Source organism: Podarcis cretensis (genome assembly GCF_951804945.1).
Source record: "Podarcis cretensis genome assembly, chromosome: 6".
NCBI classification, from domain to species: Eukaryota; Metazoa; Chordata; class Lepidosauria; order Squamata; family Lacertidae; genus Podarcis; species Podarcis cretensis.
The window spans coordinates 98,183,133-98,471,490 of record NC_137175.1 but is presented as its reverse complement, the minus strand read 5'-3'; the positions used below and the strand labels follow the sequence as shown (position 1 = coordinate 98,471,490).

General features: G+C 42.6%; 6 protein-coding genes and 4 long non-coding RNA genes across 21 annotated transcripts in view; 6 read left to right on the top strand and 4 right to left on the bottom strand.

The window, feature by feature from the left end:
- Positions 1-6,026, bottom strand: part of SERPINC1 (serpin family C member 1) — a 16,626-nt gene extending 10,600 nt beyond the window's left edge. Inside the window, exons 1-4 of the mRNA XM_079981572.1 lie at positions 5,874-6,026; positions 4,427-4,805; positions 1,874-2,089; positions 469-606 (exon numbers count right to left, since the gene is read on the bottom strand). Coding sequence (XP_079837698.1) covers positions 469-606; positions 1,874-2,089; positions 4,427-4,801 — 729 coding nt within the window. The 5' untranslated portion in view covers positions 4,802-4,805; positions 5,874-6,026. The remainder of the gene's footprint in view (positions 1-468; positions 607-1,873; positions 2,090-4,426; positions 4,806-5,873) is intronic.
- Positions 6,027-9,572: 3,546 nt separating this feature from the next.
- On the bottom strand, positions 9,573-83,440 carry RC3H1 (ring finger and CCCH-type domains 1). 6 transcript variants are annotated; one of them, XM_079981188.1, is made up of 20 exons: positions 83,251-83,440; positions 56,010-56,372; positions 53,442-53,562; positions 51,367-51,606; positions 47,591-47,766; positions 43,160-43,360; positions 42,434-42,566; positions 40,725-40,843; positions 35,867-35,979; positions 34,916-35,197; positions 34,018-34,235; positions 31,986-32,377; positions 30,153-30,311; positions 28,683-28,835; positions 26,821-27,034; positions 24,709-24,802; positions 24,454-24,583; positions 21,394-21,564; positions 20,224-20,330; positions 9,573-19,058 (listed from the first exon to the last, which is right to left on the bottom strand). In XM_079981188.1, exons 2-20 carry the CDS (start codon positions 56,238-56,240, stop codon positions 18,905-18,907), a joined length of 3,408 nt encoding a protein of 1,135 aa, XP_079837314.1. In that variant the 5' UTR covers positions 56,241-56,372; positions 83,251-83,440; the 3' UTR covers positions 9,573-18,904. The 6 variants fall into 6 exon arrangements, with proteins under 6 accessions (XP_079837314.1, XP_079837315.1, XP_079837316.1 ...); XM_079981189.1 differs by having other exon boundaries at positions 9,573-19,055; XM_079981190.1 differs by having other exon boundaries at positions 21,394-21,537.
- Positions 20,299-23,190, top strand: LOC307219015. The gene is made up of 2 exons (XR_013840259.1): positions 20,299-20,371; positions 22,205-23,190. It is a non-coding gene; the product is annotated as an uncharacterized lncRNA (long non-coding RNA).
- Positions 83,441-83,561: 121 nt separating the features above from the next.
- Positions 83,562-84,355, top strand: LOC307218940. Its single transcript, XR_013840162.1, has 2 exons — positions 83,562-83,978; positions 84,239-84,355. It is a non-coding gene; the product is annotated as an uncharacterized lncRNA (long non-coding RNA).
- Positions 84,356-113,486: 29,131 nt separating this feature from the next.
- RABGAP1L (RAB GTPase activating protein 1 like) lies at positions 113,487-256,778 on the top strand. Of its 7 annotated transcripts, XM_079981223.1 has the most exons (26): positions 113,487-113,604; positions 116,692-116,845; positions 117,333-117,510; positions 118,242-118,452; positions 120,627-120,801; positions 121,266-121,426; positions 121,932-122,042; positions 125,569-125,635; positions 127,480-127,582; positions 128,453-128,619; positions 131,032-131,152; positions 131,918-132,011; positions 134,242-134,392; positions 177,116-177,229; positions 186,923-186,997; positions 188,480-188,605; positions 193,785-193,928; positions 196,923-196,964; positions 208,026-208,154; positions 234,150-234,242; positions 245,473-245,583; positions 247,730-247,834; positions 249,999-250,082; positions 252,246-252,317; positions 253,886-254,083; positions 255,359-256,778. In XM_079981223.1, the coding sequence occupies exons 2-26, from the start codon at positions 116,711-116,713 to the stop codon at positions 255,512-255,514; spliced, it is 3,123 nt and encodes a 1,040-aa protein (XP_079837349.1). In that variant the 5' UTR covers positions 113,487-113,604; positions 116,692-116,710; the 3' UTR covers positions 255,515-256,778. The 7 variants fall into 7 exon arrangements, with proteins under 7 accessions (XP_079837349.1, XP_079837351.1, XP_079837350.1 ...); XM_079981225.1 differs by lacking the exons at positions 245,473-245,583; positions 247,730-247,834; positions 249,999-250,082; ... (1 more) ...; positions 253,886-254,083; positions 255,359-256,778 and adding an exon at positions 234,483-235,190; XM_079981224.1 differs by lacking the exons at positions 245,473-245,583; positions 247,730-247,834; positions 249,999-250,082; ... (1 more) ...; positions 253,886-254,083; positions 255,359-256,778 and adding an exon at positions 234,498-235,190 and having other exon boundaries at positions 234,150-234,318.
- On the bottom strand, positions 132,755-138,884 carry LOC307219006. Its single transcript, XR_013840248.1, has 3 exons — positions 137,927-138,884; positions 136,817-136,888; positions 132,755-133,362 (listed from the first exon to the last, which is right to left on the bottom strand). It is a non-coding gene; the product is annotated as an uncharacterized lncRNA (long non-coding RNA).
- Positions 147,256-151,381, top strand: GPR52 (G protein-coupled receptor 52). Its single transcript, XM_079981899.1, has one exon. It carries the CDS (start codon positions 149,575-149,577, stop codon positions 150,667-150,669), a length of 1,095 nt encoding a protein of 364 aa, XP_079838025.1. The 5' UTR covers positions 147,256-149,574; the 3' UTR covers positions 150,670-151,381.
- Positions 256,779-257,188: 410 nt separating the features above from the next.
- On the top strand, positions 257,189-259,936 carry LOC307219004. Its single transcript, XR_013840246.1, has 3 exons — positions 257,189-258,841; positions 259,213-259,502; positions 259,922-259,936. It is a non-coding gene; the product is annotated as an uncharacterized lncRNA (long non-coding RNA).
- Positions 259,937-260,187: 251 nt separating this feature from the next.
- CACYBP (calcyclin binding protein) lies at positions 260,188-272,147 on the top strand. The gene is made up of 6 exons (XM_079981762.1): positions 260,188-260,253; positions 264,071-264,266; positions 266,648-266,744; positions 268,386-268,485; positions 269,734-269,828; positions 271,091-272,147. The coding sequence occupies exons 1-6, from the start codon at positions 260,245-260,247 to the stop codon at positions 271,248-271,250; spliced, it is 657 nt and encodes a 218-aa protein (XP_079837888.1). The 5' UTR covers positions 260,188-260,244; the 3' UTR covers positions 271,251-272,147.
- MRPS14 (mitochondrial ribosomal protein S14) lies at positions 272,148-275,519 on the bottom strand. Its single transcript, XM_079981817.1, has 3 exons — positions 275,360-275,519; positions 274,466-274,624; positions 272,148-272,573 (listed from the first exon to the last, which is right to left on the bottom strand). Exons 1-3 carry the CDS (start codon positions 275,393-275,395, stop codon positions 272,391-272,393), a joined length of 378 nt encoding a protein of 125 aa, XP_079837943.1. The 5' UTR covers positions 275,396-275,519; the 3' UTR covers positions 272,148-272,390.
- Between the last annotated feature and the right edge of the window lie 12,839 nt (positions 275,520-288,358).

Below are 288,358 nucleotides of genomic sequence, written 5' to 3'. Positions count from 1 at the left end.
ATGGATTGGGATCTACACAAAAGCACCTGAAGATTTGGGGGTGAAACCCCACCTTTGTTAAGACAGGTTCAGTAGTAACTATTTCATGTTGAGATGTCTTGAGTGAGTGCCCACTGAAAGGGATCACGACAGAAACAGGCTTCGGATACACAAACTGATGATCTCACTTCCATTCCCACTGATGTTTACAATTATGCCTTGTAAGGTTGGGCAAGCAATCAGACAAAGCTCCCTCACACCTGGCTCCTCATCCTCTCTGTGGACTAGCTATATTCCTGGCATCGGCCTCTCGGTCAGTTTTGTGAAGCCAGCATCATCATGGGGCATGGCTGCCACACGCACCCTGCCGTCAGGAACATAGCTAGGCTTGGTTTTCTCCTTCCATCAACAGCCCCTCTCCCCTCTCTGGGCAGGTTTTAAACCACATTTCATCAGTTCAAGAATGTCACTCTTGTGACCTTTCCATACCTTAAAGTAAATAGTGTTGACTAGTACCAAAACGGTGAGGGCATCAATGCCTCCTTCCGGGATCACATTCTTGATGAGCTTCTCTGTTTTGTTTGCCACCCAGTCATTAATGAGTGCCCGAGATAATTCTGGCTTCTCCTGAAAGGTGGGGCATAGAAAAGGCTCTATGAAATCTCACATTCTACCAGACAACGTATTCAGATCTTTAATTATTTAATTTGGTTCAAAGCTAATAGAATTTCTCAACCACAGTCCCTCAGTACTATTGTTCAACACCTACAGCAAAGGACATAATACCTTTCAATAAAGAACTGAAGACAAGACCATCTGCCAATTTGGAAAAAACATGTGGTTGGTCATGTGTCCAAAGTCATGGTTACCAACCAGCCAAAACTATACAGGTCAGTACAAATTGTCCTCTTGGCCAGTTGACAGAATTGGAGGATTAAAAAACCAATAAAAATGCAGTAGGGGCATAAGTAGCACTCACATGTGCACTAAGGGAAGCAGCTGTGTTTATAAGTGAATGGCACATGCAGGCCACTGTAAATGAATGCACCTTGCAGGGCAACTGTGCTCAAATCACAGCAGTTTCTGACTGTGAGAGAGAATTTCCTTGGTAGTAGTTTGCAGTTCTAGAACTCCTTGCCCAGGGAAATTCAATGGTCCCCATTTGTCTTGACCTTCTGTAAAAAGAATAGGACCTGTATATGGGTGTGGAGGTAATATGGCTATGCCAACACCAATGTAATAACAGAGTAACACCATAGGGGGGGTGGAAGCATATTTTGTACCATACGCTGTCTTAAATGCAGTTTATTTATGACTTATGACAACGTCAATCAAGTAGTATGTAAATTTTATGAAACAAATGCATTTTCTGAAATAAACAGAAAAAATCCAGAGAATGACTCTAAGCCAAAGCCCTGAGAGTAAAAACCATAGGTGTGAAAATCTTAATTCACACCGAACAGTTCTCCATAATGTTTTTATTCCATTTTTTCCATCATAACAATTCATTAAGAAACAGGCAACCCTATAACTTGTCCATAACAGCAGCCAAATCCAGAAGTAAATTAGCACAGAATTAGAAAATATTACCACTGAACAAATGAAGTAAAGTTGCAAAGTGCTGGGAGGCGCAGGGCAGCCCAGTAGGAGGGGGCAAAGAGGAAGAGGAGATCAGGTCTGGATGTGAGGCTGGGATGTGAGTCATTTGAGGAGCAAAAGTGAATGTGGAGTGTGGAGGAGGAACTAAGCTCCCAAACAGCAACAAAAGAAAACAAAAACCTGCATTAACTTCTAGTTTGCATACATCAGCATTCATCCTTCAAGTTCAGAAATGTCTAAGAGAATAAGAAATATATTCACACCTCTTAATAGCATCATCACATTTATGACTCACTTTGAAGTTCAAAGGCCAGAGTTTAGCTCCATAAACCACCTCACTAACATTCTGATAGGTTTCATTGAAGCTGAAGGACTTCTCCCCAAAGAGGCGGTTGGCTGACACCAACTCTGATGATTTGTTGGCTTTCTTGTAAAGTCGGCAGTTAAGTTTGGCAAAGAAGAAGTGGATCTGATCTGATGTCTTTTCTGAAATGGTGTCAAACTGAAAAACCTGGAAAAACAGGAAGTAAAGTTCTTAACTTGAGGTACTATTTCAGGGTTAGTGGAGTCTGTAACCTGAAACGTCTGTAACCAGAAGCATCTGTAACCCGAGGTACCACTGAATTTCCAAATGGATGCATCTGAAGAGGCAGACTTGTTTAGTCTACCATAGCTTATAATGCACTTGCTACTACTCTGTTTGTTGGGATCCTGGAAGCCTAGACCCAAGTTTGAGGCAAAAACCCCAGCAGAGATTTAACATGGCAAAACATGCAGCAAAGAAAAGATGGAAATATAATAGAAAACTTTAAAAATGTGCCCTTCCACTGAGGTCCCAAGTATCCCACTTCCCTACCACACAGACAGACCACATGTTTGGGAACTTATAAAATGGTTACGTTACAAAACTATTCAAAGGTCAGATTCATGTACTTTTCCATACAGCAGTCAGAAAAAGTTGCACAGGCAGTAAAATATTGCTTGATTACAAAATGGTAAAAGTTCCTAAACCATTGGTATAGAAAAAAGCTAGTTTCAGACTGCATTCTTTTTGATAAAGCCATGTGGTTGGAGCTCCTCACACAACTGATTTCACATGTAGACTGAGACAATGAAAGGCTTGGTTGCCCATTTCCTCCCAAGGTAAGGGGAAGTGACCTAGGCTAAGCTCTACTTTATGGCTTTAACCCAGGCATCCCCAACCCGTAGCCCTCCAGATGTTTTGGACTACAATTCCCATCATCCCCGACCACTGGTCCTGTTAGCTTAGGATCATGGGAGTTGTAGGCCAAAACATCTGGAGGGCTACAGGTTGGGGATGTCTGCTTTAACCCCTTCATGCATTAATTTGACTCAAATATGCTTATATGAGGCTGGTTACTCTACACTCTTTATTCTACATTCATCCTGATTTCCTGACATTAAGTTTCCACAGTGGTCAAACTATGTCTGGTATTTACTGAGCATTTGTACTGATTTGTTTGTGGGGTAGTTCTATGACAATGGACATTCTGCTTCTGGTGTGTTTACACATCTTTCCTCATCACTTTCCTGATCACAAAATGTCATTTTCTTTCTTAAACTGAATTTGTAGTGCTAGGGCAAGAGAGACCTTTCATCCACTTTAACTGAACAGCCCTGAAGTTCTGGTATGTACTTGAATATCTCCAGCAAAATACCAAGAGTCTGGAGGAAGCTTTAGTTTTCAAGATGAAACATGTTAGTTGTGTGTGTGGGGGGGAGCACAATTTCCCCTCTGTCCCTTGGGGGAGGAAATCTATGAGACTGCTCAGCATATGTTGATGGAAGAGACAAGGGAGAGCACCAGGGGCGTAGGAAGGGGGTACAGGGGGTGCGGTCCATCCATCAGGTGGAGCAGCACTGGGAATGACACATGGGGCTTGTGTCCACCAGGCAGACTCTGTGGGCAGCTTGCCACAGCGTCCCCTTGAGCGGATCACCGCCGTGCCCCCATAAGGGGCTTGCCCTACCCCCACCGTTCTGGGTCCTAGAGTAGCTAGCTATGCCCCTGGAGAGCACTGTTCACCTGCAAGTCCTCCTGCACAAGCCCCACTGAGTAACAGCCCTGGAGAGCTCATGGTTTAGAGATATATGGGCCTCCAGGTGGATATGCCCGTTTGCCTGATGTTGGACCTGATGTTCCAAACAAATCACAATCCATAGTTACAAGGATGAAAAGCTTCTCTTGTTTTTGGTAACTGAAAGCTTATGATTTTCAGAACTTAAATTTGTATGTACAGATCTAGGAGGTCTGCCTCGGGAGATGCTGGGAAGCCTGCGCTGGTCCACATGGTCTTGGGAGGCGCAGCGCCAGTCCACACAGCCTAGGGGAAGCTGCGGCCTCCTCAGCCGGTGCCAGAGACGTACTTCTGGACATCAGCTTCTAGAAGTGCCACAACAGAGGGAGGAAGAGTGACGGGGACAAGGCATGGCCAGAGCATTGGAGCCAAAGCAGGACATTCTGGATTGGGATCAGTAGCCAGGGTGGCTTCTGTCAACCTGAGATGTCCCACTTAAAACAGTATGACCTTCCAGTGCAGATTTAGGGACACATAAGAGGGGGGGGAAGGGGGGGAAGTCTTGTTGTTTGATGGGCGCTTGTTCTGTTTGCACAACTGCCCCATATGCAACATGCTGAACTGTGATAATCGTTATTCATCGTGGCCCAAGGTTTTAGATGAACTGTACTGAACCAATACATAAAAACCATGTGGAAAGATTAACAACCAAGCATAGAGTGGAAATCGTTGAGTCTTCCGAAAGGAAACACTCCAGCTCAGTCTTATGCAAGAAGGCTGCCCCCACATAACCCTGCCCCCCCCGTTACCTCCATTAGCTGCTGAAGGGTGTTGCCACAGGCCCCCAGCTTAGTCATGGCAAAGGCTGTGGAGATGCTGAGGGGTGACAAGAAGATGTTCTCATTGGCATTCCTGGAGCTGGTCAGATTTTTGTAGAAGAGGGCAGCAAAGCGAGAATTGGCCTTGGACAACTCCCAGACACGTGGGTTGGTGGAGCTGGGAATGTTCTCTTGAATCGGCCCAGAGGCTGCAGCCTCTTGGGCCTTCTTCTCTGGGTTGCGGTAGATACACATAGGGTTTACAAGGATATCCTTTGGCTTGGCAGTGCATACATCCTTCACTAAGTGGTGGTGTGGAGTTACAGCAGACAACATACAGATGAGAAGTAGTAGTGGGAGCTGCATCTTCCTGTAAGCAAGAGGGGGGTGGACTAAAGATGAAGAGATCCAGCTTTCTCAAACATAAATGAGCATGCATACAGATAAACCACCTACGGTACTTCCTGCTGAAACAGCCACCCATGAAGTATCTGAGTGCAGGAAATCAGAGAGGAAGCAAAATGGTACTTATTCCTCAACGAATGAGTTCAGGAGCAAGACAGATGAAGCAAACTGCATTTTACTCCTGTAATGATGGTGCTGTAATCTAAGAGAGTTTAAAATGCAGCACTGGACATATTTGTTTGCTTTTTAAATCGGGACTGGCAATTTTATTTTTTCATTCTTTTGCTCTAATGCATTCAGGATGTAGAAACAATTGTCAAGCATAGAATGCCAGGTGGGAGTGGCGAGAGAAATGTTAATTGCATGCTTCACAACTGAAGTAATACATGTGACTGCCTTGCAGGGGGTTGGACTAGATGAACCTTGGGGTCCCTTCCGACTCTGTTTCTATGATTATCTGAGTGTCTAAAAGCCACCCCTCCCCCCAGTAAGGCCATTAAGTCCAGCGTCTAAAATTACCTGTTTGCCCCAATTGTGCCTTTGAGGCATAATGCAGCCATCATGGCTAGAAGCCAATGACAGTCTTATCTTCCTTGAATCCACCAAATCCCCTTTTTAAAGCCATCAAAATTGGCCAGACCCTTCACTGCTACATTTTGTGGTCACAAATTAAGAGTTGAACTTTGCATTGTATGGCAGAGCACCTTCTTTTGCTTCGCCTTAATCTTTCACAGTTTCACTGGGTGGCCCAAAGGTGCATGTTGTGGATAAGAGTAGTTTTTCTCCATCTTATATACCTGTATCATGTTCCACAAGTAATCACCTTTTTTCTACAGCATGCCCGAACAGTTTAGTGCAAAAATTCAAATGGCTGCCCCACTGAGTAAGGCTTTACTAATAAATGAGGGAACTACCCCTTTGCTGTCTTTTAATAGTACCCCAAACTCTACCACCTGAGGCAGGTGATCTCACCTGGTTGAATGGCTGGACTGGCTCTGATTTAAAGAAACCTTCAAGAACTGGGATCTCTTACCTCCTTCTTCCTGGGGCTTTCTCTCCTCTTAAGGCAGGGTGAGCAAATGGCTGGTTTGCTTGCTTTTGGCAAAGTTCATCCCAGTCAGTAAGAGTGTTCCTTCTACTCAGCCAGAGCCAAAACAAGGGAAAAGGGGGTGGGACGACCAAGGAGGTCAAAGGAGAATGACCAGCTGAAGCAGGTTAAACAAAGAGTGAGGCCAAGCAATGTTTGATCTGAGAGGAGATTTAATGTTCAACTCGATGTGGGAATGTCTGGATATATACTGCACATACGAAACTGCAGATAGACCCAGCAGCACTGGAGAAGCAGCAGCAGGAGAAAGTAGCTCTGTTTTACTTCTTAAAACTTAAAACTATTCTTCGTTCATTTTGTTGAAAACACGCAATATGAATAAAGCAATGTAATCCTACTCATTTTTCCTGGGAGAAAGCAGCTTCGCAAGCCAGCCCTCCTCTTTGCAACACATGGCCTTTCCTGGTCTTTAAGGTGACAACATAGAGAGGAAGGGAACGCCCAGCCAGCCTGACTTTAAGAGCACTCGCATGAGAACCATGCCTGCCCCCAGAACGGTTTCACAGAAATACGTATTGCTTGCACCAGCACCTGCAGATATAACAAAATGGCCATGCCAGGGGGCAGCAGCGGAGAGGACTGGAAGGTGTAGGTGGAATAGCCCAATGACTGGGATGGGAAGAAGAGTGGGGAGAGACACAGGGCCTGCCTACATCATACATTTCAACTGCTTTAATAGAAGCTCCATCTCCCTGGGAACTCAAAAGAGCTGTATTTCTGTTAGGAGGGCTAGAAATCTCCATCAGGCAATGCTCAGGGCCTCAACAAAACTATAGTTCCCAAGACACTTTTTGAAGAACCTGCAAGTTATGCACTGTTCTTGGTTTGTGCCTGTGACAGAGTTGGGAGTCTGGATTGTCTTCGGTTGATTTTTGGCTGTATACACTGTTGTGGAGGGTGGGGTGATTAAAAAATCAATCCTCCCATCAGACTGAGAATATTTCCTCACTCACCCAGTTTAAGATATTCCACCATTCTTCAGCAGGGTTTCTTTTCTTTAAACAAAGTAAGAGGCTCACGTATCTGTCAAACAAAGCTTTCATAATAAAGAAAACTGTCACTCAGCAACATAGCGTCTGAGAGAAACTAAAGCAACATGATGAGGCAATAATGAGAATTTGTCTCTCTAACTGAACTGAACTGAACACCCCAAGAGAGGGGCCAATTCCAGAGCACAACACAAAAGTCCTGCCCACCAGATGCCAGACATTTTACTATTCAAATTAGGCCCCAGTGTTTTCCTTACATACACACCATGCCCTGAATGTGCGCACCCACCCACCCAAATTCTGGGCACTGTAGTTTACCTCTCACAGAGTTAAAATTCTCAGCAACCCTTAGCAAACTAGTGCACAGAAATCTGCTTCAAATGTGCTTTAAATGTATAACATGCATGCAGCCTGTAATGTATGTTTTGGGTAGGAGGGTTGCAAACATATGCAGTTGTTCAATGGACCAGTGTTTGGTTTGTGCTGATGGGCTCTGAATACTTAAGATTGTGCAATATTTGAGCATGTTGATGAAGCCCTATATTCTCCAGAAGCAGGTCTGCAGAAATAATGTGATTAGCAGACTCCTAGTTTCAATCACATTTCTGAAGATACTGTGTTCTGCAACTTTCAAATGTCATTTCCAACGTCAAGCCTTACAAATGAAGCTTATTTAGCTAGCCAGGTAAATGGTAGTAGCAATCCTATTGTTAATATTACTGCCTTTAACATTTTTGAGCTAGGTTTGCAGTATAATTGGCTAGAGACCCAGTTCCAGGCTTGTGGAGGGGGTTTCCTAGGAAAGCTACCCTCAGGACTTCTCCTTAGTAATCCCCACTCCCATGTGCTTGTTTGCAGACCAGCAGGTGGCCTGCCCAACAGTTAATGGCAGGGACAGCATCCTCTGATTTTGTTTCATTCATTTTTATATGCTTTTATGTGTTCTTCATATTGCCATTTTACTTCTTTTAGGGTGTGTATTTAACAACATACTTGTTTTCACACTGTAGAAGACACACTTGAGGGAAGAAGATGGCAGTCATCTTTGAGAATTCACTCAAAGATGGCAGTCATCTTTGAGAATTCCTGGAGAATAGGCGAAGTCCCGGCAGACTGGAGGAGGGCAAATGTTGTCCCTATTTTCAAAAAGGGGAAAAGAGAGGACCCAAATAATTACCGCCCAGTCAGTCTGACATCAATACCAGGGAAGATTCTGGAGCGGATCATTAAGCAAACAGTCTGTGAGCACCTAGAAAGGAATGCTGTGATCACCAATAGTCAGCACGGATTTCTGAAAAATAAGTCATGTCAGACTAACCTGATCTCGTTTTTTGACAGAATTACAAGCCTGGTAGATGAAGGGAACGCAGTGGATGTAGCCTACCTTGATTTCAGCAAGGCATTTGACAAGGTGCCCCATGATATTCTTGTAAAGAAGCTGGTAAAATGCGGTCTTGACTATGCTACCACTCAGTGGATTTGTAACTGGCTGACTGACCGAACCCAAAGGGTGCTCATCAATGGTTCCTCTTCATCCTGGAGAAGAGTGACTAGTGGGGTGCCACAGGGTTCTGTCTTGGGCCCGGTCTTATTCAACATCTTTATCAGCGACTTGGATGATGGACTCAAGGGCATCTTGATCAAATTTGCAGATGACACCAAACTGGGAGGGGTGGCTAACACCCCAGAGGACAGGATCACACTTCAAAACGACCTTGACAGATTAGAGAACTGGGCCAAAACAAACAAGATGAATTTTAACAGGGAGAAATGTAAAGTATTGCACTTGGGCAAAAAAAATGAGAGGCACAAATACAAGATGGGTGACACCTGGCTTGAGAGCAGTACATGTGAAAAGGATCTAGGAGTCTTGGTTGACCACAAACTTGACATGAGCCAACAGTGTGACGCGGCAGCTAAAAACGCCAATGCAATTCTGGGCTGCATCAATAGGAGTATAGCATCTAGATCAAGGGAAGTAATAGTGCCACTGTATTCTGCTCTGGTCAGACCTCACCTGGAGTACTGTGTCCAGTTCTGGGCACCACAGTTCAAGAAGGACACTGACAAACTGGAACGTGTCCAGAGGAGGGCAACCAAAATGGTCAAAGGCCTGGAAACGATGCCTTATGAGGAACGGCTAAGGGAGCTGGGCATGTTTAGCCTGGAGAAGAGGAGGTTAAGGGGTGATATGATAGCCATGTTCAAATATATAAAAGGATGTCACATAGAGGAGGGAGAAAGGTTGTTTTCTGCTGCTCCAGAGAAGCGGACACGGAGCAATGGATCCAAACTACAAGAAAGAAGATTCCACCTAAACATTAGGAAGAACTTCCTGACAGTAAGAGCTGTTTGACAGTGGAATTTGCTGCCAAGGAGTGTGGTGGAGTCTCCTTCTTTGGAGGTCTTTAAGCAGAGGCTTGACAACCATATGTCAGGAGTGCTCTGATGGTGTTTCCTGCTTGGCAGGGGGTTGGACTCGATGGCCCTTGTGGTCTCTTCCAACTCTATGATTCTATGATTCTATGATTCTATGATTCTATGATTCTAAGAAATAACTCAAACTAAAAACATATGTTGATAGCAATAGCTGTCAAACCCGCAACCTCCAAGCAAATCACAAAGTCAAATGAGCTCATTGCCTTGGAGTCTTCTTTATTATCACCAGCATCACTTTAGACAATTTTTTATTTTATTTTTTGTTAAATATACCTCTGCAGGGCACAATCACATACAATCAATACGATTGGTAAATTACATGAGCTCTATCCCAAGCATATATGCACCAAAATGTCAAAAAAGTTATTAAAAAATGAACTCCACCCAAAAAGGTGATAATGACTTAAGAATGTCTCGGGGAGACTGGTACAATCCTAAAAAGACCAAAGGAAACTTGGCTTAATACCCCGCCCCCCACCCCCGCACACAACCATAAAGAATGCACACAGATATAGAGAAATCCCACAACTGGAAATGGCTTGGGAAATGTGAGAGAGGCAGGTTTGATGAACAAAAATAGGGAGTGAAATCTAGATCGAAGGCTGCAAGTCCATCAAAACTAATTTTAAAATGCCACCATGCTGCTGATACGGTCGCCTTGAAGGAAAGGGGTCGATGGCTAGCAAAGAGGCTGCTTACATAGCAAGCAGAGACTGTAAGGCAATTGTAAACTCACAATAGGCAGCAGAGACTGAATTTAGGGATCTGTACAGAGCCTGAAACTGTGATCTGTCAAGACAGCCGGCAAAAAAGGGGGCACTGCCAGTCTTGCTCCCCACTCCTAGCTGCCTTTATCTAATGCTAAGCTAGGGGGATCTCCCTAACCAAATCCAGCTGTGGGATTCTGTTCCAGTTACACAATCTGGTTTTGGATGCCAAAGACTTGTGAGTATTGTCTGCCACAACAAACTAACATTAACGACAAGAGGGCACAGGGGGGTTTCTTCTTGCAGGCATCCCATGAATTCAATGGGACTTGCATGTAGAAGACAATCCCGCCTACAAATGGTGCCCAAAGTCACTTTAACATACACAGAAGCAAACAAATTTTGTTTATAGCAAACACCAAATACTCCACAGGATTCTGTTTTTTATATATATAAAAGATATGTATACATGTAACATCAGCATATCTAATACTTTTGAGAGAGAGAGAGAGAGAGAGAGAGAGAGTGTCTCTGCATTTAAGCATATGTTTTTCTTTTGGTAAAAAAAACCCCAAACTTTTGCCTCCAAAATTAGATACTTTTTTGTATGTGGGGAGAAAAGCATCAGGCGGTCATAAATACATAAGTTATTTAGATATAGGCAACATCAGAACAAAAGCTACCCAGAAAATGGCAACTGTAGCTATTAAGGAACTTCTAAGATACTATCATAATGAAAGCTGAGAGTGTTTGCTGTCTTTCAGAACTAGAGTCTTATGCTTGTAGCTTAAGAAATCAAAAAGCAATTTTTTGCCATAATAAATAATTAAAACACTGTGAGTCCATTGGCAAATCCAGCACAATGTTTACCACAGGAATCCCACTGAAGCAGTGAGGGAAAGGAGCCATTTTCTGCTCCTTGTTACTTTGGATGTCATCAATATGTCCTCTCAATGAGCTACCCTTTTAATAAGTACAGAACTGTCTCTGGGTTGATTTGGTGAAATAGGAAATAATTTGGTGTTTTTAAATGATGATCCTGAAAAGGGTGGAGTGCCCTTCCTCCAGAGCTGCGTATCAACCCAAGACCAGCAATTACACCAGAAACCATTTGATGATGCAGGGACATAGCTAATCTCATGCAATTTAGTTTACTCAATCAAGGCCATTGCTTTTAGTGTGTCTGTTTAAAAGCACAACTGTGAATTTTGAAAAGATTCATCTGTTGTGTTTTCCACATAGGGGAGTGGGAGAAAAGAATTGGAGGTGGGAAATTCTGTACCAGAATCTCAGTAGCTTGGTTTACACATTACATTAAATCATAATGTAAAAAACCCTATTACTTCATGCTTACTTACCGTGTTCCTGCCACAGATAAAAACAAGCCAGACTCTGGTTTGTTATACTGTCCAAACCTGGGCTTGTGGTTTGCTTCCTCCAAATAAACCGCGAGTGGCAAGCCTGGAGCCAGTCTTGGTTACAGCGCATGGTTTGGAGTAAACAAACCACAGGCTGGGTTCAGAGGACATGACCAGCCACGTTCTGGCTTGTTTCATCTGTGGTGTGGCGACAGAAGCAGGGAGAAGTGCCACTGGAACTTGTGAGCAAGGTGCAATGCCCTGCTCCTCATTCACACAAAACCAGTTTTACACTGAGATATAGAGTCCTGTGTTAACTGGACCCTATCAAGCTAAACCTTAGCATTACAAGAATGAGCCTCTACAAATCCTGAGCTTATGTACTCATTTCCTCCTCCAGAATGGTGGCAAGGAGATGACTAGAAGTTTATTCTTCCCATTCAGATGAGCCAGTTTATCTGTTGTCCAAACCGTATACAGTAATTAAACTTAACTATGATTCAATGACAGAAGCCTGGCTACTAAACTATGGCTTGAAGCTGGCTTCTCTCAAAAAAGGGGCAAGAAAAGAAAGTTAAGATTAAGCACTTTTTCTTGGTGCAGACAACATGGGGTGATATTCTACTAAGATTTACTTAAATTCATTACATTTAATGCACCATTAGAAGAATTACACAAGGACAATATTTTAAAAGATGATTTCACTGCAGTTTGGGTTGACAATAGATTTTATGAGTATAGCCAAACATGGCAATCTTCTGGCACCCACTCCTCATACTGTATGGTTTCTTAACCCCCTTCTCTTGGTGAACAAGCCTCATCTGTGGAAAAAATAATCCTTACACCACTAGGTGGTGCTATAGTTATATGAATATTTTGAATAAAGGTTTAATTATTTTTATTACTTCAATCCATCTCAAAGCATTATTTAAGAATTTGCACTATATTTTGTGTTTCCCCTCATTTTCTGTGTGTATTGTGATTTAGTATATATTATTTCTAGTTTGATTCGCTTGTCATATGCTTTTATGATTTTGTATGTTACATTGGCCTAATACCAAATCAATTATTGTGTAAGCTACTACTATGGAAATTCCAACTTAGGTGTTTTACAGGTCCTGTTTTGCAAATATGATGTTCATTAGCCTTACGGATAAAAAAAAAAAAAAAACATTTAAAAATTAATAATAGGACAAAGTCAGATCCATTAATTTCAGTGGGTCTACTCTGCACAGAACTTCATGGCACGATGCAGTTAATCTAAAACTGAAAGCTTTTGAATGCCTCTCTGCAGCTGTTCCCAGGAGAATGCAAACTCAAGGCTTACACAGGCTTTTTCTTGTAATGCTAAACATAGTTTAGCACTATGTCTGAATGAGGCCACTGATAATATCTTTTTAAGTTCTTTCTAGAGCACGTCAGCACACAGATTTGCTTCATAAGATGGAGTCAACTGCTGGTATTAGTCATTCACTTTCCTACAGTGGGTGGAATTCAATGCAGCACTAAGGAGATTGTTCCATCAACGCAAGCATTTCTTTCTGCCTGCCTAAGGGCTTCTTTTCCTCCCCTGCAGACTGTTCTAGGGGTTCTCCCAACTCTCCAGAGCAGGTTGGAGGAAGGTGCAGGGGGAAGGAAGCCTCATGACACTAACATGCCCTGGCTTTGGTTAACAGAACCAGGTAGTTGAATCTGCCGTTCATAATCAAGTTTGTACTTCACAAGACACACTGTGCCAAGCAAATATCTGGGGTTGTTGGACCACAGTTAGGTGATCCTGTCTGCCCCTTTAGATATTTTGAGGCAAGGAAGAGTATGCAGCTGCTAGCTTTCCTTCCACTACTTGCCTACCATCCATGGTCTACTTGCCTACCATCCACTTCCATGTAAGGTAAAACTGTAGTCTGTTTATAACAACAGGCAGGGCATGGGGGCAGATGAGAGGCTCAGGATGGGAGATGCATCTGTGGTATAATTTCTTCTGCTGCCTCCAGATCTTAAATGAACAGGCTGGATCTCAAGAATACAACTGGAAAAAGTTCCCTTCCGTAGACAGAAATATTTGCAAATGCGTAGAACATAATGTAAATTCCACTATGAACATACTGATGAGATATGGGGAAATGACTGAAGAGTGACCTCCTTGAGGCCATTTATTTTTAAAAAGCCCATGCCTGCTAAGTTAGTAGAACTATGAAACCAAGTGCTTTTTGATTACATATGCTTGTCTTTATGGATTCATGTATTAATTGGTCAGAATGAAAGAGGCTTCTATATAGCTTTGGACATGCAGAAAAATGGTATAACGTGTCTAAGATACAACTCAATACACTTTCTGCAGCCAAGTACCACAGAACTACCTGTGCAGTCAGCATGTGCAGTGTGTTTGCATGCATTTGCTTCTGCATTTAACTACATCTGGTGCTACTTCTACTAAAATTCTTCAAGCTTCCTTATATTTATTTTTACTAGACCTCAATAGAAAATTTCAAGCAGGAATAATGACAGTAAACAATAACTTTTTCATAAGCCCTTTTTTGTTGCAAATTGTAACTTGATGTGTGATGGGAGAGTATTCAAGCATTAAAAAAATAGAAAAGGGGACATATAAATGGCTGCAAATTTAACGAGGCTTAAACACACCACTTCCAAAATCTAATAATTTATCATCACTGAATGTATTTTTGTAAGGCTCAACAGTCATAAGCTTTTAGACATATTTACCAGTGTTAAGAGCTGAAAACACAGAAACCAAGTTCAATAAAAACTGGCTAAACCAGTAGGATGAATAAAATAAAAATACCTCACCCCCACCCCAAAAAAAACCAACACCCAAGAGTAAAGCACAAGTCTTTGGCTCTCCTTGAACAAAAAGCAAACAAACCAAAAAAACAAAACAAAACCAAAAAAAGGTATTTCCCACATTTATACAGACCCCCCATTTGCCTACCAGTAGGGGCAATATCACATTTGTGCATCACTGAGTAATAACACCATTAGAAAAGGCAACTTCACAGAAGTTATTGGCTAAGCGAATTCATTTGAATGCTCTATTTTGAGGCAGCAAGCTTTTGACTGGTGCATGATCAGGGAGGGTGACAGGCACATCTACAGAAGGAAAAGGAACAGAAGCAGAAGAAGCTAGAGCAGTTAAATTAGAATGGGTACTGCAAAAAGCATTTAAGTTACCCTGTAAATCCTTCATAAACCTTTTACGGAATTAAATTTTGCTCTAACCACCAAGGTTACCTAGGGCAATAAAGGACATCCAGCTCAAAATGCTCTAATAAGGTTTGAAGTGAACAGGGTGTTGTAAACAACAAAGTGGAAAGAAAGGAGTAATGTACAGAATTGTTCATTAATAACAGCTATTAAAATTGTATGCTAAATGTATCAGGGAAAAATAAGTCAAAACCTAAGCACAGTATACAGGAACAGCGGAGGAGGATGCTGTACAGGTTTGTTGACTATTGTGAAATACATCTATGTCTGTTTGCCTATTTCCTCATTCCTATAAGGCATCCAGAGCACAAAGGTTACAAAGCTAGCGTCAAGAGAAGTGGAGTCTGGATCCCATGGACAGTTTAAAAGTCTAGTGTGTTATGATGTTTCTCTTAAAACAGAGAGAAACCGTATGAAAGGGGGGTGGGAACTAGTCCACTGACGCAACAGCAATACCAGCAGACGTCTCTCTATTTCTCAAGTTTATGAATCTCCAAGCTCAAAAGATTCTGAAAAGAGCGTTGTGAATGCCACTAGAATATTTCTCAGGTTTCAGTATTTTCTATGTCTCCTTTACAAAGAAGGAAGGATTCACTGCCAATCAGCTCCTTACCTTAAATAGTGCTGAAAAGCCCTAGCAAACGAATTTAGGAAAACTAATTATAAAAGAACAAAGTAGATGAACTACAGAATTAGATTCTTCTACTTGAAAGCCAGTACACTTCACCAAAAAGTCACTGAAAAACTTGAAGCCTTTTCCTAATTCCTTATGTGCTCACCTTTGTTGAGTATATCTTTGCACCAAAAAATGAGGGAAACAGGAAACTCAGCCAAGATCAATGTGGTCTGAAAAGATTAAACAAAAACCTTTGCTTGTGCAAACAGGACATTAACCTGGATAGGACACTGTGCACAGAGTACAGCCTGGGTGGGGGATGACACAAATGTTGAGAGATCTAATTTTTAAGCTCACATTCAGAGCGTGTACTTTTATAGTAGAAGCTTCTCAGTATCAGCAATGGCATTTCCCTCATGTTCTGCCCATTCTTCCACGTGCTCAATGAATACACACATGGCAGGGTGATTAAGCCTCTGTGCAAACTGCTTTTTGCAATGTCCCTAAGCAAACAGACAAGCCTCGGCATATACACTTTGTACAGCCGTGGGCAAATTTCACAGACCAGTGAATGCATGTAGATCAGGGTGGCTGGACTTGCCGCCATGATGCTGCTCCCCTATACCAAGGGTGAACCATCTTTTTGGCCCAGTGAGGCAGATCCTTCTCTCTCCTTCCCCATGGGCCAACACTGACAGGTGGGCGAGGCCACCCACCCTCCTGTCAAAGTTGGCCCACAGAGGTGCAAAAAGATCATGAGCAACACATCAGCTGATGCAGCAGTAGTCCCATCTCGCCTTCTGCAGGCTTGACGCGTCCAGCTGTCCGCTGGGTGGGGGTTGTCCTGCTTTCTGCAAGGATCAGCTGCCTGTGCTGGTTGCCTGCAGAGGGTGAAGCAGAAACCAGTCAACACAGCGGAACTAAGTAGGACGGAGGTCCACCTCCTATCAGGTGACACCACCTGCTCACCAGAGTGATGTCACTTGATTGTCAAGTGGGTGTGCTTTATGAAATACAGTCTCGTGGGCCAAATTAGAATCTTGGACAAGCCCAAATTGACCCATGGGCCAGAGGTACTCCACTCCTGCCCTTTATGCATGTTCACAGTATGCACATTAAAATGACTAAGAAGTGCTGAAGTCTCTCTTCCCTGAAGTTAGAAAATTTTCTGTATATGAAATTATTCTAAAAGAAAGCCAATTTTTCTCTTTTTTCAAGTTAGGCTCTCTCTGGAGGGGAAGATCTTTAAAAGATTGCTACATAATTTATGTACAAGGTTAACTAAATTTTGTTTTCTTGCAAACAAAGATGAGATTTTGGGCCAGGCCCTTCATAGACCTGATTCATTCAAAGGAGTTCCTGTGTTGTGAGAGACAGGAATAACAGTACTTACAAGCAAAGTTAGCTTGTTTCAGTGCTCTCCTGATATTACTCTTGCTTTACCGCACCAGGAAAGACAGAAAGGTGTGATGGGCTCCCTCAAGTGAACAATTTTCATCAAGAAAAGAAAGTATTTCTATCTAGACTTCAGTGGAAAGCAGGGCCAGGGGAAAGAAAGGTAGTGCGAAAGGAGAAAAAAATTTCTCATGTTAAAATTCTGATAGAGTGGTGTGTGAATTTAAGAGAAGCTGAAGATGATTGTTAAAATGCCTTTGAGATATATTTTTTCAGTGCCTCTACCTCCCAGATGTTTTATAACAGCTGCACTCATGTGAAAAAATTCTTAAAACATACCCAATATATATACAAATATAACTACATATATGTGTATATATACATACATATATAGATAATTTTTATTTAAATAAAAAAATGAATGCTCGAATCCCAAGCCAATACATGTATCAAATTTTTGGCCAGCCAGGTCTGTAGGGCATAATCAAATTCAATGTGAAATAGTATATAAATGCGGTGCCTTGACTGGGCAAATTAAATAATCACTACTCAACAGAGTCTTCTGCTTGGACTCTCCTACTGGTAGGCAACAGGGGGGCTGTATCCCCCCATTTTGTTCAATGTAACAGTAAGACAGATGCAAAATAGCTGAAGGTTGCTATGACCTCAACAAGGGTTTAAGGGAAGAAAAACAACCTAAAACAAGATTAATAAACTTCTGCTTTTACCCAAGCAAAGCAATGCTTCAACTTATTACATAACCAGTGCTTTCTGAGTTTTAGTAGTCTAATCCATATGGGAGAAGTAGGCATAAGAGATGTGTTTGAGCTTTTGCAATGGTTTCCACTCGGAGCATCTCTACCTACATATAAACTTGGAGGGAAAGAGGAGGAAGTCAAATTATGCACAGCACAAGTAAGACCACTGCCTGCAACAGTGGCATTTTAAGGACAATCTTAAATGCAATGACGTATGCAGCAAGAAGAAAGGTTTTCATCCCATCTAGATCCTGAAGGGTGTTGCTGTTGAGACAGAGTTGCTGAAAGTAAATCTAAGGAGTTCTATTATCTTGTCAGTCTCTCCCATTTACTCAGAGAAGCCTTCACTCTCAGAGACTGAATACAGCAGAGACCAGGGACCAAGACAGACCAGGGACAACCAAGAGCAGCTTTGGATACAATAAAGATGCAGGGGAACACAAAGTAAAGGGGCCTGCACTTCCTGTCTTCTTGCTTCTCTCCATCCCACCCAAACTATAACTTCTACAGTTCTCATCTTGGGCAGATGCAGCAGCTTTCCCTGCATTAGGATATCATGCAGTCCCCATCCTTCCCAGAAACAAACGTTAACATAGAGGCTGTGCTTTAGACCCGACAAAGCAGAGAGACCCAAATTTCTCAACCTAACCCATCTCTGACAACTTAAGCCACTCTACACTGAAGTTTAGGCGCTGTTTTTAATCTGCAGAAGAAGTGCAATGGCTGCCTTTCAAGCGTGCTGGGATCAATCAGTATTAGCCAATTTATGCTGCCTTACCAGAAATGGAACAGCTATTTCATTCTTACTCATGTAAACAGATCTGCTTGTTGAGGTGATGAATACATGCTTTACAAACTGAAGTTAAAAACCTATCATGCTTAGAAAAATACAATGGATAACGGTGATGTCCTAGCATGCTTAAAGAGAGTTACTTTCAGAAACTCTGCAACACATTTTCTGACAAGGCAATTGAGAGCTTCCTCCTCCATTGCAACATTTCCTATTTTCTTTTCAAACTCACACAAAGCAGTGGTGAGTGAGACTGTTTTGAAGGGAGAAGAAAAGAGGAAATTATACACTGGGTATGTAATAATACCAAAATAAAAGAGAAAACCTACCTCATTAAGATCATACAATTAATCAAACAGAGTGTGTGTATATATATTTATATATATAATATCTGTTTCTTTTAAAGCCCTGGCATTCAAGGCATCCAAAGTTATTAAAATAAAGTTCATTCACAGAACAAAAACAAATTTAATCTGAGTTGCTTGCAGATACTGCTAATTTTCATTTTTTTAATTAAAAAATGTGTTAATGTGAACTATGTGCAGGGTTTGTTCTAGTAGTGGTGTTGTGCACATTGTCTCAGGACCTGCCATTGTTGCAGCTCTTGCTCAGTGTCTCCCATTATATCCCAAGGAGGGGTAAAGGTGACCCCAGACAGAAATGGAGAGATGATTTTGTTCCTTCAGGGAGCAGATGTAGGTGTTGCTCCTGTCCTCTGGGCATCCAAGTCGCCTCCTCCCGCTTCAGTATCTTCCGACAAGCTCAGAGCTGCAGTTTTGCTTGAGAGGAGGCCAATGCTTTCTTGCGCTGGAGCTGCTCCATTTGGAACATCACTGCTGAAGAACGAATGCCAAAAAGGGAAATTAACAGTGAAGACAGTCAGGGAAGAAACTGAATAAAGTTTTAGAAAAAGAACAATATTGAGAAGACATTCTGAATACAGTTGGCCATGGTGTTCCAAGTGGCCACTATCAAAGACAATCAAAAGATCAGTTCCGTCTGCTAAAATACAGAATACTCTAAATACAAATTCAGTGAAGAGAGATTATGCATTCTGAAGGTAGTGGAACTGGTTTTAACTCACATCTGCTGCGTTCCACTGTATCTGTTTTCTAGGCAAGGCAAGGCACGTGGGTGGAAGCAAATTCCACATATAGTCGTACCTCGGAGGTTGAACAGAATCCATTCTGCAAGCCTGTTTGACTTCCAAAATGATCGTAAACCAAGGTGTGGCTTCTGATTGGCTGCAGGAAGCTCCTGCAGCCAACTGGAAGTCGCAGAAGGTGTTCGGGTTCCAAAGAACATTCGCAAACTGGAACACTCACTTCCGGGTTTGTGGCGTTCGGGAGCCAAAACATTTGAGTCATAAGGCGTTCGCCAACCAAGGTACGACTGTACTTTAGAATGCATTTCTATGTTTAGACATAAAACAATAATACATCACCGAAACAAATGGAACACACAAGAAAAAGAGAATATATTGCCATGTTTATTTTAATATCTTTAATCTGCCTTGTTAAGTTGCATCTGTTTGGACCCTCCATCTCCATTTAGGGAGCAGAACCCCAATAGTGTAATATGTTACAACCACTAGAAGAAGAAGAAAAAGAGTTTGGATTTGATATCCCACTTTATCACTCCCTATGGAGTCTCAAAGCGGCTAACATTCTCCTTTCCCTTCCTCCTCCACAACAAACACTCTGTGAGATGAGTGAGGCTGAGAGACTTCAGAGAAGTGTGACTAGCCCAAGGTCACCCAGCAGCTGCATGTGGAGGAACGGAGATGCGAACCCGGTTCACCAGATTACGAGTCCACTGCTCTTAACCACTACACCACGCTGGCTCAAAGCGGAGCATAGACAGAGGTGGTAACTGGGCACAATAAGTTTGACAGGCTACTGTGTGCTCTGTGACTGCATATATTTGCATGGTGATAGTGGTCCTGTTGTGACCCACCTTGGATCAGGCTGTGACCCACCAGTTGAAGACCAGTGCTATTACCTGAATGTAAGTGCAACATCCTCAGCTGGTACCTTGCTTTGCTGTCCATTTTCTGTCTGCTTACTGGCACTCACTTTGCTTTTCACTTCCAATGAAGACTGACTCTCCTAGGGAAAGAATAGGAATACCTACAGTTCACTAAATGTAGGTAAGATGTCTTCTATGCTTGTTTCACAGATGAGGAATAGGATAATTGTAAAACCACTGCACAGACCAACTGACACAAAAGCCGCAGGGCAAGGGAACATCTGAGACATATCTGCCCTATCCATTTGTTCAGGATACACAAAAGCACATGTATCAAGCAGCAAAGGCTAAAGCATTCTATCATCACATGCTTGAAAACCACTGCCCCATTTCCAAATGCCAGCTAACAGGTGTTGTGCCCAGGCTGCAACACAGTGCATGCAGTGGTACAGTTTTGAACTGCAGAAGCTCATCATGAGATCTCCTGGCCATGCTCCCTAGGAGAGTCTAAATATGTAACCGTGGTGATCCATTTTATGATAAATTTTATAGGGATCAGCTGACAATTATATAATAGTGAGCTGGCAAAGGTGGTGTATTTGTCAGCATATGGAATTTGGCTGGGGATACCTGGGCTCATATCCCTGATCTGTCAGGTGACATGGCCACAATCTGATGGATTGGTGCTTACTTCTGACTGCACGTGTTCAACTTGTATCACACAATAAGAATTAACAAAAAGATATTTAGTCCGCTGAAATGCAGCCTTTAGCTTTCAATTAGAAACACATGCAATCATGCAAAGTAATATTACTATTTAAACTGCTAGTGTGAGATAGGAATACCCACCAAGGAAAGAGTACCTGCCCTCTGCTTGATTACTTTCCTCATTCTCCAATTTACTCTATGCTAATCTGTCCCAAATAGTAGTACAGCTTGAAAGCCTTGTTATCTCCTCATTCACTTGCCAAGGGGGGCGGGGGTGAGTCTTTCAATTACCCTGGCACTCTAACACTATATAAAATATGATAAAGGAAAACAAAAGCCTGAAAAGCTACAGAAGTCAGAATATTTAAAATCACTATAGTCTCAAAAATAAGAAGAGTTAACTCTGGCAGCTGTTATCTAGAATAACACCTTTGTGTGAAGAAGCACCAGCAGTTTCTTTTTCAGTCTCCTCTGCTCACCCCACAAAACACTCACCATGCTCAGCTCCCGAGTTCTCTTCCCGATCTCCCTCTCCACCTGGTGCAGCTCCAAGCTCAGCTGTTCACTTGAGATCATTCCAGGCCACTTAGGAGGTGGCGGTGGGGGCTGCGGCTGGCCTGCCAAGGGGGTCGCCTCCCTCTGCAACAGCAGCCTGTTACTAACAGCCTAAATGCATAAAGCGAAGCACATACACAACTGAGCACAGAAAGAACACCATGCAGACATGAGGATGAGGCCAAATTTCAGGAGTATTGCTTGGTTCCCAAAACCCAACCTTCCTTCCTCTCATGTGAAATACACAAATTGGTCATTACTCCCAAGAATGTTTCACATACACATGAAGATAATCTTAAATCAGAAATACAGTTTGTGAAACATGCAGCCCTTTCCCCAAGCTTTGTGAACAATCTTTCATTTCAGTTTGTAGCATAGGTGGCGATGCCTGGCTCCATGCTCTAAGGAAGATGTGAGACAAAAGCAAACAGCACTGACGTAAGACGTTCATTGCTGAATCAGGCCAAGGGTTCATTTAGTTCAGCACTCTCTTTCTGGGAGGAGGCAGCCAGGAGCATCCGGAAAGCTCACAAGCGAGAAAAGAGAGCGAGCAGCATCCTGCTGTTTCCCCCCAAAATTCAGAGATATACTTGGAACACAGAGGTTCCATTTAACTGTCACAGTTATTAACAAGTTCTTTGTGAAGCTATCCAAGTTAGATGCCATCACTCCTTCTTGAGGTAGTGAATCCTAAAAGGTAATCTGATGTTGTCTGAAGTACCATGTTCTTTTCTCTGTTCTGTCCCTACAGTCCACAGATTTCACTGCATGACTGAAAGAGAAGCATGGTTGTGTCTCCTGTTTAAACTTTGTGAAAAAATCTGGCATGTGCAGGGATTGGCCACCTTGCTCAAGGCATCTCACTGATTGTCTGTAATCAAGTTTACTACATGCTGGTGCTGTGGTGGAGCTGAAACCCAGCATCTGACTATAGTCCTGAAACCCCACTCACCCCACATCCTGGTTTTGAAGCAGTGTCTTTCTGTAATTTCTTAGAAGCTTACTAGAGGTTACTTAATGAGAAGGAGGTGATGGCAGTTAAGCTTCCTTAAAATATAGTTTCCCTATCACCAGTGATCTTCCCTTGCAACCTGTAGTTGCAGGAGTGGTGCTCATAATTTAAGAAGTGTTCATAAAGGGCAGCAGTGAGGCCAAATAGGCTTGGTAATCAGCTGACTGCATCCTAGAACATGCTCCATGTTACTGAGCAGTGCACAGGAGCCTGCAGCAAATCAATGTTGAATGAATTGCTCCTAGCCTGAGAACCACTGTTCTAAAACGAATTATTTCTGCCTAATTTGCACTGATCTGGACCTAGCTGAACAAATAAAATATAAGCATGTTAGTATCTAAATGACATCTGAAATTAAGAATTGAATTATATATGTATATGAAAATGTGTTTGAATGATTTCATCTTAAAAGTTTTGGCACTGAAGCAATATTTCAGAAATGTCTGTCACAAAACAGTTACAAGTATCTTTGGTCTTTGTTTTTAAGTTGCATATTAGCTAGTGCAACATTAGGTAACTAAAACAACAACAGAGAGTAACAGTCATGTGGGTATTTTCAAACCATCCAATACTCCTCCATTGCACCATCAGCAAAGGCATGCATGCCAAAAGTAAGCACCTATTTGTCTTTTGTTCTTGAACAAGAGCACAATATTGCCAACAAATGCATCTTGCACACGGTGAATAAAAATAAATGATGTTTTTTAAAAAAGGATTTTTTAAAATTTAAATCGGATTTTTTTTTTATTTAAACCAGACTTTTAAAATAAAATGCTTCTGGAGGAAAAATCTTTTCAAAGATAGTTTTCTATTTAAGTTACATTATAGTCCAAATTATTTCCATCAGGAAATAAGGATTTGTTTTAAGTTTTGCATGTGTGCTAAAACTCAGTCTAAAGTTTTTTTTTAATTGTTTAACCACATCAGTTAACAAACATTTATACATATGCTATAATATTATTGTTTTAGTTAAATAATTTTTAAAAATTGTTATTAAGGAAATTATTGTTTTTCTCCTCCCAATAAAATACAGCAGAAAAGTTGTTGAAATATAAACAATAATTTCATAATTACCTGTCTTTGTCTTTTTAATAGTATAACCAAAATCCATAATTTTTTACAGAACTGTAAAAACTACTCTGAAAATTTATTATTCCAAAAATGAAACCTTCATCTAGTTGTAAATATTAAGATTATACCAGCAAGAATGAGTCTTTCTGTTAAAAAATGATTAAAATCAAGTCTTACTGACTAGAAATTTAAATCAATTTGATTTATTTCGAATCGACCCTGATTTTGCATCTATCATTTCTGTTCAGGGAACCTACCAAGTTCATAAAAACCACCTGACTTTAGGAAGTCAGGTCTTCCTAAAATGAAGACTGCTTGTGATTGCCACTGCAGAAAACCTAAATTGAGGTAGCTGTAAACCCCCAAATAGGCAGCCACGATCTCTCACTGGTTTACTTTGCAAGAACACTTCTATTCTGGGATGACTATGAGCTACAGGTATCATTAGTGTTCATTGCTGTTGTCAGAAATATATATTTTCACCCTAAGAAATAAATTCAACTGTAAGATATACAAGATGTCTTTTCAATAAATTGTGTATAACCATTGTTCAGCCTTAGACAGTTTGGGAAGATAAGGCCAACAAAAAATTAGATAGGAAGCTAATTACCCAATATATCACTACTTTGAAGACCAGAAAAATACAACAATAAAGTGTGGGGGGGGGGGAATATAAAAGAATACAAAATCGGAAGTCTGTAGGCAACGGCAACATTGGTGCCAGCATCTTTTGTAACTTTTAACCACACTTGAAATTCCTAAGTGTTATGAAAACATATATAACAGAATCAGAGGAAAATAAATTATATTCCCACTGCGCTCGCTCGCGCTCTCTCTCTCTCTCTCTCTCTCTCTCTCTCACACACACAGTTTCTCAAGTCCCTTACTGCAAAAAGGCTGGGGATACAAGCACCCACCTCCAGTCCTCGTGTCTGCTGGCTAATCTGATGGTTTAGCTGCTGCAGTTCAAGTCGAAGCTGCTGTTCCCTCTCAGATGAGGGCAAAGGCTTCCCATGGCCAGCCACGTCTGTCATAGACAATCTCTCCCTTTGATGACAGAGAATTTATTTGAAAAAGAAGCAAATGTTTCAGTACTCTCTTTTCAAGGCGTTAGAAAAAACAAAACTTGTATAGTATGTTCACCTAAACACAGCAGGTTTGGATACTCTTACCTGTCACTAGGGCGTCCCTGAGAAGAAGGTATGTTTTGATGGGGTGAATATGGCGAACCTCCCCATGCACTGTGTGTTTCATAAGGGCTGTAATCTACAAAGCAATTGGAAAGGTCTATTAAAAAGTGCTGATTCAAATGACTTATATTAATGGCAGAGAAGATGAAGTTGCACAGGCAATGTATGTAATAGTAACTGATTTTTCTTTGCTTTTGTGAAAAAAATGTATGTTGAAGAAAGTCTGCAAAAATACTGACAGACCTGGGTCATATTTTCCTCTCCTTTTAAAACAGCCACCATAAAATGTTTGGTGGCTGGGATGGGAATGGAGGAAAAGAACAAAGAGCAGTTGAACAACACCACAGAGAATGTTGGAGACCTTTAAAATACCCATTCCAGCTTTCAAAAAAGAAAGATAGGACTGCAGAGGGAGCAAAAAAACTCATTACGTCTAGCCTGGGAAAGGACTGCTTACGTAGGCTAAAGGGGTATTGGAGAAATCTACCCACTAGGAAAGAATCATCTTCATGCTGACTTATGCATAACATTTAGAATTTGCTTGTATGTCACTAAAAGGCTCGCTCACAGGTTTGCCACAGTGAGTATGCTGAATAAGTGGCAGTGCAGCAGGGCCATGTATCCACTTGGTGCAATGTATGTACCAAATGCCTCCATTTGCTTCTCTGCCCAAACTGCCCCTGTGTAACCTGAAATCACTGCACAAGGCAGAGCTCCCATCTACTTCATGCTGCAGACAAGCACTGGGACTCAGGGAGGAACTTCAGGCACACTCGAAAGAGAGGTCAAAACTAGAAACAGAATTGTTAGAACCCAATACTAAGAACCTATCAAGAATGTATAATTTGCTGTTGAAATGGAACACACAGGATGAGACGGTGAAATCAGCTATGATTAAATGGGCACAAGACATCGGTCATGATATTATGTTTGCTGACTGGGAACAGTTATGGACTACCGGTATTAAATTTACTGCATGCAATGCTTTAAAAGAAAACATTATGAAAATGATCTATCGGTGGTACATGACCCCAGTCAAGCTTGCAAAAATCTATCATTTGCCAAATAATAAATGTTGGAAATGTAATGAGACTGAAGGTACTTTTTATCACCTTTGGTGGACCTGCCCAAAGATTAAAGCTTTCTGGGAAATGATCTATAATGAAATTAAGAAAGTCCTTAAGTGGACTTTTCCTAAGAAACCAGAGGCTTTTCTCTTGGGCATGGTTGGCCAATTGGTGTTAAAGAAGGATAGGATTTTCTTTATGTATGCTACCACAGCAGCAAGAATTCTACTGGCGAAGTATTGGAAGATGCAAGAACTACCTACTCTGGAAGAATGGCAAACAAAGGTGATGGACTTTATGGGACTGGCTGAGATGACGGGCAGAATCCGTGACCAGGGGAAGGAGACAGTGGAAGAGGACTGGAAGAAATTTAAAATATACCTTAAAAACTGTTGCAAAATTGAGGAATGCTAAGATGTCAAGGGGTAAGAAACAGAGAATTACAGCTGTAACTAAAAAACTAAAGGAAATGTAATGAAAGGGAATCAGGATAAATTGATCAAAGGGTTGCTAAAGAATTACAAAACAAGGATGCAGGGACGGGGAGGTATGGGGAAGTCGAAGGAAAGAAGGGTATGAAAATACAATTTTGAAGTTATATTTGTTTAAATGTTTTGTATGTTTTTGTCTTGTGTTTTGATTTTCTGTTTTGTGCTTTGTTTTTATTATGTGTTTGAAAAATGAATAAAATTATTATTTTTTTTAGGAACTTCAGGCACACTCAAGGGTCTACGACAGCTCACTGAGAACTGTTAAAAAGCCTCTCCCTATGGCATTTCACAAACCCATTTTCGGATTTCTCAATTTTTGAGCTGTTTGCCACATGGCATACAGGCTTTAGTTGAAGAAGCACAGGTACAAACACCAACTAGCTGTGGAATGTCTCCCAAGGTTGTGGTGAAGGGAGGAAGCCCCTACAGGAAAGTCTAAATTTGTGTGTCTATTAGCAACTCCTTATTCTACACTTCGGGACTGATGAAAGCCTACTGTAGAAGAAAGCAGGCCTCCAAAGGGGTACGCTGCATACCTGAAATGTTGCCTGGCTTTGTAGATGCCCCTTGAACTGCCATGGCTTGCATGGGGCCAGGGTTCTGATACATCGTCTTAGATGTACGTGAGATGGCACCGAACCTGGATACCGTAGGCCGATCTCCAAATGGAATAAGATCATCATCACCAGTCTCTGCTGCTCTCCTCTGCAAATCCAAACGCTGGTCTCGCATCCCCTTGCTATCCACGTTCTGGAGGGTGAACCAAAAGGGTAGGGAATTATAAGCAAGATTCTCCATTTTGACTGACTCTTCTCAGTAAGAATAAAATTATCATTTCACAGAGAACTGGGGGTGGGGCATATGTGCAGAAAGACACTGTTCCAACAAATTTCTTTCAAAATAATAGTTCCAGTTACAGATAGGTAGCCGTGTTGGTCTGCCATATAGGATTTCTCTTGGACCCTTTAATATTTTAATATTCTGTAATATTTTATAATGTGACTGCCCAAACCACTACCAAAGACAAATTAAAACATGTATATACTGCTGTTCTGTTGAAAGGTTATACCGTTGGAGCCCACTATTCTCCTTCCTCCCAGAATGCAGCATCTCTCACACAGCTGAGGATCTCCAAGAGGAGCAGAACACAGGGCTACATCCAACCCCGTTCACCACTCCTGGTTAACCCCACCACCACCACACATGCCATTAAAAAATGTTGAAATGCTGCCCTCATTTTACTTGAGTGCAAATGGAGTGGCAGAAAGACAGGAAGGGGGGTGTTTTGGCTCAGCGCTAAGCATGCACACACAGGTTGATGAAGGAGGCAAGGCTAGAGCAGTGGATCAGATAGAAACACAGCAAACAGCCTTCTCTGAGAAGATACTTTTTTTTCTCACAGGAGTCTTTAATTGAAAACTAATTTTTCACAACACATGAACAGTTCTCTTGTGACAGATGGTTCAGAACCATAACACTAACTTTCAGCTCCATTCAGTCAACAACATAGTTTAGAAAAAGACTAACAATGATTTGAGTCTTCAAATGCTCAACCAACCAACCAACCAACCAACCAACCATACTTTAGAGATGCTTGTCTGGTACTATTTTCACTTTTCTTCACACTCAGCTTCCTAAGTTGACTCTCATTTCCATGGTGCCTCTAGCCCAGAAACTACAACCCATTCAAACAATGGTTGCAAATATGCTTCAGAGTTTGGTCTCCAATTCTGTACTCTTGGTCAACTGCAAACCAATGTCTGTCAATTTAGATATCATGACAAACCATATGCAAGCCTTCTTCCCCATGGTTTTTAGAGTATATCTGATCTAAGCTCTGATAACTAGAAAAAGAGACCCAAAATTGCACTGCAACACCAGTAATGATCCAAAAGCGGTCCACACCTTTTAACAAATAGTTTAGAGCTAGGATTTACTGCATGCTAAAGCCAACTTTAAAGCGTGAGTGCCGCTGTGGGTTAAACCACAGAGCCTAGGATTTGCCGATCAGAAGGTTGGCGGTTCGAATCCCCGCGACGGGGTGAGCTCCTGTTGCTCGGTCCCTGCTCCTAACAACCTAGCAGTTCGAAAGCACGTCAAAGTGCAAATAGATAAATAGGTACTGCTCCGGTGGGAAGGTAAACGGCGTTGCTCTGGTTTGCCAGAAGTGGCTTAGTCATGCTGGCCACATGACCCGGAAGCTGTACGCCGGCTCCCTCGGCCAATAAAGCGAGATGAGCACCGCAAACCCCAGAGTCGGCCACGACTGGACCTAATGGTCAGGGGTCCCTTTACCTTTACCTTAAAGCCAACTTCTTATAACCTGCCCTTCTGGTACAAGGTCCAATTTGAATAGCGCCCTCTGGCACTGATCGTTTGGTCTTCTCTGCATGCTTACCCCCATTTCAACAAGTCCCACTGCTGCTGTGTCTTTGGGTTTTGCATCTTTGGTTCCAATGTAGGAGCCAATGGTTTCACATGACCAGGGAGAGTACTGGCTATAATCATTTCCTTTGTATTTGCCAGCTACCTTCAGATCTTCATCTATATACTGCAAAAAAACACACAAAAAAACAAAGTCCATCTTTGTAAGTGAAGGAGAAGAAAAACATTCAGTTATTGCAATAGTACTACAATTAAAATTTAAAAAACCCTATGTGCCTCCAATAAACATCTGAATTGACTCCAAAATAGCACTTGAGAGAAAGTGGTTTGAAAGTGTTCAGACACTTCCAGTCTGGCTATTGCATATGGTATTTCTTGCATAAATTTGCATAAAATGTAAATAAACGTGCCCAACACAGCAAGCCTAGTTAACACCATTCTAATATTTAACAGAAACATGAAAATTTGGCTGTTAATACAAAAAATGTTCAAATATAATGAGTGCACTCAATGTGCCACTAAAATTGGGTGGCCATTCTAGTGGACTGGCTTATTTAGAAGTTAGCTCTAAAACAGGAAACTGATAGCACAGTATTTCTCTGAAGCTCTCATTACTATGTCTCTAGTCCAGTTCAGACATGCTGCATCTGGTGCGCAAAGGAGAGAACGCCTTTCTTCCCCACACAATCTGACAAGACCCTCCTGCTTCCCAAGCCACTGAATCTCCACATGTGGCATAACATTTAAATAGGGTGCACATCTTTAATATCCAGATCATGTGGACAATTCTTAGCATTCATCTGACATGCTGATCACACTGTTCTGGCCAATGTATGTACGCACTCTCTCTCCTACACATGGTTGGATGCACTGAGATTCTGGCAGGACATGGTTCAAATGCACTTTTCTTCCTGCATATCAATTTACCGTATTTTTCGCTCTATTGGACGCACTGGACCATAGGAGGTGGAGAACAGGAAAAAAATTTTTTTTTCTTGTTCTCCCCCTCTAAAACAAGGTGCCTGATGGACTCTGGAGGCTTTGGGTTCCTTTTGACCTGCTCTTTGGGGCTGGCGGGGGGGGGGAGCGCTGCTTTCCCCCACCGCCAGCCTCCAAACCAGGTCGAGAAACAGCGGGAAGGCGGCGCACCGAACCCTCTCGCTCTCCAGGCTTCAGCGAAAGCCTGCATTTGCTCCATAGGACGCACACACATTTCCCCTTCATTTTTGGAGGGGAAAAAGTGCGTCCTATAGAGCGAAAAATACGGTGCATATATTGTTCATTACCAGGCATGTCCAAGGTCCGTTTCGGGGGCCTAATCTGGCCCGCCGGTTGGTTTAATCTGGCTTCTATGGTAGTTTATTTCCTGAGGGTAAAAGGTAAAATCCCTGGAAAAAGTCAACAACTTTGGTTGGCCCTCACACATGTTCACTTCATCAAATCTGGCCCTCTTTCAACAGCTATATTTTAAAAACATGTTCACCTCATCAGTATGTAAAGAGTGAGGCAGAGTTGGTGATGGTGCAAAAGGAGGTGGGGAGATGACTTTCCTTTCCTCTAGCTGGGCCATGATCTCCTTTCGTCGTCGGTGCAAATCATCTAGACTGGGATGAGGCTGAGGGGGAGGCCGGCTATAAGGCTCCTGAAGACAGAATATCATTTTGAAAAATAATACTTAAAGCGTTTAAAATTTAAGACACAATCAATTATCCATTCTACTAGTGAATCTAAAGCTGAAGCCTACAATCCACAATTGTTAGATTTACATCAATGACAAAGCACAGAGGGGGTGTATTTTTGTCCAAATTTGAAGACTAGAATCCTTTATATTTGAGCAACATGCTCCAAAGGAGAAAGCAACTCAGTAATACAAACTGGTGAAAACATCAAACCATTGTTTATGAAAGTGGCTTGTTTCAACAACTGGTAGTTAAGAACCACAGTCTTAAGGTTGAGACAGCACACTAAATTGTGATTTATCTAAAACACAAGTGGAAGCTTCCAACTTTTTTGCAGCTGTGCTAGAAGAGGGGTGGGGAAAGAAATCTATGGTTCATTCTCATACTGCTAAGTCATAGCTTAGTGTTACATGTGAAGACAGCCATTAAAGTTCAGAAGAAAACAACGAAGACACTGAAAACTGTTAACATACTAATTTTAGCATGCACAAAGTGCTATGTAATAGATATATAGGTATTTCTTAAGTATATTTATATTAATAAAGTTATTTACAAGTTTCAAACCGCTTAGTGTATCCATTAATTAGACATGGGCAGTTTTCCACAGTGGAAATTATTTTGCAGAAAACGTTCTGGTCCACTGCTCCTAATAACTATAGCTTTCATTTGAAAATATGCAACTTTTTAGCTCTTGTGGTTGCAAAGATACCCATCTAAATAAAAGAGCAATGTTTCCTGAAATCTCAAAAGCCATGTGAGTTGTCAAATAATATTTCCATACAAATCAAAATCCAACTCCTATAGAAGAACAGAATCATTCTGCTCCTCCAAAACTCTGGAGTTGACCATAATAGCCTCTGCAATTCACTCCAGAAGAGGACAGTATTCCCCTTGATTCTCTGCAGAAATTCAGTTCCAAGACAGAGACTGTACTCTGCACCCTGTGTGGCAAAGTCTCCAACAATGTGTAAGTAAAGAAGTCCCAGCCCTCAAACTAGAGATCTTTGGATAAAGATGTGCGAGAACCCCACTTTGTATGCCTCAAAACCTCAGAGTCAGGCTGGAAGAAAATATCATCTTGTTCCTCCAACAAAAACACCTGTGTTTCTGGAGGAAGTCTAAGCTGCCAGGAAGGAGCGAGTCTTCGGTCACTGTAGAAATATCTGTGCTCCCAATGGAAGCTATGGTTCTGGTCCAGAATTTTTTGAGTGGGAATACACTGCAAACTTGATCTCCCATTTTCAGCAACTGAGAGCAAGCCTTCCCTGTCTGTATGTCCCATATGGTTAGCAGAGGCAAAAAGAAATGATAAAAAATAAATAAATGTATTTTTAATTATAAAGCTTGCAAATTTTACCTTTTGCTAATGTAGAATCTTAGTTTCTTTGATGTACATTTTTATTTATTTAAATGAAACATATGGGCCTGATCTAGATGAAAATCCCTACTTGGTCATGAATTTACTCAGTGGCCCTAATCAAGCCCAACTTGCTACTTCTCCCTTGTGTAAAATGGGATTTCATAGAGCTGCTGCAAGAATGAAGACTGTATAGCATTTCATAGACTAAAATGCCAAGCTCCCCCTCCCCCCCAAACAGACAAACAAACAAACAAGAAGTGACATATAGAACTCGTACCCTGTGATATGAAGGTCTGATCTGACTCAGATGTGGACCAACTGGATAGTAGCCTTCCATCTGTGGATATCTGTCTCTTGTTTCAGGTACATATGGTGACACAGCTGGTGGAGGAATTTCGATGGGCACAGGGCTTCCTCTGATTATTTCTTCCCTCTGGTACGGCTGGGGAGGGGGGTACATGCGCCGGCTGTCATAATGTGGAGGGTACATGGGTTGTCCCATAGGAGGATATTGTTGGGGCTGCGCACTGTACTGAGAATTCACCATGCGGTCCTGGAGGTATGGTGGGTAATGTTCTAAATAAGGAGGGCCTGGTTCAGGAACAGACGGTGGCGGTCGGACAAATCGAGACATACACTGCGAAGGCTGAGCTGCAGGATAATACACACCTAAATACACAAAATAAAATTTTGGAAAGGTGCTTTAAGGCAATTCACTCTTTCAACTGCTTCAGAGAACGGAAGTGGCAATAATTTGTCACTTTAAATCTCCTTTTCACTTTATGTTTGAAGATGTTAATACATTTTTACCAAGTTACAGCTGTTTGGAAAGAGCTTGGAAACACTTTTCATTACAACAATAGATCATCACTTGTCTTTAATTTTTGGCCAATGGTGTTTTATATATTACCATGAGGAAAACATGTGGAAGCCTCTCAAGGAGCCGCTATAACTATGGGCCAATCCAGAGAGGTGTCTCTGAAAGAGTCCTCTCAGCAGTGATGCTAACAGGACAATTGCTCATCTACTCAACCTGCTTGGGAGTGTGTGGATCCCTTAGACACTAGCAGGAGCAGGAGTCACCAAGAAGACCCTGCCCTAAGAAGCCAGATGATGACAAGGGGGTTGCATAGGCAATAATGGCAACAATGCTGAGAGGGCTAGAATGGAATATATCCTTTTCTAAAAACATTGGCAATGTTTTGTGTTGAGATCCCGCAGGAAAAAGGGATTGGTGAAGTTGTTGTTTGCCACATGCACATAGGAAAACAGCTTCAAAAGGATTAGATTGTCATGAAAACTAGTGTGATGAGATAAAGAACCTGGAGAAGGTGAACGACTTTGTATCATAGGATTGTCACCTTTCACTATGTTTTCAAGAAATGGGTTAATTCTTGGAAGTGGTACCTATTTCTAAATATATGGCTGACATGCAAAGAAACTTGTGAACTACCATCTGCAAGTGTGAATGCTTCCAGTTGGTGGCAGCAGTTTTCAACTCTGAAAGTTTCTACATCTAGCCAGACAGCTCTCTTCTGGCTTGATGAAATAAAATAAGGCACCGTATTTTTTGCTCTATAAGACGCACCCGACCATAAGACGCACCTAGTTTTTAGAGAAGGAAAACAAGAAAAAAATTATTCTGAATCAAATGTTGTTGAGGAGGCTTCACGCGGCTATTCCTGAAGCCAGAACAGCAAGAAGGATTGCTGTGCAGCAATCCCTCTTGCTGTTGTGGCTTCAGGGATAGCTGTGCAGCCTGCATTCGCCCCATAAGACGCACACACATTTCCCCTTACTTTTTAGGAGGGAAAAAGTGTGTCTTATAGAGCGGAAAATATGGTACTTTCATTTCCCTATCTGCAAAAATTGTGAAATTCACTTAACATTTTCAATAAAATTTGTAAAAACACAACTTACTTGGTCTTCTTAAATAGTGAAGTGGTTGTGCTTATACACTAGATCTTAGCCAGAAGGCCAAGTAGTGATAGGTTGTTGGGATTATAAGGAGGGCTGGTCATCCCTTACAATTCTGAATGTGTGAACCTCAACAACCTAGGATCACTTACGAATGTGGATTCATGTTAATTTCAGTTTTAGTTTAACAAAAAGAAGGTATCTAGCTCTCCTAGTTACAAAGCATCCTCTGAAAAATGTGTAGGTCAGGGCTTACTCACAGGTAAGTGGGGCCAGGACTGTAGTCTAATATATCACAGTATCTAGCACCCCACCCTTCATCTAGGGCAAATAAATAAATAATATGCAAACCTTTGCCCCAGGCCCAAATTTTACCCAGGTGGCATTGTTACCTGATTGGTAAGGTGGAGATTCAAATGGTGGACCTGCTCCCCGAGGATCTGGGTAAAACACATCTGTTTGTGGAGCTGGATACAACTGGGAGCCTCGTGGCACCATTTGGAGTTGCTTCCCAACAGATATTGGAGGCAGGTCTGCAGGTCCTCGGGGGGCCACTGGGTGAGAGTTCACTGGTAAGGCAGATAGAGAACTCTTGGGAACGGATTCCAGCCTAAAAGAGATCCATCACAACATTAGAGCAGCTACAAACCTGGGATGAATCCCACCGAATATTGCTGCTTTGGAGCCTACATTGATTTGTACATTGTCTTCTCAGCAACCAAGCATATGCAAGAGGTAGCAGAAGATGGAAGGTGGAAGCATCACCGCTGCCAGCTGATATTAAGGGAGTCCAGCTAAGGTTCCAGCAGCTGCAGCAATCCAGCTTAGAGAAACCTAAAGAGAGCCCTGCTGGATTAGACAAAAGACCCACTTAGTCAAGAAACCTGTTCTTATCAGGTGCCCATGGAAAGCAAGCACTCTCCCCCCTTGTGATTCCCAGCAGCTGGTATTCATTGGCATGCTGTATCCAATGCATGAGACTGTGCACAGCCATCATGGCTAGTAGTCATGGTTAGCTTTGTCCCGCATCAATTTGCCTGAATCCCTTTCGGAGCCAACCAGGTTTGTGGCCATCACTACATCTTGTGAGAGCAAATGCCATAGTTTAACTATGCGCTTTGAATGGAAGTACTGCCACCTATATTTGAATGTGTGTATGATGGTAATGCAGTCCAGATACAGATGCGACCTGAATGCAAAAGTCATGTCTGTGCATCCAATTTATGCACTTGTGGACTGCATTCTCTAGATTGGGCAGTTTATATGAACACCATAAAAAGGTAAACGTACAAGTCAGGAGGTGACCCAGGGGCACTGCTGCTAAGATGGTCAATTTTCCCGGGCTTCAAGGCTGAATCATAACTGGAGTCGGTTCCACGAGAGATAAGTTGTGTAACTGCGCTGCCTGTTGAAACAATCCCATTTGGCAAGGCAGAGGGTTTTCTGTTGGGCAAGTCCATACTCCCTTCGTCTGAGAGGATAGCTGCTGCCGATAGGCCCACTTCATTCAGCTGGCCTAAGGAGGCACTCAGGGGTCTTCGAGGGACCAGACGTTTGTTCATCTTACGAAATCTTCAGGAGAAACACGTGAGGAATTATAGAAAAAGGATGAGTTACAGCTCAAGTTGAACAGTTATTTTTCTTTTCCTACTCAAATGCTAGAGCGCAAACTTTAATTCAGGCACGACTACTGCAGCTGGAACGCCTGCTATGCCAAACCTTATTGGTGCAATGAAGTTAGCACACATTAGGCACTATGCAGCAAACACGGCTGCTTGCTGCTTTATACTCAGTTGCTGGGATAGTGAATACGTAACTCGTATTTTCACTCAGTCCTGTCCTCTGTAACAGCCTGTAGCACACAAATCTTATTGTCTGTCTTTCTCTAAATCAGGGCATAATAGTTTGGCAGTAAAACCCACACACTAGTATGGCAACAGCAGACTATCTAGGGGCATATTGGACAAGATACTAGAAAGTTAGGAAGACAGGACTTACCCCTGCAGAAGTTTTGTTAGTTGGTATAAATATATTGACTAGCTCAAGAATTTAATTCTTTCACCACCATTTTATTTTAACTTTGTAGATTGCCATGTCCAGCCCAACCCCCATACAGATGATCTGAAACATTTATACCTTCAGCCCTAATCAATTATCCATTCTAAATTGGATACTCTCCAGCTCTGTTTGCACAATCTGATAAGTTCACAATCAGAAATAGAGTAAGTCATGGAATCTTACTTTTCTAGTTCTTCCTGCGAGTGTGCAAAGGTGCAGCTGGCCCCACGGGGGCAACCTCCTCTCTGCTTCATGTCTCGGCACATATATGTCTTATATTTGCTGTGTTGAGGAGGCTAGATCAAATGGGAAAAATAAGGAAACTGAAACCAAAATTCTCAAAGTCTACAATTATTCTGAAAACAATGCTCCAAAATAAATCCAGAATAAAAATAAAATAAAATAAAAACTGTGTAGATAGATCTACAGAAAGAAAGCTTTGTTAGAGAACTGATAGAAGTGGGATTCACTATTAAGGTTGCAATCCTAAACAAATATGCCAGTGAACACTGGCATATGCAACTTATTTCCAAGTAAGCCTGCACTGGGTTGTGCTGCATGCGCTGTGATAGCAGATTTAATCAATGGAATCCACCCACCTCTTTATTAATCCACCCACCTCTTTATTCAACACCCAGTGTTAGAAACTGAGATACGAAAGCTAGGAGCTAAATGGCACCTTAAACCTAGGTTGTAGGCACAACAACAGAATGTCTAGGCATGCTTTTTTATAACAAGAATACAAAGCTGAAAATGAATGAACTGCAGCTAAAATATTATGTTCATTTTTCACACGGCCTAGTCCTTCCCCTGCCCACCCCCCTAATATTCTCAAGAGGGTCTCTTCTCCAGTCTTCAGAGAGTGGCTGGAAATGGGGAAGCGGAAAAAGGTCCTCCTTTCCTTCCACTCTGCAGTTTCCATCTGAAATCTTAGGTGCAGTATTGTGCCCAGGGCTCAGAAACTTGCTCACACTAACGAAATTCCCTGTCGCAAAATGCGCCTGGGGCAATGGGAGTTTCGAACACTGTCAACACCTTGACAATATTAGGTATGGAACCATTAGTAGATAATCCTTTTCCCAATGATGTAACAATTCCAGGGTTGGAATTCCAATAAAGAGTTCCATTTTTAGGTTGCTTTTCTGTCATAAATTCTACTGTTTTAATGTGGATCTCATTTTTTTTCTCCATTCATGGTGCAAAAGTTGCAAAGTACTACACAAACGCAAAAGCACTGCTAAATATTTCAGTGGTTTAAAAAAAAATATTTCACATCTAACCTGCCTGGTATGTTCATCCCCATCAGCTATATGATTCAGTCACGATATCAAACCTCTCTGGAGGTGAAAAACAGTTTGTTTGTTTTTTTTTAAAAAAATAATTAACTATTATATTATTAATTATTAATATTTATATACTGCCCTATACGCACAGGTCTTAGGGTGGTTCACAGGAGTAAAAACTATGGCTACTGCAACCCAGTGGGGCAGTGGGGCACCGTATGCATGAAGGGAGAAGGAAGTGCAAGAGTCTCCACATTATGGTATCAACACTCCAACTATGATTCGGAAGTTATTCCTAAAAGCAGGCTTATGACACACATGCAAGCTCTTTGTTTTGACTTGCATTCTCTCAGCTTTATGTCTATGAAATATTACTCATACACAAATTATCATAGAAATTAAAGACAAGTAACACAAAAGAAGTATTACACAGTAGTGAGCTATACTGTACATAGCATAAGAGAAAACACAAGCTTCTTTTTCCAATAAATTAGAAAAAGCCTCATTACCTATAACATTTATTTAATACTTGCTACCTCTCTCAAATTTTAATGTAATTAATGGCCATCATTCCTCTACTATTCTGCATTCTAGGTATGCTTAGAACTTTTTTTAAAAAAGAAAACGCTTTCCAATGAGTAGCTTTGATTTTCTTTCTACAATTAAAAAGCTTAATGAAAATCTTCAAACTGCAATTTCCGATGTTTCCCTTAAATCACGTTAAAAAATAGTTACTGGGCACTCATAATCTGTGAAACCCACAGAATATGTAGTTCTTCCTCCCACCTTAATAATTGGACAAAACGATCAATATGCACAAAATGTTATGACATCTTCTGGATTTTGGGATCCCAACTAGGATCAAACAAATCTAATTTGGATATGCCTGAGGATGTGGGCTATATGCCTAGCAGGATTTATAGTCTTGGTACAGCTGACCTCCATGCTATTATCGCAATCTGATTTTAAAATGCCTCTGTTTCAGAAGAGCTTTGTCATGCAGCAAGGGGAGCTAAGTCCAAAGTTGCCCAGGGTACACAGAACTAATTGCACGGTTCTTTGGTTCTATGTCCGAATGAGTTATGATTTATGAGAGTTCAAATGCTTTGGAATGGCTATGAATATTTCAGATGTAACAGTTCCATGTTTCTTGCTGGATTCCACTATTTACACATTTCCACTGCTTTGATAGATATGGGTTCCAGAACACCTTATAGCAAAGTACATTAGACTTCATTCAGTACCCTTTCAGTTAATGTAGCCACATGAAGAATTTTCAGACATGCAGGCAGCACAGATAATAGTTAGAAATGCTGTCCCAAACAGTAGTACTAATATGTAATATTTGGATGCTTTAAATGGCAAAAAGAGCTAAGTTCATTTGGCAAGGCAAGAAACCAAGTATTACATTTAAAATATTAACAGATACTAAAGAAAAAGGTAGATTCTCACTTCCAAATCTTTTTCTTTTCTTTTTTTTCTTACAATGTTAGGTTAGGAAGAAAAGGGGGAAAGAGGGGGCTCACTTCCAAATTTAAAATTATATTATCATAGAATCATAGAATCATAGAGTTGGAAGAGACCACAAGGGCCATCGAGTCCAACCCCCTGCCAAGCAGGAAACACCATCAGAGCACCATTATGATGCAGCATGTTTGACATGGATAAAGGAATGGATAATATTGAAAAAAATACTAGATTGCTGGATCTGGAAGGATATGGTAGACAATATGGGTGATATGCATATCTGTGGTAGAAAAAAAAACAAAGGTACATAAAGACTTTCAAAATTACTCCATAAGGAGAAGTTTAATTTGAAGGGCTATATGTCTTCAAGTACTATATAAAAATCTACTTGAAAGAAAAGCACCACTGTGGTTATCCCCTATAGAAGCTTGTGCCCAAAAACAAATAAACATGAAGAAGAATTGGGGGACTTATAGAGAATATTAAGTTATACTGAAAGTGGGTATAAACTTGAAAAACTGGAAGAAATTCAAGACTTGGTATTGGCTTGGTTTCAGTACCAAATAAACAAGCTATTTAAGAAGAATGTGTTAAATGGTTTTAAGGAACAAAGATCTGATCTCAAACTGGGGTTGCTTGAGAGTAATGAAAGACTGATTTCTAAAATATATAAAATGTTATTAGAATGGGATACTAAAGATGATACAGTGGTGCCCCGCAAGACAAATGCCTCGCAAGACGGAAAACCCGCTAGACGAAAGGGTTTTCCGTTTTGGAGGTGCTTCGCAAAACGAATTTCCTATGGGCTTGCTTCGCAAGACGAAAATGTCTTGCAAGTTCCTGCGGGTTTTTTTCCCTCCCCCCCCCTTTTTCTAAGCCGCTAAGCCGCTTATCTGCTTATCCGCTAAGCCAATAAGCCGCTAAAAGCCGCTAATAGCGCTAATCCGCTAAGCCGTCAATGGACTTGCTTCGCAAGACGAAAAAACCGCTAGACGAAGAGACTCGCGGAACGGATTAATTTCGTCTTGCGAGGCACCACTGTACAATGGACTTAGGTCACAATAGTGATACGGCTTCCTATGGGAAAAGGATATGAAATTCACTCCTTGTTATACACTAAGAGAAAACTATGATTATGTACAGGTAATATTTAACACCAAATAAACTGGCCAAGATGTATAAAAATGTGTCAAGTAAATGCTGGAAATGCAAAGAGATATAAGGCTCATTCTTCCATACATGGTGGACATGTAAAAAAAAAAGCTAAAGCCTTTTGGGAAATTATATAATGAAATGAAGAAAATGTTTAAATGGGCTATTCCAAAAAGACCAGAAACTTTTCTTATAGGGATAATAGTGACAGATGTTTCAAAGAAGATGACCAAATTATTTATGTATGTGACAACAGCTGCTAGAATATTATATGCACAGAAATTGAAAGAAGAGAAGGTTTCAACAAAGGAGGATTGACTTTGGATAGTAATGGACTATACAGAAATGTCAATAATGGACAGAAAAAATAAAGAGATTAAAATGATGAGCTTTTAATAGAAGAATGGAGGCCGTTCACAGGCTATTTGAAAAAGCATCATAGTCAAATGGAATCACAGGCAGGATTCGAGATATAAAGCAGCGGAAGAAAAATTATAAAATAAATGAAATAGAGGATTATTTTATGACAGATAAAGATATAATGAAGTAAAAAGGGTTTGAGCAAAAACACTGGAGGTGATGGTGGGAAGTCAACTCATGGAACAATGTGATTTGGTATGGTCAATGTGAAAATGCTGCATGTTGTTGAACACATTTATTTTTTCTGTACTGCTATGATCTTTGGTCAAATTCTGCCAGTGCTTCAAAAACCTGCAAAACATCCACCCAGAAACCAAAATGTGTGCCACAGACAATGATGGCTTAATCCTACATCCTGCAAGTCTCTGAAAGACTACTATCTGTCCTCAGCCTCATGTGTGCAATGTATCCCCAATGTGATTCATATAATCTTTGCGGATTTTGCTGGAGGTGGCAGGGAAGGACTAGACCAACACCCCAATTTTTACAAAAGCTTCGTTTTCCCTAGAGTACTTCCTTCTGAGAACTCCGGGCATGAAATTAAAACATTCTTCTATTTTGTTGCTCCAATAGAGACGAGTGGATATTGGCAACTGATTCACCTTTTTTATTTTACATATACTAGGGGAAGCATTTCCTTTTGTTCTTTTTTGATTTGGCAAGGTCTACTATGACAAAGTGTGCCTTCAGACTACAAGAAGTGCCACACAACACAGTACCTGCTGCTGGTCTGCTCCTTTCTTGCTGTGATTTTGGATGTAATCAACCAGCCCGTGTACCACAGTCCGCACAGCGACAAGTCCATTCTCAAGCTGCTCCCAGGTGGGTGGTGGGGCATCTACAGTGTTTATAAGAACATATGAATTTATCTCTGGAAAATGAGAAATCCTGTAGAAACAGGGTCTGAATCACAGCAAGCATCAAAAAATTTAAAACATGCAAAATTTTAGTTCTGAAGGAAGAATAAATCTGACAGGCAAGACTAAGGAAATGTCTATGGAAATTCAACACTGATTTGCCAGATTTAGGGAGCAGTAGCAGCAGCAGCAGCAAACATTTCCTGCCTGTCAGTAAGGAATAAAGTTATTCAAACAGGAATGCTTGAGAGCATTTGAACCCTCAGAGAGACACCCCCCAGAAGAAATATTGTAATTGTGGGAAATATGGCAGGAGATTAGAGGTAATCAAGGAAAAGCAGCAAGGTCTGAGAGAGCCCAAGAGAGTCATTTCTAGTGAAAGGACTGTCTCATTAACATGTGTTTTCTTTTGCTAAAATATGGCAATATAACCCTACTACAACAATGATAAGCAGAGAAACATACATGTCCTCCACAGAAAGGGCTGGGCAGGATTTAGCAAGACACTGAGCCTAACCTCATGAATACCTAGAAAAATAATCCTATGATCCTGACCCATTCAGAATTTTTCAGGTCACGAGGGCTTTTCCTATGATCATCAAAGTCTGTGGGACCTTATGGAGTAGCCACTGTTGCCACAAAACCAACAAAGTCATAGGATACCTTAAAGGCAAACAGCTTTATTGTGGCATATGTTTTTGTGGGCAAGCCAATCAGCATATGTATGTGACTTACTCCCAGATAATGTCCATTGTTTATGAATAAACAGAACAAGATCATTAGTGTGAATGCACACCTGTAGCAGGAATACCTGGGGTCAAATGTGGCCCCTCCAGGTTTTTGGAACCCTCCCTATGCCGTTCCCCTCACCATCTTTATTCTGTGCACTCTTCAGGTGCTTTCCCCAGGCTGGAGTCTTTCACTGAACTTTGGTGCCTCTTGCTTGCCAGGAAAGGGAGATGTGTTATGTATATATACATGTAACACACAACCTTTGCACAGAAGGAATGTAGCCTGCTATACAAAAGGGTGATCTATTCATCCACTGACTTTCACCCCTGACCTTGTCCATCACTGGGATGCAGCCCCTGGAAGGTTTTCCACAAGGGAATATAGCCCTCAGGTTGAAAATGGTCTCCACTCCTTTTGTCTCAACTCACAGGGATGTTTTTATGCCTTAGAACTCCCAAATGCTGAGATTGCCACAACTCTGAGAAGTCTAGGCACATGGTGGGCAGAAGGTAGATTTGTACTATATAACTAAAGGTGTTCCATCCCTGGATGAACATTTTGCATTTGGTTCTGCACCAGCCACAATTTTGCACCCTGCTTTGGTTCATGGGTCTTAGTGTTCTAGTAAAAAATAAACTAGCCTGAAGTCTGTCTGCCATTAGAATATAAAGGAGACTAGAGCATTTCAAGAGAAACAGCCTTTTTTGTTAATAAGGAAACAAGAGAGTACTCTGTTCACTTGTGCTTCTCACACTGACACGTATCGCTTTGATTGAAAGATACGCAAAGCCTCTTCTGCTGAAGTGAACATGAATATAAACCACTTTTTTAATAGTTACCTGGGCTGGGATCAATATTTGCAAGGAGTTCTAGATGGGGTCGAAGCCGGTTCAGATTGGCTGGGTCACCAGTCCTCTGGAGAGCGATAGTTAGTTCCTGAACACTCTGTGCAAAAGAGGCTGGGGTCTGCAACTTAAATATATACGTACATAATTAGAACTGCTTTCTGTACTCCTAGAGACCATCTTCAGTAAATCAAACCTAAAAGATACATTTTTAAATTTCTTGTCTCACCAGCACTCAAGATGTGTGCCTTGATGTGAAACCATTTTTTTCAACAGAGATGCATTTACTCTAGAATTCAAGATTTCTTGCCATTCCTAGTGGTCAGTTATAGCTTAGGCCCTCTCCAGTAATACAGCCTGCATGTTCATTAATTGTATATACCAATATACAATGCATCAAGGCTCAGCAATATTAAATCCTGTTTAAGAGGACAGTTCTTAGAGAAGTGAAAATGGAACTGGCAACCCCATCACAGCTCCACAAAGCACAGCACATTCCTGAGACAATCTCCCAGCTACTTTTCTGCTTCACGCTCACGAGGAAGGCTTAGGCTTGTCCTTGACATTGAGAGTAGCTGAGAAGCACGGTATGCCATAGGAGACTCTTGATAGCAAGTGGGACATGGGAAGAAGAACCGAGGAGCCCCACTTACAACTAATATCAGCAATAAAAACATAGTAGAAAATTAAAGGAAGTGGAATGATTTGAAGAGAACGTACCTTGTCAATAATTGACTGCATGTGGGATTTGTGGGACTGGTCTCCATAAAGCAATGAAGACCACTGATCTGGGGCAATGCGCAAACCAGCCTCCATAGCAATTTGCACAATCTGGGAATCGTGTTCTCGTCTCAGAGCTTCATAGGTTCGGAACTCCTCCTTTAACTGCATCAGGGAGGAATCCTCATCTCGTTTAGTCACCTGGAAAAAAAAAATCCATCTGGATTAGGTAAGGTGACAATACCCAACTTAACCAAATAAGGGAACAGTTTCTCAATTCAGTTCCCTGGCCCAAAAGTATTAGCTGCTTATAAAGATTTATGAAAGGAAGTACTATCACTCAAGAATAATTCTTCCAGTTTGTATGGGGGAGGGGTACCCCCCTGATGATCAGATGAAAAGCTGAGACAATTGTGTATTAAATAATACACAAATTCTTAATAGATTTAGCAACAAAATAAAATATCTATGTAGAAAGATTAGATTATCATTACTAAAACGAGCCTAGATTCTCTATGAGGTGTGATTCCTCTCCCTCTCCAAAGGCACAGAACATTCTTCAGAGCAGTTGCGAAGCCTAGGATTCTATGAGTGATTCACTGTAACTAAAGGTGAGAAGTTGTTCAAGGAGTGTTAATTCTCTCCAAGGAGAACTCTTTTCTGTGTCTCTTTAAAGCAAAAACTTGACAAAGTGCAGCTGGAACAAAGAACTATTCAGTTTCTTTTCTTCAGAGAAGGTAGCAGTGCTCGGTTGCCTCCAAAACTAAAGGGATATTGGATTTTCTCATGAAATGCAGTACATGAAATTGCAGAATGAAAGCCAAGAAAGAGATGAGTGGAAGGGGAAATAGGTGTTCTTACTAAAAGCACCTTTGCTATGCCTTTGACTTGACCAACACACTCTGGCTCATATTACCGTATTTTTCCATGTGTAAGACTAGGTTTTTTCCCTTAAAAATAATGTCAAAACTTTGGGAGCATCTTATACATGGATACATGTCCCCCCATTTTCTTAAATGGGAGACCCACAAAATAGGCCCCCTATGTCTTATACATGGGGGTGTCTTAGACGGAAAAATACAGTGGTGCCCCACAAGACGAATGCCTCGCAAGACGGAAAACCCGCTAGACGAAAGGGTTTTCCGTTTTGGAGGTGCTTCGCAAAACGAATTTCCTATGGGCTTGCTTCGCAAGACGAAAATGTCTTGCGAGTTCCTGCGGGGGTTTTTCCCTTTCCCCCCCTTTTTCTAAGCCAGCTGCTTATCAGCTGATCCGCTGAGCCGCTTATCAGCTGATCCGCTAAGCCGCTAAGAGCGCTAATCCGCTAAGCCGCTAATGGGCTTGCTTCGCAAGACGGAAAAACCGCAAGACAAAGAGACTTGCGGAACGGATTCTTGTCGTCTTGCGAGGCACCACTGTACAGTAAATTTTTATGCCAACTACTGCAGGCAACAATTTCCACACTGTCCTTGGGACACAGATGATTGATATAGGGTGGGTAGAGGAAGTTCAGAAGGGGGCAGGTTGAGAAGCTTTGAGAAGCTCTGTGCTTAAGTGACTAGAAATATAAGATTAGAGTTACTAAAGGAGACAATTTGAGTGTTCTGATTTTAATGAAGAGTGCTGTACCATAAGAAACCAAGCTCTGTACTTTTAACTTTGCTTTTGATCAAATGAATCTGCTTTATACCATGGGCTTCTCTAGTTCAACACCTTTTGGCAGCAGTGGAGTGGAGTGTATCATGAAGCCTAATGGCTGCTTTAAGAATCATAGAATCATAGAGTTGGAAGAGACCACAAGGGTCATCGAGTCCAACCCCCTGCCAAGCAGGAAACACCATCAGAGCACTCCTGACATATGGTTGTCAAGCCTCTGCTTAAAGACCTCCAAAGAAGGAGACTCCACCACACTCCTTGGCAGCAAATTCCACTGTCAAACAGCTCTTACTGTCAGGAAGTTCTTCCTAATGTTTAGGTGGAATCTTTTTTCTTGTAGTTTGGAACCATTGCTCCGTGTCCGCTTCTCTGGAGCAGCAGAAAACAACCTTTCTCCCTCCTCTATGTGACATCCTTTTATATATTTGAACATGGCTATCATATCACCCCTTAACCTCCTCTTCTCCAGGCTAAACATGCCCAGCTCCTCATAAGGCATCATTTCCAGGCCTTTGACCATTTTGGTTGCCCTCCTCTGGACACGTTCCAGTTTGTCAGTGTCCTTCTTGAACTGTGGCGCCCAGAACTGGACACAGTACTCCAGGTGAGGTCTGACCAGAGCAGAATACAGTGGCACTATTACTTCCCTTGATCTAGATGCTATACTCCTATTGATGCAGCCCAGAATTGCATTGGCTTTTTTAGCTGCCGCGTCACACTGTTGGCTCATGTCAAATCTGTGGTCAACCAAGACTCCTAGATCCTTTTCACATGTACTGCTCTCAAGCCAGGTGTCACCCATCTTGTATTTGTACCTCTCATTTTTTTTGCCCAAGTGCAATACTTTACATTTCTCCCTGTTAAAATTCATCTTGTTTGTTTTGGCCCAGTTCTCTAATCTGTCAAGGTCGTTTTGAAGTGTGATCCTGTCCTCTGGGGTGTTAGCCACCCCTCCCAGTCTGGTGTCATCTGCAAATTTGATCAGGATGCCCTTGAGTCCATCATCCAAGGCTTCAATAACCAGAGGGCAAATATTGTAAAGGGTGACTGTAAAGCTAATGCTGCAAGGAATGAGAGGACCTAAAAGTAAGTGGCCAAAAAAGATATCAGGCTGAATTTGAAGCAGGCTATTCAGACCTATCATATGAGGCAGCAGAGACATGGTGTGGGGAGGGATCCAATCTCAAAAGGGTGCAAAATTGACTAATGTCATTGACGAAACTGAGGATTCCGATGTGTACCTGGATAAGATCAGATCGGCATTGGCATCCAACAAGTCAGTGGTGCTGCAGACCCTAGAAGCTAAACTTGATTATCTAGTCAAACAGCGGACATTTCTAAAAGAGCAAATCAAGTACTCAGTAGGGCTGCGCAATATCTGGTTTTAAACATTGTGATGTATCAGCAGCTAAATACCACAATTATACTGATATATCACAATGTCTGGAATGTATCTTGGCTGCTTCTCTCCCACCACCACCACCTTAGGGAGGAAGCAGCAGCTGAGATACATCGCCTAGCCCTCCTGAACAAGGCCCGATACCACTCTGGTTCATGTCAGGCAGAGGGGCATTGGGGCTTTGTTAAACTGCTCAGCTGGGGGACTCAGGCTCACGCAAGTCAGAGGGGCTCCTCAAAGGGACAGGAAGGAATGTAGATGGAGCTTAAGAAGGCACTCGCCCTGAACCTTCTCTGGCTCTGCCTGCCTGTGCCTTTGCTGTCTGCAGGCAAGCTGAGCTGATGCGATGTATTGGCAGCTCAAATTGTGATCTGAACATCATACAGTACTGGTTTCAGAGCTCTAGTGCTCAGTTAAGTCTTGCTGCAGCTCATCAGTCTGAACTACAACTCCTGCAAATGGCATTGGAAGTTTTAGAATTAAAGTGAGAAGACCAATCTAATGAAGTTCAGCAAAATTTCCTCATATTAGGGGTCTTGGAAAAGGTGGTGAGAACATGCCTGCTATTCCTGTGACCTAGTTTAACAGCTTAATTTCAGACTCTTCTCTATCTCTGACATGGAAAGAGCCTCTTCAAGGCAGTGTCTGAAATTCCCTAGGCACCAGGCACATTTTGCTACTGGGGTGGGTCCAATTATAACCACATGGAGATTTCTGGGCACCAGGTAGCGACTGACATCTCCATCGAGTCAACTGACTCATGTGTGGCAAAAGATGTGCGTGTTGCCCTTCTACACTGCTGCACGAATCATGGACATCTTAGTCCTCCATCATCACATCAAGGAAAGTAAGTGCAGGGCTGAGTACAAATAAACTTGATACTACAGCAACCTTTCCACAGGCCTCCCAAATGGAGCTCACAGACCACAGTTCTTGCGTACTGGGACAAGTGAATCATTGTAAGAGCAAACTCCAATCTAGCAATGTAGTTGAGATAATAGAATCATAGAACTGGAAGAGACCCCGAGGGTCATCATGTCCAACCCCCTGGCAAATACACATTCTGTTGTAGTGATGGTGACTCCGATTTAAGGGGCCTTTGGGTGCCTAGCTTATATATCTGAGTTTCTAAAAGTGGATCTTGGGCCTGATGTCCCAGGCGAATGATGAGCCAGGAGATATTCTGGTGCATTTTGAGTACTACATGATTAAAGATTCTGTTTCTAAAGCTCTTTGTAATATTCAAACTGGCTCCTTGATGTGTAGGTTTTTCTGAATACAGGTTATTCTATCTGCACTCTTTCTGCACTAATAATAACAACTCAGTATCTACTTCAAAATCCGTGAAACCACAACCCAAACAGCTTGCTCTGTACCTTGAAACAGGAGGCTCTGTATAGAAGCTGGACAACATGCCCAATGCTGGTTTTAGAAGCCTGAGGAAATCGTGGCTCCAACCTCTGTACCACAAAGAGAACCAAGACTTTCCGAGACAAAGCAGATCCATCTTCCAAAGCCAAAAGAACTAACTTGAGAGCTTCCTCTTGCATTGCTGAAAAATAAAGAGTAGCATGACAGAATGCCAGGTATCAAGAGCAATTTCAGATATATACTGCTTATTCTATTTTGTTTAGGCCTTACATAAAGGTAAAGGTACATCTGACCATTAGGTCCAGTCGTGGACGACTCTGGGGTTGCGGCGCTCATCTCGCTCTATAGGCCAAGGGAGCTGGCGTTTGTCTGCAGACAGCTTCCGAGTCATGTGGCCAGCATGACTAAGCCGCTTCTGGTGAACCAGAGCAGCGCACAGAAACGCTGTTTACCTTCCCACTGGAGTGGTACCTATTTATCTACTTGCACTTGACATGCTTTCGAACTGCTAGGTGGGCAGGAGCTGGGACCAAACAATGGGAGCTCACCCCATCGCGGGGATTCGAACCGCCAACATTCTGATCGACAAGCCCTAGGTTCTGTGGTTTAGACCACAGCGCCACCCCCGTCCCTTACATAACTTAAAAGGTAAAGGTAAAGGTACCCCTGCCCGTACGGGCCAGTCTTGACAGACTCTGGGGTTGTGCGCCCATCTCACTTAAGAGGCCAGGGGCCAGCGCTATCCGGAGACACTTCCGGGTCACGTGGCCAGCGTGACATCGCTGCTCTGGCCAGAGCCAGAGCCGCACACGGAAACGCCGTTTACCTTCCCGCTGGTAAGCGGTCCCTATTTATCTACTTGCACCCGGGGGTGCTTTCGAACTGCTAGGTTGGCAGGCGCTGGGACCGAACGACGGGAGCGCACCCCGCCGCAGGGATTCGAACCGCCGACCTTTCGATCGGTAAGCCCTAGGCGCTGAGGCTTTTACCCACAGCGCCACCTGCGTCCCATTACATAACTTACACCAGGCTTAATGACTGCATTAGAGTTTCTACAAACCTCAGTGTTATGGTCAAGCTGTGAAATGTGGCACCCACTATACAAACAAGCAGCTTGAGTAGAATCCCGACAATATACAGTTTCACTTAAAAGAAAATATATATCTCTATCACATGGTTTTAGAAATGTCAATAATCCAGTGTACAGGCAGGTCTACTGTTGAAAATACTGAGAACCCCAATGCATTTTTTGATGTACCCAAATCAAAAGATATTACAGTATTATAACTTACAGTCTGATATTATGAAGGCTGGCAGGAACTTTGTGCAGGTTGTATGGAAAATAATGTTGAAATATATCTAAATTAACGGTTTGTTTTCATACTCCGCATCTAAGCTCAAACTGAATCTGTCTTCTCATTATTTCGACAATTTAACAGTTCTGTACTCAGCTGTTGTGCTGTGCTGATTAAGCATGATGAGACTGCTAGGCACCTAGACCACATGGTCCCAGAGTGGATTTGGTTTAAATCAAATCACGATTTAAATCACTAGTCAGTAAGGCTTGATTTAAATCATTTTCTTACAGAAAGACTCATTCTTGCTGGTGATATAAGGTTTCATTTTTGGAATAATAATTTTTCAGAGTAGTTTTTACAGTTATATCAAAAATTACTGATTTGGTTATACTATTAGAAATACATAGAGAGATAATTATGAAATTATTGTGAGGTTTAATAAGTTAACTGTTTATATTTTGACAACTTTTCTGCTGTACTTTTTTAGAGGAAAGGAGGAAGAGAGATACAGTTGGTAGGCCTGGGCTGGAAGAGGCTTGCAGAAAGAGCAGGCCGAGGAGACACAGGCTGGTGGAAAGCTGGAAAAGGGGAACCAAGGACTGGAGCAGAGAACCTCAGGGATTCCTGCTGCAGGGCTGAAGTTCCAGGTAGAGACTTTATTGTTTGGAGAATGTCAGGCAAGCCCTGGGAAGGAGGGCCTGGAAGCAGTGAACTCTTATTAGTTGACTGGCAAGCACTTCAAGGTCTCGCCAAGGACTTACAGATCCCAGTTACTATTTCCACCACCACACCACCCCTTTGGTTTTGCTTCTACATTCAGGTTCCTATTCTGTACAGTTAAGTGTTAGTGCAGTTGCTGGAACCCAGTGGGATTGGGAACAGCCCTGAAGTGCCTTCAGCACTTGCCTCAAGTCTGAGTTGCACAGGCATGCAACTGACTTGCACAATTATTACATAAAGATCCTAAGACTCTTGGAGTATTCTGCTCACAAGGTTGCGCTTTCATTTTTACTGCTTCACACTTGGCTACTTCTGCAGATCTATTCCACTCCAAACAATCTATTCATTGAACCTCTTGGAACTTAGCATTTAAGAGGTAAGGGGTTGATTCTGTGTATATAAATTTGCAAAGAAACAATGGGATTAAGGTTTTTTCCTCAACTCTGTATGTTTATTTTATAACATTTTTCCTGTGAAGAAAAGGCATGTTATCTCTGCAGACACAAATTCACACTTTCAAGAACTGCAAAAACAAGCATCTGTAATATTTTCTTGTTAGAAAAAACTGCCTCAAATAATCTTACAGAAATCTCTGGAAGCGCATGACAATGTGAATGGATTAATGGAATTCATTTACCAAAATATTTACACATTGCCTATAAAGCCCCGTGCTACATAATCAAAAACAAATCCTTATTTCCTGATGAATAGCCTTTGGACTATAATGTAACTTAAATAGAAAACTTTCTTTAGAAAGATTTTTCCTCCAAAAGCATATAAAAAAAATCCAATTTAAATTTAAAATATCATTGATTTTTATCCACTCTGCATGGTCCTAATCTAGTAACGAAGATTAATAGAACTGTAGAATGCCCAATGCAGGGCTTGAACCCATGACCCTAAGATAAAGGGTCTCATGCTCTACCAACTGAGCTATCCCATGTCAGCAGTATTCACTTGAAATATATATTTTTCGTGCTAGCAGTTAAGAAAAAGCAGACAACTATGTGTGTATCCCAGTGCACATGACAAACAGTCATCCTACCGAAGCTTAACAGGTCTGGGTTTGGCCAATGCCTGAGAGAGTCTACCTGGCAACCCATGTATGCTGTCTTGGTTTACAGGATGAAAAACAGGATATAAACATAACAAAAACAATAAATTTATATGTTGAGATTATCAGAAGTCCTCCTCTGCCCCCTCAGAAAGGAAGATTTTGTCATTTGCAATAAAGAACAGGGTGTTTTCAGTAGTCTTCCCTGAGCTGTGGAATGACCTTCTATGAAAAGCATGATGGTGCACTCACCTGGCCTTTAAGCAATTGCATAAAGCCCAGTCACATACTGAAGTCTACCAGTTATCTAAAAATTGGCAGGGTAGCTGTAGATGTTTTTATTATTGCTGCTCAGTGATGTGTTAATATTGAGACTATAAGATATCTTGAACCTGGCGAAAGTCAATATATAAATATTTTAAATAATACATGGAAATTTCCAGGGTTTCCATTTCATGCATCCCACTTCTCTGAATCCATTATCTATGAAGTTCAAACTGTCAGCACTATAGGGAACAGATATTTAGGGCAATATCAAATATTAATCAGAATCAAACTTACAGTAGACCCGTAGAAATCAATGGACTTTTCCTTATTGATCAGTTCAACTAAGTAGTATTTTAGTCATTGAAATTTGTAAGTAACCAAATTCACTAATTCCCTTAATTTTTGTTACTATACCAAATGCCATGGCTTGAGTGATATATACCTGGTCCAAGGAACTGGCAGCCTCTGGCCCTCACTGCAGCCCAGAGGTTGGAAGAAAGTTGCTGGGGGTTCTGATGCTGAAGAATGAGCTCTGTGACAGTTCTTTCACCCAGAGATCGTGCTGCACGCATAGCCCTGATCCGCCCTTCTTCCTCCACTAACTGGCAGTGGACTAATGTCACAAGTTTCCTTTGCATGGGGCGACTGAGTACACTCTGAGTGGTGCTGTTCAGTCCAACACCTTTAAAAAAAAACAGAAGCAGGGAAGTTATTTCTCAGTTTCTCAGGGGCAATACAAGGCTTATAGTCCATTGGCAGGTTAGTGAAATGGTACTTCAGTCTTAAGAGAGTTATAGCCTATAGAATGTCTTCTGTAGATATCCCTTTTTTTCTAGTTAGTGATCAACTAAAAAATATTCAGTTGTAAACTAGCTTCCTTGAAACTAAAACATCAAAAAGTCACTCTGGATAAGCGTGCACTAAAAATGAACTAGAACTGTACAAAGTAGGCCTGCAAAGTAAGTTTTTAATAGATAACCAGGCAGCAGATTTGTTTCTAAAATCCTCCATTTTTAATATATTCTTACATGTTTCATGTTTTCTTTTTTCTTCCCAAAATTAATTCCTTGTCTTCGAAATGAACCAATTTAAGCCATCATGAAGAAGTCTCTCCTCTTTCTGTTTTTGCTTCTTCACCATTCATTTCCAAATAATGAATTTCCATATCAATTTATGTTCGCACTACAGTGGTACCTCGGATTAAGAACTTAATTCGTGTATTCACACTCCATATTATTTCATTGCCCTTCAAAGTAGCTGCACTGTTCCCATCATGAAGAACTCACCCACATTTCTGTCTCACCCACCCAACCCTACCCTGGTTTTCCGCAGTGCAACTAACAAAGACAAGACTGAGTGTAGGGAATATGCAAGAGGGTTGAGGAAACTCTGTGAACACAGTAGTTTATCACTTGGAAAAAATGTGGGGTTTTCCTTACAAGAAATCACATGAACCCGCCCCCCAATAGCATTGAAACTGCAAGAAAGTCAAAGCAAGTGGAAGAAACTACAGGATGGGGCAGCAGAATTTATTTATTATTTAAGTGTCAAACATTTCTGCAGGTCACTGAAATGTCCTCCCTGTTTTACTGTTTTACAAATATGCAAATTCATAAAGACTTAGCTGATCGTTGCTGGCTCCTGTCTGTCTTGAGTACACCTACGGGGGGCGGGGAGTCAAACCACTGCATCAGCAGCACCAAAGTGACCTCCCTGGGGTGCAAGCCTGGGCTGTGTGTATGGAGGTCCTGGGCTGCCCAGATGACCCTTCTCTCTCAGCCTTGCTGATGTGGTCCAAAGGAAAAGAAAGCAATACTTTTGGCAGCAGCATGGCTGCAGGAGTTGTCTGAAGGAGGCATACAAGGCGCCATCCAACTGTTTTAGGGACTTCACTCTGGATTTGTGTAGAGTCTACTCCTTAGCCCTTTCTTCTCCCAACGATATCCCTCAAGGCAGTGCAGCTTTAAGATCAGTTTTCATTCTCCTAGATGGGCTACTTTCGCAGGCTGACGAGCCCCATCTGACCCTCTTAGCTGATAAATTAACTGATTAAAATTTGCATAGTTGGGTAGGGTCCACAGTAACACCTTCTGCTATTTCTTCTTGCTGTTTGAAAATGAGGAATAACAGTAAGAATTTTTGAACAATCTGATTGCTGAATTTAGCACTAGCAAATAGCCACTCGGCTGGTTACCTGCAACAGAGCTCTTTTGGGCAATCAGAGTTAACTTGCCTAAAATGAAAGCAAGTTGGTTCCTTTCGGGCCACTGATGTGCCTCAAAGGTATTGTGTAGGGCAGGCTGGCTAGTAAAATATTGTGTGCAGTAATGTTTCAATTCTATTTGCAATTTTTCTTTTCTAACATTACTTCTTTGGCACTCAAAGTGATTGTGTTTTCAGCTGCAGGTTTTCATCCATTGTAGTCAATGTAATAGTGTCGGGGTATTTTTTAAAAACCAATAGGTGCTGCTTAACTGTTTTAGTTTTCTTATAATGTATGAAAGAGCATTTATTCACCTCTTGCACTGCTGAGTGGTTTAAGGTACAAGGCTAGTTCTTCCACACATTTCTTGGCTTCCTCATAATGCTTGGTATCTTCAGCGCCACTACGGAGAGTTATTGGCTGCTGTTCTGGCACCTGTGTATAGATAACAATCAAAGTACAAAAGTGAAGAGACTAGCAGTTCCAATCATCTACCCCATCAACTGAGGAAAATGCAGTGCACCTCTAAAACTCTTTTAACTTTAAATAACGCATATCACTTTAATACAAAGACGGATTGAAAAAAATTCAAAGCAAAAGTTCCTGTCATATACTTTTACAGTGAGCCTATCAAATTCATCACATTTATACCATTCAGTACAATAGTTGCCTTGCAACTATTCATCAAATTTTCTTCTATGACAAGACAATTTATTTTTCTTAGCATATCTGAAAATATTTTCCTTTTTTATTCATTTCCAACCTTTCTGTATCACCTTCCTATAAAAATAGATTCAATGCAGCAGACGTTGAAATCAGGAGTTTTTAAAAATTATGTTAGCATTCCCTTCAGTATGAAAAACTAAGTAAAAATATTCAATCTCAAAAGTGGTAGTAACTGTAGCCTATTACTTTGCCTCCACTGATCAACAGCTTATTACTTTGATTAAAGATGTAGCCAAAATGTAGCCAGACTCCCGTGTTTTCAATAAACTGTAATTTAATGACAAGGGAAAGTGGGAACTTCCCATCTATCCTATCCATACTCAAATCTTCAGAACTCCAGCAATTATTACAGGATTTGATATCGGACAAAAGAAAAGTAATGATGTCTGAAGCAACCCTGTTTACTATTTTTGACAAGCTACTACAAACATAAACATGGCTGTTACTAAGAGCTGGTTCACACATCACATTTACATAAGGTTCCAAGTTTGCAACCTGGAGAATGGTAAAAATAATAATAAATCCATCAATACAATAGAAGGGAAAGCGATCATGGCTTCTCTAACTAATTGCCGCCGGCCCCCAGCACATTTTGCTATCCAGCACCAGCCGTCTCCTGCAGCAAGCAGGATTTAAGGTAGGCTGCATAACAGGTGCAGAAGGGGTGTGTGGCAGAACTGGGGCATTAATGGCAGGAGAGGGGCCTGAAGCTACCCTCTCTCTTGAAACACTGGGAATTTGAGAAGGTACATAACTTTACCTCAAGTTGCAATTAGGCAACTTACTTGCACCATAGACCCAAGTTTTTAGGGAAATAGTGCACCCTACATCACTCATATGTTGTAAACAAAGTAATAACTTTGCAAAGTTAAGATTTGCACCTTTGTGGTTACTTGCTCTGCCTTCTTGAGAACAATATAACATTTAAAAGTCCATGATCTGAAATAGTTGTTGACTTCTATCGTCTATTATTTGCACATGGTTTTTTTAAATGGCTTCACTTATCAATCCTTCCTACCCCTGCCAACCTTTGCACCCCCAGACCACAGCAAACCCTTCACAACTCACCAAACCTCCTAGCCCCAACCACTAACCCCTTAAGACCTTCCTCTTTCTACCTCACACCACTATTGCAGCCAAGCAGGATGAAGAGTTGGCTCAGTAGAACGAACACCATGGAAAACCAGAAGTGCTGGACAGCACTTCATCTGGGCCAACTCTTCCTGCACAGCTCCTTCTGATGGGTAGGGTGAGCAATGTATTGATATATCGTCCAACACCAGTTTATAGACCACATCATAAGAACCATTTCAAAACAAATTGAGTTGGCAATGTATTGCAAAACACAGCCTTCAAACTCCAGGGGGCAGTATAATTGCGAGCCTTCTGGCAGCTGGCTGGCTGGCTTCCCTCCCTTTCCCTTCCAATGGCAGAACAGTCCCACTCCCAGCCTGGGCACCCACCCCCCATAATTGTTGTGTCTCTACCTGGTGCAGGAATCATGGTTGGGCTGCTTTGTCCTTCCCCCTCTCTCTGTCTAGGGAAAAGTGGAAGGAGTTCACCCTCCAGACTTGAGGGCTTGCCTGCCTCTAAGAAGGGGAATCCACACTGCAGATAGCACATACCTATTAAGCTCCATGACTGCTCCTTCGCCTGATCTCCACCACTCCACCCAAGTTATTTTCATGACTGCTCCCCCTGCACCCTACATAGTTCCATGTTTCAGACACTGTGATATATCACTAAATCACAATGTTCAGCTGGTGATATACTGCAATGTTGAAAACCAGATATTGCCTAGCCCTGCTACTGGGATGACTCTTCATCTTAACTGGTGGAGGTAGAAGAAGCAGATTGCCAAGCTGTCCAAGAAGGAGGAAGGTGGCCAATAGCAGCACCAGCTGGCCTGGAGATTGCAGGCAAAGGAGCAGGACAGCTATTGGGTTTCTGTGACAATTTGTTCTGGCTGTCCCTCTGCAACTCAACTGGGCATCCAACACCTATCTTCACACTGTAGTCAGCAGTGCCACTTGTCTGTGGCCAAGTGAATTGCAGTGCAACAACATTATGACATTTTCATTATATATACAGATACATTTGCTCTTTCCACAGTAAACAAATCTGATGGGGGGGGGAACGGGCTAAGATACCCTTACCTGAGCACCCACAAGCTGCAGCAAGGCTGAGTTCACAGGAAGGTGCTCGATGTCTGTATTGATAGTGGTCTGGTCGAAGGGGCATGCCTTCCGGTGGAGCTTGTTCAGGCACATCTTGCATACTGTGTGGCCACAGCCCAGGCTGATAGGCTTCCGGATTGTTTCGTCGAATGTTTGTGTGCAAATAGGGCAGGAAAGAAAATCCGTCCATTGTGGAGCTTGTACAGGCATTTCTTCAGGCGTTACTTCACAAGACAAAATCTAAAGCACAGATTCCACTGGAATCAACTTTTTTTTGAAAAAAAAATGTTTTTAAATATTTTCTGTAAGTACAGACAGTCAGCACATAGTGTGAAATATGACCTGAAACGTAAGAAAAGAAAGAAAGAAAAAAGAAGTTAGTGTCTATAGATGTTGTACTATAAGCCAGGGGGTTAATCTATTTAATTAAGGCATCCAATGGTTTTCACAGACTTCTTGGAAGTAGCATGTTCCATTTTATTCCCAGGACTGGTGAAACTTTCAGAAAACAATTTACCCCCAGCTTTGGAATCAGTGGCCCAATTCACATGTCACATTTAAACTACAGTTTAAAAACAAGCTATGGTTTAATGTGCTAATAGATGCTGCTAAATGTTCCCAGAGTACTACACCATTGACAAAACAAGCTAGAGTCCGCCTTGTCATATTATCTGAACCTAAGCTTGTGGTTTGTTTCCCGAGCAAACCATAAGTGCTAAGCCGAAAATGAACGTGGTTCAGGTGATATGACAAACCAGACTCCAGTATGTTTTGTCTGCAGCACAGCCAAAGGAGGTGTGGTGAAGTGCCATGGAACCTTTGAGCAGCATGCACACTGACACTGCTCATTCACATTAAACCACTTTGTTTTAAACTATGGTATAATGGGACATGTGAACTGGCCAATGTTTTACTGTATCAAGCAGAATACAGTGGTACCTCTGGTTACGTACTTAATTCGTTCCGGAGGTCCGTTCTTAACCTGAAACTGTTCTTAATCTGAAGCACCACTTTAGCTAATGGGGCCTCCCGCTGCTGCCATGCCAGCTCAATTTCTGTTCTCATCCTGAAGCAAAGTTCTTAACCCGAGGTACTATTAGTGGAGTTAGTGGTTAGTGGAGTCTGTTACCTGAAGCATATGTAACCTAAAGTGTCTGTAACCAGAGGTACCACTGTACTGCAAATTGGCAGTCAGAGTACCCAGTATCTTTCAGGAGAAAAGATCCCTGGAGTTTTTGGCAGCAGTGAGGCAGGAGGGGAATTGCCTTTGTGAAAGATTTTGATGAAAGCATGCTAAACTTTTCACTCGGCCACAAAAAACATTTTAATACAGCCTCAATCTAAGGATCCTTATTCTTCTGTTTTGTCCCCTTCTTATTTGTTATTTCTGTGCTGGAAAGGGTCCTATTGCAAGAAGGAAAGCATGCCTTTTTCCAAAACTTGTTATTCCATGTCCGTCTACCAGTTACCAGAACACACTGCCCTGTGCCATCACTGCAGCATGTGACATGCGTTAGGGACATGCATACTGTGCCAAGTAGATGTGTTTATTCTTATTTCCATAGCCATGACCTATTAAGGGATAAACTCTGTCCACCTGGATTAAATTGGGCAATATGGGCAGGATTGGCAGGATTACAACTAGAATGACATGGTGCAGCCAGGGTGAGCATTTCCCACCTTCCATGATTTTGCAATTTCATCTGGCTATGCAAAAGCACCTAGGATATTTTCTCGCAGGACTACAGAACACATACCAACATGGTGGTGTATCAACTGCCTGAGTAGAGCAGGAAACACCGGCCAACCCACAATGTTACTAGATCACAGATGTTTTTCCTAAGCCTATCCCTTCAGGTACATCTGGCTTAAAATGCCACACATTTTACAAAGCTTTCCTGTCTGGTTGTCTGGAAAGAATTTTTACTCAACACAGATAACCATGCGAATGCACAACTAATATAAATAATTCCCCCCCCACACACACACAAACAAGTAGGAACACCTTTCGATTATCTGCAAGACCAACCACAGAGTTGGAAGGGGCCTAAGGGGCATCTACCTGACATTCTACCTGACATTCAGAAGACATCTTAAGGCAGCCCTGTTCAGGGAAGTTTTTAACGTGTGATTTTACTGTATTTTTGGTTTTTATGGAAGCCGCCCAGAGTGGCTGGGAAGGCCTAGCCAGATGGGCGGGATATAAATAATAAATTATTAATTATTATTATTATTATTATTATTATTATCTAATCCAACTCCTCGCAATGCAGGAATCTCAGATAAGCATCCATTACAGACGGCCATCCAACTTCTATTTAAAAACTTCCAAGGGATGAGTCCACCACTAGTATCAATAAATTTGAAACTATGTGCTGAGGTAGCACTAGATTCTGTTAAGTTATACAACACTGCATATATTTGTTTCATTTCGCACCATTTTATATATTTTGTTCCTTCTGGTCAGAGAGGGGCAAGGAAGCACCAACCTCTGACTGCTTCTAAGCCCATCCCAGGCTTTGTTCATTTCACCAACTGTTGCTCACACACCTTTAACAGGCAAGCTGCCGAGGAACCTGGTACCACCACCAAGTTCCTAGGCCGCTTGGCTGTGCTGATGGTGAAGGTGGGAGGATGACGGCAATGGCTGTGATACTCAAATTATGGCATTTCTCAAGATATGGCATTTTTACTCAGTCCCCAATTCCAAGCTTTGGCTGTGCTTACAGAGCAACTTATGTGTTCATGCAGCACTAATTATTAATGTTACGCAGCAAATACATTTTGTACAACAGCATTTTTTCATTTACTTACTATACAATTACTAAATGTTCAAAAATTTATACTCTCTTAGAGAGACCCCCCTGAAGACTATGCACCTTTTAACATGGCTGCCCACAGAGGCATTCATATCTTCAGATGTGATTATCCTTGTTTTCAAAACCTAACAGCAACTGGACCTTGATAAACTAGTTGGAATGAACAGTATTAAGGTCTCGCAATAAAGTAACTGTTTTCTCATGATGTATTTGTGCACCTCATAAAAGAAAAGAATCAGACTACTTTTCACACACTGCTTTCAGAGAAAGCAGACAGAATAGATAGATAGATAGATAGATAGATAGATAGATAGATAGATGATAGATAGATATAGATATATAATCATTTGAGACACAGTAGCTACATTCGTACATCATGCTAAAGTTAAATCTTTGTTTAAACAAAACTGCTTTATTACTTATGGTTTAAAGTTGGCTTATTTTGAAACTGACCATGGTTAACATTAAATCACAATCCCCAGTTCTGACAAAAATACCAGCTAAGTTTAAGGGAAACAGAAATCAAGTTTCTGAACTCCTCCAGGCAACATGGGAGGGGGAAGGGGAGAAGAAGTGTCTGTGGCTCACTGTGGCTTGTGCTCACTGCACTAAACCATGATTTAGCACAGGGGTCACCAACATGGTGCCCTCTAGTTGTTGCCACTGATCATGTTGTCTGGGGCTGGCAACACCTGCAGGAAACCATATTGACCACCCATTGTTTAGCATAAAATGCAAATGCAACTATAGATACAATCCCATAAACTTAGTAAGTTTTATTATACACACGATAGGAGGAAAATAGAGACTTGTATATGGTCAACCAAAGGAGTATGTAGTCAATGTGAGTGATCCTGAAGTGAGGGACTGCCTGACTTATAGTCCATACTCTTAGCTGCTATACTATACCAGTGCTTTGAAATGCTTTGCTGAAATATCATAGTGTGGAGATGGTAAGCTACATGTTCCACGCTCAGAAAGTTCATGGCTCAGAAGGTTGCTTGTTTCTTGTGCTTCACAGGAAGTAACCATAAAACCAAGAGGTAATGTGTGTGTTTCTCAAGACACTTTCATAAGCTTCCTGGCAAAGTTGAACTATGCAATGAATCATTTAGTGAGAGGAGCAGTTTTTGTTTTGTTTTTTAAAGACACCTATTTTTGCGCACAAAAATCATACAGTTCTTTTGATTTATGATGACAGGCTCTTATATTTCCACCAGCCAATATCTGCAAGTGCACAGCCTTAAGGACACCTCAGGTAAATAATCCTCCAACTAGATCCTAGGGCTCAGTTTAAACTAGACAGATCAAAACAAATGCATCTGTCATGTGTGCATATTCATTAATTATGTGTAAAATACAGGGAATGCATTGGTCATGATTTTCAGCATCCTGATTCACCATCCACCTTCTAGAAGACACATTTACAGCCCTTGCTGATAAGAGACAAAGTTTGGTAAATCTCTGAAACTTGCATGGAACTTCAGCGGTCAGGATGCAAGTTGTCACTGCCTACATGATTAGCAGAGCAGGAATAAAAATAATAATCATTATTAATTACCCATCCTTCACCAGCAGGTCCCAGGGTGGGTTACAACAATTAAAACACAATGTTAAAAGCTGCTTTAAAAAAAATTACAATCTTAGGTGGGTCTTAAAAATAAGTGAAAATGCCAGGGCACCAGGATGGAGCCTGACATCACCACCACCTGGAGCTGCATGCCTGGGGATCATTGAATCTTGACGGTTTTCACACACTAATACAACATCCAGAAGAATTCTATCCATTATATTTTATCTGCACAATTTGCACAATCAGAATGAATTTTAGGAACCAAAATGCTTTTTCTGTGCAGTGAATGATGTTATAGGCTGGAATAGGCGGGTTGTCCCTGGATAGAATGACTTTTCTGCTTTAAGTTCTCAAAGTTCTTAACCTAGTTCAAGGTTGCCATCTGAAGTAGCCAGGTGCTTAACTGAAAATCAATCACAGTCAGTTCATCAATTGAAAAATAAGACTTCAGAGCCATTTTGCCCCCAAATGGCAAACAGACATTCTGTTTTGGCAGCTATAACCTTGGTTTAAGGAGCCATTTGGCCCCTAGCTTATACAATCATGGGGAAAAGTGCACCCTCTTTGAATTCTGTGGTTTTACGTATGAAGATATAATAACAATTATCTGTTCATTAGCAAGTCTTAAAATTAGGTAAATACAACCTCTGATGAACAACATCGCATGACACATTACACTGTGTCATGATTTACAGCCAAAATGGAAAAGCCATGTGTGAAAAACTAAGTACACCCTTACTGTTTCCATAGAAATTAAGGAGCTAAGTAGCAAACAGATGCTGCTAATCAAATATCCTTGCTTAATTGATCATCAGCAAGTGTAACCTCCTCTATAAAAGTTGAAGTTTTGACAGTTTGCTGGTCTAAAGCATTCAGGTATGTTTTAACACAATGCCAAGGAGGAAAGACACCAGCAACGCTCTTAGAGAAGCAACTGTTGCTGCCCATGTAATTGGGAACGGTTATAAGGCCATCCCCAACAAATTTTAAGTCAGTCATCTTATAGTGAGAAAGACTGTTCACAAGTGGAAAACATTCAAGACAGGTGCCAATCTACCCAGGAGTGGACGTCCCAGCAGATTCACCCCAAGGTCAGACCGTGGAATGCTCACCTAAAGTTACTGCTGCTAAAGGTGATTCTACAAGCTGCTGAATCATAAGGTGTACATAGTTTTTCACATATACCGTCTCCATTTTGGCTTTATTTCTGTTAAATGAATCATGACACAGTGTAATATGTCATGCATTGATCATCTGAGGCTGCATTTACCTAATTTTACAACCTGCTAAGGGGCAGATGATTGTTATTACCGCATGTCCTCATACATAAAACCACAGAATTAAAAGAGGGTGCACTTTTTCCCTCCATGACTGTATATCTGAATTTCTAACACAGCTCAAATTCAGTCCATCACCACCTCCAAGCACTGATCTAACACTTCAACCATCTCTTCTGATTCAGATGGGGCAGAGAAACAGAGCTGGGTGTTGTCTGCATATTGCTAGCACTTCACTCCAAATTAGATGATAGCTCAGAGGCCTCACAGAGATATGAAATAGAATGGCAGAAGAAGATGGAACCATGCAGGACACCACAGGACAACTCCCATGGGACTGAAAAGCAGCCTCCCCTAACTGCTTTCTGGAAATGGCCCTGGAATAGGAGCAGAACCACTAAAGCACAGTGCCCCAACCCCCACTGAGGCACTCCAGAAGTTTACAAATCATGCAAAAACAGCCATATAAATGCAGTAGATTATAAAAAATTATACAGGTTGCAGAATTATACTTTTTTTCTGGTACACATAGGGTACCATAAAGGTTTTATTTTTTTAAAGCACAAAATACACCACTGGCATTTCCCCATTAACAAATGTAGTTAACACTTTCACAAAAAGAACCGCAAGCCAATTTACTGCAGGTCTGCAATTTTTTGTTCAACTGACATTTATTTCAAAATATATCAAAACCCACTCTGTTTTGTAATAACAGACAAATAAAAATTTGTCTCCTGCACTTCAAAATCCTCCTTCTAACAGCCCTGCAAAGCATTCACAATTCAAACAGCTCTCAAAGTTAAAATCACAACTACACCTTTATAAAAAGAATGACTCAGTTGCAACATACATGAAACGTTCCGAGTTTCTGTTACACAGAATTTCCACAGCTATACAGAACAGCGAAACAAAGACTCTCTTCTGGTCAAGTAAAATATGTCACATGATAGTGGTAGAGAAGTTTGAACACTGAAAAAGTGGACCTTACTTTTGCTTCTGAAGCTCCTTGATTATCAGACACACACACTTGAGCTAATATTCTTTACTTAACAAAACATTAAGAACAGAAATTCTCAGAGCTAGTCTACTGTGTTAACTGCAAGTTTTAAGTTTATTACTTCCGCATTCTTTATATATACACACACATCCCACAATTATAGCAACGCCTGTCTCGGTGACACAGTGTTGTCAGAAATCCATGCCTTGAAAGACACAGCCGCATTAGCCTAAGAACAGCAATCTTAGTATCATAAAATCTTCTGCTTTAAAAAGAAAATTACAAGAATCATGGAATCATAGAATTCTGGAGTTGGAAGAAAAAGATGGAGCCGGGTTAGGTGGAACCCATATTTCATTAGGGTTAGCACCTTGCCTTCCAACAGCTTTGCTCCACATGTCTTCACATAACTCAGTGCATGACAGGGGGCTTCAGCTAACAGATAAAGTGAACTAAAGTGAACTAAGGTGGAACAGATGACCCTTTTTCAGTAGAGCTTGCACCAGGGCTATCCCCAGTAAAGTGTGTCCCATGTTGCTCCTCAAGAGTTTCAGAAATTATGTTCTTTTAGATACAAGCTACCACTGCAACAGTAATAGCACAACAGGGCTAAATCATGTACCAGTTGTAATCTTATAATCCTTAATTTTTTCCTGGATGTCAGTTTATACTTGCTGTTTGATTCTTCTTTCTCAAGTACAGTGGTACCTCGGGTTACATACGCTTCAGGTTACAGACTCCACTAACCCAGAAATAGTGCTTCAGGTTAAGAACTTTGCTTCAGGATGAGAGCAGAAATCGTGCTCCGGCGGCGGGGCAGCAGCAGGAGGCCCCATTAGCTAAAGTGGTGCTTCAGGTTAAGAACAGTTTCAGGTTAAGTACAGACCTCCGGAACGAATTAAGTACTTAACGCGAGGTACCACTGTACAGCATTTGTCCTTGTTGCATTTGTCACGTTCTGTTCTTAGGAACTGCTAGCAATTTTCCTTCCTGGCCAGTACACCTCTTTCCACCCTTCTGCTCAAGCTTCACAGGCAAAATCAGAGGGCAAGGGCTGAGCACTCCGCACTCCCAGATCACCCACAGGGTGAGAGATCGTTCTTGGTTCCCAAGCCCTATTTTCGAGTGCCCTGACAGACACACAATGGTTTCAACTAATAAACATGAAACTACTAAACATTTCCACTAATAAACATGAAGGAAAAGATATCCTGGTCAGAATACATAAACAGAATTGGGTCCCTCAAGTGGCAGATAAAAAAACAAACCAAAAAAACCCGCCAGTCCCTAACGGGGGTTTCGATATTCACAGGTACTCTATCCTTTTCAGGTTCAGCCACCTACTGCTTGGCTACCCATATTTTGAACCTTCTTCATAATTGTTTCTTCTTGTCTACAAAGCCAGGCCTTTTCTACAGTGGTTACAGTCCTTCTCTATCAATTTAGTTACTTGAGTAAAGGAGCAAATTATGTTGGTGTGGTATGGGTTTCACAACACTGAATTACCTGAATGTTAGGTCCTAAAGCAATACAACATGGTAATCTGGGAAGTCCTGAGATTAGGGAGGAGATTTCTTGGGCAAGGAGAAAAAGCAGTGACAAAGGTAGAAAAGGGTTTCCAATAATAAATTCCAGCCATCAAGTCAAATGCTTGGGGGTGCCTATCCCCAGGAGTCACCATAGGGCATATGCATATAATATTCCTGATGTAAGGATATAATCTCTCTCTTTTCTTCTGGTGCAATAAAATTTTTCTATGGATTTGCAACCGGGGCAACTAGCAGTTATTACAATTTATATAATGCACCCTGAAAGGTTAACAATTCAAGTGCTGACTGTATTCCCAAAATGCCTACTTGCAACATCTTTCCATTTAAGGAAGCAACACTAGGAATAGAACCAGTGCAATTCACTACCTAATCACCATTTTAAAACAACAGCTGCTACGATACTGAACATACATAGCAAAAAGTGAGTACACAAAAAAGCCCTTTATCAGGTAATATTTGGGAACAATATGGACATATTCTCAGATAAAGCCAACATAATGTCCTAACATAATTTATGTCCTAATGTAAAATTCCTTTTCCACCATTTTAAAGAAGGCAATGCAATTCAAGACACATTTACAGCAATATTCAGTGATAAAATGCCAATGTGTTGCATCCTACATATTCCATTTCTAATTCTGATATCACTTATTTTTATAAAAGTACATAGTCAAACATTATTACAAGTTCTAAAGAGTATGCAAAACACAGCCTCCATAAATTACATAAACTAGTCTTCCTCTAATAAATGTATAGTTCTGAAGAACCAGAATATTAAAGACACAGTGAAATGAGTTCTCCTGCACAGATCCTGTTTTATTGAAAAAGGGAATATGTCTCCCTTTAGGGAACACCTCACATGCTCCACAGTGGCTGATTAGAGTCCTTGATATTCCACAACTTGACAGTCATTTTCTTCCAACACCCAATAATCCATCTCCCTGATTCAGCATAAGGGCAATATGATAATCATCTTGTCATGATCTTCAGAATGCCAGATTCTGCCCTTCCTCGAGTTCATTATTAGTGGTGATGTTGATCCAGTAATAAAAAGGTAGGTTACAGGATTGCTTGGAAATTTGAAGGTGGTGTTTTTTCAGGCAGGCAAAGTACTGGATTTTCTCTCAGGCTAGTGCTTTCCCCCCTTTCCCTTCTTTCTTCATTTCTAAGCCTGTCACAGGAAAGGGGAGAGATGTCTCTAACGGCATTTGCAGGAAATGGAGGATACAGACTTTCTGTCATACTTCCTTGGCATGATCTTTTTCAGGGCATTTCTTACATCTGAGACAGTAATAGAGACATGGCGCTTCTTTTTCCTCAAGCGCTCAGCAGCCAAGGACACCTTCTTGTAGAGGTCATGCACACAGAAATGCAGGATGTTCTGGGCCTCATTGGTCATTCGAACACTGTCAAGCCGCAGTTTCTGTGCTTTCTTGGAGGGCCTTCTGTCAGGGAGCTTCTTTCCATGGCCATGTTTTGCACGCCTCCCAGGTATCTTCCCCCCTCTGGGCCTTCTCTGCCTATACTGTGTCCTGTACCGTGGCCTTCGATGCACCTGGCTTTTTTTCCTGGTTCTCCGGGTGGTAGCAGCCATTGTTTGACTTTAAGTTCACACAGCCAGACTTCCTGCCTGCCTGAAAATGCTCATACCCTGTCCCCTGAAATAATCTTATATAGGTCTGGCTATTCAAATAAGCAACCAAGTGCAAGCCCAGTGATTGGCTGACAAGAACAAAGCCCAACTTAAGCGCCTCATAATGACTTAACTGTGATCCATTCATCCTGTACTGAAATGGGAGATAGTAACAGCTCTACTAACCATGTTGTGGCAGGATACTAGCACAACTTGTTGTCATTTAAACTTTCTTAGAATGAAGAAGGCTGTTTATATATACCACTAAGATGTCTTCTTACTATAACCTCTTTGGATATATTATATTAAAGATGACTAATATTCTCTCAGCCATTCGCTTACCCCATTCCAAAAGCTAATATAACTTTGTAAGTCCTATGGCTGTTCTGTAGACAATGCAGAGCATTTTTGAAAAAGACAGATAAGAAATTCTGGACACAGAACATGTCACATTTCTACTTCCGCCCTGGAAAAGCGAGGAAACATTTACAATGAGGTTCACAGAAGAATCTCACTGGAATGGTCACTGTGCATGGGCCAGAATTTCATGAGAAGTGAACAGTGGTAAATTTGGACCTGGAAAGCTTTAGTCTGAATCTCCAGCTTAGCCATGAACCTCACTTAAACCCAGTCACAGTATCCATGTAATGTATCACAAAACATTGTTGCACGGATAAATCATGTAAGCCGCCCTGAGCTCTGTAGAAGGGTAGAATGAAGGCAACACAGTAGAACCTCGGGTTGTGAACGTGATCCGTGTGGTAGGCACGTTCGTAACCCACAGCGCTCGCAACAAGCAGCGCTGCATCTGCGCACGCACATGATGTGATCCGGCGCTTCTGCGCATGTGCCGAAACCCGGAAATAACCCATTCTGGTACTTCCGGGTTTCGGCGCGTCCGTAACCTGAAAAGGCGTAACCCGAAGCGTCTGTAACCCGAGGTACCACTGTATAATAATAAACCAACTATTTTACCTGAGGAACTAGCTCATGTCTATGAAGAGCCCTTATTACAAAACCATGAATGTGGGCTATCCTTTTTGTAGTGTCTTATCAAAGTTACAAGTCTATATTCAGAGTGGGTACATATTCACTGCCACTCTCCTGCTCCCCACAAAGTTTGGTGAATCTAGATCTGACCTCAGTCTATATTCTGGATTTCAGGCACAGGGGTTCCACTAGTGATTACTTCCTTATATCATTCCTTGCAATGTGCAATTTTTGGTTCTTTTCTCTACAAGCAAAATAGAAAAAAAAATGAAGTAGAAAACCATTGCCCCGATGTTGAAGAAAAGGGCTATCGGAAAAAAGGTATGGATTCATATGAAAATATTTTGTTACCTTCAACCAGAACAGCTTGTGACAGGGCTTTTCATTCAACTACTTTCAAATCAGGCCAATTCCAGCTGCTTGTGTCATGCTATCTATTAGAGTGCAGGAGGGGGACACATAAGGTAAATATATAAAAAATCAGTTCACTTTCAGTAGAAAAAAGAATCTCGCAAATCTTAAAGAGGTTGTCACAAATACTGTACTGCAAAGTACTTAATTCTGATGACATTATCAGAACCCATTGATTTGTGTTGATAAATTATAATGAATTCTAAAATTGCAATCCCTTCAGCGTGAACACTGCTGGTCCAATGGGGGTTCTCCTGACACTCTGGAGCAGATCTTATAAGGGTGTAAGGCAGATGAGAAAGGGTGGACGGTCCTGTTGCACTAGTGGGAATCATTATGCTTGTTTCCATTTCAATGATTTAGCTGAATATGTCCTTTACCAAGTTTACAATTGCAAGTATTTTTTATGCTTAGTACTTTTTTAAGTATGCTGTCTCTTGCACTGAACTCCTGGGATAAAGAAGGATATATATTTAGATGGAAGATGAATGACAATCTGTTTAGAGATCAGGAGATCACCAAAAAGGCCCAAAAAGTTTTGAAGGACTATTTTGAGATAAATTTGAACACCACGGTGGAAAAAAGAATCATCTGGGATGCAAGTAAGGCGGTTATGAGGGGGTTTCTGATACAACAGAACGCTGTAAAGAAAAGAGCACAAAATGAGAAAAAAGACAAGATTTTGGAGAAAATTAAGGAATGTGAGAAGAAGTTAAGATCGAAACCGAAGTCAAAGGAGATTTTGAAAGAAATTAAATTTCACCAAGCACAATTCTCCAAATTGATAAATCAGGAAGTGGAGTGGAAAGTCAAGTTAATGAAACAAAGATCATTCGACTCGGCAAATAAATGTGGAAAACTGCTAGCATGGCAGTTGAAAAAGAGACAAAAATTAAATACGATCACTAACCTAGAGACTGAAGGAAGAAATATTCAGAACCCAGTGGAGATTAGGAAGTGCTTCCAGAGATACTTTAAGCAACTATATACTCAAGGGCCGCAAAACGAGGCTGAGATAGAACAATTTTTGATAAAGAATGATTACCAATGTTGTCTCAAGAAAACAGATCAATCCTGAATTGTAAAATAACACAACAAGAGATTGAAGTTGCCATTCAGAACATGCAATTGGGCAAATCCCCAGGGCCAGATGGGCTTACCTCCAAATATTATAAGATACTGAAAGACTACTTGATACATCCACTAATGGAGGTTTGCAATGAGATTATGGAGGGGAAGAAAGCACCGGAAACGTGGAAAGAAGCCTTCATCACATTGATACCTAAATCTGAATTGGAAAAGACACAACTTAAGAACTACCGTCCCATTTCCCTTCTAAATGTGGATTACAAAATTTTTGCAGACATTTTAGCAAATCGATTTAAAAAGGTTTTAAGTGAAGTGATCCATAAAGATCAGGCAGGCTTTCTCCCAGGAAGACATTTGTTTGCCCAACACAAGGAACATTATTGATATCTTGGAACTTTTGCAAACAAATATTAATACAAGAGCAGTGTTAATATTTATAGATGCGGAGAAGGCCTTTGACAACATTTCTTGGAAGTTTATGAAGAAAAACCTGGAAGGGATGGGAGTGGGACGGGGATTTGAAAATGGGATAGATGCAATCTATTCAGAACAAAAGGCTAAATTGATAGTTAACAATGTGGTGACAGAAGAGTTTAAAATTGAAAAAGGAACACGACAAGGTTGCCCTGTTTCCCCTCTGTTATTTATTTCGGTCCTGGAAGTGCTCTTGAATATGATTAGAGGGGACCGGTTGGTGGAAGGAATTCAGGTCGGAGCAAAGCAGTACAAACTTAAGGCTTTTGCAGATGACCTAGTTTTGACCTTACAGGAGCCAGAATCTAGTACGAAAAGGGCTTTACAACTGATTCAAGAGTTTGGTCGGGTGGCGGGATTTAAACTAAATAAACAAAAGACTAAGGTATTGGGAAAAAAATTGACAGTTTCAGAGTCAGAAAGGTTTCAGAAAGAGACAGAGTTAAACGTGGTTAAAAAAGTAAAATATCTAGGGGTGAACATAACAGCTAAGAATCTGAATTTATTTAAGGACAATTATGAAAAGTGTTGGTCAGAAATTAAGAGGGATTTAGAAAGTTGGTCAAGACTGAAACTTTCCTTGTTGGGCCAAATTGCTGCTATAAAAATGAACGTATTGCCAAGGATGTTGTTTCTTTTTCAGACTTTACAGATTGTGGATAAAATGGAGTGTTTCGGGAGGTGGCAAAGAGATATTTCTAAATTTGTCTGGCAGGGCAAAAAGCCCAGAATTGTTTAAAATATTAACTGATGCTAAAGAAAGAGGGGGGTTTGCCCTGCCAGACTTAAGGTTGTATTATGAATCAGCAGCTTTTTGCTGGTTGAAAGATTGGCTGCTTCTTGAAAACACTGATGTTTTAGACTTGGAAGGATTTAACAATGCTTTTGGATGGCATGCGTATCTATGGTATGACAAGGTTAAGATTCACAAGAACTTCAAGAACCATATTGTAAGGAAAGCAGTGTTTAATGTCTGGATAAAATATAAAGTCTTATTAGAAAACAAGACCCCAAGGTGGTTATCACCTATGGAAGCTAAGGCTGTGAAAAGACCTAATATGGAGGTCAAATGGCCGAAATATTGGGAAATATTAGAAAGAGATGGAGACAATTGGAGATTGCAGAGTATGGAGAAACTTAAAGATAAAGTGTGAGATTGGTTACATTACGCTCAGATTAAAGAGGCTTTTAAACTGGATAAAAAGTTAGGATTCCAAGTGGAAAAATCGAAATTGGAAACAGAACTGTTAGAACCTAAGACTAAATTACTTTCAAGAATGTATAACTTGCTGCTGAGGTGGAATACACAGGATGAAACGGTTAAATCAGCTATGATAAAATGGGCACAGGACATTGGGTATAATATCATGTTTGCTGACTGGGAAAAGTTATGGACTACCGGTATGAAGTTTACGGCATGTAATGCCTTGAAAGAAAATATTATGAAAATGATATATAGGTGGTACATGACCCCAGTCAAGCTAGCTAAAATATATCACCTGCCAGATAATAAGTGTTGGAAATGTAAGGAAACTGAAGGAACATTCTTTCACCTCTGGTGGACTTGCCCTAGGGTTAAGGCCTTCTGGGAAATGATATATAATGAGCTGAAAAAGGTATTTAAGTATACCTTCCCTAAGAAACCAGAGGCCTTCCTTTTGGGCATTGTCGGCCAGAGGGTGTTAAAGACGGACCGAACATTATTTATGTATGCAACAACAGCAGCAAGGATACTTGTCGCCAAACATTGGAAAACTCAAGATTTGCCCACGCTGGAAGAATGGCAGATGCAACTGATGGACTACATGGAGCTAGCAGAAATGACCGGCAGAATCCGAGACCTGGGAGAAGAAGCAGTGGAGGAGGATTGGAAGAAATTTAAGGACTATCTTCAAAAACACTGTAAATTATATGAGTGTTAAGAAGGATGAGAGATTTGAAAATAATAGGGCACCATAAAGTTAGCTGAAAAGACTATGAGAATGAGTGAATTTCATGAGAAAGACAAATTTTGAATGAATATCATGTTAAAACTAGGTATTTAAGATTTTGATAAAAATATTCAAAGTTAGGGATAAAATATTGGAATTGTGTATAATAAGAATGAAAATAAGGTGATAAGTTGCTGGCTAAAGTTTTATTAACTTGGAATGTAGGAGCGAGAGACGTGAGGAAGTCCAAAAGGGAAAAATGAAGAAAAGATGGTTACTACAAGATGTAAAATCCTATGTTTGTTTTATTTTTTGATGTTTTCTGTTTTCTGTCTTTTTTTTCTTTATTGTATTATTAAAACTCTCAATAAAAAATTTTATTAAAAAAATATATATATAACAGAGGAGGAAAGCATGTTTGAGTGATAAGAACAGGCACCATCCCTAGCTAAAGGACCAGTGGTCTGGGATGATGGAAACTGTAGTCCCAAACATCTGGAGGGCTAGAGTTTGCCTATGCCTGGATAAGAACCTTGCAAGGGTAAAGAAAACATCATGGCTAATAAGATACTAAGAGAATAATGAATGTCTCAGCAAATGTGGAATCATAACATTATTTGACTGTTTTGGAAAAAAAATCAGAATGTATCAGAGAGATTAGGGTACACAACAGTTCAATTATGATTTCCCTGGTTAGACTATGGACAGCCATTATCAACATAGGTGGGCTCACCTATGTAAGGAATTCAATTAACATAAAAGATGGAAAATATGTGGTCCAAAAGTTGTTTGCAGAGTGACTCATTTCCCCCTTTGTTCCTGTCTAACTTTCCAGATGAAGACAAAAGCACCCTGGCCTATAGCACCAATTAGGTAATTAAGAACTTTATCCAAAAATGTTAGATGTTAGGACATTGTAGGAAACTTAGAAATTCTTTCTTAAACTATGTAACTTGGATGAATTTGGGAAAAGGCCAAATATTTAGTAAGCAAGTAGGAAGATTTGGCCTAGGATTCTCAATCAAATCACTTAGTTCGCTTTGCTATTCTTAATCCACATTGTTTTCTTAATGAGTATATCTAACAGAGTTGCCAATGGAACCCAATGAAATCAATAAATTTATATTAGTCACCTTTTAAACTAAAACGCCTATCAGCCTCATCCAATGTCACCCGTGGTTAGAGATTATGGGCATTTTAGTCCAAAATGTTTGGAGGACACCAGGTTGGAGAAGACTTAAGGCTACCCAAAATTCACAATGACAATACCACCATGGTAGTTTAGAGACAACAGGCTGCCGTGCAGATGACAGTAAAAGTAAAGCATAAACTCTCACCACCAGGGGCCAGTTCTTATGATAAAACCATCACATATAATCCATTAAAATGAAAGGAAGCCATCAGTCAGACAACATCTTTATAACAGTCCAAGTGTGACAAAACATCTAGCAAGCTTTTGAGTACTTCAGGATAGATGCTAAGCAAACAAAGAGCAGAGAGAAAAACAAGCTGCCTTGATGCTGAAGCCACAAAGGCTGCGCCTTCAAGTGAGCTTGTTTCTCTCCCCATGCCTGCTTGCTTGACATTCAACCAGAGCTTCCAACCTGATGGTGAATAATGAAGAAATCAAAAACTACTTCATTATTTTGTGATATTTGGGTTGGCTCTAATAAAGACATAGCTCAACTGTGGATTTTGGAATGTAATCTATTGGAAACACATCTGCATGACAGCTACTTTGTCAGTTTTCCAGAATCATTAATCTCACAGAACAGCCCCCAAAGAACTGTGGCACTAATGCCACACAATCAGTAATAATCCTCACATATGAGTTTTCTGCATTGCAGACTAGGTGACCTTTGAGGGTCCCTTCCAACTCTACATTTCTATGATCTATGATTCATATGCTGCCCTTAATTCATTTATTAATTTATATCCCAACTCTGGCCTTCTTACACATTTTTCAGGGCAGTAAACTTCTGAGTAAGACAATGTTTAACAGCCAGCATAAACAACAAGCTGACAACAAAAACCTTAATAATTTTAAGCTTCCATTTCAGATTAATCACACTTTACAATTACTTCTGAATGCTAAAACTGAATACAGTGGTACCTCGGGTTAAGAACTTAATTCGTTCTGGAGGTCCGTTCTTAACCTGAAACTATGCTTAACCTGAAGCACCACTTTAGCTAATGGGGGCCTCCTGCTGCCGCTGGAACACGATTTCTGTTCTCATCCTGAAGCAAAGTTCTTAACCCAAGGTAATATTTCTGGGTTAGCGGAGTCTGTAACCTGAAGCGTATGTAACCCGAGGTACCACTGTACAAGAATTACTGCTGAATACTAAAACTTAACTATGGTTTGCTTAAACAAACCTGATTTTGGAATTATGTTGTGAAGTTGGATTGTTCCATAAAGCAGTTAAGGTTAACCAGTTTGTCTGCCCAGGTTTGGGCAACACAACAAGCTGCGGTTGATCAAAAACAGAAGGAAAAGTTTCCAAACTCTTCCTCATGGTCACACTGCAGGAGGAAGGAAGGAGCACATGAGCCTAAGGCTAACCTAGGCATGCTCTTGTAATGCTAAAGGAGGGGTGAGGAATCACTTCCAGTCAGAAGGGCTGATCCAAGAGGCAAACCCTACACAGGCCACCTTCAGGAATCGGATGGGACTGGAATGAACCCATCAATCACCTGTAATCATTACCACATCAAACATGAGGAAGATCAGAATGATCTGCCCAAAATGGCCTGGTGGGTTAATTTCAGAGGCCTCATAGGAATAATGAGGTCTTTTCTCAGGCTGCTGCCAGCAACTCCCGGCTGCTTGCCCAGGAACGTACAAAGCCAAGGGAATGTTTCTTACCGTCCTATTTTAATTCAGTATTTACAGAGCGAGGCTATAGAACCCAGCCTTTTGGATAATGGCTTTGTCCCGAGTGAATCTCCACCTCCATCTCTCCCACTTCCTCATTCATCTCCTCCATGGGTGCTGCTACGTCCCCTCTGTCTTTGAGCTCTTTGCTCTCCTACTTTCTGGCTTGTCGGGTTATGGGAGAGGGGGGTCTGGAATGCTTTCTAAAGACACTGTGTCCGTCAGCTGTTTTCTCCTCCTCCTCTCCCATTATTTCTCAACTTCCCCCCTCATTTGCCTCTGAGCTGCGACCTCCCTCAAACCCCTGTTGTAAATCAAAACTGTCTTCCTCTGGAAGGGTCAGGATGGGGAGGCAGACTCCACCTTTCCTCCTCTGCCCAGGCCCTGACATCTGTGGCCTGGAAGTTCCCCACTATGATTTAGCATTGCATCTGAATTAGCCTGGGGAAATTTTTCAATTAAAAGTTACACTAAAACGCCCCCCAAACCAGTTCAAATCACATTGCGGTGGATTATAGAATGTCCAGCTTTAGTTACATATTCCAAAAGTGACTGCAGAACACAGTGGGTTTACAGAATAAACTTTTTCTAGTTGGCAAAAAAGTAAATCTCAGGTAGAAATGCTAATGTAGTTTATCGCTGTACATCTGCATGTCAGATTACATTTCAGCTTGATTTTTTCCTTGTGTCAAATATTAAAAACTGATTCTCTTAAGAAATAAAAAAATTAAATCCAGACTATTGTGCAGTCATCTTAATTTTCTGAAGCCAGTACTTCTACATCCTTAGAAGTCAACGGGAGGTTCAACATTTTCATTTTTATCACAGCATTTTGCGGGCTTTTCTTTCAGCAGTCTGCCTCATTTCACAAGGAATACTAGTACAGTGGTGCCTCACAAGACGAAAAGAATCCGTTCCGCGAGTCTCTTCGTCTAGCGGTTTTTTCGTCTTGCGAAACAAGCCCATTAGCAGCTTAGCGGATTAGCGCTATTAGCAGCTTTTAGCGGCTTAGCGGCTTAGCAGCTTAGAAAAAGGGGGGGGAAGGGGGAAAAAGTCTGAAAAACTCGCAAGACATTTTCGTCTTGCGAAGCAAGCCCATAGGGAAATTCGTCTTGCGAAGCACCTCCAAAACGGAAAACCCTTTCGTCTAGCGGGTTTTTCGTCTTGCGAGGCGTTCGTCTTGCGGGGCACCACTGTACCCGATACAGAACAAACGTAAGAGATAACTCAATTCTATCAGATCAGGAATCCACAAAAGCAGTTGCCAATGGTAATGACAAATTTTCTTTCTGACCACCATTTGCTCCTAGAAGCCCAGAGCAAAGTAATATATACTTCCCACAAATTCTCCACACAGCAGAAAAGGAGGGGTCTCTTACATCATGCTAGGTGCAAGAGAGACACTGTATCTCCCACCCAAAGTTTTAATGTCGTATACAAATAACTTGTGATGTGAGACTGACACCGTTCACAAGTTTGCATTTGTCTTTAAAAAGAGAGAGAAGCAGGAATAACCTCTTTCACTTTTACTGGATGCCTCCAATCCTGGGCATGATAGGAAAGATTGATCCAGTTACTCCTCAGAAGACAAGGCTGATGAAGGATTAATGTATATGTGGCTCACCACTTTCCTCTTTAAAATACTTGGAAAATGTTACATATTTTATTCTACACATTTTTAAACATCAACAAGGCTAATACAACAGAGATTCTCAGTTTAGAAGCCGACTATACAGTACAGATTTTCTCAATAAGTGTGTCTGGCACCTTCATCATACAGCTTTTGGAGAATGCTGGACACACCTAACTCTTGCTTTTGACACCTGAAATATATTTTTAGGACACATCTTATTTTTATGGCTGCAGACTGCTTTTAATGTTGTGTTTTAATGCTGGGGTGTTAGAGTAAAGGGTGGGTAATAAATAAATAAATTTGTGAAGTTATCACCTTAACTAAGACATTGAAAAACCAAGTAGTATATTAAAATGTGGTTATAATAAATGAAAGGGACGCGGGTGGCGCTGTGGTCTAAACCACAGAGCCTAGGGCTTGCCGATCAGAAGGTTGGCGGTTCGAATCCCCGCGATGGGGTGAGCTCCCGTTGCTCGGTCCCAGCTCCTGCCCACCTAGCAGTTCGAAAGCACGTCAAAGTGCAAGTAAATAAATAGGTACCGCTCTGACGGGAAGGTAAATGGTGTTTCCGTGCGCTGCTCTGGTTTGCCAGAAGCGGCTTAGTCATGCTGGCCACATGACTCAGAAGCTGTCTGCAGACAAACGCCAGCTCCCTCGGCCTATAGAGCAAGATGAACACACAACCCCAGAGTCATCCACGACTGGACCTAACGGTCAGGGGTACCTTTACCTTTACAATAAATGAGGGCCAATTTAAGATGAATTCAGCCCGCACCTTGTCTCTTGTACACTTGTAAAGGTAAAAGACCCCTGGACGGTTAAGTCAAGTCAAAGGCAACTATGGGGTTGCGGCACTCATCTCACTTTCAGGCCAAGGGAGCTGGCGTGTGTCCACAGACAGATTTCCAGGTCATGCAGCCAGCATGACTAAACTGCTTCTGGTGCAACGGGACACCATGACGGAAACCAGAGCGCACAGAAATGACATTTACCTTCCCGCCACAGTGGTACCTCTTTATCTACTTGCACTGGTGTGCTTTCGAACTGCTACGTTGGCAGGAGCTGGGACAGGGCAATGGGAGCTCAATTCCATTATGCAGATCCAATCTGCCAACCTTTCAAACAGCAAATCCAAGAGGCTCAGTGGTAGTCTACACAGTTATATCATTTGTTAATTTGGCTCTAAATGCAAACTCCTGGTGGAAAGGCGATTGCAAATTAGAAGGCTGCTCAGGCTGCTCAAGAGCACAGTCCTAAACATTTCTACTAAGAAGTCCCACTTCTTGTGGCTTCAAGTTACAACAAAGGAGATTCCAACTAAACATTCAGAAAAAAAATTCTGACCATAAGAGATGTTCGGCAGTGGAACAGACTCCCACAAGAGGTTGTGGACTCTCTTTCCTTGGAGGTTTTTAAGCGGAGGCTGGATGGCCATCTGTCATGGATGCTTTAGCTGCATTGCAGGGGGTTCGACTAGATGAGCCTTGAGTCCCTTCCAACTCTAAGATTCTATGATTCTATGAATAGGACTTATTCACATGAAAGTGCCTGAGGCTACAGTGCCATACAGTTACTTGGGAGTAAGCTTCCTTTACCTCAGTGAGGCTCAATTTCACCATCATCAAACCTTTTATTGGCATCACATACAAACATCCAAAACAAATCAATACAGAATTACCACTTCCCCAGTGGCACAAAATATTTGCTAAAAGAAAGGAGGCAGAGCAGTCTATCGTTGCATCTCTAAGTCTCCAGGGAGATCAGACGTCTGCAGTGTATTTCGACGACAAAAAACCAATTAGAGATATTTAGCCACTAACTTGGTGAGCTCCTGATCATTCCCCAGTAATAGAAAATGTATGAGTGAGGCTCAATTCTGAGTAGATATACACAAGATTGACCCATTTAACTCTACTTCAATTCAGCACTGATAAAGGATGCCAGCCTGAGAGCTAATCAGATGGTATGGAAGTTTCTGAATGCATTTTATCTTTTTTCCTGGAGTATTTTTTTACAGTTGTAACTCCTTATTGTTGTAAACTGCTTTGAACAGGCTTTGCCTGGAGAAGTGGAATATAAATATTTAAAAGAAAATAGTCAACCTGATATACCGACAAGATAAAAAAAATCCAATAAAAAAAATTAATGCGGGCATCGCTCCCACTTCTGTGTGACTGCACAGTGCTGGGAAAGAAAAAAATAAATTCAAACCAGGAAATGGCAGGAGAGAGTCCTCATGGCTTGTGAAGAGACCCTCTCTGGAGCCCAAAGAGGATGTCAATGAGGGCAGAGGAAGCCCCAAAGAGACTGGAGGTGCTGCAGGGCTTTGTTTAGACTGCTCAGCCTCCCCGCATAACAGCTGATGTGCAAGGAAGCGCAGCAGTAGCCACTTTTCTGAGTGTCCTCCAGTCTTCAGCCAGCCCCAGAGCTTAAACTCTAGTTGAACAAAGAGATGTGTGGAGAGAGACAGAGAGAGAGAGAGATGGAGAGAGAGAGATGGAGAGCAGGAACCGCCCTGGGACCTGTGGGTATAGGGCAGTATACAAAATTAATTAATTAATTAATAATTTTAATATTAATTAAAAACTGGGCATTTAGAGGGTTCTCCCCACTTATGCAATTTTTGCTTATATGCGCAGAGGCCCAGAACATTAAGTGTGGGGGGGGAGGGGATGACTGTACACACAAGGCAATCTAAACTTAATTTGCTACTTAAAAGAACATAAAATGCATCAAATGCTCTTGTTGTTCAATCTTTATTGGTTACCCATTTAACCACAGTTTTAATTTAATGTGCTGGTTCTTACCTTTGAAACTGTTGGGACCTGAACAACTTAAGAACCACCATGACAACATTATCTAGCTTCGGTTCCCCCATCTAACTGAGGTGTGAGAGGTAAGTACAAGAGGCAGAGTTTTCCCAGTCTGTTCTCCAGCGACACGGGTGGCGCTGTGGTCTAAACCACTGAGCCTCTTGGGCTTGCTGATCGGAAGGCCAGAAGTTCAAATCTGCACAACGAGGTGAGCTCCTATTGCTCTGTTCCAGGTCCTGCCAGTTTGAAAGCATACCAGTGCAAGTAGATAAATACGTACCACTGTGGCAGGAAGGCAAACGGCATTTCCATGCATCTGGCACTTGGCACAGTTCCTTGCACCAGAAGCAGTTTAGTAATGCTGGCCATGTGACCCTGAAAGCTGTCTGTAGCTTTCAGATCCCAAGATGAAAGTTTCAAGTAGCTCTTAGAAATATGAAATAATAAATACATTTTTCAGATTTTTAAAAAATCATATTAATTTTAAATCATTTTAAATTTTAAAACTTAACTTTAACATTTAAAGCAAGCCCATCATCTGACATATCATATTAAAGCCTATGAAGTTTTGAAGAGATTGGTATTTTTAGTTTTGAAATGTCTGAATTCTGGGCTCAGCTTTTAAGCATTTTTGCATGGCAAAAATAGTCATTTTTTAAAAAGTTCAAATGAAAACAAGATGAAATAAAAAAATTTAAATTTAGATTTAAACTTAGTTTTGATCCTTCAACAAACGTACAAAATTTTAAGAAAACTGGATGATATGAGGTATGTACGCAGCTGTTGAGGATGGGCTGTTCCCCCCCCTGCTGTTTTGTAGGTTTATAATGCCCATTTTACATTTTCTATCCCACCTATTTTTCTGAGAAGACTGTAATGAATACAGAATAAAAGCAAACTGTCTCTAAAAAAAATACAGTAGACATTAAAAATAGTATACAAACTGTTTTAAAAATTGCAGCAGCACAAAACTGAGCCAGCAAAATTATACAATTAACCACTCTAGAGCTGCCTGGTGCAGCAAGGTACTCCATAGAATACAAGTCACAATAGAAAATGTCCTATCTCCAGTTGACACCAATGTACCTACTGAGGTTTAAAGATCTAAGAATGTGGGGAGGAACATATGCAAAGAGAAAGTTCCTAAACTAGCCCAATATATTAAGAGCTTTCAGGGCAAGTTCAGTAAAAATCACAGAAAACCAATGTGATAGAATCAAAGCTCCCATCAACATTCTGCTCTAACAGAAGTTTCCAAATGCTTTTTAATGGCAGACTCAACATACAGCTTGCTATAGTGACTGCAGCAAGGTCCACCTTTTATCAGGAAGGGTTGTGGTAGGTGTACCAGCTGAAGCAGGAAAAAGGCATCCTTTGCCACACATACATCAAACAGGAGCACTGCTTCAAGGAGCACCCCCAAGCTACCCACCTGCTATTTCAGGAGAGTGCAGCCTCATTCAGAATTTGATGTAAACCCAACAGTCCCATCTACCAACAGTACTTCTGTTGTACCAGGCCAATGCCCATCTAGTCCAGCATTCTGTTCTCACAGTGGCCAACAAGATACCTGTGGGAACCCCAAAACCAGGACCTGAGCACAAAAGTGGTACTCAGAAGCCCTGTTGGCTTCTGCCAGCCATGACAAAAGAGGGGGGTGGAAGGTTTCTTTCTTTTCTGCTGTAGTAGCTCCAGACAGAGGCTCCTTAGGGATCTGTGGGGCTTTGGATCCATTAAATTCAAAGCCTCTGGTGCCCTGCCCCAAAACAATCCATTTCACTGGCTACTGTGAAATATGGCAGTCTTATCACCAGAGGCATTCTTCTCCATCAGCAAAGAAACAATTACACATCATTCTAACTCCCAACACCAGTCACCAGCATCCAGGAGACTAGAACTGTAGCCTAATGAGATTTTAATTTCTCCAGTTTGAAAAAAGTGGGGAGCTGAAAACTGAAAATGATCACCATTGTGATAAGCAAAGGACATTTATACCATGAGTTTAGAAACCACCATGTAGAGGAGACGTGACCATTATCATACATAAACAACAAAATATCGTTTTTAGATTGTAAGTGTGTTTAGTAAATGAACATTACTACTTCACAATGAAGACATGGCAACAAATTTGGATAATTTAACATCGTAAAATATAGCAAGAATGGGCAACTAGATTTGTGGGTTATGTTTTAATTGTTTTTGGAAACCAAAGGTGCACCAACCAAAGCCAGGCACATATGCAAGATGATGGCTTGGGAAAGGAGTAAATTACCTATTGGTATAATTTAACTATACATCTAGTTATCACACATCAGGGTCTGTTAACAGCTAAATTCAGGGGAACTGTCTTTGTTCCAACAAACGGAAGTCAGAAAACTGTTCCAATCTACCAAATTTCCAATCTATCTCTTGCCCACCCCTGCTATGCAGTAATACTGCAATTTATGCACACTCAATTGACAGCAGGTCCTACTGAATTCAGTGGGACTTGATTCTGAGTAAACATGTATAAGAGCATGTTGCAAGCATCACAGTAATTTGTCCATGAGCCAGGACAAAATTATTGCCAAATATGACAGTAGTGAATATTATTTCTGGCATGATCAATGAACAGAAATGAGTAGAGCTGCAGCAATCATACTGTTTTGCATGTAATCACAATTTATATAAATATTACCCAGGGAAAGCTCTGCCATACAGCAGGATGCAAGAACCTACTTAAGGCAACATCAGCACTAACAAAAGACCCAGAGAGTCTTCTAGTACAGTATCTCCTACAAGAAAGGATTTTATCACATCCAATCAAATGCTTCCTTTGTGTACAAGACACACACAGCCTTAAGAGTTGATATTTAAAAAAGGTAAAGGACCCCTGACAGTTAAGTCCAATCATGAACGACTCTGGGGTTGCGGCGCTCATCTCGCTTTACTGGCTGAGGGAGCCGACGTTTGTCCACAGACAGTTTTTCCGGGTCATGTGGCCAGCATAACTAAGCCGCTTCTGGCAAAACCAGAGCAGCGCACAGAAACGCTGTTTACCTTCCCTCCAGAACAGTACCTATTCATATACTTGCACTTTGACATGCTTTCGAACCACTATGTTGGCAGGAGCTGGTACTGAACAGCGGGAGCTCACCCGAACCGCGACCTTCCGATCGGCAAGCCCAAGGCTCAGTGATTTAGATCACAGCGCCACCTGCATCCCTACAAGGGACATTATCTGCTAGTAAAAAGAACAAAAAAACAACAACCCGTGGACCAGAAATGCAGCAGGCGCCAGAAGAGGAATGGAGACTTATCTGCCTCTTCTATTAGCCCAATTGATTTATATGCTACATGTGCAAAAGCAGGCTTTGTCTGTTGTGCCTTCAGCATAGAAATGTGGTGGGCTGGTAGCAAAGCCAATGATCGCCCTGTCCTTTTGCCACCAGACCCCCTTTCTATACTTTCTATACCTGCAGGGAGGAGCTTTGTTTTCTGCAGATGCTGCAGGAAAATACAGAAGTCTGGCAGAGGAGGACTGATCACAGCTCCTCCTCTGCCAGCTTGTTTGGTTTCTGGGCTGGTCGGAGTGGAAGGGATTTCACTCCCTACAGCCAGCACAGAACCTGAGCAGGTAGAGAAGTAAAGAGCAACTTATCTGTCCTTATTCCACCAGGACATAATGTTTTCATACTTGCTAAATATGATGAGGGTTCAATACCAAGTAATGATAGAAGCTGAGCTAGCAGAGAAAAGGCAGATTGACCTGTCCCTCAGGCCCTGTCATTCTGTTTACTCACTTGAATGCATTTTTACATATCATTTTAGAATATAATCCTGGGTACAGGGACTATATTGATCCTGATCTTTGTAAGCCATTCTAGAAGGCTTTTCAGCTAAAGAATGGAGTAAAAATTCCTTAAATAATGAATTCTATGTGATCTTCATCATATGTAGCGACCAGGTAAGTAAATACAAATTCCTGTTAATTTTCATGAACACAATTCACAGTGTTCTCTCATAACCAAAACACTATCTGATAGAAGTCAAAATAAATAACTAAATCACAATTTATTCTACCAAAATAATACAGTGTGACAGTTGTGTTTATGAAGAGATGGGTGAGGAATAAAGTCAACAGCCTTCATTTTGTGCAATGAAATTTTACATGGCTTCTTGGTGAACTGTTTGCAGATGTCACTTCCTGCTCAATATCAACTCTCTCCCTGAACACAAAGGTTTGCTTGCTTGCTTCAGGTAGCCAAACCAGATCCTCCATTTCCTGGGAAGCAGACTTTTGTCCAATCCTCTGAAACCATGACACTGAAAGTTACATACATGATAAATATACAGAAGGTAGGGGTACTTGTACGCCTCGAGAATTTTTAGAATTACATTTTGTTCTGTGTTCTTAACGTTTCTTTCCTGCCTGGAGTACAGTGACTACTGCCAGGGATAATGTTCAAAAGATCATAGGGAGGTCCATGTCAGAACCCAATAAGCTTCAGAGACTGAACACAGAAGCTACATTTAGGGAACAGAAGCACAGAATAAAAAAGCATGTGTGATCTTTTAACAGGTGGGACAGCACTCTCCCCTTAGAAGTATGGACGTGTGCAGTGTGATCCGATCTATATGTGTGTTTACTTTAGAGTGCGACCCCCACGCGCTTACTCGGGAGTAAGTCCCACTGAACTCAATGGGAGCGCTTCTGAGTAGACCTGCCTAAGGCTGAGCTGTCAGAGATAATGCCCACGGAGGGTCAGTGAGGATCACACCTGGCAAGGGCTTCCAGCCACCCCCGCGCACCAGGCCCTAGCCAAGAATACCATACCCTATACCCCCCCACACACACCCCTGGAATGAGTTGAGACCGCGTGTAACCCCCGCCCCCCAGAATATTTCCCGGCCTCTTCCGAAGCCGCGGGGGCGGGGATGGCAGAAAGCGAGCCCGGCAGAAGCCTGAGGCCTACCGAGGCTTCGGCGAAGTGGAAGGGAAATGGTGGCAGAGGCCGCTGGGGCGCCTCGCACGGAGACACCGGCCGCAATGCCTGGCCCGCCGGCCGGCCAGGTAGAGGCGCCGCCCGCCCGCCCGAAGGAAAAGAGAGGAGAAGGCCGCAGCCTCCGCCCTATTGTTCCCCGCCACCCGCCCACCGGGGAGACTCCCGCTTACCTCACGGCGGCGGCGGCGGCGGCGGCAGCTCCTCTCAGCTGCGGGCCACGGACGGGGCCGTCGCGCCCTCCTCCTCCTTGTCCACCAGCAGCAGGAGCCGGCCGGCCGCGGCCTTCCCTTCCGCCCTCCGGCCCTCTGCTGCTGCCACGGCCGCCTCTGCAGCAGGGGCCATCTTGGGCGCCTCTCCGCTCGCCTCAGCAGCAAAGCCCTGCCTCGCCTCCAGGGCCGCCGCTAATGCATCGCTCGCTCGCTCGCCCGCCCGCCCGGCAGCCGCCCGCCCGCCCCTTCCTGCTCGGCGGCGAAGAGGGGCGGAGCGGGCCCGCCAGGCGCCGCGGCCTCGCCCTCCATTTGGAGACGGAGGCGGGTGGAGATATAGGGGGGCGTGTGGATATATATGCACACACACATACATATATAATCTGTGAGGGGGGCAGCAGAGGAAACCTTGGTTTACCAGTTGTGGTAGAAGTATTGTTCCGAAATCCAAAGAGCCACAACGGCATGCAGCTGAAGATTGGAAGCAAGAGTTGCTATGAAATGCTCTTTATTTTAGAAAATCCCCTTCTACGTAGAGATTAACTTTCAGTGCTTTACTTTCAGGCTGAAATACAGCGCATACTTTCCTGCCACTGGGCCTTGTGAAACCCGGTCAACATGCATGAGCTTGGACTGCAATTCACGTCAGAGTGCATAGCTACGCTTTTTTATTGTACTCGTGTCTACTGCTGGTAAGTCACCCCCAGTGCAGGATCCAGTAGAAAGGCAGCTTAAAAATAACAGTAGTTGCTGTAGGAAAAGACTCAAGGCTCCCATGGCAAAGATTGATTACATGTGCTGATTCAGGTGCAGAGCCATACTGAACTTATTAAAGTGCTACAAGACTCTTTGCTGTTCGTGATAATAACTGGGATGAACATTGCCAGCTAGCCCATGTGTCACTCTATTCCAGGCATAGCCAAAAGGATAAAGCAGCTGCTCTTTATTTCAGATCCCATGGCTCCTAGCATCCCCAGTCTTGAACCATCGTGCAAGGATCCATGCATTTCTTCTGTCTGAAAGATGGCTTCCCAGCCTGAAATGATAATAAAATGTCAACTAACAGCAACTCTAATTAGCTGCATTTCCTTCTTGAGTACCTTGTGTAAAAGAGACATACATGCTTTGTTTGACAGCTAGCTGCAATTTCCAAAAGGGGAATAACAGAAACTTGAAAATCACTTCCCTGCTCTGTTTGCTTGTTTTGGAAGTACAGTATTCATGAAGCATTAAAAGACAAGTCACAGAAGGTAAAAGCATCTTAAAGCTATGAGACACCATCAGGCCTAGGAGAATAAAAAGGGCACCACTCTGGAGTCAGCATTCCACAGCTGGGTAGCCGCCACTGAAAATGCCCTTCTACCTACCTGGCAGGGCCATTTGAGATGAGCTTTTGAAGGAGATCCCAGCAATTAGACAGGTTCATGTGGAGAGAGGTAGTCCATGAAGCACCCTGGTCACAACTGCAAAGGGCCTTTTCCAGGTCCAATTGAAGGTGTTTGAATCATAGAATCATAGAGTTGGAAGAGACCACAAGGGCCATCGAGTCCAACCCCCTGCCAAGCAGGAAACACCATCAGAGCACTCCTGACATATGGTTGTCAAGCCTCTGCTTAAAGACCTCCAAAGAAGGAGACTAGACCACACTCCTTGGCAGCAAATTCCACTGTCGAACAGCTCTTACTGTCAGGAAGTTCTTCCTAATGTTTAGGTGGAATCTTCTTTCTTGTAGTTTGGAACCATTGCTCCGTGTCCGCTTCTCTGGAGCAGCAGAAAACAACCTTTCTCCCTCCTCTATGTGACATCCTTTTATATATTTGAACATGGCTATCATATCACCCCTTAACCTCCTCTTCTCCAGGCTAAACATGCCCAGCTCCCTTAGCTGTTCCTAAGAAGGCATCGTTTCCAGGCCTTTGACCATTTTGGTTGCCCTCCTCTGGACATGTTCCAGTTTGTCAGTGTCCTTCTTGAACTGTGGTGCCCAGAACTGGACACAGTACTCCAGGTGAGGTCTGACCAGAGCAGAATACAGTGGCACTATTACTTCCCTTGATCTAGATGTGTTTGATATTCCCTCGTTGGCTGTGAGCCAGGGGAGCTGCTTAATCACCAGAGTGGTGTGATTCATACAATCCAGTCTCAGCAGTCTGTTGGCTACTTTCTGAACCAACACAAATTTCCAGAACATTTTAAAAAGCAACAGCACACATAATACTTTGCAATAGTCCACAGAGGAGATTACCAAGGCATGAATTGCTGAAGCAAGGCTACTTTGACCAGGTAGTGCCATAGCTGGCAAAACTTCCTAAGTTGGGGAAAGGTACTCTGGGTTACAGAGGTGATTTCTGCCCATTACAAAAATGGATGAATGAGCACACCCACCCACCCTCAGGTGATGAACATGGTTCTTTTAGGGGAAATTACAGCCCTTTAGAACAGGATTAATACCTTTTACCTGGGTAGGCAAACTTCCCACTAGCAGTTCCTCTGTTCTGTTTAGGTTGAGGGCATGATCAGCCATTGCTGCGGGGCCAAATTAATGCCTGAGAAAGCCAAGATGGGGACGGGGAGGAAAGAGAAAACTAAGAAGGCTATGAAGAAAGGCAGAAGAGGAAAGGAAAGCAAGAAAGGGAACCCAGAAAAAAATACATTGAGGAGTGTAAAGGCAGGGGTTGGAAGGTAGCTTTATTGTGCCAATGCTACAATGCTTTTTCCTAATTGCTTTGCAACTATCACCTAGTAAAGGATAGTGTTATGAGTCTGGAGTGTGTGCACCTTAAACTGGGTGCTAGACCCCTCTCATCCCTTATAATGGTATAGTGTGGTTACTCGTGCGTAAACTGCCTCCACTTCAATTAGATGGTTTGCTCAACCATGTTTAGGGTTAGAGCTCGCCCTCCGTGACCTGTTAGTCACTTGCAGAATCTGCCAGTGGGCGTTTCTTGAATCTCTTCCAGCATAAAAGCTGCTTGACCCCAAGTCTCCGCCTATGTTCCCTGCGCGGAACGCGTCTGCGCAAGTAAGGGGATGGCAAGGGCGTGCCAGCGCTCTCTCCGCTGGTTTCGATTGAAGGGTCTTGGAGCCCTGACACCGATTCCTCCATCTCCTCTCTATTGGTGTCACGCTGAATTCCTTCCCCCCGACTGGTTCCCTCTCCGGCATCGCTCTGGAGCCCTGCCTCCGCTTTTCGCTCTGATGTCAGTTCCCTGACATCCACCTCCCCCCCAGGACCCCCTCCACCCCCGGCCTGACCCAGTGACGTGACCTTGTCCCCATCTTCAGCCGACGATGCAGGGAACCCTCGAAAGGAGCTGTCGTCATCATCCGAGGACTCAAACCCCGCTTCCCACCCGCCCCGGTTTCTGATGGGAGGGGCTTCCCAATCTGATTCCTCCTCTCCTGACGACTCCCCTCCTTCCTCTGGGGACGCTGGAAAACCCACAAAATCCTCCTCCTCGTCATCGGTGGTGGCAAATTGCTCCTCCCAGAATCTCTCCAGAGGTTTGGGCTTCCTCGGATACCTGTTGTGGAACTCTTCCACTAGGTACCCATCATCTATTTCCCCTTCTGGAACCCACGTGTTTTCTGACTCGGGCTCCCCCTCCCACGCTACTAGGTATTCCACTCTCGTACATCTTCCCTCACCTTCGGCCACCAAAACTCCCTAGTGACCAGTAACATGGTCTTGTGTTGCCCAAAGTGTCCCGCTGTAGGGTTGTCGTGAAGCTGTCGGAGCACCCTTTCCCGTAAGGCCCCCCCAGGCACATACATTGCTCCCTTGTAATACAGTAACCCTTCCCTTACCTCGAAGTCCCCCCGGTCTCTCCCATTTTCCCTTAGTTCCCTGATTCTGGTTTGGGCAAATTCGTCCTGGTGAATCAACTCGGTTAGTTCTCGTTTCCCAACCAACCCCCCCCCCCCCACAAACCCATCGTTCCTCAGGGAACACATGTCGAGCGTCCGGTGGTCTTCCTCCTTCCGTGTACTCCGGTTTCCGTGAAAGCGCGTCTGCTCTCACGTTCTCTTGCCCTGGCACGTACTTGATCTCAAAGAAGAACTTGGAGAACTCCTGTGCCCACCGAATCTGTCGCTGGTTGAGCACTCGCGCTGTCCTCCAGTATTCCAAGTTCTTGTGGTCAGTGCAAACCTGGATCTTGTGCTGAGCCCCTATCAGGAGATGTCTCCACTGGCGAAACGCGGCATAAATCGCTAACAGTTCACGATCATACACCGTGTGGTTCTGTTCCGATTCGTTCAGCTTCCTTGAGAAGAAGGCGCACGGCCTCCATGTGTCTTGGGCCGGTCCCGGCTGGAGCAACTCCGCTCCTATCGCTCTGTCCGACGCGTCGGTCTCTAGCCTCATCGGTTTCTGCAGATCCACATGCAGGAGCTGTTCCTCCGAGGCGAACGCCTGCTTTAGCCCCTCGAAGGCACGTTGGGCACCTTCCGTCCAGACGAACTTCTTTTTGCTACTGAGACAATCCGTGATGGGTGCGGTTAAGTGGGCGAAGTTCTTGATGAACTTCCGGTAGAAGTTGCTGAACCCAAGGAACCTCTGCACATCCTTCCGGGTTTTGGGGGCCTTCCATTCCAGCACCGCCTGCACCTTGCCGGGGTCCATGGCTAGGCCTCTGCCTGACAACCTGTATCCCAGAAATTCCACTTCTTTGGCGTGAAACTGGCACTTTTCCAGCTTGACCCACAGTTGGTGCTCTCGTAGCCTTTTCAGCACTTCCCTGACGTCCTGGACATGCTGTTTTTCATTGTCCGAATAGATCAGGACGTCGTCCAGAAATGCTACGCAGTTCTTGTACAGCAGGGGACCCAGCACATGGTGCATGAAGCTTTGAAAACAGGCAGAGCCTGACTGTAATCCAAATGGCATAACTAAATATTCAAAGGCCCCCAGGGGGGTGAACATGGTGGTTTTCCATTCGTCCCCCTCTCTCATTCGAATCAGATTGTAGGCCCCCCTAAGGTCCAGCTTGGTAAAAATCTTACCCTTCCTTACCCTGGTCAGAATATCATCAATTCTGGGCATTGGGAAGGTCACGGGTTCTGATACCAGGTTTAATTTTCGATAGTCCACGATGAGCCTCGGCTGATCCGTGTTTTTCTTATCCACAAAAAACACAGGGCTGCCCCCCACTGCCTTCGATTCTCTTATAAACCCCCTTTTCAAGTTCTTGTCTATAAAGTCTCGCAACTCCTGCATCTCTCTGTCGGACATGGCATACAGCTTACCCACCGGCAGCTGCGCCCCAGGGAGAAGGTTGATTTGGCAGTCGAAGGGCCTATGTGGCGGCAGCCTGTCCGCTTCCCTCTCGCTGAAGACCTCTTGTAAGTCTGCGTACTGTGGCGGCACCTTCCCTTTCTGCTCCAGCGTGGTTGCTGCTGCTCTGGCCAACCTCACCCTGGGCTTCTCCCCTCCTAGATAGTGTTCCAAACAGTGGGCTGACCTGAAGGTGACCGTGCGTTGGTGCCACGCCACCACTGGATCATGTAGCACTAGCCAGCTCATCCCCAGTATTATTGGGGGTCCCGCCAGTGTGGCCACGTGAAAGGCTATGGTTTCTGTGTGCCTGGACACACTCATTCTCATTGGCGGGGTTTGATGTGTCACCTCCCCCCCTAGCAACTCTCTGCCATCTATCATGGTGACTTGGAGTGGGAAATCCAGTGGCAGCAAGTGGATCTGGTGCTCCAGCGCAAACTCCTTACTAAAAAAATTACAGGAGCTCCCTGAGTCCAACATTGCCTTCACCTTGACTGGGTGCCCATTTGGGAGTTCTAGCGTCACCTCTATCGCTATAGAAACCTTGGGTGGGTCCGGTTGGGGCACTTCAATTAGTTGTTCGCTTGGCTGCTGCGCCCCCCTGTGGGCAGTCAAGCGCTGGCGTTTTCCTGCACCTTGTCCTCTGCCCCCTCCCCCTCATTTCCAGCGGCCCCCACCATCCCTTGCCAAGCCTTTCTTTGTAGGCAGACCCTGGCAAAGTGTCCTGGCCGTTGGCAGAGGAAACATTTCTTGGAGTTTCTCCCAGCCTTTGCCTCCCTTTTGACTACTTGGTGGGCGCTCGGCACCTCGCGTGCGCGCGCCCCATCAATTTCCATTGGCACCACGTCATCAGAAGGCTGCCTTGGCATCTCAGGAATGCGGTAGTCAGGGCAACGCTCCCCTCTCCCTTCCCGCCTTTCCAAAGCACGCGTTTCCTGGTGAGCGCCTATCGCCAGCGCAGATTTCGTCAGCTGATCCATAGTCTCCGGGCGGGGCACGCGGGAGAGCTCATCTTTAACGGCTGGGGACAACCCCTCCTCAAACAGCATCCGTATGGGCGGGCTGTCCATATCCCATTCGAGCCTGTGTATTAGCATCGCAAAGCGGGACCAATAGTCTCTAACGGAACGGTCCCCCTGCTTACATCTCATCAGCTCCCGTTGGGTCACACTCTCCCCCAATTGGCTGGAATACATAGCGTCCATCGCCTGAAAAAACTTCCGGACGTCCTTCATGGCGGGGTTATGCGCGGCCATTAGGGGTCTAACCCATTCCCTCGCGCTGCCCTCAAGGTGCCCCACGATATAAGCCACTTGCGCCGCCTCGTCAGCAAAATCATCATGCTGCAGCTGCAGTGCGTACTCTATTTCTGTCCGGAACCCATTATATTCTTGGGGTTTTCCCCCAAATTTGTGTACCAGTCCGGGTACCTTCTTTGCCACTGGGGTGGGTCTCACCTGCGCGTCCTGGGTGCGCCTCTCGTCCAGCCGCGCCATCAGCAGTGCTACATGCCGTTCCAGCTCCTGGTTCCTCTTCACCAGGTCCTGCGCCCCCGCAGCTGGCTCCGCTGCCCCGGCGCCTCCTGTCTGGCTCATGTTTCCACTGCTTACTCACGAGTAACAGCAAGAGATTGGCAGATTGCTGTAATGGTATAGTGTGGTTACTCGTGCGTAAACTGCCTCCACTTCAATTAGATGGTTTGCTCAACCATGTTTAGGGTTAGAGCTCGCCCTCCATGACCTGTTAGTCACTTGCAGAATCTGCCAGTGGGCGTTTCTTGAATCTCTTCCAGCATAAAAGCTGCTTGACCCCAAGTCTCCGCCTATGTTCCCTGCGCGGAACGCGTCTGCGCAAGTAAGGGGATGGCAAGGGCGTGCCAGCGCTCTCTCCGCTGGTTTCGGTTGAAGGGTCTTGGAGCCCTGACACCGATTCCTCCATCTCCTCTCTATTGGTGTCACGCTGAATTCCTTCCCCCCAACTGGTTCCCTCTCCGGCATCGCTCTGGAGCCCTGCCTCCGCTTTTCGCTCTGATGTCAGTTCCCTGACATCCCTGGATCTAGCAAGTGTTAAAATAATAGCCAGGCTAGCCTTGGGGTGAGTTGTAAGGAGAACAAAGGAAGGGGCTCTGTGATAAATGGCAAATGGGTGGGGCCCCTGGAGTCTTGCACCATTTGGAGATTTGGGTGGCATGCAACAGTATCAATAATTAACACTCCTTCCCTTTTGTGGCAATGGTGACACCCAGGCTAAGGGTGACAACCTAGGAAACAAAATATCAAAGGTTAAACACAAAAGCCTAGGTAAGAAACAGCAGAGAAGGTGCAACATGTAATTGCCTGAGGAATCACCCTCCCTGGGAGCAAGTACCATACTTGCCTCTGAACCTGCATACATAGTCTAGTTAGATTACGTGCCATAAAGGAAAAGTTGGACTCATGAGAGAGGGTAGCCAATAAGTGACTAGCTGGTAAGCCAATAAGGGATATAACTTTAGAATGTTTCTATTGGACAAGATTGCAGGATGCCCCAACCCACTTGTAAAAGCAATGGGCAATACAGTGGAACCTCGGTTATCAAACGTAATCCATTCCGGAAGACTGTTTGACTTCTGAAATGTTTGACAACCAAGGCACAATGGGCAGTTGGCAAATTCCATTGAGAAAATGGAGAAATGCACCTTGGAAACTGTTAAACTTCAGAGGCGCATTCAAAAATAGAAGAATTCACTTCCAGGTTTTGGGCATTCAGGTTCTGAATTGTTCGGCTTCCAAGACGCTCAAAAACCGAGGTTCCACTGTACTGTGCAGAAAACTTTGTATTTGCCACCGTCACCATCACTGCCTCAGAGTGGGCACAACATTGAGTTTTTACTTGTGTTGATGAGTGATATTTCCAAACATAAAGCTATCCCCCAGCCACAGACCCACTAACAGTTTATTCACCTCATCACATACACACATGCCAAAAAAACTCCCAAGCATACAGCAGAACAAACAATTACGCACCTCTGCACAATATGTCCTGTAGTTGTAGGTGAGTCAGTGGTGAGTCATGGCCATAGGTGAGTCAATGGCCTCTATTCGGAATTAAGGAAGTCCACACGCCCAGACCCAGAACACATCCTAGATGTGCCTACAATGGAATTTACAATCAGTATGGGGGAATGGTAGTTCTGGGTGCTTAAAAAAAAATTCACTGGGATTTGGATACAAGTTCTACTCACAAACACAAATGTGGAAGACTGGTTTAAAGCCCACTCCCCGCTTTGTTTCCTAAGATGTGGCTATCAAAAGTCTAGCACAGGCATAGGCAAACTCGGCCCTCCAGGTGTTTTGGGACTACAACTCCCATCATCCCTGTCCACTGGTCCTGTTAGCTAGGGATGATGGGAGTTGTAGTCCCAAAACATCTGGAGGGCCGAGTTTGCCTATGCCTGGTCTAGCAGTTGTGCTGCCACAATGTGGGGAGGGAATAGGCTGATAAAGTCCCTGAAGATACAATTAATCGTATTTCAAGTCGTATCAATCCACTGATTGCAACCCTCTCTAACCAGCAATCTCCTTAGCATAGCTGGGGTAGTGGTCAATTATGACAATAGAGGAGGGGGACTTTGTGCATTGTATAGCGGCACCGTTGAGGAAACCCATTCTTAGGAACCACACATCAGAACAAATCGCCATCTCTGTTGCGAGGTCTTGACTGTGCTTTAATCACCATTGCTTTGGCCAACAGTGTTGTCTGGCTTGTTCCTTGTATTCACCTGCAATGCTTCTGGCTGCAACCTAGAAAGTAGAATCCCAAAGAGGATCCACATTGCATGTAACACTACACTTTTTTCCTCTGTGTCCTGACTGTGCTGCAAGCATTGTCACAATTGTTTCTGCACTGCCAGATGGGGATAAGCATGTGTGTAACGTTCAGCACACCAAAATAATTGCTAGAGAAGCCAAATCTATATGGTCACATTCTATTAATTCTGTCCTGGATTTGCTAAGGTGCTGATTTAACATTAATAAATCCTCAGGTACATTTCAATATCATATTTTTTACTCTCATTTTACAGCCCAAATTTAGCCCTCAAATGTCAACAGCAAAGTCCATATCTGAAATAGTAGTGTGCTATGTAATCTTCCACAACAAATTAAAACATACAATTTAATAATGCTACATCTTCGGATTTAAATTTTTTCCTGCAAGATACCTGTCATTCCCCACATTACAATCTTGAAAACCCATCCCTACAACTTTAAGTTGTAACAAGGGCATGATTTCTACACTGGGTTGCATCCAGTGCTGCACAAATGGAAGTTTCACCTGCCCTTTGGAACTTCCACCTCCAGAGCAGATTTTGTAAGTGTGCATGGAGTTGTAGGCAGTGCTTTGTTCTAGGAAAAAAAGGTGCCAGAACACGACCTCAGTCTCCAACCCAGATGCTGATGCCACCATCTTGAAACTGAAATCACGTGACAAGATGCTCCACCCACCCACTCAGGCCGCTTCAGTCACCATTGTGCGCACCTTGCTGCTCTCCTGCCCTGCTCAGGCCACTTCAGCTGCCTTCGTGCATGTGCGCCTTGCTGCTCACCACTCGCCCCACTCCCTCCTCAGGCTGCTTCAGCTGCCATCCTGCACACCTGACTGATCAGGGGACTCCCTTTGCTGGGTGAGCAGAATTCTTAGACAAAGCAAGGCAAAAAAATGGTGCTGGAATTGCACTCCAGCACGTTCTGGCAGAAAAAAGCTCCGGTCGTAGGGAAAAGGAGGATGGAAGTTCCATTGCATGAGTGACAGACTGCCGCATTAGTGGAATTGCAGCAATGGATACAACCATTGTGCTTAAAAATAAGAAAAACACAGCATGTGCAGAATTCAGAAGTAAAACCCTTGTTCGTCTTTAAAAGGCTTATAACTCATTCCCTTATTTTAATTTAATATTTAAAGTAATGAGTAAGTCTACCCCCCCCCCCCGGCTAAGATTTATTTTATATTTTATGTGCAGTTTTAGACCAGGTTAACGGTCTGGAAAAGGAATACAGTGGTATCTCTGGTTATGTACTTAATTCGTTCCGGAGGTCTGTTCTTAACCTGAAACTGTTCTTAACCTGAAGCACCACTTTAGCTAATGGGGCCTCCTGCTGCCGCTGCACCGCCACCGCACAATTTCTGTTCTCATCCTGAAGCAAAGTTCTTAACCCGAGATAATATTTCTGGATTAGCGGAGTCTGTAACCTGAAGCATCTGTAACCCGAGGTACCACTGTACAGACAGGAGCGTCCTGAGAGGGCTGAGTCTGAGCCGGGAGAGGGAGATCCTGGGGGGATGGCAGCCTCCCTGGGTGTCTGTCTAGCCAGGAGTGGAGAGTTCTTCTAGGTCCAGAAGACTCCCAGCCCAGTCCCAGGGGGTGAGGGGACCCTCATTTAGAAGACCTCCGGGGTGGGATGGCTAAGAGAGTGGACAACTGAGGAGAAGCTGTGTTGAAAGTATTTAATGGTAATCTTGAAATATGGTCAAGCCTGAAGCTTTCCTTGCTTGGACGAATTGCTGTTATAAAAATGAATGTATTGCCAAGAATGCTGTTTTTGTTCCAATCTTTGCAAATTATGGATAAGACGGACTGTTTCAAGAAGTGGCAGAAAGATATTTCTAGATTTGTCTGGCAGGGCAAGAAGCCTAGAATAAAATTTAAGATACTTACTGATGCAAAGGATAGAGGTGGTTTTGCCCTGCCGGACCTTAAATTGTACTATGAATCAGCAGTATTCTGTTGGTTGAAAGAATGGCTGCTTCTTGAGAACACAGATATTCTGGACTTAGAAGGTTTTGATAATGTTTTTGGGTGGCATGCATATTTGTGGTATGACAAGGTTAAAGCACATAAGGCATTTAAAAATCATATTGTCAGAAGAGCATTGTTTAATGTTTGGATAAAATATAAAGACTTACTTGAAAATAAAACCCCAAGGTGGCTATCACCTATGGAAGCGAAGGCTCTGAAAAAACTCAATATGGAGGCCAATTGGCCAAAATATTGGGAAATCCTGGAACAGGAGGGTGACAAACTGAAATTGCAGAGTTATGAGAAGCTTAAAGATAAAGTGCAAGATTGGCTTCATTATTTTCAAATAAGGGAGGCTTATAATTTGGATAAAAAAACTGGCTTCCAGGTGGAAAAATCAAAATTGGAAACAGAACTATTAGAACCCAAAGCTAAGATACTATCAAGAATGTATAACCTGCTGTTGAAATGGAATACTGAGGATGAAACGGTAAAATCTGTTATGATAAAATGGGCACAAGATGTCGGACATAACATTATGTTTGCTGACTGGGAACAGTTGTGGACCACAGGTATGAAATTTACGGCAAGCAATGCCCTAAGAGAGAATATTATGAAAATGATATACAGGTGGTACATGACCCCAGTCAAGCTTGCAAAAATCTATCACTTGCCCGATAATAAATGTTGGAAATGCAAAGAGATTGAAGGTACATTCTTTCACCTTTGGTGGACGTGCCCAAGGATTAAGGCTTTCTGGGGGATGATCTATAATGAAATGAAAAAGGTATTTAAATATACTTTCCTGAAGAAACCAGAGGCCTTTCTCCTGGGCATGGTCGTCCAATTGGTGCCAAAGAAGGATAGAACTTTCTTTTTGTACGCTACAGCAGCAGCAAGAATACTTATCGCAAAGCATTGGAAGACACAAGACCTACCCACCTTGAAAGAATGGCAGATGCAAGTAATGGACTACATGGAATTGGCGGAAATGACTGGCAGAATCCAAGACCAGGGAGAAGAGTCGGTGGAAGAAGATTGGAAGAAATTTAAAATCTATCTACAGAAATATTGTAAAATTAATGAATGTTAATGACGTTGGAATGAAACGAAGTGGTTCTAGCAATAAGGCAAAATAAGAATATGTAAGAATCAATTGATTAGATGAGAATTTGAAATTATAATATGTGAGGATAAAAAATTAAGGGTAAACTAAGAGGGTACAGATTTGCTGAACAATTTTTTAAATGGAATACAAAAAAGGGAGGTGTGAGGAAGTCATGAAAATAAGTAAATGAGTGGTAAGATATCAGAAAGAGGGATTTTCTTTCTTTTTTTCTTCTTTTTATGTCTACTTTTGGTTTTTTGTACTTTTTGTGTTTGTCTTTTATTGTCTTGTAACCTTTTTCTTGTTGAAAACTTAATAAATATTATTTTTTTAAAAAAGAAAGTATTTAATGGTAATATCTCAGTGACAGAAACTGAGTTGAGCATTTTACTCTCTATTCTAGAAACCTGAACACCTACCACCTGAAGCGTAACAACTGATTTTTAGTGACTGAAGTTCAAGAAGAGCTGTGCCTATAGTGTTGTGTTTAAGCCTGAGTTAGTTAAAGTGAGCAAGTTAACTTCTACCTGAAAAAATGCATTTCCTGGCCCACTTTGTTTCATAAACCATTTTTGTTTAATAAAACGTTTCTTGTCAGTTTATTTTCTGCTTGAGACTCCAATCATTAAGTTTTCCCTCATACAAGTCCCCCACTAGATGATCTGTGGTAAATTGTGGGTGCACTATATTTAATGGGGGACAGTTAGCAGGAGTGGATCCGCCGCATTATTAATGGGTGGTATTAAGTGGTAGGTCTGCTACAACGTCTAATAAATTTAATAAATGATAGTAATAATACCATAGAGCAGATTTTGGTCTTTATCAGCCCCATGCCAGGATGTTTAATTAAGCTTTTTATTATTCTTTGTCATATTGCCCTGAAAAGTCCACCACTTCATAGCAAATTGTGGATGCTGAGCTGACAATCTGATGCCCTCTACTGTTGTAATTACGGAGCTATCCATCTGTAATTTCTGTAAGTTCACAGAAGTTTCAGAGCACTGCACAAATTCCTGTTGTCATCCTATTATAAAATTCTGTAATATGCATTCTGGTCCTGTGCATATGTATATCTAAGTAAGTTCACAGAGAATTTCAATCTTTTATTTATTTATTTATTTATTTATTTATTTATTTATTTATTTATTTATTTTAAAGGAAGGATGATATTGTCACATATTTGCAGTATTTATAGTTAGTAATGGATAAGAGTCAGGGACTGGTGGGATGCAGAGAAATGGTGGGAGGAACCAGCTGGGGAACCAGCAAGGAAATAAGGCTCCGAGCTTGGGGATTGGAGAGATGTCCAGAATCAGGAGCTGAAGCAGGAGGGTGGGATGCAGGAGGCCAAGAGGCAGAGATGATTCCAGCTGGTGAGGTCACAGTTGTCTCCCTCTCCTGCTGTGACAAGCTTCCCTCCCCACTAGTTTCCCAGAACCAGAAAAGGTATGAAGAGGGCAGAGGAGAAATTAGCATCACAGGCACAGTGTCAGATTGATTGGGGGAAAACCCTGGAGAGGAGGGGACTTAGGCAGCTGTGAGAAGGTAGGGACCTTCAGTCGCCACAACTGCTTCATAGGGGCAAGACTTACCAAAGAAGAGTTGCTGTGCTCATTAGGTCTGACACTCCTGTGTAGATCCTGTTCTTTCTAATAAAGCGCTAAGTCTACTTACTTCATGTGATCTACTGCTGGCTTATTCCTGTCAATAAGCTTGAGCTCTTATTAGACAATTTCAGAATCAACTTGGTATTAGTAAGCTTTATTGGTGAGTGTTCAGAAAAAGCTCATCTGTTTTCTCATAACTCTTACCAACATGTTGGTGTATATGTGCTGATTGTGTGTGCATATGACCTGAACTCACTGTACATAAACAGCCATGGCAGAGAAGTATAGCTTTCCACCTTAAACCTTTGTGCATCACTGTTTCTTATAAACCTTCTGGCAAAACCCTACAGCTGCCCATCATTAGCATTAGAGCATTAAATGTTACTGCCATTTTGAACATCTTGTGTTTGTGTGCCAGACCAGACCTGTAGGTTCAGCTCCATGCCTCACACCTGACCCATATCCATGTGCCCTGCAATCAGGGTTAGGTGTGGTGCTAGCAATTTGGAAGTGACCTAGATTGCTGTCGGTAAAGCAGAGCTGTATTGAGCTCTCTTGTTTAATGAGGAATTGTTCATTCTGCTACCGTTCTCCATCTCCAGCCGAAGCCAGAGCAAGCATGTTAAGGACTGGCTACTAGAAGAAATGTTCTGTTGTTACTGTTTTAAATTCAATGAGAAAATAAAAATTTAATAGTAACAAAAAAGTCACAAAAGACTACAGATATGGATACAAAGGGGCAGTAAAGTGACCCACACAGTTGCTTCCACATGGTTCAGTTTTATTTCTCATGCATTCCAAAAAGAACAAGGATACAGACTACCTGCGTCCCATTGAAATATGTGGAAATACACTTTTATTTAAACAGTGTGACTGCCAAATTTAACCTTTTCTAGTATAGTCAATGCTATAATTGTCTCCAACTCAGTGTACTATTGAGGATGGAGGGAGTTCTGTTTTTCATTGTTATAGCTAAAAATTTAAATAAACAGATTTTTTAAAAGGAAGAAAATCCTCAAATCTCCTCAGGAATCTCCTCAGGCAGGAATTTCCTCAAAGCTCCATGACTTTAACAAGTCCCTTGATTCCAGCTTTTCATAGCCTAGCTCAGAGTAAGTCAGTAATCTTGTGCAATAATTCAGAAGTAAACCCCACTTAACTCAGAATTCTTTCAAACATGATGCTACACATCTCCCTCCTTTCCCCATAATTTACTAGAATCCTCTTTATCATTGTTTGCAGTTACAGTGATTTGGGGGTAGAATATAAGTACTTTAACTGCATAAATAACACTAGGAGTGAATTCCTAATGATCAAAAGCTGCTTGACAATGGCGTAGGCTGCCTTGGGACTTGGTGAGGTATTTTGAGCTGAGGCCAGGAAGCCATGCGTCAGGGATGCTGTAACTGCATACAGCACTGAGCAAGGGGTTAGACCACCTGTATGATTCTACCTACTTGAACTGTGTGAACTCCAGCAGGTAGAGTATGTGCCAATGCCAGAATTATGTTGGCAGGCTCAATTGCATGGCTTTTCCCTGACTTTTGCCTGTTATGAGGACACACACCATGTGAATCTGGTGCTTATATAGTGGTGCCTCGGGTTAAGAACTTAATTCGTTCGGGAGGTCCGTTCTTAACCTGAGGTACCACTTTGGCTAATGGGGCCTCCCGCTGCCGCTGCCGTGTGATTTCTGTTCTTATCCTGGGGCAAAGTTCTTAACCTGAGGTACTACTTCCTGGTTAGCGGAGTCTGTAACCCGAAGTGTTTGTAACCCAAGGTACCACTGTACTTATAACTGCAGCAGAAGCAGCATAGGATTGCACCACAGAGAAATAGCTCTCACACCACCTAAAGAGCCAATACAGTATATATTTCACACAAGCTGACTAATAATATTCACACCCAAACAGAGGAAGGAAATCAGTGAGTTACGTTTCTCTGAATATCCCTTGAGACAGGAGCTTGAACACAGCACACAGTGCATAGCTAAACTGTCAAGTCCATGCCCACCAGATGTAGTGATGGCCATCAGCCTAGATGGGTTTAAAAGAGGACTGACAAATCCATGAAGAAAAAAACTGTAACTGAGTACTAGCCATGAGAGCTATTTTCTATCCTGCTGTCAGAAGCAGCATGACCCTGGATACCAACTGCTGAAAATCACTCAAATCCTGTTTTGGCCACCAGTGAGAACAGGATGCTGGACTAGGCAGGCCTTTGGTCGGATCCAGCAGGACTCCTCTTATGCTCCAAATTTTGTCTCTGTAAGACTGGTGGGTCAAAATTTCACACATATAAACTATTTATAAAGCAACATCACCACTTTTATGTAATGCCACTACGGTTTGAGTGTGTGGGGAATCAAACACTAGGTACTTACAAATAATAAAATTTTAGCTTGACAGTGGAACAGGCTGCCACAAGAGGTGGTGAACTCTCCTCTCTTTCAGGTTTTTAAGCATAGGTGTTGTGTATGATCTTGTTGAAATTATTGCATTGCAGGGGGTTGAACTAAATGACCCTCATGATCCCTTCCAACTCTGCCATGCTATGATTCTATTATTTCCTCTCTATGGGAAGCAAAACTGAAGTGTTTATTTTGAGCAATATATTTTGTTTGAATATCCACAGAATGGTTTAAAAAATAGCAAAAATGTAAGCATGTAAATATATTTTAAATAATGCACATTTTAGGTAGGTTTGTCTTATGACAAAGTTTAAAGCTTGCTAATAGTCCAAGAGTTCATGCAGAGCTGCTACATTAAAAAAAAAAAAATGCAATTTAAAATAATACAAGTAACTGTAGGGGCACTTCCGAGGTGGCCTCTAGTAAATAAGTCTGAAATGGTTTTTAGTTTGTAGCAATTGCCTTCCTGTGCATAATATTTAGCCCAGTTATTTTACACAGGTCTAACCTCAAATCAGGTTTCATCAAACTGGGATTAGTGTGCACCCCACCTCTAATTTACATAAGAATGCTTACTTTGCATTGATGGGACAAATACAAATTTAAAATCAATTTCAATGTTGGAATTATGTTGTTTACTTGTCCTAAACAATTACAGTTGGGGAAATGGTAAGTCTGTGGTATTTTTAGGTTATGGAATACTTAAATTAAATTGTCAGGATCACAATTTAAGGTCCAATTTAAAAAACCAAAACAAAACTACCCATAAATTTCATTTCAGATCCATCAGGTTATATTATAAATACAGTACAGTACTCTGATACTTAAAGGGCAGGCAACCCCACCCCTTATCAGCTTCTGTAATACTGCAGGGTGCAAAGTAAGTTTATATCTACAGTAAAATAAAATGCAATATTGCTGGATCTGGGGGGTTCTAGCGAACAGTGGCGTAGCGTGGGGGGTGCAGGGGGGCCGGCTGTACCGGGTGCAACATCTGGGGGGGCGCGCTCGCACTTGCAGTGCTAAAATAAGTGCTAAAATCCACGGGTTAGGGGACGCAAATTACTTGCCTTGCCCCGGGTGCTGACAACCCACACTATGCCACTGCTAGCGAAGGGCTGAAAGTCATGCAACCATGTAGCCAGCTTTGCTTATTAGACAGAGCAGCCACATTCCTAGGCTGGGTATTTTTCTGGGGTGGGGGAGGCACACCGTGCCAACCAGTTCCCACCCTCCACTCCCTAGTGGAGACGCTGTGATGGCCAGAAGAAGGGAAGGGCAGTAACCTTTATTCACACTCTCCCATGCAAAGAGTGTGTTAACTTAACCTAGCCCATGATGTACGTTGAACAGAATATTATTATTTTTAGCCCATTTGAGGCTTTTAATTTTGTTAGTTCTTTTAGGTTTCATAGAATAGAAGCATAGAATCATAGAGTTGGAAGAGACCACAAGGGCCATCGAGTCCAACCCCCTGCCAAGCAGGAAACACCATCAGAGCACTCCTGACATATGGTTGTCAAGCCTCTGCTTAAAGACCTCCAAAGAAGGAGACTCCACCACACTCCTTGGCAGCAAATTCCACTGTCGAACAGCTCTTACTGTCAGGAAGTTCTTCCTAATGTTTAGGTGGAATCTTCTTTCTTGTAGTTTGGAACCATTGCTCCGTGTCCGCTTCTCTGGAGCAGCAGAAAACAACCTTTCTCCCTCCTCTATGTGACATCCTTTTATATATTTGAACATGGCTATCATATCACCCCTTAACCTCCTCTTCTCCAGGCTAAACATGCCCAGCTCCCTTAGCCGTTCCTCATAAGGCATCGTTTCCAGGCCTTTGACCATTTTGGTTGCCCTCCTCTGGACACGTTCCAGTTTGTCAGTGTCCTTCTTGAACTGTTTGTTCCTGACCTTTAGGATTTTCCTTCTGGTTGGACAGTCAATGGAAAATCAGTTAACTAGTTGCTATATAAAGGACTAACTAAGTGATTGGAAACTAATTGTGGAAAACAGTTGGATTTCCTCCCTGGGGCTGGATTTTCTGTCCAGAAACCATTAAATCCACAAAAAAGGGCCTCCTACTGAGCTGCACACATTGGGAACCTCAGAAATTAGCTCTGAGTTGTAGCCTGGGTGGCCGGCTAGCCAGGTAACTGTAAGTGGGCATAGCAGTGTTTCTGTTCTTCTAGGGCTGTTTTCATCCTTTGCCATAAAGCACTAAAAAAAGAGGGGGAAATAGTCACTATGAGAGTAAAAGATATATACGTTTTTTCATATTACTTTAAATTATCCCTTCAAATCACCCTTTGGCAATAAACATCCAATCCTGCTATACTCATCATAATAACTGCAAAATAAGCAAACCCTTACTTCCTGTTGCAGGCAAACAAACATGTTTCCTTATCACTGGCTTGGAAGAAAGCGCAACTGAAAATGGTGAGCAAATGAAAGTCCAAAGGGTGGTGCCTAACTCTAGTCCATAATACAAAGTTGTCATATTTAACCCTTTAAGGGTCACATGCACAGGCTGTTTTTTCATGATAACTTTGCTCATTTAATTCAGTTTTTCCCCAGTCCATGGGTAATGTGGTCAGGGGAAAAATACAGTATATAATTGCATGTCACCCAATTACAGGTGTACGGAACTGCATTGTATCAAAGTGTGCATGTGTTTTTCATCTGTGTGGTGATATTTTGCTGGGAGCAATTCCAGCACACTCCCTGTGTGAGGCACTTCTTAGTGGGCTGCTGGTGAGGCTGGCATGACACACACATGAAAATTAGCCGCATATATGTCAAAACATACCTAAGCATGTGTCCACAGTGGAGCTCAGGTTTATGGAACTCAGAGGGTGGCTACTGATGAGGCAGGCATCTCACACCCTCCACACCCCCATCAATTTTTTGCCCACTGTTTTGTGCAAATCTGGTCTGTGCTTGTATCGCAAAAATAAAAAATTGTCCACAGGCACAACTAAACAAATATCTATGTGCATGCTCACAATGGATCTCAAGTTTCTGATTTTTTTTGGGGGGTGGAAAGGTAGTAACTGAGGGGAGGGGACAACACACAACGTGAATACATCCCATCAAGCAGTGCCTGCTAGTGTGAACAGAAAACATTGATACAGAGTTCATCTAAAAGTGCTAATGTGTGGATGAATGTGCACAAAAACACAGAAAAATCAGATATGTGCACCCACTAGCTCATGAACATGCTGGTGTGTTCTTTGTTGTTGCTATCATGCATCTCTCTCTTGGGATAAAGTCAAACCACTATGAAGTGATCTGTCCGGGCCCGGTGCAAGCCTGGGCAATGTGTATGGGGGTCCTGGGCTGCCCAGACAAGACCCCCCGCTCTTGGCCTTGTTGATGTGGTCCAAAGGAAAGCAGAGCAATACTTGGGCACCAGCTTAACTGCAGGAGTTGCCAAAAGGAGGCATACAAGGCACCATCCAACCATCTTAAGGACTCCACTCTGGATTTGTGTAGGGTTACTCCTGAGCCCTTTCCTCTCCCAAAGATGTCCTGCAAGGCAGTGGAGATTTTGGATTAGTGTTCTCATTGTCTTAGATGGGCTACTTTCCCAGCTTGGTGAGCCCTATGTACCCCTCACTTCCCTCTGCAGCATATGCAGAAACCACATTCTTGACTGTTGGACCACTCGGTCTTGTCTGCTCAATCCACTGGAGCCAGTCTTTGCATACTGTCCCTAACTCACCAAGGGTTTGAGACTTATCAGCCCCCCTCGCCTAGTTTAGCCAGCCAGTCAAAGCCATTCCCAGGGTGTGGCTGCTGTCATATGCTGACAGCTTCTAGGAGCCACAGGTGAGAGCTGAGTGCAGGGTGGGGACCAAAGGTGGACAAACTACCCCAGAAGCATGACTCCCAGCAGAGGTACTAGCCTCTCCCCTAACACCCCATTCAAAGCCTTTATCATCTATCTGCTCCTAGCAGCCATGGCAAATCAGCTTACTCTGATAAACAGCAGTTTCTGAGGTTGCCTGTCACTCATAAGTGATTCTGATTTGGGTGATGGCATCCTGTTGTCTTAAATTGCATGGTGGGAGTAGAAAGAAACCATGTCCTCTCAACAGCTTGTTTTACAGGAACAAATTCTGTTTAATCTGGATGAAGCAATATAAGAAAAACCTGTTTAAAGTGAGCAGTAAGTAGTGAGGCAAACTATTTCCCCCCATCCCCATGTATTTAAAATATTGGTCTCTTTGGGTCAGCGATTGTGATGAAGGTTGTCAGTCTGTTATGAACCTGCTTAAAATCACAGAATTCTCATGTAATTTAAGAGGCAGCTTTTACAGGATCAATGTCTTATAGTCAAAGAGCCTGTCCCAATATATTTCCTTCCTGAGGAACTGAAGTCTTGGCTATTTAAACATTTTCCAAAATGTTGTGGCATCTCCAGCTGCCAGTCTAATGAATGACTGGTGGGTCTTTGAAAGGACACCAGTGAAGTGGTACTGGGCACTGTGTGGAGAAAAGTAATGTTAATCTATAATTGCTATACAATTAAAATATGTATATGTAATAATTACAAATGATATAATTGAATTGTAATTTCTTACGCTAATATTTTGAATCCGGTGTAGTGGAGACTGGAGCTTAAGTAAAAAAATAACGTTTAATTTATTCTATTTAGTGGGAAAAAATCCTAAAGTCTGATTCTGTTCCAATAATTCATAGTTTATGACTACCAATTCATTTTTTTTTATTGATTTGCCATAACACAGCAAAAGAAACAAAATTACTGTCATGTCAGATTATACTCACAGTTCCGAGAATAAATGCAGCCAAACAAGGGAAGTACTTACAAGCATACCAGGAGAGAGAGAGAAAGAGAGAAATCCTAAACTCACAAGATTTGCTGGCTGAGCAGTATTTGCATAGAGGAAGCGTAATCCGGCTAAGGGGGCTGGGTGCTTCTACACCAGCAGAAGCCCCCTGGAATGCCAGCAGAAGGTCCCACTGGCAGGAATGCTTCACCAGCCAAGTTAAATATTACTGTAATAGGATTGTTTTAACAATCTGCCTTGAGTGCTGTATATGGCTGGATATAATTATTGTTAAATATATATATGTGAAATAGGCTATAGGTTATTAGGAAATGTTTAGTGAGAGCATTGCGTTTGCTGAAAGGCAGAGGGGTTGTGTCATGCACTAAGTTTTTCCTACACAAAATAAATCTCCATGGAAAGTGATTTGCAATAGGATTTAGAAAGAAGCTAGTACAGTTGGCTGTTGCTTCATCCAAGATGGTTTCCTTAGGCTGTTCTCCACACTGGTGCAGGAAAACCAAACCATGTTAATTAATCAGGCTGTTCAGTTTTCTCTGAAGACCACCCAGGGCTCTATTTTGCTGGATGTTGTAGCTATTGGGAAGTCTTTGCCTTTTGCCTTGTCTCATCTTCACATCTCAAGGTACACAGTGCTTTGCATGTCCCCCAACCACCAGGAAAATGTCATGCTTGAGAAGCGGCCCTGGGATTGTGGCAGGGCAGGGCCACCCACGACTTGCAGACTGGATCTGCTGCCCCCTTGGCCTTCCCCGTAAATGCTGCCTCTTGGTGGCAAGGAGGTGCCCTCCTTCACCTGGCAGATCTTCACTCCCCTTTTCTTCCCTGGCAGGTGGGGTTGTGGTGCCATTTGGTGGTTCTCAGGCACCAAAATGTACTGAGGTGGGCCCAGGATTGTGGTCTGTCACTGTAGCACCCTGCTTGTGGTTAACGCTTAGCTGGAATGAAATATTCAACGCAGCAATAGAGAAATTAAAATAATAATTTATTTGTCAGACAAATAAATATGAGGCACAGTGGTATATGGTTACCAAGCTCTGGCCTGGCCTCCTGCCATTCTGGCCAGCACTTATATTTCCTTAATCCAGCCCCCTTGCTCCTCCTGTGGCTGCCTCTGTCCAATCAGCCTGGTTGAAATTCCTATTGGCTGTTTGCTAGAACCAATCACAAAAGATACACCCATTTCCTCTTGTCCTTTTATGGGAAACAAAAAGATATATATTCTTCTATCTATAAATGACAAATAAGTAGTAATATATCTTACATGTGTCTCAACAAGGAACCTTAATTACCAGCTCACCTCGCCCTATTGCCCTCCAAAACAAATGGTTTAATCTTAAATTTTTATCTTAAACAGATGTCAAGGATCTTGAATTGCCCTCCAAAACAAATGGTTTAATCTTAAATTTTTATCTTAAACAGATGTCAAGGATCTTGAATTCACATCATGCTCTAATGATGTTTCCTGCTTGACAGGGGGCCTGGGCTGGTGGCTGATGGCCCCTGTGATCTCTTCCAACTATATGAAATAAGAATCTAGCATAAGGATTTAACATTTCTTAGCTTCTAATTCCTTTGCATAATTACATTTAAGCCAATATATTTAATACATAACATAGATAGCTTTTTAGAAGAATAAACCTTTTCAAAGTAAGGAACAGTTTCCAGCCTCAAAATAAGATAGAAAGAAAACCTATCTTCTCCAGCCAAGCCAGTTGCCTTTTTCACTGCTCTTGACCTTTCAACCTTAGGAAAATATGGCTCAAGTTTAATGGGAGGCACATGGTTTTATTTTACTATTTACCCACTCTTAATTATGTTTTTCTCTGCTTTTTTATCTTCTGTAATATGTAGGGTCAGTGTAACCTTGGCTGTCAGCCTGTAATTCCCTTTGACTTTGAGAATTGTTTTCTGCAAAAGCCTTTGACTGTGTCGACCATGGCAAACTATGGCAAGTTCTTAAAGAAATGGGAGTGCCTGATCACCTCATCTGTCTCCTGAGAAATCTCTATGTGGGACAAGAAGCTACAGTTAGAACTGGATATGGAACAACTGACTGGTTCAAAATTGGGAAAGGAGTACGACAAGGCTGCATTTTGTCTCCCTGCTTATTTAACTTATATGCAGAATTCATCATGCGAAAGGCTGGGCTGGATGAATCCCTAGCCGGAATTAAGATTGCCGGAAGAAATATCAACAACCTTAGATATGCAGATGACACAACCTTGATGGCAGAAAGTGAGGAGGAATTAAAGAACCTTTTATTGAGGGTGAAAGAGGAGAGTGCAAAATATGGTCTGAAGCTCAACATCAAAAAAACGAAGATCATGGCTACTGGTCCCATCACCTCCTGGCAAATAGAAGGGGAAGAAATGGAGGCAGTGAGAGATTTTACTTTCTTGGGCTCCATGATCACTGCAGATGGTGACAGCAGCCACGAAATTAAAAGACGCCTGCTTCTTGGGAGAAGGGCAATGACAGGCCTAGACAGCATCTTGAGAAGTAGAGACATCACCTTGCCAACAAAGGTCCGTATAGTTAAAGCTATGGTTTTCCCAGTAGTGATGTATGGAAGTGAGAGCTGGACCATAAAGAAGGCTGATCGCCGAAGAATTGATGCTTTTGAATTATGGTGCTGGAGGAGACTCTTGAGAGTCCCATGGACTGCAAGAAGATCAAACCTCTCCATTCTGAAGGAAATCAGCCCTGAGTGCTCACTGGAAGGACAGATTGTGAAGCTGAGGCTCCAGTACTTTGGCCACCTCATGAGAAGAGAAGACTCCCTGGAGAAGACCCTGATGTTGGGAAAGATGGAGGGCACAAGGAGAAGGGGGCGACAGAGGACGAGATGGTTGGATAGTGTTTTTGAGGTTACCAGCATGAGTCTGACCAAGCTGCGGGGGGCAGTGGAGGACAGGAGTGCCTGGCGTTCTCTGGTCCATGGGGTCACGAAGAGTCGGACACGACTAAACGACTAAACAACAACATAAATCAGGGGGGCCCCTTGTCCAGGAGAATAAACATTTTGCCAAAGTTCTTAGGCAGCTGCTCTTCTGCCTGGCATGAACATTTGAAAATCTTTAAGCTCATTTTAAAATACAGGCCCTGATCAAGCCTCAATAAAATGCAGGCTATGATTAGATGCCTCATCACCAGTAAAACATCCTCTGCTCTTCTCAATGTGCTTTTGGGGTGCAGGGCGTTATTGTTCTGTTATTGCTCATGTTATAGATCATGTATTTTGTTTTAGTCTTCTGTTTTTATGCTGTGAACCGCCCTGAGATCTATGGATGAAGGGTGGTTATACAAATGAAATAAATAATAGGAAAGCTGGTTTGGCTTAAATAAAAAGGGCGCAGCACAAACACCTGCACTTCACACATTACAAAAGTTATCCAACCGGGGCTTTTTCTTAAAAATATATATATATATAATTCCGGGGGGGGGGGGCGACGACTGGCCACTCTGAGATCCAGAGGCCACATTTTGGTGGCTCAGCTTAACTGGCCGCGCTGACGGGACGCTGGGCTTCGGCCCGCGAAAGGCTCCGAGGGCCGGAGCCCCTCATTCGCAGCGCGGGCGGGGCCCGGGGAGGGAGAGCCCATCGAGGGAGAACAGGGGGGCGGACGAGTCGGCCCTGCCTGGACCCCACCCCCCCCCCGTTCGGGGCACGTCGGTCGCGCCCTTTTGGCGGGCGGGGCGGGGCTGGTGCCTGGGCGCGCGCCTGCGCACTTGTCCCGCCTCGCCGCCGCTCCATCTCCTCCCTCCTCCCGCCTTGCAAAACAGAACCGCCAACGTCATCGGCGCCGCCGCCGCCGCCCCTTCGGCGGAGAGGGAAGCGGCCCGAGGGGGGAGGCGGGGGCTCCGCTGCTGCTGCTGCTGCCACTGCCGCTGCTGCTGCCACCATCGCCAACCGCCACCCTGAGGGAGCCGGAGGCCGCCGCCGGTAAGCCGCGGGCCGGGGCCGGGGCTGCTCCTCCTCCTGTCCCTCAGGGCCGCCGCGTGTGGCGCCCGGGAGTTGACTTCGGAGTTGTTTGGGCTCTTTCGCGGGGGGGGGGGGGGGTCCCCCTTGCTCCCCTCCGAGGCTCGCCCACCCCCGCCGGGAAAGCGGCTCGGCGGAAGGCAGGGCTGCCGCTGCCGCAAAAGCCTCTCTGGGACGGGGGGAGGAGGAGGAGCAGCAACAAGAACAAACTTCCGACTGGGGCAGTGGCGTAGCCTGGGGGGCGCAGGGGGGGGGGCTTAGGGTCAGGGGGCGCAAATTACTTGCCTTGCCCCGGGTGCTGACTGGTCATTGGGGTGAATTTCGGGGCTCTCCTTCCCTCCCCCAAAAGAAACCTCTCGCGGTTTTGCAGCCGCTGCCAGGGATGATGCCACGGAAAAGAGCCCCGCCGGCTTGGGGGACTCCCGGGTCTGCCCAGTGGCCTAGCGTGGGTTGTCAGCACCCGGGGCAAGGCAAGTAATTTGCGCCCCCTAACCCGTGGATTTGCGCCCCCTAACCCTAACCCCCAGCTGTTGCGCCCGGTGCGGCCGGCCCCCCCTGCACCCCCCCGCCACGCTACGCCACTGGGTCTGCCTCCATCCCGACTGGGGCGAAGGGCGGGCTAGAAATGCAAGAACTAGAGGCAGCGCGGAGACCTGGCCTCGGGTGCCTTCTTGGACGGGGGCCGGGGAGCCTGCGGTGCCTCGGCTTTGCAGCAGCAGCAGCAGCCCTTGGATGCGCCCGCTTCCCGAAAGCGGCGAGACTTTGCGGCGAGGGGCGATGCTGTGGAGAGAAAGTTGCTGGCTGCTCCGGATGAGCTCGGAGGGGCTGCTCTGCGCGGTGGGGGGAGGAGGAGGAGGAGGTTCTCGCTCTCGATCAGCATTTTCCTTTCCTTTTAGAAAGCTGCGGATGTTTGGTATGAAAGTTCTTGTTAGATAAGGATCGATGGTAGATGAATTTTCACCCTGGCAGAGGCGAAGCATAATGGCTTGCTGTTTAATGGAAAGCTCTCCTAACAAACATCTGGATACATCTCACCGAATTAGCGCTGTGGAAAACTTCAGGTCCAAAGATGAATTGGGAGAGCAAATACGCAGAGCTTGTCAAGTTTTCTGTTCGCTTCTCTCTGGCACTGAAACTGATGAAGACTGCAAAGTGTTTGTCACACTTCAGCTTTCGAAGGGGCTTTACTGGCCAGTGTTTCATAAACTGGCTGCTTTCAGGGGAAGCTAGAAGGGCTTGTGAATTACAGTACAACTAAATTGGGTGGAGAATCAGAAGAAAATCGTCCTTAGAATTTAGTTTTTGTTTATTCGCATCCAAAAGGAATTTTGTGCAGAGAATTTAATTTATTGACAAGCTGTGGAATTCTTTCATGAAGTGAAGCTAAATTCTGTGGTATTTTTAAGGTGCATTTTCCAGGCCTCTTGACAAAGTTTCTTACTGTCACATACCTTATGAAAGGTATGAGAGCCTGAAAAAAGTATTTGATTTTGCGGGAACATTTTGTTTATTCTTAGTAGCTTCAGTAGGCTCCTGAAATTATTAAGCCTGGAATTCTATTAGGGAGAAGTTATGTTGAAATTGGGAGAGGCAAACCTGATTAGCTTTTATGGGAATGTGTGGGAAATGCTTCAAGATAACATTTGGAAGTGTGACAAACAAGTCTTGTAACAAAGTTGACGCATGTGGTGGCTCCTTGCTTCAACAACCTCTCACGGGCAATTAATTTTTATTGCTTTTCAAAAAAATTAACACATTAACATCAAATTAATTCAAATTAAATACAAATTTAAAAGTTGACTTCCCATCCTGCATCCATGATGTTTTGCTCCCCTCCCTTACTCACTGCTCAATGTAACATGCATTTCCTAATTCCATTTCAGTACTTAAAATATTTTAACATTTATCATTAATTGGTTCCCCTTCTTCATTTCCCATCGATTGTACATATTTTAATTCCTGCATAGACTCGTATTTAACTATATTTCCAAAATGTCAAGTAGAGTTACTTTTCATTGTGAGCCCACAAAATCAACAACCTCTCCTGGGGTGCACTGAGTCCTCATATTGTTGACTTTTCATTGGCAGCAGAAGACACACCTCTTTTCTCAGGCTTTTGGAAAGGGTTGGTGTTTTGAACCACTCAGATATGTTTTATACTGTAGCATTAATACGGTGTTTGTGATGTTGTGTAACTCTGCCCTGGGACCAGATGGTTACAGGTTGAGTACAAAGGGTTGCATATATAAGTAATATATTAATATATCTCGGCAGAAAAAAGGGCAAGCGGACAATAAAGGGATGGTACAAAGATTTTATGGAAAAACATTGTTAAAACCATTAAGACCAATGAAAATAAGCTCTTTAAATATATTATTAACAGGAGAAAGTAGAGAAAAGGTTTTTTTCCTCATAATTCTAGAACTCGTGGACATCCAATGAATCTGAATGTTGGAAGATTCAGGACAGATAAGAGAAAGTACTTCTTCATGCAGCTCATTGTTAAACTATGGAACTTACTCCCACAGGAGGCAGTGATGGCCGCCAACTTAGATGCTATTAAAAAACAATTTGACAAATTCATGGAGGATAAGGGCTATCAACAGCTACTGAGCATAATGGCTATGTTCTGCCTTCTTGGCAGGAGGCAGTACTGCTTCTGAATACCAGTTGTTGGAAGCCATAGGAAGGGAGAGGCTCTTGTACTCAGGATGCTGGGCTAGATGGACAATTAGCTTGATCTGGCAGGCTCTTCTTATGTTCCTTCAAACTATACTGAGAAAAGATTGCTAGATCAGCGGTAGAACACATGCTTTGAATGCAGAAGGTCCAAGTTTCAGGACCTGGCATTTCCAGCCAAAATGATCTTTGGTGGCAAGAGCCACTGTTAACCAGAATACATGATAGTGGACTGGATGAACTACTGGACCAGTGAATTGTAACATAGGTTCATATAATTTTCTGCCAAAAATCCAATGCTTCATCTGATACGTGTTGTGATTTGGGTCTTCCTGCATGTGTTACCTATTTATTTTTTATTTTGATTTGTTATGGCCAGTGGCTACTACAGTAAAGTTATTTGGATTGGGCATGAATAAATAAGCTGAATCTAACTTGGCATACAAAATTAATTGCATGTGCAAATGTGTATAAAAATTAAAATCTGCAGCAAGCTTTTTTGTTTGTTTGTTTTTTTTTTGACTATCGGTCTCGTGCCGGTATTTAGCCTTAGATGGAGTTTACCACCCGCTTTGGGCTGCATTCCCAAGCAACCCGACTCCGAGAAGACCCGGTCCCGGTGCGCCGGGGGCCTCTACCGCCTCACACCGTCCACGGGCTGTGCCTCGATCAGAAGGACTTGGGGCCCTCCATTGGAGCGACGCCGGGGAGTGGGTCTTGTGTACGCCACATTTCCCGCACCCCACCGCGGGGCGGGGATTCGGCGCTGGGCTATCTGCAGCAAGCTTTGTAATTCATAATACTCAGGAATTGGTTTTATGGAATCATAGAGCTGGAAGGGACCCCAAGGATCATCTAGTCCAACCCCCTGCAATGTAGGAATATGCAGCTGTCCTGTAGGGGGATCAAATGGTTATTAGTGAAGAATGTGATACTGTAACTAATATAAGGTAAAGAATGACCCCTGGACAGTTAAGTCCAGCCAAAGGCAACTGTGGGGTTGCGGCGCTCATCTCGGTTTCAGGCCAAGGGAGCTGGCGTTTGTCCACAGACAGCTTTCCGGGTCATGTGGCCAGCAGAACTAAACCGCTTCTGGCACAGTGGAACACTGTCGGAAACCAGAGTGCACAGAAATGCTGTTTAGCTTCCTGCTGCAACAGTACCTGTTTATCTACTTGCACTGGTGTGCTTTTGAACTGCTAGGGCAGCAGTTCTAATATAGTGTGACATCAGTATGCGCTGTGATAGTGCCATGTTATTGGTGTGTTGTTTTCTTTCTCATCTTTAGCAGCAGTTTCTCTGATTAACCCCTTTTTTAAAAAAATAAGAAGTTTTATTGATTTTCAGTGTATAAACACAATTACAAAGGGTCCTCACATTCCAACTTACCATCCCCTCCCCCACTCCGGCCTGAACAACCTTTTTGATGTAATAGTGATTCCTTCACTCTCTGTTTTCCTCATGCTTCTTGAGTGCTGTTAAAAGATTTGCATGAATCCTCTTGTCTGAATGTTCCACTTCTTAACTAGTATCTAACTCTTTAGTGTGTTTCATGATAGTTGCCCGTCCCCTTCTCAAAGTAGAACTCACAGGTGCAGATTAGTTTCAGTGGGTAGAATGAAAGAAGTACTAATTTGATATTTTTTTGGGGGGGCGGCGGAGGAGAATGTTCTTTGTCAGGAGACATGCTATGCACCTGACCTTCGTATTGGGAACAAACATTTCCTAGTTGATGAGATTATTAGCATGGCAGAAGTTTAAAAAGCTTTATAAAAAAAGAGCCCTAAGAAGTATCCCATGTAAAATTTGACATTGAGACAAAATTTGATTTTACCATTATAATTGTCTCTAAATGTTCACATTTACATGCATTTGAAAAGGTAAATTAAATAGATATGACTATCTTTCCAATGTTCATTTCCATTGTTTCTTCTTGTAGGAGTATGATATCATTTCTGCACCATATATTAAAATTCAGTACCCCAAAACATACCTGCCTAAACTGATTACATATAGCATAATGCTCCAGGGATTTATATGATCTATGATGATTACTTAAACTTAATTTTTGTCGGCCTCAACAATACAAATTCTGTGTCAAGTAGAACCCAAGTTGTATTTTGCAGAATAAATATGCAGTCTGGCACACTCATTCAACTCCAACCTTTTCTGAGGAAGAAGCTGACAGGGGCTTGCTGGTTGAAGTGGGTAGGATGCTGGCATTAACCAAAAATTGTATGCTGGTGCCCCTGCCATAGGCAAGGAAGAAAAATCGCAAGAGTTTACACTGGTGCACTAATGGCTTGTAGAGTTGTTTTTCAGCTTGTGCAAGAGTTCTCCATCTCAGCCTTCAAGATGGGTATCTGAACCAGCCCTCTGTAAAACATCTGCATGCTCTGATTGGATTCCATATTGTGTATATAGTACTACTGTCTGTAATCACATCTGTTTGGCTGAGTGTTGATTGCTTCAGCCTGATGATGGTGGTAAGTTGTGTGGCTGCCTGCCTGTATATCTGACCTTTGTCTATCTTCTTTTATTTGGCCCCAAAGGTGATTAACAGGTCCTGCCTGCCTTGAAAGAGATGACTGAAAGACCACTCTTTATGAAAGCTTCTTTGACCGGTTAATATCAAACCTTATGTTGTTAAGTTCTGGCAACAGTAAATGGGCAAGTGCTGCAATACAAAAAGAATAATATAGTGAAGCTTATATGCCCCTGGGGGCTGAATGTGGCTGTCTGGCCTTTAAGATCCTCCTCAGACCACACGCCTCCCTAACTCTGCTGCAGGCATGCCTTAAGTCCTTTTGTTGACTGGAATATATCCTTGAACTGTGATAATTCCTCTTGTTTGGTTGGATGGAGAAATGTGTGGAGAAAACTTTTGTATGGCTGGAATGTAGGCTTCTGTAAGAGTCACATCCACCCACATTTTCTTAGGTCCTCCTCACATGCAACCGCCGGAAGCTTGCTGATGAGGGAATGAATCCCTTGGGCTGAAAAGGGTTCTCTGTCCTTGCTGTACCCAATTACTTGGGAGCAAGTCCCATTGCATTCATTTGGGCATACTTCTGAGTAGGCATGTATAAGTTTGCATTGTACAGTATGTGTTTATAAAACAATGGTTTCCCTCAATAGCACAACCACACATACACATAGACCACACATAGAAGGCAGTCCTCTTAAAGTGGAAATAGGATTTCAGTCTAAGAAGCAATTGTTTCAGGGCTACAGTCCTTGTCTTCCATTGCTGATTCTATATCTGCCCCTTAATGTTTCATATAGCTAGTTTTCAAGTTGTAAAATGATTTGATAATACTTGAAATTCGTTTCTTAGGTTGCAGTGTTGCATTGTAATTGAGGTTTTTGAAAGACAGAAGTGATCATGAGACTACTGTAGTTTCGCAGTTGTGGAACTCCCCCCCCCCCCCCCCGCCAAACAATTCAGGAAGCGTTGGCACATTAGCATTTAGGTACCAGTTAAAACTTTTGTTTTTTTCTCCAGGCATTTAGTGGTGTTGGAGTTAATAAATTGTCTGATAGATTATGAGCAATATTTTATTCCTATTCCTTTTACTCAGGGGTGGCTAACTTCTGGCTCTCTAGATGTTCTAGACAGGCACCGCTCAGCACCAGTCAGTGTGGCCAAAAGCCAAGGATGATGGTAATTGTAATCCAGTAACATCTGGAGAACCAAAGATTAGCCATTTCTGCTTTTAACACTTAGTTTTATAAATTCTCTTAGTGAGCTTATGATTGAAAGATAGGATAAAACATTTTAAATTACATGAATTAATAAATATATAATATTTCATGTCAAATTGCTGCCACCACAGTAAAAAAATATACAGCTAAATGAAATAACCAAGTAACTAAGAATTTTGCTGCCCGTTAATGATACTCAAAATTTTCTGTCTGATAATATAGCCTTTCCTTTCCTCTTGGCTGATTTTGTTACCCTTGAACTACTTGTTCCATTTATTTCCCTCTGTGCTTCTAAATTTAGATTTGTGAGGTCCTGGGAAAGTCACCTGTCTTTTCCTTATTTTGTTCTGTATACAATTGTACTTTGGAAGTCAAACAGAATCCATTCCGGAAGTCCGTTTGACTTCCAAAACGTTTGAAAACCAAAGCATGGCTTCTGATTGGCTGCAGGAAGCTCCTGCAGCCAATCGGAAGCCCCATTGAACGTTTAGCTTCCAAAAATAGTTCACAAACTGGAACAGTCACTTCCGGGTTTGTGGCATTTGGGAGCCAAAACGTTTTAGAACTAAGCTGTTTGAAAACCAAGGTACTACTGGTATATCTATATAAGTCCCATTGAGTTGAATGGGGCTTTCCTCCAGGTAAATTAGTGTAGGACTGAAGTCTTGAGTTCCATTTTGCCATTAACCGACAAGGCAAAGAAGATCTAAAAATAGGCTTGATGAAAGTTTGGAAGTTGTGGGATTGCTTATAGAAATAATGAAAGAGCATATAATTTTTATTCCTTTTCTTTCTGAACTGTGTTTTTAAAAGACCCCTTGCACTGAAATAACTAGTTCAGTCTTCCAGAGAGAAATCCAAAATATGCATTTTATTGAAAAGCCAATTCTCTGTTCTCTCCTGTGAATGAAGGTTGCAGTGAAGTGGTTTGGCTAGCTAAATAAATACTGTAAAGTGCAGCCAAAGCTGCTTTTGTGGCATGAAGTCATTACATGGGGTGGATGTCACCTTGGCAACAGATAAATATACATGGATTATAATTCCAGTAGGAAAGAAACTGTCATATCTTTGAACATCATATAATTTAGAATGACTGAGGGTGACGGTGGGGGCAGGTAACCAAACATTGGTAAAATACTGTTAAATTGCTGCAAGTTTCTTATTTCTGTTATCAGTAAGAAGTGTTTTACAATTTTACAGCATAAAATCACAATCCCTTCAGAATAAGAAAGATTAAAATAATGTCATAGTTAAAATGACATGATATATAATCCTAACAATACAGCAACTGTACTCTCAATTTCATATACTGGGCTGCATTCCTTGCCGTCAGTTCGCTAGTGGGGCTACTTCCATTTGTACATGATCTTCCTCTCCTCCTGCTGTGTGCCCTCAAAATCTGCTCTGGGGGATTGGGGGACCCCCTGAACCTGTTCGGTGGGGCATGCAAAGGGCTGCAAGGGGGAGGAGAGGCAGGTGAAGTCCTGTTGCGCGAGTGGAACTTCACCTGTTGGATATGATACATCTCTTCCTAATTTAAGAGATGGTATTCTGTCCATCAGAAATCCAAATAGATCAGAAAATGCATTTAATTATATAATTAATTATATAATTAAAAATTATATAATGAAGTGACAACATTATAATTATATTATGTGGTAAATGAACAAACTATATATTTCTTCTTATCACATTAACTTTGGTTAATAATAATAATAATAATAATAATAATAATAATAATAATTTATTTATACCCTGCCCATCTGGCTGAGTTTCCCCAGCCACTCTGGGCAGCTTCCAATCGAGTATTAAAAACAATGGTTGCTTACTGTTTGGTTTTCATGCACTATATTAAGCTCTAGATATGTAATATCTTGGGGGAGAGGATTTGTTCGATACCTATCTGGAACTATGCATGGTATTTGTGGATTTTTGGAAACTGTTCAATGGTTTGTGAGTTTACAATAAGGATTTTTTTTATTTTGTAGTACTGATAACTTGATTTAATATAGTAGATGATAGTGTTATTTTTGTATTTTATTCTGGCGGCAGAAAGGGTCATCATTCTGAAATGGACATTGGATCCTCATTTGACAAAGTCAGTCTTTCTTCTGAAACTGTTTTGGTTGTAAATCAGGAAGAATATGTCTTCGTTAAAAAGCATCCTGAAGATTTGTGTGCAAAAGATGAGAAATTTCAGCTGACGGTAAAATTTCCTTGATTTTTATTTAAAAACAACTTTTGGCAGTTTTAACATTTTAATGATGACCCATAAGTAGCATTCTATTCTAAAAATGGACCTAAATTAATTGTGAAATGATGCCTATTGTACAGTTAAGTGTGAAGAAGGAATTGTGCTGCTTTTTGTAGCTCATTCTGCCTTGCCAGTTTGTGTGGCATGTATACTTCAAGGTCATTGTCTTCTTAAGAAATAAGCTGTTAGAAGGCTATTTAACTTTATATTTGCAACTTGATATGATTCTGTATTGTCTAATTACCGGTATGTGGGTAAAGATTAGACATGAAGTGAGAATATGAATACATGGTTAAACCATCTTAAATGAAATTTCTTTTTCCAGATATTGAAAATTCAGAAATATCCTATCTCTGTGAATGGAACTGTGAAGAATTTAATTTAATTTTGTGAAATCTTACAGATTCAAAAATCTCTCTGTGTGTTCTTCCTTCTACAGATGCTTCCAAACAAAGATGAACAAATGGAGAAAGCCGTGGAAGAGATACTAAGAGATTCTGATAAAGGCCAGAAGCTTGATACTACTGACTGTGTAGACTTGAGTGGTGATTGCAGGCAGTCACTTGGATATGTCAGCCAGTCTCCTATGCATTTTCTACTTGATTCTCCCACCACAAGTACTGGATTTAATATTTAGTATATATTTAAGGGGAAATGTGGGGGAGGTGAAACAAAAACTGGTTGGTGGTTAGGAAGTCTGTTTTCTCTTGCAGAAGAATGAAACTCTCATTACTATTTGTTTTGTTAAGCAAACTTTGTTTGTTTTTCCTTGCCATTATTTTTGAACATGCCCTGGATTGCTCCAGTGTAAGTTTTATGTGGACTGACTTGGAAAACTGTATAGCAATTCCCTTTTAAAACAGATAATAACAAGAATCCTTTAGCAAACTGCAAAAATGTGGTGAGCAAATATTTGTTTTAACTGTAGCCATTGAAAACAAATCCAAATTGAAAGATAATTTTTGGGAAATATTCCAATTTGGTCTTTGAGCTTCTAAAGAAAAGCTAGGTACTTGCGGAATAGCCATCAGCTACTCTTCTTTGTCATTTTTAAAATGGTGTGTGGGGTCACACTTGGTGGATCTTAGAGTTGCAAGTGACAAATTAGGAATACCTAAAAAATAAACTCAAAATGGTGGTGTCAACTCAACACTGTTGAAGTCTGCTTTAGGGTAAAAACCAGCACTTTTGTACATGGCAGCTTTGGAGCAGCCATGACCATGGCCAGCTGCAACCTTTAAATAGACTACAAGGACAGCTTGAGTACACTGCTGCAGTTAGATGTTGAATGACTGTTGCGAAGAAAGGAGAACATTGTTGGTAATGATTGAATTCTATTCACTTTCAGAAGCGTCGTCAGATACAGCATATTCCCCTACTGTACCCTCAGAAGAGGAGAGTGTATTGTTCAACAAACTGACATATCTTGGATGTATGAAGGTTTCTGCTCCTCGCAGTGAATCGGAGGCACTGTGTGCCATGGGAACTCTGAAGAGCTCAAGTAATTCACCTTTCCCCGTAACTCTATATGTTCCAAATATCCCAGATGGTTCTGTTAGGTGAGTTACTCTTCCTTTTTAAATTCATAATACCGTATTTTCCGCTCTATAAGACACACCCAACCATAAGTTTTAGAGGAGGAGACCAAGAAAAAAAATATTCTCTCCCTCTCTGCTCAGCGCCTCTCCAGCAAAGTGGGAGGAGAAACGGAAGGGGCTTCGTTTCTCCTGCTGCTTCACTGAAGGGGCGCTGCGCAGAGAGGGAAAGATGCGCAGCGCCTCTCCAGAGAAGCGAAGCCAGGAGAGCAAGAGCGATCGGTGCACACCGATCCCTCTTGCTCTCCTGGCTTCAGCGAAAGCTGCGCAGCCTGCATTCGCTCCATAAGACACGCACACGTTTCCCCTTACTTTTTAGGAGGGGAAAAGTGTGTCTTATAGAGCGAAAAATACGGTATATATTCATACTTTTGTGCATACAGACAAAATACGTATATGCTTAGTTTACTCTTCCTCCATTAGTTATTATGGGTATTTCTTGTGTGGGGACACTACAGTGGTGCCCCGCAAGACGAATGCCTCGCAAGACGGAAAACTCGCTAGACGAAAGGGTTTTCCGTTTTGGAGGTGCTTCACAAAACGAATTTCCTATGGGCTTGCTTTACAAGACGAAAATGTCTTGCGAGTTCCTGCGGGTTTTTTTTCCCTTCCCCCCCTTTTTCTAAGCCGCTAAGCCACTTATCAGCTGATCCGCTAAGCCGATAAGCCGCTAAAAGCCGCTAAAACGCTAATAGCGCTAATCCGCTAAGCCGTCAATGGGCTTGCTTCGCAAGACAAAAAAACCGCTAGACGAATAGACTCGTGGAACGGATTAATTTCGTCTTGCGAGGCACCACTGTAAATGCCAAAATGGGCCTAGGAAGAGAGCAGGAGTGGATTCCTGCATACAAGGTGCACAGGCACCTTTTTGTGACTTTTTTGAATGCCATCATGGCATTCCCATCCTCAAAACATCCCACATACTGTTGGGGGCTAAATAAATGTTGTCACAGAGAGGGAGTGTTGATGCTAGTGCTTTTTGTGTGTGTGTGTGAGGGTATTGTTATTGTTATTATGCTATGTTTTATATTGTAAACCTGTGAACTTCAGATGAGGGGCGGTATAGAAATTAAAAAAATAAATAAAATAAACCAAATAAGTGGTTTTCTAGCCTGGGAACTGCAGAGGAAAGTCATTCAGCTTGGAGCAGCGTATCTCTTTTGAGCGCAAATGGTTTCTTCTGTGCAGAGGGGCTGCACTAGTTGTTCTCAAAGCTAGTTTGAGGTGCCGCAATCCAAGCAAGGTGCTGTGTAGCAATGGCATGCATAATGCTGTGTAACCCCCCCCCCTCCTGACACCAGAATTGCTGCTGCTTAGCCTACCTGAGATGGTGGCAATGTTGGGGGGCATGCGGGTGAACCAGTGGGACTACCACCACCAATCCAGTGCTTGTTCTGGTGCACTTGCACAGCTCCAACAAGTAGCAACACAAGTGGCAGGAGAGTTACTCTGCCCCATGACTTGCACCGCTGTTGCTTCTCTGCATGCAGAACCAGACGTCCACACACATTACTTGGTGGATCAAGAGCAGCAGCTGTAAAGTGGCATGCAGACATGGAAAATGTTGTGGAGAACACCCACACTTGTTTGCGCATTTAAGGTATACCCCAAGCTCCTTTATTCAACAAATGATGTGTGAAGAAGACTGGTTTTGAATGTGGCTCTCCTTAGTTTGGTTGGGGGAAGCGTGGTGTGGGAGAGGCAGTATAAAGTGAGAAAGTGTTTCTCCCTTCGTGCTTCCTCCCTGCCACCCCGTGTCAGGTTCTTTTATTCCTTTGTGGAACTCCACAAGACAGGATACAAACGGTGAAACTTTTTAATGAGTTCACATTTGTACATATTGCAAACACTAACGTTTTGCCTGTTGATGCACGCAGGATTTCCAGTGAAATAAATGAGAATAGTAATACTGTAGATTGTTTTAATCTATTAAATTTTTTGCTTAAGGTGTTAATATTGATGATTTTAGTTGGAATAGAATGACCTAGGTTTCTTAATGTGTTGTGAACTTTTTCAGTGTTAATCAGGATATTTTAGATTAAAAGGTTTTTATTTAGATTTCGAAAGTGGCAAGTAAAGTTCTCTCTTTGGGACTTGCTGAGTGACAAAAGCCTTTCAATTTCCTCCTTCTTATTTAGAATAATAGATCAGTCCACTGGTACAGAAATTGCTTCTTTCCCAATCTACAAAGTCTTATTTTGCGTCCGTGGGAAAAGTGGAACTTCAGAAAGTGATTGTTTTGCATTTACTGAGAGCTTCTGTGGCAGTGATGAGTTCCAGATTCATGTCTTCTCTTGTGAAATTAAAGAGGCAGTGAGTAGAAAGTATTGTTTTTAATGAGCCCGTTACAAACTTTTTGAAGAGTGTACCTAACCTTTCCAGTTAATATTATTGTATGCTGTTTCCACTTCAAATACAAAATTTCATATTATACTAGAACAGCATTGTCAGTCTGATGTGAAGAACCCATTATAAACTCTGTAGGCTACAGTTATATGGAAATGGCATGGTTTGAGGTGCATGGGGTTTACTTTTTATTTGCATTTTTCATATAAAATGATGTTTTAATAGATTGATGACTTAAGTGTATATGGCCTAAGGCTTGATCCCAACTTTTTGTTTCACAATTGTCCTGTTCAGTAGTGTGAGATAACCACTTGGGCTAATGTGTTCCAGTTTCATGCTTAGCTTTTTGTATCACAAATTATTGGCTTAATCACGGTCTCCCCCACTTCTCTTCTGTCCTCCTCCTCCCTCCTCTTTTGGTGCAATTTTAGGTCAGCCGAATTTTGTATAGTTTTTCAACAGCATTCAAACGTTCCTCCAAACAAGCATCAGATCACATAAAGGACACTATCGTTCCAACTCCCGACAGTGATACATTCACTTTTAGTGTTTCTTTAGAGGTCAAAGAAGATGATGGTAAAGGAAACTTCAGGTAAATGGAAGATGTTTTTAAAAACCCAGAAAAAGATCAGCTGTTTCATCTGTATAGTTAAATTTCTTTTGCAAAGTTTGCTAAATTTGCTGGGTGCCCATCTCTAAGGAGCTCAGAACAGCATACATAATGCTGCTTGTTAGGGGGGCCAGTATGACGGGACAGGGGGAGGAATAGATTGTCTTTCCTGGTACCTGTTAGTCCAGTGGGTCTGATCTAGGCTAAAAGCCTGTAACAATGTGGAAACAACATTGGCCCCAGCAAATTGCACATCAGAAGCTGTGCAAGAACAAAAGAAGCAATATTCTGAACAGTGAACTTCACCTTGTATAAAATATAATATAATGGAGTATATTTTGGGGGGTTTTCTTAGAAGTTACTCAGTTTTTCCTGAAGCAAATGGTCTTGAATTTACAGCAGACATTTTGTCAGAGTTTGCTATTTTATAGTCTGTGATTGTTAAATGAATGCTAATGAAATGTTATTCTTATGAATTTTTCTGTAGCCCAGTACCAAAGGACAGAGAGAAATTTTATTTCAAACTGAAACAGGGAGTTGAGAAGAAAGTTGTGATCACTGTACAACAGATTTCCAACAAAGAACTAGCAATTGAAAGGTAATGCTAGAAACTATCAGTGTTGAAATGCTCTTTAATTATATTTTCAATGGCCTTGCAAGGTGGTATTGGCCTAGCCAAACCAAAAAACGATAGTGAATATGTTCTGCTTCAATCCTTCATAATCTAAATTGCTTATCAATTTGTTTCTAGTCCCAATTTAAAGTACTGGTCTTCAGTAGTTTAAATTGGGACTGGAAACAAATTGCTTTGGGAACAGATTATTTGAAGGACCTCCTAGACCTGTATAAACCTGCCTGCTGATCAACCACATCTTGTCTGCCACCAGGGAAGGTGAGAATGGTGGATACCTGGGACAGGGCCTTTTTAGTGTGTCCCTTTCACCAACATCTGCATCACACATCCTCTCTCATTGTTTTTAAATGGATCCTGAAGGCTCATTGTTTGCTAGCTTTTCCCTGAATTTATTTAATTTATTTAGTCTCTTTATTAAACTGTCCACAGTTCTTGAGGCAGTTTACAAAAAAGAAAATTCAAATACACAATCAAGCAACATAAATATACAGTACTGATATCCATAGTAACCATATTTGTGTAGCTAATTGCCAGGCAGCATGATCAACAATCAACTTAAAGCACCTTATTCACACAACCACTCATACAGTGCCAATCTTACCGTTCAGAAGGGTTTTCTAACCATTGTGGGGCTATAGAAACAGAGAAGTTGGCTTCCACCACTAGAGCTGGGGGATATATTGGTAAGTTGTCTGAAACTGGTATGGCATTCAGGCAGGGGCATAACATGTGCCCCTGATGCCTGGGGTGCGTGTGCAGCGGGAGGCAGAGGGGGCCCAGCCCAGCAGCCCAGCCCTTGCCCCTGCTTCAAAGCGCACTCATGCTGCCCTGGCAGCCCCTATGTAACCCAAGAGCAGCACTGGTGTGCTCCGGGAAGCTCATTTGGAAATGTGGTTTCTTCCAGCACTACAAGGGCTTGGCGGGGTGTGCAGTGGCGGCATTGCCCCCTGACAGTCTGGCATGAGTGCGCCTTCAGCCTGGGCATTGTGAAAGTTCCCTGAAGCAGCGGCACGGGCAGTGTGAGTGCGCCTTTCATGCTGCCCCTGGCAGCTCTGTGTGGCTTTGTGAAGCTGGGATAGGACTGTCAGATCCCAACCCAGCTTTGCAGTGCAGTGCAGGGTTGACAGGGCAGCATGAGGAGCAAAATGTGTCCCCCAACCTGTGCCTGGGATGACCATCCGTCCCTGCCCTGATTTCAGACATTTTGAGCTGGCAATACTTCGTAGTGGTCAGGGAGCTGCAAAGTATTCCCAGCTCAAATTGCCTGCAGATGGCAAAAGCGCAGGTAGGCAGACAATTTTGCAATTTACCAGTTTCAGACAATTTACCAATATATTGCCCAGCTCAAGGGGGAAGGGTGTAGTCTTTCTCCCTGCTATGCACAGAACCAACCTAAATGCACCCCTGGGAGCAAAGTGAAAGATTTCTGGAGATGCCTTCATGGCTCTCACATTGTGTCTATTAGCTTCCTCCCTTAATTAGTAGCATAGTGTGTGTGTGGAGGCTGAGGGGGGCACAATCAGGTGCCCCCATGACAAGCTCCTTCATTGGAGCCTGGCTCTAGCGTGCGAGGGAGCTCCTACCCAGCCGTAGCTCCACTCCTAGGTCAGACGTGACTAGGGGATGGAAAGTCGGCAGCAGCTTCCCCATCCCTCTCCTCCACTGGACTGTGCTTGAAGGAGCGGCCACCTCTCTTGTGCCCAGCCAAAGCTCCACTCCTGGCTCAGGTCTGATCTAGGGGCAGAGTGGAGAGTCGGCAGCAGTGTTACTGTGGTGGTGCCTCTCTCTTTCACTGGGCTGCGTGTGCAAGGATGCTGCCAAGGCAGCATTCTCTCACTTGGGCACAGCAAGCTCCCTCCACGCCACGCCCCTTCAGTGGCGCGCCCCATGCACTTGCTCCAGGTGGTGGGAGCATATGCTCTGCCACTTCCCTTAATAATAAAACAAGACTTCTGAATACATTTTCTTAAGTTGCACTGAAAAAGAAACTACCCTAGGTGGCAACCTTCTCATAAGATTTTAAACAGATTGTTTCATATAGGAAACTTTTGCCCTGCAGTATGGTTTAAAAAAACACACCCATAGAGCTGCAACTGGTGTGTACTTGTTTCTATATGCTTTTTTGCTTTTTCCAGATTTTTAAAAACCAGAGCTGAACATAATAAGTTTTGGACAACTAAATATTAAGGGGAACATTGCGTACTAATAACTGTAATAATGTGCACCATTGAGTCACTAATCTATGAAACTGCCTCAACCCTGATGTTTAAGATTTTCTTCAGAGAGGTCTCATTGAAGGCCTGTCACCCCAAAGAGGGAAGTCATGGCTCCTGACAGTTTCATAGATAATGGTCAAGCAGTCTCATGGTCAAACACCTTCTGTTTCTTGATTCCTCTCATGTCAAGCAGTTTCTCAGGGACATATTACTAATTCTTGCCCCTCTGGTTTACAGGTTTGTGCCATGGTTTGCACCAAGTTCTCTCAAATACTTTCAGTCCCAAAGGAATTCCTGGGAGATAGACAGCTTCCCTGGTAGTTCCTAACGGAGCCATATTAAATGCTGGCTGCTGTGGCCATGTGCAGCAGTGTAGTTCCTGTTGCACCCTACCGTTCAGCTAGTTACGTAGCAGCGACGGAGGAAAGTGCGGGTGGGGAGCAGGCAGATGGGCATGATCCCTGCTCCAGCTTGAGGCTGGTGCAGCGAAATGGCTCTTCTTTCTTGGAATTGCCATGAAGATTTTTACAGGCCTTCCTTTGGTCAGAGGTTGGGAGTAACCCTTTGCTGCTGCCTGCTTTCTTGCCTGCCAAGCAGAATGCAGCCTCTTCAGTTTGACTCCCTGATTTTATTCAAGGCATCATTCTAACGCTACAATTCTATTACTCTATTACGATCTAGTTGAGATTCCTGTATTGCAGGGGGCTGGGCTAGATGACCCTCTGGGACCCTTCCAGCTCTACAATTCTACGATTATCCCCCAGTTTTTAAAGAGTATTAATTACCTCCTGGACAAAGCTGGTCATTTTCTTCTCTTGTTCCACCACACCTGACATGACGTTACAATCCATGAAGGACAAGGGATGAGCAAACACATGTTAGAGTTCACCTCTCAGAAAAACATATACAGTTGTACCTCTGCTTACGTATCCCTCTGGATACGTAAACTTCGGGTTGCGAACGCGGCAAACCCGGAAGTGTATACTTCTGGGTTTTGCTGCGCATACGCAGAAGCGTTCAATTGTGCCGCGTGCGCAGAAGGGCGCCTCCAGTTACGAAGCTTATGGATGCGGCCGGGCCTCCAGAACGGATCCTGTTTGTAACCAGAGGTACCACTGTACACACGTAGGCTGCAAGAACGGATACATATGTTGTTGATAGTATCAGCATGAGACTTGGAAAATAGCAGTTGATAAAAATCATATATTGATAAAAGTCAGCTTTTTTGAATTTAAAAAGTCACTCTTCTGTTGCTTTCTGTATATCATTTGTAGGTGCTTTGGGATGCTTCTAAGTCCAGGTCGAAATGTCAAAAACAGTGAAATGCACTTACTGGATATGGCAAGTATTATTACTATATGTAACTAGTAGAGACACTGGGAATGCAGTACTTAATTTATTTTCTTTTAAAATAATTGCTGTGTTACAGTATCCAATATTAGTTATTGCAAAATCCACCTGAATTAACATATTTTAGAGGGTGGAAATTGAAATCCCCATGCTTCTTAAAGGTAAGTGTTTCCTAGAATATGTCTCAGTAACGGTTTTGGTTCATCACAAATCCTCTGGAGTCTATTATTAGTTCATTTTATTGCATGAAGCTGAGCCCCTCATGAAAGAGGCTCACTTTCATATGATTTTTCATGTGATGTCCCAGAAGATATCACCACGGGCTTTCTTTTCTTGAAGCAGCTTTGCTGCTGAGCAAGGTCTCTTGCTTGATTCATATGCCAGGGTAGAATCATTCTCCCTCATTCCCTTAACGAAGTTGTTTATGGCTGGCTAGGATTGCTTACAAGTAATTATTGTGCTGCTCTTTGGAGTGAACGGCATTTGCAGTGAAGAGTATATGATTATTGCAGAAGAAGGAAGGGGAATGAGAGGGTCCTTTCCCTAGAAAGGAACTGGGGGTGTGAAGACTCATAAGGGCAAAGATGAATGTTTCAAAAGAGGATCCTTAGATGAGATATTCAGCTGTGGCGTGAACCTGGTATTCTGGTGGCTTCACATTTTTAATAATTGCCATACATGCCAGTGCTCTAGTTCAACTATCATTCTTGCCGCTCTCCTCATTCTTCGTATGTGCTGGTTGCCTGTGTGTATGTATGCGTGTGACTGTTTGAAATGCTGCATGTATGTGTGTTCCTATCATCCATTATCACATTAAAAAAATATTAAAACCCTTGCAAAAGTTTCTAAAACTGCTCAGGTGTATGTATATTTGGGTGTGAAATTATCAAAAGCAGAGCCAGTTATCAACACTAAGTTATCAACAGTCAGCTTCTGCTGCTGGCTTGCAGAATTGCTTCCTTTGCCAAAAAAAAAAAAAAAAAAAAACAACCCTAGAGAGGTGTAGGTGTAGTTTGACACCTCTTTCAACTTGGCTCCACTACTCAACAAAAGTTACATTTGTCTTCCTAAAATACTTATTTTCTGACTCAGTTTTGCAGCGAGTTAAATACATTATGTCATAATATAATTATTAATAAGTCTTTGTACCAAGTTGAATAGTTCCTTGACACTATCAACATTTTCTGTACCTCTTCATACTATTAATTGTATGATGTGCCTTGGGCTGATTTGTGTGATATAATTGTGAACTGATTGTAAATTACACAACCAGACTGCTTAAATATTAGGATTGAAGCTGTTGTCACTATCCATTAGCATTATCTTCTAAAATATATATCATTTGTTGTACCTAATGCTCTGCTCCTACTTAATGCAGAAACAATAGTGAATTTCTGGCTGCTAGCTCCATATTCCACATGAAAGTACTTTTATGGAAATTGGAAATCATCTGGGAGTTGCTCTTCAACAACTCAGCTGGAGCTGGCAAGGCTAGCTTAAGTCATTTAAACTGTTTATGAGTAAATTTATACAGTTGCATCTTTATGGTAAGAACCATCAACTTTTCTGACGTTATTCTGCTGCACTAGCTGGGCAGATCTTATCACTGATACCATTATTTTCACAAGCATCTGGGGCCTGCAAACTCTATACGATTTGTACCTGAAATGTGCAGCTGGCAGCCAGAAGGGCAACATTTTGGCTTTATTTGTACGTACTAAGCTCCTACACTAAGTGGGAAAATTGCAGTTAAAGTTGCCTTACCAGAGGGTTGTTGAGATAAGCAATTGAAAATTTAGAGTTGATCTTTCTGAATATGATGTTTGTGTTCTTAGGAGTCCATGGGGAAAAGCTTTGATGGAAAAGCATATATTATTACTGGGATTTGGAATCCTAATACACCTACCTTTGTTGTACTGAATGAGGAAACTCCTAAGGGTAATTATGCATTTAAATGCTATTTGTCAACTTTTTGCTTTATATAATTGCCGGAGTGCAAGTGGGTTGAGTAACGAGTGTAACCTCCGGCTGTATGGCACATGTTTCATGCACCAGATTGGACAATAGCACAACAGTGCTTTGACACTAGGTGTGCTGTGATTCAGTTTGAAAGTATGAAACCTATGTCAAGGGTTCAGATAAGAAAAGCAAGACAATTAGAGAATAATAATAATAATTTATACCCCGCCCATCTGGCTGGGTTTCCCCAGCCACTCTGGGCGGCTCCCAATCAGATGTTAAAAACAATACAGCATTAAATATTAAAAACTTCCCTACACAGGGCTGCCTTCAGATGTCTTTTAAAGATAGGATAGCTGCTTATTTCCTTCACATCTGATGGGAGGGCGTTCCACAGGGCGGGCGCCACTACCGAGAAGGCCCTCTGACTGGTTCCCTGTAGCTTTGCTTCTCACAGTGAGGGAACCGCCAGAAGGCCCTCGGCGCTGGATCTCAGTGAACGATGGGGGTGGAGACGCTCCTTCAGGTATACAGGACCGAGGTTGTTTAGGGCTTTAAAGGGAGGAAACACAAGAGGAAGAGAAATATCAGACATCAAAAGCTTGGGAGCAGTTTAAATGCTATTTAAACCTTTGCAAAAAAAGGAGACGTGAAGAGTTCCAGAAAAAGGGGATGGCGACTTAGAGGGTGGGGGGGGGGGCATGAAACAGTAGCAACTCATAGTTTAGATAAGAAAAAACTGTCAGAGTATTTTTTATCTTCTTTCCAATGTTACTAAATACCTTTATGCTGTAACAATTAATCATCAATTATTTTATGTGAAATCAAGCTCACTTTTTTGTACTACAGATAAGTGTGTGTACATGACTGTGGCAGTAGATATGGTGGTCACAGAAGTGGTGGAGCCAGTTCGTTTTCTGCTGGAGACACTTGTACGTGTGTATCCTGCCAATGAGCGCTTCTGGTATTTCAGCAGAAAAACTTTCACAGAAACATTCCACATGAAACTGAAACAGGTAATCCTTTTTTTTCAGTGAACAAAGGTAAAAAACATATTTAAAAGACAATTCGGAATGATTCTTCTGCCCAACTGGAGCCCCCAGGTAAAATTTGGCCTCTAGAGGAATGGTGTTTGGCCTGCAGTTGCCAACCCAGTAGCAAAAATGGGGCATCAAGGAGTGAATGTCTGTGTCTTTACAGCTAGTTGGCAGACTTTTGGGGGACTGCGAACTTGGCCTGCCACCTTCACCCCCTCCTTGGAGTGGCTTTTCAGGAAAATGTAGTGGCTGACCAAGACATAAATTGTTGAAGTGGTTCAATTGCTGCAGTCCAGCAGAGGAATACCAAATGAGCATACAGTTTAAGATTCACTTGCAGATATTTAGCTTCACCTTCCATTATCAGAGGTAAATGGCACATTCCAGCCAGGCAAAGAAAGTCAAGGAGGTTGCAAAGCATGGTCATTTTAGGGCATCATCCTGTCCTAAGGGCAGTGGCAGACTTTGGGCTCTTCAGATTTCAGTGGTGCACTGCAACACTAAAATTTGGCGTTCCCCTGCCTCTTGTGCTCTATTCTACATCCCTGTTGTGGCACCCCCTGAAATGCTGCCGCCCAGTGTGGACGAACCAGTCATGCTACCCTAAAACAACCTTTCTAGGGGCCAAACCGAGGTTTGGAGAGCCATAATTGCATGGGTGAATAAGGTTATTTTGTTCTGTTTTGTTTTTAAATGGTTTCCAAGCCATAGAGGGTCAAAATCTGCACACAATCTGCAAAAGTAGTTGGAGCAATGGATGTACATTTTTCCTCTGCATGCTGCTTTCTACACACTCATACACCCTCTGCTATCCAGGCAGGCAAAAGAGCATTACCTGCAGAGAAAAGGTGCTGTTTGCGGAGAGACCTGAGATAGAGAGGCTTCGAGGGCTTCATTTGGCCCCAGGGCCTGAAGTGCCACACCTCTGGCGTAATGGGTGGGAACTTGGGAGAAAATGAAACAGATTCTAAGAGTTCTGATTTAGATTATCCATGTGACGTTCTACAGGACTCAATTTTATCCCCCATGTTGTTTAAAATCTAAATGGAACTGCTGAGTGGCATCATCCAGAATTTGGGACTACATTGTCAGTATGCTGATGACACACAGCTATAGTTCTCCTTTATATCTGCAGGTGTGGCAGTGGCTTTGCTGGGCAGATGTCTGCCTTAGTAATGGGCTGGATGAGAGCCAATTAGATGAAGCTCAATCCAGATAAGACTGAGTCAGTGTTAGTGGGTGATTCCTGGACTGGTTGGATGGGCGGTTGCCTGTTCTTGACAGGGTTACATTCTTTGAAGGAGCAAGTATGTAGTTTTGGGGTATGTCTGGGTCCATCACTGTCGCTTGAGGCTCAAGTGGCCTCGGTGGTACAGGGTGTCTTCCATCGGTTTGGCTGGTGGCCCATCTATGCTTGTATCTGGACAGGGATAGCCTTATTTTCTGTTGCCTATATTCTGGTAACCCTTAGGTTAGATTACTGCAATTTGTTATACACTTTTGAAAACTGTTCAGAAACTGCAGCTAATGCAGAATTCAGCAGCTAGGTTACTCACTGGGGCAAGATGGCCTGAGCACATAACACCACTCCTGACGCAACTGCACTGGCTACCAGATAGTTTCTTGGCCTAATTCAGAGTTCTAATTTTGACCTATAAAGTATTTTGTGGCTCAGGACCCCAATACCCCAAAGGCCACCTCTCCCCATATGAACTGACCTGGACCCTGTGATTGTAATCTAAGGCCCTTGTTTGCGTGCCCCCTTTACAGGAGGGCTGGAGGTGGCAACACGAGAAAGGGCCTTATCGGTGTAGGCTCCCTGCTTGTGGAATAGTTTCCTCAGGAGGCTTGCCTGGTGCCATTGCTGCATATCTTTAGGCACCAGGCAAAAACATTCCTTTTTCATAAGGCCTTTGACTTTTAATTACCTATGGTCTTTTTGTGTGGGTGGGATGTTTTAATCTGGTTGGCACCTGCCTACTTTGGGAGACAATGGAGGAGTGCACCTTTGGGGTGAAGGCAAACTGTTGGAAGGGTACAGCACCTTCTGTGGTTGTAGAGACCGATACAGGAGTGACATGTTTTGTTGCAGCTGGGGCATCTGGTTGTGCTGCTGCAGATACAGCATGGTGTTTCTTCTGCCTGTCCTCCTCCCAGAGGTCTTCGCTCCTCTGGTCACTGGTCATTGCTATGAATGTTGCCAGGCAGTTTTAAACAGTTTTTTAAAAAGTACTTTGGATTTTTGAAAATGCTGGCTTTTAATGTATATATGTGTTTGTGTGTTTTTTCTTAAAACATTGTAACTGATTTTGAGCTGCTTTGGCAAAGAAGTGAACAATAAATTTAATTAATAACAGCAACAATAGGCTGAAGTGTATTTGTCATATTTAGAGTGAAGAGAAAGGTCACCCAAATGCTGGAGATGCGATTTATGAAGTCTTGAGTCTGCACAGAGATTCTGAAAGAGAGGAAGAACCAGGCAGCCCATCACATGAGGATGACGCTAAAGAGGGTAGAGTTTACTTCAGTAATACCTGTACAGGCTGTAATGTATTCCATTAAATATAGCTCTTCCTAATTATGCTTGCCAGGGATGTACCTCAAATAGGAGAGATGCATAATTTCTGGGGGTAGCTGGTTATCCATAAATGCTGTTCGTTATCTCTGTCTTTTAATTCTCCTGGTGATGAATTGCTGTGTTAGCCCCCTGCATCCACCTTCCACTACAACCGCTACCTATCTCTGTAGGTAGTGGGCTGCAAACTGCTCCAGAGTAGATCCTGCTGATAGCAGAGATCAAGGTTTATATATGACAGAGCAGGTGTGATGAGAACTTGGATTGGTGGGACCTTTCATTTGCTTGAATACAAGGAGAACTGAGGCAGGCAGTGTAATATGGTGCTTGCCTTGAATCTGCTTTCTTGCACTCCTGTCCTTTGCCATCCACTTCCCCATCTCCAAGGAAAAAAAATAATCTTACAGGGCTAGGATGGGTGTAGTTGGAATGGAATAAATAGATGGAATAGAGCTGCTGGGAGTTCTTAGAGATGTCTTCAGAAGAGACAGTTGCACTGCCACCACCCTGGCACACACTTTCTGCCAGGGATCCTGTGAACCAAACTACAATCCCTTAACTACATTAGTCTTATAAACTAATTTGTGTTCTGTCTTGTAGTAGTTTTCTTTACAGAGTTATAAGAAGTGTGCAATGGAATTAGAATCTCTTGTGACCATGTTACTGATAAATATGTTCATGTCTTGGGTTTTTCCGATGTAGAGAGCGATAATGAACTCTCCAGTGGTACTGGTGATGTATCAAAGGATTGCCCAGAGAAGATCTTGTATTCATGGGGAGAATTGCTTGGAAGATGGTAAGAATTAATTAGAAATAATTTGCAAGAGAACTGAACAGTGACATATTAGAAAAGTAACTTTTTAAAAGACTTGAGCATAATTTACATAGGAGTTTATCTCACTCCATTTTTTTGGCGTAAAACTGAAAGCAAGAAAAAAACAGTACTTGGGGATGGGGAGAGAAGGTGGTGCTTGATGTGGTATCACATTTTTCATGCTTTGGGAAGCCTGTGGGAGATGCATAGTTCTGTCAATTTTCCTTTCGGCTTGCTGTGATTAGATGCCTGAATTACCCTGTCAGTACCTCTCTTTTCTATTAAAAGGGGGACTTGGTGCATGGGCATTTATTTGTAAATAATTGGCTACTGAGAGACTTACAAGTTGGTTATTCAAATTAGTTTAATCTCATGATTTGACGTCATTGACACGCAATTGTAATATGATCTAGCACCCTTCCTCAGTATAGTTTTTTAAGAACAGAAAACAGAAAAGAAGAGCCTTCTGAACCAGGCCAAGGGCCCATCTAGCTCAACATCTGGTTTTTGCAATGGCCAACCAGATACCTGTGGGAAACCGGCAAGCACAAGAGCAACCACCCACCCCATGGCTTCCAACAGCTGGTATTCAATCAATCAATCAATCAATCAATCAATCAATCAATCTATCTATCTTTATTACGGTTCAGAGACCCAACAAATCGTTACAAAGCAATGCACAATTTGGACAGCCTACCTCCAAGTTAAATAAGCATTTTTTTCAGACTTAAAGATAGGGATCATTGGTTCTTGCTACCACCGATAGAAACTTTGCCAGTGCTAATGTTCTAGCATTTGTCCGGTCTTCCAATAGGAACCTGACATAGTGAGCCTCTGATTTTCCTGGAAAATGTACCAGCAAGGGTAATATCAGTTCAGCCCTGGCTTGCTCGTATTTCACACAGTGCAGCAAAATATGTTTTATAGAATCCATGTCTTGAGCACACAAGCAAAGTCTGTCCTGGTAGGAAACTCCTCTCAACGTGCCATCCAACACTGCAGAAGGAAAAACGTTTAGTCTGGCTTTGGTGAATAACCTTCGATAATTTGGTACTGTCAGGTTTTTAATGTAAGGTGTTAACTCAGCTGGTATTCAGAAGCGTTGCTGTCTCCTGCTATGAAGACAGAACATAGCCATTGTGCTTAGTAGCCGTTGATAGCCCTTATCCTCCATGAATTTGTCCAGTTGTTTTTTAAAAGCATCTAAGTTAGCGGCCATCACTGGTTTTTGTGGGAGCAAGTTCCATAGTTTAACAATGTGCTGTGTGAAGAAGTACTTTTTAAATCTGTCCTGAATCTTCCAACATTCGGCTTCATTGCATGTTCATGAGTCCTAGTGTTATGGGAGAGGAAGAAAAAACTTCTTATTTTATGATTTTCTGAACTTCTATCTTGTCGCCTCTTACTGGCCTTTCCTCTAAACTAAAAAGTCCCAGACGCTGCAAGAGTTGGGAATTGGACATATATTCTGATGTCAGAATATTAAGCTCTCCCTTTTGATATATACCATATTTTTCCGTGTATTGGACCAGGTTTTTAGACTCAAAAATCATGTCAAAAAACTGGGGTCGTCCAATACACGGATAGTGGCATGGGCCGAGGGAGAAGCAGGGCGCTGCCAGCCATTTGTTTGGTAGGAGCATGGCTTCCCCCGATGCCGCAGCAAGCCGGGAGCGATCTGGGGGCATTTCCTGCCCGCATCTGCGTGGGGGGGGGGGGGAAGAAGCTGCTCGTTGGCGCAACTTCCCCCAATGCCGCTGTGTGCGGTGGGCGCTGCCTGGATCTTTTCCCCTGCATGGCGACATTGGGGGAGGTTGTGCTCCCACCTACGGGATGGCAGGCGGGAGCGCAAATTCCCCCGATGGCGCTATGTGCGGGAAACAGTCTAGGGAGTGTCTCCTTCCCACAGCTGCCTGGAGGGAGAGACTCAACAACTTTGGGCCATCTCCCCATATTTTATTGAAATTGAGTCCCCAAAAATGGGGGAGTCCTTATACATGGGGGTATCCTATAGACAGAAAAATACGGTAAGTGCAGGAGTTCGCCATTCCTACTGTCTTCTCATCACTAGGATAGTTGAGAATTTGTTATGGCAAATCTATTTTTCCTATTTTATATTAGAATATTTCAAAGTGACTTTATGTAGAATGTGTGTGTATAATTTAGGCTTGCACTGTTCAAATAAGCAACAACTTTCCTACCTTTTTGTTAGGCATAGTAACCTTAGTGTGAGACCAAAAGGACTGTCTTCGCTGGTGAAGCGTGGTGTTCCAGAGGCATTAAGAGCTGAGGTATGGCAGTTACTAGCAGGATGCCATGATAACCAGGCGATGTTGGAAAAATACAGAATTCTCATCACAAAGGTGAGTCTTTCGATATGATGTATTTATATATTAAATCAGATCTCTCTGCATGTGCAACAATAGAGCTATATCGTAAAAAATAAGTGTAAAGAAATTTTCACTAGAATACTTTACTGCTTGCTGTGGGTACCCACAGATTTGATTCATTTAGGAATGAAACATGTGGCCTTGGTTATTGATACTGCATGGCATCTAATGTTCTGTGTAGATGCTAAAAACTGTGATGTAGGTTTTTTTTAACAAACTTGTTCCTCCTTCTCTGAGACCCTTATTCTCCATGATAGCAAGGCTGTCACTTGGCTGCTTTTATAATTATAAAAAGTTTAGCCTGGGTGTCTTACTGTATCAGGCTTATACCTGCAGCCCTGAGGTCTAGTTATATGCTGCTTAGTGTATTGCTGCTGTGCTCTTATGAATGGAAAAAGTTGACCTAAATGTTTATGAGAACCACTGTGCTGTGTCCCTGATAAGACTCTCAATATACATGTACCCCAGGATTTTAATTCTTTTGGTATCAACCAGCTTTCAGCCTTTAAAGTTTTTATTGAAAGAGGGAGGGATCGAGATGTGATAGAAGCAGTTGATAGGTAGAGCTTTTCTTCTCTTTCACGTTCTGTAATTTTTCAGTTTACTTGATACCATTAACTATGGAATATTTCATTAGTACTATCAGGAGAAACATATTTTGATCCCAGTGGTACAGTAGACTTATGCTGACAGAAGTTCTGGGATTAATTTAACAGCAGTGGACTCTAATTTTAAAAAGTGGCTCATGTGATCATACTCTCACTGACTAGCATAAAAGAAAAGGATGTTTGCAAGAAGTATATCTATATTGTATATAAGCCAAATAATTATTTTGCCCTTGTTTTCTATATGGGGATACCTTTTTAATTTGATTCCCTCCCCCTCTTTCTTTTTCCTTTCTCCTCCTGTGATGAGGCTGCATTTGAATTTTAATGTTTCAATATTTTAATGTTGTATTTTAATCTTGTTTTTAAGTTGTATTTATTCAACTTGTTTTTATTATTGCTTGTTAGCCGCCCTGAGCCTGGCCTTGGCTGGGGAGGGCGGGGTATAAATAAAAATTATTATTATTATTATTATTTAATATTAAATCTAATACTGTTTAGAATATTCCACTTTCACAGTGATTGTTTTTTGCATATATGCAGTTGGAAAGCTTTAACACACACTTACACAATCCAGTGAGCTTTTGACTATCTCTCTCTTAATACATTTTTTTTATCTGAATATCCATTTATTGATAAATTGGTTTTAGTATATTTTAAAACTTTTTTATAATTGATTTTATAATATAGAGTTGAAATTCTGTTTCGAAAGTTATTACCTATCCAGAATTTAGGTGAACAAGGTTATTAATCTAATAAATTCAGCAGAGAAAGATATAACTAAGTGTGTCATTCATTTAGCACTAACAATGTTCCTGGCACTGTAGAAAGTATGTTGCTAGCTATACCTAAGACTGAAGTAACATGGATTAAGCACAAGTAAAAGAAGGATAAAATTCCCAGTGGATTGAGGGCAAAGATAGTTAGGAAATAATAGTTGGCAGGTACAGGTTACACAAAAACTTAGTTTAGATGGGGGGATTGGAAACAAATTGCAGGGTGTACACACTCCCTCTACCCACTCAATTCTTGCATAGCTTCCTTTTCCATTTTTTTGTTTAGTGCTAGGTGAAGTTAGCTGTGTAGTTGGGACTGGAAGCCAGTGTATATGACAAGCACTGTGTAATGTAATGATACCTGCCAGTTCCCACCAATAATCTTGCTTACCTATTTTGGGGTAGCTGGTGTTCCATATATAACACATTGCAGTAGTACAACTCACAGCTCCCCAGCACATGGATAACTGTCACAAAGCTCTCTCTAATCCTTTAGTATTGTAGTTTATATATAAGCAAAACATGATAAAACCTGCTCTGTGCCACTAAGGCTGTTGCCTCAAGTGAACAGAGCTGGATCTAAGATTCCCTCTAACTATGGACCTAAGGGAAGTGTAAGAACCCTGGCCAAAATAGGCCGTATTTTGCCTAATTACCGTGTTGGCCCGAATATAAGATGCACCCGCAAATAAGCCACACCTTTATAATTCAAGGCTTATTTGTGGGCGTGGCCCGCCTTCTGGTACTACCTCCCCAAGCTGGCACCGGGGGAGGCTTGGGAGCGGTGGGCAGGCTGTGCATCGTTGCCCCGTGCTCCTGGGCTACTTGGGGGGGGGGAGAGTTGGAGCCACACGGTAAGGTTGTGAATATAAGCCGCACTTTCACTTATATTTGGGCCAATTCGGTAGATGGACAAACAACTCATAAACAGTCCTTGTCTGCCTTCAGTCTCTTTGTTGGCCTTCCAGCTCTCATTACTGTGTTCAAGCACTAGTTCAGAACCTCTACTGCCTTACCTGCTTTAGATGAAAAGGAGACATAAAATTCTAAGTGGATTTGAGGTAGCTGAAAGGTGTTCCAAACTGAAGCTGTAATACAGTGGTGCCCCGCAAGACGAACGCCTCGCAAGACGGAAAACCCGCTAGACGAAAGGGTTTTCTGTTTTGGAGGCGCTTCGCAAAATGAATTTCCCTATGGGCTTGCTTCGCAAGACGAAAATGTCTTGCGAGTTCCTGCGGGGTTTTTCTCCCCCCCCCCCTTTTCCTAAGCCCTAAGCCGCTGATCCGCTAAAAGCCGCTAAACCGCTAATAGCGCCAATCTGCTAAGCTGTCAATGGGCTTGCTTCGCAAGACGAAAAAACCGCTATACGAAGAGCCTCACGGAACGGATTAATTTCGTCTTGTGAGGCACCACTGTATTGGCAAAGCAGAAATTAAACTTTGCTAAAAAATATACTGCCCACACAATGCTGCTTGCTTGCTCAGGTCAGCTGGAGAGAGACTAAAGTTAGTACCATCACTATCTGAAGTGCAGTTGATGAGGATACAATTGGTCATGTGGGATCCCAAATGTTTGAGGACAAGAAGGCAAGTTAATGAACAATGGTTGCAGGATTTTTGTCGTCGGTTGCCTTTTGCCAGCACTGTATTTCCTCATCCCCTCCAATGAGAACCTGGCAATGGGGAGTTGGGCAGTGCAGAGTATCATTCTGTGTCATCGGTGTTTTGTTGCACGCCATTATTATTATAATAATTTCATTTCTATACCGTTTTATATTTTTAAGAAAACAACTAATATAGGTTTACAACCTAACCTACATTAAAACATCAAAAAAGAAAAAGAAAAAAATCCAGAAGAATACATTACAGAAGAAATTCAAATATAAAGTATACATTCAAAGCAACATAACCGGAAAGTAAAATATTATCTGAAAGATTTCAGTAGAAAACATTACAAAGGTGGTCAACTGCAGAATGCACATTTAATGCAGCAAAGTTGACAACAACTACAATTTTATCTTAAACATTTCAAAAGAGAACATTGCTAAAGGAAGTGAAATATAAAATGCACATTTAAAACAACATAATCAGCAAGAGAATAAAATTAAAATACAATCATAAACATACAGCATATCTGCTGCTGTAGGTAAGATGGTCTCTGAGCTCTTCAGCAGCCTCACCTTTTGTAGCTGGAGTCAATCAGGGCCCTGCCATCCCATGATTCATGATACATGTTTCCTGTTTTTGGACCAGCACTTTTGTATGATGCAGTTCTGCCCTTAGCAGCAGACAGTGGGGTTGGACTGGAGAGACATGGATTCAATCCCACCACACCCAAGATGCTTTCTGAAAGACCACTGGCCAATCTTCAACCATCAGTCTGGCAAAGCACATAGCGCTGTAGGAATGAAATTAGGCTTTATGTTGCCCTGAACCTTTTGGTTGAAGGGTGAGATTTCTTCATTCCTCCCTCCCTCCCTCCCTCCCTCCCTCCTACTCTCTCTCTCTGCTGTTGTTGATTCTTGCCAGTCAAACCTTTCCCCTATTTTCATTGCTGTCCTAGGAAAACTGATTTTTGAATAACTTCCTGTATTTTTCTTTGTTATCGGATGCTTCTAGCTTTCCCTACTTTTTGAAAACAGCAATGTTGTTATCACAGGTAATGTCCACACTTTTGAAATCTCATGAGAAGCTGAAGGATTTTGAATTGGGGATCTGATGCAGACTGAGTCACATTTTAGCTAATCAGAGTGTAGTATATGTATTAAATCCTAGAATGAATCCTAGTATATAATAAAAACTCTGTGTTAGAATCTGAAGATACTTAAACAAACAAACAAAAAAGTTTTCTTATTCAGTGTTTTGATACATGTTTGCTTTGTTCAACACCTATTATTCTGTAGCACTGAAGACGTGTATTAATTCTGCTCTCTATAGGAGATTTTATAAAACAATATGTGTAGGTCTTTTGAAAGTTGAGTCATAGAAGTTGGCTGAGCTTGATTTGATTTTTCTACTTTTGACGGCTTTTAAGATCCCAGTTGCCATAACAACTTTATTACCTATTTTTTTCTCTAGCAAATCAGTTGCCATAACAATAAAATACAGCTTTATGAATGTGACCGCGTTTCTTTTTGACATTCTTCATTTTTATAGAAATACCTCATGGTTGGGGGTTGTGTATGTTTCTTAAAATATTAAGCCTTCAATCTAGCATTCTGCATATTCCTGGGTGAATCTCACTGAAGCCAATGTCTATCCAACTGTGTATTTTCCTGTTTCTTTCCAAGCCATCACTTGGACATTATGAAATGAATCTGTTCATATACAGTGGTGCCTCGCAAGACGAAATTAATCCGTTCCGTGAGGCTCTTCATATAGCGGTTTTTTCGTCTTGCGAAGCAAGCCCATTGACAGCTTAGCGGATTAGCGGCTTTTAGCGGATCAGCTGATAAGCGGCTTATCAGCGGATCAGCTGATAAGCGGCTTAGGGCTTAGGAAAAGGGGGGGAAAAGGGAAAAAAACCCCGCAGGAACTCGCAAGACATTTTCGTCTTGCAAAGCAAGCCCATAGGGAAATTTGTTTTGCGAAGCGCCTCCAAAACGGAAAACCCTTTCGTCTAGCGGGTTTTCCGTTTTGCGAGGCGTTCGTCTTGCGGGGCACCACTGTAATCTATAGGCCAGGAAAGGGGCATATGGCACAGGCAGTTAGTGACTCTTCTGTGTGCCAGCCCCTCCTCCAACTTGTCCTGTTAGCCAGCCCTCGAGTCTGCAGTTGTTGTTGCTGAATCCCAGGTTGGCTCTGAGTAAGATTCCCCCCATCCATGATCTGATTATGGATGAGAAGGCTGATTGTGGTCTGTACCACTGAGACCTGGGTGAGTAAGCAGGGTGGAGTGGGTCTCCCCCAGCTGTGCCCACCTGGATACTTGGTGCACAATCAGGGCAGACCTGAGGGTCCAGGAGCGGAGGTTGCTGTGTCTATAGAGATTCCATTTCCCTTTCAGGCTCTCTGTCCAGTTGTGAGGCGGATCTAGAATGTGTGTTCCTGGCATTGGGTTATTAGGACAGATTAGAGATTCTGCTGGTTTACTAGATGGACGGCAGCTTGCCTGCTCTTGATGGAGTTGTTGTTGTTGTTTAGTCGTTTAGTCGTGTCCGACTCTTCGTGACCCCATGGGCCAGAGAACGCCAGGCACTCCTGTCCTCCACTGCACCCCGCAGCTTGGTCAGACTCATGCTGGTAACCTCGAAAACACTATCCAACCATCTCGTCCTCTGTCGCCCCCTTCTCCTTGTGCCCTCCATCTTTCCCAACATCAGGGTCTTCTCCAGGGAGTCTTCTCTTCTCATGAGGTGGCCAAAGTACTGGAGCCTCAGCTTCACAATCTGTCCTTCCAGTGAGCACTCAGGGCTGATTTCCTTCAGAATGGAGAGGTTTGATCTTCTTGCAGTCCATGGGACTCTCAAGAGTCTCCTCCAGCACCATAATTCAAAAGCATCAATTCTTCGGCGATCAGCCTTCTTTATGGTCCAGCTCTCACTTCCATACATCACTACTGGAAAAACCATAGCTTTAACTATACGGACCTTTGTTGGCAAGGTGATGTCTCTACTTCTCAAGATGCTGTCTAGGCCTGTCATTGCCCTTCTCCCAAGAAGCAGGCGTCTTTTAATTTCGTGGCTGCTGTCACCATCTGCAGTGATCATGGAGCCCAAGAAAGTAAAATCTCTCACTGCCTCCATTTCTTCCCCTTCTATTTGCCAGGAGGTGATGGGACCAGTAGCCATGATCTTCGTTTTTTTGATGTTGAGCTTCAGACCATATTTTGCACTCTCCTCTTTCACCCTCAATAAAAGGTTCTTTAATTCCTCCTCACTTTCTGCCATCAAGGAGCGAGTACATAGCTTGTGGGTATTTCAGGATTCTTTGCTGTCGCTTGAGGCTCAGGTGGCCTTAGTGGCGTGGAGTGGAGTGGGTCATGTAAAGCTGATGTTACCTGTGTTTTCTTTGTAGCATAGGAGTCCCATAGCTATTAATTTTTAATATTGCTAGATCTTCTTCATTGTACTTGTATAATTAAGATAAGCAGTGCATTGCATTGCAACCTAATTGAATTGCATGTGATGGAGGACGTCTGTTATGGTTCCCTCTGTCTCTTAAAGTCGGTGTGGCATGCAAGCTCATGTCTAAGTATTCAGCAGTCAGGATTATGACTGGCTTAACTGAACTAATATTGGGGTGACTCCAGGGGTTCAGCCTGGCTCTGTCCTGTCTGGATATCACACTTTGCACAAGCCAGGCTCAAGCTCAGCTAGTTGCTGCTAGCTCATGTAGCTCACTTTTATGTGAAAAGTGGACATTTTGTGTCTTGCATGTCCTTCTTTCCCTTTGCTCAAAGCAGTGGCGTAGCGTGGGGGGTGCAGGGGGGGCCGGCCGCACCGGGCGCAACATCTGGGGGTTAGGGTTAGGGTTAGGGGGCGCAGATCCACGGGTTAGGGGGCGCAAATCCACGGGTTAGGGGGCGCAAATTACTTGCCTTGCCCCGGGTGCTGACAACCCACGCTACGCCACTGGCTCAAAGTCATCCTTGTCTGTTCTCTTTTGCCTTCCCCCTGTCTGACTCAACTTATTTTGTCATATAGACCAATTTCCACAAGTTATCTGGATTGTTAATATTCCCATAATTATTGACAATGTTGTTCCAAACACAGATTTCCAACAGGTCAATAAAGTATGATATAATATATTTTTGTTACCTGTTTTCTATTGTTTCTGGGGTAGAAAAATACTCTGCAAGTACTCTTAGATATGTTTTACATTGTGGTGTTTGATTTGCAACATTTTGTGTTCCAATATGCTGTGACCTGCCTTGGAGAGGTAACCCTGAAAGGCAGCCTATACAGTGGTGCCCCGCAAGACGAATGCCTCGCTAGACGAAAAACGCGCAAGACGAAAGGGTTTTTCGTTTCTTGAGTTGCTTCGCAAGACGAATTTCCCTATGGGCTTGCTTCGCAAGACGAAAACGTCTTGCGGGTTTGCTTCCTTTTTCTTAAAGCCGTTAATACCCGGGGAATCCGCGCTCCGCAAGACGAAAAAATCGCAAGACGAAGCAACTCGCAGAACGAATTAATTTCGTCTTGCGAGGCACCACTGTACATAATAACATGAAAAAAGCGATACCAGATTCATTGTGACTAATAATGTATCTCTGTATGGACTCAGCAAAATTAACTTCATACAGTATTCTTGATTCTAAATCCATGAAAGCACACAATACAAATTCATACACTGCTAGCTGTAACTTGGCCACTTTCCTCCTGAGTAGTTGAAACAGACATAAACCGTCTGGGGCTTTAAATCCAGTGTGGCCCCATTTTGATTGGTTCTCTTGCTACCAGTCAGCAGTTTCATGCTGGTTACCAGCAGCTTGGATAACACATTTACTTCGGATTTATTCTTTTAATATTCCCAGCTTTGCTACCGACTTCAGAGGAGTGGCAGCTCTCTTCTGTGCCCTTTGGTCTCTTGCTCAGTCCTCCAAGGCACTTTGATATTACTGTTACCAGATTAATAGCAGTATGTCAGCTTCTGACAGTTTCCAATATTATTTCTACTAATTTATCACTGAGCCTTAAAACTTGCTGTGTATCACATCAAAAATGCGGCAACAGAAACATACAATAAACTTCAAAGAAACTATTTTTCAACCACATGTCTGTCTAGCCAGTGCTTCCCTACAAGGCCGTCTTACCCATAGGCGCTAGGGGTGCGGGGCACCCGGGCGCTGGGCTCTCAGGGGCGCCAGGCCGAGAGTCCGGGGCCCGAGAGTTGAGTCCGGGGAAGAGCCCGCCCGTCGGTTGGAGTGCCGTGGCGGGCTCTTCTACTGCAGGCAGCTCTGCACCGCGAGTTCGGGGGCGACCGAGCCAGCAAGATGCTGAGGTGGCCGGCCGGCCGGCTCTAGCCTCCTGCACGCCCGGGACGGGGCGGCGCCGGGTGGATCTTTGCACCCCGGTGCCGCATATGCTTAAGACAGCCCTGCTTCCCCATGAAGGGCTTTGGAAATGCTTATTTGTACCAACTTATTGTACCAACAAGGTGTCATATGAAAGCCCATGGCAAGAAGTGGCTGGGATTGTGCTATGTGGGTTTCAGCAATTTAAAATTCTGACTCCTCCTCACTATTATGCTATGTTAGATTTGGTTCTAAAGAGGAGAGTCATTTCAGTTGAGGCTTTTGGAGGGTGCAAGGAGTTTCAGTGTGTGTTTGTGTGGGACTTGAAGAATCCTAGTGCATAAATTCATATATAGCTTTTTGGATCTCAGGTATGAAGTTTAATTAAACAGATGTAGCTAAATAACTTTTAATTCCAGACCTGAGGTGTTCTGTGTTCCAGGCATGTCCAAAGTCCGTTTTGGGGGCCTAATCTGGCCCACTAGTTGGTTTAATCTGGCCCCTGTGGCAGTTTATTTTCTGGGGTAAAATCCTTAAAAAACTTCAATCCTAGAAAAGGTCAACAACTTTGGTTGGCTCTTTGGTCTGCCCTCACGGCCCTTCACTTCATCAAATCAGGCCCTCTTTGAAAAAAGTTTGGACACCACTGGCATACGGGAACCTTTCACAGAGCTGTACTGACTTGTATCATAGCAAACAAGGCAGTTAAAAACGGAGAGCCTGTGACACCTCTTTCTCTACCAGTGATATTACAAGATATCAAACACATGCTGCCAGGTGGTGTTTGCAGCCTGTGGGCTCTAAACATGCTAATATTATTACAGTATGCTAGCTCAAGTGAAGCTTAGTATGAAAACTGGCTTCATACTTAACGAGTGCCTTTGGAAGTTGAACTGGTGCGAAATAAAGTTACAAATTTTATTGGTAAAAACTATTTAAAAATACAAAGTAAAACCACCAAATCAGAATGGCAGAAAGAATACTACCCAGTCTCTCCCATCCCCTGGCTGAAGGGCTGGGGTGTGTGTTAGTATGATGTGCAGGATTCACCGACTGGCAGAGGAAGGTGGGGGGCGCGTGCACAGCTCCGGGTGTCATCCCTAAGCGGGGGTGACATTCGGTGCTCTGCCCGCCCACGACTCGGACTCCCACGTCTACCACGAGCTGTCGGGGGAAGGGGCAGAGGAAACTGCTGCGCCGCTTTGCCGGTTCCTTCCTCTCCCCTTCCCGCTCACCTGCCTCCTTCCTGTCCTCTCCCCTGCCTGCCTGCCTCCTCCAGCCGGGAGCACCTGCAGCAGCTCCTCCCTTCCCCTGACAGCTGCTGGTAGGCGCGGGTGTCACAGCTGCTCCTGACTGGAGGAGACAGGCAGGCAGGGGAGAGGATGGGAAGGAGGCAGGCAAGCGGGAAGGGGAGAGGAAGGAAGCGGGATCAGTGGGTGCGTGTGCAGCTATCCCGCGCCTGGGAGGGTACCCTCCTTGCCCCTGGGGAGCATGTGCCTGTGCCCCTCAGAATGCGCCTGGCTGGACAGCGCGGGCATATGTTCCACCACTGGATTCACCCCCACCCAACCAGTGGAAAGGAATGGAGGCCCTAGCTTTGCCCTAGCACATGGAGACCCACTGCTGGTAGTAGCCAAAAAGGTAAAGGGCACACTCTTACCTTAATGTCTCTAACATCTGCATTTGTGGCTTCTCATAATCTGTGTTTGGAAGAATTCTACTACATGTGTCTTTAATATTTTATTTATTTAATAAAGTACCGTATTTTTCGCTCCATGGGACGCACTTTTCCCCCTCCAAAAATGAAGGGGAAATGTGTGCGCGTCCTATGGTGCGAATGCAGGCTTTCGCTGAAGCCTGGAGAGCGAGAGGCATCGGTGTGCACCGACCCCTCTCGCTCTCCAGGCTTCAGGAAGCTATCCGCAAGCCCGGCGGGTGTTCCCGCGAGCTCACGAGGCTTGCGGGCAGCAGCCTGCAGCCCCAGCGAGTGTCCACAAGCCTTGCGTGCCTGGCGGGAGGTCCCGCCGAGCGCACGAGGCTTGGGGCAGCAGCCTGTTGCCCGAAGCACGGGGAGCCCTCTGGAGGGCTCCCTGTGCTTCGGGCGAGTGTCTGCAAGCCTTGCGCGCCTGGCTGGAGCGGCAGCCTGCCGCCCGAAGCACGCTGAGCCCTCCGCAGGGCTCCCCGTGCTTCGGGCAAGTGTCTGCAAGCCTTGCGCGCCCGGCAGGAGGTCGGGCGCGCGAGGCTTGGGGCGGCAGAAGGGTCTCCTTCTGTTCCTTCTCCAGGTTCGCTGAAGGGCGATGCCCCTTCTCCCTCTCTGCGCAGCACCTCTCCTGTGAAGGAGGGGCGCTGGGCAGAGAGAGAGAGAAGGCACAGTGCTCCTTCAGCGAAGCATCTGTCCTGGCTTCTGCTTCAGCCCTGCGCAGCCTCTTTGGGCAGGGGGAGCCTTCATCCCGCTGCCCTGAAGAGGCTTGGTGCGGTTACCCCAGAAGCCAGAACAGCCACACGGTATCCCAGAAGCCAGATCCCTCTTGCTGTTCTGGCTTCTGGGGTTCAGAATAATTTTTTCTTGTTTTCTGCCTCCCAAAACTAGGTGCGCCCTATCGTCCGGTGCGCCCTATGGTGTGAAAAATACGGTATTCATATATTAAAGGTAAAGGGACCCCTGACCGTTAAGTCCAGTCGCGGATGACTCTGGGGTTGTGGCGCTCATCTCGCTTTACTGACCGAGGGAGCCAGCATTTGTCCACATACAGCTTCTGGGTCATGTGGCCAGCATGACTAAGCCGCTTCTGGTGAACCAGAGCAGTGCACGGAAACGCCGTTTACCTTCCCGCCGGAGCGGTACCTATTTATCTACTTGCACTTTGATGTGCTTTCGAACTGCTAGGTTGGCAGGAGCAGGGACCGAGCAACGGGAGCTCACCCCGTCGCAGGTATTTGAACTGCCGACCTTCTGATCGGCAAGCCCTAGGCTCTGTGGTTTAACCCACAGTGCCCCCCGCGTCCCTGGTAGTAGCCAATAGAAAGCCCCAAAGCTGAGGGTGTTGTGGGGTGCTGGCAGCTTTAGTTCTACTTTAGCCCAAGCCCTGCAGAACCCAGTCATTAGCTTGTGCTGACCTGGAGCTGGCGGGGAGAGACAGAGAGAGAGACAGAGAATATAAAAAACCCTGCTCTCTCTCTCTTTCTGAGCATTGACTTATTCTGACTTTTTGGCGATAGCAGTTCTTTTGGATTGGGATTGACTTAGTGGTCCAGAGAAACTGGCAGAAAATGGGAGACTGGCAGAGATATCTCCAGGAGTTTTTCTGAGTTCCAATGAAAGGATATGGGTGGGGGGACGGACAGGGAAGAGGCTTCCAGATTTTGGGGAAACTTAAAATAATTATTCTTGAAATGTCACTTGACCAACCTCCAGTCAGATGCTTGGTACGCAAGAAGCGTTCTGGAACAAGACAACTCAAAATATTGTAATTGTTTATATCTAAGTACCGTAGATATACCTCGTGTTTACATAATTGCTTAGTAGAGAAGTTTGCAGTTGACTGTCTCTTTTAGTGTACAGTGGTACCTCGGTTTAAGAACAGCCCTGTTTACAAACTATTTGGTATATGAACTCCGCAAAACTGGAAGTAGTGTTCCGGTTAGCAAACTTTACCTCGATCTAAGAAAGGAAGCCGAACAGTGGAAGGGCACTGGCGGTGAGAGACCTCATTAGGGAAAGCGCACCTCGGTTTAAGAACGGACTTCCAGAACGGATTAAATTCATAAACCGAGGTACCACTGTATATGGTCATAGTTCCATGCTGAATATAGTTACATGAAAATATCAAATTGAAGAATTGTGTGTATCTTCTATTTTTGTACGTACCTGCAGTCCATCGGTGGAAAAGAATAATAAAAACAGCATGCTAATTAAGTATATTTTGAAAATCTGAAATTTTCCATTGTGGCCCTGTTCTGTCTGCGGATCACTCTCTGATCTATTAGCTGCCTTGGAGCAGCTCCACACGGGATAGTGGCAGCTGTGATTATCTCTTTCTACTATTTGTCCTGCACCCCTCCTCACTCCCACCCTCCTGACAAAAACATCTTCTCTAATTTTATGATTTCAGGGAATCTAATGATACAGTTAGTGAACTGTTGCCTTAATTATAATGTTTGAATTTGAATTCGGAAGTGCTATTAGAAATAAAAGTAAAATTCCATAGACTTGATTTAGTTTGTAATTAGCCCAACTGTTTTAATATGGAATTGTAGTGGTAATGCATTTTTAATCTGAGTTGCTGTATAACATGACTTAATTAAGAGTTTTAGCATTAGTTGTAGTTGTTTTCCTATGTGTGGTTATGTAAACAAATGTAGATGAATCATTTTTACAGTCAACCTTTATTTATATGCCTCTGTATTATGATTGTGATAGTAATTTGAATTATAAAGGGATTAAAGGAAGAGCTTCCAAGTTTTACTAATTGCAATAAAACACATTGTAATTTCAAATGATAAACAATCATTTGACTTACAGAGGGTTGGGTTTTTTTAAAAAAAAAAACCACACCAAACCCTTATTTATGTGTTTAATAATTACTAGCTCTTTCTTCCCAGTGGGGATTAGATTACTGCTGACTCGGGTTAGCTGCTGCTCATTTTTAGTGCACTAAAGGTATCCTTGGAGTTGGAGCATGTAAGTTATTCCTATGGATATTTTCGTTGCTTGTTTGATGGAAGAATGTAGCTCTGCAGAAGCATGCTTTCCCCAAAATCCTCAATATATTAATTGAGATTGGTCACTTTCAATTGTCTTCGTTTGTCATTCTTATTCATGGCTTGCTGTAGAAGGCTGTAAGCCAGCATTGTCCCTGGCAACTGTTACCTAGTGACAGTTTCAGCTGCAGTAGCCATTGGTTGTTCTTTTGATTGGGGCTGAAGGACCGAGTCACCTTTCTGATGGCGAGTTTTTCTGCATCAGCTAAGGATGCGGAGGAGGGGCAGGCTTAGGTGCAAGCTGTAAAATCATAAGAGAGCATGTAAGAAATAGCAATAGCATCCTCAAAACTGATCACAGTAAATAGGATTTCTGTGTCTACACCGCAGCTCCTGACAAAGCAAATATATATGCAAGGCACCGCTTCACTGCTTTGACAAGAGATTTTAATTTTAACAGTATTTTAATTTTGAGATAGATTGAACTGCTTACAGATGAGCAATGGGCAACGTTCTGTGGATGCTATAAAAGCATAAGGACCTTCAGCACAGCATGGTGGTGATGGACATGAGACATGAAACTTGGAAAAGGATGCTTTCTATTCATCCCACTGCTGCAGCAGGACGAGAGAAAAATCTTTTCTTTCTCATGTAAGGAATTCTTTTTCCAGAAGGCACAGCAAGGATCATTAAGCAGTGCCAATGTGATTCCAGCACTTCAAAAAGAGAAAAGAGAGTCTGCTGTTAACATAAAATTGAAATGACCTTGGATTTTCTTTTTAATTAAAATATGTGAGCTGAGTAATTTCTCCTGTATCTTTAAATGATTAACAATGCATTTGATCTGGGTGTGGATGGTGGGTGGGTTAAAAAGCAAGACTGCTGCATGCGCTGAATGAAAAAGATCCATACAGTAGTCAAATACCTGCTTATTAGTGAGCATCGAAGGAGCCTTCTTACCCCATTGGATGTGTCAGAGTGGCAGATGTAATGGATGTGGTAATATTTGCTTCTGAGATAAAGAATTTTTGAAGCAGATGGTTATCGTTTTAATTGTCTAATGAAATGCGTATGTAGCAACTGAGGAAATGAAGCCTGAAGAGTAATGGAGTAATAGAATGCAACGACATCTTTTCTTGTTAAATCATCGTTTCATTAGCTTCTTAGAAGAATTTAGATGAGAGTTAATTATCTCATTGTGATGGGACATACGAAAGAATGTGGACATCACTATAGAGGTGAGAAATGACATGGATAGAGCTATGAACTTCACTGTAGCAGCTGTGGCTTTATTTCTAAAGAATTTTTTTATCTTTTGTTGCTCTTGAAATTAAATGCAAGACAAGTTTGTATTCCGTGAGAACCTTGGATTACCCTATTGACGTCTAATATTGTAACGGACAGCATATCTTTCTAACTGGCTTGACTGAAGATCCAACATCATGTCTATTTGTTTCTTTCCTTTATTATACGTGGTCTTGTTAACTAAATGGAGAGGATATTGTTCATCGAAGGGACGAACCTGTTCTTCATGTAGTGATTGCTGCCCCAACATATTTCTTTACTCATTACCAAAGACTAATGACATTTGTTTGCATTAAGATGCCCCAAATCTTGACCTTAGTAATGCAGAATGAAGATGATACAAATGACATTATGCCTTGAAGAAAGCCGAAGGATACAATATATTAGAATGAGCATCTTATTAGACTTCTTAGCTACTTTGCTTCTAGTTTTTAGCTCCTAACAATTTTTGTTTTAGAAAACATTACATTGAGAATTTCTACCCAGTACTCCCTCCTTCACGTTTCCCCCCAGGAAAATGCACTTGCAGAGATTTTTATCATGACATTATATTTTACTCTCCTTTTTGGTGTTTCTCTCCTCCAAAAGTACAGCTTAAACAATGTGCTTTGTTTAGAAGTGCCTTGTCTTTTGCTAAGGAAGGAATGAGCACAGGCAGAAGCTGAGCAGTGGCCTTTTTGCCTCTTTTCTGGATTGTAATATGAACAGTTTTAGAAGCAATTCTAAAATCTACCCAGAGAAATGGATATGTAAACAAAATTAGCTGGTGACTCACAAATCACCTAGTTCTGAGTTTTGAACACATTGTTACGTAATGCAGATCATGAACCAGTCCACTTGGACTGAGTGGAAGACTCTGAATATGAGCGGTAGCATTGTGAATGTATCTGAGCATTACTCCTGTCCAATTGGTTTTGGACACTACAATGTTGTTGATATCTGCATCCTTGAGACTCTAATTATTGTCTTACTAACATTTTTAATTATAACTGGTAACTTAACAGTAATTTTTGTCTTTCACTGTGCTCCACTGTTACATCATTATACCACCAGCTATTTTATTCAGACTATGGCATATGCTGATCTTTTTGTTGGGGTGAGCTGCTTGATTCCTACCTTGTCATTGCTGCACTATTCTACAGGTGTCCACGAGTCTTTGACTTGCCAGGTTTTTGGATATATCATCTCTGTATTGAAAAGTGTTTCTATGGCCTGTCTTGCTTTTATTAGTGTGGATCGCTATCTTGCTATCACAAAACCACTTACCTACAACCAGTTGGTTACACCTTGCCGGTTGAGAATCTGCATCATTTTGATTTGGTTGTATTCCTGCCTTATTTTTTTGCCTTCTTTTTTTGGCTGGGGAAAGCCAGGTTATCATGGAGACATTTTTGAATGGTGTGCAACCTCTTGGCTTACCAATGCCTATTTTACTGGCTTTATTGTGTGCTTGCTATATGCTCCAGCAGCCTTCATCATCTGTTTCACATACTTCCACATATTCAAAATCTGCCGGCAGCACACCAAAGAGATAAATGACAGGAGAGCTCGTTTTCCGAGCCATGAAGTGGACACTGCTGCAGAAAGTGGGCACGGCCCTGACCGGCGCTATGCTATGGTTTTATTTCGTATAACCAGTGTGTTTTATGTGCTCTGGCTCCCCTACATCATCTACTTTATGCTGGAGAGTTCTAGGGTGCTGGAAAACCCAGCACTGTCTTTCTTAACAACATGGCTCGCTATAAGCAATAGTTTTTGTAACTGTGTTATATATAGCCTCTCAAACAGTGTTTTCAGATTGGGACTTTGGAGATTATCAGAGACTGTGTGTTCATCTTGTATACATAAAAAGGACAGCATTGTTCAAGACCCAGTTCCTAGAAAACGGGCTAATTCCTGCTCCATCTGAGGAGAACTAAAACAGACAAATACAATGTGATATTGCTGCAATAAACAGTCAATAAATATTTATTCACTGCAAAATGAATTATGGATTGAATGGTGATTTGTAAGAAAAACATGTAGCTGGAATGGTCAGAGATGGATTCTTGGTGAAATTGTGGTACAAGAGGAAATCACTGGTAAATGTAGGGCAAAGCTTCCAGTAGTGTGAACTAATCTGTTCAGAACTAAAGAATAATTCATCAACAGTAATAGGAAATTGTCACATATTATATATGTGGATGAATTTGTAGTATTATGTTGTATTAAGATAAATCTTGTTTGATGCAGTAAGTGATGGATTATCAATTACGTCCTTAGGAAATATATGTTTTAATATGAGGCAGCTTCAATCTTGTAGTTTTGTCTCTTGTACAAAAACATTTTTAAACTACTGTAATTTTAAAATTAAATATATTTCTTTGCAGGGAAATAATGTAAAGTATATTTTAATGTTCTAGTGTAACACATATAAATGACTTAATACTTTTCTGTTCTTTTGGAGCCTTTTGTTCCCATTGCTCAGGCATATTATTTATTCTGGGGTCAGAAGTCCATATAGTTGTCTCCTTGCCCACTTATATCTACTGTTCTCAAGCTGTTTGAGGGGACTGGAGTAATTTTAGGCACAATGTATGTGAGGGGCAAGCTTTGAGAGAATATACCGTTGAGTGAAACAACAGTCAAATTATTGAAATTAACTTGTATTTTCTAGTGCCTACTAAATTAGCACAAATTTATGGCATCTTTTTGTGCTAATGCTTTTGCTTTGTAATTTATTGCATATGCAATAACATCAAATAGCAGTGTGACTTAGCTGCTCAATAACACTTTTTAAATGTAAATTTTAAAAAGCAGGTTCCACTTTAGTTATAAGTTGTGAATGTATCGCAGTTTGCATGAGCTCAGCATGTATATAACACTGTATATTTTTTAAAACGATCATTTTGTATTCTGTGCCTAATGGTTTTCCTAGCATATTGTTAAGTCATTGTTTTAAATTTGGGATAAATAAAAAAATGAGTTGACTTTACAGAAGTACTTCTTGCAGTGTTAAATGCGTATTAGGCAAATCTTGTTAGGGGTTCACAAATTAAGGGGTTTTGTGGAGGACTTGCGTTGGTGCTTCCATAATCAATTTGTGAGGACTCATTAAGTATGTAGGGCATGATCCAGTTCACATTACAATCAGTGGGACTTAACTTGTGCTGGATAGTACTCACAGTTATCAGTAATTTATATAATACTGATTTTGGCTCAATCTGCCACATTCTGACTGTTGCTTTTAACATGTGTACCAGATATTAAAATAACATTTTAAATGTCTGCCCTATAATTTCTTATTTTACCAGAACACTAATAATGAAATTCTCCCTAGAACCTTTTGCACCAAAGGTTATGTACTTTTGTGTTGAGTATACCTGGTGTATCCAATGGGGAAGGCGAAACACTTGACTTATTATCAAAGACAGTTTCTTAGGGCAAGATCCAGTGTTGTGCCAGTGGATGCAATGAGATTTACCCTTCCTCTCCTCCCCCAGCACCTCCCCAGTCTGCTCCTGAGGGTTCCCAAAAACTCCAGAGCAGACCTTAGGTATGTGCAGAGGGCTGCCAGGTTGTGGGAGGAGAGGAAGGGTAAGTCCAATTTCCTTTAATAAAAGTCCCTTGCATGCGGGTTGCTGATACCTTTGGGTGTCACCCTCAGTAATTTTCAAATTCCAGAGTATTTGAGACAAGTTCCAGTACTGTTTCTGAAATAAAACTCTGGGACAAAATAGAGTGCAAAGATTACCAAAAGATAGCGTTCACATTGTGTATCTAAGAGAAGGAAAAAATGGGTATACAAGGCCATACAAATGAGATCATTGTGATAAGGCCCCCCCCCCCGATATGCAGGAGCTAGAAATAGTATTTTCTACTCTTTCTGTTTGGTTTTGTTTAAAGAGGTTGGGTGTTTTAAATATGTAGCCCTAAAATGTGTAGTTCATGCTTTAGTTATGGTTTACTGTTGTGAATTTACAGGTATTGCATGGGAATTGTTTCAGAGCAGATTGGTTTTTAAGCTTGGTGGCAGGCCCTGTCTGGTTGTTGTTTTTTAAATGTACACTGTCTAAGAATCATAGGACATGGGCAGCAAGGTAAGTGTGGTGGCTGTGGAGTTTCCATGTTGTCTGACCCCTTCATATATTAGTAAACTCTCTGTGGATTCTTAGTTTGAAAACAGTTCTAAACTACTTAAAATTTAAAAATCTCTTAAAAGTATACAATACAACGTAAAAATAATAAAACAGTATCACAAAACAGAAACAATATAAAAGCCTCTGGAAAAGTATAATAAAATCAGGAATTCAGTAAAACAGGGTTCATTCTTATGGGTCAGGGGAACCCTGGGCAAAAATATTTGTTTTTACAAGTTGTCTGAAGCAATTGATGGATGGTGGTTCACCTATTGCAGAGGAAAGGACAATGCATGGGCAATTGCAAAAGATGCCCATTTTCAACTCACTGCCTTGTGATATTCTGTAGAGTGTAGTATCATTAGTAAAATTTCTCCAGATTATCTAAATGATCTTACAGGTTTGTACAAGCGCAGGTGATGTTTCAGGTAACCTAGTCCAGAATTGTTCAGAGCTTTATACGATAGTAACAAGTCTGAATACTACTCAATAGTTGGCAGAAGCCCGTGCAATTCATTCAGCACAGGTTTATATGTGCATGTCCAGGTGCTCCACTCAAGAACATGGTCATTGTGTTCTGCACCAGGTACAGCATCCAAACTAGTCTCAAGGAAGGCCATACATAAGGGGTATTAAAAAAAGCTAAAGCTAAAGGACCCCTGACAGTTAAGTCCAGTTGCGAATGACTCCGGGGTTGCTGCGCTCATCTTGCTTTACTGGCCAAGGGAGCCGGCGTTTGTCCGCAGACAGTTTTTCCGGGTCACGTGGCCAGCATGACTAAGCCGCTTCTGGTGAAACCAGAGCAGCGCATGGAAATGCCGTTTACCTTCCCACTGGAGTGGTACTTATTTATCTACTTGCACTTTGACGTGCTTTCGAACTGCTAGGTGGGCAGGAGCTGGGACTGAGCAATGGGAGCTCACCCCTTTGCAAGCCCAAGGCTCAGTGGTTTAGACCACAGCGCTAGCTGCATCCCATAGGGTGCATTGCAGTGGTCCAAATGTGAGATTATCAATGCATGAATTGCAGTCGCCAAGTTAGCTCTGTCCAGGAAAGGGTGCAGTTGGTGTACCAGTCTAAGTTGTTGGTTCTGGCCATGGAGGTCACCTGGGTCTCTGGTGATAAAGATGGACCTGGGACCACTCACAGACTATGTACCAGTTCCTTCAGAGGGAATGCAACTCTCCAACTCCCAGGCATGGGAACTGCCTACCAGGATTCAGTCTCCGTTTATTCACCCTCAGCCAGCCCACCACTGCATCCAGGTTCTGATTCAAAACAGTCACAGCTTCTCCTGGTTCAGATGTAACAGAGAAGCACACAAAGAAAAACACACAAATGCAATAGGTTTTGCTTCATCCCTCTCTGTGTGTGGCTTTCTTTAAAGGCTGTGTTTGCTGCTTCTACGAATTTAAGGGAGGAGTAAGCAGTCATAATGTGGGAACTTTATGGATCATGTAAGAAGTTTTGTTTTAAAAAATAAGCATGCACTGTGCAGGTGGAAAATAAAATGTCACGTGTGGGTGTGTATGTTGAAATCTAGCCCCCAGGCAGAGGAAGATGGTTGCTTTAAATTGCATGCAGTCTAGAAAAACAATTTGAAGTGGTTTTGTAATTCAGGGTTTAATTGGGCCACCTATGGAAAGTAAATTTTTTTTATGTTGACTCACACAACGACTTTGTAGTGTTCTCTGAACAAAGAGTTACTGGGTCTTTACAGCTATAAAGGGGATGGTAACGTTTATCAGTTACATCGTCAGACCCTTAATAGTGTGTCATGTATTCTGGATTTTTTACTACATTAATCTTTCATGCTAATATATCTATAGTGCACTGTGCTTGTGATCACATGATCTGAACTGGATGGTATGATACGTTCACAAATATTCTAAGTCTCAGAACAAGGCTATGGAAATGTGTGCAGAACAGTCTGGGAATAAAACTGCATATAGGCCCATTGGGTAAATAAGCCAGCAAGATATTTAATTTTTTATTTATATTTCAGAAAATATAAAATAGTTTTTATATGAACAGTTCTGACCTGCTGTTTGTAAGGATTTTGTGACACCATTAGAACATTAGATGAATGTAACATTTCAGTAGAAAATCAGTATAGAACATTATCTTGTTTCCTAAGATAAATTTTCCTCTTCAGCCTACTTAGATAACAATTTTGAATGATCAGTTGGTATTAAAATTTAGTTAAAGAAAGAAGGAAATGATTAGCTGTTCACAGCATAAATGCGTATTCTGCAAATTGTATTAACTGGGTAGACTGAGGCTGATATCGAATGCTAGTTATCTTCAGAGTAGACTTGTTGAAATAAATGGACCCATTGATCTCTTTGAGCTTACCTTACTTGGATATCACCCTGGGTAAAATCCCCTAAAGGGACTGGTAGCAAAATTCTGAGGAACATCTTTAGAAAATATACATGTAGTTATTTAATTAGAGGATTTTGCATGTTTGATTATAGTGTGATTATAAGTCCATTAATAGTAAAAGAGAACTTTTAGACCTGGAGCAAATTCAGAGAATGATGCCATTAAAGTTATGGTACTCACTCTGGAAGATGACTGGAAAAAACCAAAATGAAATGCCCTAGAGGTGTTACTGGACATTTAAAAAAATATATTATTTCAGTTTCGACTGCGTCAGACCAACACACCTGAATCCAAAACCAGATGAAGTTTTCATTTTTGGAATAAAAAATTTAAATTTTCAGAGTAGTTTTTACAGTTATATCAAAAATTACTGATTTGGTTATACTATTAGAAATACATAGACCAATAATTATGAAATTATTGTGAGGTTTAACAAATTAACTGTTTATATTTGGACAACTTTTTAGCTGTACTTTATTGGAAGGAGAAAAATAATTATTTTCTTAATGACAATTTAAACAATTTATTTAACTAAAACAGTAACATTATATCATATGTGTCAGGGAACTGCCATCAGAGCCAGAGGGAGAGGGAGGGCTCCAGAGGGATTCCGGAGAGCGTACCGGGAGGGAGAGAAGCAGCCCATCTTCTGGGGAAGGAAATCAGCGTAACACTAGTGGAGAAGGGGAGCAGATGGGGGAATCGGCAAGGTGGCTCCATGACTCCTCGCCGGAGACCAGCGGGGAGAGCATGGGTCCTCCGCTGCCCACACCCTCCTTGCGCAGAAGGCTTCTGCGCAGGGAGAGTAGGCGGAGACTAGGTGTCAAAGAGCTTCTTTGCTGGAAGAAGTTCAAGAAACGCCCTCTGACGGATTCTGCCAGCGATTGAGACAGCCACGGGTGAATGGCTGTCCGGACAGAAAGGGTTCACCCAGGGAACTCAGCCAAGCGTGGCGCCGATTTACGCACAAGCAACCCCTAGAACCATTACAATATGTATCCATCTTTGTTAACTGACTCAGTTTTAGTACACATGAAAAACTTAAACAAATCCTTATTTCCTGATTAATAGCCTTTGGACTATAATGTAACTTAAATAGAAAGCTATATTTAGAAAGATTTTTCCTCCAAAAGCATTTTATTTTAAAAATCCGATTTAAATATATATATATAAAATCTGATTTTTAATTTTTTCCCCATTTTTATCTACCCTGATATATAACAAGAAAAGAAATTATGGAATTTTGGCCCAATATGTGATCACAATGGAGAGACTTCAGTACGGAATAATAGTGATGGGAATTAATGGAGGTAAAGTTAAAAGCAAAATATGGTTGAAATTTATCAATAATAATAAAGAAATATTGTTTAACAGAAGGTGTAGAAGATAGAATGTTAGAGAGAGAGAGTGTAACACGCTGTTGGAAAATTGGAAGTTTTGCTTTTGTATCTTTTTCTAATGTTTCTTTTCTCTTATTTTTTTCACTCTCTTTTTTCTTTCCTTTTATTGTCCGTTTCATTTTTGTTTCCCTTTTTTGTTTTTTGTATGTACTTCTTTCTTGGAAGTCCTGTGTCTGGGGCCTTTATTAAGGTCCAGAGATTGTATATTGATGGTGGGTGGTTGATGGAGGACCCTGGGTGAGAGAAGGGAAATGTTGGTCTCCCAGGGTGAGGGGCTGGGAGATCAAAGGAAAGATCCCAAGTAATACCTGGTAGTCTCTCCCTCTATGGCAGCCCCTTGGTGAGAAGGAGGGAAGCTGAGGATAGGGAAGAACTTTATGGAGATAGCGAAACAGGAGCACAGATCCTAGAGATCAGGTCAAGGATGCAAAGTACTGAGGTAGTACAAAAGTTCCTGTTTTAATGTGTCCTGAAACATTGTCTTTATCTCTTTGTAGGAAAATGTATATACGACCACCATGCAAAACTGTAAAACTATTTTTAGCTCATTCCTAAAATAGATTTTCTCGAAACCAAAAAGAAGCTGTGCATCTTTTCAACAAATGTGTCATTGCTTAGCAAACTGTACACTTCATAGAAGTCAACTCCTAGAGGCCAAGGTCCCTTCACCGCCCCCCCCCAATAAAATATTTGAGGAGGCCGCTCCCCAAAGTTGATGGATATTGCCATTCAAATGCTGTGCATGTGCTGTGTCTTGTGATCGACTAAGTGGGGCAGGGCTCACCTGCCTCACCCCAATATTTTACTCAAGTTGGCTTTCCTGGCACACTTTAACATGCTACTTTTTCCTGTTGAATTGGAGATAATCTTAATTAAAGAGAAAAGCAGGTGAAGTCTCTAAAAGGAAGAAAAAGATGAAAGACAGGTAATTAGAGGATTAGTTTAATTAAATCTGTTGGCTGGAGGTTAAATCTGTCCATTTTGAAATTAATTAAGCCTATTATATGTGATAGGTTGTATAGTTGTAGCTTGCAGAAAGAAGACACCTAGGTAACAGAATGTCCTATAGGTAGCAATATTATTTCTATAGGGCTTTTTACCATCTGCCCTTTCCATTGAGATTCAGTTGCCTGAAACTCAGTCTCTTTCGTATTTCTTTCACAGTCCTTCTTACAATATTGCCCACAATAACTTAAGCAGTGGGGCTTATTCACGCGATGCAGTGTCAGATTTCAGGAATGCAAAGGACCAGGTGTGCAGCTTGGGATGCTGGTGGAGTCATTGTTGTCTGGGCAGGCAAAGATAGTGGCAGTGGCCAGGAGTGCATTCTACCAACCCAGGCTTGTATGCCATCTGTATCCCTATCTGGAGCAGCAGGGTCTGGCCTTAGCCAGGATGCTAATAATGGAGGCTTGTATTCTGATCATGTGGTACCACTTTTGTGCCAGTTGCACTGGCTGTCAGTGAATTTAGAGGCCTAAGGACCCCCTACTTTGTTATGACCCCACCTAAAATATAAGTTCCTGTTTGCGTGCCCAACAGTGAAATTGCTTAGGTTGGCAAGCATAAGAAATGGGACCTTCTTGGTGGCTGCCACATAGGTGTGGAACTCTTGCAGTTCACATTCACTTGGCTCCTTACGTTCTGGCATTCAAGAAGGATTTATCTTTTGACTGACCTTTCCCTAAGAGAATTGTGGTGATCTAATGCAGTAACTCTCAAGCCTCTCTTTGTATCTACTCAGTGCTTCAAACTCTGCCTGATATTCTATTTTTAAATCTGTTCCATCTGAATCAGGAGAGGCGGATAAGGTGCTAGATTGATGCTTGAAGGCAGTGATGGGCTGAATTTGGATCAGTAAATTGAAGCTGAATCCTCAAAAAACAGATGTGTTACAGGTTCTTCATTCTGGGAAGTAGGAATATAGACTGTTCTGGATGGAATTGCGCTCCCCCAGAAGCAGCAGGTTAGGGGGTACTACTGGATCCAACATTGTCACTGGAGGCTCTGGTTGCCAGGGTGGCTAAGAGTGCTTATTTCCAGCTATGACTGGTTCATCAGCTATGGTCCTTTTTGGACAAAGATGACTTGGCTGCTGTACTCCATGCTCTGGTAACCTCCAGATTGGACTATTGCAATGTGCTTTACACGGGGCTGCCCTTGAAGAAACGTCAGCTGGTGTAAATTGTGGCAGCCAGGTTACTGGCTTCACCGGTTGGGCTTCTTTCTAGGCCCGATTTAAAGATGCTCACATTAGTGTTTAAAGCACTCGACAGTTTAGGCCCCAAGTATCTTAATGAGCATATCCAACCCTAACGACCTTCTTGGGCATTAGGAGCTGCAGAGGGGGCTGCCCTGGGAGCTCCACCAACCACAGGACTGCAGGGGGTGGTGCCCTGGGCCAAAAATTGGGGAACTCCCATCCTATAAATGTTTGTGTTTGGCTTTCTCATCCTCTTGCCCCTTTGTTGAGCCACATGTAGAGAAAGTACCTTTAGGGAACTGCCTTTAAAATAACAGGTTTTGCATGAAGATTTGGGTGTTGAGGCAAACATCATGGTTGACACCCAGTTGTTACTTGTTGTTACATATTTGTTTGTTCTCCTAGCAGAAAAAGTTGTAAATTTACTATTAAGGTTTCTTTTATTTTTTGAGAGGATTTGGTGTGGTGGTTTTATAAATTTTGGTTTTCTTTAATTTTAAGTGAATGTGTTTATTTTCTTTCAAAAGAAAAAAAGAAAAGAAAAGAAAAGAAAAGCAGAAGATGTGGGGCTTTTAGAGCAGAATTAAAGATCTCATATTAGTAGCCGTTAAGTAGAAATGACATTGATCTGCCATTAAGGAGGATTATTCAGTTCTAAAAATTATGCTTTTAAGTAACATGAATAAATTTAGCTAATGTGTCATTTCAATTAAAGGTGATTATAGCACTGGCAAAGTAATTCTATTTTTTAAATAAGTGAAATGTTGAAGTTAATCCTATTAATGTTGTGTTATCTTTTCCAATACATGTCATGTTTAAGTGACATAGTAAATCACTGATATTTAAAAAAATCTCTCTCAACTTTTGTAAACTGAGTGAATGTGCACAAAGGGCTGGTCAGGCGGATAAGAAAAGGTAATGTTTTTAATATACTTAACTTTTGTGGAAAGTGTATACATTTTCTCCAAACGAAAAAAGAGCTAGCTATACTCATTTCTTCTGCTGCCAGCTTCTTGCCAGGATATCACTGACAGGTTTTCATTACCTCACAAATTAGGTTGGCGCACTCTTACCTTAATGTCTCTGCCATCTGCATTTGTGGCTTCTCATAACCTGTGTTTGGAAGAATTCTACCACATGTGTCTTTAATATTTTATTTATTTAATAAAGTATTCATATATTAAAGGTAAAGGGACCCCTGACCGTTAGGTCCAATTGCGGACGACTCGGGGGTTGCGGCGCTCATCTTGCTTTACTGGCCGAGGAGCCGGCGTTTGTCCGCAGACAGCTTCCGGGTCATGTGGCCAGCATGACCAAGCCCCTTCTGGTGAACTAGAGCAGCGCACGGAAACGCCTCCCCTCCGGAGCGGTACCTATTTATCTACTTGCACTTTGACATGCTTTTGAACTGTTAGGTGGGCAGGAGCTGGGACCGAGCAACAGGAGCTCACCCCGTCGCAGGGATTCGAACCGCTGACCTTCTGATCGGCAAGCCCTAGGCTCTATGGTTTAGACCACAGCGCCACCTGAGTCATATATTACTCTCTCACAATACATTAGGGCTCTGTACATAAAATATTTAAAAATAATATGAAGCAATCATAGGCCTGTCAGCATAGAAAAGTCTTCAAAAGTCAAAAGTGGGGGTATCTGCCAGATCTCTGTTGGAAGAGTGTTCCACAGCATGGGACTGGTACACTAAATGCCCAACTTCTAGTTGAGGCCAGTGACCCTCTGTAACATGGTGGACAACTAACAGCACTTCTCTGGGTGGTCTTGAATGATCTGGGAGATGTTCAAGTTTCAAGGAAAAAATGTTTGCCCTAAAGATCAGTGGGTTTCAGACTGCATTACACAAAACCCGAGTGTTCTTTGGATGCCTTTCGGGGGTCCCTCAGTTAAAAAATAATCAAAGATGGTCAGGTGTCCCTGAAAGTCAGCTTGCTCCCTGTTGCCATTTTAAGGTATGTTATTTATTTATTAAATTTATATACTGCCCTATACCCACAGGTTTCAGGGCGCTTCACAGAATAAAATCAAAATATAAAAATACACAAAATACACAATCAAAATAAAAACAACAACCTGTGTGTTAAGCCATGTTCTCTGTTTACACGAAAAAGCCAATCAGTTTTAGTCAGTGCCCTGCATGAACTGTATATCCTCATACATGTGCCAGACGTTTCAGCAACAAACTAGGGATCCATGGTACACAACGGTAAAAAAAAGCCAATGCAATTCTGGGCTGCATCAATAGGAGTATAGCATCTAGATCAAGGGAAGTAATAGTGCCACTGTATTCTGCTCTGGTAAGACCTCACCTGGAGTACTGTGTCCAGTTCTGGGCACCACAGTTCAAGAAGGACACTGACAAACTGGAACGTGTCCAGAGGAGGGCAACCAAAATGGTCAAAGGCCTGGAAACGATGCCTTATGAGGAACGGCTAAGGGAGCTGGGCATGTTTAGCCTGGAGAAGAGGAGGTTAAGGGGTGATATGATAGCCATGTTCAAATATATAAAAGGATGTCACATAGAGGAGGGAGAAAAGTTGTTTTCTGCTGCTCCAGAGAAGCGGACACGGAGCAATGGCTCCAAACTACAAGAAAGAAGATTCCACCTAAACATTAGGAAGAACTTCCTGACAGTAAGAGCTGTTTGACAGTGGAATTTGCTGCCAAGGAGTGTGGTGGAGTCTCCTTTGGAGGTCTCTAAGCAGAGGCTTGACAACCATATGTCAGGAGTGCTCTGATGGTGTTTCCTGCTTGGCAGGGGGTTGGACTCGATGGCCCTTGTGGTCTCTTCCAACTCTATGATTCTATGAATTCCATATATGTATAAGTATAATGAAATTAATTTGATGGGAATTGGACAGGAGTGAATAGAATAGTTTTGTTGGATCTAGTCCATCATCACATTTCTGACAGTGTCCAATAGTTACAGGGCAAGAAGTTTACAGCCATTTCATGCTGCTGCTCCCCAGTGCCTGTTACTCAGAGGGATTCTGCTTTGAACTTGAAGGTTCCATATAGACTTCATGAGTACTGATTAATTCAACTACCATGCTTTTGAGATGGTGGCTCTCGCCACAGTTTGTGGCAAAAAATATACTTATTACAGTGGTACCCTGTTTTGAGTCCAGGATCTGTTCTGGAGCCTCAGATGCTCCACAAAAGGGATGTTGACATAAAAGTGCTGTTCTGCGCGAAGCGCGATTTAGCACTTCTGCGCATGTGGCAAACCCAGAAGTAACCTGTTCCGGTACTTCTGGGTTTGCTGCGGATGTTCGCCGAAATGGACGGTCGACGGGGCAGACGTTTGCAGAGGTATTACTGTATTTATTTATTAAATTTGCATACCACCCTTCATCCACAGATTGCAGGGCAGCTCACATAGGGATTCCATAGGAGAGGTAGCTTATTGCATCTCTAAAGTTGGTAAGCTCCCTGCCACTTCCTCAGCTGTCAGAACTACTCACCAGTTTGCTGCTGCCATGCGATAAGGCTCATTGGCCCAGCAGTCTCACCCACCCACCAAATGGAGTTATTGCTTATTGGGAAATGATATACAATGAGATGAAAAAGGTGTTTAAAACAACTTTCCTAAAAAAACCCTGGAGGCATCTCTGTTAGGAATTGTTCAGACCCAAGTTCCCAGGAGTCAGAAGAACTTATTCATGTACGCAACAACAGTGGCTCAGATCTTGTTAGCCCAAAAATGAAAAGTGAGAGAGGTCCCTAGTAAGTAGGATTGGCAGTTTAAGTTGATAGAATATGCAGAATTAGCAGACCTAACAAGTAGAATAAGAGAATAAGAAGAACAGGTATTAAAAGAGGAGTGGAAATATTTTGTTGAGTATATTGAAAATAATTGTGCACAGTTAAAAACGCTGGCTGTATTAAAGGAATTAAAAAGTACAGTCATACCTTGGGTTACAGACACTTAAGGTTACATGTTTTTGGGTTGCACACCACGCCGAACCCGGAAGTACCGGAATGGGTTACTTTTGGGTTTTGGCGCATGCGCAGAAGCACCAAATCACAACCCACGTGTGTGCATACGTGGTGCTGCAGGTTGCGAATGCTGCAGGTTGCGAACGTGCCTCCCACACGGATCATGTTTGCAACCCGAGTGTCCACTGTATAACATATTTTGAACTGATAGGAGAATTAAATTAGATAGATATATTAAAATATGCAAGAATGGTGGATAAGTTAAATGAACCTTGGAAAGGGAGGAAGGGAGGTCAATGAATGTATGGTATCATAAAAGATGTTTAATTTGAAAATTTAATAAAAATTACTAATAAAAAAACCCTAAATGGAGTCATTGCTAATGATCATATGCTTGAAGAGAATGCTCCTGAATGGTGATTCTTGGAGCTGCGCTGCCCTAGATCAGTGTGTAACAGCCATCATACTGACATTCTCAGATAGTCCCTATTGACACTTGCTGGGACGGTTGGAAGGGTATAGAGCAGCCTTTCTCAACCCGTGAGTCCCCAGATGTTGTTGAACTACAACTCCCATCACCCCTAGCTAGCAAGGCCAGAGCTCAGGGATGATGGGAGTTGTAGTCCAACAACATCTGGGGACCCACTGGTATAGAGAAACCCAGATTCTTATGCAGTAAATTTTAAAAAGTAAGAATGTTACGATATGACACAGTTTGGTTTGAAAATAGTTACCTGAGTGAAGAAGAAAAAACCTTAGCCTTTTATGCTCCCAATTTAGAGCCTGAGAGTTTTATTGTGAGTTCTGCTGGCAGCCTGCTCAAGTGCCATTTAAACTGTCAGTTGCTAAGGAGGATTATGTAAGTTGAGGTTTCAGTTAAACAGTTGAACCTAGCATTCAAGGCAAGAACATCCAAAATGGCTAGTTTAAGATTGGTCCATTAGGAGACCTTCCTCTGAACAAGCCTGTGAATTAACTGTGGTGAAGCTAGGAAGGGGAATTGGTTTATGTAAAACAAGTTCATAGAAACTTTCTTAAAGCAACAAAGTCACCATATATGTTATGTAGCATCATCTTAAAAGTACGTGATAGTAACAGCTGGTAGCAACTGCCAACCCAATTATTATTATACCACTTATATGTAATTAAATTTGTTATATAGGGTCTGTGTGCCTGTTTCCACCATTCACCAACCCCTTGCTGTTCCCCTCACTTTAACATCCCACGCAACTACAGTCATACTTGAGTTGAAGTAGCTTTGGGTCGAGCGTTTTTGGGTTGCGCTCCGCAGCGACCCGGAAGTAATGGAATGCGTTACTTCCAGGTTTTGCTGCCCGCGCATGCGCAGACACTCAAAAGGACGTCACACGCATGCACGGAAGCAGTGAATTGCGACCCGCGCACACGCAGATGCGGGTTGCGTTCGCTTCAGGATGCGAACGGGGCTCTGGAACAGATCCCGTTCGCATCCAGAGGTACCACTGTACTAAGCTTGTTTTTCACCTTCCCCAGCCCCATTTCTGAAGATACTTCTTTTCTACTCGGCAGCCCCGCTTTGCACACCTGTTTTCACCTCTCCCCCCCCATGTTCATGCCTCCTTCCCCTCCTTTTGTGCAACCACCCCATGGAGTCTCCCGCATCTTCCTCCTCCTTGCAACTACTAAGCCGCCATCCCTTCCTTTTCTTCAAACCTTTTCATGCCTCTGCTTTCTTCAACCCCATTGCAGCTCCCTTTGCACCCGCATTTTCACCTTCCTTTTTTCCTCCACCCTCCTCCTTTTCCCAACTCTCACACAGATCACCCCCATTTGTATGCCTTCTTTTCTCTTCTCTTCTGCACGCATCAGCCATTATCACTTTCACCTCCTTTTCTCCACCTCCTCCTTTTTTCAACTCTTCCTTGCCTACAGTCCACCACTCCCACTTCCATCCCTCCTCCTTTCTCCTTATCTGCAGCCAGCCCCTTTGTGCGCAAACTCCATGCTGTTCATGTTACTGTGAAGATGAATAGAATCTTAAGAGCAAGCCTGTCAGAGACAGTTAAGTTCACTTGCTGAGTGTTGGGCATATATGGGTGTTTGCTTGTTGTTAGAATATCTCTTCTAATTACTATCTTGAATCTGGAACTTCATGCTGAAGACAACATAGGGTACCAGGAATGCAGTGCATTGTGGGTGCCTTTGTTTAGAACTGCCATTTTCCTCTCAGTGTCCCTTCTCATTCCCATGCCATGTTATACAACTTTTGTTCAACTCCCTCAACCTGACTTCGTGCAAATCTAGGATTGTGGTGAAGCGCTACAAATCCTCCAGTGTGGGTTATGCTCTGACTTCATACAGATTGAGGATTCTGATGTGGCAGTACTTATGCATTTTTATGCATAAAGGAAAGTGTGTGTGAGAGAGTTTACAGTGCATTTGGACACCACTTAAGGTATCAAAACAAAATTTTGTATAATGGTTCCTGAGAGCAAAGAGCAGGTTTTTGTTTGTTTGGATACAATTGGACTCCATTCTGAATCAAGATGGCAGACTGAATCTTTCAGAAGTGCAATATTTTAACTAATTTCCAATTTCCAATTAAACTTTTTATTGCACTAGTCATAGGCCATGGCATCATTCAGAAGGAGAACAAAAAACAAACAAACAACAATAACCATAAAAATCATCAGGCACAGACATACAATAAAACCACGGTCACGGCTACTAAAATTATTTGTTGCATTAAATAGAATAGAATAGCAGAAGATTCTCAGGTAAGATGTGCCAAATTAAATATCCGAATCCCCTTTGCAGTTGACCGCTATTTTGTCTAGTTCCTTCCTCCTGATCTTAGCTGCCAGTGCATAGAGTGCTACTTTATAAGTAACAAAGTCATCGGTGTTGCTCAGCAGCCATTTCACCCTTTCCACCCTATTCAAATGTGTTCCATTCATAAACAGGGGTTTTATAAATCGGTCTCTTGGGTCTATATATAATGGGCACTGCAATAAATAATGGCACAGGTCCTCGATGCAGGGTTATCCACACAGACAGAGTCTCTCTTAGTAATGTACTTTGCCGTACTGTCCATCCAACACCGCTGAGGGCATCGATTGGAATTGTAGTTCTGTAAAAGCGATTCTTAATATGGCAAGTGGGAGCTTTGTCAGGTGTCTGGCTCAGGCATGCTCCGTTTTGATAAGCAGGAACCATGGTGAGCTCTTGGTAGAAGCCGTCATGGTTAGATCCCTTTCTGCATCGGACCTAAAGAGACAGTCTCTTCAGTGCCTCTTATCCATCTTCGTGGTCACCTGAAGATCTTGTAATTGATATTGGGACAAGAGGCGTTGGATACCAACCTTCCAGCATTTGGTCTGTTCCCGTTCTGTGTAAGATATAGCGGGGAATCTCTCCTCCAAAAGAGATTGAATTCTTTTCACATAATTTAGGCACAGGTAATCAATTCTAGCCTGTATTGTTGTCACGTCAGCTTCAGCACGAAGAAGAGCAGCTGGGGTCCCATTGGGGAGCAAGAGCACTTTCCTGAGGAATTTGTTCTGCACTATTTCTAAGGCTTTGTTAGCATTTGGGTCCATGCCCCATATCGCTACTCCATGGATCATCTGGGAAACCACTTTGCTGGCAAAGATTTTCAGCACAGGTTCTAGGAATATTTTAACGACTGATTTCAAAACTGCAGTGACTTTTTAGAATTCCCAAGTAATGCTAGATAACAGGCCACCAGTTATAAATAAACAGCAATAAATTATTTTGGTTTGATTTCTAAGCGCTAGCCTTTTGGTCAGGGTATCCTATGGCTACAGCCAGCTACTGGGTACAAGGAATGAAAAGGTGAATAAAGGTATTGAATGGAAATAAATGGTGGCAGTTGAACTATAAAGGGATAAAGAAAACAGGTATTTTTTTAATATAAAGTGTTTGTGTGGGAGAGCCTACAGTGGATCTTTTGGGTATTTTAAGTAATTTAAATACAGAAACAGGATAAACACCATCCTGTGAACACCACTTGGCGGGATCACTGAGTAATCTTCCTCTGGGGGGGGGGGTCTTGACATAGGGGAATTGAAAGCCACACCTTGTATCAAATATTTTCTGTGTGTTTTCCAGCGTGGAAATGGACTCACATCAGAGCATTCCTATATGCAAGCTTCATCTGTGGGGTTGCTCTACTATTTGTTCATTCCATATATGGCAAATCATTTTACTGACTTTCAGAAACATTTTATTATGTAAATTGATGATCCTGATTACTTAGTCCTTCCAGCATCATACACTCTAAAATTATGTATATGTGTGTGTTTATTTGAGCTCACTTATGTGAGATAAATATAATAATGAGGTCTCCATAGAGATATATTGGTAATTTTAAAATATGCAGAGCTGTGTGAGCAGGGATGAGGACAATCTATTTTGGGGGAAGATAATTACAGCATTACTATAGAGAGTAGTTCTTTAAAAATAGCGGGCCTCAGATGGCGTGGGAGAAAGGTAATTAAGGCGTGAATAATAATGATAAATACTTTCCCCCTGTGCTGCTCTTTAACTACTCTACACATAGGCACATCCATTACAGGAACTATGTTCTTATAAACCCTATGGAACTTGTTCTGCTGCACATATGTAAGTTACCCTGTGCTAGAAACAAGATTTGGTTCTTGGCTCCTTTGGGAGAAAGAGCAGGAAAAGAAGAGATATACAGTAAGCCCAGAACTTACACAGGGATTTTGTTCTGGGGATCAGGCTTAAAGCCAAAATTGTGCATAATTAAAACCCATTGGGTTCGATGGTCGATGGGATTGCCAAAGTCATTTACCCCAGAACCCTTCCCACCCCCTTTTAAATTTTTTGTCATTAGCATGAAGCTGAATGCACACAAATTAGATGTGCTCAAGTTGTGGTCTTGCTATAATTGCTTACGTGCTCTGCCACCAAGGAAGCTTAGGTACATCACGCCAGCTAGCTTGTGGTAGGGAAGTGCCAAGGGTTCTGAAATGTACCACTTACATTTCCAGCAGCACAGCCACCGGTTTTGCCACTTTACTTGCCCTTCCCCCTGCAGTAGGGAAGGCTGCAGGAAAGCACTGTCTGATTTAGCCAATAAAAGAGCAGCAACAGCCACCCTTACAGTGTGATCACATTCTTTGCCCCCTTGCCCTGATGGAGGAGATCTCCAGAACCACCGCTCACAAGAGGACCAGGCTGTTCATTAACACAGGGAGATGAAGAATGCAAGCTTCATGTTCCTAATAACATGTAAACAACTGGAGGCTCACATCCCCTTATAATGAGTGCAAGTTGGAGAAGGTAGCTTGCAGCCTTGTTCTGGGGTGGGGAGGAGAGGAAGTGATTACTACAGGCATAGGCAAACACGGCCCTCCAGATGCTTTGAGACTGCAATGCCCATCATCCCTGACCACTGGTCCTGTTAGCTAGGGATGATGGGAGTTGTAGTCCCAAAACATCTGTAGGGCTGAGTTTGCCTATGCCTGGATTACTATTTCCAAAGGATAATTCGGCTTGCTTCAGTCTTTTTGTTTCTCTAATGGAGTTTTCTCCTGCTCCGGAGGCTAGAACCTGAACCGAATGACTTCAAGTTATAAGAAAGGAGATTCTGAATCTGACTAAACACCAGGAAGAAGGTTCTGACAGTAAGAGCTGTTTGACAGTGGAACTGTTTCTCTCGGGAGGTGGTGGACTCTCCTTCCTTTTTTTTTTTTTTTTCTGCATAATTTTTATTGTTTTTTAAATCATAACAAACAAGAAAGTAAAACAATTTACGCCTTGTTATCACAGATTTCTTTCTATAAGACTTCCTTCAGCTTCCCCTGAAATCATCCATACGCTAATTTAACAAATTCACACAAATCCTAGCTTATATTGACATTATTTTCTCTTTCCTTCTTTTTCTCTTTAGACAATATTCCAACCTTTTCACAGAGCTTTTTTAAACCCAACTAGCGTTATCTGACCTTCACTTATATTTTCCAGATATTCCACAAATTTCCCCCAATCCTCAATGAACCTTTGGTCTTTTAAATATCTAATTTTCCCCGTCAATCTGTCCATCTCCGCGTATTCTAGTAGTTTTGTTCTCCATTCCTCAAGCGTCGGTATGTTCTGTTGTTTCCAATTTTGGGCCAATAGGACCCTTGCGGCCGTTGTTGCATATTGGAAGAATTTACTATCATTGTTCTTTATATCACTTCCTGCTAGGCCTAGCAGAAAAGCCTCCGGCTTTTTCCCAAAGTTATATCTTAATATACTTTTCATTTCGTTATATACACTTTCCCAAAAGCCTTTGACCTTTCTGCAGTCCCACCACATGTGGAAGAAGGATCCCTCTTTTTCCCTGCATTTCCAGCATTTATTACAAGTTTTATATATTTTTGCTAATTTTGCAGGTGTTAAATACCAACGGTAAAACATCTTCATGAGGTTCTCTTTTAATGTTATGCAAGCTGTAAATTTAAGATTTTTTTTCCAGAGTTTCTCCCATTCTTCGTAGTATATATTATGGCCGATGTCCCTTGCCCAATGAATCATCACAGACTTCACTTCCTCATCTATCAGGTTATACTCTAATAGCATATTATACATTTTAGAAAGAATTTTATAATCATTGTTTATTATTTCAGTCTGGAATTTAGATTCTTTATCCGCGAATCCTCTCTCTTTAACGTCTTGTCTAAACATTTCGTTTATTTGGAAATAGTGTAACCAATCATAGACTTTTTCTTTAACCTGGTCATATGGTTTCAGTTTCCATGTCCCCCCTACTTTTGTTAACAATTGTTCATAAGTTATCCAATCACCTCTCATGTTTACTTTTTCCACGCTCATAACTTCCAATGGGGATAGCCAGTGTGGTACTTTAGGTTCTAGTAAAAATCTATTCCTCTCCCAAACTTCCATTAGGGGGCCTTTAAAAATATGCGTTGCAAAACCCTTGTGCTTCCTCTTCCCCTGCCATAGGTACGCATGCCATCCTGCTCTGTTGTCGAACCCCTCCAAGTCTAATAGTTCCTTATTTTCCAATTTTATCCACGTTTTCACCCAGCAAAGGCACGATGCCTCATAATATAATTTCAGATCTGGCAGAGCGAATCCCCCTCTTTCTTTAGCTTCTGTTAACAATTTAAACTTAATCCTTGGTTTTTTGCCCTGCCAGACATATTTTGAGATTCCTCTTTGCCACTCTTTAAATATCTTAGTGCCCTTGATTATCGGTAAGTTCTGGAACAGAAATAACATTCTCGGGAGAACGTTCATCTTGATTAAAGCTATCCTACCCCAGAATGACAATCTCAGCTTCCCCCACCTCTCCAAGTCCTTTTTTATCTCTTTCCATACCTGCTCATAGTTATTCTTAAATAGGTCTATATTTTTCGGGGTTATCCATATTCCTAGATATTTTACCTTTTTGGCCACTTCTATTTCTGTTTGTTGTTGTAATTCCTCGATTGCCTTCGAATCTAAATTCTTCACCATTATTTTAGTCTTTCTTTTGTTTAACTTAAAACCAGCCACCTTACCAAATTGATCCAGTTCTTCCAGTATCTCTTTTATTGAGTTCAGCGGGTCTTCTGTTGTTATTACTAAATCGTCTGCGAACGCCTTAACTTTATATTCATTTTGACCAATTCTAATCCCTTTTATTTTCTTATTTTGTCTTATTGAGTTCAGAAGTACTTCCAGTACTATTATAAATAGCAACGGGGAGAGTGGGCAACCCGGTGGACTCTCCTTCCTTGGAGGTTTTTAAGCAGAGGTTGGGTGGCCACCTGTCAAGGATGTTTTAGTCGAAATTCCTGCATTGCAGGTGGTTGAACCAGATGATCCTCAGGGGTAACTTCCAACACTACTGTGAGACTGCGATTCTAATTAATGAATGTAGCTCAGGTGCCTTGAAGCATATGGAACCTCAGATGGAAAATTTTAGATGGATTGTTACTACATTGACTTTACCATTTGGGCAGTTTGGCTTTTACAATCCTAAAAATACTGGATTTTTGGAGAAGGAACTGGGGTGGGGTGGAGGAAGGGGATGGGGAACCATCAACAGTTACCTTCCATCCTTTTCCACAGATGGATGCATTCTGTCAGTGGAGGGACAGTACTTAATGTAACCTTTAATTTTGTTCATTTTTACTTCTGTAAAATGAATTGTTATGAGTCTGTCTTAAAATGTACAGACCAGCAGTGGCAAACTGTATAAAGATGGTTTAGTTCATGGGTATGCAAACTAAGGCCCAGGGACCGGATCCGGCCCAATCGCCTTCTAAATCCGGTCCGCAGACGGTCCAGGAATCAGCGTGTTTTTACATGCGTAGAATGTGCCCTTTTATTTAAAATGCATCTCTGGGTTATTTGTGGTGCATAGGAATTCGTTCATCCCCCCCCCCCAAAAAAAATATAGTCCCCGCCTTAAGGTTTGAGGGACAGTGGACCGGCCCCCTGCTGAAAAAGTTTGCTGACGCCTGGTTTAGTTCAAGTGATATTTTCTTCCTGCGTTTTTGATGCTGTGTTTAGGGAACATACATAGCATTTGTATGTAAGCTATGTTGCTGTTCTAACTATATAGTCAGAGCATTCCAGTGAAGAGTATGCACCCTAAACAGTTGGAAATGATCTAGAGACAAGAAACAGGTCAGCTTGAAAATAACTCATAAAAAACTGTAGAATGGCAAGTGTACTGTGGCATGTTAATTATATTAACTCTGCTGTGTAGGAAATACAAGAAGTCTAATTTAGTGAGTAAAAATAGTGAGTCAGAGGATGGTAGGCAACAGGGTTTTCTTTTTTGAAAATGAAATAAAATTTATTTCAGCTACCTATATCCAGGGAAACTAGATAAACATTTTGCAAATCAAACGGGGAAGAATATTTTTTTAAAATAATAATAATAATAATGTAGTTTGGTGAATTGTGAAAGATCTCTCTCCATAAAGAGGGGGTATAATTCTATAAATGAAATAAAAGTGGCCTGGCATAAATAATATTTTCTCTTAAACTGGGAGAAAAACAGTGAAAGGAGGATATCATATTGGCTGGGTGTGTTCAAGAGGTTGGCATTCTAAACATGCCGAAGATTTTAGTAGTAACTTGAGCTGAATTGTCTGCCTTCCTCTTTCCACAGCTTGAGGCTCTCTCTTCTCTCCCCCCCCCCCACCTCCTCCTCCTCCACCTCCTTTAAAAATGCATTTCTGTGGCTATACATAATATATTCCAGGGGGTTCAGTGCCTTTCACTTATTGGCCACCCTTCTTCATTCCCACAGTGTGTTTTTTTGAAAATATTGTCTACTAATATTGTCATCCAACTTGCTTCTTGTGGCTGGTTATTAAATCTGATTTCTAAGGTTCATATTCTATCAATGTAGGGGTTTGTTAACTGATGAAAATCAGTTGTTAATTATTGTTGTAAGAATTCTTTCCCCCCCTTACTATTGGTGTATTGCACTATTGGCTGCTGGATGTTGATGAGGCATAGTACCGGCGAAGTGTGAACACTGCTAGCCCTGGAATACAAAAGCAGATGGCGGAATGTGCTATTTCTAGCTCATACCAATCATCCTGAGGCAAGTGCTGCTGAAATGGTTATTGGAGATGTTTTCAGTTGCTAAGGAGATGACAAGGATGGAGCTGCCCAAATAACTTTTCCAGTTTTCTTATCTCAGCTTTTCTGAGGATTGAAAAGTATATGTGAGCTGCTTCTTTTTTTCTGGCAGAGGGGGCGGCCACCATCTCATCTTCTGGCTCCTCCGCTCTGCTTCTGTGAGCCATTCAGGTTTAGCATGGCGGCACTATTCAGGATTGAGCTTGAGGAATGTATTCTGTGGAGGTTCTTCTACCAGAGCAACTTATGCACACTGAATTTTAATTGCAGTACAGCATGCAGATTTCAGGATGATTTCAAAATGCAGAATTAGGGATTTCTGTCTTTCCATTCATGGATGTAATTTGGGTGGGATGCAAGAAGCAAAGCTGCTCTCCCAAGTTCTGACACATTGTATAATCAGTTTTTAGTGCTGTACCAGGTTTCTTTCTTACCCTCAAAAGTTTTGAAGCAAAAAATGGGCTTCCAAGGCAGGTGAAAAATCCTCTACCATGTTGTTATTTTGTTTCTGTTCACACCAGTTGCCTAGCAGGTGGTGTGTGCCATAGCACTGCTGCCGCCATTGCTTTTCCGCCAGTGCTCCAGTCTCCAGCCACCCTCAGAGCTTCAACTCTAGTTGAAGAGAGAGTGGGAGCATGTGCATAGCCAGGATTTTTGTTGGGGGGTTTGGCAGGACTTTTGTTAGGGGGGGCAGAACTGACGTAATTGGTCAGTTAAGTATTTCTATTCTTTTACTTGATGGGGGGGGGAGCTGTCCCCATGAGTCGGAGAGAGTGCTGGAGAGCAGGGAAAAATGGGCATTTAGAGGCTTTTTAGAGGGTCTCCTCCCCTTGCATAATTTTTGCTTATGTTCATGGGGGCCTGGAATGTAACCCCCAAGTAAGTGGGGGCTGGGATGCCTGTATATTTATGCCCCACCTCTCTTCCACGTAGCCTGAGATAGCATGTGAGGTTCTCTTCCTGATTTTATCCTCAAAGCAACCTGCAAAGTAGGTTATGCTGAGAGGCAGTAACTGACCCACAGCAGAATGGTGATTCAAATCTGTGTCTTCCTGGTCTTACTTCAACACTCTAACCATTACATCACACTGTGCTACTGTTCTGGTGCCATTTGCACAGCTCCTAATGTGATCCAAACTAGAGAGGGGCCTTATAGCAGATGTGATGACATCAGATTTGGGTACTAGATGATATCAGAGGCTGAGGGGTGGTTGCAAGCAAGCAAGCAAACAAATCTGGCTCTTCCTATTCATCTTGCTGGGCCAAGGCCTGCACAGGTGCACTGCTTATGTCCTGCTAGCTAAAGTTGGCAGTTAAGAGGGGCCCTCCTGAGTTAGACCAAATCTAGTCCAGCTTTCTGTTCTCCTATTGGCCAGCCAGGTGCCTGTAGGCAGGACTTCTGTGCAATAGCCCTTTCCCTACCTGTGATTTCCCAGTAACTGGCATTCAGAGGCATTCTGCTTCCAGCAGTGGAGGTAGATCTTAGCCATCATGGCCACAAGTGCTGTGTATCATATTATAATATCTCTTTTTGCTAATTGAGTAATGTCTTCGTGGTTTGTGACACTTTTCAAACTGAAGGGAAAACAGAATGTATTCTGTTAATTAGCATGGTACAAAAGTTCAACTTCATTAGTTTTGACTAAGGGATTTATACCATCTGTTGCCTATTGCATTTATTTCATAGAGCAGGGATGGACATCTCCCAAGAGACTGCGATCTGCTCCCGGGGGGGGGGGGGGGGACTGGCAGTGATCTACCCATTTTTTTGGGGGGGGGACACACACACACAAAGTTGTTGGGCTTTTTTTAGCGGGGCGCCATAGCTCGTCTGCTCTTTGGGGGGGGCATGCCATAAGTTGATGGCAAAATAAAGACTTCACCGCTCTCGCATCACCTACGACATGGTGTTTAGGTGGACCTTTGTCCCCAGCAATGCTCCCATTATGTGCTACCCTCTGGTCAGGCCACTGCAGGGAAGCAGAGGATGGGCACCAGGAACGGTCTACTGCCACACGATTGCATGGGTAGACCAGCATGGTGGGGGATCCGCAAAGCCTCCTGCCGGAGTGAACTTGCTGCAGCCTGCTGGCAGGGGCTTCCAAAACGCAGAAGTAGCAGGGCACCAGTGCTGGCGGCTGAGCGACAACTGACTCTCTCCAGGTCAGGAAAGCACGCGCGTGGATGCTCTTTTTCCACTGTGGAGGAGAATGAGCCCGTGATCGACTGCTATCAACCGGGGATCAACCTGTCTATCGTGGTCGACCGGTTGGACATCCCTGTCGTAGAGTATTTAAGATCTGCAATCAGCACAGCTTTCTGCGGACTTGTTGGTATTCATTTTATGTGGTATAACTATGATTGGATGAAAATATGTAGATGACAGGAGAGGGCCAGCAGTGAATCACAGAGAGCAAATTGGTGTTAACTCTTTATTAGCAAAAACAGGATCTGCACAGGAGTATTATACCGAATGAGCACAGCAACTCATTTCTGGCAGGTCTTGCCCCCATGAAGCAGTTGCTGAGACTCAGGGTCCCTGCCTCCTCTCCTTTCCAGAGTTTCCCCCAAGTAATCTGAGACTTTACCTGCATGGAGCTAATTTCTCTTCCTCTGTCTTCATGCCTCTCCTGGTTCTGGAAGACCCGGGGGCAAGGTAGACTCCCATGCCTCTTCACATGCCAGAATCAGGCTCTGCCTCGTGGCCTCCCTTCTCTTCTGCTTCTGGGCTTGTCTCTGCCACAGACTCCACCTGCTCCGTTAACTCTTCAGATTCCGACACCTCCTTTTCATAGTCTTCTCCCTCTGACCACTCGTCATTGTCCCACCACCAATCCCTGGGCTCTTAGACTTCTTCCCTTGCTGGTTCCCCAGCCTGGGAATAGCCAGGATTTTTGTTTGGGGGGGGGCAGGCTTTTGTTGGGGTGAATTTGTATTCATTTGTATTGATTTTGTATTCATTTGTATTGATTTTGATTGTATTGATTTTGAATTTGTATTCATTTGTATTGATTTTGATTTGGCTGCATCCATGTTCCCCAGCTGGCTTCTCCCACGATTTCTTTGCATCCAACAAGTCCACGATAGTAAATTTATATTTATTTTAATGTTTTGCTTTGTTTTTTATTAACATGTAATCAATCTATTGTAAAATATTCCTTTTTAATATGTTTTGGTGCAGGTTTTTAGTAATGATGGGTAAAATCATGGTGTGCAGAGATCACTGCTCTGATCCTTTCTCTCACACATAGTTTAGTCCCAGGTTCAATCCCTGAGATCTAAAGGTAGGACAGGGAGAGAGTCCGATCTGAAACCCCGGGTATCCAATGCCAGTTTGTGCAGACAGTACTGATCTGGATTCAGTTTAAGGCAGGTTCCTATGCTCCTAAGAGTGGACAGGCAGCAGCAACACAGAGGAGGAGCATCAGTGGGTCCAGGGATTCGTTGTGGGCCCTCTACTGGGGGGTCTCAGCAGGTGCTCAACAGCTTCGACTGATGGGTGGGGACAGCCGAACATCTGTTGCCCTTGCTCTGGTGATCTCTAGACTGGACTACTACCAGAGCAGGGTGGTCTGATTGCACTGGCTACCAATACATTTCTGGGCTTGATGCATTGTGCTGGGTTTTTTGTTTATTTATTTATATTAAGAATTTTTATTTTATAAATTGAAGTACTATAAAGATTAACAATAGCAAATCAAACAGTTACAGATCTCTCATGCTTCATTGTTACAATTGCATATGATTGGAGAAAAGTAATAAGCATTGAAATCAGATAAACAATAAGTAAAGCAACTATATGATAATGCCCCTCTAAAACTCAGCTTGGGTAGTTAGAGGTTGTGAGCTCCCAAGAGAAACATTTATGAAAATAATGAGCAGAAACCATACGGTGTCAACATGATTAGATGTAGTTCAGCCCCTTGCTTTCCGCATATCATGTGTTAATCTTTCCATGAGAGCAAGGCGCTGAAGACACACCAATTTGCAATTAAAAAAATCAGAGGACAGTCAGTACATATAACACCAAATCTGGCACGTCTGCAGTGTTTACCAATTTGTTTCCAGAATCTTTTCAAAGTGCTGATTTGATCTATAAATCTTTATGTGGATGTGGACACTAGTACCTCAAGGACCACCTCTCCCCACGTGAACTAACCTGGACCCTGCAGTCATCATCTGAGGCCCTTTTTTGTGCCCCCTTCATGGGAAGTTTGGAGAGTGGGTTTCATAGACCCTGAAATATAAAAATGAAAGACATGCAAATACTTAAACTGGTGTGTGTGTGCAAATTGGATCAAGGGATCTATTTTCCTATACGCGGCAGCAGTGGTGGGACATGTTTGCTTATATCAAGAGATGGCATTATAGTCAGTAATCCCCCCCCCAAGGGCCACCATGGCTTCCTCCAAAATGTATCATCAAACTGGAAAAACTAATTGTTTTGTTTTGCGGATGTATGAAGCAGTTACTACTGCTGCCCTATTAAATGACTAATAATTTTCCTGCAAATCTTAAGATGGGACACATGTTCTGGATTCCATCCTGCAATTGAGGTAAGCCTTCTGGTAGTGTTATAATCTGTCAAGTACTGTATATGTTTTCATTCTGTGTTGAAGTATCTTGGTTTCCTCATTTTAAGTGTAGTTTGCATATGCTATTTTCTCCCTTTCTTCACAGGACTCATCCCAGGAGAGTGTCATTACACGAGACATTCATCGTACATTCCCAGCTCATGAATATTTTAAAGATACAGGAGGAGATGGGCAGGAATCTCTATATAAGATCTGTAAGGTACGGCCAGATTTGTATGTAATTTGCATTGAAAAGTCTAGCTCCCACTCCCATTGATCAGTACATTTTACACACTTCTTAATAGCTTCCATATATTAACACAGTTTCCATATATTATTCTAAATGCCATTTCTGAATGTTTTCTCATCGTCATCAAAACTTTTATTGGCATCGCATACAAACATCCATAGTAACTGAATGTTTTACTATTTTGTAATTCTGTGGCACATTGGTGGTTTTTTGTGATTTGTGATTCTGTGATGGTACTGTGAGAATAGTCAGCTGCAGTGTAATATTTTTGTGCTGCAAGGAAAAACAGGTTATCTATATCATTCAAAGGGCCAATTTTAGGTAATCAGTGATTCATTATTTAATTTGCTCAATGGTATTTTACAACACCTATATCAGTAGATTAGGATATTTTTATTTAAATAATTCAGGCATTATCCACCACCCAGTAACAACACAAGAGGCTTGACATAAAGGGAGCAAGGTCCATTTGTTGGCTGTAGGTTCTCTTCACCATCTTCTTGGCAGTATGCTTTGCCTTCTTTTATTTTATTTATAGGGATGCGGGTGGCGCTGTGGGTTAAACCACAGAGCCTAGGACTTGCCGATCAGAAGGTCGGCAGTTCGAATCCCCGCAATGGGGTGATTTCCCGTTGCTCAGTCCCTGCTCCTGCCAACCTGGCAGTTCGAAAGCATGTCAAAGTGCAAGTAGATAAATAGGTACCGCTCCAGCGGGAAGGTAAACGGTGTTTCCATGCGCTGCTCTAGTTCGCCAGAAGTGGCTTAGTCATGCTGGCCACATGACCCGGAAGCTGTACGCCCGCTCCCTCGACCAATAAAGCGAGATGAGCGCTGCAACCCCAGAGTCGGCCACGACTGGACCTAAGGTTCAGGGGTCCCTTTACCTTTACTATTTTATTTATATTTGCCTAAATATTAAGAGATATTAATAGTTACCTTCTTTGGATTGTTGTAAGAGTATTATGGGCTGAAGACCAAACAAACAAACAAACAAACAAACAAACAAACAAACAAACAAATGATTGGATTAGAACAAACTTGTTTTGCCACAAATTTGCTGTTATGGAGAGGATTATTGATCAAATTGGGGAAGTTGAAGGATTAACAGTCCTGCTATATATAAAACATTGTTCACTACATTGTATCTAAATCATTAGGTCCATATTCTATAATTCTATTATAATTTAATCAGCTCTGGGACTATTAATTGTTGTACTCCACATTGGAATCTAATCACTGGAATGCAGTACAGGCATACACACACCCCTTATGCGCTGTGCTAGGAAATAAGTAAATAATTCAATTCAAACCTGGAAATGGCAGAAGAGAGCTGGAGAGTCCTTGTGACCCTCCCCGGAGCCCGGAAGAATTTTTCTGTAGATTATGAAGGAGCAGGGCTCTGGTGCTGGCTTGAAAAAGGTGTGTGGGGCATAGCTGTCAATTTACAGATTTGAAAATAAGGGACCAGCAGCCTTGAAAATAAGGGACCAGCAGCCAAAATAAGGGACCTGCAGCCTCACCTGTTCCAGGCACTCCAGTCTTCCTGTCTTCCTGCAGTCTGGTCAAACTCATGCTGGATAGCTTCGAGAACACTGTCCAACCAACTTTGTAACCAGAGGTTCAATGGAATAGAATCTGAATCACATGCACCACAAGGCCTATGCAGCCTCAACTTAAGATGGCTCCCCGGCCTGGCTTTGCACTGCAAAGTTTGCAGCAGCACGTGCAACAAAATGATGTCCAGCATTCAAAAACCCCCTCAGCTTGCATTAACTAGCCACACACAAGGCATGCAAGCTCCACCCCCCAGTCGTTCTTAGACTTCTTATTGGGTGAGCAACACAGCCAAGCAACACAGTTGGAGCCTCCCTCCTCCCTGGCTGGCAGGGAGGGAGGGAGAGGAGCTGCTTCCTTTGAAATTTAAGGGACATCATTTAAGGGACATCCATCAATAAGGGACAGCAGCAGGACATGGCGCTGGAATAAGGGACTTTCCCTTCAAATAAGGGACACTTGACAGCTATGGTGTGGGGCCCCCTGCTGCTGCTGCTGCACTACTGTGCTCATCAGCTGAGAGGCAGGATAGCTTTTTTCAGCATGTTTCATCTGTGCAACTTTCCCAGCTTCTCTGGGGTCACGGAACTTGGGAATACTCTTCTGGGGAGAAAACTCATTATACTTCTAAAGCTGATAGTGAAAAAGGTTTCCGACGTTGACCCCCAAATGGTGTTCAGGAGCTCTCTCTGCTGCTATGCTGCCCCGCTCAACAGCTGATGGGGGGGCAAGCTGTTCCTTGCAGTGGACTCAGCTGCGTGGCTGAGATTGAGGGCGAGGGGCAGTAGGAAGGGGGTCTCTGCTGCCCTTTAGATGGCCCTTGTTCCGCTCCTACCCTTCCAAATGAAAGTGCAGGAGGGGGTGGAAATGGAAAACAAAGCCACTAAAAAATGAAGTTTCTCACTTACACATTTCGCTTATGCACACAAAGGCCAGAATGTAAACCCCTCGTAAGTGGGGAATTTCCTGTATTTTTTGTCTCAAATCTGGACTTGTGTGTATGGAGAAACCATTTTATTATCTGACAAATTTTTGGTATAGCCTCAACTTCTGTATATGATCTTTTTCATTTATAAGGATATGTACCTAGAAATGTACCTAGAAATAGAACATGAAAGATTTAAGGTAGTTACTGAGAAAATAACAATTGCAAAGGGCTTCCTAGAAGGGAACTGGCCAAGTCAGATGTTTGGTAATAACTATTTTTTCAAGCATTTCCTTTCCCCATCATATAAACAGATTAATTTTCTAGGATTTGATACATTGTGGAATAATACTGGTGACCTACTTTTTGCTTGCATGTATATTCAAAGGTGTTTTACTACAGGGTATCAAAATAATTGGTAAAAGTCCTCATCTTAGCTCTTGGATTGCTGTGACAGCAATGCACAATTTAATTTGAGGGATGTTGTTGTTTCACATTTTCAAGTTAAAGCAAGTTGTGTTTATCAGAGAAACAACTGCTGTGATTTTAATGAGTAGAATTTAATATGTTTTGGTAGACTCCATATACCAGCTTGTCCAGGTTAATACTCTGTCAAAAGAACAAAACAGATAATTTCTTCTCTATTTTTCAACAAAGAGTTTTAAATACATTTTGAAAGCAGGGTGTAAGATTGAAAAGCCATTGAATTGAGGCACTTACTCTACCCTCAATTGCAATGTAAACCTCTTCCCCCTTTTTCACACTCCAGTTCTTTGCTGGGCTGCTCCTCTGCTATGAGTTGAGCAAATGTATTGGGCCTTGTACCTGTAGTGGTTCTAGGGGTTGCTCGTGCGTAAATCAGCGCCACGCTTGGCTGAGTTACCTGGGTGAACCCTTTCTGTCCGGACAGCCACTCGCCCGTGGCTGTCTCAGTCGCTGGCAGAATCCGTCAGTGGGCGTTTCTTGAACTTCTTCCAGCAAAGAAGCTCTTTGACGCCTAGTCTCCGTCTACTCTCCCTGCGCAGAAGCCTTCTGCGCAGGGAGGGTGTGGGCAGCGGAGGACCCGTGCTCTCCCCGCTGGTCTCCGGCGAGGAGTCATGGAGCCACCTCGCCGATTCCCCCACCTGCCCCCCTTCTCCACCAGTGTTACGCTGATTTCCTTCCCCAGAAGATGGGCTGCTTCTCTCCCTCCCGGCACGCTCTCCGGAATCCCTCTGGAGCCCTCCCTCTGGCTCCGATGGCAGTTCCCTGACAGTACCTGTACACTTAATGTAACTGTTAAACTTTTGTCTTTGAAAACACATGCTCAAGCTACTACGGATGCAGTATTTGGCTTTTGGTTTATACAGTGGTGCCCCGCAAGACGAACGCCTCGCAAAACGGAAAACCCGCTAGACGAAAGGGTTTTCCGTTTTGGAGGCGCTTCGCAAAACGAATTTCCCTATGGGCTTGCTTCGCAAGACGAAAATGTCTTGCAAGTTCCTGCGGGTTTTTTCCCCTTTTTTCCCCCTTTTCCTAAGCCGCTAAGCCGCTTATCAGCTGTTCCGTTGATAAGCCGCTTAACAGCTGATCGCTAAAAGCCGCTAAACCGCTAATAGCGCTAATCCGCTAAGCTGTCAATGGGCTTGCTTTGCAAGACGAAAAAACCGCTATACGAAGTGCCTCACGGAATGGATTAATTTCGTCTTGCGAGGCACCACTGTATAGGTATTGTCATCTATATCAGCACAGCTTTAGAAATCTAGTGACCTACAAAATTCACTCTGATGCATTGATTGCACTTTTCACATATATTGATAAGGGTTAGGATCCCAGTTAGGATTGCCAAGTGTACGCCTGTCCTCTGTCCTGCTCTGCATTGATATTCTTCTAAATGCAGAATGGTTCATATCAGCCTTAAGCAGCCCTGTTTCAAGAGGCTGGGTGGCTTTGAAAGGAAAGTGCATTTTAAATTGAAGTTATAATTGGAAATTATTTCATTGTTACATGTCTGCTAGAAAGCTGCTGCTCATTTGTATAGGGGGCTAAGTTACATAATGAGCTCCTGCAGGGACTACCATGTGGTTATTTCCTGTGCCAATATGTGACTGCAAAGCAGTCTCCCTTGGAAAATGGGACCTAAACTCAACCTGCTGCAGTTGTGCCTGCCGGGCAGTATCTGTTGGAATTATTTTTAGTTTTGTCAGTCTCAACTTGGTTAGTTGGCTGCCTTCAGCAGCACTTTCACAATGTCTCCTAAATGTCTGGATTAGGCAGATGCAAAGTTCTGTGGGACCCTCAACACTAAAGCAGGTGGGGGAGGATCAGAGCTCAATGGCAGAGCACTTGCTTTGCCTGCAGAAGGTCCCAGATTTGATCCCCAGCATCTCCAGTTAGAGTTGAGAGGGTCCCTTGTCTGAAACCCTGGAGAGCTGCTGCCACTGGACAGCATTATTATTATTATTATTAGTAGTAGTAGTAGTAGTATAATAGTAGTACTAAGCATAGGGACGCGGGTGGCGCTGTGGGTTAAACCACAGAGCCTAGGACTTGCTGATCAGAATGTCGGTGGTTCGAATCCCTGCAACAGGGTGAGCTCCCGTTGCTCGGTCCCTGCTCCTGCCAACCTAGCAGTTCGAAAGCACGTCAAAGTGCAAGTAGAGAAATAGGTACCGCTCTGGCGGGAAGGTAAACGGCATTTCTGTGCGCTGCTCTGGTTCACCAGAAGCGGCTTAGTCATGCTGGCCACATGACCCGGAAGCTGTATGCTGGCTCCCTCGGCCAATAAAGCGAGATGAGCGCCGCAACCCCAGAGTCGTCTGCGACTGGACCTAACAATCAGGGTTCCCTTTACCCTTTACCTTTAGTACTAAGCATGAGCATCCATAGAAGCATACAATGGATAAAATCAGTGAAAAATAATCATTAAAGCGGAAAACTTCCTTAAAATGTCTGCTGAAAAAGAAGACGCTGGGCTGGAAGCCTGAGTTCGAGTTTGGTTCTAATAATAATAATAATAATATTTTATTTATACCCCACCCTCCCCGGCCAAGACCGGGCTCAGGGCAGCTAAAACTGAATATAAATACCGTAAAAACATTTTAAAAACAAAAACAACGCCACTGACAGGATCACTACTTAACGACAGCCTGATCCTGCAGGCTCATCTTATGTTCCTACCTTGCACCTTAGTTATCAGGTTTGAAGGAGGATGGTTGACTGCAAAAATCTCAGTTACGTCTGCTCAGGGTGTGTTGTTGAAGTTCAAAGCTTGGAGGAAGAAAGAGCAGCCATTTCTCATCATGCAGCAGTTGTGATCAGCCACATTCTGTTTAAAATAATTGTCTGACTTCTTCATGTTGCACCTATGATGTCTTTCTGCAGTACTTGAACTAAAATGGAGTTTTATTTTTCTATATTAGCACAAGCTGTACTTAAGTGTTTTTAATTTTTTGAGGCTTTAAAAGCAAATCTATACAGTTGGAAGTTTCCCACCAGCATTGTAAATTAATAATTAACTGGCTTGGAATTGGGAAGAAACTTTCTATGGACATGATGGATGATAAATACATTTTACTCAGGGGAGACCCACTGAAATTAGTTCATTAATTTCAGAATAGATCTGTTAAATTTAATGGACCTATCTTAGTCATAAGGTGAGTCCATTAATTGTAATAGGTATTTCTGAGTAAAAAGTAGTTAAGTACCGCCCACTATACTGTAGATAATTATTGTGGATTTCCACAATCTGCTGTTAGATTTTTGAACAATAGACATGTATTCATATGATTTGAATTAATACTGAATTAATAATTATAGTCTTAACTAACCAGTGCGATACTGATTCAGAATTCATGTCATCTTTTCTCTGATATACAATGGGTAGAACCTTCTTGATTTTAACTATATATATATATATATATATATATATATATATATATGCTTTTGCAGTCTCTAGTCAGGTCCCATGCTCATAGCTATTATACAATTTAAACATTTTGTGTTCTAGTCTGCAATGATGTCAAATTCTGGTGTTCACTTAAAGTTTAGGTTCTGTATAGAAGGGTCCAAACAAAACAAGGTTGCTCCTACTTTGAATTTGGAACACCGACAAGAACACTCCCATGGCTTCCTGGCATTAAAAATCTTGCATGCTGGCAGATGACACATCTGCCATGTATTATCAGGCAAGGCACAAACCATTATATAGTCTTCTCTTCTTACCACCTGGGTGTCTTTGCAAAATTATATGGTTTAGCCTTGCCTGTGTTGCCTTGAAACCAAGTTCATTCTGATGCCACATGGAAAATAGTAGCACAGAAGGTGGCATCCTTTATTTAACAAAGGAAATTTCTGCATCCATTGTCTGTCTTTCCATTTGAAGAAACACTGCTGTCTTTGTATGGAGAAGATGAAGGGGAGAGAATTTTCACCTTTATATATTTAAATACTAGTACCTGTTGTTGTGCTTGTACAAAGCATTCATTCAAAGACCACATGTATTCGCTCTTTTTTTTTTTTTTTAAAAAAAAAACTTTCTTGTCAATTCTGCCAGTTAGAATCATTTTAGGGCTTGTCAGAAGAAATGTGGTAATGAATGTAGTATTTTTGATCAGAGAAGAATTCTGTCATTTCAAGGAAAAATATAAGCTTTTCTTATCAGAGATTGTTTCAGAGATCCAAATGGTTTTGATCACAAATATCACATGAACTTTAAAAGTAATTATTTCCTGTCTTATCTGGATGCTTGGTAGGAGTGAAGGGTAAAATTATTTGTTATTATTACCTTATTGGGAAATTTAAAACTCTTTGTCCATGTGGGGTTGTAACAATGGATGAAGCTACCATCAATGCAAAATTATGAACAGTAGTAATGGCCTATTCAGATGCAAGAGGATAATGTGATGTGGTGGGAAAAAAGGAACAAATGTTTAAGGACACTCCTATCTTGGGCTCCCTGTTCTCATCATGTTTTAGTAAAAAGGATATTATTTATTTCAAACATAGATGAAGTCCTTGGGCAATCAATGCAAGCAGAAGAACTATCACAGCACTATAGTGTTCAGATTGCTTTAATTCATTAGTCCCAGATTCCTTAAAGAAATAAAGCAGTTTTTTAAATGTCTCTTTCTCTATGTTTGGCAATGAATTTTGCATGTGGAAAAATACAACCATATTTACTTCAATCTAATGCTTACCTTTTTTGACCAAATTATGTTGCAAAAATTAATTGCACATTAGATCTGATGGCACCTTTACATTCGCCAGCAAATAATATTTTTTGTTTCAAGGTTCTGAAAATTGATGTGCATGTTAGATTCAATGGTGCATTAGACTTGAGTAAATATTGTACTTCGGCTTATCAAAATTTTTTAAAGGTCGCACATGACTCTGGGGTTGCGGCGCTCATCTCGCTTTGCAGGCTGAGGGAGCCAGCGTTTGTCTGCTCTGCAGACAATTTTTTCCAGGTCATGTGGCCAGCATGACTAAGCTGCTTCTGGTGCAACAGAACACCGACACCAGAGCAGCACACAGAAGCGCTGTTTACCTTCCCGCCGGAGCGGTACGTATTTATCTACTTGCACTTTTTTTGTTGTGCTTTCAAACTGCTAGGTGGGCAGGAGCTGGGACTGAGCAATGGGAGCTCACCCCGTCGCGGGGATTCGAACTGCCAACCTTCTGATTGGCAAGCCCAAGAGGCTCAGTGGTTTTAGACCACAATGCCAACCGCATCCCCTAACTTTAAACTTTATCCAAGCAAAATCATGAATAATAGTACCATAATTTTGTTTTAAAAAGCATTTGAGAGGAAGGATTTATATGTTTGCAGTATCTCCCAAAGTGTAGGCTGCCTTCACCCTTTACCACTTTGCAGACTTTGCATCCAAAATCTTCCCTGTTAACCAACTCATTAGACATCCTTCCTGAGTTCCTCCTCTGTGTGCATGTATTCTGTTTTTATCTACTGAATCGTGCTTTCAGATTTATCTGCATGCACACACTGTGATGGGATGATGAGCTGCTTGTGCGTAAAAGCTTAGTCCCTCAGGGTTTGCTCAGCTTAGCAAAACTCTGTCTTTAGCGGAGCCCTTAAGCATGGCTCCCTCAGTCGCTGGCAGAATCCGACAGTGGGCGTCTGCGGAATCTCCTCCAACATAAAAGCTCCTTAACGGAAACGCGTCTTCTGGACTCTCGGCGTGACAGTTTCCGGCGAGGTGTGGGTGTCCCTATAGGAGGTCCTGAAACCTCCTCACTGTTTTCGCTGGAAGTGTCCCAGAGCCCTTTTTCCGACTCCCTTTCCCTTGGAGCTCCTTCTCTCCCCCTGCTGGTTCCTTCCTCTTCTGTTAAGTCTCTCCTAACCTCCTTGAGCCCTTCCACCACCTGCTCTGATGGCAGTTCCCTGACACACACATATACTTAATTGCTGCTTCCTTTCATTTGTTCAGTGAACTTTTCCTGCCTTGGTGTCAGTCCATGACACTTTGTGATCCCCGCTCCCTACTTCTAATGGAAATAGTATTTATTAGGGGTAATAGTAATTCACCTGGTGCATAAGGTATCTTCATTAGCCAAGAGTCTTTAAGATACCATAAGATTTATAGTTTATAGTTGCATAATATTTTGGGGCAGGAATCTTAATTTATCCGATGCAAGTGATTAAGTATGCCCTCACTGATAAAAACCAGTGCCAGATGACTGCAGGGTTTTGCTGCGGTAGATTCACAGCTGCCTGCGTAGTTCAAAATGGTGAAATTGGTAGTCAAGATAACCCCTGGACTAATTGTTAGTTGCTGCAAGAATGAGCTTATACATGTTTATCTGCTTTCAAACTTTGAAGCCTTCATTTTGGTTCAGTTAGTTGGGGAAGGAGAGGCTTCTGATGCTGTCTGCCTGTCAGCTACTCCCTTATCTGAGGGATGGACAAGGGCTGGGAAGGGCCCTCTGATCCATTGATGCCGGCTTATGTAATGTAATGTTTAACATATTAACACTTTGTGGACAAGTCATGACAACTGCCTGCAACTTCAGTGTCCAACCCTAGTCTGTCATAGCAGTGGAGCGTTGCAGGCTAAGTTTTAAGTTTACACCTTTTTAAATAAAGCACTAGAACAGGCCATTCTGGAAAGACCTCATACCATCACCTGAATTGTGAACATGGACTGACATTATTCACTATTGTAATAAAACTTGTATTTTTATTACAGGCATATTCAGTGTATGATGAAGAAATTGGTTATTGTCAGGGTCATTCCTTTCTAGCTGCTGTTCTGCTGCTGCACGTGAGTACACCATGGAAATGATGTTCTTGCTTAATGAGCCAAAGCAGTTAAAAGATATTTGCTTTCCATATCTCAAATACTTGTAAGATTCCCTTTCCTGTTTAATCCTCTTTTCTTGCTGCTTCCTTTTGTCCAGAATGAAACTAGAACAGGACTACTTTGTTCTTTGATTAGCTGCCTCTAGCTTCTTCCATTTCCCACTCCCATATTTGCCCACTCGACTGCTTTGATCTGCAGAACTGGTACTGTTACAGGTGCTACGTAATACGCATTCCACATTTGTATATGCCCCTCCATTGTGAGAATTGCCCGTTTATTATTACACTCTGCTTCCTACTCTTTAACCTTTTTCTGATCCGCAAGAGGGCCTGTCATCCCATGGTTGCAAAACTTACCCGGGAGTCTTTGGCAAGTTGTATCTAACACTGAAAGCCATGGGGCACATTATGTATTGGCTCATCTGTCTCTTTATGCTCCCTAAAACTGTAAAACATTTTTGTGATAGGTTGTGCAAAGGTAAATCCTATGTTGGTTCCTCAACAAAACATATTTTTTTATGCTTGATAATTCTATATTCAGTAATTATTTCTACCAGTTTTCACAGAGCAGATATTAAGCTAACTATCCCCCCGGATCCCCCTTTAAAAACTGGTGATAAATTTACTACTTTCCAGTCCTTGGGTATGGAAACTGATCTGAGAGACAAGTTATATATTTTTGTAAGGTTTTCAGCAATTTCATATTTGAGTTCTTCAAGAATTCTCAGGTAGATATTGTTAGGACCCAATGATTGCTTAGATTTTCATTTGCCTATAAAGCCTATAACTTCGTTTCTTGTCACCACTATTTGCTTCAGTTCTTCATGCTCCTTTCCTGAGAAAGTTAGTTTTGAGTACATGGATCTGTAGCCCTCTATGAAACACAATGGACAGCGCTCACACTTCTAGATTTCTACCTTTATATCTGTCATTGTTATTTATTGAGTTTGTTTACTTAGGAACCTGGAATTTGTAAGATCAGAAGGTGGAACGTTGACTGCCTTGGTCTTATTGCTCCATTTCTAAACTTGCACAAATGCTTAACTTGCTTGTTAGCTTTATTCTCTGTCATTAGGACAGAAACACTTTATCAGGTAGGGCTCCCATTGTGCTTATAGAACAGGTTTAGAAGACTGTTTTCAGGTTTGAGGGAGTTCACCTTGAAATATATTTGTATTTTGTCAACTTGCACTTCAGCAGCACCACTAGTACTATAACTAAAATGGCAGGTGCATGGATTGTAATGCCCATAATTTATAGAATAATAGAACTTGCTGTTCACAAAATCAAATGTAATTTCTAAATGCAATATTTAGAGAAATGCTTTTGTTTGCTTGCTTTGCACCCTTTGCATATAATCCTCTATGTACAATACATTCTAGGGCTAAAGCATTACAGAGCTCACATGAGGGCCACTTTGTTCATTTAAATGGTTTCCATGCAGATGCCTGAAGAGCAAGCATTCTGTGTGCTGGTGAGGATAATGTATGACTATGGCCTGCGGGACCTCTATAAAAACAACTTAGAAGATCTTCGCAGCAAATTTTACCAGTTGGAGAAACTTATACAGGTAAGCTCTGGCTCAGGAATTCATCTTTACATTATAAAAATGTTAAACCAAGGGAGGGGACCATTGAAACCTTTAGTGTTGTCCTGAGAACTGATGTGTGTGGAAACAAGTGTGCATTTCTTGTGCATACATTATTTTGTGAAGTTACTTCCAGTAAAAGGACTGCCATTGGTCTCATTGCATTTGTTTAACTGGAAAATTATAATCTATTTCATATGAAAGGTTATCTCCATACAGAAATATCATGTTGTCTTTATTATAGCCTAGTTTCCTGCTCTCTAAAGAAGAAATGATAAATCTTTAAATTTACTTTCACATTTTATTGGTATAATTGAAGTGTTCTCCTGGGCCTCCCCAGGGGTATTTGACAACACTGGAATGGTGTCTCCACTGGAACAGAATGGCAGGATACATCTTGCTTCTCCAGAGGTTTAGACCACCCTGACCTATCAGGCCAGCCTTGGATTCAGAACCTTTTGTCTTTAGTTTTAATTTAAGTTTATACTTCTGCTTCTCCGTTCTTCCCCTGATAGAGAAGTGTAACAAGGACACTTAAGGGAAACTACAGGTAGTTGCTGTTGCATCCTTATCCCACTCCCAGCACTGGGTTGAGTGGGAGAGTCCAGGGTTAGGTGCAGTTATATCATGGAAGTCCCCATCAGTTCTATAACTCAGTCAAAGAAAGCAGTATCAAATGAAGGCAGTCCAGCCATCTCTCCTCTCCTATAGGTTAGGTAAGAGGACACTCGGCACACAGAATACGTTTTTGGTGCCAAGAATTGGTGTGGGTGAGTATTGCAAGTGCCTCCTTTCCAGATTGATCCAGAGTTGGGGCCAGTGAAGGAATTGGTGGCTCAAGACATTCAAGGGGTGCTCCCCACCCCTATCTTGCTATGAGTTGCAGAGATTCACAAATATAAAAAAGCACAAATACAAAAAGAATGGACGCAGGTCCAGACAGAAATGTAAGAGGGGTCATAGGTCTTAATCCACCAGCTCCTACACAGGCTCCTCTTAGCAATCTTGAGTTCACCAAGGCAAGCCAAAGCCTCAAGGCCACCTCAAAGCCACCCACTCAGATGGAGGGGAATGAGAAATGGAATTAAAACCAAGTAAACTCTCTCGCCCCACTACAATCAAAGGTTGGGAAGTAACTTAACCCTGGCATTTCCCCCCAGTCCTTAAGAATGGGAGTAGAGTGAGTTCTTAGAGGAAGATACTGAGACAGTCTCTAGCTATGAACATATCCTTCCTACCTCAGTAGTTCCCTACCTTATTGCCAAAGGTATGCTTCATTCTCCAGCTTTCAGAGGTTTCCGTATCCCAAAGGAACACATGCAGCCTTCCTGCAAGGTCCACCAAAATGTCTCCTGGTTTGCTTTCCAGAATCATTCAGAAATATCTGAAAGACAGAGTGGGCTAATCTTTTTAAACTCAAACCTGAAGGCATTACTTTCTCCCTGGCAAGGTTACGTCACAATTGAAGGTGCTGCTGGTGGATACACCTATAGCTGCCCTCACCTCTAGAGCAGTGATTCCCACAGATTATGAAGGTGGACCTAGAGAACCCTGTAATAAGAGTGTGGAGGCCTCACCTTATTCAGGGGGATTGAGGTGCCAGTTGGAGTCTTTCAGACCTTGGTCACAAATTCATTTTTGGTCAGGGCTGTCTGTTTGGGCAGAGGTGCTGGCTTACTCCGACTTAACCTGTAAACCCATCAAAGATTTCTTGAAGAGGGTCTCCGGTCACGTCACGAGTCAATGGTGGCTGCTCCTCACTGCCCTCTGGAGGCAGCAAAGGGACGGTTCAGGAAGGGGAAAGCCAGGATTTATGAGGCAAAAATCCTGGCAGTGTTCCCCAGTGGGTTCTGAGGAGCTCACTGCATCCTGCTGTGCCGCACAAGCCCGTGTCTGCCAACTTGAAATGCACAGCGGGTACGACCTGGGAGTGTGTCCTTGCCATGGACGATCCTCCATTGCCGACATAATTTGTGGTTAGTTCCTCCATAATTCTACAATTGACATTAATCAAGAGGCGCTCCTAGACCAACATATGCTAATGCTAATGCTGCAACCAGTCAGCTGCCTAAAGGACTGGGCTTGTTTCTTTGAAGGTATCTGAATGTTTTCTTTGAAGCTTCAGAAAAGCCGGGAATGGAAGGGGGAGGACAAGGTGCTTTGTGCTTTCTTATGGTTTTCAAATGGTCTCCTTTCTTCTTGTCCTCCCCTGCAAAAGGAAAGAGACATGTGTAGCCACTGCTGTGCTATTCTGTTTGTTACTTCAGAAAAGAGGGGGGAAGGCTTCTGATTTATGCTCAACAAAGAATTTAACACGGTTTTACTAAGACCCCCCCCCCCAAACCAAGGCTGAATGGACTTTAAAATTATTCCTGGACTGGACTAGGAGTGCTGATGGAGTAATGCAGTTGGGAATGAACTGCTGCCGAACAGATGTGGTAAAGAGGCTGAATTTGAGAGAAGATCTTGCTTTCAATTGTGTGCCGAGGAAGAACTCCAGAGGGGAATTTTAATGGCACAGTTTGGATACACACTCTGTGAGTTATTTATGGCTTCAGCTCATATGGTAGTCAGTAAACAGCGGAAGAAATGGAATGTGACCTTGTACCATCCAGATAAACACTGCAAATGCAAGTCTCATGGGAGTGGCAAGACTATGGATCACAGTTTTCAAATAGGTTTTAGGATTTAAACAGTAAAGGTTTGGGCAAGGGCTTCAGTACCAGCTACATTAAGCAGCAACATGCAGCCCTGGCAAGCATTCTAGGTTATAAGGAGAAGGGCTCCATTGCTTTGTCCGGCATGTGAAATGGTTCCTTAACCATCACTTCAGTTCATAGATTTCCTTTTTGGAATTTCAGCTGGGTCTTCATCATTCTGGGCCTACCATTTATGTCATGACCCAAAATGTTCACTGACAGTGCTTGTGCATAAGACAGTATTCCTGGGAGCCATTCTGTCAGCTTGGAGAGTACAGATCTTATTGGGAAACTCCCAGCTGTGCTTTCTTCATACAAAGTAGCCTCTAGGCCCCATTCCTTTTTTATTCCAAAACTGATACACTTTTCCATGTGTCACAGGAAATATCCCTACTTTGGCTATGCCCTAAGTCAGTTCACCCCAAGGAACAAGACTGGCACAAACTGGGTATGACTAAGACGCTTCACATCTATTTAGATAGGATGACATACCCTAGGAAAACAAGAGTCCCTATTCATTTCCTTCCTGAATAGATGTTTGGGTACCAGAGTCTCTAAGGCAACTATATATTGGAGGATGACATGATCTGTTGTTTTGGCCAATCAGAGCTTGGTCAAGAGGCTACTGGTGAGTATTGCAGCCCACTCTCTAAGCGTGGCAGCTGCTTTGGCAGCTTTCAAGGGTAGTTTTCCTGTTGAGGACATTTAGGCCTTGGTCCACACATTTGCAAAGTTTTATATAATTTATTCTGTTTGCTCAGCAGATTCTGCTTTCAGCATTAAAAAAATGTGAAGGATTGTAAAGTAATAACTTCTGGTTTTCAGAAGTCCATCCAGAATGTATACTGTTACCAACTTGGTATCAAGTTGACTGCAGTATCATCAGCTTAGTGAACTATTTAAATTAGATAAGAGGAATGGTTTTTTGAGTCAAACATTGCAATTGGAAAGAGACTGGTTAGATAATAATAATAAAAAAAAATCATTGTCTAAAATGTATAAGATGCTATTAGAATGGCAAACAAAAGATGAACAGGTGAAATCATCAATGATACACTGAGGAATATATATTGGTCATAATATTAAAATGACAGAGTGGGAGCGACTGTGGAATGTTGATATGAAATTTACTGCATGTTATGGGATAAAAGAAAAATAAATGACGATGGTATAGATGGTATCTGACTCCCAGTAAATTAGCAAAAATGTGTAAGTCAGAATCAGATACCTGTTGGAAGTGTAAGGAGAAAGAGGATACCCTTTTCATATGTAGTGGTCTTGCAAGGTAGCAAAAGCATACTGGAAAATGATATATCATGAGTTGGAAAAAATGCTGAAGATAATGTTTGTAAAAAAAACAAAACACCTAGCTTTTCTTTTAGGAATAATAGATTTAGAGGTACACAAAGAATAAAGCAAACTATCTAGGTATGCATCCATGGCAGCTGGGCTGCCCACACATTGTACGCCCAGAGATGGAAAGAAGAATTGGTTCCAACTAAGGAAGTTGGGCAACAAAAACTGATGGAGAGTGCAGAAATGGCGAAATTTTCCAGAAGATTAAGAAATCAAGAAGAGAGATGTTTTGATATAGAATGGGGAAAATTTATTGATTATCTGAAGAATTATTGTAAACAACTTAAATCACTAGCAGGACTGACATAAAAGTGTGTAGTGAGAATAACTGAAATATAACATAAATGATGACTAGTAGAGAGATATGAACTGGAAATGCAGTGGGGAAATATTTAACATAAGTAACCACAGAAAGCGGGGGGTGGGGTCGATGACTGGATGTTTCAGTTTGGATCTGTAAATTCAGATGTGTGATTATATTGTAAAATGTGAAGATGAAAAACAAAATATTAAAAAACCAGAATGTATACTGCTGTAATGTAACCCTGTGTTGTTGAGTTTCCTCTGGGATCCACATGAGGAAATAGAATTTCCCTTATAGTGAATTTCTGTTTTCTGAGACTCCCAGAAGGCATTTTTCATAGAATCATTGAGTTGGAATGGGCTACAAGGATCATCTAATTCAACCCCCTGCAGTGCAGGAATCTTTTGTCCAGTGTGGAGCTCGAACCTTCTTTCCTTCTGAGACTAACCAGTTACAGGAGGAGTTGGTGGCTTTTGCCTCCGCTGTACATGTGATTTAATTACTCACCCTGATTTAATTGTTCTTTTGGTTAGCTGTGGACCCTACATGTCTGCTCTCGGAGGAGGCGCCATCCCAGTGTTGTTGAGTGCCCTCCAGGTGTCACAGAAATGAATCAAAAGAAAATGTACATGTTTGTAGGTATATTAGTAGGATAAGCAGCAGGATAACAAAACAGGTATCAACTTAAAATGCATTTTGGCATGCTATCATTTGTAATGAAGTATTTCATTCTTAGAAGCCTGCATAGAAATAAATACTTCAGAGAGCAGAAGATGGAGTCAACTTTCTCTTTTACCTCTAGGAGCAGCTTCCGGATTTGTATAACCATTTCTTGAAACAGAACTTGGAAGCTCACATGTATGCATCCCAGTGGTTTCTCACCCTCTTCACTGCCAAGTTCCCACTCTGCATGGTCTTCCACATAATTGATTTACTCCTTTGTGAGGTAAAATAAACCACCTTCAATCTGAAGAGTCTTGCTTTGCATGAAATGAATTGCCACTTCTCTTGATCTTACTTTTGTTATTGGATCTGAAGGAAGACTACTTGTATTAAATGAGAATATTATATGGGAATGCTCTTACACGCACCGTATTTTTTGCTCTATAAGACGCACCCGACCATAAGACGCACCTAGTTTTTAGAGTAGGAAAACAAGAAACAAGAAAGCAACACAAAGCCTCTTGAGCGAAGAGGGAGGAGCGCTCCGGCTGCGCTCAAGAGGCTTTGCGTGGCTATCCCTGAAGCCAGAAGAGCAAGAGGTCCTGATCCCTCTTGCTTTTCTGGCTTCAGCGATAGCTGCGCAGCCTGCATTTGCTCCATAAGATGCACACACATTTCCCCTTACTTTTTAGGAGGGAAAAAGTGCGTCTTATAGAGCGAAAAATACAGTACTCTGTTGTCTTAAAATAATGTGGGTTACTCTGCCATCTGTAGTGCAATGGCTCCTGCTAGTGCAACAGGGTTTTCTCCCCTCTCCTCCCATCATACCCCCCCCCCCATTGGCTTTAGGGAGCTTGGGAGATACCCTACAACAGTACACGTCGGGAAAGAAGGCAGTGGATTGTTCCATTCAGCAAGGTGCTATGTATAACCTCTTCCCAAAGTTGCCTTAAAAAAAAAAAAAGAACTGGAATGATTGTGGGATAATTTTTCTGACTTTATGCCCTTTCTCTGCTATAAGATTTATTTGAATAATTGAGGCTACTTGTTAAAGGAGAAACCTGCTTTCTAAAAAGGTGGTTTCAGCTGATTCAAAATGCCACCCCCATACACACGATTAAGTTTAAATCAATTTGCCTCATACACTTTAGTTTACTTTTCAACATTCAGACTGGAAAGAGTCGTAGACCTTATACAGAAATAAGAGCAGCGCACTGCTAATACGATTTGCAGGCCCCAGAGACATAAATGAACAAATGAGTAGGCCTGGGTGATGTAGCGATACATTGCTCAGGACCGGTATGAGGGGCAGACAGTGATGGGGGCTTCACCTGGGTATATTGCAGGTAAAACAGATGCTGCTCCTGAGTCCTCTGCTACCAACTTCAGGCCGCCAGTAGCAGAGGGACTCAGGAGCAGCAGTGGTTTCACTCATGTTATACTGCTGGGTGAAGCTGTCATCGCTCTGCCCCTCATACTGGCTGGGGCCAGTGCAGCTTGTTGTTTCGACATTGTGGTGTATCACCAGGCTGCGATGTTTGGTTGGTGTGGTGATATAATGTGATGTTGAAAACCTGACAATGCCCAGCCCTACAAATGAACCTAGTATGTAGAAGAACTGGCATTGTACCCTTTCCTCAAAATCTAAAGGGCGTTTGTGTCTGATTTGTGTATATGGCCTAAAGCAGCAGCACAAAGTATATTAATTAAACGAAAGTGACAAACAGAAATATAAGGAGCTTTAACAAAGAGACCTAAGTAGTTACGAGGATACCAACCCATTCTGCAGTTTTCAAAATGTACAAAGTCGTTTTGGGGGAGTGGGGTAGGGTAGGGGTTGGCCACGTTACATGTTTGCAACAGCCCAGAGAGAAATAATGCTTGGGCATTGATTGAGGTGTGTTTTACCAATTTGTATGGCCCAGCAGACTATGACTAAGGCTTCCACATGGGTAGGAAGAGGGAATGTGTGATCCCACAGCGACAATGCTGATCACCAAACCATGATTTGGTTTTATGTTTGAATTGAGCTGTTATCATTCATCATCTTGTACTGCAGGGGTCGGCAACCTAAGGCCCATGGGCCACAAGTGGCCCACGGGGGTCATTTAACCAGCCCACGAGCTGCCCCTGAACCGAGCCGCGTGCTTGGTGAGTCCCCGCGTGCTGCGCTAAACCGACACAGTGTGGTGCGTGGACTCGCTTCCACTGTGCTGGAAATCACATCTGTGCATGTGCAGACGCTGGAAATCGCATCTGCGCAGATGCCGGCATCGGAAAAACACGTGTGTTCCGGCTCACAGAGGGATCTCTGCTGGAGTGAACCGGCCCAGGCGAGGTAAACCTTGCCGACCCCTGTTGTACTGTATGTAAAGACCTGTGACACATTTTGTTCAGGATATGTAAAGTAACTGCTGCTGGCTATTGGAGTTTAATTACTGTTACAATTCTGACATCTAGTGGATGAAATCTGGTTTGCTTACACTATATGATTTAAAAATATTCCTTTTGTATTTGTGACCCTGTTTAAATGAATACAACTTTAGCATGTTTAATTTTGTACCAGACTGTGGCCAGTACCATTTGCAAGTTACTAGAGCTGGCTGCTAAATCATGAGCCTTGAGGTCACTTGCTTCCTCTCCCCTCTGCACTCTGCCACTGGAATATTCTAATCACACTTAGCAGCAAATCATAGTTAGCAGTCCTGGTTTCAGGGCAAACTCTGAATTGCAACTCACTGCAGTTTTATGTTTCTGATCATGGGTCATATGGGGAGGAGGAGCCATGTGGGCCTAACATATGTGAGTGCTTGGGCAGAATTCTAATCTAGCATCTCTTTCTTTCTTTCTTTCTTTCTTTCTTTCTTTCTTTCTTTCTTTCTTTCTACTATTAATCCACCCTTCCTTGAAAATAAACACCTGATGAAGCAAAAACACTGTCCCTGAGCTGTTCTGCTTTAAACTAAAAGTGGGGATCACACAACAGAATGATGAACAAATGACCCTATATGCAGTAAACTAGATAAGAAGAGTTATTTAGTCTAGCCTTCTCCTTAATGTGTTAGTTTTGTATTCACAAATACTTTTTTCACAGGTAAGTCATAATGACTTAGCTGTAGAGTGATGTTAATAGCCTAGGAACAGTTTTGCTGCTTGATTTGATGTTTCTGTTAATTTTGCTTGGTCACAGAAGTAGTTCTTAAATATTTGTGTTTTGGGGTGTTCCTGTTTTTTAAATTTATAAACAGGATCAATACCATTTATTTCTCTTTTTCAGGGTCTGAATGTAATCTTTAATGTAGCACTGGCTCTCCTAAAGGTAAGTCATTTTTATGTTATTCCAGGTTTTATGTCCACACATAGCCTTACAAATAACTCGACAAAAATTACTCACAACAGCTTTACTAGCCTATCTCACCACATATGTTTGTGTTGTCATTTGTTGCTCCTTGGTAGCCTCCCTGCCAATTTATAAAAGCTTCCCTGCCTTGTGATTAGGAGGTAGTTTTTATTCACCATAGCTAGGTGGCTGTTCAAAGCCTGCCCATACAGTTCATAGAAGTTTTATATCAGGCAGTCTATTCCAGTACAGGGATTTGAATCAGAAGCTAGTTCTCGTATTATAGGAAACTTCAGCGTGAGCAACAATTATTTTATAAAACTATTTCTTGGCATGAAAGGTTCATGAAGGCAAATAGGTATATGAAGTATTCTGTATCGGAGAAGAGCTATAGGAATGTGGCCTTTCCTCCTACGAAAGAAGCTGCTGGCCTGACTGAAAGTGATAAGGTCTCTTAGCAGACAAGCATTGCTGTTCATACTGGAGAGGTCGAAAGGAAGTAGTAGCAATTGTAGAGCAAAGTGAGATCTCCGTTGCTATGTCCTTGGTTGTGGGCCTTGGCTGGCTGTTTTGGGGAACAAGCACTATATTATATTCATTTCCCCCCTGGGTGACTATATATTTGTTAAAGGGATGAGAGCTGTTGCATCTAGCTGGGCACTAGATAGAATGAAATACTATATTGAATGAAGCAGATGTATGGAATAAGTGTATCAGTGTCCTGCTTGCAGTTTACTCTCCAGTGCCTTTTTGAAGTGGTAGTCAGGCACAAGGAGACTGAGATATAAGCAGAGTGCCATTTGTTTCACTGTGAATGTCTGTTTCAAGATCCTTATAGGGGATATTCCTAATAGGGGTGACATTTCCTACTGGAGGTTCAGGTAGGGTACTTCACAAGGGGAGGAGTCCTCCCTCTCACCAGACTAACTGGCAGGGCAGACAATTCTTCAACCCATAAATGATCCTTGAAAAGAGACCTCCTGAAAAATAACTGAAAATATCACTCCAGGAAACTAGCAAGGAAAGGTTGGGGGGGGGGTGCGCGCGCACATGCGCGCGCAGGGAGCACAGACAGAACAAGAATAGCAGATGCCCCCTGCCCTCACTTTAGCAGACAAAAAGCTCAGTTTACAGGTAACTCTCTAAGTTGGGGAAAGGAAGCTCTAACCATATGTGAGGTGGTGGATGATGTTGTAACCTACAGCCCCCCCCCCAAGTTGTCAGTGGAGAAAGGAAAGGTGGGCAGAATGTCCTCCATCGGGGTCTTCAAACATAAATTCTACATCCACAGTATTTCCCTGATCTACTAAACTTGTGATTCGTCTGGCATGACTTGTTTTTGAGAAACCCATTCTGTTTTTTTTTTTTCATAAAATTTTTTATTGATTTCCAATTTTTTAACAAAAACAAAAAACAACATAAAAAACAAACAAACAAAAAACTCATATTTTCTTAACCTTATTTCCATAACCCTCTTTTCCCGGACTTCCCCATACCTTTCCCTTTTTGCATCCTTAATTTAGTACCATTATTCAGCAACCTTTCTTGCCCAATTAAATATAAATTCATTCTCTTTTTCTATTCCACCCTAAAATTAAACCCAATTTTTCGCTGCAATTCTACGTCTTCTTTTCCCTCAGCATTTTAACACTCCTCAATTTTATAATAATTCTTAAGATACATCTTAAATTTCTTCCAATCTTCTTCCACAGTCTCTTTCTCTTGGTCGCGGATTCTGCCGGTCATTTCTGCCAGAGAAACCCATTCTGAGTCTTGGTAATCACAGCATTGTTTCCTAAGTGCTCACAGACTGTTTATGTGTTCTAGGGCCTTCTCTGGTATCAATGTCAAGCTCACTGGTCAGTAGTTACCTGGGCCTTCTCTCTCTCTCTCCCCCCCCTTTTGAATATGGACCCAACATTTGCCTGCCTCCAGTCCACAGGGACCTTATTTTATCTTATCTTATCCAAGAATTCTCAAAGATTATAGACAGAGACTCTGAGATTTCATCAGTAAGCTCCTTTAGTACCCTTAGGTGCAGTTCACCAGGCCCTGGAGATTTGAATTCATTTGAAGTAGTTAGGTGCTCCCTTACTGCCTCTTTTCCTATCTTGGGCTGCAGCTCCCTCCTTATCACAAGATTGGGCATTGCTTTCCTGTTGGGTGACGACAGGCAGAATAAGTGTTGAGCAGTTCTGTCTTCTCTCTGTTACCCAATAGCATTTCTTCATCTTCTCCATGCAAGGGACTTACCACTTGCTTGTTCTTCCTCTTGTTTCAACATTGCCGAAGAAACCTTTCAAAATTATTTTTAACCTCTCTTGCAAGCCTGAGTTCATTCTGACTGGAAGCCCTTGAACTTACTGTCACATGAAGTTTGGACCTTAGGTCTTCTCTGCTGCCTGGGAGCAGTTCTCAAGTATTAAAATGAAGACTTGAGTGATTCTGGTGTTTGGTTATAAATGACAATGCAGCATAATGTCGCAACAAAACAAAAGTTTTTAAGAAGTTTTTATCATACCAGTTAAGGATTACACACAGTAAGTATTTGGGGTTTGCCTAAAAAACCCGTGACACACCTGCACATGACACACACATTGGGAGATGCTGATGTAGATCATACTGACCTTAATGAACCAAGGCAGCTTCCTGTGTTCCTATCTGATGAAGTGGGCTCTTGGTTACTAAAGACTGTGCCACCAAATAAGTTTTTAAGGCGATAGTATATGTAAACCTTTCCTGAGATCCAGTTTTATATTTTAAGCTCAGCCATTCACCCAGGAACTCTGTACTTTGCGGAGGCTGTTATAGAAATCAGAGCGCAAGTGTGATTCATGTTCAGAGTCTTCCCACCACCATCTAAATATGAGAGTGTTATAGCTATACAGCAGATTGGTGTGGGAGGCATTTGGAAAGTGGTAAATGGAATGGGGAGTTTTCCTAACTTAACATCATGCAGCCCACCATCCCTGATCTCCTCCCCCCTCCAGCAGACTTACTATAAATTGTTATGGGGTTGAAGAAGATGGTTCATTCTTCCTTTCCATACTTGAAGTTTCCTCTTCTTGCTCTCACCATCACCCCTCCCTGCCCCCCCTCTAATTGCCGCCTAGTTTGTGGGGTGTAGGTTTAAATTAATTTTTTAACCATTCTTTCTATTAGTGAACTTGGGTGGTTGAGTTCAGTTTGCAATTGAAATAGGATGTTAGCACAGGGTGGTGACGGCCCAAGAGTGGGCATTCTCTTGTCTGCATTATTGAGGCTTACCAACTGAAACTCGTACAACACAACAGGTCTAGACTGTGCTCTAGACACCCCTTGAGATTCATCTGCTGTAACAGCGGAGGCAAGGTCCCAATGGATGCAAGCAATTTTATCCTCAAAATGCTTTTCAAACAAGTAACAGTGAGCTGCTGTTAGTTCTGCCACCTCCTTTGGGCCAGACTGTAACAGGCCTCCACATTCCCAGAAAAGCTCTGCTGGATGGCACAATGAGGATGCAATGGAGGAAGCAAAGTAGTCCTTCTTTTCAGCCTTCACTGCCACTAGGTAGACTTGATGATGAGCCCTCAAGTGTTCAATTGCATTAAACCGGATTTTTCCTCCACTCGTATTCCAGTATACCAGGGAGCCAAATGGGCTCCACAAAGTGAAAAAGGGCACATAGGAGTGATCATGTCACTGCCCCGAGCCATTCGGTTGTTCCAGAGGGTCAGCCAGTGTTTCAACAGGAGCACCAGTCCTATCAGGCAGGAAATCCCCCAGAGCTGTCTGGAAGCCCATTGACTCCATCAGTCTCTGAAGGCAGACCATCCTAATAGGTCCCCTGCTTCTGCGGGGGGGAAAGGTGCAGAGAGCCTAAATGTCATCAGGAAGTGATCTCACCATGATAAGGGACTGATGTCAATATCCCTCAGATCACCCTCTTCCTGCCCAGTTGAGAAAATAAGGTCCAGAGTGTGGCTTGCCACGTGTGTTGGGCCATTGACATGTTGGGACAGCCCCCTGGTCATCATGGCAGCCATGAAGTCCTGAGCCACCCCAGAGCCGGTCGCCTCAGCATGGATGTTGAAGCCCCCCAGAACCAACAGTCTGGGAGTCTTCAGCACCGCCTCCAGGACCAGCTCTGTCAGCTTAGGCAGGAGACTGCTGGGCAGCAAGGCGGGTGGTAAACCAGCAGAATCCCTAATCTGTCCCCATTGCTCAACGCCAGGAACACACACTCTAGATTTCTTCCCGCCCCGGACTGGACAAGGAGAGAGAGAGAGAATATCTCTATAGACCACAGCAACTCTCCCTCCCCGACCCTCAAGTCTTGCCTGATGCTGCACTGAGTACCGAGGTGGGCACATCTGGGTGAGACCAACTCCACCCTGCTCATCCACCCAGGTCTCACTGATGCAGGCCAGATCGGCATTCTCATCCGTAATCACGTCATGGATGAGAGGATCTTTATTCACAGTGGTTTTAAACAGTGGTTTTAAACTGTTTTTAACATTGTGTTTTAATGGTTGCAGCCTGGCCTGCAATCTTAGGGTGAAGGGTGGGTTATTATTTTAATGAAGTTTCAGGGTTAACAAGAAATAGAATGGCATCTTAATCACATAGGGCAAGTTTATGTTCAGAGTCTTTACATTTTAATCCTTTAAGTCTGGGGTTTTGCTGAACAGTAAGCTAGGGGAAAGAACAGACCTGCCTGCTGCCTTGATATAAGTAGAATTGTTGTGATTTTATCCTATTAGCAATGGCATGAAGCTTAGGAATGGAATCAAGAATTATATGGTAAAGTTAGACAGAACTATAGTGAAAAATTCATTTACAATAATCAGCAAATCCACAACACTGTTTTCTGAAGAGTTGTTGCATGTAGGTGTTTATGGTTATCTGATCTTGTGCTATACCCATACTACTTTTTGTAATCACTCTTTGATAAGATAATTTCTGCTCCATTCCAGAAAATCACCAGTCTTCATCTATGTTTGTCTTCGGCGATATGCTGGAATTTAATATACTTTAACTAAATAATTTCTCCTTGTTGATAAACCTTTGTTTTAGATGTTCTTCTTTAGTCACATGATGGTGGTGTATCTTTTCCCCCCAAATTGGGGCAGGGCTGGTTGGAGGGGTGGTTTTTTTTAATTAAAAAAGTCCACTCACCACCCAGAATATACATAAAACCAGTTTCATATGCAGAATCCAGCATTCCCCTTATTGAGGTGAATGCTTGGTAAATTATGGTACACATGGTTGTGGTGACTGTGTGTGTCTGGGTCATGGCTAATATAAGCAAATCAAGCAGAATCTTTGTTTAGGAGACAGAGACATCTGATTTTATCCCAGCCACATTGAAATCTGTGACATGGCAATATGGGCATGTAATATGTGGCTCATGGGTTATCGACAGGCCATAGGCTCTTTAATGTGAAATACAGATGTTGTTAAAAACAAGGTGATTACAAATATAATGTCTTTATAGACAACAGATTATCTACAACGAAGAAAAGAAAATGAAGTCTAAATAATCTGGCACTTTAAATTTGTTAGATTAGATTTACATCTGAATGTTTAGCAATTTCAGAAAAAAAATCAGTATTGTGAAACGTGGGTTAAATGTCCCATATACTAATAATATTTGCATATACAATGAAACTATCCTTTGAAGTTAAGTATGCAACAGTTTTGCTACATCACATTTTCCAATCAGTATTGTTCCTTTTACCCAGTATGTTTATTTTATGTTTTCAGAGCAGTTCTCCATTTCCCCACACACGGCTGCTCTGAAGCTTTTCCACCATGGAAGCTGTAACTTAGTGCTGTACAGAGAATACAGTCTATACCATTTCCGATGATCATGCATCAGTAGCGCCCAGCTGTTTTGTTCTTCCATTGGTCTTGCATTCGTACAGCAATCTGGGCGGGACTGATGGGTCTCCCCTCCCTTCCTCTCCCTCCGCTTTGGTATGCCTAGGCAGGATCGAATCTTTATTTGAAAGCAGATATTTATTGAGGCCAGTATTTTGGGTGGCTATCAGTCTGACTTCTTCCAAGCAAGAGACACTGAGACTACAATGTGTCTGCAGGCTTGGGTAGCTGTCAGACTAATGTAGACGGAAGGTGGATTGGGAGGGGAGCTCATCTGTCCAAGAGCTCACTATTGGCTTCTTATTACAGCATTCTCCTCTGAGACACCCTCTGCATGCTCATTCACCTACCTCCGCCTCTCCCTTCCCCCTCCTTTTCTACCCCTTCATTACTGATTCACAGTGAGAGGCGGCAGCAGCAGCTTAGACACGCTTGTCACGAATCTAGGATTGCAATGAGCTCATCCTTTTTCTCTTTGCAGCTTTACAACTGGCCTGAGATTTTTGCTCTTGCTGCTGCTCCTGTCTGCTCTTACACACATTCACAGGCAGGCTGGGCCATCGCAGCCTTTTTTCTGCATCATTCTCTGCCATTTCCCCTGTTTTCAGACATTTTTAGATCCATCTCTTAAGTTTTTGTCTTTTTTTTGAATTGCCAGCTTCTTCTGTGCTTTTTAGCAAAGATGTTTTCTGTTTTTTGAGCCTGTACCTGAAAGTCCCTGGTGTAGACAGTAAATGTATTGGTCTTTCAGAGACCTAAAGCTGGCTCCGATAATAACCACTGTGTGAAATTGTGGCTTAAGGGAACAGTGCTTCTCACTCTGGATACTTGCTGTTTTTTGCTGATGGAAGAAGGGGTGCCTTGCCCAACCCCAGCTCCCAAGCTTGCACCACCCATCAGAAAGTCCCAGGATATACATGATGAAAGAAGCAAGCTTGTGAATGAGTATGCCTGTCGAGTGCTGGAACTTCTGGGAATGGGGCATCGCCTATTTGTTCCCCGGCTTCTTGCGGTGAGATTCTGGTTTTCTAGAAATAGACGCATAGCAAATCTGCCATTCTTATTAACACTCAGCTGTCTCAAATGATCCATTTCATGGGTGGTTGCATGAGGGTAACCCTATTTTATGCAGTGCATTTAGGACATAATGACTCTTGGTCATCTTCCTTATAGACACCGGGCTGGGGAAATGGCTTAGATTACCTTTTGAGTCGAAAATTGCCTCCCCTCTTCTTGCCAATGTTGTCACAGTTGAATCTGATTTTCCAGTGGATTTTCTAGCACCCTCAAATCTTTAAGACTTGATATTATTATTATTACCATTATTTTTAAACCTCATCAAATTCATTGTACTAGCTGTTGGCCTTTGCAATTTGCAGATGTTATCAGCATCATTATTAGCATCAGCATGATCTATTCTGCCATATTACTAAGGTGCAAACTATCTTTTCTACATTCTTGGTAAGCAGTAATAGTGCAAATCAAATGTTTGTGTCATTGATTATGAGAATAGGGCTGGTAGGAAGAGATAAGTTGAAATTTTTGATCTGAAATTATTAAAGAGTGTTCTCTTAACAATTAGAACAAATTAACTATGTCTATGTAACCTGAAGTTAAGACATACAACCTTCAGAGCTGCAAATGACAGGCAAATCGTACAGGTTTGATTGATCCAAACCTATCCCTAAAATTATTTTAGTTCATCTAGATATTAATTCTTAGCACCACAAGTATCTATTTCATCAGTTTACTTTATACACTGCCCAAATGACATTAAATCATTTTCACAGTATATTAAAAAATAATCCAGCCAAAACAAAACCCATAAGCTCTCTGTTTTTGACTCTCAGTATGTATATCCAGGACTTGATGGTATTGCAATTTTTAATTGTCTGGTTTATAATCCATCAGATGCCTAAGACTTTCATTGGTTTCAAAATTTCATTATTTCATGCAATAATTTCTGTTACTCTGATGCTGTTGCAAAATAGAAGAGCACCTCTGCTGCTTTGTCTGTCCTGAAAATGTTTAAGAATCTGTTTTGCCACAAGTATTGTCAATATGATGTATACCAGGTTGAAAAAGGACACACATTACTAGCTACAACTTAGTTGTCTACAAAAAAAAAATGTATACAAATAAAAATTCAGCAGATCAGATACCATCACCTGTGGGTGGAACCTGGAATGTTTTGTTTACCTCAACAGCTTCCCTTCACAAACTTCGTCAGCATTTAAAATGTGAGATTTGATCTTGCATTTCTTGGTTTGATTCAACAACCTTTTAAATCTAGGGGAAGAACCTCAATTATCTTCATAAGAATGTAAAACCAGACTGTCAGCCAGAGGCTTGTCTAGGCTAATGTTCAGTTTCCAACAGCGGCCACCAGGAGCCTCTAGAAGCTCACAAGCAGGGCCTTCTACAGTTGGTCCACAGTATCTCCCATTCAGGTCGATTTGAGGGATGTTGCCTCTGGGCATGGTGATTCCATTGAGCTATCATAATGAAGAGCTGCAGAAAGATAAGGAAAAATTGTCCTGTATTTTTTTTAAAGCCACTTAAGCTAGCAGCCATCATGCCATCTATGTTCTATTTTCCTATCAGAGACATCAATAAATTTTGTTGGATTACAACCTTTGGGCACCATCCGTAATTTTGTAAACATCTGTCATATTCCACCTTGTGCACGTTCTAATCACCAACCTCTGTATTTTCTCCTCATAGGGAAGGTACCCTAACATTTATCATTTTGGTTTCCTTTGGACTTTTCCCAGTTCTGTGATGCATTTTGGAAATGGGGCAACTAGAGCTGGACACCGTATTCTAGATGCAGTCATGCCATGGGTGCATGTTATGTTGTTCTCTTTTAGTCCTTTTCCTAATAGTTCCTGTCCTCTGGTCCTATCTCCCTTTCACTCTTTCAGTCCTCTGTGTTGATGCTTTCAGTCAGCTTTCCACTGTCACACCATCTTTCTGAAGCATTTAACCATTATTTTAGAGCCCATTAAAGCAATTGTGAATCTAGGGGTTTTGTCCCAGTCTGTATCGCTTTGCACTTGCTTATGTTGTTCTGTCATTTTGGTGTCCATTTCACAATCCTTGAATAACATTGATTCCAGTACAGTGCGCAGGAATTGCTGGGTTATTGCTACCCCCTCCCCCATTTAGTGAGTTTCCGGTGTCTCCTGCACTCATCCTATAACTACTAAATTTCTGTGAAAGGTAATAGTTAAAGATCCTCCCCTTAGCAACCATATAATTCCATCAGTAGATTTCTTGACATTCTCAAAAAATAGATTGCATATAAAAGATTTTGTGGTGGCTCACCTGTGACTTCCCTGATCAGCTGAAAAAAACTGTAATCTTGAAGCAATACAGTCAGATATACATGAAACCTGCTATCTCAGTATCACATCTCCAGTATTTTACATGCTTCAAAGTTTATGTTTTTCACATACAAATTATGAAGTATCATGCCAGGCACTTCTAGGACTTTTAAATGGGATTTTGGGACTCAGTTGAAAACTTGTGCTACCCCATCACCACCAGCCAGTTCCAGGGATCCCTGTAAATGTTCAGTCTGGCAGTCCAGTCATTTAATTTAGGTTTTCTACATGGGGTGAGGAGGAGTAATTTCTTCTCCCCCCCCCCCCGATTCTATCGTCATACACTTCCCACTAAGAGAGCCACAAAGTTGGTGTTGTGCACAAAAATATATCCTGAATATTGCAGGTTTTTACCACTATACCCGCAGCCTGATATTGTTGCTTTTTAAATACATACCAGAGATTTTCTAGTGTTCCTAAAAGAGAGAGGGAGAAAGAACATTCAAATATTACACACTTCAGGCTAATTTTGCTGCTCCTCAACACAATTCCATGGATGTCTTAACTGATAAGGCCCATTCTCTCTAACATTCATATACATTATTATTAACAACTCTATTTAAGAAAAAAAAGCCAGAAAATTTAAGACATTGCAATTACAACCTGCCTGTACATCATGCTAAACCACAGGTTGGCATTATGTGATCAAACCCTGAGGAGTCTGAGTATCATGTGCTTCTGAGTATCATGTGATTCCTACTTTTTCTTCCTTTTTTTAAAACACCACCAACAACAACCATAGTTTGCTATTTAATCTGAACCAAGCAAACTATGGTTGATTGAGAAATGGAAATCAAAGGTAAGAACCACAAGACTGGGGAGAGAATATGCAAGTCTGAGGCAACAGAAATTATCCCATTGAATTCAGTGCCTAATCACAGGCAAGGCAAAATCTAGTTGGTTATGTGTCTTTTTTTGTTTGAGAGCTGCTTTCTGAGCTGAAATAGGGCAGCTAAAGTATCACTACTGTTTATGTTGCCTTTCTTTGTAATCAGAGCTGCAGTCAGCAGATTTAAGAAGGCAGTTTGGAAAGAAATCATGATTTATCATTGAAAACAAATTAGGTAGCTGTCTTCCATTACCCCATCTGTAATTCTCTTGCCAATTTATTTAGCAGCACACATTCATGAGGTTTGGGGATATTGGGGCTTGTTCCTTCTGTGTTCATAAAGCAACTGGGCAAGACAAGATGATCACTGTTACTCTAGTAGTGACAAATGGTTCTATCCTCTTTCTTTCTCTCATAGCTGTTTGAGATACAGTGGGTTGCATTTCTGTTTCAGTTTGTACTGTCTCAAAATGTGCTATTGCTCATGGCTTCCTACATGTTGTACTTTCTGATCTGGAATTACTTTCTGATTATCCTAGATTAATTGAAATTTGCTCTGGATACTCGGTGACATTAAAAGCTTTTTCAAATTTGGAGGCTGAGCTTTGTCTTAAATTAAGTCTTCTCAAAGCTAAGAGCCTGTATGTTGTTTTTAGCACAACTAACTAATACTTTAATATTGAGAGAATGTTGTTGATTATAGCTGGTGTGTGTTTCTTGGCACATGTATTATTTATTTATTTATAAGTATTTTGCAAATTTCTATATTGACACTCACATCAATCTGTTTGCAATATCTAAAAATATGCTTTTGACTTCCCAGAAAGAGACCCCCCCCCAAAATAGGGATTTGTGTTTACATCAATACAATAGGCCATTAAATGTATTCAATAGATGATGAGTACAACCCTAGTGTGACTGTCTTCTGTGCTTACACCACTTCTCTAATGTGTTTCATTGCAGACCTCCAAGGAGGATCTTCTGCAAGCTGATTTTGAAGGAGCTTTGAAGTTCTTTAGGGTACAGCTGCCCAAGAGGTACAGAGCTGAAGAGAACGCTAGAAGGCTTATGGAACAGGCTTGCAATGTAAAGGTAAGGGCTATCATTTTGTCTGTAAATAAGGTAAAATTAGGCCCCTGCAGTGGAATTAGCAGTTGGATCAAAGATCCATGGCAGAGATTTTTTTAATGATAAAACTAAACATCTTCAGGGTTGCCATATTTCAAAAAGTAAAAACCAGGACACCCCGGAAGTTGTTGAGCTGTATTTTAGGAAACCACCGAAATTGTTGAGCTTTCTTTAGACAAACCTCAGAATTGTTGAGCTTTTTACAGTTTATTTGCCAAAGATCCAGGACAAACAGGCACCTGCCATATGGCAGCCCTAATCTAGGTTGGGTCATTATTTTTCTATATTCTGTATTTTCCCCACTGCTGCTGCCCCAATGAACTTTGAATAATACAGCCGGTTATAATTGAGAAATCTGGATCTGTAACTTAATTGTAATTTCATTGAAAAACTTTCAGTCATACATAAGCCCATAGATAATGGCAGCTGTATAACATTGACTGCAAAGAACAGTCCGGGTATGTTTACAGATTATGCCCAGGTGTTTCCTGGAGAAGGGCATTCAACAGGAGGGGTGGTTACGGGCACACTTTCTGTTTTAACTTGTTGGAGGTCAGTGTGAGGACACTCTTATCAGAGAGTACTGATTATTATGGGATACAACATTTAAATGGATAGATTTGTCTCATTTATTTTCTCTCATTAGTTAATTGGTTAATTCAGATCCCCAGATAACTTGGTTGGATCGGTGGTGTATAAATGTAATAATAAAACTAAAAAGCAAAGCTTGTTGTTGCTGCTCCTTTGGCTGGTGGGTGTGGCTGGATTGACCCCCCCCCCCCAAATGCAATGATGCTTAGTGCTTATATTTTGTTGATCTGTATACACTGTTTGTATTTGAGATTTTTATACTTTCTTGACACCATTTTGTTTCTGCGTTCACTTTTTTGGTTAAGGTTATCAGCTTTCACATTTTTTTAAATGTGTAGTGATTCAAGACCAATAAGAAAGATTTAAACCATTTACCAGAAACACTGCCAGAGGTCAGGCAATTGGCAAAGTACTACAGAATACAGTGGTACCTCAGGTTACAGACACTTCAGGTTACGGACTCCGCTAACCCAGAAATAGTACCCCGGCTTAAGAATTTGCTTCAAGATGAGAACAGAAATCGTGTGGCAGTGGGAAGCCCCATTAGCTAAAGTGGTACCTCAGGCTAAGAATGGACCTCCAGAATGCATTAAGTTCTTAACCCGAGGTACCACTGTAGCTGAATTTTAACATTTTGCTTACCCTATCCTTAGTTCCTGCAGCCACCGCCCTGCAGCTCGGCAATCCAGGGAAAACACTGTTCCTTATGTGAATCCAATTCCTTAGAGAGATCATGTGGAAGCATAATTGTATTAGGAGAATAGATTAAAAAGCTGCTCCTCTTCCTCCACCTCAGATCATAGCCTTAGTGGCTGCATTTTGTAAAAAAACAAAACAAAAAATAATTGGTAGTTTGTCTTGAGTTGCTTGGGAAAACTGATCATGTACCCTGTGCTGTGATTTCCCCCTTTCCTGCAAATGATGTCAGTGTCACAACTGCTTCTTCCTTCTCTTGACCGCTCTTACGGCAATATCATAAGTGGCAACTATGTATCTAAAGTTCTTTCCAAATTAAAAACATGTCAGATCTCACTATGCTAGCAGACTGCAGCAGGAGGCAGTGAGGAGCATGGTTTCATTCCCAGGATAAGAGATGTTTAAGGAGGCTAATAGCTCCCCACATCCATCTCCAGGAAAGATGTAAGGTCCAGTTTATACTTGACAGTTTTGTAAGCACTGTCTTTATGTTTTTATTTAACTTCATCTACACCAGATGGGGGGGATGCGGGTGGCGCTGTGGGTAAAACCTCAGTCAGTGCCTAGGGCTTGCTGATCGCATGGTCGGCGGTTCGAATCCCCGCGGCGGGGTGAGCTCCCGTCTTTCGGTCCCAGCTCCTGCCCACCTAGCAGTTCGAAAGCACCCTCGGGTGCAAGTAGATAAATAGGGACCGCTTACCAGCGGGAAGGTAAATGGCGTTTCCGTGTGATGCGCTGGTGCTGGCTCGCCAGAGCAGCTTCGTCACACTGGCCACGTGACCCGGAAGTGTCTCCGGACAGCTCTGGCCCCCGGCCTCTTAAGTGAGATGGGCGCACAACCCTAGAGTCAGACACGACTGGCCCGTACGGGCAGGGGTACCTTTACCTTTACACCAGATGGAGGTGTTGATGTTTGGTGGTTCAGCAGATCTCAGAGTAGGAGGGCAACCTATTTTGTATGAGCTTGCAGTCCCCCTTGTTTCAAAAGTTCAGGAACTCTTCTGGATCTGGTGCTATTTCTGTTAATACTTTCCCCCCATCTTTTCAATGTGTCAAAATGCCATTTGGTGTCAAATACAATTATTAGCGGGGGGAATTGCTTGAGCCAAAATGGCACGCCTGGGAGACTGTCATGTTATTGAGGATAAAGGAAAAGATGACTCCTCAGTGGAAGCAAAGTCAATGTTAGGACAGTTAGTGCTTGAGGATACATTTTATAACTATTTAATTCTAGTAGGTGCTAATCTGGTTTTATTACATTTGAATTGCTGAAAATAGTGACTAAATGAGCAGAGGAGGTAATTGCATTTTCAGTACTGATTAAATTATGTATTTTACCCAGTTTACCTAGGAATGTTGTCACTGTTCCCGTTGAAAAGTGGGACTTTATATTCAATTTATTTTCCCATTTTTTATTTATTTTCCCATTTTTGCCTTTACCACCTCAGTTTTGCATGCAATTTCTTCAAAAAAATACTAATGCTATGTTGCTTTAGCTATTCCTTGGCAAGCCTGTTGCTTAGCAACTGCCAAAATAACAAAGGGGGCCATATCTAGCCATTTTCCTGGAGCAGCTTCTTATTTCTTCCTATTTCTTTTGCCACCACAATTAAACATTCATTTCATTCTTCACATGGAGATAAAATTCTGAAGCTGTGTACTTGTATTTGACATGTGTTTTGTTCTCTCTCCACTACATGCAACTCCCCATTTGTGCATGGGTTGTGTTATGGGTCATTGCACATGTCAGCAGTCACGCATAAGCCTGTTCCACACTCCTCCGCCCCATTCCGGGGCCAAATATGGCACACGTGTCTGTGGTTGTGCATCAATTGGACGCACACAAAATGATTGCCGCCTGTATTATCTTTCTCAGAAATCAAATACTCTACTGCTGTTCAACCACCAACACTTCAGACATTGGGGGGGGGGGCGCTCTAAAAAATAATTCTCATGACCAAACACTCTGGATTGCATTTCAGTTTGCCAGGTAGAATGATTCACCCTCTCCTCCCTCTGCATGCTATTCTGAGGTTTTTGGGGCACATGAAGGAGAGGGGGGAAAGCCCCATAGCATGAATGAAGGTCCTTGTACAGGGCTTCTGCTGACTGGGCTCCTTGAGTGAATCCTGCCCATGGTCACACAGTATCATACTTTCAATCTGTTCCCCAAGTACTTTGGCTGCTTCAGTTTCACATTGATCTAGTTTGCATATCACAGCAAGCCATAGTCTAAAGCAAAGTATGGCTTAATGTGAATGAGCAACATTATATGTAAAGGTAAAGGTAAAGGTACCCCTGCCTGTACGGGCCAGTCTTGACAGACTCTGGGGTTGTGCGCCCATCTCACTCAAGAGGCCGGGGGCCAGCGCTGTCCGGAGACACTTCCGGGTCACGTGGCCAGCGTGACATCGCTGCTCTGGAGAGCCAGAGCCGCACACGGAAACGGCGTTTACCTTCCCGCTATAAAGCGGTCCCTATTTATCTACTTGCACCCAGAGGTGCTTTCGAACTGCTAGGTTGGCAGGCGCTGGGACCGAGCAACGGGAGCGCACCCCGCCGCGGGGATTCGAACCGCTGACCTTTCGATCGGCAAGCCCTAGGCGCTGAGGCTTTTACCCACAGCGCCACCCGCGTCCCTTAACATTATATGTATGCTGCTCAAATTGTGCCTGACCTGCTCTGCCATTTGGTGAGGTGGGAGGAAACAAACCACAGCTCTGACTCATCATCACATATGAACCAGCCTTTGTGGTTTGCTTCTTTCCAGCCGCTTGATGTTTGCCTTCTAGCAAGGAGGCAGATCTCTCTATTGCAACCCAGGGCTAGGAGCCACCAGGCAAGGAATTGAAAAAAGGTGAATGAGCAGCTTCTTCACCCACTGTGCTCCCAAGTAAGGAGAACAAGTAGCTATTTAAGGCAGGATGGGAGAGCCCACGTGCAGTTCAGCAATATGGTCACTATGCTCAGTTGATGCTCAGTTGTGTCCTCACACAGCTTATCTTTTTGGCAGTGGGAACCACTCTGAAAGAAAGAGCAGACACAGGCCTCCTATATATGTCCTTTTGCACCCTGAAAGCAACATCCCACAGTCATGTTACTCCAAAGTGTCTCACTAAAGCCATTGGGACTGTAACAGAGTAATTGGCTTGTGAACTATAACCATTGCTTGGCTTCTCAATGCACTTGCAGTTCCCTTAATGTATTATAAGTACCAAATTGTTCTCGGAGGAAAGGCAACATGTTGTTCTTTTTATTTAAAAAAAAAAACAGACCAAGGGGGAATCATGATAGAAGTTTATGAAATGATATTTTATTTGGGAGAGTTTTGTTAGGGAGAAATTAGGTAGGAAATCTGTCTTTGCTATAATCCTTGAACTCAGTGTCATTTAAAGAAGCTATTTGGTAAAAGATTCAGGACACACAGTATATAACTAATTTATGGAATTCTCTGCCACAAAACATGATGAGGCTCTAGCTTTGATGTCTTTAAAAAGGGATTAGAAAAAAATCACGGAGGCTGTGTATAATTGGCTATAACTCATGATGACTCTCTGGAATCCTCAGGTTCATAAGTGATATGCCAATAATGACCAGTTGCATGGGAGCCACAGTGGACATTGTTGGGCGTGGCTCAGGTGGCATGAGATCTGGTCTTTAGCACTGGATCCCAGATCTCATGCCCTTGGCAATGGGAGGGCTTGAGTCTCCTTTTAAAAAAATGTGCATGCAGCTTACAATATTTATCCCACCATGAGGCTGGCTGCATTGCATATACTCTCATGGGGTGGGGGGTCTGATTTCCCACCTCTCCAAGTTAACCTTAGTCTCCAGGGCTCAGTGGTGGGAGGGAGTGCAGAGGAAGAAAAATAATTGGGCTCAGGAGGAGGAGGGGGCTGTGAGTGTGCATGTGCACCTGGCATGAGGTGTAGGGCTGAAGAAGTGATCAGAACACAGGAGGAGGAGGGGTGGGATCTGAACCATGCTGCCTCCACTGCCCACAGCAACTCCTGGAGGTCTTTTGTTCTTCTCAAGTGAGTCCAAGGGGGTGATGACAGAAATTTACAATGACAGACGGGGGTGCTGAGAAACATGAGTGGAGCCTGGGGAGCCTGGACTAGAGGAAGTATTTTTCATTTTCATTTGAAGCAGATTGGAGACCCCAAGGTGGTTGTCACCAATGGAAGCGAAAGCTTTAAAAGACTTAACATGGAGTCCAAATGGCCAAAATATTGGGAAATTTTGGAGCAAGAAGGAGACGAATTGAAATTGCAGAGTTTTGAAAAATTAAAAGACAAAGTGCGAGATTGGCTTCATTATCATCAGATAATGGAGGCTTACAAATTGGACAAGAAAATTGGATTCCAGGTGGAAAAATCGAAATTAGAAACAGAATTGTTAGAACCTAAAACTAAGATTTTGTCGAAGATGTATAACTTGCTGCTGAAATGGAATACTCAGGATGAAACGGTGAAGTCTGTTATGATTAAATGGGCACAGGATGTTGGACGTAACATTATGTTCGCTGACTGGGAACAGTTATGGACCACCGGTTTGAAATTTACGGCATGTAATGCCTTAAGAGAGAATATTATTGTGATGGGACAATGAGCTACTTGTGCGTAAAAGGGTTAGTCCCTCGGAGTTTGCTTAACGTAGCAAAGCTCTGCCTTGAGCGGAGCCCTTGGACATGGCTCCGTCAGTCACTGGTAGAATCCGACAGTGGGCGCTTGCGGAAACGTTTCCAGCATAAAAGCTGCTTGACGGAAACGCGTCTCCTAGATTCCCTGCGTGACAGCTTCCGGCGAGGGGTGGGGGTCGCTAAAGGGGGCCTTGATACCTCCTCACTGTTCTCACTGGAAGTGTCCCAGAGCCTCCCCTCCGACTTCCTGTCCCTTGAAGCTCCTGCTCCCCCCCTACTGGTTCCCTCTTCTGCTGCTGAGTCTCTTCTATCCTCCTGGAGCCCTTCCACCACCTGTTCTTCCGATGGCAGTTTCCTGACAATTATGAAAATGATTTACAGGTGGTACATGACCCCAGTCAAGCTTGCAAAGATTTACCATTTGCCAGATAACAAATGTTGGAAATGTAAAGAGACTGAAGGTACATTCTTTCACCTTTTGTGCCCAAGGATTAAGGCTTTCTGGGAAATGATTTATAATGAAATGAAAAAGGTATTTAAATATACCTTCTTGAAGAAACCAGAGGCCTTTCTCCTGGGCATGGTTGGCCAATTGGTGTTAAAGAAGGACAGAACTTTTTTTATGTATGCTACAACAGCAGCAAGAATACTGATTGCAAAATATTGGAAGACACAAGATCTACCCACTCTGGAAGAATGGCAGATGAAGATGATCGAATATATGGGACTGGCAGAAATGACTGGCAGAATCCGAGACCAGGGAAAAGAGTCGGCGGAAGAAGATTGGAAGAAGTTTAAAGACTATTTGCAGAAATATTGTAAAATTAATGAATGTTAGAATGATGTTGGAACAAGAAAGTAAATGGTTTCCAGCTGTAATGCTAAGAGATATGGAAAATAAGGTTTTGAAATAAGTAAAAGAATTAATGGTGAGGATTTGCTGAACAAATAATTTGAATTGGAATATAAGAAAGGGAGGTGTGAGGAGGTCGGGAAAATAAGTTAAAAGAAAATAAGTGAATGGAAATTGTACGTGTTTTTAAATTGTTTTTATTTTTCTATTTCTATGTGTTTGTATGTTTATATTTTTGTTGTTTTTCTTTTTTGTATCATTTTTGAAAACTTTAATAAATATCTTAAAAAAAAATAATGAAGCAGATTGGAGACTTGTTTGATCGAAAATACTGATTTAGAAAGTTCCCAATTCCATTCCAGCATTTCCTCCCTTCCACTTCCAGGGCAGCTCCCCTGCCGGCTCCCTCTTGTATTAATCCAGTTGGGAATTCTAGGAATTGGCATGAGAAATCGCTTTGGATATGGGAAAGAGTGGAGTGATGAAAGGGAGGGGGAATGTGTTTAGTTTTCTAAACTAAAATCTGAATTGAAGACAGAACGATATTGATTCTTCTGCTAGCCCAGTGGCATTTCTGGCTTCCCCACCCCTCTCTGTGTCTTAAATGGGGAATTAACCATGTTGGTGTGTAAAGGAGAAGTTTGGAAAGGAGGATCCTTGCAATTTTTACTTTGGTGGACTAAAACTCCCATTGCATCTCATGGCTTAAATACAGAGCTTGCGGAATAAAGTGTGTGTGTGTGTGTGTGTGTGTGTGTGTGTGTGTGTTTCTGTTTAAACCAGAGCCCGGAAAAGGTACCGTATTTTTCGCTCTATAACACGCACCTGACCATAACACGCACATCGTTTTTAGAGGAGGAAAACAAGGGAAAAAACATTCTGAATGAAACAGTGGGTGTATCATTTTTGTGCTTCATGCTGTGGCCACAGACATGTGATCTGATGGTAAATTTGGGGTGACCCAATGCAAAAATCCTAAGAATCCCTGTGGATCCATGCTTTGTAACCACGTTTTTGCACCATTGCAGCCCCAGGCAACAGTGGGTATGTGATTTTTGGGGGGCAGGCTGTAGCCATGGACATGCTATGTGCTCTAATGGTGAATTTGGGCTGACCCAATGCAAAGATCCTGAGGATCCATGTGGATCCATGCTTTGTAACCACGTTTTTGCACCATTGCAGCCCCAGGCAACAGTGGGTGCGTGATTTTGGGGGGGCAGGCTGTAGCTATGGACATGCTATGTGTTCTGATGGTGAATTTGGGATGACCCAATGCAAAGATCCTGAGGATCCATGTAGATCCATGCTTTGTAACCACATTTTTGCACCATTGCAGCCCCAGGCAACAGTGGATGCGTGATTTTGGGAGGGCAGGCTGTAGCCATGGACATGCTACGTGCTCTAATGGTCAATTTGGGCTGACCCAATGCAAAGATCCTGAGGATCCATGTGGATCCATGCTTTGTAACCACGTTTTTGCACCATTGCAGCCCCAGGCAACAGTGGGTGCGTGATTTTTGGGGGGCAGGCTGTAGTCATGTACATGCTATGTGCTCTGATGGTGAATTTGGGATGACCCAATGCAAAGATCCTGAGGATCCATGTGGATCCATGCTTTGTAACCACGTTTTTGCACCATTGCAGCCCCAGGCAACAGTGGGTACGTGATTTTTGGGGGGCAGGCTGTAGCCATGGACATGCTATGTGATCTGATGGTGAATTTGAGGTGACCCAATGCAAAGATCCTGAGGATCCATGTGGATCCATGCTTTGTAACCACGTTTTTGCACCATTGCAGCCCTGTTTTTGCATCAGATCATTGCTATGTGATCTGATGGTGAATTTGGGGTGACCCAATGCAAAGATCCTGAGGATCCATGTGGATCCGTGCTTTGTAACCACGTTTTAAGTGGGGAGGGAAGGAAAAATATAGAAGGGACAAGGAGCACGAGAGGGGTGTGCGGAGAAGCAGCTGGCTAAGAATGCAGGAGAGGGGTTTAAAGGGGGGGGGGGAAGGAAGGCAAAAGTCCACCCACCCACTCAAGCCAGCCCTCTCTCTCTCTCTCATCTGCATGTTTTCCGCTGCCTGCATGTTTTCCCCAGACGCAGCAGCAGCAGCAGCACCGGAGCAGGGACGCTCTGCTTTCCTCTCTACTTGCCTGGAGGGGAGGGGTTGCCTGGAGGGGAGGGGATTTCACTGCTCTTTGTTCCGTCTGAGCAAACAGCAGCCGAAACAGAACAGGGTGGGCAGTAAGACCCTGAGGCAGAATGCAGGAAAGCAGCAGCCTCCTCTCCTCCTTGACGGCGCAATATGATTTTTGCCATGCACTTGGGACAAACGGCTCCAGGGACCACACATTCGCTCTATAACACGCACAGACATTTCCCCTTACTTTTTAGGAGAAAAAATCTGCGTGTTATAGAGGGAAAAATACGGTAATCTTCACTTTGTGCCAGTGTCTCCACTTCTGCCAGATTGCCTTGTATGCCAGACAGGTAGACCTGCACAGGTGATCTTGTGTGTTGAAGTTAATGTTATATGTTGCTACAAACTCTTAAATGGCTTTTCTTTGTTTCTGAACAAGCAAGAATGTTTTGTGGCATGTTAAGGAGTAACAAATTGTATAATGGATAAGCATTGATGAGATGCATACAGCACGGAGTGGCAATTGCATCATTAACATTGGCTGTGGTCAAGAGCAGTTCACAACAAGCCTAGAAACACCTACTTTAGCTTTGGTTTCCATCTTAATTTCTAACGAGTGATATGGTTGCTCATTTGTTGGACTTGTGTTCTTTATTTGAATGACATTCTCTCAGGGACTGCAGTTAATACTTAAAGTGTTATACTTAATGACATCATTTGGGGCTTCCCTGCAACATCACTGGGGGCTGCCCCCAGGGTCTCAGTTTGGGGCAGTGAAATCTCAGGTAAGAAAATTTGGTCTGAGGTAGGATGTTCCTGACCTGGCAGTCCTACCTCAGACCAAATTTTTCCTGAACAAATAGGCCTTTTTTTTAGTAAAGCAAGCAGTTTGAGAAAATGATTTTAGAGATAAATAATGCTACAGTTACTCATAAGTAACAAATTTAAAATGGAGAGAAACACATATGACTATGGCTTTTCTAAACTGTTACCCTAATGAAGTCAACAGGTTATCCATTTTTACCCTCTGTTCAGATTTTGAGTCTCTTCACAGTCATCTCTTGGCTTCTGCTGCTAAAGTGCTCTGTGACCAGTGTTTCAGCTTCAGATCCAGCTCTGCAAGTTTCAAAGTTTCAAACCCCACATCCCTTTATCCTTTTAAATTCTGCAACTATCTACCCTATTTTCCAACTTGGGTTATACACTATATTTTCACTCGCCGACCTTTTAGCCAGTTGAAAGGAGAGTAGATTTCTCACTAAGTTTCCATTTCCCTTTAATTGGTACTCTTAGAACAGGATTCTGAACAAGCTGGACCAGTGGTCTGATCTTCTTTAGTTTTACCTCAACACAAAATGCCTTGCTAACAGTGAGTTAAAATCTTACAGTCTAGTGTAGAGTGTGTGCATATGTTTGCGTGAAAATTTATAACTAGTGTTTCTGTTTAGAACCATAACTGCACTCTAGAATAAAGGGTGTAAAACCACTTCCGTCATTACTTCTGCTGTAGCGTCATTGTGAAATGTTAAAGCAGTAGCTGTTGGATTAGTCACTGTGGTCTCAGTAAACTATTCTGCAGAAATGGTTTGAAATTTCTAAAAGGATCTTTGCAGATGGGTTGTCTGCACCTGGAATCAAATGTGGCTTTCCTGGAAAATAAACTATTTACAAATAATAAGTCCTCTATTTCCAGTTTGTTAAAATGTTGCATGAGAGAATTTCAGAGACTGCCTCCTAAGGATGCTTGGAGGTTTCTCTTTACCTTCCCTGCCAAGCAGCTCATTATTAAGCGTAGAGGGAAGCAGAGAGTGGAGTGACTCCTGTCTCCTGATTTGTCTTCTAGGAAGCCAGCGTAGCAAGCTAAAAGAGGGGGCTAGTGAAGTTAAATGATAAAGAAATCTCTTTAAATAAAGTGCAGCTACTGGAGTGTGGTTACTTCTGAAATGCAGTGGAACAATGCAGTGGAACAATTATTGGTGATAGGAAAATATGCCCACTGAACACAGTGAGAATGTAGACTTCCAAAACATATAACATATAGCATTAAACAATTAATCTTCTGAAAATAATAATAATAAAAAAATAAAATAAAAGAGGGAGCTAGTGGATGCATTTTTGTTAATTAAGTATAGTAGAGGAAATGAATGTTGTGGCTATTGTAATTTCTTAAGAATAGATGCTTGAAAAGTGGTTTACAAAAAGAAGACAATTTATAAATTAAAAAATACAATACTTTAAACCATACAAAAAGTTAAAATGCTAAAAACAGATTAAAATTCACACCGCTTGGGTAGACTTGTCTAAACAAGAATGTTTTTAGCAAGCGTTGAAAAGAATACAGTGAAGACATCTGCTAGATATCCATAGGCAGGCAGTTCCAAAGTGTAGGTGCTGCCACACTAAAAGGATAGGGTGGGATATACAAAATTCTGACTCCCAATATTTTTGCCATCAAATGATTAACTTAAAAGTTACCTGGATACTATTGACATGTTTTTAAGGTTGCTTTTTTGGGTGGAGATCTTGCATTCCTCACCCCCTTCTTTGATTCTGCCGCAGAATTTTAAGAAAGGAGTGTATGTAGTTGTAATGCATATGATGGTTGTTGTAATGTCATCCCTTCCTGGAAGGGAACCTGGGATCAGGGGATGTTCCATTTCTTACCTCCTCCTTCAACAGGTGTCTTTGTCTACCTGCCTTGTGCCACACACATTATCATACTCCCAAGCTGAGTCATTGTGATGGTGAAACTACAAAGGCAGGCAGCTTTCACTTCTAGCAAGCATTTTCTACCAGGAAGTTGAAGCAAAGCTGAAGGGTGAAATGCTTGCTTTGAAGAAGTTCCCTGGACCTAGTAGCTTGCTTAGGAAAACAAAGTGCAAGTTTTAGAAGCTCAGGTAGGAATTAGGTTCACTGGAATCCAAAAAGAATGGTTTGTTTACTGCTTAGATCTGAACTATTTCCCTGGCAAAACAAGTAAGATTAACCTAGCTTCAGTATCACAGAACTACATTGTTACAAGCTTCAAATAGGATACATGGGTTTTTCATTGCACTTAGTGGGTTAAACATGACCAGTAGCTCTTAAGGATTTCTTAAGAGGATTTCTTTGCATTTTGCCTGCCTTAAGCCTATTAAAATTCTGTGCTGTTTCCTAGCAATAACAAGTGGTTTTTACTCCTCCTTTATTAAAACGGAAATGTTTTTTATCCGCCATGCTACAGCTGTGTCCTAGCTTCCCTGTTTAATAGCAAACAACACCTGTTGCTCTTGAGATATACATGTAATTTTTGAGAGGGACCCCTGAGGAAAACAGGATGAAATGATGAGCAGTTTTCTTTGGTTTTATTCGGCAGGAAAAAAAACACGTGACAAAATTGCAGCAGTTTGGACCAGGAAATACCATATGACTTTTGTGGTGACCAAAATGTACTCTCATTCATGATAAATGTCAGATATGTATATCTGTCCTTAGCACTGGAAGAAAATGTTATAGAACAGGGCAAAATATGCAGTAAAGTCAGTCAGGAATGGGTCCTTTGATGTTTTCTCCTTTCTAATCTTAATGTAAGAATATTGCTTTTTGATTAACAGCTTTTTGTGATTTGGAGGGTAGGCATCGAGTTTTGCATGTATTGGTAAAACTATAGTTGAAAATTCTCAAATGTTTCAGATTTTGGTGCATTTCCCCCCTTTACATATTTTTGATAAACTTACTGGTCTGAAACTACAAAGTCCTTCTGTTAAAAATTAGGGAAGGACTGGACACTGTCTGCAAGGAGGATTTTCTTTCTGTGCTCTTCTGTTTCTGTACTCTACTGTTTTGTTGAACAAAGGCATACATTTTCTTGTAAATGAAGGCCATGTAGATGAGATTTTATCCTTTTGAGGTATGATCTTACTCTCTGACTAACAGTGAAAACTTGTCGCTGTGATCTTACAGGTATATAAGATTGTTTCAATAAAAGGCTGATGAGGCCCTATATTTCTGTTTTATGTCAGAATAATTCAAAAAGAAACAAAAGCAGACCCTACACCAGACCAAACCTGTCAAAGAAAAAACATTATTTCCTCAGGTATCTGATAAGAGACTCTGGAAAATTCCAAGAGTGGCAGAATACTGTTCACTCCTTCTGTGGGAATCTGTGGAATAAGCATAAAGCAAGTCGTCTTGTGAAATCTGTCCTCCTCCACTAAAAAGAATCTTTTTACTATGGTGAAATATTACATTTAAAGAACAAGAAGTTGTGGGGAAACACAAGAGAGAACTCTGTTATGAACTGAAGTTTTCAGATTTACCCCTGATTCATTTGGACTTTAATTACTGGAAAAAAAGACTTTTTATTACTGACCTTAGCGAATGACTGTTTTATTATCTGAGCATATGAACAGGTGTTACACCTATACATTTCCTGCAAAGATAAGGAAGATTCCCAGAGGAAAGCAGCAGACAGGAGCTGGGGCTGGCTGCTGTGTTTCTTTGCCTTTTTGTTCCTTCTGTGACACTCCACCCACTTAGTCTCTTCAAGTGGGTGTGGACAATCGACACACAGCTGAGCTAATTCTTTGTCGTTGGATACTGAACCTGTTGCTGGCACTGCTAACAGAGTGTGCTGACAAAATGATGGAAGAAATTTCCATTGTGGTGGCCTACGACTCCCATGTTTTTAGCAAGCTATATGATGAAGACTTTCTGGCCAGCCTGGTTGCAGTCAGCAAACCCAAATATGTGGTAGGTGTCTAGATTGTGAAATACTGTTCTATTTTTTTTCTTGAGTACCATTTTTTCTTCAATGTCTGTTGTAGGGAAATGATTCTGCTTGCTCTTTCTCCCTTAGACCTCATTGACTTGTCAAGGTTCTTGAATAGTACTGTGCTAAAGACCTCTCACACTGTCAAATGTCTATTTTTGTCGAACAACCATGGATTCTTATCACACTGCTCATCCCTGGTGTTGTTACACTAAAAGGGATTCTGCTGATGCCTCAAGGCAGCCTGTAGTTGGTCTGGCCTTGCTTAACCTGTAGGACTAGTGAACTTAATTTGCACAAGAAAGGATCTTCTTCAACTTAATTTTATTTATGTTTATGAAAGAGAGATGGAAGGGAACATGTGTGATATAGTTTGTTTTATTTGACAATGGGAACTAAGGAGTTAAGCTTCATGGAAAAAGTGGGTTTGGGGGAGAAAAGAAATATGCATATGTGATACTTAAGTTTTCATGGAAGTAAGTCCAGAGTGGCTATTGTTCTGCTTATGCAAGAACTGAGTGGATTTATTATTGGGAATGTTAATTCTCATTTTATCTATCTGCAAAAGTACAGGCTTAAAGAAGTTTAAGCTGTGTAATCTGCAGTTGAGGTACATTCCATTTAGGAAGCTTTCTTGCTGAATCAGCTACAGTATTTTTAAATCTCTGAGGTAGAAGTTAGACCTTTTACTTACTGCAAAAAATAAAAATAATTCCACTGATTTTCAGCATCGCTTTAATATGTTTACATAGATGGTATACTTCCTTAATGAAACAATATACAATGTTACAATGCTTAAAATGGGTCCACAGATCATGACTTACACTGAACAAAACCCTTGTAAAAATAATAAAACATCCAGCTAGTATTGGTAGACCATTGTGGGGTTGTGTGTTGTGTCTTTTGCTTTTCTGCATCATCATAACCAAAACAGATTTTTTAGTTGCTCACATAGCAACTCTGTGCACAGAGATTCTACTAGCTGGTAGGATCTATTTTGGCTTCGGAGTGGTAGCTATAGCTTAGCTTCCATACCAGCAAATGAGCAACATCATATTTGCATGTCATTTACTGTTCAGATTCTTATGCTGGGATATAACATACAAAGTTATAGTTGGGCAGCTATATACAAACAAATCATTGAAATATCAATATCAAACTTTCAAACTGAAGAGCCGAAAACATGTAATACCACTCCAGGTTTTTGCTCTGATATTCTTGTTCTCATTCCCTTGTCATCTTTTACAAGCAAGGACTCTTTATCTCTCAATTCACCTTTACTATTTGTCATCATTGTAAAATATCCTACTCAACAAAGACATCCTGATGTTAAGAAAGAGAGAAAATTATGTGCCATATAAGAGCCCCTCCCCCAATGTCCTTTAAGAATTTAAAGCAGTGCCACCAAGATCCAGTGAAGGTAAGGAATTCTTTCCACCTGGCTTTAGGACAGGTGTGTGTTTTATATATATATATATATATATATATATATATATATATATATATATTACACACACACACAACCAAATTTTTATTGGTTTTTATACAAATACAATAGCCATTAAACACCTATACAGTTAACGATGTTTGTTTTATCCATTGTCTCTAGACATACACTTACACATTCAACATTCAAACATATTACTTGATGTAACCACTCCACTGAAAATATTGAGTAGTTGGTATAACCAGGTCTTGATTTTGACCAATAACATAATTAAAAAATGGGGGCCACGTTTCTTGGAAGGTGTCTCTGTTTGTTATGCCATTAATTGCCCTCCTGTGTCTCGTGAGACCCTGAGACATCCCAGATATTATTTTCCCAAATGTTTAGGGGTATTTCAGTTTGTTTCTCCCATTGCTGAGCTACCGCTAATCGTGCTGTGGTCAGTAAGAAGCCTACTAGTTCACTGTGGCACAAGATGGAACCTAAGTCTATGTCCAAAGATTGTAGGGCTAAGGTAGGATTTGGAGAAAGGGGTTGGCCTGTAATTGCATATATAATGGAGAATACTCTATTCCAAAAGTTTTTAACGTAAGAGCATTCCCACCGAACATGAATAAATGAATCAAGCTTTCCACAGCCCTTCCAACATAAAGGGGAAAGGGGGGGGGGGCATTAATTTTTGCCAGCCTGACTGGCGTTTAGGACAGAGATTTAGCATCAGTAATAATGTTAAAATGATAGTGGCAAGTCAGCAGGCTGGATCTGTTCTGACTAGGACAAAATAAAATAAACAAATGAGAAATGACTAAATTTGTTCTCCTTCCCACCAGGGCATACTGGCAAACCTAGTTCAGAATCCTCAATCAGGCTATATTGCATGACAGATAGCTTTGAAATAGAAATGATCAAGTAGTCAAACTTAACATTGAAATCTTTATGCATATCCAAAGTTCTATGCCTGCTCAAGCGGTGTTTTGCCCCTTTTAAAATTGGATAATAAGAGGAAGACTGTGTTAGGAAAGTCTTATTAACAGAGAGGATTACAATTTTGTGATTATAATAATCATAGTGATAAAAATATGCAATTAATCAAGATAATGTAGGGACTTGCAGTTGTGGGGAAAAATACTAGCTTTATTAGACAAGAAGAAGCAATAATACAATCTGACATTTTCATTATGCAGTTTTGGAGAGAATGTGTTTTGGAGAGAATGTGTATATCCATGCAGGTTTACTTCATCAAAAGTAGATGTAGCAATAATAGCATTTATATGGTGTTGAAATTCTAGACATATACTGTTGCAGTAACCTTTACAGTCTTCTCTGTAAAAGAGCCTTGCTTTGAAAATGGCTGGGGCAGAGCAGAGGGAGGGAGAGGCTTATCTAAGACCATCTACTAAGTTTGTGGCTGAGGTGAGAGTTGAATTGGGGATTTCCATGACCACATTATAAATTTTAGCATGATGCCAGATAGAAATCATTTTTTATTACTGTGATGTAAGATGATGTGCCCTTATATTCCCTCGTCTGTTAAAAACTGGAGAGAATGTCACCTCCCATCAAAATAGGAGGTGACTTTAAATACTAGGGAGACTTTAAATACTACTTTTTTAATGAATGCAAAGGAAACTAAGATTTCAGTGGTTAACTGCTTTGCTTAGTAAAGTTTTGTATTCTCAATTTGCAGGGTTTTGTTATTGGGTGAAAAGTTTAAAATTGGCTAATTACTCTGCATCCTCACACACCTTGTAGCATCATGCCTGGTGTTCCAGTTCTCATGACCAAACGACATGTGAGGTTAAATGCACTTTTGCACCTAATGTGCAGGTGTTTTAAATTGCATCACCTGTGGGAATTGATACTAACAGAATCTGTGCAGGCATGGAGAGAGAATATTACCGTATTTTTTCCTCTATAGGATGCACCAGACCACAAGACGCACCTAGTTTTTGGAGGAGGAAAACAAGAAAAAAAATATTCTGAATCTCAGAAGCCAGAACAGCAAGAGGAATCGCTGCGCAGTGAAAGCAGCAATCCCTCTTGCTGTTCTGGCTTCTGGGATAGCTGCACAGCCTGCATTCGCTCCATAAGACGCACACACATTTCCCCTTACTTTTTAGGAGGGAAAAAGTGAGTCCTATAGAGCAAAAAATATGGTAAGTTTCCCCACCAAAACCCCTCTTTTGAAGCTCGTATTGTTTGTGGGCAAATTCCCCACTGGTGCCTCATGAAAAAGTCCTTGATAGAAAGTTATAGAGGAAGTCAACATTGAAGTCAGAGACAGCTATAAATCAGAATAGTACTTTCCAAACAACCATTTGTAATTTCTAATAATTGTTTAGCCTCTTCAATATTTTGTTATTCTTCAGAAATACATTTATTTTAAAGAGATGCCCAATCTATATAAATGCTTCTTCAGTGAGAAACCTCAACCCCATTTGGATGCGTATCAACTAAAATTTCCATTTCTTTTTCACTTACATTTTCAAGATGGATGTGTATATTCCAGCATTTATGACTATGGCCTGGTTTGCACATTGTGGTAAGACCGATTGTGATTTCTCAGGACAGTGTGAACATGTGGGCTCCTGGAGGGGAGCGCCCAGCTGCTTTGCCCCTCCCCAGTCTTTTCTTAAGTCTTTGCCATGTGCGTTGTTTGAACTTGTGCTTGTCCTGACTAATCATGAGCTCTAGCCAAGAACAAACATACGAGTGCAGTCCCAGGTAGCTATAGTTTGTCTTAGGGTGCCTTGCCAGTGTGCCTCAATCTTACAAAGTCGCAGTCCTTTTTTCTGGGGGGATGCAGGGGGTTGCATACCCCTAAACATTTTGCCTCATTGAGGGGCAGTATTTCAATATGATGAGTAGGGAAATGAGAGTACCCTTAAACATTTTTTTTTAAGAAAAAAGCACTGCAAAATTGATCCTGTAAGCACATTCAATGCCAGTAGCACATTCTTGATCTGTGGCAGAATCCTCTGCATGTCTACTCAGAAGTAAGTCCAATTGAGTTCAATGGAGTTTAATCTCAGGTAAATGGGCATAGGATTATAACCTTATTCCCCCAAAAAGCCTTTAAAGTATTCCTCAAAAAAAACAAACCCCAAAAACACACACCAGCCATGCCATATTCTTCAGTTTCTTCAGAGGCACCTTTTAGTTTCACATTGCAACTCCTTACCATAGAATTCAGTTCTTGTTCAGTTTGCCTTCTTTGTCTCTTTGTATACATTTCTTTATTGGTACTTTTTGTAATGACACCTTATGCTGTCCACTCTTCATTTTCTTTCTCTGTTTGTTCTATGATTTTTTTGTAGATTTTTAATCTCTCTATAGACAGTCTGGATCCCCTTAGATAAAGATTTTATATCCTCAGCTATTGAAAAAGGTTGCTAACCCCTGCTCTAAGTTTAACTGTTTAAGCTTATTGTATAGGTCATATGGGTTTGGGTTCTGCTATCCAATATCTCTGTACAGGTGCTTCAAGCTGCCAAGCCATTTTACTCCCTGTCCACCATTCTGTGTAAATAACTAATATTGCCATTTATTGGTTCTTGCTAATTTTTCAAAGTAAGCAGTACAGTGGTACCTCGGGTTAAGTACTTAATTCGTTCCAGAGGTCCGTTCTTAACCTGAAACTGTTCTTAACCTGAAGCACCACTTTAGCTAATGGGGCCTCCTGCTGCCGCCGCGCCGCCGGAGCACGATTTCTGTTCTCATCCTGAAGCAAAGTTCTTAACTTGAAGCACGATTTCTGGGTTAGCGGAGTCTGTAACCTGAAGCGTATGTAACCTGAGGTACCACTGTACAGTACTGACAAGTCGAAATTGGTACTAATGTAGTGGAATAACCTCTGTAGTATGGAATCATCTCCAGATTAAAGATCCCAGAGGTGGTACTTCCACGAACACACATGTAAGATATGGGTCCCTTAACATCATTAGGATCACAAACAGCAGATTATTTTTAGTCTGCCAAATATATTTTCAAAGCTCCCAGAGCCAACCTCTCCACATATCTCCTCCCCTGGAAAGGTCCTCATACATATCAGCTACTACATCTGGAATAGATGATAAATCATTACAGCAAGTGGTTTCCTAATTGCCATCATAGGTGCATACTCTAAGAGATCACTGCCAAGACACAGCCTTCACTGCTGTAATTTTTTTAAGCAGAGAGACTGTGGCTCCAACTGAAGTCCTGTGTGTGCTAATGATCCAGAAATGTTGGTGGCAGTGATGGAAACTGTTGTTGATGGGAACATTCAGTTCCACTGTGCTCTTGTGCCCCGCCAGTGCCTTGTAGAATTATTTGAGAACAATTGTGTCTTAACTGGGCAATGGCAGGCAGAAGTTCGCTGTTAACAAAGCAGTTATGATGCATTTTTTCATGGTAATTGATCCATAATCTAATACCTAATTTAGTGGCTTCTGAATAATATTTGTAAAAGTACTTGGATTATGAAGAACAATATGCTGTAAGACTGATTGCTGTGATTTGCATATGTTAGCTTAATTCCTGGAAAGAATGACAATGGACTTGAAGTATTTTATTAAGAAAGAAGTGGGCTGAGAAAGATATTGTAGTAAGCTTCTCTTAAGCCATTTTCCACGTGGAAAAACAACAAAACTTGCTTATAGTGCCTTTCATACCCCGGTTACTAAGTATACTGTTACCTGTTAAGGAGCAACGACACTAAGGGCTTGTCCACTCTTCTGCTTGTTCTGTGCATAGAAAGCACAGGTCGGAACGGTTTCCTGCTTGTCCCTTGCTTTCTAGGCATGGGTCTGAGCGGCTTTGCCTTTGCCCCATGGCTTTCCTTTGGAAAACACATTCTTTAGTGCTGAATTGGAACAAAAGGCAATCCACAGAAAACCCAATTGCCCTTTTCTTCCAGTTCAGAATTAAACTGATGGTTTCCCTGGGGCAAACAGAAGTGTGGATGAGTCCTAATTTTGTGCAAATTGTTCTAGAGTCATTGCTCCTAGTGTTATGAAAATAAATGTTGCACATTGAAATTATATTTCTTGGCGGTAAGCCTATGAAGACATTAATCTCTCAAATACCAACTTCCTGTACAAAACTTCCTGATCAAAACAGCCCCTCCTATGAAATTTTGACCATCCTAGAACCTTTAAAGCAAAAAGCAAGCATTTCACAATCTAAATTTTACAACCAAAAACGAAGCACATTATGTTTGAAAATTACAATCCTCTGCCTTTTCCCTGGCAGTTGTTTCTCTGGGGGACCACCATGGATAATCACCACTGTAATCTGATTGCCGATTCCAGTTTTAGGGTATGAGGCAGTAGCATGACTTGAAAAAGATAATAGAAGAAATGCATGTGCAATAACGTAATTAAAAATCCAGTGAAGCATTTGGAGAGGGGTGTGTGTGTCTATATACACACTCAAATACAGTGGTACCTCGGGTTAAGTACTTAATTCGTTCCGGAGGTCCGTTCTTAACCTGAAGCACCACTTTAGCTAATGGGGCGTCCTGCTGCTGCCGAAGCACGATTTCTGTTCTCATCCCGAAGCAACGTTCTTAACCCGAGGTACTATTTTTGGGTTAGTGGAGTCTGTAACCTGAAGCCTATGTAACCCGAGGTACCACTGTACAAACATAATGGACTCAAATTCCCAGTCAGCATGGCCAATGGCCAGGGGTGATTGGACTTTTAATTCAACAACATCAGGAGAGTCATGGGTTTCCCCATTCCTGCTCTGAAACAATAACTTTGCCACCACCCACTCAGTATTGTAATTGTAGCTGTTATTCTCTTTTCTTCTGCTGTCAAGAGAATCATGGCCTGATTATACTGGTTTCACTGGCCCTTCCAACTTTTATATGTCGTTTCTGGAAACAGAACTTAGGCACTGATGTCCTCCAAGGCTAACAGAAGACAGAATAACTGACAAAGGCAACGAAACCCTGTGCTCTGCACCCCTGCAATTGTTGTTCATTTTGGTTACGAGTTAAGCATGCTGTGCCGGGTCATAAAGGTGTGAATTGTTTCTTAGCCGCATTAAAGTTGCTCTAAGCTAGAGCTTGAAATATTCTAGACTTTCCTCAAAGCAAATTGTCATCTTTAAAAATTACATATGGAACCACGGTGACATGAGCCTGTAGCTTTCCAGACAGTGTTGGACTGTGGGATTCTGGGAGTTTATCATCTGTAACCATTGGCCATGCTTACTGAGGCTGATGGGAGTTAAGAACATAGGAAGAGCCTTCTGCATCAGCCCAACTAGCCTGGCCTCCTGTTCTCTCAGTGGCCCATCAGGATCCAAGGACCAGAGCACTGTGGTTCCACAGTCAGAACCAGAGCATAGCCATCATGGCTATTCGTCATTGATAGGCCACAATCCAGCAGTGAACTTTAAAGATGGCATTGGTTTTGCTTGTTTTGTTGTCACGGAGTAATTAACAATTCCTATATTACCGTGGCAGTCTGGAAGCCATTTTCTTCTGACGTCTTCTCATACCACTCCTATGATAGGGGAACTTTGTGGACAGTGTCAATAAAAACAATAGATACAATAAAACGGGGGTTGGGCTAGATGACCCTTGGGTCCCTTCCAGCTGTAAGATTCTATGAGGTCACTCCTTCCTAGATGAATGCTGTCTTTCCACTCTGCTCTGATAATATTCAGGTGCAGGAACCACTTTGGTGGGATTGTTGAAGCAGTTACGGTCTGCATCAAACATTGCCAGAGCAACATGGGAGGAAGTAATGAAGAAGCAGCTTCCCCAGTACTCCTTTAATGGATGAATTGGCCTTAAAGTGGCCACTCTTCCAGAATTGCAGTGGACCTTTCCTTCCTTTCTTCTGAGGGGTTTTGTGTATGATTAAGCACCTCACATAGAATACATTATTTGGATTGTCTTCCCATTTGGATTCTTCGGATTGCCCTCCAGGAGACTTCAGTAAACTAAAAATCATAGTAAGAAATTTCCAGTTTTGGCTTGTCTGCTGTGTCAGGTCTGGTATGTTGATTCCCTTGATTAGATTTCTTACACTTTAACAGAAAAACAAATGGGTCTCTTGTCCCTCATTGAAATTTTACTTTGGCTTTTTCCTCTGCCTTGAGCAGAATCTTTATATCTGTAACTTTGAGCCTAATGTGCTGAGACAACATATCTCTTCACACCTAATAGCAATATTACTGTTTTCGGGAGGACAACAGAAGTATCCAAAAAACATGGGATAATTTTCTCTATCTGAATTCTACATTCATTCTTTCAAACATAAATCTATTAGGGTATATTATATTTCTTTAACTCTAATTTAATTAGTGTATTCTATGCAAAGCAGGTTATTAATTGGAACCAATTGATTAATAACTTGTAGTATGAGTCTATGGGCTGTATGTGATCATAATTTGTTATGCTATATTCCAGTCTGAGCAAAATTATATAGAATCTGAGCTGAGCTTTCTGTAACTGAAAGACAATTTGAAATATTGTATTTGTGATTTTAAAAAGTTCCCCAATTAATATTGATTTGGCATAGAAGCATTTGTTTGCCTGTTTCGAATAGACTATGGAATGAAAGCTCCACCTACTTTCCTACCTCTGTAATGGAGCTAAACATGGAATTGGAGCTTGGACACATAGGCTAGTGATAAATGTACACTCATTTCTGTGTTAAGGTAAACACATTCACATGTCATGAGCAAAAACAAGCCACAGTGAGCCATGGATTTGAACACAGCCTCCCTTCTCCTCCCACAGGGCTGGGAGAAGAATTTCAGAAGCATTGGCTTTCAATTTTGGTTAACCACTGTGTGGCATGTTATCTAGACCCAGAGGAGTGGTTAACATAAACTTACATTTGTTTCAGCAAGTGAGCTTCAGCAAGCAGTTATTTGGACTTTATGACACAACAAACTGGTTAACCAAATCTGAAAGCTAAGCTTCCAAGATGGAGGAGAGTGCATGAGCCTAAGCTTTGCTGCTGCTCATTCTTGCCATGCACGTCATGCACTAGCAATTAACAGCAATTTTACTTATTGCTGTTCCCTCAAAAGCCAACTTTAGTGTTTCTGTCACTGCCCCTGCAAACTCTCGAATCTTCTTTTGCCTTAGTGGCAATGCTTTACACACCAGTTTATACACTACCCTGTATTTTCTGTTATCGTCTTGCTTCTGTTGACAGAAGGGTAGTGGCAAAACATCAGGGAATATAAGAAGTGCATTTGCTGAGAGGTATCCTAGCAACATGTTAGGAATCTGCTGTGTCCCCATGCACAAAACATCAGCATGCTGAGGAGGGCAAAGAAGGCAGTCTGATGTGCTTTGCATCTGTTCTTCAGGATCTGGATTTTAAGTGTGTGGCCAGAGTTTTAAAAGCCAAGGATATATAGGAAAAAGAATATGGGTTTTAAAAACTTTTATTTGCTTAGGTCTGCCCCTCTTTCTTCCTGACTGATCAAATTGAAGCATTTTTTGCCTCTGAATTATACTGAATTAAGATTGTCTTGGGTAGCTAGGGAAGGGAAGCTTTTGCCTTCTGTTTTATCTTGTAAAAACTGAACATTATTGCAAATCCTGAATTTCTTCTTTTGGAAAGAAATTGACAAAGTCATTTGAAAGAGCAATATTAAGACCTTCCCCCCCCCAAGAGCAGTTGTGCTGATGCTATTGTTGGACTCAACAGAAGTTAATTTAATATTTGTTGACACACTATCAGTGTTCAGATGTAGCATCAAACCATGGCTTAATGCTACATACGTGATCTGCAGTAAGCCCAAGTGAAATGCTGGACTCATGCACTACCTTCTTCTGCATGGCCAGGAGCAGGATTTTGTCAGAGATGAATCCTCAATTTTGTCAGAGTAAAAATTCTGGCTTACAACAAGCTGTTTTAAGCCCAGCTTCATACATCATTAGGAGATTTGGAGTGAACAGTTATAAAAATGCAGATGGCATCCAGCTCTATCTTTTGTTCCATCTGAATCAGAGAGGTGGTTGAGGTGTTGGACCAGTGCTTGGAGGTAGTGATGGCTTGGATGTAGGTCAATAAACTGAAGCTGAATCCTGAAAAGAGAGGTGCTGTGTTATGTATTCCAGATGCTCATGTCCAGGAGGTAGGAAAGTAGCCTGCCCTCGATAGGGTTGCACTCCCTTGGAAGGAGCAAGTTTGCAATTTGGGAGTGCTCCTCAATTCAACACTGACTAGAGGCTCAAGTGACCTCAGTGGCTGTTGTCGTTTAGTCGTGTCCGACTCTTCGTGACCCCCTGGACCAGAGCACGCCAGGCACTCCTGTCTTCCACTGCCTCCCGCAGTGCCTAGGAGTGCCTTTTTCTGCTCCAACTGGTTTGCCAGCTGCAGCCCCTTTTGGAGATGACTTGCCTACTGCACTCCATGCTGTAGTTAATTTCAAGGTTAGATTACTGCAATGTGCTCCACATGGGGCTGCCGGTGAAGATGATTTGAAAACTTCAATTGGTCCAGTATGCAGCAGCCAGATTGCTGGCTAGGGCTCCGTTTATATCTCATATAGCCTCTGCTTTAAAACTGCTGCACTGGTTGCAAGTTTGTGTCCAGGCCCAATTCAAGGTGCTCACATCAGTAGTTAAAGCCCTAAATCACTTAGGCCCCAAATATCTCCCTACGAACCCTCTTGGGTGCTGAGATCAGCACCTTCTTGGTAGTTCCTTCACTCTCAGAAGCTCATGGGAGGGAGAGCATTCACTGGCGGCTCCTAAGCTGTGAACCTCCCTTCCCACAGAGGTGTGTCTCGCACCTTCATTATACTGCTTGCAGAAAATATGGAAGACATACCCTGGCTTTTGATACCTGCAGTGTTTTTTTTTAGGACCTAATTTTTTGTGTTTTTAAGTTGTTTGAAATATTGAATTTTAATGTTGTAACCTGCCCTGGAACATAGGGTGAAGGGTGGGTTGTTGCTGTTGTTAATTTCTTCATTAAGAGCCCTTTACTTTTCCTCCCATAATTCTTTTTTTTTAAAAATAATATTTATTCAGATTTTTTAAAGATTACAAGGAAAACATGAAAAACAAAAAAGCGAAAAAAAATACACAATGCAACAGAAAAACAGAAAAATACAAAGAAAAAATACATTCATTAAAAAAGAAAAAAAGAAAAAAGCAATTTAAATCCTTTACATAACCACTTCCCTTTTACTTATTTTCTTGACCTCCCCACACCTCCCATTTCTGTATTCAAATTCAAATTTTTATTTCAGCAAGTCCTTTCAACCTTATTTTTTAACTTAATAATTTCTTGTAATATGTTATTATTTTACTTTCTCTCTTTCATCCCTTTCCTCAATTCATTTTTGCTTAGTCTTCTATATCTAATCATTTTCCCAATATATCCTTCCAACCTTGTTTTCCTTTAATAAAATTTATTTTAACAAACCACTTTTACTTTATCCAATCTTAACTCTCATCCAAACTTATACTTCAATGCTTATTCTTAAACCATTTCTCTAAGGTCGGCCAAAATTCCCTTCCACGAATTTCCCAATTTTCATACAAATAACAAGACTAAAAGCAAAACAAGTTATAATTATATACCCTTTGAGTTCCCAATTTCTATTCCACCCCTACTTTTCCTCCCATAATTCTGTCCACCAGGGCAAGGGGCACCACATTATTCAGTTTTACTTTAGACATTGCTTGAATTTCAGAGACAGACTTTAACAAGTTAATGTTGCTCATTTGCTGAACTTCAGTAGGGAATGTCCGGATCTTCTGTTACCCTCTCTGTGTTGGCACAGCAATTTGTCTCATTTTTCTCCCAGCCCCTACTCCCAAGTGTTGCTCTTAACATCACTAACATTAGTTTTTGTTCCCCTGAAGGTGCCCACAAAGAAACTGAGGAAATATGAGAGGGAGTATCAGATGATGCGAGAGAATCAGCTGCAGCAGGAAGACCCTCTGGACAGATACAAGGTAAGAGGATGCAAAGTATTCAAGCAACTTCCATTGACCCACTTAGGCAAAACGGGATCACCTTCACAAGCTGAAAGTAGGTTTTCTAGTCTTGTTTTCAACAGTAGTGTGTTATATGTTTATTTTTAAAGGCACACTTCCGGCACTTTTTGTTGTTTGAAAATATGCATTTATATTTTGTTTAAAATAATTAAAAGGCACCATAAAGCCTACCACATTATATTTTTTTTATTCTTTCAGTTTATATGTTTGTAGGTAACACTTCTGCTGTTGAACTTTTCTGGGAAACTGCATGGGATCCTGAGAGAGAGAGATTCTCTACCACTGACACGCAAAGGAGGAAATATATTATGCTTTAGACAAAGCTCTGTGTGGTTCACTACCACAGACACATTTTGGAAGGTGCATGCTTCCAAGATTGACCTTTCACTCTCTGTGGTGCAAATCTTCCTCATAATTTGTTGATGTTTGTAGTTGTGTTTATCACACATAATGAGAGGCACAGAATAGTTGAAATACTGTATTTTATTGGGCCAAGTTTTTCTTACGTCATGGTTGTTCTAAGCAAGGATAAAATGAAAGTCCTTAGTAAGGTGAAGCCTCGTCGCACCCATTTTTATTCTACCTTTGTTCTGACCTCCCAGGCCTCAAAAAGTCCTGATGTAGCATAGTGGCTAAGTGAGCAGGAAGTTTCTGTTTCAAATCCCGTCTCAGCCACAAATTCATTCCGCAAGCCACTATACCCTCAGACCCAGTTTGGCATCTATAATGTGGTAATAGTCCTACTGGCCTACCTTACAGGGCTGTTGTAAGGATTATTGAGATAATGTATGTGAAGCTCTTGGAATACTTGAAGTGCACTATGCGAGTGCTAAGTATCAAGTCTGAAAGCTTGCATTATGTAACTGGTTTAATAAAATAAAACATCCCCTGGCTGAATTTTATTAATATGGTGTCCTAATACCTATTTGTGGTCCTTGTGAGAAATGCAACATAAATAAATCTATATTACCCCTTTCTTCTAAGAATTGATAAACCACAAATAGGATGTTTTTTATTCTTTTATTACATTGATCTGAAGCATAGCTTGGATTCTAGGTCAGAAGAAATTTTTTCATGGTGTTCTGGTTAGTATGGTCATGGTAGTGTGACATATATTGATTATTTTCTGTTTGTTTAATTAAAGTATCGATTGGGAATGTTAGTTCATTAAGCTTCTTCCGCCGTAATGCAGGAGTCTCTGCCATTTTGTGGTGAGCAGATTTGTCGTACTGCAGTCCATTTCTAAAATAGGCTTTGTTGCTCAGAAATTTGTCAATACCACATTGACTGCCTATTAAGAGAAATATTAAAACCTGTACATACTGTAAATTTCCATACTTGGTAATCCATGCCTGGGCAAAACCTACAGAGAGCAAGCTGTGTGCAAATATATCTGAAAAGAAGAAGCACTTAGGGAATGATTCCTGCCCCCTTTTGTTTTCTACCACAAGACGTTAAGGGGAGGTAAAATATGTGTTAGTTATGTTGAGAAAAATGCAGGAGGATTCCTGCATGAAGATGTTTCCTTGCTAGTTTGGGCTGACTGTTTACTCTAAATGTGAAATATGTCATGCCCTTCTACAGAAACATCCATTAGCAAAAGAGTTGGCAGTTAAGGTGAAACCCAAATCCTTGCACACACATCCTCATTGGTCAGGTAAAATCTTTCCTCCAGAGGGCGCCTGTATTACGGCTATATTACTAGTTATCCTTGTTTACTGTGATAAGGTGCCTTAAAGGGCTGGGAGAGGCATGGTTTCAGTAGGGCAATGGTGGGTACTTTCTTTGTTGCATAAACTTCGTTTGTGTTGCATAAGGTGAACTTTCACCTTATGCAAACATTTTCAGATACATTTGGGGTTGCAGTGTCCCCAGAAGCAGGATTTGAGTTTTGCTGGATCACAAGGAAAGTACTAACTGGATTTTTTTTTCTTTTTAAGTTATGTTTTTAAAATAATGTAAACCTCTGTAGTATTATTGGTCCCTAATACTGTTTGTGTTGATATTACAGAAGGTGACTAATTTGCTTTTTCTGCAATAAGTAAAAAAATATTGCTTTAGTCTAAATAATTGTTTTTGTCCCCCTCTGTGCTCCTTTCTCACCAGAAGTGGGTGGAACAGGTTCAGCATTATGCACCTGTGTGCATGATGAGTAGCTTATCCATTTGAGCAGCATTTTGCAGGGTTTCTTTGCCCCCTAGTATTTTGTGTGTATTATTTTTCAGTTGCCCCTGGCATTTCAGCAGGGGTTTTGACCGCAAAAAGTATTAATAAATAAATAAAAATCAATGTTTTTATTCTTAAGTTAAGGAGTTGTGCCTCACAGGGTGATTTACATCTCATGGTTGAGGACTAACCTGGAGCATGTAGTTGTAGAAGAGGAAGGCAAGTTTTCTGACTCATTTCCCGTGCTGTTAGGGTGCACTTGACAACAAAGGGTTAAGACTGTAAATTTTGTATCTCTTTTTCAAAGGTGATGTTAATTTCAGGAATGAGATAGACTTTCCTTCCACAAATACAAATGATGATACATTTATTGCCTGGCTTAGACAATAAATAATAGACACATGCTCATCATATTCTTGATTCAAATTTTCTTCTGATGTGATCAGGGGACAATATTCAGGAACAAGAGAGGCTTCTTCGAAATACGTTGGCTTAGATTCATAGAACTGTAAAGTTGGAAGGGACCCCAAGGGTCATCTAGTCCAACCCCTGCAATGCAAAAATCTTAGCTAAAGCATCCATGACAGATGGGCACTCAACCTCTGCTTAAAAAACTCCAATGAAGGAGAGTCCACAACGTCCCGAGGGAGACAGTTCCTCTCTCGACCAGCTCTTATGGTCAGAAGGTTCTTCCTGATGTTTAGTTGGAATCTCCTTTCTTAAAGCCATTGGTTTGAGTCCTACCCTCCAGAGCAAGAGAAAACAAGCTCGTTCCCTCTTCCATGTGACAGCCCTTGAGATATTTGAAGATGGTTATCATATCTCCTCTCAGTCTCCTCTTTTCCAGGCTAAACATACCCAGCTCTTTCAAGCACTGCTCATAAGGCTTAGTTTCGAGACCCTTGATCATCTTGGTTGCTCTCCTCTGCACATGTTCCAGCTTGTCAACATCCTTCTTAAATTGTGGTACCCAGAATTGGACACAGTATTCCAGGTGTGGTCTGACTAAGGCAGAATAGAGTGGTACTATTACCAGTGTGGTGTAGTGGTTAAGAGTGGTAGTCTTGTAATCTGGGGAACCGGGTTCGAGTCTCCGCTCCTCCACATGCAGCTGCTGGGTGACCTTGGGCTAGTCACACTTCTCTGAAGTCTCTCAGCCTCACTCACCTCACAGAGTGTTTGTTGTGGGAAAGGAAGGGAAAGGAGAATGTGAGCCGCTTTGAGACTCCTGAAGGGGAGTGAAAGGCGGGATATCAAATCCAAACTTCTTCTTCTTCTTCCCTTGATCTGGACACTAGACTTCTGTTGATGCAGCCTAGAATAGCATTAGCTGCTTTTTTTTTTTTTGCTGCCTCACACTTTTTACTCATGTTAAGCTTGTGGTCCACCAAGACCCCTAGATCCTTTTCACATGTACTGCTAGTAAGCCAGGTGTTCCCTATCTTCTATTTGTGCATCTGCTTCTTCCTGCCTAAGTGCAGAAACTTACATCTGTCCCTGTTGAAATACATTTTGTTAGCTTGCGCCCAGTTCTCCAATCTGTTAAGGTCAAATTGAATTTTGATTCTGTCATCTGCGGCATTAGCTGCGCCTCCCAGTTTGCAAATATGATGAGCATCCCCTCAATTCCTTCATCCAAGTTGTTTGTAAAGGTGTTGAACAACAATGGGCTCAGGACAGAACCCTGTGGCACCCCACTTGTCACTTTTTCCAGGATGATGAGGAACAATTAATGAGTACTCTTTGGGTTCGGTCTGCCAACCAGCTACAAATCCACCTAACAGTTACTTCATTCAACCCACATTTTAGCAGTTTCTTCGCAAGAATATCATGGGGGACTTTGTCAAAAGCCTTCCTGAAATCAAGATACACTAAGTCCACAGCATTCCCCTGATCTACCAAGCTTGTTACTCCAAGAACAACAACAAAAAGAGATTCGTCTGGCATGACCTAATTTTTAGAAATCTATGCTTATTGTGAACTAGGTACATTTGCATTGGTAGCCAGATACTGTTGAACTTTGACACCATCACTGATTAATATGTCTTTGAGCAAAAAGCATGTATATCCTGTGTTAACCAAACCCCGCTGTTACAGAGTCCTCTATTACCTTTGAAGAGGTAAAACATCACCCATAGCTCCAGTCTTGGGTATTAATATCACTACTCTCCTTTTAAGCCTTTAAGCTAGTGTGTTGTAGGAGCAACTACACTGTCCAGGCACTTGTCCTCAGAATTTGGAAGCTGCCAGCTAGACATAAGAATCAGCCTGCCGTCTCTTGATTCACTGGGAGCCCAGATCTTTGAGTGTGTGATCTAAAGCAACCAATCAAATTGTAAAGTTGAAGTATTCAGAAGCTGTGCAAAAGTACAACTAAGTTCATTTTAAATGTGACTTGTACAGGAGAAAGTTTTAGTAGGTTCTGAGGTGTGACATTTGGATTTTCCACCTTGGCACCAAAATATATTGGTCTTGTACAATTCCATACATATTTTACTGGTAGTGGCCCCCTGATTCTGTGAAACTTGCTTCTGACTAATCATGCTTAGGATTAGGAATGTGGAAAGCTGCCTTTTAGTCAGAACTTCAGTCCTAGTCAGTTTGGCTCATTGGTTGTCAGCTGGGACCCACTATGGTTCGTGGCTCAATAGCAGCACTTACCACCATATAAATATGGGGGTGGGGGGGGGGAAGGAAGAAAATAAATTGGTCCACAAATGCATGTTTGGTATAACAGTGGGTCCTGGCATTCCAGGATTTCAGTTATTTGGCACCTATAGCTGAAAATGCCTCTTCCCCTTCCCTGGGAATAAAAATGCAAGAATAATAAACAACAGTCTGCTCTTGCTTTGCGGCAGCCAAAATAAGACACCCATGGAGCCATTTCACTCTGTCCAATGGCAAGACCTAGTTGATCCCTTTTACCACATGATACCACATATATATATTAAGTTCAAATAAATTCTATCCTGTGTTGCTGCTGCTCTCCCTGACTGCAAGAGTAGGAAAAAGAATCACATATTGAATGCCGTTTTTCTTTTTGAAGAACAATTTCTAAATAATGGCATTCTGGACGACTGTGTGCTTAAATTACTCATAGCAACAGACAGCACAGTGGAAAAACGTTGTGATGTGTTCCACAAAGCACATAGTCTAACTTTAGCTTTTATATTTTGGCAGTCTTAATGGCTTGCAATAATTTATCTTATGTTTAACCTCCTTTTTGGCTGCATTTCAAACCACCACATATCCATGGTTCTGGTTTTCTTACTAATTTTAACAACTACCCACATTGAAGCAACTCAGTGTCCAAATAGTCGCTCTGTTGCAATGAAATATAATGAAGGCCTTTAGCAAGGGGTGTGACACACTGAGTTACACCCAGCTTTAGGAATAATATTGTAATCTTTCTGCATCAGTCTACATGTTCATTCTCGATGCTGAATGAGGATAGTTGAGGGTGGAGTTAAGTGTATTGCAGCCTTCCTCAGTTGGAACTTGTCTTCTTGTTTCAAGCTTCCTCTTTTTAATCAAATGTTGCCTTTAATAGGTCACAGCTGGAAGAGGTTATATCCTTTTTAAAAGGAAAAGGAAAAAAGCCAAACCCCCTCACAGAGCACTCTCCCAAGCTGGTTTCCCCCCTGCTTCCTAATTGTGGTTGGTTGATATTTAAATTTCACTGGATTACTTCTCTCTCTCTCTCAACTTTATATCTATGATTGAAAGCAGTAGTTGTTCTCTGACTTGTATGGAGGTAAGTATTATATCTCTGTGTTACTGTATTACATATTTTCCTCTCTGTTTTGGAAATGCAGTGTCCTTCTTGATAGCTCATAACAAGCAGTTTCCTCAACTTCATTCCCTCTATTAATGCTACAGCTTGGATTGGGGGTGTAGTAGTAATAGTAGCTAGTACTGGAGGATTAGTACAAGAAGTCTCTGTTTACATATCTATCTTTAAATTGGCTAGCATGGTCATAAATGTTTTCTTCTAGAATGTAATAGTATTTACAAGTGGGTTATAGTTAAAGTGAATCTAAAACTTCCTAGAAGCAACAGAATTAACCTGTGTATTCCTTGAGATGCATAATTTAAGTTCTTTTCCCTCTGGGATTCTCAATTTTCTCGTGATTTAAGTATTTTAAAAATGATTATTTCAAGAAGAATTATAACTCCTTTGCAGAAAGCAAGGGCTCATTCTGACATAATATAATTCCTCCCTAGGGGAACATCGGGGGGGGGGGGGAATGTTGAAATCATACCCAGTGATTTAATTCAGCAGCATAAAGGAGTAAAGGCAGTTTGACAGTGACCATCAGCCAAAAAAGAAAAGAAAAAGAAAAGTTTTGACCAGAGGGCTTTCATTCAGTCATTTGTTACAGCCTCTCTATTTTTAAAATTGACCATTTTAAAGAAAAAAATAGTGTAGAATGGGAGGACACTGCAATTCCTACCACACAGCTTGCTTGCTCACTTGTCTGTAAATGAATAGCCAGGCACCTGAAGTTCACGTTTGTGCTACTTGCTTTGCCAGCACCAAAGCTTTTGGTAAGCAGATAACAAAGGATGTAAAGCCAACTATTGCTCATGAAGAAAAGCTCCCTTCAAGGCCGCAAAGAGTTGAAATGGGGACCCGAGTAGATGTGCACTTAAGTACTTAGCAGTCAGTTGCATATCTTGTTTTTTCTAAACAAATTTATGGGGTGCGAAAGCCCAGTCTCACCATGGGGGCAGTGAGTGAGAAGTGGTGGCTTATTTCTTCCCGGTTCCACTGAGATAAAGGAAAGGTCCCATTGTTGTCCCATTGCTACAGTTATCAGTCCACAATTTACACAGAATTTGGAATCTTTTTTACCCTAGGCAAAAGAGTTGCCAGCTTGAGCCTTTTCCCTACCCTTGTCAGCTAGCTTTCTTTAAGTAATATTTTCTTATGTCTTATGTCTTATTTATTTTAGGTGTAACTCTAGTTTACAATTGCACTTGGAAGTATGCCTTATAGATTCAGGAAGAACTAGTGTTAGGTTGCGTTCACATCTTAGCACAGTTTTTCACTTCCCTTATCTCATGCTGGGCTTCACTCCACAGCTTCACAATTTAATTATAGAAGTAGTTGCAGTGAGTCCCAGAATTCTCCTGTAGCTCCTGAAGGGTGTTCCAAACCTTCAGGATGAGCTCCACCCCCAGGACAGCAGCAGAGCCAATAAGGATGGTCCTCTCCAGGCGGAGGAGCTGCCCTGCCCTCCCAGATCAGACCTATCAGGGATTTTTTGGGAGCTTCTCAAGGTCACAAGTGTAAAACAAAATATTTCTTTTATTTATTTATTATTATTATTACCTTTTCATTTCCCCCCTCTAGACCACCCAACACCTCACAGCTAGGGATTGGGGCTCAGGAAACAGAGCAGGTCAACATTAGAGACTGCATGCCATTGTTGCAATGGGACAGCAAGCAGGCTCCTCATCCCTTCTGGGGCTGTCAGGCCACCCACCATAGGAGAAATCTCACTGGCCAGGCTAGTTCTCACTACTCCCACTTGTTTCAGGGCTGTTTTGGGTGATATATTTGCCAAAAAAATGCTTACATTTTTCTAAGCTTCCCCCCACTCCAGGGGACCAGACATGAGCTTTGGGCTGCTGGGGTAACTGCAGCAGACATGAAATCCCAGAAAGATGTGTCAGGGACACAGTGGTGCCAGGGGAAGGCCAAGCACTGCAGTCCTCGCAGGCTGGCTCTTCAGCATCTCATAATATGAGGCTCTTATTCCCAATACGAATAGACCTCTGGATCTGGGTAGTGAGTTACACCCAAATTCTTCATTTGGATGAGGGAATGATTGCCCATGAAATACCCTGGCTGGTTTTGTATTCGGAAGGGGATGGGAAGAGCAGCCATATCTGTTCCAGTTTGGGGTTTAGAAAGTTCCAGAAGGAAATAGCAAAAGCACTATCCTTGGGAGCGCACTAGCCACAAAAGGAACAGGAGGTCTCCACCCTTGAGCTCATTATCATCTAGCTCCTCCAGGAAGTCATCTTTCTATAAGCATATGCCTGCCTCTTCTGTCACTGCAGAAGGGAAGGGAAGACCAAGGACCCTTATGACAAGATGGTCAAGGTGTCTTCACAGGAGATTTGAAGCTTCTGCTACTGCCTTCTGGGCTTTGCTTGTCAGCTCTAGCTTCGTATGGTTTGACTAGATCATCCTCAGGGTCCCTTCGAACTCTACAATTCTATGATTCTATTATTCTATGTGGTTCCAGGAGCTGGAAGGTATGTCCAAGGTGATTAAGGATGGTCTCGAGAAGATTGGACTGGCTTCTGTGCTCATGGCAGACACTTCTCATGGGTACCCTCAAGTTATAGTCTCAAGCCTTGACAGTTAACATGGTGGCCAGAAGTAACATATGACTGAGGACTTGGGCAACCAGTCAGTTCTTAGTCCAGGCTGGCTGGAGCATCCCTTCTCAGGTACAAAGCTGTTTGGCAAGGCATTTGATCTAGTGCTCAGAAATAGTAAAGATGAAAAGAAGGCCTAGTCTACTCTAGAAAGGAAGCAAAAGAACCAAAACAGTGACAGTCTTTACACTCGGGCTTATTCCACAAGGAACTGGACTTCAGGGAAGTACATCTAGCGGAGTTTATCCCAGGGGTTTGGGTGCAGCTCCATGCAGACCCAACCAGGGACAAACACATCTGCTATGTTCAGCAAGGTTTAGAATAAATCTTCCTCTTCCTGACACCAGCTCCCTGCCCGTAACTAAAGGTAGGTGACGCTTTACTATGCATCAAACTAGGTCTGGGAGATGGTCTCCCTAGGTTACATAATGGAGTATGTATGTTGTCCCAGAAATAAATTCATGACCTCCCCAAGGTCATGAAATCTATCCAAACACCAGCCAGGGCTAGAAGCCATCAGCACCTTCTGGATGTCAAAAGACTAGCTCTTGTCTCTACAGTCTAGAGCAGGGGTCGGCAAACTAAGGCCCGGGGACCGAATCAGGCCCAATTGCCTTCAGGATTTGGCTTGCGAACTGTCTGTGGATCAGTGTGGGGATTCTGTTTGTTCGGGCTGCGCCATTTTTCTCCCTGCGCTATTCAATTTTTCCCCCTTTCCCCCCCACACACCACGGCGGTGCCTCCCTCCTCCTGGATTCTCCCTGCCCTGCCTAGAGGAGGAAGGGGGCTGGGCTGAGCTGGCTGAGCACCATTTTAAGCTGCCCCTCTCCTGAGCCAGCCCTTTCACACCACTCATCTTCCCTCTGCTGCCACCGCTGTCGCCCTGGTGCTCCTGTGGGCCAGGGAGTGGAGCAGACAAGCTTGCTCTGTCTACCTACGAGAAGCAGCAGTGGCGGCGGCAGCCCCTGGGAAGGGAAGCGTGGGGAGGAGGGCTACTTACCCCCCTCGCCTCTTCTTTCAGCCCCCCCCCCCAGTGCCGCTTCTCTGGCCTGCCACAAGGTCTGAGGGACAGTGGAGCGGCCCACGGCTAAAAATTTTTTGCTGACCCCTGTTCGAGAGATCTGGAGTCTATTCCTTTCTGGGTGCCACAAAGGGTTGGAGATTTCAGAGCTATTTGGGACTTAAAGTGGCTCAACAAGTTTATCTTCCCACCAGAAGCATTTTAGGATGAAGACTCTCAGATCCATCATGACAGCTCTCTTGAAAGATGAATTTTTGTAATTAGTGGATTTGTCAGGTGCCTATCTCCACATCTTCATCAGATCCAGTAACGGGAGGATCCTACATTTTTAAAAATATTAATACTTTATTAAGGTGATTTCAATTAAAGAAATTAAAGTGATACAGGAAAAAAAGGAAAAATGAGAGGAAGAAAAACAACATCAAAGATACATATAAAAGCAAAAAATTGCAAAAAAGAAAAGAAAAATATATATGATATTCCCATACGTTCTTGTCTAAAGTGGTATAATGTTATTGTCCTAGTGCTTATGTAAATAGTAATAGCCTACAGCTTTTTGTATAAACTCATTCCAAATGTTATTGCATTTATCCGTACAGAGTCTGCACCTGTAAGCAGTCCATTCATAAATTGCGAGTGATGTCATACTGTTCCTACATTTTGTATGCAACAAAAAATACTTCAGTACAGGCTATTTGGGTTCAACATTCTAATATGGTCTTGTTCAGGAAGAAAGCTATGGGAAAATACAGAGCACACTTTTGTGTCCAGGGGCATGACTTAGTGAATTCTTCTCTATGTTTACCACAAGTGCCTTCGTGATCCCTAGAACACATGTGAGTGATTCTGGACACCACCTGATTCAGGATATTCCTCACAACAGAACATTAGCAGCGATGCTTTTCTTGTCTCCTCAGCAGGCTTTGCATGAGAAGAGTTTGAAACTGCTTCACTGTTGCCCTTAAAGCAGCAATCTTATCTTACCTGTGCAGTATTACTTCTGCTTTATGACGTTTGCATACCAAAGGAATTTACTTTCTCCTTGCTTCTTTCACAATCTGCAAGTTGTGTGTTCATCAAATTTGTTGAGGAGAACGAGGACCAAATGGAAAAGCCCAGGCCTTTTAAAACTTTAATATTTATTATGACAGCACTTCCTGAATTTTTAGTTTTATTGCTCTTCTGCTATTTGGGCGTTTTTGTAGTTTTAAAGAGGGTTTTAAACTTTGTCCAGTTCCACTTTAGTCCCTTTAGTGCTCCCTCTATTCTGCATAGTTATTTAAGTTCAAGAGACAAGGAATGACACTGTGGCTGTAGGCAAAATCACTTTGCTTCACATGCTAATCATCACCGGACAAGGGGCTGCATGCCGAATAAGGTGAACATGATTAGTGGAACTTAATCCTTCCCTATTGTACCAAGTCTTAGGTTCAAACCAAACCTTCCATAGTATGTTTGTGAGCAACATATCTTTATTTATGGACTCGGATTAGTAGCACTTTCTAAACTTCCTTTCTTCCGCTCAAATGGCTTGCACGGCTGCTCTGTGTCTTCTTCAGTATTGGCAAGAGTTAACTTCCTGTTTTGGTGGTTCCTCTCTTTCTGCAGAGGGAGAACCGCAGGCTTCAGGAAGCCAGCATGCGGCTTGAGCAAGAGAACGATGACCTTGCCCATGAACTTGTAACAAGCAAAATTGCTCTACGGAATGACTTGGACCAGGTGAGAAAAGCCTTCATCAGCAGGCAGGTATAAGCCGAAATTAGAGAAATCACAGTCTTAGGTTTGCAATTGGAGAGTAGCATTACAAACATTATTATTATGGGTGGGTGGTTCATGTTTGTGAATGGTATTTAGCGTTCCAAAATGCTGGCCTAAACCTTTAAAACCCTAAATGGCTTGGGACTAGGTTACCTGCAAGATCCACACCTTCTGTATATAACTACCCAAACCTTAAGATCCTCTTCAGAGGTGCATCTTCAAGTTCTTTCACCATGTGATTTTAGTGGTTGCTAGAGAGAAGGCCTTGGTGATGGCACTCAAGCTGTGGAATAACCTCCCCAGAGATAATAATAATAATAATTTATTATTTATACCCCGCCCATCTGGCTGAGTTTCCCCAGCCACTCTGGGCGGCTCCCAATCAGTGTTAAAAACAGTACAGCATTACATATTAAAAACTTCCCTGAACAGGGCTGCCTTAAGATGTCTTCTGAATGTCAGGTAATTCTTTATCTCTTTGACATCTGATGGGAGGGCGTTCCACAGGGCGGGTGCCACTACCGAGAAGGCCCTCTGTCTGGTTCCCTGTAGCCTCACTTCTCGCAATGAGGGAACCGCCAGAAGGCCCTCGGTGCTGGATCTCAGTGTCCGGGCTGAACGATGGGGGTGGAGACGCTCCTTCAGGTATACAGGACTGAGAGTCTTACCTGGCACCTTCTTTGTGGTCTTTTCATTGCTAGGTGAAGACCTTTTTAGTCTCCCTGTTTTAAACTATGGGATCTTAAAATTGGAACTTTTGTATGTGGTGCATTTTTAGTTAAACTGTAAATTTGGTTTTAGGTTTCTCTCACTGCTGGGAAATTTTTATGCTGCAACAGTTCTTTTATATTTTTAATGCATAGTATTTTCTCATTTTATATTTCTGAGGTACCAAAAGAACTATGTCATTGGGTTGCAGAGATAAATGAGTCCTTCTGGCCATGCTTACCATTGAGCTCCCACATGGCCCATGAGGGAATGTGGTCCTCAGGGTGAAAAAGGTTATGCACCCCTGAATTCATGAAGGCCAATCATTCCCCCACTTTCAGAGAAACGGCTTACCATATACTTAAGACATGTTTGGGCTAAGCCCAGGAGAAGACAGGTGCCTGGATAAAAGAAGGTATAAACCAGGTTTCCTCAACCTCGGCCCTCCAGATATTTTGCGATTACAATTCCCAGCATCCCTGACCACTGGTCCTGCTAGCTAGGGATCATGGGAGTTGTAGGCCAAAAACATCTGGAGGGCTGAGGTTGAGGAACCCATTCTATAATAAATGTCTCTGAGAGATGGATATTAGAAAAGTAAATGTTTCACCCAATGGGAGCTTTTCCAATCAGGGGTGTAGTGTGGGCAGGGCCAGGGGGCCATAGCCCCAAACGCATGATTTTGAGGGGATGCAAACCAGAAACCCCCTTGCAGGGATCCCTGTTCCACCCTACCTTCCACTGGGGGCCTCTTGGCCCCGGAGCCTGGCCTGGCCTTGCTGCCATGTCCCCTCGCATGGTCAGTGTTGGGAGGATGTGCCCGCCAAGGACTACATCAGCTAGGCAGATTCCCCCGAGTGGGCAGGCAGCACAGCGTGGTCCTGTGAACCCTCATTGTCCTGCGCCCACCTGGCAGCAGCAGCAGTGAGGGCAGGGCTGGTGCGGCAGGTTTTCTTCACCCTCTGCGCCTCACCCCCTGTCCCTGCTCCCGCCCGGTGCCTGCATGTGTGCCCCGGGTGCCAGCAAAGGATGCAACGCTGCTCTTTCCAATAGCCTCCTGCATGTTTAATTAACTTAAATGAAAGATCAAATGACTACCCATGTGTAGATTTCATTGTAAAGAGAGATGTGGGAGGCTAATTCTCTGGACCCAGTATTTGGATATACATTATATCATAATGTTGTAAACATTTATCTTCAAAGTGCCAAGGGAGATGACAAGTCCATACGTATATACATAAACACACACAAGCACACACCTCCATGCAGGTATTCACACATCTTCAGGGGAGTGCACATTCCATTGATAACGGTAGCTCCACATAGAGGCTCAGATAAATTGTGTTGTTATTGTTTAAGAGCCAGTGTTGTGTAACTGGGACCTTCTTTGAATTCTCAGGCTGAAGACAAAGCAGATGTTTTGAACAAGGAGCTGCTTTTGACCAAACAAAAACTAGTGGAGACTGAAGAGGAGAAGAGGAAACAGGAAGAAGAAACAGCCCAGGTAAGAATAGTTTCAGTGATCAGCAGAGGAGGCAACTAACCTATATGCAGAATGCTTAAACACGGTGTATCAAAAGGGCAAAATAGAGAACATCGACTAAAGATCCCGTGAACAATCGCTCTCGCTTTCACACTGCACAGCCTGACCATGAGAGACCTGTTAGAAGCTCGATGTAAAATGCATGGTTTGCTCAAGGTGGCAAACACAGCTCTCCCTGCTCATTTAATCCTCACAACAACTCTGTGGGGCAGGTTAGGTTGTGAGGGGGCAGGGACTACTCCAGGAAAATAATAATAATAATAATAATAATAATAATAATAATAATAATAATTACACTGGATGTAGTTGTGTTCATAATAAATAGCTTCAGGGAATCTCCCTGCCATGGTCCAGACAAAAATTGCCTTACCAAAGGTGATTGCATTTCAACCTCCACTAGCAACAGTGGGAACAAGTTTAGCCCTTGTGCTGATGTTGGGCACCATTAATAATGGCAGAGCAGGAGGCAACATCTGGTCCTTGGGAGGCAATTCCCTGGGAAGTTCTCCTGGAGCCGCTCCAATAATTTCCAAGCAAATTGTCCCTCATGTTCATTAGTGCACCATTTGGAATTTTCTCCTTGGGCACCAAATGTGTTGGGTCAACCATGTGCATGTTTCCAATGCTTTGATCAGACAACTTCATGTGAATTACCCAGCGGATGAATGGAGGTTTCACACTGGTGTATTAGACCCCTCCCCTCTGCAGGCCAATACTGATAGGTAGGTGGGGCCATCCACCTGCCAACTGCCTGGTATCTTAATGGTGGATGAATTTGCCCACCTGCCAAAGCTGACCTGGGAGTGGGGGAGAGGGATCTGTTTTGCAGAGAACTTGCCAGTGAAGCAGCAGCCAGCAGGATCGAATGCTCTATTCATAACCTGATGTGGAAACCAGAGTGCTTCTCTCTGTAGGAGCCTGATCAGGATTTAACACCCCGCCCCAATCATCAGAGAATGTGGGGGTTTAAATCCTCCAGATTTGGCTGTGCATACCTCTTCCCTATATGCATAGCCAGTTGAAACACATACACACCCCACCCAAAAGCTGATGTCACCCTGCCCATCAAAGTGATGACAGGGGTGTGGTGTGAAGAAAATGGCCTCACTGCCCAATTTTAAACCTTGATAGGTCAGTATTTTCTTCCAGACTACAGATCCCCCTTCCTTAATATAAAGTATGCCAAAAAATGGGAATTTCTATTGTTCAGAAAAGGATATGAAGGGCTCATCCACACTTCCGCTTATGCCATGCCTGGAAGGCATGGGTCCAAGTGGTTTTCTGCTTGCCCTGCTCCTTTCCAAGGGAAAACCTGATCTTTACCAATAGAGTGGAACACATGTCAACCCAGGAAAAGCCCAAATTGACTTTTGCTCCAATTGAGCACTAAAGAGCAGTTTATCCTGGGAGAAAGCAGTGGGACAAAAGGAAGTGTGGAAAAGAGAGCTCCATCTGGATTAATGAACACAACTAAGGCTATACTTTGTTTAGAATTGCTGTTGCAACCCTACACATAAATATGCATTCAAAGAGTAAGGTGTGTCAGATATGCAACCTTTTACCACTGAGTGCAACAATATAAAAAGGTAATTACACCATAGTGACTAATCCATGTGAAGTGAATATCCTTGTGCATGTAATATACTTGAGCAATGATTGCCTAATATGTGTCATGAATTCTTCAGGTTATAACATCTAATGTATGCTTGGGGCAGGAGAAGCCCTGGAACGGCATGTGGGGGCAGAAGAAGAGAGTGATCTCCTTAGCACAGGGTTGAATTTCTCCCACCATCTTTGATGAGAAAACATTGCACCAGATACACACTCCTGATGATTCAAAATCCAGAGCAAATAATTATAGGAAACATTTACCCTAGACTTTAGGGGTTAAGGGTGCAATCCTAGCCTGGGAGTAAACCCCATGGGATTCAGTAGAATTTATTTCTGGAGTAGATATGGTTAGAATTGTTGCTATAAACTTCTAAGATTGCCTGAGAGTTGAGAACTGAGAATATAGAATATTGTTGATAAAGGGTATGTTTCAGAAAGTAATTAGTTAATGAAGTGTCTGGGATATACCTTAAACTTTAATGATAATATGTTTTCTCTCCTTCTGTATTAAAAGTTAAAAGAGATCTTCAGAAAACAGCTAGAGAAGGCAGAATCTGAGATAAAGAAGACAGCAGCCATTATTGCAGAATATAAACAGGTAATGGGTTTTAAGAAATGTTTTCGTTGAGATTCCTGCACTGCAGAGGGTTGGACTAGATGATCCTCAGGGTCCCATCCAACTCTACAATTCTATGATTCTATGTTTTCATCTCCGCTTTCACTATGTGTAAGTTTCTGAAGAGTAACTATGTATACTTATAATTAAATAGCTAGCCACCCACTTCACAATTCAGGAACAAGCTTGTATTTCCTGCCAGTCAAGTCCGTGCCAAATGTTAAGAGGCAGGTTTGTCAATACTGATTTATAGAGCTAATAATCAGACTTGCAAATGCTCACCAATGACCTGTGAGGGAATGACTTTTATTATATTAATTTATTTATTTACTATTCCATCTTTCTTCCAAAGAATTCAAAGTAGTATATTTGATTGCAGGTGCGCTGAGTTGGGCCCAACGTTGGGGGTGGGGGTCACGCAATGCACCTCCCTCCGTCGGCCAGGCCTGCCAAGGACATGTGGGCGTCACTTTGAAGATCGCCAGAGCACCTTCCTGGAAGGTGCTGGCGAGCGTGGGTGGGAGGGGGAAATTGCCCAGCGTGCCCACCTGGGCTGGAGAGGAACCCTAAGGATGCCTCTTGTGGCTCACTTTGCATGCACATTGCTTGACTATTCTGAGGAGGGGGAAGGCAGGCAGCGAGGGGCTGCACTTGTAGCTGTTCTCGGAGCTGAAAGAAAGCAGCAGCTAGCGATTCCCGAGCCTCTTAAACGTGAATCACAAAAATACTCCCATTGGCAGCGGCTGTTGGTGTGCCTCTCAACTCCCTTCCTAATCTACCTTTTATCAGACATTTAGACTAGCCATGGGCAAAAGAAAAGAAGGGGGGATAGTTGGGGAGGCTCCATAGCTCTCTCAACACTCAGCCCAGCCCAATCCCAGCCAATTCTCCCGGCCTTTTCTCCCTCTTGCGCGCACACACAAACACACACACTTGGTAGTTTTCGAGTGCCCAAACTGAGGTCACTCCTGAAATGCTGCAGCCTTCCAACCACAACAGCACCAGTTGCTTCAGGGAATCCTCCCTCTTTTGCGCTCTGTCTCCCCCACTTTTTTGCCCATGGATCAGAAAGATCACAACAGGATCTAGTCTCCCCGCCACCATCTCCCTCCCCTGCAAAGCTTTCCTGCTGAGGAGTCGGTGCTGGACCTCATACAGGCCCTTCCGATGGGGGAAGCCCAACGGTAGACAGTCCAAGTTTGCAAGGCTGCCTCTTTGCTGCCCAGAGTTGCCTCCGGCTGGCCCGGGGTGGGGGTGGGGGCTTCCCTCCCGTCTGAGGAAGGAGCACTCGCCTTCCAGAAACATGCACTGGAGCTTTCAGTTCCGATGGCGCCCCCTCATCACAGGATTGCCGGCGGGTCTGTTCAGTTGGTAGGTGACCTCCCGCCCCTGCCCGGCGTGTTGGTGCTCGCCCAGGGGCAGGGGGTGATGGTGACCCCCTTAATATTGGGGGCCTTGGCTCCCTACCTTGAAATATTGAGGGGCTGAATGCTCATTGCGCCCCCTGTAGCCAGAGTCCCTGCTTGATTGTCTCCCCTTCTCCTCCTATTTTATTCTCACCACAGCCCTGTGAGGTGGGTTTCACTGAGAGCTAGTGACTGGCCCCAGATCACCCAGTGAACTTCATGGCTGAGTGGGGACTTGGATTGTGTTCTCCTAAGACCTAGGGCCCACCCAGACTACCTGTTCATTAAGCATTCGTCCTCACCTGGTCTTTACGGAATATCTATTCTGATTTGTTGGGCAGGAGGAGCATATATAACAATGAGCTTTCGTCCTGATTTGCTTGCACATTACATCTCACCATTAATCAATTGTTTATCCCAAACTTTGAGTGAATTTCTCTGTCACTTTCTTAACTGCAAATAGTCACTTCTTTTTAAAAAGTGGATCTATTGTGACAGAAAACTTTATTCCATTTTAACTGTGCAAGCCTAAATTTCTGGTAAGCAATTGAATCCCTCCCCAAAAATACTGATAGTCTGGAAGTGACTCTAGTATCCTAATCACTTCGACTGACCTTTGACAGAGTAAAGGCTTTCATGATGCTAAAAGAAGATGAAATGTCAACACCTTGGTTAAATATGTTAAATTTTCTTTTTCCTTAAGAATAAATGTTATTAAAAGCATATTATCTTCTCCTAGATTTGTTCTCAGTTGAGTAGCAGGCTGGAGAAGCAGCAGGCAGCCAATAAAGAGGAGCTTGAGGTGTTAAAGGTGAGAATACTCTGAATCTGACATGCATCTACCTCAAAATAGTATTTTGAGGTAGTGTTATTGTTAACAATTGTAGGTCTATAGCAGGGGTAGATAACCTAAGGCCCGTGGGCCAGATGCGGCCCAATCACCTTCTCAATCCAGCCCACAGACGGTCCGAGAATCAGTGTGTTTTTACATGAGCTAGAGCTCAATGGGCTAGAGCTCAACGTCGAGCCTACCAAGTTGCAGTGGTGACGGCGAAGAGGGCCTTCTTCACCGCCTCCATTGCATCTGCAGAAAACAGCAGCAGGAGACTTTTTCAGGTGGTTCACAATCTATCGGAACCACCTACACCACCGGGGCCTGGTAGGGACCCCAAGATCTCCTGCAATGGTTTTGCAAAGTTTTTTGCAGATAAAGTCGCTTAGATTCAGGAGGTAGACTCCACCGTGGGAGCAGGGCCAGGGCGGGTGAGTGCTAGAGTTCTGTCTAGTCCTGTTACATGGGATGAGTTCCCTGTTACTTCTGAGGATGTGGACAGGCTGCTTGGACAAGTGAAACCGACCACCTGTCTCCTTGATCCTGTCTGGAGGCGGTTGGAGGATGGATGGCAGCTAACAGATAGAAGTTGATTCCTGACAAGACAGAAGTACTGTTTTGGGGGGACTGGGGGGCAGGCGGGTGTAAAAAAATAATAATGCATGGATCATTTTGTGATCTGAGATGTGCATTTCAGGAACTATTACCACAACACAGTATAATCAATGACTGCCTGTTGAATATGCAGTTAATTAGATATTTATATTACACAGGGGATGTACCTTTTTAGCAGCTGTGCGGTTTCCTAGGTAAAGGTGCAGCTCTTCAAAGCCCTGGAGTACTGTCGAAAGTTTTGTCTGCTTTAATTATTCTGTCTGACAGTTAAAGGTGTAGAAGTTCTAATGTGGAAAGGCTGACCTGCCTAAAAAATATCTGGAAGAGGCCTTGGTAGATTCATTGATGATTTCTGTCACACTCACCTGAACACAGGAGTGCTTTATTTGTGGGCAGGGCACACACACATATCCCGCTCCCAATGTCTTAAAGACATCCAGCACCTCTTCAGACCTTCACATGTTTTGCACTAAGGACTGAAGTGGGCTTCTAAGTGCATTCTGTGAATAAACTTAGAAATCTTCTCATGTTCAGGAGTCTGTTTAATAAGGGTTCTGATCACAGATAAATTTATAAGACAGAATGTGCCTGGAGTGGGAGAAAGTTGAGCAAGTAGAAATTCACCCAAGCAGAATACCACCCAATGTGTGATGTGAATATGATTTAGGTTTCTGAAAGTGGACATGGCCAGTCCCTGGCACCAACAATGTATTGAGGTCTCAGATTTTCATGCCAAACTGGTCCCAGATGATGTCACACCTTTTTACAATACATTGTCTTCAGTTCAGGAAATTCTGGTATCCTTTTGGCCAGGAAGAGCCACATATCTGCTCAGCGACTTTGTAGTTGCAACTCACAACATCACCCTAGTATAGTGAGCAGCCTCTTTGATATCATAACTATCAACTGACTCTCTGATTTGACGATTTTAGGGTAAGGTGATGGCTTGCAAACATTGTAGTGAAATATTCAGTAAAGAGGGGACATTGAAAGTGCCTGCTGTACCAAGAGAGAGCCCAAGAACAGACACAGATGATGAGAAAGATGCCCTTAAAAAGCAGCTGAGAGAGATGGAGCTGGACCTGGCACAGACCAAACTACAACTTGTGGAAGCCAAATGCAAAATACAGGTAATGTCATTCTATGCATGCTGTACTGCATTGCTGAAAATAGGCTGCTGTTGCATCTCTTGGTATGGTAAAGAATGAACTATACCTTTTCTACCCATCTAACTGTATTGGAGGGACAGATAGCATGTTTTTGAGGCAAACATATTCAATGAAGCATTCTTTGGTGGGGCTCCTGTGGTGAGAATCTTGTGATTGAATCCAAAACTGCTTCATCCCCCTGGTGTAGTGACACAGAGCAATAAACTACCCCTTCCATTCTGCCCGTCAATTGCTGGCAGGGCTTTGGGGGTGCTGTGGGGAATCCACAGCAGTCCAGTCCCCATTTGGATTCCTCTGTTAATTTTCAGGGGTGGCTGCTTTGTCTTTGCTTCATTAGAAGAGAAGGGGTTCCAGGTTTTTAAAAATTTAATTATTCCTTGCAAATCTGTTGAGATTGAAGTGACCTCCCCAGGGTGCAAGCCTGGGCAGTGTGTATGGAGGTCATCGGCTGCCCAGACAACAAAAACTCCCTCTCAGCCTCGCTGATATGGTCCAAAGGAAAGCAGAGTGATACGTTTGGCTGCAGGCGTTATCAGAAGGAGGCGTAGAAGGCACCACCCAACCGTTTTAGAGACTCCACTCCGGATTTGTGTACGGTTTACTCCTTAGCCTTTTCTTCTCCCAAAGATATCCCACAAGCCAATGAAGGTTTAGGATCAGAGTTTTTCTTCTCCTAGATGGGCTACCTTTCCAGGTTGATGCCACACTTGCCTCCACAGCACATGTAGAAACCTCCTTCCTGACCGTTGAACCACTGTTGGTCTTGTCCACTCAATCTGCTAGAGCCTCTTTCCGTGCAGCGGAAGTCCCTAGATTTAAGACCCATCAGCCAGCTTCACTTGCTTTAGCTGACCAGTCAAAGCCGTTTCCAGGGTGTGACCACTGTCACACGCTGACAGCTTCCAGAGCCACAGGTGAGAGCTGAGTGCAGGGTGGGGACCAAAGGGAGACAAACTACCCCAAAGGAGCACAATGTGTCCCTCACCAGAGGTACTACCTCTCCCCTAACACCCCATACACCTTACATTACATTGTAATGTAATGTAATGTAATGTAATGTAATGTAATGTAAGCAGATATATGTTGTTGCTGTGTTTATCACTGAAGTTGTACATAGAAAATTATCCATAAACTTGGATTTTTATTAAGCTGGTTAATTTCAGCAAAAGTTGACTCAAATGTCTAAGCCCTGCTGAATAGTTCTCTGATCAGCACCGGACTGTTTTCATTTCACAGGAGCTAGAACACCAGAGAGGAGCACTTATGAGTGAAATCCAAGCTGCCAAGAACTCTTGGTTTAGCAAAACCCTGAACTCTATCAAAACAGCTACTGGCACACAGCCACTACAGCAGGCTCAGCTGTCGTCGTCACCCAAAGAGGGCAGCACATAGTTCCAGCTGGATTCCAAGCACCAAGAGCACAATGGACAAAGCAGCTTGAAACCCCTTGGATATTCACCCAATAGCACCTGTTCAAAGGGGGAAGCAGGAGACAGGCCAGAGAGCCAGCCTGCAAACCAATTCCTTCAGTGTCTTTTATTTGTTCTGATGTGGCCCTTTCCAAAGGGAAGTTATTTAAAGAATCCTGTTATATGTGGAATACTCGTTCCCAGCTGCCTTGCCACATCCTGGTACCTTCATATTTTACATGTTATTTTGTATGCCTAGAAGTTCAAGTATGGGGAGCAAATAATTCAGAACTATGTGTTCCATATGTTGCTAAAAAATATTCATAATTATTTATAAGACAGTTTTTCACCACTTTGGGAGAAGAGAGAGAGGGCAGGGTAAAATAATTAAGAAAAAGCACATTTATTATAATGCCAGAGCGTTTCCTGGTAGATCAGTTCAAAGGTTTACAGCTATTGTTGCGCCCTGCCAAGATGCACCTGCTGTTTAAGGCTTGAGTCTCAGGCCACATCTATAACAAGTGGAACAACAGTAATTTAAAAAAAAAAATCTTGTAAAGCTACTAAACGAGAACATGCATAAAACCACATCTACTTTAATGCTGCCTTTAAGCATTCCGTAACTTATGCCGTATATTGCAAATAAGGGAAATAGCTCTTTCCCACACCTCTGTTCTCTTTTGCCAATCAGCAGACTTGGGGCACATCTCACAAAAGCTCTTTGGAGCACTCACCTTCAAAATGAATTGAAGCTAGCAGAGGTGAAATTCCTAGTGGATTGCATCCTTTGCTCTTTTGCACAGGGCTTGTGCATAAGACATTCTTGGTCCTGGTAAAATGTGTCCAAAATGCTTTGATGGAAGGTGACCTTCACCTTTGACTGGCAGAACAAATTTTTCAGAAGATTCCTGTGTCTGTCTGGAAATCATACTTGTTTTATATCTTTCTAAAGTGCAAAAAAACAACATTTGTTACATTTTTGAATTTAACATAAAATGTTTATAGAAATGCTTATTTCATGGAGAATTATACTATTGCTTAAATTGATGGAAATATTTTTTTTATTATGTGTAATGTGTATAATAATGTCTCACAGGCCAACATCACTACTGGATAAGAAGTTGGTTATGTACTTGGTTTCCATGTTATGAAAAGTGTTCCTGGGACATTGTTCTGTGCTGATTTTAATCCAAATTAACGCAATAGCCTATCAGTCAGTTCTCTACAATAAAATTTAATGATGCTCACTTTGTGTTTCATTGTTGGGCATATTTGCCATTAGGAGTTTTCAACACTATAATGCAAAGTTTGACTTGCTCATGATTTGTTGTTGTTTAGTCGTTTAGTCGTGTCCGACTCTTCGTGACCCCATGGACCAGAGAACGCCAGGCACTCCTGTCCTCCACTGCCCCCCGCAGCTTGGTCAGACTCATGCTGGTAACCTCGAAAACACTATCCAACCATCTCGTCCTCTGTCGCCCCCTTCTCCTTGTGCCCTCCATCTTTCCCAACATCAGGGTCTTCTCCAGGGAGTCTTCTCTTCTCATGAGGTGGCCAAAGTACTGGAGCCTCAGCTTCACAATCTGTCCTTCCAGTGAGCACTCAGGGCTGATTTCCTTCAGAATGGAGAGGTTTGATCTTCTTGCAGTCCACTGTGGTTAGCAACCACATCTGGTTGTGTTGTTTTTTTTTTATAAATAGTATGTACTGTGGGAGGGTATATACAAGTGAATATTATTTATTTGTGAAGTTTAAGTGGTTCCAAAAAAGATACCTAAGACAAAATAAAAATACATAACACAGTTAAAATAATGATTAAAACCAGGCATTCTGTCAAATAAGTTTGCTTCCCTGAATAACTTGTATTATTTTTAAGCGCAAGAGGAATTAAAAATAAGATGACAGAATAATAATCAGTAGCATAAGATACATTCCAGAGTGAAATATAAGGTTCATATTTATACAAAGCATATCAAATAATCATTAATGCCAAATAAACTCAAATTTAGTAGAAACAGCCCCCAACCAGAAGAAATTGAGAAGTCCGCATGACCTCTGGCAGCAAGGATTTTATAAGTCAGTTTTTCAGAAATGGCAATAAGCGTGACTTTTAAATCCACAAATCCAGAGAGTAACAGGATGTGTCCTTCCATCCTTGAGAGATCACTAAATGAGAAGTAACCAACAGATACAGTGAAGTAAGGTCACCAAAGACACCATCAGAAATTGATGAAAAACACAACTTTGCATCCAAGGTGACCTGTTTGCCAACAATAATACCAATTTACAACCAGCTTCCAGAACTTGTGTACATAGTTACAGCGCTACCACATATGACAATATGTTCTTTGTACCTTTAAAACCCTGACACCATAAGGAGGAGCTGGCTCTTACAATATGAGCTAGGTGAACCTGTTAAAAACTAGTCGACTTGGAGGAGGAGTGGACCAGATCTTGTGCCATTGAGAATCTTTTCATTTGCCTATAGGGTCCATCTCCCAAACCAATTAAGACTGTAACAGCAGGGAATATATAAGAGACTCTGCCTTTCTGAATCCTTGCGGCAGCTAATCATAAGGTTTTAGGGCTCCCCACAAACTTTTCTCCTTATAATTGCTGCTCTGAGTTTCCTTTATTCAAACCTCTGCTGCTGTTCAGCTTGCCTTCTCTTATGCTCTCCTCCCCAGCCCATGCAAATCAAGAACTGTGATGAGATGCTTCAAATCCTCTAATGGGGGCTGAGCGATGACAGCCTTACATTTGTATGTGAGGGAAGATTTGGGAAGAAATGCAGGTGGGAGTGAAATCAATCCTTTCTTGGTTGGCATTTCTGTAGTAAAATTCCCCCTGCCCACTTTCTCACCTATGGGAGAGAAATAAAGACTCCAGAAGGCTGAAATGGAAAGGAAGCTGTGAATTATTATTTTTCCCAATCCACTGTGGAAGAGTTAATTCTCCCCACCATTACAGTTCAGTTTTGCAGCCCCAGAGCCTGCATTTCCTTTACTAAATATATATTTAAAACTGGGAGTCTGATTATGTACAAAATTATGCCTTACATTACATAGAAGTATTTGCCAACTAGAACAGGAAGAGTTTCAATGGATGTTTTACTACAAAACCTCTGGAGAGCACCAGATTAGCAAAGGTATACTGGATGTTGCTAAATATATAATAATGGTGGTCTCTCTTGCCCAGTCAAACAGCACTCCAGTTTCAACCTCTGTCAATCTAGGTCATGTGGGTGGCAGTGATGGCCACCAACATGGATGGCTTTAAAAGAGGATTGGACAAATTTATGGAGAATTAGGCTATTGATGAGGGACGCAGGTGGCGCTGTGGGTTAAAGCCTCAGCGCCTAGGACTTGCCGATCGAAAGGTCGGCGGTTCGAATCCCTGCGGCGGGGTGCGCTCCCGCTGCTCGGTCCCAGCGCCTGCCAACCTAGCAGTTCGAAAGCACCTCCGGGTGCAAGTAGATAAATAGGGACCGCTTACCAGCGGGAAGGTAAACGGCGTTTCCGTGTGCGGCTCTGGCTCGCCAGAGCAGCAATGTCACGCTGGCCACGTGACCCGGAAGTGTCTCCGGACAGCGCTGGCCCCTGGCCTCTTAAGTGAGATGGGCGCACAACCCCAGAGTCTGTCAAGACTGGCCCGTACGGGCAGGGGTACCTTTACCTTTAGGCTATTGATGGCTAGTAGCCATTGTGGCTGTGCTCTGCCTCCACAGCTGGAGAGAGCAATGCTTCTGAACATGTTGCTGAAAGTCACAGGAGGGGAGAAAGTGCTCTTGTGCTCAGATCTTGCTTGTGGGCTTCCCACTGGGGCATCTGATTCGCCACTGTCAGAACAGGATGCTGGACTGAATGCAATTACAGATTTCTCATCTGCAGCTACTGATCCAGCCTGGCTCTCCTTATATTCTTACGTTTCCTCAGCCACCACTGCTCCTTCTCGTCCTCTGAAATAGGGAGGTACAACGGACTGTATTTGCAGTTGTGGGGGACATAATATTTTAAGTAGGGCGGTGGGGTGGGAGAAACATTTCTGAAGGACCTCAAGTGGTTAAGAGCGTTTCCACTAGGACCTGGTAGAGACCACGGTTCAAATCCCTGGGTCACAGTCACTGCCTCAGGCTGATCTTCCAACAGAGGAGTCGTGGGGATTCCTACATGGCAGGGAGTTGGACTAGATGACTCTTGAGGGGCCCATTCCAACGCTACAATTCTATTATCCTATGGAGGAGGAAGGCGGGAGAGACACGCAGGCCACCTTGCGGTCCTTGGAGAAAGAGGCGGGCATAGAAGTGCAATATCTATCTATCTATCTATCTATCTATCTATCTATCTTGCATAAATGAATATATAAATTCTATATGACTATAATTCAACAGGCAGCCTTCGCTTTCACAGCACGGCTTCTCCGAGACTGAACCCGGAAACTGCGCATCCAGAAAAACGAGACGCGCCTCTTCCGTTTCCATCTCCGCTTAAAAAACGGCCCCCTCCCAGAGTTCTCCCTCTTCCGCTTCCTGTATGGGCGCGTTGCGACCATTGGCTGGGCTGGGCTTGGCGCGGAGCAGTGACGATTAAGGTCAGAAGGAAGGGGGGGGCGGCGCGGTTCTGATTGGGCGCGCCAAGCGTCGCCGCTTCTGCGTCTCCTCCGGGGCGGGGGGGGCGGTGCTGGGCGGCGCATGCGCGGGCCCCTGTTCCAGCCATGGAGGAGGTGAGGCGGAGGCGCGCGGCGCGCGGGGGCGGCTGTGGGCCGAGCGAGGGGAGAAGGGCCGTTGGGCGCCTCGAGGGGACCGGCGGGGGCCGCTCCCGGGGGGGGGGGCGGAGAGGGAGGAAGGAGGGGGCTCCTGCTCATGTGCAGAGCGCGGGAGAAAGGACCCCTTTGGAAATGGGACAAAAGAGGCGGGCGGGAAGGGAGAGGAACGAGGCGACGTCAAACAGGACAAAACAGCGAGGCGACGACGCAGATGCCTCCCAGATGGTGGCGCATTGGGGAAAAGGCGGGTCTGGGAGAAACTCCGATATATAAGCTAGGCGCCCAAAGGCCCCTTAAACCGGAGTCACCATCACTACAACAGAATGTGTATTTGCCAGGGGGTTGGACATGATGCCCCTCGGGGTCCCTTCCAGTTCTATGATTCTATTATCTCAACTACATTGCTTGATTGGAGTTTGCTCTTACAATGTTTCACTTGTCCCAGTACGCAAGAACTGTGGTCTGTGAGCTCCATTTGGGAGGCCTGTGGAAAGGTTGCTGTAGTATCAAGTTTATTTGTACTCAGCCCTGCACTTACTTTCCTTGATGTGATGATGGAGGACTAAGATGTCCATGATTCGCGCAGCAGTGCAGAAGGACAAAACAAAATCTTTAAAGCTAAATCTAAAGCTGCCTGGTTTATTCAGTGGCGGCTACCTAGTCTTATAGGGACACAGGTGGCGCTGTGGGTTAAAGCCTCAGCGCCTAGGGCTTGCCGATCGAAAGGTCGGCGGTTCGAATCCCTGCGGCGGGGTGCGCTCCCGCTGCTCGGTCCCAGTGCCTGCCAACCTAGCAGTTCGAAAGCACCTCCGGGTGCAAGTAGATAAATAGGGACCGCTTACCAGCGGGAAGGTAAACGGCGTTTCCGTGTGCGGCTCTGGCTCGCCAGAGCAGCGATGTCACGCTGGCCACGTGACCCGGAAGTGTCTCCGGACAGCGCTGGCCCCTGGCCTCTTGAGTGAGATGGGCGCACAACCCCAGAGTCTATCAAGACTGGCCCGTATGGGCAGGGGTACCTTTACCTTTACCTTTACCTTTACCTAGTCTTATATATTGTATGTGTTTGGATTATCAATGCGTTTGGATGATTTAACGATTTTATTGTTTAAACTTATGCCAATAAAGGCTAATAACAATGACAACGTACATCTTTTGCCGCACACAAGTCAGCTGGCTTGATGGAGATGTCAGTCGCCAACCTGGTGCCCAGACATCTCCATGTACAGTTGTACCTTGGTTCCCAAATGCCTTGGTACTCGTACGTTTTGGCTCCCGAATGCCAAAAACCTGGAAGTAAGTGTTTGGGTTTTCGAACGTTTTTTGGAAGCCGAACGTCCAGTGCTGCTTCTGCTTGAGTGCAGGAAGCTCTTGTCACCAATCAGAAGCCACACCTTGGTTTTAGGAAGTTGAACAGATTATGTTCAAGAACCAAGGTACGACTCTAGTTATAATTGGACCCACACCAGTAGCAAAATGTGCCTGACGCCTAGGGAATTTTGAACACTGGGACCTTGGCTGCTCACTGGCTCTCATCCACACCCGCCTCACAGGGTTGCTGCTTTGAGGATGAAGTGGGAGGAGAACTATGTTTGCCTTCTTGAGCTCCTTGCGTGGTGTGGGGGGGGGGGAGGAAAGAAGGTGGGATATATATGTAATTAATAATTTTTCACCCTTTAAGATGCTGCTTTTACATTCATTTCTTTTGACTGAGATATATATAGCTCAGAAACTTGCGAACAGGCTTGGGGGGGGGGGGGGCTCTGCGTGACTTGACAAACAGCTAGCAATAAAACTGGGTTGTCTCTGGTTGAATCTTGCCTTATCCATGCATGATGCCCTGGACTTCTTAAGGCTAGCTGCAGTTTCTGTGGAATGGTGACCTATGCAATCACTGAAGTTGTCCTTCAAGCTGAGAAATAAATTTGCGGGAAGTAAACAACAATTGATGACCTCCTTCTACCGGTCCACAATCGAAAGCGTCCTCTCATGTTGTATCACAGTGTGGTACGTTGGCTTGACAGCCACAGACAGCAAGTCTTTACAGAGGGTGGTGAACACAGTACGTGATATCATGGGCTGTCCTCAGCCCGCTGGATGACATCGCAAGGGATCGTTGCCTTAGGAGAGCGAAAAAAATTCTCAGGGACGAGTCACACCCCAGCCAGCACCTCTTTAATCTACCCTTGGGCAGGAGATATAGAAGTATAATCAGTTGTACCAACAGGCTTTTTTACAGTTTCTATCCGTGGGTTGTTAGGCTGCTGAATGGAAAATAATATAGTGCAACTGACTTTCAGGGTTGGTGTGTTGTGCAACAAGCACATAGAGTGCAATGAGATTGAGTGTTGGGGGGGGGGAGGCTCTGTTAATTTCATTGTACACAGGTTGTACAACAATAAAGGTGGTATTATTATTATGTGGGATGGTGCTTCTTGGTCACATTCTCAATATTGCATGTTCTATTGGCCCTGCTTGCCCCCCACATTCTACAGTGAGCAGGACAATGGCAAGAGCAGGACAACATGCACACATACTGTGATTGTGTAGGATTCCCTTTTGTTCAGAACCTGGTGCCCTGTAATGCTGTCACACTCAATGCAAAAGTGAGTGTGAAGGGTCTGGGGAGCATGTGACATCGGGAGCAGGGTGAAAAGGTGTGCACTCCCGCACCCCCACCCCTTCGTGCATTTAGGCAGGGAGGGCAAATTGTGAAGAGAGGTCTAGTGTTACATGGAATCAGAAGGCACAAATTCATTCCTGCTTGACTGTAAAGGATAGCAGGGAAAAGATCTGTTCTGACATCGATTCCACCATTTGTTACTTTCTTGAGTGAAAGTATTAACGTCTCTTCTCCAGATCATAGCTGTCAACGTTTCTCTTTTTTAAAGGGAAATTCCCTTATTCCGAATAGGATTCCTCGCAAAAAAAGGAAAACGTTGACAGCTATGCTCCAGATTGCCTGATCTTCTGAATTTAGTCAGCTGCTAACTATAGAGAAGGGACGCGGGTGGTGCTGTGGGTTAAACCACAGAGCCTAGGACTTGCTGATCAGAAGGTCAGCGGTTTGAATCCCCACGACGGGGTGAGCTCCCATTGCCCGGTCCCTGCTCCTGCCAACCTAGCAGTTCAAAAGCATTTCAAAGTGCAAGTAGATAAATAGGTACCGCTCCGGCATGAAGGTAAACGGCGTTTCCATGTGCTTCTCTGGTTCTCAGTCGTGCTGGCCACATGACCCGGAAGCTGGAAGCTGGCTCCCTCGGCCAATAAAGTGAAATGAGCGTGCAACCCCAGAGTCGGTCACGACTGGACCTAATGGTCAGGGGTCCCTTTACCTTTACCTAACTATAGAGAGGAACTTTCTAGTAGTGGTGTCTCACCTCTTGTCTTCCTCACAACTTTTCAGTATGTCGTCTTTTAAATGACAATAGAATCTAGTTTCATTTTTAAAATGTTTAGTTCGACCCATACGAAATGCTCAATATCTATATTGGAGGAATATCTTTTTACACCAAACAAAATAACACAAAATAATGTGCAAGCTTGCAAGTTCTCCAGGCTGGATGGTTTCTGTGGAAATGCCAAAAATTTGTACGATATTTTGTGATACTTTAGTTGGCCTGATTAAGTTATTTCCTTAATGTGCTTTTTGTGGTTTTAACTGTTTGCTGTTCTGCACTTCATGCTTTGATTGTACTGTATGGATTGTTTTAATTTTTTATCAGCACTTGCTTTCAAGGCATCTTACAGATTTGTGTGCTCTGTGTGTTTCATCCAGCTACATAAAGATTTAGATGAGGTGAAAGAGCTTTTGAAAAAAGCATCAAGAAAGAGAGTTCATGATGTGTTGCTGTCAGAAAAGAATAAGATAGAAAGAGAAATCAAGAACCAGTTACCAATCAAAATAAAAGCAGAAACATCTGAAGAAGAAAGACCACCTCCAACAGGATACACAGTGAAAATCAACAACTATGGTAGGTCTGAGCCACCCATACCTTTTGAATTAATACAAGAGACTCAAGAGAATATCAACATCTTGTAAACTGCTTAGTAAACTGCTTAACATCACAGCCAGTGTATATAATTTTTTAATCCATGAATCATAGGTTGGATTACCGTATTTTTCGTCCCATAGGACGCTCCGTCCCATAGGACGCACCTATTTTTATTATTATTATTTTTTTGGGGGGGGGAATAAAGGAAAAAAAATTTCCCCTTTATTTCCCCCCCAAAACCAGGTCGGGGAAACCGAACCAGTTCGAGGAACAGCGGGATGGCGGCGCTGCGCCTCCCTGCTGTCCCCCGAGCTTGTGGGGCTGGCCAATGTCTGCCCGGCGTGCGGGGCGCTCTGCTTCAGTGTGCCTCGCGCGCCGGGCGGCATGCTGCTATCCGCAGTGAGGGGAGCCCTGCGGGGAACTCCTGCAGGGCTCCCCACGCTGCGGATGTCTGCCCGGCGCAAGGGGCACTCTGCTTCAGGACGCCCCTCGCACCGGGAAACAAGCTGCTATCCGCAGCCTAGACAGCCCTGCGGGAACTCCTGCAGGGCTGCCTAGGCTGTGAATGTGTTCCCGAAGCGCCAGGCGCTCTGCTTTCAGCGCGCCCAGCACTCCGGGAAACAAGCTGCTATCCGCAGCCTAGACAGCCCTGCGGGAGTTCCCGCAGGGCTGCCTAGGCTGCGGATGTCTTCCTGAAGCCTGGAGAGCGAGAGGGGTCGGTACGCACCGACCCCTCTCGCTCTCCAAGCTTCAGTGAAAGCCTGCATTCACCCCATAGGATGCACCCAGACTTCCCCTTCATTTTTGGAGGGGAAAAAGTGTGTCCTATAGGGCGAAAAATATGGTATATATGGAATAGTAGGTTATTGTGCAGAGATTGATGTACTTTTTATGTCATGAACAAGGGATTTTTTGGTGATCCTGCAGGAGCACATGAAAACCATAATAACTGTTACTTGATGCATACCGTATTTTCCGGCATATAAGACGACTGGGCGTATAAGACGACCCCCAACTTTTCAAGTTAAAATATAGAGTTTGGGATATACTCGCCGTATAAGATTATCCCTCTTCCAACGCCTGCAGCCAACTAGAGGCAGCCATTCTTTTCATCCCTGTATGCACACCGCAGCTGGGGCGCTGGGGGCCTCGCAGGAGGATCAGGGGAAGGGCGGATGGAGGGGAGGAATTCAAAGCCCTGCTTGCCTCATGCTGCCTCCATCCTCGGTGGCAGCCGGAACATACGGTATCTCTCTCTCTCTCTCGGTATAATAGTCAATGTTTCCCTCTCATGATCCACCTGCCCGGTGCTTTGTGGGGCCGCCAGGCCAGCGCAGCCGCCTCTTGCCCCTGTTTTGGTGGGAAGGGCTCCCTCCACCGCTCTCCGTGTGAGGGGGGGGGAGGAGGAGGAGAAGCTGCCGCCCCTCTTTTCCCTCACTGGACCCATCTCCCCCCCCACCTCCCTTGCCTCACAGAGCCCCAAAGGCCGCCAAACAGCCGCTTACCTGCCCAGCGCACGCATGAAAGAGACCCATGTGCCCCCCTCCGTGGCTCCCCCCCTTCTAGCTCCCTCTCCCCTCCACCCTTTCGTAAGAGGGAAGAGAAACAGCACAGGGCTCGTAAGCACGGTTTGTGCAGGCGCCCCCCCTCGCGCCAGCTGCCTGAAAGCGTGCTCTTTCTTTCTCTCTTTCACTCCTGAGCTTGGCGGTGTCCATCCGTGGGGGGGGGCAGAGAGGGAGAGAGAGTGGAGACACGCACAAATGTAGAAAATGCGCATACACACTGGGGGTCACCTGAGGCAGGTGTTGCTTCAGTGGTCCATGTGGGTGAGCGGGGAGGTTCGGCACTCAGGAAGCCTAGCGAGCCATGAGAAGGGATTTCCCTTTCTCTCCCCCCCCCCCGCTTATTTTGGGGACAATGGTTTGCTCCTGCTCCTCCTGCCTCCGCTTCAAAGGTGCTCCAAGGGACATCAGAGGAGCTGCCCCCCCCCGCCCCATGTCTTGTGGGGGGGAGCATGGGCAGCCGGTGGAGAGCTTCCCATTGGATTTTACTGCTATGGAGGGCAACACTCAGGCGACCCGCACAACCATACCTGGCGTATAAGACGACCCCCGACCCCCGGGTTAAAAAGTCGTCTTATATGCCGGAACATACGGTAATTGTTTCCTGGCAACTCTAGTTTACATTAAAAACAAACATGTTTCTAGCCCTCATGGTTGCCTTGCCAGAATTGTTTGCAGAGGTGTGGGCAGTGCCTGCTAAAATCTTAGAAGATGAAGAAATGGCTCACTAAGGTCATCACCCAGGGAGAGCAGTTTGGAATGAATGTAATAAATACAGCTTTCTTTTAATCCCTTTAGCTTGGGATCAGTCAGATAAATTTTTGAAAATCTACATCACTTTAAGTGGAGTTCAGCATCTGCCAGCTGAGAATGTGAAGGTGCACTTCACAGAAAGGTGGGTGTTTCATTAAATGCCAGGAAGTACAGATTGTGTCTTGAATCATTTCTTGCTTTGTTTGTCCCTGGCTGCTTGTTCCCATATTAAGATGTTTCAGAAGCTAGTGAAATAGTTATTAAAGTATTAAATTTCCTTCGCAAACTGATGTACAGTATATGAATATATTTTGAAAAGAATATATACTTGATCCTTGAATAGGTCTTATGGATTGGTAAGAAGAAAGCAAATTTCTTCTCTCCTCCCCTCATCACTCTCCAGACATCTTTCATATCTTTCCTTTTCATAATTTTAGCTAATCCTGTAATGTTATTACATCTTTCCTCTGGATTTGACTTCTCCAATTGTTTATCTAATACTATATTGAAATCTCCTGCCATAATCATATAGCCCATATATTCAAATCCTCCATCTCCTTAAACATTTTATGAAAAGATTCCACCAGATTTTCATTAGGAGCAGAAGTATTAATTATAGTGTATTCTTCCCCTGCCATTGTTCCCTGAATTATAATGTATTTTCCTTCAGGATCTTTCTTCATCTTTAATATACTAAACCCTCATCTCTTTGAAATTATAGTTGCTACCCCTCTTGATTTTGAAGTACCATATGCTTTCTCATAATTATTTATACATCTCAGTTTGATGCCTTTTTTCTTTAGATTTCGCCCCCAGCTCCTTGTTCCCCCTCTGAGTTCCATTTCCATTTTTTCTGCTTTCCTTACTTCCGTCTCCACTTTGTTTCTCTTGTCTGCTTGCCATAATTGCTTCTGTTGATTGAGCTCTGGTTAATTGCTGGACACTTTGATCTGATGGGTGCTTTCCCCCCCTCACCCAATTTATTTTGCTGTTTTGCCTCATGGGACTTGTCTATTAGCATCTAGCCAACTCAGTTGCGTCACTGAATCGTTATTTACTGTGTCTTAAAGTCACACTAATTTCCTTACAGTTTAATGCGAATATCTCTGGGCTTGACTTTTACCCGCTTCTGTTATCTTTGTAGTATTTATTGTTGTTTTTCCCTTTTGAGCTCTTTTGCTTCAGTTACCGTATTTTTTGTCCCGTAGGACGCACCTAGTTTTTTTGGGGGGAAATAAAGGAAAACTTTTTTTCCTTTATTCCCCCCCCCAAACCAGGTCAGGGAAACCAAACTAGGTCGGGGAACAGCGGTATGGCGGTGCTCCGCCTCCCCGCTGTCCCCCAAGCTTGTGGGGCTGCCAGATGTCTGCCCGAAGCGCGGGGTGCTCTGCTTTAGCGCGCCCCGTGGTCCGTGCAGCAGGCTGCTATCTGCAGCCTAGGGAGCCCTGCAGGAACTCCTGCGGGCTCCCCCAGGCTTGCTGATAGCTTCCTGAAGGCTGGAGAGCGAGAGGGGTCGGTGCACACCGATCCCTCTCGCTCTCCAAGCTTCAGCAAAAGCCTGCATTCGCCCCATAGGATGCACACAGATTTCCCCTTCATTTTTGGAGGGGAAAAAGTGCGTCCTATAGGGCGAAAAATACGGTATGTCTTGTATGTTACTCTAGATTTGTGATACTAGATTTTAGGTGCAGAGCAATTTATTCCCCCCCCCCTCCATGTCAGCTTTCTCTGAATTTGATAGATCATGGCTGTGCCTTTATGATTAATCTCTTCTTCCTTCTAGATCATTTGATCTGCTGGTGAAGAATCTGAATAACAAGAACTACACTATGACATTCAACAATCTTCTGAAACCCATCTCTGTGGAAAGCAGCTCATGGAAGGTAAACGCTTCTTTTCAAGTACATGCTAACGTTGTAGATTCCTACGGTTTCCACAGCTTAGGGCTGCTTTCTGTGTTACTACCTGCTGCAGATTAGTCATTAGGCACTTGCTAGGGGGTGAGCCATCAGTTCTGTAACTTGTGGTTTCACGATGGATAGATACCCTTTCTTGATAGGCTTCCTGCCCATATATTTACGTTCTGTTTTCAATATTGCTGGGCAATAGAGGACAGTCAGCCACATACCTCAGAGGCCCACTTGTCCCTGAGGTCACAAATCTGGGCTGTACCACTTGACATAACAAGAGAGTCTTTCACAAAGAAACCAGTCTTTTCGGAAGAATGAACAGTATCCAAAGAAGATCTTCCATTAGCACAGTGGTTTCCCCCCTCCCTAAATCTGCTCTGGAGAGCTGTGGGAGAGAGAGTGGAGTTACGCTGCACAGCCACAAGTCCCTGCACTAGCAGAAGCACTTTGTTCGATGCCATCCAAGGGGCCTACTCTCCTTCATGTTATATATGTGGTTTCTTAGGCAGGCAGTATTGAACTTGATACAGTGTTCTCGAAGCTACAAACATGAGTCTGACCAAACTGCGGGAGGCAGTGGAAGACAGGAGGGCCTGGCGTGCTCTGGTCCAGGGGGTCACGAAGTCGGACACGACTAAACAACTAAACAACAACAACAATTGAACATGATAAGGATAGATTCTTTCTCTTGGGTGCAGCTGAAAGAAATTTTTGCTGCACCCAAGAGAATGCATATACTGTATCTCGCAACCTTCAAATTACAATCATGTGACCTGTCTAGTAGAGAAACAACACTTGTATATAACAGAGCATTTATTCTGAGATTTGTGTAGAGAATTAACGCAAAAAAAAGTTCAGATTGGTGAAAACAATTACCTTGTCCTAAATTACTAACAATGAACATACTGCTAACACGAGCCCCATTCTGAATGTTTCACAACAAATTCAGTGGGTGGGCTTTGGCTGGCAAAAGTGTTGCACAGGATTAGTCTATTTTATACTTTACATGTGAGCGAAAATTGCTCATACAACGCCATCTCTCCTGCTCATTTTGCCCCCTTTTTTGTTGCTGCTGCCTGTTGTCCATATTCTATATTTTAACTCACATAACTGAATTGCCATTCTTTAAATACTATTAAAAATAAAGTTATTGATACTTAGCCTGTTCGGTAATTCTGCCACCTAGTTTCACTTTTTGTAGTGCTTTTCTTATTTTTGCAGATCAAAACAGATATGATATTGATATTATGTAGGAAAAAGCAAGAGGAAAAATGGGAGTGCCTAACACAAGTTGAAAAAGAGACGAAGGAGAAGGAGTAAGTGCACCTCTATTTCTTCTTCTGTTGCATTGCGTTTGGTAGAAAAAAAGGACTTGCAGATTAGGCTTGTTAACCCAAAGTGGTGTTGATCCATTCAAAATATTTGTCAGTTGAGCTGGTGTTTGATGCTGAGAGTTATTGTCATGGTGTTGCCAGTTGTGGCAATCAAAAGACTTTGAGGCAAAAGTCTAATCCAGGTTCCATTATTAGTGGGTCAAATTGTGCCACTTCAATAACCTTGTCTGCTGAGTATTCCTGATAGGCATCTCTTTAAGTCTGCTCTGCCAGATCATCTTATTTAGAACTTGTTCATTTTCATAATAGAATTCAATTCCATGTCTTTAAATTTTTTTTATTAAAAAAAGCCAGTTAGCGCCCACAGGTTTCAAACTGCTGCCTGTGGGCGATTGCAGGATCCAAGCTATGCGTTTTTCGATGGAACCGCTGGGCTAAGCTGGCTCAATTCCATGTCTTTCTAAACTGCAACACAATGAGCTTTTAATCTTTGCTTGTAACATTTATTGCAGAAACCGGTTTTTCCTACTGGTGGTTCTTGCTACTCATACCTGAAATAGGCCACAGTATTTTTAATGAAATCTTCCCTGTGTCCTTACAAGAACACGAATACTTAATATTCCACTAAATATATGCAAAACCTGGTTGCTTGTTTTGCTGCACAAAAGGGCCATGTCACTTTCTGGAATGAATACTACATTGAATGCCAGATGTTCAGGAACTAATTTGTCCTGTAGCAAAACCCAAGGTTCTCAATATACAAAACAAGCTTCCTGGGGGATATATGGATAGTTTACCAGAGTGGCTGCAGGTGTGGTGTAATACAGAAGGAATAGTAAGCGCAAGTGACAGGTTTAATGTCTGTACTTTTTCATGTCCCCACCTCTTACTCCCTGAGAGGTCTGATCTATGTACTTTTAACATTTGTATTTTGATTATAAGAGAGGGCACAGATTCATATTTGGGAGTTGGGAGGCTTGTAAGCAGAAGTGGGGAGAAACAAGACAGTAATTGAAAGTTATCCAGGCTTCATCTCTCCCAGCCAGTTGCTTTTAGTCTAATCCTAACAATCCCTCTGTATATGTTCCACTGATTTTTAATAAAACTTTCAGGTAAACAGGTTTAAGATTGGAGCTCTCATTATTTTACTGTTTGCTTACTTGTACGTATTTAAATCTTAATGCATACCAAACTTTGTGTGTAACTGGTGATGTAATTATTTTCTGTATGTTTGTATGCTCTAGGAAAGCTGCTTATGACACCTCGGACCCGAGTGAAGGGTTGATGAATCTCCTGAAAAAGATGTATGCTGAAGGCGATGATGAAATGAAGAGGTCAATTAACAAAGCCTGGGTTGAGAGTCGAGAAAAGCAAGTCAAAGATGATTTACCAATAGATATTTGAACAAATACCCATCTTAAATGTACATCTTTTGTATGGGGCTTCTGCTGAGATCAGAGAAAGTGTGCTGTTTACATAATCTTCTGCGTAAAAACAAGTTTTACATTTCAGATTGGAGATGGGAAATAAAGCATGCAGAAAGGCTTTTCCTTCAAATGTGTTGCCCTTTTTCCATAAAGCTTTAAGTGCTTTTTGTGAAATTGATAAAAATAAGTAAGCTAGTTTGAGTGCAACTGTCTGTTGTCTGAAATCAACATCTACTTACTACCCACACCTGCCCAAGTTCTGTATAAGAAACTTTCACTTCTAACCATTGAGGAAATAGGTTTCAGGGCATGTATGCGTAATCTGTATGTACAGACAAGGAAAACAGAGATTGATGGTGCCCATTTCAAGAGCACTATTGAAGCATGCAGATTAACTAGCATGTAATAGGACTGTTAAGTACGTTGCTGGGAGGCTCCAGGGGGCAGGGTTATTGATGCTTCACTCTGGCTTCCTCCTCTGTGCTGATGAGGATTTGTGCCAATCTGTCCTTATGGAGATATTCAGTGAGGACAGCGATGGACTGAACAAGCTGTAATGTATTTATTGCAATAGTCAAAATAACAGGACATTGAGGTCCTAGACCCAACAACAGGAATTGCAAAATATAGGATAACTATATTTACTTAAACCCTCATGTTCCTAGCCATTGTTTTTGGACCATGCACTCCATCTAGCGGCAGTGAGAGCTGCACCAATCCATTTAGCAGCTTAGTTAGGAAGAAAATATATGTAGTAACTATGTAGTGTATCTGAATTTTGTGTCTATGTGATATTTTCAGATTTGCTAGCAATATACACCCTGCAACAATGTAATGTTATATATCAAACCTTAAATGCAAAGGACAAACAAAATCCAAGCGTGGGACTGCTTTATTTTTCCATGTCATTTTTAAATGTACAAGAGGAGCAAGTGTGGCAGGTTTGACAAAATTAAACAAGGTTGCCCCCTTCTAGCTAAGGGTCTTCTACCAATGGGTCTATCCACCCCCCACTCCTTACATGCTGCAAGTTATATAATGTGTCTTTAATTCATCCTAGGAGTTGAAATAGAACTCAGTTTTGTCTTTTTTGAAGAAAAGCCTTGGTGGTGGTGGCTCACCACATTGCTCTCTGTACTCCAGAGAGCTGCGCATGGTCAGCCAGATGGCGGAAGACAATTCGGCTTAACCTCCATCGCCACACTACAGCTCGTGGACGGGATGTCAGAACACATCGATTACGGATCCTCGCCGGGCAGGTGTCCCGGGGAAGGGCAGCAATCTCTTTTTCAGCCACTTCCTGGAACAAATAAAAACAGCGGTAATACCCATCGGTAGTCCTGGAGCTACTACAGGGAGCAGCCCATCTACACACCATCTATTGGCATTCAATCTGCTGAAACCTGGAAATGGGGAGCACCATAGAGAGTCCTAGTGACTTGCGAGGAGACCCTTTGCAGAGCCTGAAGAGGACATCCTCTTTGGGCTGTGGCGAGGGTCTCCTTGCAAGCCACTAGGATTTTCTAAGGTGCTTCCCATTTATGCACATTTCACTGACTCATACAGAGGTCCAGAATGTAACCCCTGTGTAAATTGGGAGACGCGTAGTATATATCATTCACAAGGACACTGTCTCTTAAAAGTTTAGCAACACAGGAAGGAAATGTGACAGCAACAGCAGTTTTACAACCACTATGGTTGTGACAAATCAAAGCTTTAATTCCCCCAGGTAGGAATCTGCAAACTCACAGGCAAAAATAACATGTGTCTCGAATCTGTTCCACTACTGAACTCCTCTTACTGTCAGAAAGTTTTTCCAAATGTTTAGTCTGAATCTCCTTTCTTGTAACTTGAAGCCATTGCCTCGAGTCCTACCCTCCAGAGCAGGAGAAAATAAGCTTGCTCCAACTTCCATGTGACAGCCCTTAAGAAAATGGCTATCTCAGTCTCTTCTTTTCCAGGCTAAACATAACCAACTCCTTCAAGCGATCCTCGTATTTTCTTAATATTTTGCAAGGGAGAGTTGAGAAAAATGAGGAAATATGGAGGGGGAAAAGGGAGTGAAGATGAAACTGGGGGTGCAAGGGGGTTTGCGAAAAAAGACGGAGTAGGAGGCATGGGAATAGGGTGGAAGATGAAAGGGATGGTGGCTTCATACCTGGGCAGAAGATGAAAAGCGTGCATAGTTCCAATGTTTAGGTGGAGGTAGATTCAGGATGTTACTGTGTGGGAAGTTTGTGTGCAAGGCTGCTTGCACAAAAGGAGAGGGAAGAAGCATGGACATGGGGCGAAGGTAAAAACGAGAGCAAAGCAGGGTTGCAAAACTGAAGAGAGAAGCCGCTTCAGAAATGGGAAAGTGAAAAGCAATCTTAGTAGTTGCCTGGTGTGGGAAGGGGAAGGTCTAGGAAGTTAATGGGTGAGGAATGGTGGAGGGCAGGTCAGCCCCAGTGTTGTAATAAATTGGTTAAGACTTTAAATTACTATAACACAAGTGTTGTTTTCTTTAACAGTTTGTGCCTGGAGCATTCAAATGCCACATGTACACAGGTACTCAACAAAAACACTACCTACAACAATACATTTAGAAAAAGAAAAAGGAATTTTGTAAAAGGACTGAATCACTATGGAGAACAACCAACAGTTAAATTCTAAAAGCATATAGAAAACAAAAGAGCTTTCATTATGCCTTTTAAATTTAAGAAAGAGTAGTCTGGAACAGAATAACCAGTAAAAAACTGCCTGGAATTTTTAATTGAAGGACACAATGAGAAAGGTTTTCAATGCATAATAGATGCCACTTCAGGGAACCCATCACAATAAAGACACAATAACTTAAAACAAAATTACAGGATTCCCAAGCAGTAGGTTACATTCCAAACTGATCCTCAGTGTAATACTGTAACTGCACATAACTGGCTACCTTCTTCCATACCATTATTTGCTTAGTGGACTCTTAGCTCCTGGAAAGAATAGAAATTGGATAAACCAATGATTTAAAAAGTATGTAAAAAGCAATGGATATACTGTGGGAAATGAATCAGGAGATGATTCTATTCATAACCTGTTCATAACCTACAATGGTTGTATCATACTGAAATAAAATATATTTTTTAATCTGTGATGTAGATGGAGAGGAGATGCCTGGTTCATTGCTACAATCAAGAATATCTTAAAACAGTATTTTCATCTTACCTGGAGTTCTTTGGGCAAAATTTTGTTTTTCCTAAGGGAATTCAGCCGCAGCCTCTGATCTGCATATTCAAAAGCCATCTTCCTTCTCTTAACATCACGTACCATCCTCCAGTCAACATAATAACCCCTTACTTGTCCAACACATGGTATGCGGAAGATCTATTATTATAACAAAAATAAATCGGGTCAAAGTGTGGTACATTTTGTGCAAGTAATCAGTGCATCTGTTCTTTTAAGAAATCTAATTATATTTTTATCTGATTTGCTGACAAATGGTTTTCCAGATTTAGCCTTGGGAGGGAAAGACCACGAAAGTGTGAGCCCACAAATAATTTACTAGCCTACCCACCTGGAGACGCAATTGTTTGTCATTTGTAGCACCCTGATGGGGTGACTCACGGGGAATAAATGCCTGGCTAGCAGAAGGCACTACAGTACAATATTTCCTACAGGCAACCAAGCAAAAGACTTATTTACATTCCTGAGTTTATTCTGGGAGGGGGGGAGAAGAGACAGACTTTAGCGTGGGCTTGTGTTTGGGGGCCAATAACTCACGGGACGAAATCCCGGCTCTCTGTCCCCCAAGGCCAACCTCCCCAACCTGAAACACAGCAGCTGACATGAAATGAGACGCTCGTGTCCTTCACACCCCCCCCAGCACAGGCCTGGAAAGGACGGGGCTCATGGCGCCAAACTCTGGGTGCTTTCTAATGGCCGAATTTTCAACGTTCCCAATCTGTCAGCCGCCTCGAGCCCCTCTCGGGAGAAAGGCGGCGCACAAAACAACCCTCCGTCTCTGAGGGGCTGAAACTTGACAACCCGCAGCCAAGGCCACCCCGGCGCGGGGGAAAGGGCGGCCCCCCAGGAGGAAACGCGCGCGACCGCGACTCTCACCGGACGAGACGCCGCCTGCAGCACCGCCGCCGCCATCTTGCGCCCCGCCGGCCCCACAAGGCTGCTCGCCAGCGGCAGCGCGGAGGAAAGCTGCGCATGCGTCGCCAGCAGTTAGGCGGAGCTAACCGCGCCTAGTGGGACATAGAGATGCTGCAGGAGAGGTGCGCTCGCACTTGAAGGAGAGAATGCGGGAAGTTCAGCTAAAGCGGAGAAGGGAAGCCTGTTTGGGGGCGGGGAGGGAAAAAGCAAAACAAAAGCAAAGTGAGAATGAGAGAAATTTATAGGCGAAATATGTGATAGAATAGAGGAACCTGTATTAGGTGAAATATGTGATATAATGCAGTGCGTAAAAGGGATGCGTACAAAAACAGCATGGGAGGAAAGGCGGGGAGCCAAATCCCAAAGAGAAACGGGTAACAAATTTGAAACTGGTGAAAGTAATGAAATATAATTTAAAAATTAATATAGAGAATAATAGAATTCAAGGGAACCCCAGGGGTCGTCTAGTCCAGTGTTTCCCAACCTTTTTTGGGCAAAGGCACACTTGTTTCATGAAAAAAATCTCGAGGCACACCACCATTAGAAAATGTTTAAAAAATTAACTCTGTGCCTATATTGACTATATATAAAGTAACTCTCTTTAATAGGAATCAAATAAACACAAAGAAAGTATTTTATAATTACTTTATTATGAAATAGTAAGTAAACAGAAATATGAAAAATTATAAAATACTTTATTCAGTGCGCCTTTTGTCCCTCTCCTCGAAATGCTCCAACTCAATGTTCCTCCGCGGGCTGGCCATTGGAGAGCCGTGTCGCCCACACCGCAGCCCAATACAATATGAACCCTCCCCTCGCAAGCGGCAACCCCTCCACACTCCCCACCTTAAGCCTCCACAGGCGCCCTGCCCAAAGAGATGCCCGCCCGCGCGCGAGGGGATCCTTTACCTCAGCATCCCGCCAAAAAAAAAAAAAAAGGGCGGGAGACTGCGGTCCCTCAGAGGCTGGGCGTTAGGAAGAAGCAGCCGCCTTCATCCAAGCAGGAGCAGCAGCAGCTGTAGCTGTAGTAGCGCCAAGCTGTGCCGGGGACTCCGTGCCCATGAGGGGAGGGAGGGGAGAGAGAGGAGAGGCAGCAGGTCGCCCTCTTAAGTCACGCGCGCGCAGGCACCACCACGCATCCCTCGCGCCCTCTCGCAGAGCCCCTGCTCAGCACCTCCCGCCTCGGGGACGCCCGTCATGAGCCGCTGAGAGGCCGCCAAGCCTCCAGGCTGCTCCCATTCAGCCTTAGGCGCGCGTCCGCCTCGGGAAAAGCGGTGCTGGGAGGCGGAGAGAGAGAGAGAGAGGACGCCGCTGGCCGCGTCCCACCCTCAGTCAGTCGGCTCGGAGCTACTGAGGAGAGGGAGGTGGGGACGACGGCGCGTCTGTTCCGCTCGGGGCCAGCGCGCCCCCGCCCCCCTCTCCAGAATCCCCAACTAAATACGATGCGCTAAGGGAGGGGGGAGAACCCACCCACAAAGAGGACGCCTTTCTGCAGGGCGCCTAAGGCCTCTCACCGCCCGACTCGCCCGCCTCCCTCCCACGGCACACCAGGCAACGTCTCGCGGCACACTAGTGTGCCGCGGAACACTGGTTGGGAAACACTGGTCTAGTCCAATGCTGGAATCCCAACACACAGCTCCCCATCCAGTTTGATGTGTAGCCTTATGAGGCTTTGCCCTCCGGTGGGAAAAATATTGCGCCCGGGAAAGGGAAGTGGGAGTCAACAGACACTCAAAGAATAGTTTCGGAGAAAAAAGCTTTATTTCTACCAAGTGTGATAACTCACAAGAAGCATGCACGAGTTCACAGTCATGTGCGCAGAGTATATATTCCCCTTCCAGTTCCCTCCCCTTTTCTCCTCCCTCAGGAGTCCTGCCCCATGAGTTCCTCTGAGCATGAACAGAAAGCTGTCTTGGGACTATTGTGGACTCTTGGCACTCTTCCCAGGAAAAGGGAATGAGAGCCAAGGGGTCGAGGAGCCCTGGTGGTTCAGCTTGTCCAAGATGTTGCAACCGAATGAGATAAGATTCAGTTCTCAGGCCTGAGTATTCTTGGCATTGACAGAGTCTATTCATTAGCCTTTAAAAGTAACATTTTGCGCAGGAGCCATGCTAATCTTCTCTGTATCGTTCCAATTTTAGTATATGTGCTGCCGAAGCGGAGCAAATGAGCAGATGCTTAGCTGCTGAGAAAATGATTTTGAAAAGCTTTGAGAAGCTTTGAGCCTGCTTTAGGGGGGGGTGTGACTTCGGGCCCAGGTGGGGTCACCTGTCCTCACCTTCCTTCAGAAGCAATACCAGACCCTGCTTAGCTTTGCAAATGTGCTAGCAGCTTATCACATTTTGGAGCTATTATCTAGCAAAGTCAGCCAAATAAGAACACTTAAAAAACCCTCACAGAATAGAAAACAAAAGACAGCAGGTGAATAATAAAAGGAAATGTGACTTTTGTAGTGCACAAAATCTTAATAATACTCATTTGTCAGCTGCATACTACAAGCCTATTGTTTATGTTGCAGCTACAGGCCAGCAGGGCTCTCTGTGGTGTGTCAAACCATTCCTGCCTTGGGCACAATATTGCCTGCACTGATGGACAGCAGCTTTCCAGGGCTTCAGGCAGGAAACATCTGCAGAGACAGAGGATACTCAAGCAGAGACCTTCTGCACAGAAAGCAGATGCTCTACCAGTGAGCCATTACCCTCATGACTGCCCAACCCCTTTATTTACAGGATCTTTGAACTTAACGAAATGAGCTTTTTGTAGGGGGAAGGCAGGTTGGAAATGAATTCAAATAAATTTAGCACAATACTGAGCCAAAAAGGGATCCCAGAGCAGCTAGCAGGTGTGTCCAAAAAAGACAACAGCTGTGTTTACACCATATGTTTAAATAACATTTCTCTCTCCCCCTACCCAAAATCCTGGGAACTGTAGTTTGTTATGGATGATAGGAATTGTAGCTCTGTGAGGCATAAACTACAATTCTTTGGGGCAAGTCATGTGCTTGGAAAATGTGTATGCAGACAGTCTCTGCCCTCAGGCTTTGTCTAAAAGGGGAAAATACAAAAGGAATACAGTCCTGAATGGCTCGGGTTCTACATCATATCATGATCATTTTCTCTTCATCCCATAGGCTTTTAATATTCTGCTTGTCCTGATGCTCAGATGTGAGCCCATTTTCACAAAGCTGTTCAACCAGCGTAATACTGCTTGTGTTCAAGATTGTATTCAGGACATTCCCACAACTCAGCCTCTGGATGTGAATATTTCTGTTTACCCTCTCTGGTGTTCTCAAGTTATTATCTTTCATTTGTATTCAGATACACCTATCCAATTAATAAAACCACACAAACAGAATATTAAATGCTAAGGGCACCCAAATGTAGAAATGGCTACAACAACATTTACAACATATGTAGGAAAAGACCACAAGAACTTACTCTGCAAATTATTCTAAAACTTCACCCTGCAATAAAAGTTAATGTAAACCCTCCCCCCAATAAACCTTTCATCGCCTGTTGCAAAGATCCACCTTGACAGTGTTTCGACCTCAGTTTGACTGCTAACTGTGCCAAAACGTGAGGGTTATGCATGACATCAGAATGTTGTGTGAGTGTTCAGTCTAGGTCACCCAGTTGCTGCCCCCTTCAGGTAAGTTGCATAAATGCCAGTGTCTTGTAAGCAGTTGCACAGGTATCTGACCTCCTTCCTCTGGCTGTGGAGGGCAGGAGAGAGAGAAAGGGCACATCCTCTTGCCAGAATGGCTCTCATGGTCAGAACATTCCCCCAAAAGATGCTCCCATGGACACACATTGTTCGGTTATTAATAAGTCCTGGCCATGCCTCAGGCAACTGACACTGACAGTCCTACTCACAGATATCTGATGGAGAAACCTGTAACACCCACTTGTGGCCACTCATTGGCTATGTCCCCATGACCTCTTAGCAGCCTCACCAAGTCTAGTGGCCACCAGCCGCACCTGGAAATTTGGTAATGACCGATGCAAAGAGAACAGGCAGACAAGCAACTTTCCAAAATGTGTAGTGCTTTTGGAGTTCTCATACAGCAATCCCGCTTCCCCTCAGAATCATATTTTTTGCAATAAGGAAAGTGATGGGGAAATGCAGTTTTGGAGAAATTTAAAAAGGGGTTCGTAGGCTGGAGGTATCCCTTCCAGAAACCCAAAGGAAAAGGATGCAGCTCCAAGGAAAAGAAAGGCCTTTATTGAAATACAAAGGTGCACAGGGACAGCTTCAAAAATAAGAAGGCTGTAAAAAACCACATTCAAAACAATGTTCTTTATACACGCATCACTTCTATTCACTAATCAAAGGATCACAGCAATCTTAATAGTTGCAACCTAGTGTCATCACCCTGAACCAATCATTTGATTCTTCAGATCAGCCCCCATCATAATATCATGTGATTACATATAACAAATTTTCAGCGTCTTTATTTAGTAAGACTTTAACTAATTTTCCTATTCATTAAATGTCTTACAATATCCTCTTTTATCTGTCTACAAAACAATTCAAGATTAATCACAACTGGCATGCATACAATAGGGTTTAAAAAGTAAAAATCCAAACACAAAAGTTGTTCCTGGACATTTCAGCGATTTCCACCCAGAAACTGTTTCCGACAGCCAAATAAATCCTGGACGTATCCCAACCCTGACTGTTATGTACTGAAGTTCTCACCCTGGGCCAGCAGGGGGATACTGTAGATAGTTTTCACTCAGGTCCACATATGCAAATAAGAGATCGAAAGTGACGTTCAGTGGTTGGATAGTTACAGAAAATGGTTACTGCTGCATTCTAGTGGAGCGCTATATAAGCAGGCTGGCTGTACCCTTTAGTTCAGTTCTGTTCTGGCCTGTGAATAAACAAGAGCTGTTTGAAGAATCACTGTGTTGTCTGATATGCTCACCCAAAACTTAACACTGACATACAATGGCCACCCTAGATTCTAACAGCTTATTCTTTTCAATGTTCTGGAATGGACCTTACATACAGTACCTAAAAGCAGCTAGTTTTGTTACTGTAAAAGCTAGACAGGCACAGGACATTGCAGTTTAGCTAGGCCATAAACTCTAAAGATAGTGTAATAATCAAAATGATAGTCTTATGAAATTATTATTTTCTCCAACAGTGGGATGAAAATTGCTTAACATGGTGTCATCTAAACTACCTGCAAACAGATCAGAATGAAGGCTTATTAAATGACGGGTGTCACCTAACCGCCCTGCAGACTTTGTGCAAATGCTACAGGCTGAATACTCTGAATACTCAATGAACAGGTTATCTGGGAGCAACCCTTGGTTGCTAGTGGAAAAGTTCCATACTAGGCTTCCATACTAGGTTTCCATACAAAGGCAGCACTTTGCTCCATCTTCACGACGTTTCTTTACCTGCTCATTTTTGCATTCATTGTGATCTTTCACATGATGGAAAAGCCATTTCTGAAAATCTAGTGGAATCTGGTTTCTGTGTTGTTTCCATAAAATAAAAAAAATAAAAAAATCATATTGCATTCCCATTGGCTCAGATATTGTGGGAGTTTTGCACTGATGAAATTAGGGATTGTATACTGGCACAAGAAGAAGGGGACGACAGAGGACAAGATGGTTGGACAGTGTTCTCGAAGTTACAAACATGAGTCTGACCAAACTGTGGGAGGCAGTGGAAGACAGGAGTGCCTGGCGTGCTCTGGTCCATGGGGTCACGAAGAGTCGAACACGACTAAACGGCTAAACAACAACAACATACTGACATACAATTCTGGTAAGGTAAAGGGACCCCTGACCGTTAGGTCCAGTCACGGACGACTCTGGGGTTGTGGCGCTTATCTCACTTTACTGGCTGAGGGATCCGGCGTACAGCTTCCAGGTCATGTGGCCAGCATGACTAAGCCGCTTCTGGCGAACCAGAACAGTGCATGAAAACATATATCGATCAAAAAGCCACAGTTCCATAACACAACAAGATACTAGAGTGTAAAAAGAGCATTAGAAATTGGGGCAGAAGCACTAGCTTTATAAACCCCAGGTCTGAATGCAGCCTCAGTTTCCCCTGATAAATGTTTTCTATGTGCAGAATTCATATCTGTCTATATATTTTGTATGTAGCAGCACTCAACCTCGGGAATCCCACCTACAATCTAAAGTGGAGCAGCCCAGAAACATGTTTGCCTCCTCAGCTGCTGTTTGTGAGAACTTGGCTTGGGCCGCTAATAGATTGAGCTCCCCTTTGCCAATGCACATCTGAAGGCAGTATCCAAAAGAGCACACCTACTTACCCGCCCTCAAAGAAGTGTGGGAAGGTTGGAAGATTTTGCAAGCAGTTCTGATTTTGCAGTAGATCTTCCCTTTTTCTGCTGTACCACAAATTGGCTGAATTTGTGTATGGGTTTGGCAGAGATGGTGCACAAATGTACACCAGGGGATGCTAGTGACTTAAAGGAGAGCTCTGGCACAGTTCCATCATTACGGATAGTGATGATCTCAAGTCTCTGAGCCCCAGGCCTTAGGTAGTCAAAACAGCATGCAAGAGGGAAAGATAATCAGACTTGGGTTTGTGAACATGCACAAGGTTTGCAAGAGTACACAAATCATTTTCTTTTTTGCAGGGGGGGACTTCAAGGGGACTTCCCCCAAAAGTAGGCCAACGAGAACTGAGCTGAGTATGGAGTGTTGTGGAGGGGGGTGGTGAGAAAACAGGTATGTGTGTGTATGAAATCGAGGGCTTATCCACACTTGCCTTTTGCCACACACTTTTCAGGCAGAGTCCATGCTTAAAAGCATTGATTGAGCATTGTTGTTGCTGGTTTTTGCCCCAGAGCTTTCTTCACAAAAATCCACTCTTTAAATCCACTCAATTGGAACAAATGGTGGAAGACTTCCGGGTTGGTGCCTCCGGTAATGGCAGAATTCCTCTGATTGGGAGGAATTTGCCCCGTGGGAATTGGGTCTGGCCGCCACGGCGAAGGCGGAGACCCGCAAAAAATCACAGGTGGGAGAAGCCTGTGAGCGTGGGATTCGGCAGGCACCTTTTGCACCTCCCTTACTCACGGGGAAACCCGGTTTCGGGGGTCCAGAGCGATGTGAGGTGAGTGGAGCAGTGCTTCGAATCGACTGCTTCTTCCACGGAGCGAAGCCGCATAGCTGTTGCCGGATAGCGCTGACTTTTTCCTGTGGACAATTTGGCTTTAAAGTAACTACCCGTGAGTAGAGCTGAGGCGGGAGAACTGGATTTTTAAAAGTTTAATTTGGTATCGTAACGGGGAGGTTCAATACAGGAAGTCCGCCTTCCCCTTTTGTAAATAGACTGAAGCAATGAGGCTGCAAGCTGAAGTCTTGGAAAGCCTATTGTAAAAGACTGAATTTCCATCTGTAAAGAACATTAAATCCCCCCCCCTGGAGGCAGGAGAAGCGGGGGGGGGGAGTTGAGGACTAAATACGCCTGCAGGAGAGAGTGAAGAGTGTTAAAATACCGTCGCTCAGACCCTGGAAATGGGCTGCTAGCAGGACTGACGTCCTTTGGAATAGACACTGACAGCGCTTAGAACATTTTTTGACAGTTAGCTACAAGTGAAATACATTGTTTCTACTGTCTCCGGTTGTTTTTAAAAAAGGAGTAAAAGTAACTGAAAATTGATACTAACTTTGGATTTCTTGAACTGTGCTTAAAAGAGGACACTATTGACTGATATATTGATTAATATAAATAGAAACTGTTTCCCCCTAGTGGAAGCTTTTGAAATTGGTTGTTTTTTGAGCTGGGCTAGGGGAATTTCCAGCTGCAAGATAAAAAACTGTGAGACTCTGGGACTGACCTTGAATTTTTAGGTGTTATGGCAAATGGAAAGGAAAAAACAGACCAGCAAACCGCAGAAAAAACATTAAGGTCTGGGAGGACTTTGCAGCAACCCAGGAGAGGCTCAACACCAGGTCTCCCTGCTCCTTCTGCGGCTGCTTCCATATCAGTTCACTCAAAATCAAGAGAAATGTCGACAGAAGAAGCCTTGGCGATTGCATTAAGTAAGATAAATGATTAATTGGAACAGCTTAACAAGAAAACAGACGCGATAAATGTGAAAGTGGATGCTGCAAATACTAAAATTGACTTAAATACAGAAAGTATAAATAATCTGGGACAAAAGGTGAATATCAACACAGAAGCTATCCAGAAATTGATACAGGAATCTATTTTGATACGGCAGACTGCGGAAGAAGCCAAGGAGAAAGCTGTTGTTGCTGAATGTAAAGTAACAGAACTTGAGGCAGAGAGAGTCCCAGCCCTACAGAGGCAACTTGAGGAACATAAGCTGACGCTTGCTATGATTGAACTTAAAGAAAAACAGACGAATCTGAGGATCAGAGCCCTACCTGAATTTGAGAAGGAAAGTTTGACAGATTTTCTCACACAGGAATTAGCTGACTTTTGGGACTTGGACTTGGGCCAAGAAGAGTTTAGAATTGTGAGGGCCTTTAGACTTGGAAGAGGAGGGAAAAAAGAGAAGAACAGAATAAGAGATTGCTTGATTACCCTTCAAACGAAAGAAGAGAGAGATAGAATTTTGGGCTGGCATTATCAGAAGAACCTAGAAGTAAAACGGTCAAGAGTGGAAATTTTTAAAGACGTCCCGAAATATCTTTCGGATCTAAGGTCTAACTACAGAGATCTGGTTGCCCTGCTGAGAAGGAACAAAATTATCTTTAGGTGGGAGTTTCCCCAAGGTCTATCTTTCAGCTTCAAAGGAAGGAAAATAAAAATAAGATCAGTAGAAGATAAAGTAAAGTTTTCGGATAAATACGAAGAAGATCTGCAGAAAGGACTTGGAAAAGAGTCAAGAGCAACGGATAGAAGATCACCAGATAGAGGATCAGAGCAAAGAGCATTGGATAGAGGATCACCAAATAGGGGAATATTGGATATATCAACATTATCCTTTGGACTGGATTTCCCAGTGAATGTGCCACCACCACCACCAACAGAAGAAGAGCAAGCATTGGGTGCAGTTGGAGGAATATCAGCGTAAATACATGATGGTGTTGCAGATTTCGAGCTGGAATGTGAATGGACTGAATTCCCTGGAAAAAAAAGCAGAGAGTCTTTCATTTATTGAAAAAAGAACATTTGGACTTGATTTGTTTACAAGAAACACATGTGATAAGGCTACATAGGAAGATATTGAGTAATAAAAGATTGGGCCAAGAATTTATTTCATCAGATAAAGTTAAAAAAAGAGGAGTGGTCCTTTATGCAAAGGAGAGCCTATCACCGAAATTCATATTTAAAGATGACCAAGGAAGATTTATTGCAATTGAAATTCAATCACAAGGAGAGAAATTCCTAATTGTAGGTATTTATGCACCAAATGAAGGCAAATCGGAGTTCTTTAAGAAGCTACATGAGTCTTTGATGGATTATATGGACTACAATATGATCTTGATGGGAGATATGAATGGAGTGGTGTCTACAAATATGGACAAGACACAGAGACAGGTAGTCAACAAAGATGGTAGACTACCTAAAACTTTCTTTGACATGACTGATAATGTGGATTTAGTTGACATCTGGAGAGTGAAGAACCCGATGGGAAGAGAGGGAACTTTCTTCTCCGAGGCTAAAATGACATGGACAAGGATTGATCAAATTTGGGTAACTAGGGGATTGGTTCCGAAGATCAGTAAAGTGGAGATCTGCCCCAAAACCTGTTCTGACCATAATGCTGTGAAGATGGAAATAAAATTGATGCCAACTGGTTCCTTTAGATGGAGGATGAACGATACCTTGTTTAGGAATGAAGAGGTGACCAAGAAGGCCCAAAAAACTCTAAGAGACTATTTTGAAATAAATATGAATACTACAGTGGAAAAAAGAGTAATTTGGGAGACAAGCAAAGCGGTTATGAGGGGATTCCTAATACAACAGAATGCAATTAAGAAGAGAACTCAGAATGAAAAAAAGGATAAAATCCTGGGGAAAATAGAGGAAGGAGAGAAGAAACTGAGAGCAAAACCAAAGTCACAGGAGATTCTGAAAGAGATAAAGTTAATATACAAAGCTGATGAATCAGGAAATAGAATGGAAGATCAAACAGATGAGGCAAAAGACATTTGAATCGGCAAATAAGTGTGGAAAATTATTGGCCTGGCAAATGAAAAAAAGACAAAAACTAAATACTATTACGAATTTGGATGTGGAAGGAAAGAATATACAGAACCCAGTGGAGATCAGGAAGTGTTTTCAGAGATATTTCAAACAACTCTATACACAGGAGAAGCAGAAAGAAATAGACATTAATCAATTTCTGAAAATAAACGGACTACACAAAATTTCTCAGGAAAAACAGCTAATGTTGAATTATAAAATAACGGATCAGGAGGTGGAAGGGGCCATCCAGAATATGCAATTAGGTAAATCTCCAGGACCAGATGGTTTGACTTCAAGATATTACAGATCTTTGAAAGAATGGCTAATACAACCATTGAAGGAAGTCTGTAACGAAATTTTGGAAGGGAGAAAGGCACCAGAGTTGTGGAAGGAAGCTTATATTACACTTATACCAAAAATAGAGACTGAAAAGACACAGCTTAAGAACTACCGCCCCATATCGTTGCTCAATGTGGATTACAAAATTTTTGCAGCCATCTTGGCTAAAAGACTAAAAAAGGTTCCAGTAGAAGAAATTCATAAAGACCAAGCGGGCTTTCTCCCGGGCAGACACTTATCTGACAACATGAGGAATATAATTAATATTCTAGAAAAATTACAAGTGAATATCAATACCAAGGCAGTTTTGATATTTGTGGATGCAGAGAAAGCCTTTGACAACATCTCATGGAGTTTTATGAAGAAGAATCTACAGGGGATGGGGGTAGGCCAAGGTTTTGAAAATGGTATAGGTGCAATTTACTCAGAACAAAAGGCAAAACTAATTGTGAACAATGTGGTGACAGAAGAATTCAAGATTGAGAAAGGGACACGACAAGGTTGCCCAATCTCTCCATTGCTCTTTATATTGGTCCTTGAGGTTTTGTTAAATATGATTAGAAAGGACCAAGAGGTTAAAGGGAGTTAAACAGTACAAACTGAAAGCATTTGCTGATGACTTAGTGTTGACTTTACAGGAGCCAGAATCTAGTACTAAAAGGGTATTGGAACTGATTCAAGAATTTGGACAGGTAGCTGGCTTTAAGTTGAACAAGATGAAAACTAAGGTTTGAGAGAAAAATTTAACTGTGAATGAGAGAGAAAAATTTCAGGAGGAGACAGGATTAACATTGGTTAAGAAAGTGAAATATTTAGGGGTTAATATGACAGCCCAAAATGTGAATTTATTTAAGGATAATTATGAAAAATGTTGGACTGAAGTGAAAAAGGATTTAGAAATATGGACAAATTTGAAGTTATCATTGTTAGGCTGAATTGCTGTGATAAAAATGAATGTGCTGCCAAGGATGTTGTTTTTGTTTCAAACATTGCAAATTTTGGATAAGATGGATTGTTTCAAGAAGTGGCAGACGCATTTTTATTTTTCCAACTCACCAGTATCAGTCTTTTTGCTGTGATAAGGGCACAGAGAGTCCACTCGTATTGCCCCTTTGTAAGGTTCCATGTGCTGGATGTATAATTCGAAAGGATCTTTTGCTCTGTAAAGGTACATTTGGCCTCAGCGATGGGAGTCCAGCAATAAATCATTTAGCCAGTGCAATGGAGGAGGAAGAGGTTGAAAATGCGAGTCTTACTGGCACCTGTAGCAGCAGCTGGAGCGTGGCCTGCATTGCCACCTGGTGGCCGACCTCGGAACTTCCATGCCCATCCCAGATTTAAAGCTTTAGGCATGTGTTTTACACACACACACACACACACACACAGACACACAGACACCCCCCAATAATTCACAAGCAGGAAATATCCCAAACAGCTCTTCCCCTGAAATATACTCAGAGTCGAGAGTGGATTTCATGCTCTATATTCAGCTCATAGTAGCGAGGAATGAAAGTTCCCCCACAATATCTGCTTTATATACATTATTTACACAATGGGCTGCACGTGATTGGCTAATTCTGGGATTCTCCTGTAGGCCAATCAGGTTGTGGATTCACTTCCACCTGGAGCTGGATTGGGTGGCTCCTGCAGACCAATCAGACTGCTGCATTGTTCTAGGACCAATCAGACTGCTGCATGTTGGATCCTATTCAACTCAGTACATAACATCCCCCTGCTGAATCCTCCCTGCTGTCACTGGTAGCTTCCCTTTCTTCTCCCATCCCTCCACCCTGGGAGACCTTCCCTTCCTGTTTCTCACACAGGATCACACATTGACTATCCATCTCCTTCAACTGCATGTCAACCCCTCATGTACCCTGAATAGAGGATCACAGAAAAACAGAACAAAGCAAAAACAAAGCAGAAAAAAGGAAGGGAAAAGGAAAGGGAACAAAGAGATAAAGAATATTAAAGGAAATAGAGGAAACAAAATTTTAAAAGAGAAATAAGTAAAAAGGACTTCCAGCTATCCCTCTGTCAATTATATATGCAAGAGTTCTTCAAAACAGTCAAATGTTCAGCCTAGGGTATTATCCAGCTGGATGTGAGAGTGACCTGGCTGTGACATCTGTCACCCCATTGATCACCAGGGTTGATTTGGAATGCAAATCCAGATGTTCCTCCCTCTACTAAGCAATGTTTTTCCAGTCTTCTCAAGTTCATTCATTTTTCTTTCAAGACAAGAAGTTCAAAAGAGGTTCTCCAGTTATTATTATGGATAAAAGTCTTCGTTCAGTCCAACATTACAACATTACCTCCAATATTAAGAAACATCCAGTCCTTATTCCCTCAAGAGTTTCTTTGTTGTAGTTATGTATTAAGACAATGATCCATATTTAGTTATTATATGGTCATTAATTCACACCCAAATCCATATCTTCCAATCCCATTTCCTGTTGACCACCA

Excerpts from the sequence above, each read along its gene's own strand:
- RC3H1 (XM_079981188.1), bottom strand. The coding sequence starts at position 56,240 with ATGCCTGTACAAGCTCCACAATGGACGGATTTTCTTTCCTGCCCTATT. Across the intron at positions 27,035-28,682 it reads TGGGACTTGTTGAAATGGGG|AACGTGGATAGCAAGGGGAT; the intron begins GTAAGCATGCAG and ends TTCACCCTCCAG. Across the intron at positions 24,803-26,820 it reads AAAGCCAGGCAACATTTCAG|ATTACAGCCCTTATGAAACA; the intron begins GTATGCAGCGTA and ends ATTGCTTTGTAG.
- RABGAP1L (XM_079981223.1), top strand. The coding sequence starts at position 116,711 with ATGGACATTGGATCCTCATTTGACAAAGTCAGTCTTTCTTCTGAAACT. Across the intron at positions 116,846-117,332 it reads ATGAGAAATTTCAGCTGACG|ATGCTTCCAAACAAAGATGA; the intron begins GTAAAATTTCCT and ends TTCCTTCTACAG. Across the intron at positions 120,802-121,265 it reads CTTGTGAAATTAAAGAGGCA|GTCAGCCGAATTTTGTATAG; the intron begins GTGAGTAGAAAG and ends GTGCAATTTTAG.
- GPR52 (XM_079981899.1), top strand. The coding sequence starts at position 149,575 with ATGCAGATCATGAACCAGTCCACTTGGACTGAGTGGAAGACTCTGAAT.
- CACYBP (XM_079981762.1), top strand. Across the intron at positions 266,745-268,385 it reads AAGGTGCACTTCACAGAAAG|ATCATTTGATCTGCTGGTGA; the intron begins GTGGGTGTTTCA and ends TCTTCCTTCTAG. Across the intron at positions 269,829-271,090 it reads AAAGAGACGAAGGAGAAGGA|GAAAGCTGCTTATGACACCT; the intron begins GTAAGTGCACCT and ends TGTATGCTCTAG.
- MRPS14 (XM_079981817.1), bottom strand. The coding sequence starts at position 275,395 with ATGGCGGCGGCGGTGCTGCAGGCGGCGTCTCGTCCG. Across the intron at positions 274,625-275,359 it reads TGCAGGCGGCGTCTCGTCCG|ATCTTCCGCATACCATGTGT; the intron begins GTGAGAGTCGCG and ends TTATAATAATAG. Across the intron at positions 272,574-274,465 it reads TTTTGCCCAAAGAACTCCAG|GAAGTGGCTGAAAAAGAGAT; the intron begins GTAAGATGAAAA and ends TATTTGTTCCAG.